This window comes from Podarcis liolepis (genome assembly GCF_965112155.1).
Source record: "Podarcis liolepis genome assembly, chromosome: 15".
Taxonomy (NCBI): Eukaryota; Metazoa; Chordata; class Lepidosauria; order Squamata; family Lacertidae; genus Podarcis; species Podarcis liolepis.
Window position 1 is genome coordinate 11,750,504 of NC_139566.1, and position 259,811 is coordinate 12,010,314.

General features: G+C 48.3%; 7 protein-coding genes and 3 long non-coding RNA genes across 15 annotated transcripts; 5 read left to right on the forward strand and 5 right to left on the reverse strand.

The window, feature by feature from the left end:
- The first annotated feature begins 651 nt into the window (after positions 1-651).
- On the forward strand, positions 652-20,650 carry RAB1B (RAB1B, member RAS oncogene family). The gene is made up of 6 exons (XM_083477670.1): positions 652-947; positions 7,875-7,947; positions 15,853-15,948; positions 16,167-16,262; positions 17,067-17,198; positions 18,745-20,650. Exons 1-6 carry the CDS (start codon positions 934-936, stop codon positions 18,937-18,939), a joined length of 606 nt encoding a protein of 201 aa, XP_083333796.1. The 5' UTR covers positions 652-933; the 3' UTR covers positions 18,940-20,650.
- Positions 20,280-141,047, reverse strand: LOC310694567. The gene is made up of 2 exons (XR_014519756.1): positions 140,826-141,047; positions 20,280-23,246 (listed from the first exon to the last, which is right to left on the reverse strand). It is a non-coding gene; the product is annotated as an uncharacterized lncRNA (long non-coding RNA).
- LOC310694552 lies at positions 25,998-32,072 on the reverse strand. Of its 2 annotated transcripts, XR_014519741.1 has the most exons (4): positions 31,834-32,072; positions 30,004-30,123; positions 29,072-29,123; positions 25,998-28,120 (listed from the first exon to the last, which is right to left on the reverse strand). It is a non-coding gene; the product is annotated as an uncharacterized lncRNA (long non-coding RNA). The 2 variants fall into 2 exon arrangements; XR_014519740.1 differs by lacking the exon at positions 29,072-29,123.
- CNIH2 (cornichon family AMPA receptor auxiliary protein 2) lies at positions 33,231-85,206 on the forward strand. Its single transcript, XM_083477687.1, has 6 exons — positions 33,231-33,668; positions 68,755-68,823; positions 76,007-76,054; positions 79,396-79,508; positions 80,825-80,968; positions 82,091-85,206. The coding sequence occupies exons 1-6, from the start codon at positions 33,588-33,590 to the stop codon at positions 82,116-82,118; spliced, it is 483 nt and encodes a 160-aa protein (XP_083333813.1). The 5' UTR covers positions 33,231-33,587; the 3' UTR covers positions 82,119-85,206.
- LOC310694563 lies at positions 60,771-63,938 on the forward strand. The gene is made up of 3 exons (XR_014519752.1): positions 60,771-60,925; positions 62,295-63,069; positions 63,331-63,938. It is a non-coding gene; the product is annotated as an uncharacterized lncRNA (long non-coding RNA).
- YIF1A (Yip1 interacting factor homolog A, membrane trafficking protein) lies at positions 93,402-111,137 on the reverse strand. The gene is made up of 8 exons (XM_083477655.1): positions 110,928-111,137; positions 108,368-108,588; positions 106,325-106,429; positions 103,894-103,972; positions 101,876-101,933; positions 100,065-100,220; positions 97,248-97,341; positions 93,402-94,625 (listed from the first exon to the last, which is right to left on the reverse strand). The coding sequence occupies exons 1-8, from the start codon at positions 110,956-110,958 to the stop codon at positions 94,476-94,478; spliced, it is 894 nt and encodes a 297-aa protein (XP_083333781.1). The 5' UTR covers positions 110,959-111,137; the 3' UTR covers positions 93,402-94,475.
- Positions 124,162-137,302, forward strand: TMEM151A (transmembrane protein 151A). The gene is made up of 2 exons (XM_083477618.1): positions 124,162-124,885; positions 132,309-137,302. The coding sequence occupies exons 1-2, from the start codon at positions 124,793-124,795 to the stop codon at positions 133,668-133,670; spliced, it is 1,455 nt and encodes a 484-aa protein (XP_083333744.1). The 5' UTR covers positions 124,162-124,792; the 3' UTR covers positions 133,671-137,302.
- Positions 141,048-146,216: 5,169 nt separating the features above from the next.
- On the reverse strand, positions 146,217-153,431 carry LOC310694527 (homeobox protein SIX6-like). 2 transcript variants are annotated; one of them, XM_083477666.1, is made up of 4 exons: positions 153,384-153,431; positions 150,710-151,237; positions 149,126-149,289; positions 146,217-148,335 (listed from the first exon to the last, which is right to left on the reverse strand). In XM_083477666.1, the coding sequence occupies exons 2-4, from the start codon at positions 151,106-151,108 to the stop codon at positions 148,167-148,169; spliced, it is 732 nt and encodes a 243-aa protein (XP_083333792.1). In that variant the 5' UTR covers positions 151,109-151,237; positions 153,384-153,431; the 3' UTR covers positions 146,217-148,166. The 2 variants fall into 2 exon arrangements, with proteins under 2 accessions (XP_083333792.1, XP_083333791.1); XM_083477665.1 differs by lacking the exon at positions 153,384-153,431 and having other exon boundaries at positions 150,710-151,599.
- A 60,657-nt stretch (positions 153,432-214,088) lies between these two features.
- ADAMTS4 (ADAM metallopeptidase with thrombospondin type 1 motif 4) lies at positions 214,089-231,327 on the forward strand. Of its 3 annotated transcripts, none has more exons than XM_083477527.1 (11): positions 214,090-214,647; positions 215,027-215,685; positions 216,154-216,879; positions 222,456-222,779; positions 224,046-224,178; positions 224,664-224,831; positions 225,253-225,539; positions 226,091-226,277; positions 226,684-226,859; positions 227,101-227,276; positions 228,630-231,327. In XM_083477527.1, the coding sequence occupies exons 3-11, from the start codon at positions 216,259-216,261 to the stop codon at positions 229,042-229,044; spliced, it is 2,487 nt and encodes an 828-aa protein (XP_083333653.1). In that variant the 5' UTR covers positions 214,090-214,647; positions 215,027-215,685; positions 216,154-216,258; the 3' UTR covers positions 229,045-231,327. The 3 variants fall into 3 exon arrangements, with proteins under 3 accessions (XP_083333652.1, XP_083333653.1, XP_083333654.1); XM_083477528.1 differs by having other exon boundaries at positions 216,225-216,879; XM_083477526.1 differs by lacking the exon at positions 215,027-215,685 and having other exon boundaries at positions 214,089-214,647; positions 216,225-216,879.
- Positions 231,328-233,725: 2,398 nt separating this feature from the next.
- Positions 233,726-256,557, reverse strand: LOC310694516 (palmitoyltransferase ZDHHC3-like). Of its 2 annotated transcripts, XR_014519733.1 has the most exons (10): positions 256,368-256,557; positions 254,060-254,148; positions 248,708-248,790; positions 246,050-246,162; positions 245,030-245,091; positions 243,244-243,364; positions 242,152-242,224; positions 239,903-240,032; positions 235,474-239,519; positions 233,726-235,220 (listed from the first exon to the last, which is right to left on the reverse strand). XR_014519733.1 is itself a non-coding variant. In XM_083477645.1 (9 exons), exons 1-9 carry the CDS (start codon positions 256,538-256,540, stop codon positions 239,428-239,430), a joined length of 936 nt encoding a protein of 311 aa, XP_083333771.1. In that variant the 5' UTR covers positions 256,541-256,556; the 3' UTR covers positions 233,726-239,427. The 2 variants fall into 2 exon arrangements, 1 of the variants encoding a protein (XP_083333771.1); XM_083477645.1 differs by having other exon boundaries at positions 233,726-239,519; positions 256,368-256,556.
- Positions 256,558-259,811: the final 3,254 nt, after the last annotated feature.

Consider the following 259,811-nt stretch of genomic DNA (forward strand, 5'->3'; position numbering starts at 1 on the left):
GCACTTCTGGATAGCAACTCTGCAGAGATTCAAAGCAGAGCTCTCTCTCTTGACACCCATCTATCAGTGATATTTAAAGATAATTAAATCAGTTCTACCCCAATGCACAAGCTAGATGAGTCACAGATGATCCCTCCCAACTGAAAGGGTTCTAGTGGATGAAAATAAGCTGTTATAACAAGCACAGTGGACTGCAGATGCAGCAGAGTCAATATACAGCATGTAACTAGACAACAGCAATTATTGCAAAAAAATCAAAAGGGCAGTGCATCCCAATGTGTGAATTATTTTACATGTACTGGAGCAGAGATAGTTTGTCTAGCAACACCCCCATTTTTTAATTTTGATAACTGCATGCCTATATTTGTTATATTTTCCAGTTTTATATTGGCCTCAAGTCAGAAATGTATGAGTAGCCATTCTTAGTACTGCGTTTGTAAGGTCAAATAATTTCAACTCTGCACTCCCAGAAAGAGAGTCTGCTGCACTTTTGCTCAGTTGAGCGTTGCAGCGCGAACTACATCTCCCAGACACCTTTGCGCAGGCAAAGGCGAGCGCACAGGTCACGCGGTGTGAAAGCCGACTCGAGGCGGGGCGTGCGCGAGAGGGAGGCTGACGTAGGATGTGAACGGCCTAGAACTCCCTTTCCCACAATGCCTCGCGTGGCCAGGAAGGCGATGGGTGGGGCTGCGGGAGCAAAAGCGCCTCGAAAACTGCTCTGGAGAGCGGGAGGGGAGGAAAAGACTACATCTCCCGGCGTGCTCTACGCGCTGGCGCCTGCGCGGTGAGAAGTCGCACCTGAGGGAAAGAGGGGAGGAGGGAGCGGCCGCCATCTTGCGTGAGGGAGAGACCGGACCAGCTTAGCCAGGAAGGAAGGAAGGAGGGAGGGAAGCAGCTAGTCAGCCGCCGACCTACCACCGCGGAGGAGCCGCCATGAACCCCGAGTAGTGAGTGTTTCTCCGCTGGGCCTGGCCGGAGGGAGGGGGCGGACTGGCTTCTACTTTGGGGAAGGGGAGGGGCTGAAGTTCCGGGCTCTCTTCTTCCTTCCCCCCCATATGAGGCCTAGATAGACTCCCTCCCCCGGTTCTCCTAAGGGCGCCGGTGACAGTCGGTGTCGAGTGGGGGAGAAGAGGGTGAATATATATACATATAATATATACATATATACACACACAAATACGCATGCACATACACCTTAGCCCATTCCTTATAGGTGTGGGGAGTAGTATACATATAACTGGTTGGAGGGAACGACAGAAACTCGACTCTTGTGCCAACCCCTTCCTCTCCCATGAACTGTTTAGCCCCGTTGCGCTATGGTGCCTCCTGTCCTTGGTGGCTTTTTATGTCTGTCCCCAACTTCCCACTATGTGTCTCCTGCTAGTCTTCTTCACCCCACATTGGTCTTGCGCCATTCTTCCTCCTGCCCCCAAATTGCCCACTTGCCTTGTCTGTCTTTCCCTAACTTTCTGCTGTGTTTTCCCGCAACCACTCCTCTGCCTCCGCCCTCCCCTTGCAACTACTAGCATCTTGTGCTGTTATTCCCACCCCCAGTGTTCATGATTTCCCCCTTTCCATTTCTTTTTTACACACCTGCATACCGCTCTGTTTCGCTTATAATGCATTTAGTTCACTTGTTTTGTGAAATATCTAAAACAACGTGTGCAATTAAGAAAAGAGAGGTTTAGCCTGTTTTTAAGGGTTCACAGGGTGTTTGAAAGCAGATAGTGTTTCCTTAAGATGTATGATAGACAAACGGATGGTGGAAGAGGAAGATGAAAGGTTGATTCACTGATTAAGTGAGGTATACATAAATGTTATATATAGATGTACCTGTGTGTGTGTAAAGCAGGGATGGGGAATCTGGCCCTCCAGATTTTGCTGGACTACAACTCCCATCACCCCTGGCCATTGACGATGCAGGCTGCTGGGAGTTGGAGTCTAACATCATTTGCAGGGCTGTAGGATCCCTACCCCATATAAAGTTAAGCTTCTGTGTATGTCCTCATTAACTAAGAAGAGTCTGTTCTTATACACCCCTTCAAAGAAAAAAACACCTGTAATCCTATTCACCCTTGCTTGAAAGTTGACTGTTTTACTCAGTGACACTTGCTTCCAAGTAAAGAAGCATAAAATCAGGATGTAAATTCCTGTGTCTATCTCACTTTCTGTTCAGTGGAATAGTCTTCGAGTTCATATAAACATCTTCCAACTCCATCATGTGCTCCCACTATATTGTCGTGTCTTTTTTACTTTGTACAGGAAAGTATCCACCCAATCAGGTGAGTAGTTGTTTACAAATCTGCTGTTAGATCCTCCTATATTATATACCTTCCCACTTAAGTGACCACTTGCCACATTATGTGGTTTCTGACCTAGGAAGTCTTATGCCACAGTGAACAATTAAGGTCTTTAAGGTGCTGCAAGATGCTTTGTGTTTGCTGGAGTTTGTCTTCTGTAGAAGCTATTTAGGTGGCCTGGCCTGGCCTAGCTTCTGTAGTTGACACTGTTCATCTGACCACATTCATTGAGGCCTTGCGAGGTTCTCCCAAAGTTGTTTCTGGTAACTTTTCCTGCTGTGTAAATAGTCCTACAACTGTGGTAGAAAAGAGCGGGGGGCTTTTACAAGTAAAGTTCATGAGCAAGCAAGCAGGGATTCGGGCATTAACTCAAACTCCTGCTTCTTTCAAGCTGTTAAGAACTTGAAACAAGTTTTGTTAAACTGAAGTAGTTTGTAAAAACAGTAATTTCAAACTGTGTACCAAGTAAGCACAGGTATTTGGGAGCATCTGTATTCCTATCTGCTCAGAATGGGAGAGCCCCTTAACACACCACTGTGCGGAGGCACTGGCTTGAAAGCTATTCTTTTATTGGCTAGCACAATCACATTTCAAACCCATCTGTTTTGGCTAGTCCTACGCAGAGTAGACCCATTGGCATTACTGTATACGACCAACATTGGACCAAGGTTGGACAAAAGAACGTACATAGAAGATAAGAATCTGTCATAAGCTAGCTCAGATCATTTGTCCACCCAGCTCAATTTTGTCCATGCTGACTGGCAGCGGCTCTTCAGACTGAAGTCTTTCCCATGCAGCCTAGGATCTTTTGCATGCAAAGCATGTACTTAACTATTGAGCGACATCCCTTTAAGACTCTGAGCAGAATATGCTGTTGTTTAATTCCCAGATGTCAAGTAGTTGGGCTTTTAGTCACTGAGTGTGAAGGGAAAGCACTATGCAGGTGCTCAAAGGCACACTTTCTTGGAGATACAGAGCTCTGGCCATTGTATGTAGCACGGGAGACTCATGAATCTCAAAATGGGCTCATGAAATCTTCGGGCCCGGCAATAGTGGGCCTGAGGCCACTATAGTTTTGGGATCTTTGGTCCTTTCTGCTGCATCTCTGGCTAGTTCTGACTTGTAAAAGAATTACTTGCCAGATGTTCTGTAGAGAATAAATAATGCTTCCATGAGATCATCCAGGAGATCATTGGTTTTACATTCATTCCAGGGATGGGGAGCCTGTGGCCTATCAGCCCAACCAATGGTTAGGGTTGAAAAGAATTGTAGCTCAGCAACATCTGGAGTGCCACAGGTTCCCCGCATATGTTTTATTCTAAGCTCTTGGTTTTCCAGTGTGGGCAAGCAGGCTAGAACAGCCTTCTTTGGGCCAGTTTCTTCTGTGGACTTTGTTTGCAAAGGATTAACAGCTACCCATCAGGATGATCTGCTGCACCTTTTGGGAATGGCTACTCTGAGCCATCCCCAGAAACATTCACCCTCATTATCCAGGGTTGACTGTGGTTGCCATAGCCTCTGCAGAGGCTACTGTAGCTTATCGGGTCAGCTTTGGTACCTTTGGTTTAAAAAACAGGAGTTTCTTCTCTATCAGCTCTTACTTAGCTGGTCATGAATGCCGTTACCATTGAGGTAATGTGTTAGCAAAGTTAAAACTGGTAGTGGCTGCAGACTCAGTGGCCAGACTTTGTTTCATTGACGCCAAGGACAGCAGTATCTTTTCTGAATGCTGAGCCCAGGCTATATACCGTATTTTTTGCACCACAACACCCACTTTTTTCCTCCTAAAAAGTAAGGGGAAATGTCTGTGCGTGTTATGGAGGGAATGCCTACGGGTGGCATGCCTACGGATTTCCCTCCTCTAAAAACTACGTGTGTGTTATGGTCGGGTGCGTGTTATAGAGCGAAAAATACGGTAGTTTACTGTGGTGGAGAGCTAACCTAGCATAGCGGCTAAGAAACTGAGCTGTGGAAACAAGAAGTTCCCAATTCAAATCTTGCCTCTTTTGTTAACTCATTAGGGGCAAGCTAAGACACTCTCAGCCTTCCAGCTGCAATGTGGGGAATCATAATATTGATCTACCTTACAGGACTGATGTATACATTACTGATAAGATGTCTGTGTAGCACTTTGCTACATGCTAATCAGCGCATTAAGTGCTTGGCTGCACAAATCCAGAAAGCATCAATTCTGCTGGTAAACCCACATTACAACAGGAACCTCCTGTTTTTAGGGGTGAAGGTGGAACATGATGCTGCATTGGCAGAAATATTGGGTTGCTCGACGCTTAGGTCTGTAAACATTTACTATGGATGGCACCTTAAGAACTACAGTGGTGGTTTTGGCTTTGTACAGACCTGTTTCTTAAATTGCTAGAGGTTTCTAGCCTTGAAAGGATGTTGGTTATGTCCTATAGAGGTCTGGTGTTCTGAAGTAAAGGGGTGTAGTTTTAAAATAAGGAGAAAGGAGAAATCATCTTCGGTCTTGCAGGGGGAGATAAGTGTATATAAAGTGTCAACAAGATGGTTGGATTGTCATAACTACTCTGAAAAACAATCTTGAGGTCTCTTTTAAGTTCCAGGGTCTTCTTTCACGGGAAGTGTTCAAAGAAATGACCTGAAGATCATGTGCCATCCTTTCCTGGCAGAATGGATTTGCTGTCTGGCTGCCCTTAACTTTTTAGGACACCTTGGTCTTCACAGTTCAAGTTTGTTGACTGCCTCTTTAGCAGCTGCTGACTCCCCTGCCCTGGTAGCTGTGAGTTGGCTGGGGAAAAACAGATGCGTTCTAGGTTGTGGTGCAATCTGGCAAATAGATCAGAAGCATGTGATCTGGGTCAGATGCCTTTAATCTGAATTTAGGTTCAACAGAATTGGGGCTACCTCTAGCTCAGGCTAAAACCTTTTGAAGTCTGTTTCGCAGTTGTTTGTCCCTTTGGGCCCAGGGCTTGTATATATCTTGCCCTTCCTTTCTCAAACCTGCAGTGAGTGAGGAACAGCTGGGAATTGGTGGCATTCCTAAGGTCACCTGAGTCCATGACTGAGGCTTGGGACTTTAGATTTTATTGGCATGCATTTGCTTTGTGAATGGCATTGCCTCCCCCACCCCCCAAGATTAGGGATAGTCCCTTCCCTCTGTGCTTAATCAGGAAAAGTGCCAGCACACCATCTCGTGACTCGCCTGCTTCCTGTCACCTCTCCCGCACACTAGTCAAACACTCCAATTAAGAAACTTCCTTCCTTCTGACTGTTGGCTATACTTACAGTTTGATACATGGGAGAGAACAGCCTGATAGTCAAGTGCCCTGTTGTGCTTTTGGGGTAGGGGGATCCTTGGCAGCAGTGCTGGTGGTGTGGCAAAGGGGTGGTGTTGTGAAACAGATTCCAGAAGTTTTCTGTGGTAGTCCCCTGAGCTGCAACTTCAGATGAGTTGGGGGATAATGGGAAGTGATTCTGGGGCTTTTTGGAACAGGAACGATGTAAGACAGAGGGCCTGAGTAAGACAGTGGAACTGTCTCCCTCTGTGGACTCTCCTTCATTGGAGGTTTTTAAGCAGAGGCTGCATGACCATCTGTCATGGATGTTAGATGTCCCATTCCAACTCTACAATTCTCTGATTCTAAGGCCCAGCGACTCAGCTGGGAGCATGATGGTTCTTAGATATATTATGCACTCTTCATCACAAAGTCCCAGGGCAGGTCACAGCAATGTAAAATACAACATTGAAAACAGTTTAAAACAATTTACAAGCACAACAGGTATGGGTCCTAAAATATCTATATCTTAAGTGCAAAAAGGCCAGGCATCTTCAGCCTACAAATAAAAGATGTATAGTGATGGTGCTAGATGTGTCTCTCTGTGGAGGACTACAACTCCCCATCAGCCCCAGCCAGAACATTGTAGTTCAACATTTCTGGAGGGCACCAGGTTAGAGGAGGCTGCTCCAGGTGGCAGGAGTTAGCCATGATTTAAAATTGAGCCTGTGTTTGAAACAGTTTGCAAACACTGGTTAAAGCTAACCATGGTTAGAGTTGATGTTGCTGTAGGTTAGCTCTGACAAAAGTGAAGCAAGGCAGGGATAAATTTTCACTAGGGTGTGTGGGGAGGAGAGTGCATGAATCCCTGACTCACTCCCTGTTGCTTAACCATGAGTAAGAGATTGAGAGAATTATGTTTCTACTGGGCCTTACTGTCCCTAGTGCCAGTTAACCATACTGATTCATAGGAATTATTAGACATAGTGCCAGAAGTCCACTGCTGCATTTGTCACTGGCGACTGCATCTTTTAATTGGGCAAGGGGCTCTACCCCTCTTGTCGAATCTGGAAAAGGGAAGGAGATGCTCACCTTGAAGTTCAGTCTCTCAGAAAGCAGTGGAACTTCTTACTGCTTTTTTAGTGCCTCCACCACAACCCATCCTTGGCAAACCAGATGTTGTGGCCTACAACTCCCATCATCCCTGACCACTGTCTATGCTGGCTGGGGCTGATGGGGGTTGGAGTACACAGGCTCCCTGCCCTGTTCTAAGCACTTCTGAAGCTAGCATTATAAGTCCTCCCCTCCTTCCCTGGTCCTCCAATGCTCACTGGAAAATTGGAGCGGAGACCTTAACCCACACCTTGGGATAAGGGCAGGGCTGGGTCTCTGGTGAGTGCCGAGGCCAAGCAACATTTCTAAAACCCAGCAGAGTACATAATCATGGCATATACACAGAGCCCTACCCTATGACTTTCCAAGGAAGTATCTGCTTTCGATGAGTAGTGCATTGTGACAGTTCCTACAAAGATGATTTATTTGGATAGTGAAGTCAGACCTGAACAATCAAACAGAACATTCAAACATTGCTCAAGGCTTGTGCATACACAGCAAACTCATCTAAATGATAACCTTGTCAAAGAAACAAATGTGGTGGGGTATTTAATGCAATTTGCTGCATTTCAAATACATGTTTCACTTTGTGTAGAGGTGCTCCTTTACAGAATACCTGCCGGCCACAGATAATCTGGGGTATAGCCATATCTCAGTGCTAGAGCATCTGCTTCTTATGCAGAAAGTCCCTGGTCTAATCCCTGACATCTCTAGATAGTGCTGGGAACATTCCCTTGCCTGAAAGTTTGGAGACCTGTCTCCAGGCAGTGTAGATGCTACTGAGCCATGTGGACCATTGGTGTGACTTGGTATAAGACAGATTTCAGTTTCCTGTTGGGTGAGCTGGGACATGAGCTAGAACAGAGAGGAGGCTGATAATTGGGGGCGGGGGGGGGCAGTACCACTTGGGACCTAATGGTTTCTGCTTTGGCTTGCTCTGGCTCCTCCTGATTTCTTCAGTAGATAACAATCAAGATGTTTTTGTACCTCCCTTGAACAATTTCACAAGAGAACTTGGATTTCTGGGGCAGCCAGATCCTGTGCTATATTACTGTAATATTCAGAATACTCAAGCTTAGTATAAGAATGTCCTCACTGCCGAGTCAGGTACAGTGTCTGGAGAGGAAACAAATTAGCTCAGATGATGATGAGCGATACTTTTTCTATCCATACAAAACTTGTCTGTTCTCCTCTTTCTATTTTCCAGTGACTACCTGTTCAAACTGCTTCTGATTGGTGACTCCGGTGTGGGGAAGTCATGTCTCTTATTGCGGTTTGCTGTAAGTATTTACTTTTGCCATAAGTGGCAACCTTTCTTCCTAGCCTGGGGAGCAAATGCAACCCTCCCGGGCTCCCTGTCTGGTCTATGGCATGCTTCCCAGGCCGCACCCCCTCCTCCAGACCACATCCTCCTTGAGGCAGCTGCCTCAAGTGGCGGAATCCATGTGATGGCACTATGGGTGCCGCATGGGTGCCTTGCCTACTGCTGGTGGAGAAGCTGCAGCTTCTGGTGAGATCTTGCAGGGCTCTTGTGAGATCTTGTTGGAAGCTGTGGTAGTCAGCACAACTCTTCTCCCATGGTGGGGCACCACCACTGGAGAAACAAGGAGAAGAGGCAGCGGCTTCTGGCAAGATCTTGTGGACCTCTCAAAATGCACCTGGCGTGTGGCGAATTTCAAATGGTGCATTTTGAGAGGTCCACAAGATCTTGCCAGAAGCCGCTGCCTCTTCTCCTTCTTTCTCCAGTGGTGGTGCCCTACCATGGGAGAAGAGTTGTGCTGACTACCACAGCTTCCAGCAAAATCTCACAATAGTGCTGCAGGATTTCACTGAAAACCGTAGCTTCTCCACCAGCAGTGCATTTTGCACCTGGCTACCAGCCACTTGCTACCCAGTGAAGATGCCCAGGCACCAGGGTGGCACCTGACATCTCCACCATCTGAAGATGCACGCCTGGGGATCCTTGGATCTTGCCTGTTTTCACACACATCATGTGTCAGGACTGGTCGTTGTCCTCTTCAGATCACCACACAAACGCTTCTTGTTCTTTTATAAAACTTTTTATTGCGTATTAACAAAACATTCTTATAAACAGTTCTTAACTATTATTCCTCAGAGTCACTTCTTTCAGATACCTTCTGAGCTCTGCTTCTCCATGACCAGCCACTCTCAAAATGGCGAAGGCGCCTTTCCCTTCGCTTTCCCGCTCTTTTTTCTAACCTCCTGGCTAGAGCTGGCCTGTATCTCCTCTCCTCCGAATCTGAGCTAGAACTTAACCCTTGCCTTTCCTGTGAACAACCGGTCCCTCCCTGTTGTTCCTCTTGCTCCCTTCTATTAGATTCACTGCTCTCCTCCCCCCCTTGGGGAATGCTTTCTCCCTCTGATAAACTGAAAACCTCTAATTCTTCCCTGACATCACCCCCTCCCCTAAGCCCCCCTTCCTCCTCCTCGCTCTCCTCTATTTCTGGAGGACCGAACCCTATGAACTCCTCTTCCTCGCTATCTGTCTTTTCAAAAATTTCTTGAAGATGCCAGTTCTGGGGTTTTGGCTTGTGGGGATATTTTCTATGAAATTCTCGCTGCAATTCCGGAACGTTAATTTTTTCTGCTGGTTCCCATGAGTTCTCAGACTCATCTAACCCTTTCCATGCAACCAAATACTGTAATTTCCTCCTACTTATTCTCGAGTCTAATATCTCTTCCACTTCGGTCTCTTCTTCCCCCATCATGGTGGGGAAAGGAGGTGGTTCCCTTGAGATTTGATACTTATGTGCTGGTACAAACACTGACAATAAAGATCTATGAAATACAGGGTGTATTCTCATATTTTCAGGCAAATGAAGCTTGAAAGCGACTGGGTTAATTTGAGCCTTTACTTGGAAAGGTCCCAATCTCCTTGGTTCTAGCTTTTTACACTTCCCTCGTATTGGTAGTCCCTTGGTAGACAGCCATACCCAGCTCCCTACTTGTATTTCTTCCCCAACTCGCCGGTGCCTATCTGCAGCTTTTTTGTAAGCCTCTTTAGCTTCTTCCAAATCCTCTTTCAATATCTCATGCATGCACCTCAACTCCTCTATCATTTGTTCTGCTGCTGGTACTGCTAACTGCTCCTCTTGACCTGGGAATGCCCTTGGGTGCAAGCCATAGTTTGCCACAAATGGGGCTCTGCCCGTAGACACATGCATTGCATTATTATACGCAAACTCTGCTAGACTCAACTTCTCTAACCACCCGCTCTGCTGATAACCAGCATAACACCTCAGATATTGTTGTAGTGTTGCATTCGTTCTTTCAGCTTCCCCATTGGTTTGCGGGTGTCTCGCTGACGTGAGGCTTAGCTCCACATCTAGTAACTGCATTAACCTCTTCCAAAATTGTGATGTAAATTGGGCCCCTCTATCTGAAATGATTTGTGATGGCATACCATGCAACCTAAAAATATTATCTAAAAACATCTTTGCAGTTTCCTGTGCGGTCGGAATTTTGGTACATGGTATGAAATGTGCCATCTTGGTTAGCATGTCAACCACTACAAAGATCACTGTTTGCCTGTGCGATGACGGTAGATCCGTTATAAAATCCATAGACACCACATCCCAAGGCCTTCCTGGCGTGGGCATAGGTTGCAACAACCCTGCGGGAGCTGCTCTGGGTGCCTTGGCTCGTTGACATACTTCACAACCTCTTACATATTGTGTTACTTCCTCCCTCAACTTTGGCCACCAGAACTGCCGTGTGATCTGATACAGGGTCTTTTCTCTACCAAAATGTCCTGCAGTCGGGTTATCATGATGTTGCCTCAACACTTTACCTCTTAATTCACCTGCAGGTACATACAGCACCCCTCTCCTGTACAACAATCCATCTTTTTCTTTGAAACCTTCCTCTTCCCCTTTACCTTTTCTCAGTTCCTCCATTTTCTTTTGTGCAAACTCATCTGTTACTGTCAATTGCTGGAATTCCCTGCCGTCCACTACTACGGCTGCACACCCCCACTGATCCGATCTCAGCATTTCTCGCAACTTGGGAGGTGCTTCCCCTTCCATATACTCAGGTTTGCGCGATAGCGCGTCTGCACGAATGTTTTGATGCCCAGGTATGTACTCAATCCTAAAATTAAACCCAGCAAAAAACTCTGCCCACCTAATTTGCCTTTGGTTTAGCTGTCTAGCAGTTCTCCAATACTCTAAATTCTTATGATCTGTTTGTACCACCACCTGATGTGATGCCCCTTCCAAAAAATGTCTCCACACTTTAAAGGCAGCGTGCACAGCTAAAAGTTCCTTATCAAATATGGTGTAGTTTTGTTCTGATTGATTTAATTTTCTAGAGTAGAATGCACAGGGTCTCCAGTCCCCTTCCTTGTCCTGTTGCAGCAGAATGGCCCCAATAGCCCTGTCAGAGGCATCAGTTTCTACCTTTATACGCTTACTTGGATCTAGGTGCATAAGATATTTTTCTGAAGCAAACACCACCTTTAATTTATCAAAGGCCTTCTGTGCTTCCTCAGTCCATCTGAATGGCCCCTTGCCTCTTAGACAATCAGTTAGTGGCGCTGTGATTTTGGAGTAATTACCTATGAATTTACGATAGAAATTAGCAAATCCTAAAAACCTCTGTAGATCTTTCTTAGTTTTAGGTGCCTCCCATTCCACCACTGCCTGAACTTTACTGGGGTCCATGTGCACCCCTTTGTGGGAAATGCAATATCCCAGGAACTCCACCTTTTGTGTGTGAAATTTACACTTCTCTAACTTCACATATAACCTGTTGGTCCTCAATCTCTCTAACACCTGTGTGACATGTTTTACGTGTTCCTCCATACTTTCACTATATATTAAGAGGTCATCTAAATAAGAGACACAGAACTGATCCAGTATACCTGCTAAGACGTGATTGATGAAGGTTTGAAATACCCCTGAGCCATTTTGCAAGCCAAAAGGCATTACCAAGAATTCAAATGCACCATACTTAGTACAAAAACTGGTTTTCCACTCATCCCCTTCTCTGACCCTTATCAGATTATATGCTCCTCGTAGATCAAGCTTGGTAAAGACTTTGGCTGACCTTACTCTCTCTAAGAGGTCATCTATACGTGGCAGTGGGCACACACGAGGCTTCATTTGACTGTTAAGGATTCTGAAGTCACATACTAATCTTGGTGCCCCTTCCTCACCTTTCTTTTTGACAAAAAAGACAGGAGCACCCCCAGAGGCCGTAGACTCTCTAATAAAACCTCTCTGCAAATTCTTTTGCAGGAACTCCCTCAATGCTGCAGATTCTACTTCCGACATGGCATATATCTTGCTTGGTGGCAACTGTGCCCCAGGGACTAGATCTATCTTGCAATCATAGGGCCTATGTGGTGGAAGTTTATCTGCTTCTTTTTCACAAAAAACATCCTGATAAGCCATATATTGTGATGGAATCTCACTTTCATTCCCCATCAACTTCCCTTCTACCTCTGTTCCCATTACTTCCACCGAGATTTTTCCCTTTTGCCCCAAACAATGTGTCATACAATATATCGAACCAAAAACCAAAGATCTTTGATGCCAGGCAATTACCGGATTATGACGATTGAGCCAACTCATGCCCAGCACCATTGGGTGCCCAGCTAGTTTGGTCACATGAAATGCCCTGGTCTCTGAGTGATGACCCATATCCATTCTCATTGGTGGAGTCTCATAAGTCACTTCTCCTGAAAGTAGCGGTCTGCCGTCGATTGTTTTCACTCGCAGTGGGGAACTCAAAGGTAACAAAGCGATTTTGTGTTCCTGTACCAATTTCTGGTCTATGAAATCTGCTGACGCTCCTGAGTCTAACAACGCCTCTACCTGGACGCTGTGTCCATTGGGTAGTTGTAGTTGCACCTTCACCGTTAGCCCTGGGATAGGTGGTTCCGCGTGAGAGCCTTCTATTGCTTCTCCACCCGGCTGCAAGCTCCCATTTCCAGCCGGGGACATTCGTTTCCCTGATGCAGTTCCTCTGGGCAATTGTCGTGTCTCATGTCTGCTCCAGATAGAGACTCCCATCCTTTACGATTGTGACATTGTCGTGCTAGATGCCCTGGTTTTCCACAGACAAAGCAACGCCTTGCATCTCTTCCTTTCCCTGCATTTCCTCTTACCATGGAAGAGGTAGTAACTGGGAGGGGTCTGGCTGCTCCTAATTCCATGGGCTCTGGCCGCTCTCGTCCTGTCACGTTGCCCGCTCTGCTCTCTGTACTTTCGATATTATTTTCCCGCCACCGTGGTCTCCATTGTTCCTTCTTTTCACTAGCCCTCCGTTCCACGCGTAGGCTCAATTGCAGGCACGTTCGGACCAGAGAGTCCAAGGAACTATGTTCTGGCATTTGGGCCAATTGGTCTAAAATCTCATTATTCAGTCCTTCCCTAAAAAGGGCTGCAACTGTTGGGGAATTCAGATCCCATTTTAATTTCTGCACCAGCAAACTAAAGTTGGACCAATAAACTCCCACAGTGTCTTTTCCTTGTCTCATTCTCAACAGCTGCCTAGCTGTGGTTGTTTCATGCGCAGGGTCTAAGAAAATTGTGTCTAGATACTGCAGAAAAATTTGTAGATTTCCTAGGGCGACATCCCTCCGAGATATGAGGGGTATAACACAGTCCTTAGCCCTCCCTTCCAAGAAATTAATCACATAAGCAACCTTCTCTTGCTCAGATTGAAATTCTTTATCCTTTATCTCAATTATGTAAGAAATTTCTGTCTTGAAAGCCATGTATTCAGAGCTTTCTCCCTTGAAGCTACGTGGGCGTACAGTAAATGTTTTACTCACTCTATCTCCACACGTCGATTGCAGCATGGTTCTATGTTCTCCCAGTGCTGCCGATAGTACGTCGACTTGACTTTTCAACTGTAAGTTCTGTTGCCATAAGTCCTGTAATGTTAGCTGGAGCGCGGGGGTTTCTCCTTGCCCAACTGGCGCCACAGCTCCATCCATTTTGGTTTCTCCTTCTTTACTTATAGTGAAGAGGCGCAGAGCAGAAGGTATTCTGTCAGGACTGGTCGTTGTCCTCTTCAGATCACCACACAAACGCTTCTTGTTCTTTTATAAAACTTTTTATTGCGTATTAACAAAACATTCTTATAAACAGTTCTTAACTATTATTCCTCAGAGTCACTTCTTTCAGATACCTTCTGAGCTCTGCTTCTCCATGACCAGCCACTCTCAAAATGGCGAAGGCGCCTTTCCCTTCGCTTTCCCGCTCTTTTTTCTAACCTCCTGGCTAGAGCTGGCCTGTATCTCCTCTCCTCCGAATCTGAGCTAGAACTTAACCCTTGCCTTTCCTGTGAACAACCGGTCCCTCCCTGTTGTTCCTCTTGCTCCCTTCTATTAGATTCACTGCTCTCCTCCCCCCCTTGGGGAATGCTTTCTCCCTCTGATAAACTGAAAACCTCTAATTCTTCCCTGACATCATGTATAATTCTATCCATGATATTTTATCTACACAATCAGAAAAAAAATCAGGAACCGAAAATTTGTATTGAATAATATGACTTTCAAGCCATCTGTCCTCAAAATGGCAACTAGGCATTCCATTTTGGGGACTTAAGGAGCCATTTGGTGCCCAGCTTATATATCTGAGTTTGATCCCTAGTAAGTGAGACTTCAGCAGGGGCAGTAGTAGGAGTTGAGGACACCTTCCTGTTTCACCTCAGGTGGTGAAATGGGATGGGCCACCCCTGACTCTGCACATCCCTCTTTCTTTTCTGGATGGAGGCTACTCTGCTCACTTTGGCCTTTCTCCCCACCCATCACTGGCATGTCACCTTCAAAAGCTTTACTAGAAGGGAATGCAGTCCTCAGGGTGAAGGGGTTTCCCCAACCCTTGTCCTAGCCTATCGTTAGTGAGCCTAAGAGAAAGCAACTGATTGGAGCTGCCTCCTGGTGATGAGTTTTCTTAAAGCTTTTCAGGAGATTTGAGCCAACGGAAGAGGCACAAGACCTGTGACTAATCCCCTTGGAATCTCTTATCTCACCCCCCCCTTTACACACACAAAAATACAACATTCATTGTGAGGAAGCTTTGTTTTCTCTGTTTGCCCCTCAGGATGAGCAGCTATAGTGATACAGTTTTTAAACTTTTCTGGTCTTTAGGAAATCCCTCTTCCATTCCAACATGTCTGCCAAGGAACCCTAGTTTGCAGTGTAGAGAGTTTTGCTAAATGCATTGCTCACGTGAGCTGAGCACAGATTAAGAAACAGACTCCCCCCACAATCGAGTAGTTGTCATGAGCCTAAAAATTCTGTTATTTATTAAATTTCTATCCCACCCTTCCTGCCAAAGAAGCACAGGGTGGCAAACATCAAACAGTTTAAACAATGCAATTTAAAATAAAATAACCTATTTAAAACATTTGAAAAATTATCTAAAAACATTTAAAGGCAATCACAGTGGTACTACTACCAGTAAGAGATCTCCCATTTCAGAGTGCTGTATTAGACATACCACCTTGCCTGCAGGCTTGCAGTCAGAAGGTAGAAGCAAAACAGGAGGTGGAGGAGAATCAAACTGGAGAAAGCCAGGATGAATAGCCATTGCACTGGAGTTGGGTGGCCATTTCAGTACTAGCTGCCTGCAGTCCTCCCCAGCCTTCAGATTCAGACACTGATTGTTGAAAGCCACAATAAAACCTTTATTAACTATGATGTTCTTGCTGCTGAACTTATTCCCATTGGGAAACCCTAATGGGATCTTGAAGAACCTCTGAACTTGGAACAGTCCTGGGGTGAGGAATCGTTGGTCTAGACTGCGCAGGAAGACATGGGAAAAGTTGGTTTTGGTGCATTCCTCCACCCCCTCCTTCCACTGTGTAATGCGTGGTTTATACAGTGGTCTCACACTACAGTTGTTCCTTGCCAGTTGGCATTCTAGGCATATGCCAGCCTTCCCCAACCCTGTGCCCTTCAGATGTTTTGGATTACAACTCCCAATAACCCCACCCAGCATGGATGTGCTGGCCGAGGTTGGTTGGATATGAATGCCATTCCCTAAAATGTACACTGCTTTTGTTTCATGTGTGTTTGGGAATCTTGAGTGTTAGAATTGTTGGTTGCATTTTGAGACACCTTTCCCCCACCCACAAAAAGAGAATTGAGAACAGGAACGGTGACTTCTGTCTGCAACTACTTATTGTTGATGAAACACTCTCTTTCCTAGGATGACACCTACACAGAAAGCTACATTAGCACCATTGGGGTGGACTTCAAAATCCGCACCATCGAGTTGGATGGCAAAACTATCAAGCTGCAAATTGTGAGTCTGTAAATCTCTTGGTTTCAAAAGTGTCTTTAGAGGAGTTTTTGGATGTGGGAACTAATCCCAGAATTCTGGGTTGTTCATTGATTCCTCTGTGGAGAAGATGACTCACATTCCTATAGCTCTGTCTAAAGGTTTTGCAAGATCCAGTTTCATCCATGGGTTGTAATCTAATGGTGCTGAGCCACAACTGTTATCATCTCTTCCCTCTCCAGTGGGACACGGCCGGGCAGGAACGGTTTCGAACCATCACCTCCAGTTACTACCGAGGGGCACATGGAATAATTGTGGTGTACGACGTAACGGATCAGGTAGAGTAATGGCTGCATTGTGTTAGAGCAGGGGTGGGAGATGGGTTGGGGGAAGATGAAAAAATCTGTGTGTGTCTGTTTAGGGTATCCAGCTCTGGGGGTGAGGAGGAACAGTGGGAAAGAAGCACCATGAGTGTAAAAGCCAATCACCCACCTCATTTCTACAGAAGATGGTCTATGGCTGACATCTGTTCAGAAGGGTGGACCAAATGCTCCCATTTCCAGAGGTTGTGTTGGTAGCGGTGTCTTGAATCAAAAGGCAGCTCTGTCTAACTAGAGACCATGAGAAGCAATTATCTCTCCAGCCCCAATTAACAGGAGCAATTCAAATTGTAAAGTCAAAACACCCAAAATGATGAAAGCAGAACAGTTAACTGGAGTGAGCGAGCAAAGCTCCATTCCGGCACATTTTTACCTCTCTTCTTGATGTATTTTGTGAATTGATGCATGGGTTGGATCCAATGATGTCCTAATTGGAGTAGACCCATTGAAATGACTGGACCTAAGTTTGTCATGCTCATCAATTTCAGTGGATGTTCTCTGAACAGGACTAAAGTTGCCTACAACCCTAGGGCCATAATTTCGGAGAGCTCAGAATTTCCTAAGTTCTCCTTAAGGCAGAAGTTCTTGGGGGGTCTGAGTTTTGCACTAAGTATTCTGTGAGATTCTTTCCATTGATGAAGCTGTCTAGTCTGCCTGCGGCCCTTTCCAGTGCCAAGGGATAATCAGGTTGATGGCCAGGCTTGGAAGTCTGAGCTCTGCTGCCTCTCATCCTCTTCCCTCTTGTGGGCTCCCACCTTTCAGGAATCCTACAACAACGTGAAGCAGTGGCTGCAGGAAATCGAGCGCTACGCCAGTGAAAATGTCAACAAGCTTCTCGTGGGCAACAAGTGCGACTTGACCACAAAAAAAGTGGTGGACTACACAACTGCCAAGGTGAGCCGCTGAAGGCAAGGCAGATGAAGTCTACGGCCATACTACCCTGAACACGCCCGATCTCGTCAGATGCCAGTGGCTGGGAAGAATAGCAAGTTGGCTGTTGTGCTTTAGGGCTTCCCACAGGCATCTGGTTGGCCACCGGTAGAAAAGGACACTGGACTAAATGAACCACTGACCTGATCTAGCAGCCAGGCTCTTCTTATGCTCTTCAGGCTTTTCTTAGGTTCTTCAGGCAGGCACAAGCAAACCCTGCAAATCAACAACCTTTTTCCTCTCATCCTCAAGGCACTCTCCCTCCTTTAGCCTCAATCCAAACAGAGTTCAACACAATTCCAGCCAGGCAAAAGCACACCAGGAAGATGTGGGAGAAGTGTAGCCTAGGGAGAATTCAGTGGTCCAGGTAGATGGCCTGGAGAGGCACCTTTGACTCCAGGCCTGAAGTTCCCCACCGCATCATCAGGCCTGGTCTGCATGTGACAGAGTGCAATGTTGTTGAAAGGACTTCAGCATAACCCTGCAGGCAGCTTAGGCACAAATAGTCTTTAACAAAAAACAAAACACCTAGCAGCCATAGGCATAGTTTAGTGGGGGGAAATGTTTTTAAAAACACAGAATTCTTCATAGGCTTGGCTCTTGCATGTAACACTTCAGCAAAGGAAGGCAAAGCAATTCAGTTCAAACGCCCCATTGTAAACAGCTGTCCTGGATCAGCAAATTAATTATTATTTACTTTTGCCTTTCAGATGCTCCGAATAGAGGCAGAGTTCTGTTTATTTTAGCTTTTCAAACTATACTTGCTCTTATGGCACAGACAGGTGTCTAGGTCATATCTTTCAATGTCAGAATGCCTTGGGAACCTCCCGGCCCTTCTCTGGAATATTTGCTTTTATTTGCTTACATCAGGGATAGCCAACATTGTGCTCTCCAGACTGCAGCACATCAGCCCTAGTGAGCAAGGCTAAGGATGGTGGGAGTTGTAGTATAGCAATACATCGATGGCACCATGTTGGCTACTGCAGATTTGCATTATTTATATCCCACACCTTCAAGCTAAAGCCAGTGGTGGTATGGTGGTTAGAGTGTTGGATTAGGACCTGGGAGAGCAGGGTTCAAATCCCTGCTCAGCAAAACATGCTCAGCCTAAGCTGCCCCAAAGGGTTGTTGTGAGGATAACATGAGGCGGAAGAGAAGCAGGTACGCTACCTGAATCTCCTTGGAGGAAAATAACTGTAACAAAGAACTGTCCAAGGGCAGCTAACAATAATAGAAGGAGCAAAGTACATTGTAATAATAACAGTAGTTGTAGTAGTAGTAGTGGTAGTAGTAGTTGTAGTATAAAAACAGCAAATTAAAGCAACAAATTGAAGGAGAATGTGAAGAAAGGCCTCAGGCAACAACCTCATTGTACATGTAGATTGATTATGGGAGATGGTTCAGCTGCTGGCCTTGCAGTTGAGGTCCTGCAAGGAGCCTCTGACCTATATAATAAAACCCGGGACTCTTTGCTCCTTCCTAACCTCCCCTCTCTCTTTTCTTCGTGCAGGAATTTGCAGACTCGCTTGGGATCCCCTTCCTGGAGACCAGCGCCAAGAATGCCACCAATGTGGAGCAGTCGTTCATGACTATGGCGGCTGAGATCAAGAAACGCATGGGCCCGGGTGCCACGGCTGGAGGCGACAGACCCAACCTGAAAATTGACAGCACTCCGGTCAAACAAGGAGGCGGTGGCTGCTGCTGAGGAGGAGGGACATGAGGATAGCGTGGGTGGGGGGCGGGGGGCAGGCTGTGGGGAGAGGGGGCCTGCCCTTCCCCTTCTGGTCCAGCCCCACCTCCTGCTTCTTTTTCTTCTCCGAAGGTGGCTTTCCCGGATGATACCTCGCCGGAGGGGGACGGGACCTCCCTCCCCTTCCAGCTCAGCTGCTCCAAGTGCTGTTGAGTATCCTCGGCCTGTTTATTTTGGTTTTGGGGTTTTGTTTTGTTTTGTCACTTAACTCTGTAGGGGATTTTGTGTGGGAGGGGTATTGGGGTTGCGGGAGGCAGTGGGTTGGGCTGAGGGTGGGCTCTGTACAGGTTGCAAGCTTCCCTACAACGGGGAAGTGGGGGGTGATGACATGCTCGTCTGCCTTGGGGCCCTCCTTCCCCCTCCGCACCCCCCAAGGTAGGCAAGGCCTGGGCAATGGTTCTCTTTGCTGGTTTCGTTACGCTGCCCTCCCTTCTCTTCCCCCACCTCCAAAACTGTGTTTCTAATCTGGGGCAGAGCGTTCGTTATCTTTCGCTTCAGTCTCCCTTTGCTTCCTGCCCCCATGAGTCTTTGGACTTTGCTAGGGCAAGCCTGAGTTCCTGTGTCCTGTCCTTCTTACTGGCATTTGACTGGTTTGTCAGCAGGCAGGGTTTAGCTGGCAAAGGGCTGAAGTGTCTGTGCATCTCCCCCCCGCCCCTTGTCTCCAGGCCCCATTTGGTCAAGATGCTGTGTGGCCCACCGCACTCATTCCCCTGCATGTAGCAACTGCTTTCTTTTTCTGCCAGGGGCGGGGGCTTGGTGTCCCTTGCTTCCTTGCCATTTTTTCTACCACCACATCCTTTCCGCCCCGGCCACTCCTAAAACCTTTCCTCTCAGGGCACCCTGTCTCACAGCTCCTCGCTTTCCTAGCTGTCTTCTCCCTGCTGTGCCCCGTTTTCCCCAGCCTGCTCTAGGAACAGACATCCTGCTGGCCTCTAGCGGGAGGAGAAATGTGTAATATGGCCTCCCTCCATCACTAGCGCTGCTGCTGCTGCTTCCCCTCGCCCAAGTGGCGGGTGGTTTATTGATCTAATTTAATCCTTCCTCAAGACTGAACTACTGGGAGGAAGGAAGGTGGGTCGCGGGGGGCTTCCCAGCTCCTGCATTCCACAGTCGATGAATGTATCTTTTGGACAGCTGGGCAAACTCTGTGAGTCTGCTTCAGGTGTGGTCTGAGCAGGACCCCGCTCACCTATGGCCATCTTGGCATGCTTTGGCCCTGATCTTCCTCCCACGCCACCCATTGATTCCCTTGTTGATATTGCAGGTCTGTGTAGCCAAACCCTATTCTTTTCCACCCACCCATCTTCCTTCCCTGGATCATGACCAAACCAAGGCCCATCCGTCCCCCCCTGTCGCCCCCACTACCCCCGGTTTTGGGCTCTGGCTCCCAAGAATGCTATGCTGTATCGCCTTTTTTTTTTTTTAGCACCAGGAAGCTGCATTTTCCATATTGCTTCACTACTACATTCATCCCATTGTCTTTCCCCTTCCCCCACTTTATTTAAGGAACGTCAGGGACCCCGCTGGGCCAGGAAGTGGGTGGAAGGTGGTTTTGTTCGTCAGCTTCTTCTTTTTCCACAAGTGAAATTTAAAAAACACAAATGAGAGGAAAAGAGAAAAAAATCCAATAAAACATAACCAGCCTCTGCAAAATGAGGGATTTTCAGGCTTGGCTGTGTAGTCCTTATCTTCCTTCCTGCAAGGGATTCAAAAGGGTTGAGCTTGTCTTATGGATTGTTGGGGTGGTGGTGTGTTTGCACTCTTGAAATGTTGCACCCAAGGAGTGGTGGATGTTAATGGTCTTAACTCCCACAGCTATGCTGGTAACCCCAGGCATCTCCTCTTCTTTCCTTTCCCTGCCCTGATGAAAAGCCATCAACTGAATTTGAAAAAATGTTGCCATCTCAATTCTGGCTGCAGGAAAATAAGTGTCAGCTGAAAGAGCGTGCCAGACAAGAGTCTTGTGTCCCTTTCTTGGTTCAATCAGGAAAAATCAGGTTCCTTTGGGTCTTCAACATCTTCTTGAGGAGAGTAAACTGTGGGTGGGAACGTGTCTCTGCATCCTGTTGGGCTCCCTATGGCAAGATTTGCCTTCCAGCTGAGAGCCACTAGTTTTTAATGTTCATTTTTAGCTTGGTGTAGCCAGTGCCGTGTCTGCTTTTGTGCCTCATCCTGGCTGGTAAAATCAGCCTCCATCTGTGACTTTATTGTGCAAGGCAGAGTTGATACTCCAGGGTGGGGCTCGGGTACTCTTTCTTTCATGATTCCACAGAACTGCTGAAAAGCAGAACGCAGGAAGCCTGATTGGGCAAGATGGATTAGGCAAACACTTCCAGGTTATCTGTAGATTTGTGGCTTTTGCTAACAAAACCCGGTTATCTTTTTAACTGTGGCTCGGGCTGACTGTGCTGGCTCCTGGCCTTTCATGAAGTGGGATTCAGAGAGCTCAGGTTCTCACTGCCCATTCTCCAGGTCGCACCCTAGAATTGCTGTAGCCAATGTGGTATAATGGACTTAGGAACAGGGAAGACTTCAAAGCTATGTCAAACCTGTGTGTGTGAATGAGAGAAAAATGGTAGGCTTCCCCCACCCCTGCTCCACACAGTGCCATCCAGAAGCCCTGGACCACAACTCTTATTGACACCAATGGTTATGCTGGCTGGGGCTGATGAGATCCGCAGTCCAAAACATCTGGAGCACACCAGCCTAGGAAAGGATGAAGTAGACTGTTTCTGGTTATGTGGGCCACGGACTTACCTGTTATCAGGCATGGGAAAAGGTGCTTTCAAAGCCTCCATACAGGGGGTTTGCTCTTCTGGCAAAGCTTGTGCAGGATGTGGCTGTCGGAACACACTGGGAACCTCCAGCCACTTGTCAAGCTCCTTGATCATGCAGCCGTCAATGAAATTTAGGCAGTGGTCTCCTGTTAGCTGCTGGTGCTTCTTGTCGAAGAGCTCAGCCTGCAGTGGGCAGGAGAAGTGGTTCCTCCAGTCTCCAGCAATGCCTTTCCTCATGAACGGGCTTGTATCGATCATCTCATGAGGGATGCATGTACCATTCACGAACCTGCAATGCCTCCAGGTGGAATCCAGGAAGGCACCCAGTCGTGCCGCACAGTCCTCCAGGCCCTCATGTAGATCATCATAGGTGGCATGGGAAACCTCCAGCTCCTCCTTGCAGCTCAGTCAGACTTTGGTGTCCTCAAACCAGGAGCCATAATGCACTGTGCCATCCAAGTAGCTGAGGAGAATCTCATGGAAGCAGCCAGGGTGATGGAAGAAATTGGCCATGCTTAGAACTGAGAGGACGACATGGCGACGCCTTCAGGGTTTCTGACCAAATGGATCACCTTGGGCTTAGATTTCTTCAGGGACGATGTTGGACACCCCTAGACTAGGCAACAATTGCACTATATCAGCCTTCATTGTGTGCTGTTGTTGAACTACCCTTAAATCCAAAATAGTTTATCGCACATGTCTTCAGTTAGAGGGAACTGTAGTTTGTTACGGGTGCTAGGAACTTAGCTCTGTGGGAGGTAAAGTTCCCAGGCTTCTTTGCGGGAAGCCATGGGCTTTAAATATATGGTGTGGAGGCGACCAAAGCCTTTAGGGTACCACAAAGCTCTTAATGTATTATTACAGATTTAGGGGTAACAGAGTTTAGGGATGCAAGGGCACTCATAACTGCTAAGAGTTAGTGAATGTCAGAAATTAGTAAAATGGTAGAATTTAGATACAGTACTATTTGGGATACTGAATGGAAAATACAGGCTGCAGCAGTTCTGAAGTGGGCCACACACAGAAGTTCCTGGGTTTACACAAATGAGCCTTGCTGGGCTAGCTAAATGCAGAGTCGTTGAGAAACAATGGAGAGTCAGGTAATGGGTTATTAAGGGCCATTGGCAATGCAAAAACCTACCCTTCCCTCCTGCTCTGAGGAGTAGACAGAGACGGGAGATTTGGGCGGTTGCCCAAAGTGATGGGGGGCAGCGGCAAGGTGCCACACAGGAAAAATGTGCCCCTTTTAAAACAGAGAGGCTGCTTAGCAAGTGTTATTGGGAAGGAGAAGGAGGTGCCAGAGCTCCAGGCAGAGGCCAGGTGGGGCAGAACCATATTGGCAGGCTGAGAAAAAGGCATGGAAATGGTGTGCCGGATGCCATGAGCTCCAGTGCTGTGTTGTTGTGAGGAACAAGCCCCCCGCTAATGCTGTGAACTCTCTTCCTCTACCTAGATCCAGGTGTATAGAGGTGTAAAACCATATATCTTAAAATGCTACAGTCTCTTACATGCCTGAATTCCTAACGGAAACAGGACCCGGGTAAGCATCTGGAACCCCCTGGAAATTTGCTACCGCTTGGCAGCGATTGGGGTGGTGTGCAACCTTTGTAACAGTATACAGTGGTACCTCGGGTTAAGTACTTAATTTGTTCCGGAGGTCCGTACTTAACCTGAAACTGTTCTTAACCTGAAGACCATTTAGCTAATGGGGCCTCCTGCTGCCACCGCGCCGCTGGAGCACAATTTCTGTTCTCATCCTGAAGCAAAGTTCTTAACCTGAAGCACTATTTCTGTGTTAGTGGAGTCTGTAACCTGAAGCGTATGTAACCCGAGGTACCACTGTATAGGCTTTGTACACACTGGCATTAAAAGCACATTTGAAACAGAGACTTTCCCTCATAGAATTCTGGGCACTGTAATTTTCTTCTCCCAGAGTTACAGTTCCTAGCAACCCCTAATAAACTACAGCGCCCAGAATTCTTTGAGGGGGGCGGGAATGTGCTTTAAAGGTACAGCCTTAGTTGTCCTAAGCTGTCCCCAAAGGAGCCACTAGAGGGTGCCAACCCACCAACGTTTTCCAACCAAATCTTAATTGCCCCATTGTGAACCCAATTTGCTCTTGGGTAGGAAATAAAGCTGAATATGGGAGAGAATAAGAATTTGCTTTGCTCAGCAACCTGCAGCCTGCCTGACCTGTGCCAGGGTGCCTCAGAACAGCCGGTGAGGGACTGGGCCGCCGCGGAACAGGCTGTTTCTGCTGCCTTTGGTAGTGTGAATGATCTATATGCTATTGTCCTGTTTCTCCCCAAGTCTCTATTTTAAGCCCTCAGCCGGCAAGTATTAAGGTCAGTTCAAGGCAATGGGAGCAGACTCAGCAAAGCATTTCTACACAGGGGAAAAGTCTACATGTCCACAGTGATGCCCACACTATATTTTCTGTACCCTCAAAACACACCATACCCTGCAAGGCAAAACCTTCTAGAGGAATTACAGCAAAACTAATTAAAAGTTTTGTAGCAGCTTAAAAAATAACAGATGCTTATGATGGCGAAAGCTTATGTAGCAGTTTGCATAAAGGGTTATCCTCGTTTAGCAGGTATATAAATACTTGTTGTTGTTAATTTATTACCTGTCCTTCACCCTAAGGTCCCAGAGCAGGTTACAGCATTAAAAGCAACATTTAGAACAACTTTCATGATGGTCTAATGACATTGCAATATAATAGAATACCAAACCAGAAAAACTACCGTATGGAAAGTCTGTAGCATAGTATGAAAATCCTCTGTAACAGAATATAACTATGCCAGCTAATTCTAAACAAGTAGCTGGACATTTGTTAGAAATAATATTATGTAGCTGCCTTCTTTACCTTGAGCAATCCGGCAGTGATGGAGGGCATAGTAGTAAATTTTGAATTGCAGGTGCCTATTCTGGTAGCCCATATAGTCATTATTAGGATGAGAACAACTGCAATCCTAGCTTCTTAGGAGTGTTGGTTAGTTCTGACTGAATGGGTTCAGCTTATGAAGCAGGCATCTTTTAAAGGTCTTCATCCCACTGAAATGCAACCTCTAGCTTTTAATTAGAAATGCAAATAGGCATAATTATCTAAACTGCTGGCATGAAGCTGGAACCCCATCAAAGGAAAAGAAAGAAGTGTCTAGCCTCTTGTTTCCCTCTACAGTGGTACCTCAGGTTACATACGCTTCAGGTTACAGACTCCGTTAACCCAGAAATAGTGCTTCAGGTTAAGAACTTTGCTTCAGGATGAGAACAGAAATCGTGCTCCGGCGGCGCGGCAGCAGCAGGAGGCCCCATTAGCTAAAGTGGTGCTTCAGGTTAAGAACAGTTTCAGGTTAAGTACGGACCTCCGGAACGAATTAAGTACTTAATCCGAGGTACCACTGTATTCTAATCTGTTACAAATTTGAAAGTTTCGTTAACACTTCACTCACTTGCCAGAACAAGAAAAGTTACTTAACACTGCCAGTGCTTCAACCAGCAGGTGACATCATTTGCTCCTGCTTGGGTGGGGAGAAGTAATCCCAGAGCTGTGTTTTCCCTCGTCATTACACCACTGCTAATACTTTCTATTAAGACCAGCTAAAATAGGAGAAAGGAGAAAGCCAGCTTTTGTGTTCAAGGTTTCGTTTTTTTAAAAATAAATTAATGCTTGTTTGTTTCACTGTGACCTTTTTGTTCAGGTGCAGGGAACCTTTGGGCCTCCGGATGTTGCTGAACTACAACTCCCACCTGCCCTAGCAAGCGCAGCCAGCGGTCAGGGATGATAGGAGTTGTAGTTCCGCAACATCCAGCGAGCCAAAGATTCCCTACTGCTACTTTAGTTGTTCCCTAATGAATACTGTAATATGCGCTAATAAGCAGTTCTCTTGAGTGCCAGTGCTTATGTATCTGCATAACGTTCCAGAGCATTGGCTGTTAAAAAAAAAAAAGTAAAGGTGCTACGAGAGTCCCAGCAGATTTTCCATGAAATAAGTGAAGCTGCTATGGATGTTAATGGCAACAAAGCTAGAAAGAGTGAAGGCAACACAACTACTGCTGCTATCAACAGGCACAGTGCTTATCAGGGCTGGGGAACGTTTGGTTCTGGAAGTGTTGCTGCACAACATCTGGGCATGAGAAGTGCTTTGAACACTTGAGAGAAGAATACAGATAGGAAGCATGATACTCTTTATAGCGTAGCCAATGTACAGTGGTACCTCGGGTTAAGTACTTAATTCGTTCTGGAGGTCCGTACTTAACCAGAAACTGTTCTTAACCTGAAGCACCACTTTAGCTAATGGGGCCTCCTCCTGCTGCTGCGCCGCCGGAGCACAATTTCTGTTCTCATCCTGAAGCGAAGTTCTTAACCTGAAGCACTATTTCTGGGTTAGTGGAGTCTGTAACCTGAAGCGTACGTAACCTGAAGCGTATGTAACCCAAGGTACCACTGTAGTGCCCAATATGGTAGAGGGAAGTGGGGGGCAGATGGGGCTGGGAAGGTAGCCCATCTAGGAAAAGGAAAGCTCTGACTCTTGCGAGATATCTTTGGGAGAAGAAAAGGCTAAGGCGGTTGTTATCAACCAGTGTGCCGTGGCACCCTGGGGTTCCTTGAATGATGGTCAGGGGTGCCACAGGCAACACTGGACTCTGTTCCTCTTTCCCTCCCGCTTCTGATGCCCTCTCGTATCTCTGCCTCCCCAAGGCTTGCACAGCTGTTTGTTGCAGCGGCCCTGGCTACAAGCTCCACAAGTGAATAGTGCCTCTGGGGCTGGGCAGGGGGTGCTGGCTGCCAGAAGATGAGGCAGCCTCGGAGTAAGCAAGCAGGCAGGCAGGCAGGCAAGGGAACCCAGCCAGCCAGTCCTCCAGCCCTTGCTGTTGGGAAAGGACAGTGTGAGGCACATGAAGTGTAGGTGGGTTCCCACAAGGCAAGACACAATCATAACAGCAAGAACCTTTATTGAACTACATAACTGGGAAACAGGCAAAGCAACCGCTTATATACATTTCTGAAAGCTTGGGCCACTCCCACTCACAATGTGATTGGCTGTCTAAACTTCCAAGCTGCAAATCACGACTCAGAGTTCAAGGGCCAATGGAAGAGGCCCAGATCCTGAAATGTTCTGTGATTGGACATCATGTATCAAATCAGAACACAGGAGCTCAGAATCCTTAGTCCAGACTCTAGCTCAGGCAAACAGAGACCACTGAACACATAACACCACATCTCTTTGGGGTGGGGTAAGATCAGAGACAGGGACGCGGGTGGCACTGTGGGTTAAACCATAGAGCCTAGGATTTGGATCAGAAGGTTGGCGGTTCGAATCCCCGTGACGGGGTGAGCTCCCATTGCTCGGTCCCTGCTCCTGCCAACCTAGCAGTTTGAAAGCACGGGAAAGTGCAAGTAGATAAATAGGTACCGCTCCAGCAGGAAGGTAAACGGCGTTTCTGTGTGCTGCTCTGGTTTGCCAGAAGTGGCTTAGTCATGCTGGCCACAAGACCTGGAAGCTGTACACCGGCTCCTTCGGCCAATAAAGCGAGATGAGCGCTGCAACCCCAGAGTCGGTCACGACTGGACCTAATGGTCAGGGGTCACTTTACCTTTAAGATCAGAGACCAGGGGCGGCAGCAGCAGCAACAGCTGCTGCCCAGAGGACTCCCAATAAGAGAGGCGAGGAGACTGAGGAAACTCCACAAGGGAAGGGTGTTCGAAAAAGGATGAGAGACTGCCAGCATTGCAGGCAAGGGCTGACATAACTGGGCTCCTGAGCCCCACAGGGGTGCCACAGGAAGAATGTGATTGGTCAAGGGTGCCATGGACTCAAAAAGGTTGAAAACCTCTGGGCTAAGGAGTAAACCCTACAGAAACCAGAATCCCTAAGATGGTGGGTCCTGCCTGCCGCCTTCCTCCTTAGTCTTAGTGTTGCCCCTTGTATTGCTCAGCGAAGAGGAGGATGTGAGCAATGCTAGAATTAGCTGGCTCTGCCTGTCCTTGGCTCTGGCTCCACCTGCTTTGGGGCTCCCTGCCTTCTGCCCCACAAGTCCCCATGACACACCAGCCACCATTGTTTACATCGGATGCATCCGCACGAACTTGGCTGCATGAACAAAGCCTGTGAGATTATAAAGGTTGCAAAGTCGAGGATTTCAGTTGCCTGGGCAACCTAAACCGAGCCTCCTCTCCCCCCAACCCCATCGCTTTTCGGTTAGTGACATGGTCTTAAAGCCAGCGACTGCTGTTTCCCTAAGGTTCTTACCTCACTTTGGCGCTCTGGGCAGGGAGGAAGGGGCTGGTGGGTGGATCTCGATGTTGTTCTTGCATCGTGTAATCCAAGAGATGGGATTAGTTCCTTTAAAACCTGCGTGAAAGAACGGCTCAAAATTGAATTAACAATACTGAGGGATTTGGGGGAATGTGGGGGGGGGGGGAGCCTCAATGTGTTTCTGACAAATTGAACAACAACAACAAGTAGACAAAGCCCCCAGAGTACAAAGCCCAGATTCCAGGGATTTGCATGGGGTTTAGAGCCGATGTTTTTCTAAGGTATGTTATGTGCCGAAAACCGCATCATCTTGTGTGTGCCCTACCCCACCTCCCAGGCCTGTCAACTGATTAGGGCATTTTTTTGGGGGGGGGTGACTTAATTTGGATCACTTGCAGCTGATCAATCAGTTAATAAAGCTAAATGCACATGTGTACCACCCAAACCAATATATATATATCAGTGCTGTTGTTATTGTGATGAAACATTTGCAATATATGAACCCACACATGCAGAAAATCTGAATCCGTTTCTAAGCCTTTAAAAGAGGGAGATTCTATTGTTGTGGTTATTATTTAAGTTTACATCTGGTCCTTCCAGGAGTCCAGGGCAGCAAACACACAAACACCTTCCAAACAATCCCAGTACTGTACAGATGGGAAAGATCTTATCTTAAAAGGCTTGTTAAAGGGTCTTCAGCAGCTGCTGGAATGGCAAGAGAGACCATAATTAATGGGAGGGAGATCCAAAGGGGTAGCTACCACACAACACAACACAGACCCAATTCCTATATCAAAAGATGATATCTGCCAGAGGCCCTCTCCTGCTGCACACAGTGATTGATTGGGCATATAATCTTTCAGGTATCCTAATCCCAAGCTGTAAAGGTAGCTTTTTGATATAATCGAGTGCTGCAAGGCTGGCATCAATGGTTGGTATGGCTGGGCATTTTGTTTTTCAAAGCAGGTTTCTAGTCCTCAGGAACGCTGAGGTTCCAGTTGCAAAGGCAGAAGTCTGAGCAAGGCTTGCTGTAAAGGAGTGACTCACTGAAGGAGAGAGGCCATGGGGTCTTGTCCAAAGGATCTGTAGAAACCTGGTACTGGGAAGAAGTGTGAGAAGGTACAAGTGAATTGCAGAAGCTGCTGCACATTACTGTAGGGCAGGGGTGGCCAACTCCCAAGGGACTCACAGAGTTAAAAACTGTCAGTGATCTACCCCCCTTTTGGGGGTTCAGGTCAAAGTTGTTGAGCTTCTTTTATGAGGGAGGGAGGGCTTTTTTTAGGGGAGCCAGAGTTGTTGGGCTTCTTTGGGGGGAGCCAGTGATCGACCAGTGATCTACCACAGATGTCCAGTGATCTACCAGTAGATCATGATCTACCTGTTGGACGTGCCTGCTGTAGGGGATAGTCCTCTTGCATTACCACTTCCCATTCTTTTTGACTAACACACCAGAACCAAAATGGCCTCCCTGAAATAAGCTTCATCCCCATTTATTAAAATGTGGTGATAGAATCACCCTGGTTCTGAGGCAGGTGGTTAGAGTGGTCAAAATAGGATTAGGGAGACCTGGGTTCAAATCCCCGCTCAGCCACGAAGCTCATTGGGTGATCCCAGGCCAGGGACCAACTCTCTGCCTAACCTACCTCACAAGACTGTTGGGAAGACTGAAGGGTAAAAGACGTGGGGATGGAGAGAACAACCTTGAGCTCTTTGGAGTAAAGATGGGGTATAAATGGAATAAAGAATTGCATCTTGAAGGAGCCCTCGGTTATTATAACATTTATACCCCCACCTTTCATTCAAGCTGCTCAAGGTGATGTACGTGGCTCCCCCTTCCCCATGTTATCCTCACAACAACCCTGTGAGGTAATTTAGGCTGAAGTACAGTGAATGGCCCACAATCATGGGCTGGATGTAGATTTGAACCCTGGTCAAGGTTGGGGTTGTGAGTCCAGCGCTCTAACCACTATACCACATACCTCTTAAGGCTGCCTCCATTTTAAAAAGTTGTGATTTGGAATTTTAAACTGCGGTAGGACAAGACTTTTGTCTTTTGTCTAGAATGGAATATGAACGTTCAGGAAGGAGCCTGGAATATCCTTGAGGAGAGACACACACATTCCAATCACAACTTAAATGAATAAAATATTCATTATTGTGTGTAACTACCCACTGATTCATTGGAGCAATAATCTTAATTAGAATACCATGTATTATTGAAGTTCTGTTGAAGGAGGGGGGGGTGCACAAACACTCAGACACTACCACCCCATTAAAAAAAACCACAAATCCCCAAAAAGGGATCCAACAGCTTGCTTTGGCAGCTCCTGTTGACAACTGATCGATGCTTCTGACAGAATAGAACATTTTGTCAGATTTCATCAGCATGTGAGGAAAGAAGCTCTGAATGTGTGTATTAAGAGCCGTCTGTCTTTTTTAAGAGTTATGGGGGGAAGGACACACTGAGAGACAGACACAGTGACCAGGGCTGCGGACACTCCACATACTGAACACACATTATTTCCTCCTGACAATCCCGGGAACTGTAGTTTACCCCTGTAGTTTATTCCCACTGGTTGTGCTGGCTGGCGCTGGTGGGAGTTTTAGTTCAACAGCATCCAGTCAGCATCATGTTGGCTGCCCTTGTACCTTCCAGAAGACACTTCTATGTAGGAATTCTTGAATAAAACACGCCGTGTACCTATCTTATGTGTACATATTTGCTGGCTTAAAAATTTGTTGACTAAAAAAAAGGGTTCTCATAACATCTTTCGGTCCTAACACACCAGACATTCCTCTCACACACTGCGCTTCTGTCAATCAGTCGCACCACTTTCCCTCCCTCCTTGCCAGCCACAACACTGTCTCCCTCATGTTTTTACACAAGTGTGCCCATGCACACCAAAATGGAGCTGCCCTGGCCTCCCATTCGGCTCCCTTTTCCTTCACACAGAGACCCCGTGCGATTCTCACACACACAAACACACCCCTCTCTTGTTTTCCACCCCAACCCTTGTCTGTTCACACGTCCTGCCTGTGGTGAAGGCACTGGGTGTGTGTGTGTGTGTGTGAGAGAGAGAGTGAGTTAGTGAGAGAGAGAGCTTGCAAGTGAAAGAAAGAACTGCATACATAAGAGAGAGACGAAGGAAACAACTGCATACATGAGAGAGACGTTGCGAGGAAACCGTGAATATGAGGGAGCTACTGAAAATACGGGTGAGAGGCAGGAGGAGACATAGGAATGGATTTGGGCGGGAAAGAAGAATGAGGTGTGAGGAAGAGCCTGGTACATCATAGCACAAGCACACTGCTTCCTCACATTTCCCTTTCATGTTTTTCTCCTCATAATCCACACTCCTACACAAGCCTTTCCCTTTCACTCTTTCCTGACAGGATATGTGCCCCATTCTCCCCTGTCTGTCTGTCTGTCTGTCTGTCTGACACACACACACACACACACACAATGCATTTAAAACACAGTCAGAATCCTCGGAACAGCAGTTTGTTCCTCACAGAACTACAATTCCCAGCACCCTTAGCGAACAACAGTTCCCAGTTTATTTGGTGGTGAGGAGCCATGTGCTTTAACGTATGCCGTGTAGGCAAGCCAGTTGCCCCGTCGCTCTTCTCTGTGCAAGCACAAGCCCCTCATGCACCCACACAGTCACACCTCTCCCCAATTTCCTTCCTCCCCCCTCTCATTTTTGTATCATGCATTTATCATCCAGATTTGTTAGCCACTACATAAAACTTTCCGGGGCTCCGAGCAATAAATGGGGAAGTGCGGATTCCAACGAAGTTCTACTCACAAGCAGAGCCACTGAAATGAATGGGCCTAAATGAGCAGTGTGCTTTTATTCCAAAGTGGCTACACTTAAGTAGATGTAACATGATGGGCTACTGCTCAATGTATGCATGTGTATACGGTATCATGCCCCCCCCTCCATATGGACAACCACGACCTCTTTCACACTCGCTTCCACACACTGGCGCGCAACCACATTCCCTTCGATGTTTTCACACGCGCCTGTATGCAGCGCACGCTAAGCCACGCCCCCTTTCATACATCCAGAGCCACGCCTCCTCCGACTCACATTTGACGCCCACGATCGCCGACAGCCACGCCCCCTTTTCACACGCGCGCACACTCTGCAGGCTCGCCCCCTTTGAACGCAGCACCGCAGCCGTAACATCTCCTTTTACGCATCATTTATTATTATGACCCAAGGTCCCAAGGCGGGTTACGGTATAAAACACAACATTAAAAGAACTTTGAAAAGCGGGTCCTATATATCTCTCTCTATGCATGTATAGTGTCGAAGGGCAAGGGAAAGACCCCTTTAATACCTCCACGCTACTGTATGAAATCTTTTACCCCCAGTGTAAAGGTGTAGTGGTTAAGGAGCTGGGCTGGGACGCCAGAGACCAGGGTTCAAATCCCCTGGGACTTAACTTCCGAGTAGACACCGCTAGGCTTGCACTGTAGATCCCATATTACAGATCTCATTTTATTGATTGATTGATTGATTGATTGATTGCATATCCTACCTTCCTTTCCCCACCCCACCCCTCCAAGGTGCTCAAGGCTGGCTTGGCACGTGGTTCTTCTCCCATTCCGCCCCTCCTTCTCATTCAATCCCCACAACAACCCTGTGAGGTAGGAGGGCAGGAGGGCAGGGTTCAAGATGAAAGCTTCGTGGCTGAGGAGGGCGGGGACCCCAACCCTGTTCTCTCCGCGGTCCTCCCGCAATGCTCTAGTGCCAAGAAAATCTGGTGGGGCAAGTAAGCCCTGTCCCGCACCATCAACCACACGACACACACGCGCGCCACTTGAATGACAATGCTCAACTATTTTATTGGGGAGACCCCGGCCACTAGGAGTTGGCTCCTATGCTCTAACCACTGCACCACCGCTGCCTTATTCCGACTGGAGCCCCACGAGGCTCCCTCCCTCGCTCCTCCTCTCCGGGCGCCTTCCCCCACCAGCGCAGGCCCGCCACGTGCTCCTCCTTCCCTGGGAGCCGAGCAAGGGACTCTCCCTCTTACCCCCCCACCCCCCCGGGGGGAGAGCGGGGCGCGCACCCTTCCTGGGGCGACTCCCTCCTCCCCGCCTGCCCGCCCTCTTTCTCCAGCAGCAGCAGCCGCTCCTCCAGGTAGAAGCAGCACCGCCAAGGAAACTCTCCTCGGTGGCGCCGCCCCGCTCCCTTCCCGCCGCCGCTTGCAGCTCCTCCTCCTCCTCGTCGTCGTTGGCGGCGAGGGCGCCTCGCTCTCCCTCTCCCGGCAGACGGCGGCGAAGGAGCAGGATGAAGGGGGCGTCGTCGCGGACCTCGCAGCAGCAGCAGCTCCTCTAGCCGCCTCCTCGCACCTTCCTCGCCTGCCGCTCTGCCCCATGGCGGAGTAGCTGCGCGCCCGCCTTTGCTGCCTTCGGGGCGGGGGGTGGGGGAGGGAGGAGGAGGAGGAGGAGGAGGTTGCCAAAGTGGGGGGAGGTCGCGGGCCGCCCCCTCCCTCGACAGCACCGCCGCTACTGGGACCACCACCGACGGCGCGCCCCCTCCGCCCCGCCATGGCCTTCACCTTTGCCGCCTTCTGCTACATGCTCACCCTAGTCCTCTGCGCTTCGCTCATCTTCTTCGTCATCTGGCATGTGAGTCGTCGGCTTCCCCCCACCCTGGAAGGGGGGACATGTGGGGTGGGGGGGTGAAGAGCTGGGCTGGGTGTGTGGGGAGGGCTGTGGGGTGGGGGGATGTTCCAAGCGGGGCAGGATGGGGTGGGGGGCATTTATAGGCAACAGGAATGGGGTGGGAGGTTACAAGTAGGGCAGCAAAGGGTGCATTTAAATGCACCTGGGGGCTGAGGCAGATCCAAGCAGGGGGGGGGGCCTCTGTGACGGGCTGGGGGTTCATGGAGGGGAACATCTGGGGTACCCCAGGGTGGGGGGGAGAGAAAGAGCAGGGTCTCTGGGGAGGGCAAGATTGCAGTGGGGCTGCGAGTGCCGAATGAGCGGTTGGTTGGGATGTTGTCAAAAATGGGGGAAATAGGGGTGGAGAGATCAGGAAACTGGAGGGGGGCATTGAGGGACTAAATGGGATTAGGGAGGTGGGGGCAGGGGACTCCTCAGTGGGACTCAAAGAAGGGGGCAGCAGCTGCCAAAGTGTGTTGGGGGGTGATATGAGACGGCAGAGTTTTCCAATGGGGCAGGCAGTGGGGTGGGAGAGTAGGGAGGCAATTGGGGTGAGAGAGGGGTCAAGCTGGGGCAATTAAAATGGATAAGCAGTGGGGGGCTAGGGAATGGAATGGGGGGAGCACAGGCAGGCAGTGTGTTGGGGGGGATAGATGGCAGTGGGGGGAGATTGGAGAAGGTGAAGATGGGGCTGGAGGAAACCCCACAGAGAGGTTTGGTGATGGGGAAGTTGGGAGCGCTCATCTCCAAAAGGGTTGGTGGCGGGGCAGTGATGTTTTCACCCAATTCCTGCTTGGCTGCATGTCTTCTTCCCCAGTCCCTTGAACCCTGAGCCAGCCGCCTGCCGTCTGGAAGGAAGGCTGTTGCCCAGTGGTAGAGGGCATGAGGGTTTTGGGATGGGGGTGGCGGCAATTGCTTGATCTCAAATAGTGGGTGCTGGGGTCACTAAGCAAGGGGGGGGTAGATGGTTCAGGGGGGCAATAGCAAGGGGTCCTGGGCAATGTGTTTAAAAGCTAAAGAAACAGCCCCCCAAATGTGGGGCACTGTGAGCAGCTGTCTTATCTGCAAATCTGGTTTGTGGGTTTGCGGGACGGTTTGTGGGGTTTCTTTCTTGCTCCCTCCTGGAACGCAGGTGGGTTTCTGAAAAGAGGGGAGCATGTGGGTGAGAAAACCGAACAGTGGGGGGGGGGATTTATTTGGATGGGTGGGGACAAGGTGTGGTAGGTAGAGATCCCTCTGCGTTTGGGGGTCTGTAAACATGGCACTAGAGATTTTCATGGGTTTGGGTTGGGAAGAGTCGGGCAGTCGGCATCTTGTATACCAGGAACCAGTGTTTCTGTGCTACAAAATCCAGCATTATTTCTGGGCCTATTGGAGGAAATTGATACTCTTTTTTGGGGGGGGGGTGCTGTTACCGGGCAAAGAATCTCATTTAGGGGGACAGTGGGAGGGGATTTCAGAAGCCAGCAGATCCTACTTTCGCTCAATCCAGCCACTACCTGCTGTTTCTTCCCCCTTCTTTCATCTTCTTTGCTCTCCCTATAGTTATTAAGGTATGTGGGGTTTTTTTGTGGCTGGGGAGAACTGCACCTCACACAGGACTGCGCCTCTGACTTGATATTTAACACCCTTCCTCTCAATTCTGCCCATCCCGTTGTTATTTTTTTGTTAAAGAGGAAGAAGAAAGACAGTGGTGAGGAGGGTAGAAGAATTTTTTTGTGTGGCAGTGGTGGAATATGCACTTTTTTTTTCTTGTGGGGCTCAGAATCCTCTCCACCACCCCCTCCCCACACATTCTCCCTATTATTGCATTTTTCTTTGCCTGAAGAGTCGGACAGAAAATAGGGGAGGTTCGTATTAAAATAGCTTTGGTTATCTATCCGTTTGTATTCCTCATGTGCCTTTTTCTGGGACGACCTGACTCTCTGTCCTCTTTCTACCCCCCTTTTTTTTGTTCCTTCCTTCCTTCCTTCCTTTTCGGTGACGCTTCCAGGAATCCCAGAAAAGAAAAGGGGGGGGGGAGGGAGAGGAACACACACACACACACACATTTTCCTCCCTCTGTTCCATCCATCCCCTCCTAATTTTGCTTTCCCTTCTCTCTCCCCCCCTCCCCACCCTCCATCCGTAACCAAGGAACCTGGCTCTGGTTGCCATGGAAACTACATATGTTTACAAAATGATGCTCCCTACTAATAATCCGGATGCTACTGTCTTTTAACCCCTTGGCTGCTGCAGCCCTGTGTCTCCCTCTCCCTTCTTCTGCTTCTGGATGCGTTCTTCCCCCACCCACCCACCCACCCATGCACACCCACACACAAACACACCTTCGTTGGCATTGATAAGTCGGGGTGGGGGTTGTTTATTATTAACAATACGCTGAAAGGTTAGGGAATAGTTTGGCAAATGAGACTCAAAAATGACAAGCTGTGGCAAGGAATCCTGATACGTGCGGTTTAGAACAGAGCGCCCTGCGCAAACCCTTCCACAGCTCTGGTGCATAAGACCACATAGCACAGTCCGGTTACCTCTGTCAGGAGCTTCAAGCCTCATCAGTCATCTTATGCCCTACCAGAGTGGCCTGGGGATGGAGGCAGCCCCCAGGGGTGTCTGCTTGCCATTGGGGCTGATTGGGCAGCAGGCAGGGAGCCCGCCAGCAGGTGGCACCAGAGCCAAAATCAGGCAGAGCCAGCTGAGTCTAGTTTTGCCCCCCCCCTCCTCCTTCCTGCTGAATAATATACAAGGGGCAACGCTGAGTCCAGGCCACCCTCTGGACTGGCTGTAAGTAAGAAGGTAGGCTGAGAGCAGGCTCAGGAAAGGGCCATAGCTGCTTTGGGGGGATTAATAAACATTAAAATGGGAGGGGAAAGGAAAAGGCCATAGCTTAGTGGTAGAACACCTGTTGTGCATGCAGAATCAAAGGTTTGATTTCCCACCTCTCCAGGTAGGAATGGGAGTGTCCCTGCCCGAAACTCAGGAGAGCTGCTGCCAGTCAGTGTAGGCAATCCTGAGCTATATGGACCAATGGTTGGCATGGTACATAATAAGGCAAATTCCTATATTTGTACAGGGGTTGGGGCTGTGCCCCCATTCGCCCTACCAGAATAGCCTCCCTTCCGGCATGTTAAAGGTAAAGGGGACCCCTGGCCATTAGGTCCAGTTGTGACCGACTCTGGGGTTGCAGCGCTCATCTCGCTTTATTGGCCGAGGGAGCCGGCGTACAGCTTCTGGGCCATGTGGCCAGCATGACTAAGCCGCTTCTGGCGAACCAGAGCAGCGCACAGAAACGCCATTTACCTTCCCACCGGAGCAGTACCTACTTATCTACTTGCACTTTGAGGTGCTTTCGAACTGCTAGGTTGGCAAGAGCAGGGACCGAGCAACGGGAGCTCACCCCGTTGCGGGGATTCGAACCCCCGACCTTCTGATCGGCAAGTCCTAGGCTCTGTGGTTTAACCCACAGCGCCACCTGAGTCCTGTTCCGTCATGTTATGGGCTGCTTATAGGTGGTCAGGATTTTGTTCTGTGCTTGTGTGCGTGGAATTGTGTGGTGGGTGGGCAGTGATGTGGTTAGGCGATTTCAGATTCTGGACTAAATGTTCTTGTAAGAGGCTTGGTGTTCTCCTTAGATGAAAGTGGGGGTTATTTAATACACTTCAGAATGTGGTAAGCCAGCCCACCCCCCAACCCCCCGCTGCATTTGAGAAGGCCTTCCCAGACAGCACCGGGTTCTCTCAGATGAAATTACACCATGTGCATCAGGTGTGCCGTCCCCAATATGGCATCCCAGCCTGCCCTCCTCTCTGTCTCTGCCTCCTACGCTCAGGTCTAATATGCACAGCTGATTGGCATGGCTTTAAAGTCATAGCCAGGCTTAATTTGAAAGGCAAAAGTACAATCAAGCATGTGCAGAGCACCTTTGGTCCCTTCCCCCCACTGAGGATGTTTGGAGAGGGAGCTTAACTCAGAACTGTGCCATAGAATATTTTCTGTGCAGGATGTTCAAGGGTAATTGAGCATGTGCAGAGTGCATTTACTTTTTCCACTGAGGGAAGGCCCATAGTGCAGCAGTAGAGCATCTACTTTCAGGTCCCAGGTTCAAGCCGCGGCCTCTCCAGCTAGAGCTGCCTGAAACCCTGGAGAGCTGCTGCCAGTCAGTGTAAACAGTACTGAGCTAGACGGACCGGTGTTTTGGCTCCTTATAAAGCATCTCCTTCTGTTGCTAAGGGGGAGGGAGCAGAACTGCCCTCCATGCAGAACACCCCAGATTCAGTCACTGGCCTTTCCAGTGGAAAGATGACAAAGAAGACCCCTCTCTCTCTGCCTTAGAGAGCCGCTGCCAGCCAGAGTTGGCAGTACTGGACTAGATGAAGCAACAGAGGCTGCTCAATAGCCTGATGCCTTAAGGCAAGTTCCTGCATTTCTAATCAAACAATACTAATGCTTCGTTCCTAATAGACAACAGGGGGCTGAAAGGTCACAGAATCTAACCTTGTACAGTGGTGCTTCGCAAGACGAAAAGAATCCGTTCTGTGATTCTCTTCGTCTAGCGGTTTTTTCGTCTTGCGAAGCAAGCCCATTGAAGGATTAGCGGATTAGCGCTATTAGTGCTATTAGCGGCTTTTAGCGGCTTATCTGCTGATCGGATCAGCTGATAAGCGGCTTAGAAAAAGGGGGGAAGGAAAAAAACCAGCAGGAACTCGCAAGACATTGTCGTCTTGCGAAGCAAGCCCATAGGAGATTCGTTTTGCGAAGCACCTCCAAAACGGAAAACTCTTTCGTCTAGCGAGTTTTCCGTCTTGCGAGGCATTCGTCTTGTGGGGCACCACTGTATATAAGACACACCTTGTGTTCCATCCTGTGTTTGCCAATGAGACTTAAAGGGCTTTTCGAACTTGTGTGATTTGTGTAAGCCAAATCAATTGTTTTCACAGAACTGAAAGCAGAAGGTGTGTTGGGTGTGTGGGGTTGCAACGCAAGCGAGTCTTCTGACCAGTTTATTCCTGGGACATTTATTCATTTAATATACGCCCCCTTCCCCAGTTCTGCATGGAGCACAGGGCTGGCTTGCATGGTTCTCCCCCTCTAATCCCCACAACAGCCCTGCGAGGTAGATTAGGCTGATAGCCAGTACTTGACTCCAAGGTCGCCCCGTGAGTTTCGTTCATGGCTGAGTGGGAGATTCGAACCCTGGCCTCCCAGGCCCTGACCCCACACTCTACCCACTAACAGTGCACCGGCTCTCATCCCTGACCATTGGCTGTGCTGCTTGAGGCTGGTGCGGGTTCAAGTCCAGCCACATCTGGATGGCCACAGATTCCCCAGCCCAGACTATCCCACTCTCCCGCGACCCCCCGTTGAAGCAGGAACTGCTTGGAGCCTCATGTGTGAAGCCAGGGATGACAGCTAGCTGGGCATGCAAAGGCTTTGAGGCTGACGACCTGCCGTCTCCGTTAAGAAAAATAGAAAAAGGACCTCTGAACGCTGGGATCAGTGGAACTGCTGGTCTGCCTCTCCTGTGGTGCGTCTATCTCTTTCCACCCATCTGTGATTACTGTGGAGGGACTCCATCTCAGAGTACACAATGTGCGAGGCTGGGTTTGAAGTCCGCCGTTTCTCATTTTCAGGAGCATCGGGTCGCGGTGACACGCCAGTTGCGGCAATCTGTGCCGTGGTCTGGGAATGAATTATAAAGCGGTGGCGGCAGCGGTGGTGGGCGCAGCCCTCTGCCTGCTTCTTTACAATACATTTGCCTTAGACCCACCGGTAAGGGGGAGGCTTGGCGGATGTTGCAGGGGGAGAAACGAAAAAGCCATGTGCTCAGCTGGCTTGATGGTGAGAGCAAGTGTCCTCCTTACCAGGCTGTGGGGGATCTCCTTTCCCTCTCCATCCTTGCAAAGTCAGCATGGGCTGCCTCTCGGGATTTGCGAGCCCCGGGGAGTCAAGCGAGTCTGCTCACCGCAAGCCACAGGGTCAGGCAAGTCGACTCACACCCTCTGGTTCACTCCGAGAAAAGCCGGATTTCAGCTTCTGAAACAGAAAGCGAGGGCTGCTTCGCAGGCCAGATAAGGCAACAAAGGTGGGGGAATAATATCTGCTTATGGACAAGACACCCCCTCCTCAATCCAATTGGTACCCCCACACACATCGGGCGTGTGTACATACCTTTGCCACTTCAAAAACACTTGCTTCCTTCATTCACACGTTGAACTTTTAAGCCACGGAAGCAGTAATGGCTGCCTAGTAGCGTTCGAAGCCTCCCTAAGTTTCTAGTCCTCATGAGGTAGGGGAAATTCTTACATTTCGAATACACATCATGCATTTGGAGCACATCCTGCCCTAGCCTCCCCCCCCAAAGGACCCTGGGAACTGGAGTTTGTTAAGGGGGTGCTGGGAACTGGAGCTCTGCGAGGGATGCAAACTACAGTCCCCATGATTTTTGGGTGGGCGAAAGATGTGCTTTAAACGTCTTCCTTATTTGGGTAGCTTTGAAGCCTGCACTCTGCAGTCATTGCCGGAATATTTAAGGGTTTTTGCAGGTGTGCAGGTATCTCACTCATCTGCGTCTTCCCCCATCAGCCCCTGTTTTCTTTATTTCCATTTTTTACATTGCCTGCGGAAGATGATTGAGGTGTGTTCTCTCCTGCTAGAAAGAGCCTCTCTGCTCGGGGTTCCTGCCAAGCCTCGTTGCTGCTGGTGCCCATTGGGGCTGGTGCAGCAGAGGGCAGGGGAGCCCAAAAGGGGTCGGAGCCAGAGCTAGTGACAGACGGAGTCCCTCCTATTCTCCCCCTCCCTGTTGAGTTCTTCAAGGGGCAACCCTGAGGAAGAGGAAGGTGACAGACAGGGCCCACCCTCTGGACGGGATGTAAATGGGGCAAAAGATTCTTGCATTGTGGGGCAGGGGTGCCCCTTCCAACTCTCCCATTCTGTGATTCCAAGGGGGCAGGCAGGTGGGGGCTGGCCCAGGCAGTGGCATAGCGTGGGGGGTGCAGGGGGGGCCGGCCGCACCGGGCGCAACATCTGGGGGTTAGGGTTAGGGGGCTCAAATCCACGGGTTAGGGGGCGCAAATTACTTGCCTTGCCCCGGGTGCTGACAACCCACGCTACGCCACTGGGCCCAGGGCAGACTGAACGGACCGGCCTCCGCTGCCTGCAGGATGCTATAAGCTCAAACATTTTTGTTATTACAATATTTGTATCTCACCTTTCCCTCAAGGACCTCAAGGTGATAGATATGGTTCTCACCGCTCCTACTTATCCTTAGAGCGACCTTGTGAGATAGGTTAGACTGAGAGATGGCGATTGACCTAAGATCGTTTGGATGTGTGGAAACTGGAACTCAGGACTCCCGTATCTTAGTCTAACATGTTTCCCCCACCTCCAAAGTTTTCAGTCTTCTACCCCCCCCCCAATTCTGTGAGTGATGAGGGTGCTCAATTCTTCATTGGGGTGTTTTGAGGACGGGTTGCCCCCTTTGTTTAAATATTTCTTTTCATTCCTTCAGCCCTCAAGGTTCCCTCGAGCGTGCTGATATCTCTCCTTCTTATGTCTCAGTTCTGCAGATTTCTTTAAAAACCTCCTCTTCTTGGGTGTAGAAAGAAAAATGAAAGGAAGAGTGAAATGTTTGTTTTTATTTTATTTAACAACCTTTATACATTACTTGATTGTAGTAAAACCTCCAAATGGGTCGCAAGCGGTGTTGAGATTATCAATAAAAAACAGTGAAAAGCAGTGAAAAATAATTAGAAGTAATGAAGATTAAAACAGGTCATCAGCTGCCTGTCTGGATAGGCTTAAGCAAAACTGCTTTAAGCAGGCACCAAAATTATTTGTTAGTGAATGTGGTAAGTACAGTTTTGCAGGCCCGTCTATCGCATGCAGGTAGGCTTGTAATGGAACAACGTCAAACGTGGTGTGGTTAGGAGTGTGTCTCTAGGACTTGGAAGACCAAGTACAAATCTGTCTTCAGCCATGAACCATGCTGGGTAACCTTGCGGCTAGATCTCTCTCATCATCAACCTCATAGGGTGGTTGGAAGAATTTTTTAAAAAGAAGAAGGGCAAACTGTGTGTGCGCAACCCTTGGAGCAAATGTGGGGTGGATAAAAACGTAACGTAAGCAGATCCTTGGTGGCAGACCCTGGTTTGTGCAAGATGTCTGCACCTGAAACAATACACAAGCTAGCCATGGTTCCAAGGTATCCGGTTTCAACACATAGAGTCACAGAATGGCAGAGCTGGAAGGGACTCCGAGGGTCATCCAGTCCAACCCACTTCAATGCAGGAATCTCAGCTAAAGCATCCCTGGCAGATGGCCACCCAACCTCTGCTTAAAAACCTCCACAGAAGGAGAGTCCAGGTAGGTCTGGGGATGTCCATTGCGGTGGAACCGACGGCCTGAGTCAGTATAAGACGGCTTCCTGTGTTCTGTTGTGGAAGGGCTATGCGTGGCTCAGGGGTGGAGCACGTGCTTTGCATGCAGAAGGTCCTGGGTTCAAACCTCGGCATCTCCAGGTAGGCATGGGAATGCCTCTTGTACGAAACCCTGGAGAACCACAGCTAGCCTTAGAGACAGTTCTGAGCTAGATGGAGCCGTGGTCTGATTCAGGAACACAGGAAGCCCTGTTTATCCTGTGTTCTCATCTTCTACGAAGGTGTTCTGCATGGTATGTGGTGTGTAGGGTTTCTCTCCTGTCTCCCATTTAACTGTCCTGGACCCATTTTGCCCCTTGCATGTACCCAGAACCTCCAGAACAGCTCTTGTTCACATTTTAAAACGAGACTCCCTATTTATTCCAGAAATTTATTGGTCGCCCCCCCCCCACCCTGCAAAGCCCCCCATTCCGTTTACGGCATAGTAGCATAGTAAACAACATAATGTCACGTACGCAGCATAATGTCCGTAAAACAACGTTTAAAGAACAATACGCCAATACAATTCACCATAAGCAATTCATCTATAAGCAGCTGCGCCAAGCCACGCGTCAGGCCAGCCCAGTGCTAAACTCCGCAACGTGGCCCCCGCGAAACGCAAGTTGTCTAATAACATAAATTATCATCTGTGCTCAGGTGCAACTAAAAACATACAGAATATTTAGCGCCACCAGCAGCAGTTTGAAAAATAGGGTTTTAGGAAGCCAGCAGTCGCAAGACCTAAACGCACAAAGGGTGTTCAAAGTGTGTATGCTTGAACACAATAAGAGCTCTGGCTGGCAAGCAAGACTCTGTCAATTTCTTTGAAACTTGGTACCCTTTTGTTGGGTACCGTTCTCTGCTGGAAATCCCAACGTATTATTAATCTCTGTTGCACGGAGGGGGGAACAATCTGGTGGGATTTGTTTATTTGTCGTTTTGAAAAACCAGTAAATCTTGAAAAACCAAAACGTGCAAACCTAGTTCTAAACACATAACGGCAGGCCCTCTGTCGGCTCTCACTTGAGGGCTTTTCCCATGTGGGATAATTTCCTGTGGCGGTTGGGGGCAGTGGGTCAGGCCCATGCCAGCCTCTTTCTTTGCCACCCTACGTGCCAGGCTATGTAAACAGCTGCCCCATCTCACTTGACAGAAGGGCCCTGCTTTGCCGAAAGGGTGTTTTAAAATAGAGCCTCTGTGTGTGTGTGTGCTTGCGCGATGGGTAGCAAATCGATGTTGGAATGATCTTGTGAACGTGCCCTTGGAGAGCTCCTTGCCCGCTGGGTATGGTTTTAACGCGCTGGGTCCCCTCAATTGGCAGCTGTTGTTGCCCTGGCAACCAACCGTACCTCCCAGGTCTGTGCGGTTGAGGTGAAAAAGACTCGGCTGTATTTATTTCCCCCCCATCCCCTCCTCCATCATCTTCCCCCCTCCTTCCCCATTGGGGGCAGGTTCTTGTCTCAGTGGGAACAGGGGGGAGCTGTGCTACTACGGGGGCGGATGGAAGTGGAACAGCAACCAAGCTCCCAGGCCTTTGATATCCGTTCTCACTGTGGGGCGGGGGGGGGGGGAGAGAGAGAGGAACAGCTTAGTCTGAAAGTAATGATACGTGGGGCACATGTCACCCCCGGTTTTGGTCGCTTTGGCTCCAGATTTCTCAGCGGCGAGGTGATAGGGGGACGACAGAGACAGAGAGGTTTCTTTGCGAGGAAAGAGCAAGGGCTTGTGGGGGGAAATGCCAGGTACCTAGGCAAATTTGTGTGCCCGGATGCTGAAAAACCAGCGGCAGAGATGACGGGGGACATCTTTTCAAGAAAGAAATGCAAAAAGGGGTTTGGGGTTGTGCAACTTTGGCAGCCCGGAGAGGCAGGAGGTGGAATGGCTGGCTCAAGAGATTCATAATAAAACTCGCTCCCGGGGCCGTCGTACGCGAAAGGGGAATCGTGCGTAGAACTGCTCATGAAAGTGTGAGGTCATTCATGGGTTGTTTGCGTCAATTTTATTCATGGAACTGTAGAGTCGGGAGAGACCCCTGTGGTCATCTAGTCCAACCCCCTGCAATGCAGGTATCGCAGCTCAACGATTCCTGGCAGGTGGCTGCCCAACCTCTGCTTAGAAATCTCCAAGGAAGGAGAGTCCACCATCTTCTGAGGGAGTCCGTTCCCTGTCAAACAGTTCTAACCACCAGGAAGGCAAGACACACTTGCCTTCACAAAAGAGCTCTGGGTGGTGTCCATGGCTGTCTCTCCCCTGCAAAATAATCTTAATATCACCCTTGTGAGGCAGGTCAGGCTGAGAGGTCAAGAACAGCCATAGCAGAAGGCTAAGTTCACTCTCCAGCATCTCCAGGTAGGACTGGCAGAGACCCCTACCTGAAGCCTTGGAGAGCAGCTGCCAGCCAGTGTTGACCAGGGGCAGGGAACTTAAAGACCAAGGGCCACGCTCTGTCCTCCCAGCCTCTCTGTCCAGCACTCTGGACTTTTCCCAAGTCACAACGCCTCAGTGGTGTAGCATGGGTTGCTGGCATCCGGGGCGGGGCAAGTGTTGAGCCCCCCCCCAGTGGACTGGGCAGCTGGGGTAGGGGCACACGCCAGGGAGGGGGAACAGTGCCCACTTCCAACAAGCTCCTTGCCCACTGCCTCCATCCACTTGCTCACTAGACCAACCCTCCTGCTGCCTCAGCTGCCAGGGCTCTGTGCCTGTTGTGAAGGCACCCCCTAAAAAACGTGCGCCCAGGGCACTTTGCCTCTGCAAAACCTTTCCAGCCCTGCTTTGTACACTCTTTGAGGGCTGTGTCCTTGAACTGTAATAAAACGTCCTGCTTGCCTGGATGAAGAGCAGTGGGTGAGAGTGTTTAGAAACCACTGGTTTTCCCCTGGCTGCAGCTTAAAAGGTAAAGGTAAAGGGACCCCTGACCATTAGGTCCAGTCGTGACTGACTCTGGGGTTGCAGCACTCATCTCGCTTTATTGGCCGAGGGAGCCGGCGTACAGCTTCCGGGTCATGTGGCCAGCATGACTAAGCCGCTTCTGGTGAACCAGAGCAGCGCACGGAAATGTCGTTTACCTTCCCGCTGGAGCGGTACCTATTTATCTACTTGCACTTTGACGTGCTTTTGAAGTGCTAGGTTGGCAGGAGCAGGGACTGAGCAACGGGAGCTCACCCCATTGCGGGGATTTGAACCGCTGACCTTCTAATTGGCAAGCCCAAGGCTCTGTGGTTTAACCCACAGCGCCACCCGCGTCCCGGCTGCAGCTTAGCCTGCTATAGAAAAAAGGAAAGCGTAGCACCTGTTGCTCTGTCCATCACTGACAGGCAGCCCCAGGGGGATGCCCCACAAGGCAATGCAGGTCTTGGCCGGACAAGATGTCCCCCACCTCTGAGGCCCCTTCTGCACTATGCATTTGAAGCAGAACCATGGAATTTAAACAAACATGGCTTCTCCCAGAGAACTCTGGGAATTGGAGGGTGCTGAGAGCTGCCCCCATTCTCTTCCCAGTTGTTAAACCACTCTGTGAATTGCAGCTCTGTGAGGGGCATAGGGGTCTCCCAACACACACACACACACACACACACACACACACACACACACACACCAATTATTGGGGGGGGGCAGAAGAAAACCATTGCTGCTCAAAGTGGTGCTTTAAATGCATACTTCAAATGCACACATTGACACCATTGAGCTAGATGAGCCAGTTTTCTGACGTGGCACGAGCCATCTTTGTAGGGTGGGTGGCCTAAGAAGCCGGAAGTGTGTGGCAGCTGGATCAGGCCCATTTCGCCCAACGTCCTGCTCTCCCAGTGTCCGACCAGATGCTCCACCAGGAAGCTTGCAGGCAGGACCCCTGAGCACGGCAGCCGCTCTCTCGCACCTTGCGATTCGCCTCGACTGGTCTTCCGATATTGGGGGTGGTGCACAGTGGGGAGGCTGGTGACGTGTTTCAGAGTTTGTTATGGAATCCTGATTAGTCTGCACAACTGAGCGAATATGCTTAGCTTAGCTGCAGAGGAAAGGGGAGGAAAAATAAGATAATTTCTGCCCAGGGCTTCGTTTGAGTGAGGGCTCATGGGCATTCTCTTCAAGGTCTGGGTTTGGTTTTCTCCCCCCCCCCCCTTTTAATGCAAGTTCCTGAAGCATGTGAAATAATCATGCTTTATGAGCTCTGGGACTTTGTTGTCCATGAAGTGCAGCGACCTGAGATGGCCTTTTAAAAAGGACTTGGACAACTTTGCAGAATCAACTGCTTTTGGCAGTGATTAGAGGAGAATGGAGCCCCTCCTCACCTTCAGAGGTGTGATGGAGATAATATTCCTGCCTCTCCAGCTTGCCAGATTTACCAGATGTTGGGATCAACCACCTATAGCAAGCAGGAGAGGAAGGCGGCTGCGTTGATTAACCCTCCCCTCCCCAGATGTGACTTCCCACTGACACCCAATGTTAGAAATTTGGATATGTAAAGGTAAAGGTAAAGGGACCCCTTACCAGTCCAGTCGTGGCTGACTCTGGGGTTGCGGCGCTCATCTCGCTTTATTGGCCGAAGGAGCCGGCGTACAGCTTCTGGGTCATGTGGCCAGCATGACAAAGCCGCTTCTGGCGAACCAGAGCAGCACACGGAAATGCCGTTTACCTTCCTGCTGGAGCGGTACCCATTCATCTACTTGCACTTTGACGTGCTTTCGAACTGCTAGGTTGGCAGGAGCAGGGACTGAGCAACAGGAGCTCACCCCGTCACGGGGATTCGAACCGCCGACCTTCTGATCGGCAAGTCCTAGGCTCTGTGGTTTAACCCACAGCGCCACCTGCGTCCTTTTGGATATATAAGCTAGGTGCCAAAATATCTCCTTAAACCCAGGGTTGCAATCACCAAAACGGAATGCCTAGTTGCCATTTGGGGGGCGACGGCTCGAGAGTCATATTTTTCAATGTGACTTTTTGGTTCCTGAAATTCATTCCGATTGTGCAGATAAAATATAACTGACAGAATTCTGCAGGATGTGTTGCTGTAGTGTGTGAAAGCAGTCCAGATCCAAGGATCCCCAGGCAGGAAACTCCAGATAGTGGAGAAGTCAGGTGCCATCCTGGCTCACGGGCATCTTCACTTGACTGATAGCAAGTTACAAAATGTGCCTGGCGAATTTTGAATGAATTTTGACACCCCATCCCTGGATTGCCTATTGTTGTTGTTGTTTAGTCGTGTCCGACTCTTCATGACCCCATGGACCAGAGCACGCCAGGTACTCCTGTCTTCCACTGCCGCAGTTTGCTCAAACTCATGCTGGTAGCTTCGAGAACACTGTCCAACCATCTCGTCCTCTGTCGTCCCCTTCTCCTTGTGCCCTCCATCTTTCCCAACATCAGGGTCTTTTCCAGGGAGTCTTCTCTTCTCATGAGGTGGCCAAAGTATTGGAGCCTCAGCTTCACGATCTGTCCTTCCAGTGAGCCCTCAGGGCTGATTTCCTTCAGAATGGAGATGTTTAATCTTCTTGCAGTCCATGGGACTCTCAAGAGTCTCCTCCAGCACCATAATTCAAAAGCATCAATTCTTCAGCGATCAGCCTTCTTTATGGTCCAGCTCTCACTTCCATACATCACTACTGGGAAAACCGTAGCTTTAACTGTATGGACCTTTGTTGGCAAGGTGATGTCTCTGCTTTTTAAGCTGCTGTCTAGGTTTGCCATCACTTTTCTCCCAAGGGAGAATCCCTATTAGGCTTGTGGAAAAGTTTCATGGGCATCTATAGAACCTTCTGGGGTTGTTGTTGTTTTTTTGGGGGGAGCCTAAATGTTGCACAGGGAGGGAAGCCACAAACCATATCCGGCTCCTGGGAAGCAGGTTTCGCACCCTGAGCTATTTGTAGAACATAGGAAAATTCCTTCTGCTGAGTGAGACCGTGGGTCTAACTAGTTCAGTGCTTCCTACACTGACGGACAGTGGCTTTCCAGGGTTTCAGGCAAGGCAAGGGGTCTTTTTCAGCCGTTCCTGGAGGTGCCAGCATTGAACCAGGGACCTTCTGCATGCAAAGATGGTCTGCCAGTAAGCTGTGGCCCTTCCCATAAGGTATCAGGTGATGGCAAGCACCTTTCTCTGCACTGCCAGGCCCCTTCCAGGCATCCATTCTTATTTTTCATTCATGATGGTTTGTGCTCCTGATGGTATCAGGGCAGTTATAAGCCACATTTCCACAGTATTTGTGTCTTGGACAAGGGCACCTCCGTCAACTCCCGGAAATCTCCAGAGTAATCTACTGAGACAATGAACGTGACATTACCTAATGCCTGTGATTGATCTCAATTTTTACGCGTGATTTGTTAAATAAATCACCTCTGTGCGAATGATACATATCTGCACAGGGAATGAATGGGGAATAGGAGGTTCTTTTGAGCCAGGCGGTTTATCTGTCTTTATTGCCGATGCTTTATAAATAGAGACTATTACAAAACAACATTTCTCCCTGCGGAAGTTTTGGGTGTCTGTGAGTTTTTCAGTTTAAAATCAGTGTCTATCCTGTAACTTTCTGCACCGCAAATGTTCTGCAGGTTGTGTTTCTTTGCCCCACTTTTGTTGTGCGGTAGTAGCCTCTCTAGACAACAGTGTTGTGATAGCATTGAGGAACTGCCACAGAATAACAAATGGAATAAATCAACCACTAGTGTGTTGTTGAGCTCCCGTTGCTCAGTCCCTGCTCCAGCCAACCTAGCAGTTTGAAAGCCCGTCAAAGTGCAAGTAGATAAATAGGTACCGCTCTGGCGGGAAGGTAAACGGAGTTTCCATGCGCTGCTCTGGTTCGCCAGAAGAGGCTTAGTCATGCTGGCCACATGACCCAGAAGCTGTACGCCGGCTCCCTCGGCCAATAAAGCGAGATGAGCGCCGCAACCCCAGAGTCGGCCACGACTGGACCTAATGGTCAAGGGTCCCTTTACCTTTACCTTTAGTATGTTGTTGTGTCAACAGAATTATACCTGCAATAAAACCCCAATGTGGAGGGGCCCTCTGTCAGAACTGATAGTACACGGCAGAGGGGGGGCCTGCCTCTCGGAGGTTTGGGGTGGTCTGCCACAGAGAACAGCCCTCTAAGCTGTGGGATTCCCTCGCCTGGCACCCTCACAGTACAAATTTGGGTGAATGCTACCTCTGTTCTCAGGACCCACCCTGCTCCAGTGACTGCCAACTGTTCTTGTTTTTGAAATAACCTTTATTAAATAATAATGGTTGCATGTTGAACAGGGGGGGGGGGGAATGACAAGCTAAGGAGGTTTCTCCACCAAAATCAAACAGTATATAAATTTTACGAAATACATAAACACCCCACTCTTTCCCACCCACCCCAGCCTGAAGACATTGCTCAGTTCTAAAGAGAAATACCAATAGTTTACAAAGGAACGGGCATGCAAAGGGTCCAAAAGTTGTTAATATTGATACAAAGGAAAACGTTATCAAACCCATATATTACGGAATGAGGCAGGTACAGTTTGTCTTGTAGCGTCTCTGTGCATGCTAAATGAATGGACAGTCTCTCAGGGGTTTCTAGCTACACAAAGTTTTTTGCATCCCAAATTACATTATACCATTTTTTGTACTTTTTGTACATTTAAACCCTTTGCGTCTTTCCAATTGCTTGCTGTCGATACTATTCTTGCTGCCACTAATAAGTCACCAATTAAATGTTTATATAATGACCTTTTGGTTGCCTCCTCTGTCATTTGTTTTGGCTGTTTTTAATAGTGAATCTTAAATTGTGTGTTAACCTGCCCTGGGACCTGCTGGAGAAGGGCAGGCAATAAATTTATGGTTCATAACAATTCTGAGCTAGGGGACGCCGTAGCCTGGTCTCCTAAGGCAGCTTCTGAGCGTTCTCCCATTCCGGTAACAGACTGGGGAGCTGTCCGTAGTCCTGAATGTTCAAGTGATTTCCTGCTCTTAGTTCATCCTCCGATGGAGGTAGAAGACGACATAAAATCAGTGGGTGGTTTCCAGCTAAATTCTACTCAGAGTAGACCCCTTGGAAGTAATGCACCTAAGTCAGTCATCTTGATTAATTCAGTGGGTCTACTCTGAGTAGGACTAACGTTGGATGCAACCCATTTAATCTGAACATAGAATTGTAGAATTGGAAGGGGTCATTTATTTATTTGTTATTTATTTAATTTATATACCACCCTGTACCTGGGGGTCTCAGGGCGGTCATCTAGTCCAACCCCCTGAAATGCAGCAATCTTTTTGCCCAATGTGGGGCTCAAACCCACGATCCTGAGATTCAGAATCCCGTGCTCAATGGACTGAACTATGTAGCATGTAAAGGTAAAGGTAAAGGGACCCCTTACTGTTAGGTCCTATCGTGGCCGACTCTGGGGTTGCGGCGCTCATCTCGCTTTATTGGCCGGGGGAGCCGGCGTGCAGCTTCCGGGTCATATGGCCACCATGACTAAGCCACTTCTGGTGAACCAGAGCAGCGCACGGAAACGCCGTTTACCTTCCCGCCAGAGCGGTACCTATTTATCTACTTGCACTTTTACGTGCTTTCAAACTGCTAGGTGGGCAGGAGCAGGGACCAAGCAACGGGAGCTCACCCCGTCGCGGGGATTCGAACCGCCGACCTTCCGATCAGCAAGCCTTAGGCTCTGTGGTTTAAACCACAGCCCCTGATTTAGCATGTAGTCAGTGTTAAAATGGGCCAGTGACTACATAATGATTTGTGGTGTGGGGTTGACTGATGCCCTGCTTTCCCTGGAGTCCGGGGCGGGGGGAGAGAGAGCTTCCTTTTGGCATCCTGCTCTGATTTCTGGATGCACCAGAGCTATTCCTTTTTGGTGGGATCAGCATTTCTTTGCTGACTTCCGCTGTCTGCTTGTCTCAGACCATCATTTGTCTGTCTGGGTTTCTTGGCTTGCTGCATTTCTGTCTTCTCCCTCCAATCATGTCGGTGACTCTGAGTGTGATGGCGAAGGGGGCTCCTATCAAATTATCCTGACAACAACCTGTGAGGTGGGCTTCAGTGGAGAGAAACCAATTCAGCCAAAGTGCTGGTGAGCTTTTGTCCCTGAGCAGGGATTTAGATTTGCATCCTCTGGGTTGTCTCCAACCGAGTTCTACTTTCGAGTAGACCCATTGAAATTAATGGACATAGCTCTGTTTATTAATTTCAATGGGTCTACTTTGAGTACGAGTTAGACTGGATACGGCCCTCTGTGCCCAAACCCAGCATTCAAAACTGCTAAACTGTGTTCACTGGAGAACCTGTTATAATCTTTAGCTTATATGTTTTTTATGCAAGAGCTAATTTATTTTATTGGATTGATTGGTTTGTCTTTCAAAGCGTACGCCCTGCCTTTTTGCACCAGGTGGACTCAGAGTGGCTCACCGTGTAAACACCTTAACGGGGTATGAGAAATAAAAAATTACCTCCTGCTTTTCCTTTACAGCCGTGGCCCCTGCTTTTATCCCACAACAACCCTGTGAGGGTAGGCTAGGCTGAGCAATAGTAACTGGCCCAAGGCCACCAGCTTTGTGACTGCCTATTTGAACCGAGTGATTGCATCCAGTCCTGTGTGTACCAGTTTCCCAGTCCTGCAACAGGAGTTCTTCTCCCCACACACTGTCAAGATCCGCGCTGAGGGTCCTCCAGCCCCTCTGGAGCAGGTCTTGAGGGGAGGGAATGTTCAGGGGAGAAAAAGGGAGGTTTCTGTTGCACAAGCAGCGGTCTGAGAGTGGATTTAGGCAGAAGGAATGAAAGGGAAATGTGTGTGTGAGAGAGGAATGTGTTTGTGCGTTATGATGCGCCTGGTCTCTCCTCACACCTAACGCTTCTTTTCCCCACCCAAATCCATAACTGTGTTTTCTTCCATCTCTCACACATATTTACAGTCAACACCCTCCTATTCAAAGTTTCCTCACAGCAGGTCTCTTTCTCTCTCATATACACACACACACACACACACACACAAATATAAATATACACACATACATATACACGTACTCTATATATGCGCACACACCATATTTTCACTGTACAGTGGTACCTCGGGTTACATATGCTTCAGGTTACAGACTCCGCTAACCCAGAAATAGTACCTCGGGTTAAGAACTTTGCTTCAGGATAAGAACAGAAATCGTGCAGTGGCAGCAGGAGGCCCCATTAGCTAAAGTGGTGCTTCAGGTTAAGAACAGTTTCGGGTTAAGAACGGACCTCTCAAATGAACTAAGTACTTAACCCGAGGTACCACTGTATAAGAAAAGGTTATATTCTTTAAAAAACTATGCTAAAAATTCGGGATCATCTTATACATGGATAGTAGAGAGGTGGGATGGGCGATTGGTGGCTGCTGCGAGCAGGAGATTGTCAGCGCCGTTTTTGAGAGCGATTGGGGGGTATGTCAAGGTATGCCGGCTGCTGCTGCTGCAATCGATTGTTCGATTGGCTGTGATTCTGCTGGTGAGCGATCTTTGGCAACCCCTCCTCCAAAAAAAGCTCAACAAGTCTGGGCAATCCCCCCATTTTCTCAATTTGGAGTCCCAAAAAGAGGGGGCATCTTATACACAGGGGCGTGTTATACACGGAAAAATATGGTGTGTGTGGGTGTGTGGGTGTGTGTGTGGGTGTATGCATACAGTTATTTCTTTCACTGAGAGACACACTACCGTCACTTCTTCAGATAGGTGCAGGGAAAGGCAGTGTGTGTGAACAGACACGGGTTGGGGTGAGAAAGAGGAAAAGAGAACCTGTGTAAAAATTATATGGGGTGCAAATGTGAAGGAAAAGGAGGAGAACGGGAGGCCAGGGCACCTCCATTTTGGTGTGCCCGGTCCCACTTGTGTAAAAACAGTTGGAGTAGCTCATTCGGCAGAGCATGAGACTGAAGGGTTTGGGCCCCAACTTGGGCAAAAGATTCCTGCCTCTCTGTAGGGTTGGGCTCCACAATTCTGTGTGAGAACGTGAGGAGACAGTGTTGTGGCTGGCGAGGAGGGAGCTGTCTGAGAGAAAATGGTGCGAGTGAATCACAGAAATGGCGAGTGTGCCGGGAAACTCTGAATACGACGCTCCGACCATTGCCCCATGCTGCTCCTTCTCGCTGGAGTGCAGAGAGCCGCTTAAAGGTTCTCCCTGCACCACCGCTGCTCCTTTTTGACGCCTGCATGCCTGTGGGGCTCTCTCTGTCTCTTGCAAATTGTTTGTTAAAAATATTCCATTAAATTCAAAACCGAAAATGTCGTCTTATTAGAAGGCGTCGATGAAGTGAAGGCTCCCTCTTTAAGCGTCTCATCGCACCCAATTGATTTCTCCTTCTAAACTCTGCAGCTTAAGAAAACCTATCTCATTAAGAATAGTATACCATATCAAAAAAATAAAAATAGAAAATAGGATCAAGAATGCATGGCAATAGCGCCAAACGAAATTCTTCAGCTGATGAGGTCTTGGGGAAAATATTCTTCTTTTAGGAATAAATCCTTAAAAACAAAACAAAAAAACCTGCTTCTAATATTACAGATGCAACGTGATTGTTCTTAAATTCCTCATATCAAAATGAATGATAGTGGAAATCTACCGGTAATCAGTATAAACCATATATTTTTGTCACTGTTCTCCTGTGGCTGGAACTATACTTTTATTTTATTTTTTTAGCTTTTGGAGGTTTTTTATTTTTATGGGGCTTCTGAGCAAACAGAAAACATATTTACTTGAGAGGAGTGCCTTATCCCTGCATTGTGGGGGTTGGACTAGATGGCCCTTGGGTTCCCCTTCCCACTCTGCAATCTACGATTCGATCCCGTATGTACTGATGTGATCACTTCAATCTTCAGACTTTGCCCTTCTTCATGCAATGATCATTCCATGTTTATATGGAGTTTTTTCTTAAGTCTTTTCTTAAGTGTGGCCTGTTCGTTGGAACTCACTGCTGGTTGACCCCATCTCCATTTAGACTTTTGTGGGAAATGTTTCTATTTCAGCGGAGTCTATCCAAACATGTGATTTGGTTACATCTGTTTTTCAATTTGTTTCAAATGTTTTTTTAAAACAGTTTTTTAAACATTTCAGTTACTGTATTTTATTTTATTTTTATTCTTTCTTTTTTTATCACTGCCCTATTGTTAGGTGTGTTTCCCATCCTGGGCTCTTTTTGGGAGATAGGATAAATAAACAGATAGACAGATATTTAAAAAATAACTTATGAATAACATAAGAAGCAACCAACGTTAAGGGACCAGGATAGGAAAAATACAAGAACACAAAACAAAATTTATTTTATTTCAATGACAAAAAGGCAAAAGAACTATAGGGTTGAATATTGTCTTGGGATTTATCGTTCTACAACATCAGAAAAATACTCCATCGCTCTCTAAACTCGTTTGGCTGTTGATCTTCAGACCTGCTTTCGTAGTATGCCAATTTAGGTAGCTGTAGTCTGTATTTTTTAAAAAAACCAAATAATTTTGTGCCATGTTCCACACTCCTAAAGCTTGTCACTCTACTGTTCCCAGCAGCAATGATAAGATCGATAACCATTTCCAAAACATCACCAAGGATTAAACCTTTTAGATAAACATATTTGGGTTTCGTGGCAATTTGGGGGTCAAAATTCAAGTTTCGATTAGAAACACAATTGGTTGTTCCCAGCCATAGAACATATTGACACACAATCTAATACAGTGGTGCCCCGCAAGACGAATGCCTTGCAAGACGGAAAACTCGCTAGACGAAAGAGTTTTCCGTTTTGTAGGTGCTTCGCAAAACGAATTTCCTATGGGCTTGCTTCGCAAGACGACAATGTCTTGCGAGTTCCTGCTGGTTTTTTTCCTTCCCCCCCCCTTTTCTAAGCCGCTAAGCCGCTTATCAGCTGATCCGATCAGCAGATAAACCGCTAAAAGCCGCTAATAGCGCTAATCCTCTAATCCGTCAATGGGCTTGCTTCGCAAGACGAAAAAACCGCTAGACGAAGAGAATCACAGAACGGATTCTTTTCGTCTTGCGAGGCACCACTGTATTATGCTAATTGGCATCCCTTCTGGCTTGTGGATTCTTTAATTGAGGGATGGGGAAATTTGGGGGAACCTTCAGAAGCTGTTGGACTTCAGCGCCCATCAGCCCCAGCCAGCACACCCAGTGGTCAGGGATGATGGGAGTTGGAGTCCCACACTCTCTGGGAGGGCCACAGGTTCCCTGATTTAATCTACCCTCCCGATTCTCACATTCCTCCGCACTCAATGCAAGGGGTGTGCATTGCGTACATCCTCCTCTTGCCGTTGCCTTTTAGACAAACATGTTTACTCAGACACGGCTATAGCCTTATTATACAGAGCCCCAGGCCATTGGCCCACCTAACTCAGTGTTGCCCACACTGACTGGCAGCAGCTAGTCAGGACTTCAGGCAGGGAACTCTCCAAACCCTCCCCAGAGATGCTGGGGATTGAACCCGGAACTTCTACATGCAGGGCAGATGCTCACCTACTGAGCCACAACCCTTCTTCTGTCTTCCTGCCATCCAAATACAGTGGGTACCTCAGGTTAAGAACTTAATTCGTTCTGGAGGTCCGTTCTTATCCTGAAACTGTTCTTAACCTGAGGTACCACTTTAGCTAATGGGGCCTCCCACTGCCGCCGTGCGATTTCTGTTCTCATCCTGAGGTAAAGTTCTTAACCCGAGGTACTATTTCTGGGTTAGTGGAGTCTGTAACCTGAAGCGTCTGTAACCTGAAGCATCTGTAACCCGAGGTACCACTGTACATCTTTTTAACTGAAGCCCTGTCCCCAGGACTTTGACCACCTCATCCTCTTAAATCCCCCCCCCCCAAACTATACAGCAAAAATCTTCCACTATTATTATTATTTTTAAAAAGAAACCCACCCCAATCTCTTGCTTACCCTTATCTAGGGATTGGGATGGGGTGTGTGGATCTGATTCAGCTTGCATTTAGCAGGCGGTCCTTCCTAATTTCTGAAACAATAAACGAACCGGAGAACAGCCGTCCTTTGGGATTTGCACATCTCCAAATTCTGCAGCTGTATGTCCTCCAGGCATGCGACGCGTACGAAAGCACACATATTAGGGTAACGTGTGCCTATAAATCCATACATTAATGAAAATGACATATAGAAAACAAGACTGTAAGTTGAAAGGCACGGCATAAAATAAATAAATGCTCTAGAGACGATTGCTTGCACAAATGTGTACATTAAGGCGTTTCAGAAGTGTGCACACTGAGAGAAAATTCACATGAAAATGCTGGTGAATTTTCATTAGGACTCTTCCCCTCCCTCCCCCAGTGCAAACTGATGTGGAAATGTGGAGAACTTAAGATTTGTGGGGGGTGGGACATGATCCTGCATTTGACTTATTTGCTCTCCTTAACACTGCTTTTTTATAACATTTCCTTTCAAGGTCTAGGCTGATGATCTCAGAAATCTTGCCCTCCCTTCCCCGCCCTGCCCTGTCCCCCGGCCATATTTTGGGGTATTTGGTGGCCAGTGAAGGAAGCAGAGGTGGTTAGGAAGCTGGGAGAGGAGGTTGGGGTAGGAAGCGAAGGAACCCAGGGCCGTGGAATGTTCTCCTGTTCCGAACGGAGGAGAACGCAGCGTGCGAGTGTCGCTAGGCAACCCACTACAGGCGCCTGTAGCGCACGGTGTGCCTTTGACAGGTGACGAGTGCCGGTTCAGTCGTGGCTGTCAGAGGAAGGGAAAAGGGAAGAGGGAGGCCTTAGTGAAGCAGGGAGGCGTTCTCTCTCCTTGGCCCGTAGGTGTGCGGGGATCACTGTTGGCCAGAGCTTACAACATCAGCTGGACTCTGGAAAACCACTGCAAAGTGGAATGGCCTATTCAGATGGTCCCTCCAGACTGGTGGTGGGCTTTGTGTGTGTATTCTGCAACAATGCGATTGGCACACTCATAGTGCAATAGGGGAGTCAGTGTGGTGTAGTGGTTAAGAGCGGTGGATTTGTAATCTGGTGAACCGGGTTCACTTCCCCGCTCCTCCACATGCAGCTGCTGGGTGACCTTGGGCCAGTCACACTTCTCTGAAGTCTCTCAGCCCCACTCACCTCACAGAGTGTTTGTTGTGGGGGAGGAAGGGAAAGGAGAATGTTAGCTGCTTTGAGACTCCTTCGGGTAGTGATAAAGCAGGATATCAAATCCAAACTCTTCTTCTTCCTCTTCTAGGGGAGGATTTTTGCAGATTGTTCCATTTTATCGATGGTGTTTATATCGCTACTCTTCCCCCCCCTCAAAGGAGCTCAAGGTGGCATTAGTGGTTCTCCCCCTCCTAGTTTTATCCACACAACGACCCTGCGAGGTAGGTTAGGCTGAGAGCCAGTGACTGGCCCAAGGCCACCCCGGTGAACGTTGTGGATTTGAACCTTGGACTCTCCCAGCTGCTAGCCCGACACTCTATCCCAGGGGTCAGCAACCTTTTCCAGCCGTGGGCCGGTCCATCGTCCCTCAGACCATGCAGTGGGCCGGACTATATTTTGAAAAAAATAATGAACGAATTCCTATGCCCCACAAATAACCCAGAGATGCATTTTAAATCAAAGGACACATTCTACTCATGTAAAAACACGCTGAGTCCTGGACCGTCTGCGGGCCGGATTTAGAAGGCAATTGGGCCGCATCCGGCCCACGGGCCTTAGGTTGCCTACCCCTGCTCTATCCATTATGCTGCCATTGGAGTTGTTCTGCGGTGCTTCCCGCAATGTTACCCGCATTGCAGGGGGCTGGACTAGATGACCCTCGGGGTCCCATCCAACTCTACAGTTCTATGATTACCATCTGGAGGGAGCTCTCTTGCGCTGCAGTGCAACGGAAGCAGGATAAAATAGCAGCAGCAGCACCCCCTGAACATTTTGACTGCCTAAGGACTAGCGCTCAGATAGTTATCTGTGTGTTTCATCCTTAAAATTGCATATTGCATTTGACTGTAAGAAGAAGAAGAAGAAACTTCAAAGCAGTTTACAAAAAGGATACAGAACAAATATATATAAATTCAATAAACAAATAATAATAATAATACCAATGAAATAATCTGTTAAATAGTTAAAAACAACCATTTGAACATTCCAAAGATAATGGAAATCAACGATGATAAGAACCAGATTAAAATACATGCAATGTTCTATATGCCCAGGTAGGCTTGCCTTAAAAAAAATCCCTTTGGCAGGGTCCGAAAGCAGTACAACAAAGGTGCCTTTCTAAATGTCAATAGGCAGGGAGTTCCAAAGTGCTGGGTGCTGCCACACAATAAAAGATTGGCTTCTTATAAATGCAGAATGAGTATTATGCAGCACCTGGAACAGGGCTAGTTCTTCAGAGTGGACATATAAGGTGTCAAGGGGTTTATATGTTTGGGTAAGGCAAATTGAGAGAGCAATTGGTTTGTATATACAGTGGTACCTCGGGTTAAGTACTTAATTTGTTCTGGAGGTCCGTTCTTAACCTGAAACTGTTCTTAACCTGAAGAACCACTTTAGCTAATGGGGCCTCCTGCTGCCGCCGCGTGATTTTTGTTCTCATCCTGAAACAAAGTTCTTAACCTGAAGCACTATTTCTGGGTTAGCGGAGTCTGTAACCTGAAGTGTATGTAACCTGAAGCGTATGTAACCTGAGGTACATACCTGAGGTATGAGAGTTAGTTAAAGCTTCCTGGCATAAAGCTAGCGAGAAAGGAGGCTGAACGCTGTTGTGGATGCTCAGGGCTGCCATCAAGGAGGGTATAGGTGAGGTGCTTGTACTGGGCCTGGTCTCTGGAGAGTCCTGGCACCAGCACCACAACACAGCTGCCCCACTTACTTGCAAATTGCATTAGCTGACCCAGCAGGAGGAATCCATTTAACGCACCCGGCAGCTGCAAGGACAAGTTTCAGAGCGAGGCGAAGGAGCCCTTGAAGGAGCTCAGGAGAGCCCCTCTCGGCCCAAACCCAACCCTCTCCACTCCAGAGAAAGATGGCAGGCCAGGCTTGTTCTCGGGAGGGGCCCATGCCCCTCTGCCCCATGGCTGCTGCCCCACTTAGTTGTGAGCTGCACGAGGCAAGCATGTCAATTCAGCTGCAGATAAGGGTTGGTTTTCTGCACCTTCGTGTTTGTGAGCAGGAAAACCTGTATCATCCTATACAGCCACATTTGTTTGCATGTGGTATAATTTGTGTGTGTATGTGGGGGGTATTCATCAAAGTTTTACCCAGAGTAGACCTATTAAAGTTAATGGACCTACGTTAGCAGTGCCAGATTACCAAACAGACAGAGTAGGCACCGGCCTATGGACCTCCTGCCTTTTAGAGGCCCTGCCACAATGGATCAAAATAATACTGATTTGCTCTTGAAAGAAAATAAAAAATGTATTAGGAGATAATTTGCAAAGGGCCCCCCGAGATTTCTAGGGGCCTCCACAGGGTTTAATCTGGCACTGTACATTAGTCATCTCCATTACTTTCAATAGGTCTACTCTGGGTAGGACTAACATTGGATACAACCCATATTCCCCCGCTAGTTATAGGAAAGAGCATAGGCTGTGACTTTATACCAAGCCGAACGATCCATACCTGTAGCTTAATATTGTCCAGTTTGCACCTATCACTAAACCATGGTTAATGTAAACCATGGTTAAAGGTGAGGCATCTGGCAGACGATTACCTAAACTTTGGTTCATTGTGTCACAGAATAGTTTAAAATTGACAGCAACCAAGCCTTGAGAGACGTCTGAACTTTTGCCTCCCTTTTCTCACAGCTCTGCAGATTTGGGGCATTGATGGCTCCTTAGCCATAGCTAAAGAGGTCACGGTCTGTGATCCCATGTATTGCTAAGCCATGCTTAACCTTAAGTATGGTTGATAAGCCAACTAGAAAACCTCGGTTAACAAGCTGCTTTTAACCATAATTAATAAACCTTAGTTAAGATGGTGGGCTGGGTTCGCACAGAACAATAAGCCATGGTTTCTTAAATCACAGTTTAATAAACCATGGTTTAGCATTGGTACTACTTTCTTGGGCCTACCTGGAGATGCTTGGGATTGGGCAGGTGGTCTCCCGCTGAGCTACAGCTCCTCCAAGAAGACAGAGCTCACACAGGCAGCCCCCTCCCCAGGTTTCCCTGCGGCCCTCATTCCATGTATAAATGTTGGATTCCATCGCCAGTGTTGGCTGGCGACCATTGGACAGAATGCAGGGAGCCCAACAGCAGGTGGCTCCAGAGGCAATGACAGGCAGAGCTGGCTAATTCTAGTTTTATCCTGTAGTGGTTTGGAGTTACTCGTGCGTAAACTGTCCCCTTTTGGAGCTTGGCTGCCTGGGTTAAACCGTCCTGACTGCTCAGCCCATCTCAGCGTGGCTGCCTCAGTCGCTCGCAGAATCTGTCTGTGGGCGTTTCTTAAACCGTTGCCAGCATAAGAGTTGTTTGACTCCCAATCGTCTCCGCCTCTCATTGCGCGGGAGTCTCCTGCGCAAGGAGGGCGTGGGTAGTGGAGGACCAGGGCTCTCCTCACTGACTTCCAAGGAAGAATCCCGGAGCCCTTCCACCTCTTCTCCCATTTGCTCTCCTGGCTCCTTGGTGTTATGCTGATTTCCTTCCCCCTCCATCAAGCTGCGTCTCCCCCTAGTGCTTGTACCTTCCCCTGCAGAATCGGAGAGCCTCTCCTTCGCCTGTTGCTCTGATGTCAGTTTCCTGACATCCCCCCATCCTCCTCTTTAGGTTATTAAAAATAACCTAAAAGCTTTTGTTGGGCTCCTTTGCCCAGACTGCCAGGAGAACTCTCAAGGGGGCTGTCATAATTAACAGTTCAACAATGAGATGAAGGAGGAGGAAGCTGACCAGCTGGGACAACTCCCTGGAGTAAGTAAGAAGGCAGGCAGGTAGAGGCTGGCTGAGGTCCCTAATGGGCCACTCTACAAAGTGCACAACGCCTTTACAAAGGATCAGAAGGCAAGTCCCTGCTCCTGAGGAGATTACAATCAAAAATCTGATGACAACAGAGGCGAGGGCGACCAGGGGAAGGACGTACACTTATTATTACAGTGGTGCCTCGCAAGACAAAATGAATCCGTTCCGCGAGTCTCTTCATCTGGCGGTTTTTTCGTCTTGCGAAGCAACCCTATTAGCGGCTTAGCGGATTAGTGCTATTAGCAGTTTAGCGGCTATTAAAGGCTTAGCGGCTATTAAAGGCTTAGCGGCTATTAAAGGCTTAGCGGATTAGCGGCTAAAAGGCTATTAGCGGCTTAGCGGCTTAGAAAAAGGGGGGGAAGCGGGGGGAAATCGGAACACTCGCAAGACGTTTTCGCCTTGCAAAGCAAGCCCATAGGGAAAATCGTCTTGCGAAGCAGCTCAAAAACGGAAAACCCTTTCGTCTAGCGGGTTTTCCGTCTTGCGAGGCATTCGTCTTGCGGGGCACCACTGTATTTATGTGGACTCCGGCAGAGTTTCAAGTGGAAGACTAAGCAGTTGGCCGTGCCAAACGTTTCAAAGAACAATAATGAATTTTTAAGAGTGGTAAATGACGGATTAATGCATTGTGTGGTGTTGGGACCCTGTTCCTGTTCCCCAATCACTGGAACTCATTGTTCAGCAAGCCCTCTGGCTTCTGAAAGCACTGATAATACAGGCGGATGTCTTCAGTGTTACCTAGCGTTTTTAAAATCCAGATTCCCAAGAAGCTAATAGCTGTCTTGACTTTGTATATCCCCCCTCCTTCTAAAAGCCCTCTAAAGCTAGGGCTGCCATACATCTAGAATTCCCTGGACATAACTGGGATTTTAAAGGCGGAATTGACATCCGGGGGGGGGGGGAGTTTTTCGAAAGGCTGCCTTTTGCCCTAAAAATTGCATTTTTTTAGCTCAACAACTTTTGGGGTGCCCTGGTTTTTACTTTTTGAAATACGGCAACCCTGTCTTAAGCTAGCAGCCACCAGCAGCTCACCTCTTGGTGGCAATGAGTCCCAGGGGATGTTGCAATTGCGTAAGAACCTCAGCTCCCAGGGTGCTTTTTATGCAGTGGGCAGAGACCCTCGGTCGAAAGGCTCTGCCGCTCAGCTAGTGATGATGGGGAGGAGACACCTAGCCCCGTGGGCGGCTTCGGCACATGCCAACCGAGCCCTGGGGGCTCTGAGCCAACATCCTCCCCCCCCCCCACTTCCCCATCCCTGCTCTGGAGACTTTGTCACTCTGAAGATCTGGGATGACTCACCCGGTTTGGCTGCTTCCTGTAGGCCTCCTTGTTCCCGAGAAGCTGCTTTGGGTAGGAGACCATATGGCGCTGAAGAGAGGAATGGAGGCACCAGGGGTCGGCACGTTAAGGGAACCTTCTGGGTAATTAAATCCGCCCCCTGAGCTCTGTGAAAGAGGCATGACGTCTGGAAATTTCCTCCGAGGTGGTGGAAAAGAAACATCGGAGCAGAGGATCTTGTGATTTTGAAGGGCGGGGAGTTACGCATAGTGGGAAGCGAGGGGTGAACTGGGCAACCAGAGAATCCTGGGTTATGGCAGCACAGATCAGAATGAGGCCTTCGGATGGAAAGAAAAAACCGCCCTCTTTCTCAGAGTTTGATTAAGACCTTTAGAGGCTCTAAGCACTGAGGAGATTATGGTGCCGCCGCCCCCAACCCAGATATAATTCAAAATAAAACCAATGCTAAACCATAAAACAACATTTTTTTGTGATGAAGCGACATGAAACTTCAGGCATGCCCAAATTGAAATACAGTGGTACCTCTGGTTACGAACTTAATTCCTTCCGGAGGTCGGTTCTTAACCTGAAACCGTTCTTAACCTGAGGTACCACTTTAGCTAATGGGGTCTCCCACTGCCACCGCGCCACCGGGGCACGATTTCTGTTCTCATCCTGAGGTGAAGTTCTTAACCTGAGGTACTACTTCCGGGTTAGCAGAGTCTGTAACCCAAAGTGTTTGTAACCTGAAGTGTTTGTAATCCGAGGTACCACTGTACCTCCTTTCTCAGTTTTCTGACTGCAAAATTCTAAATACTGTATTTTTCGCTCTATAAGACGCACCAGACCACAAGACACACCTAGTTTTTGGAGGAGGAAAACAAGAAAAAAAATATTCTGAATCCCAGAAGCCAGAACAGCAAGAGGGATTGCTGCGCAGTGAAAGCAGCAACCCCTCTTGCTGTTCTGGCTTCTGGGATAGCTGTGCAGCCTGCATTCGCTCCATAAGACGCACACACATTTCCCCTTACTTTTTAGGAGGGAAAAAGTGAGTCTTATAGAGCAAAAAATATGGTAAGTTTGAAGCTGACTCAAAGAAGCCCGTCTGCTTCATGCAAAGGAGGGACAGTGACTCAAGTGTGTCCTGGCACTTTGTTCTCCTCTGAGGGTTTTTCATATACTGAATATTGATAGCTAGGTAGAGATATATAATTAGAATCAGTTGGAATATAATTAGTTGGAAGGGACCACGAGGGTCATGTAGTCCAATTCGCTGCAATGCAGGAATCTTTTGCCTGACGGACTCAGGCCCACAACCCTGAAATTAAGAGTCTTCTGCTCTTCTGGCTGAGCTAAGGGCATGGAATCCATCAATAATAATAATAAAACATGTATTGCAACAATCCAGCATCTGATTTTGTTGCATTATTTCAACCTCCATTAGTAGGGCACCCCCTAGTTCAGTGGTTTTCAACCAGTGTGCCGTGGCACCCTGGGGTGCCTTAAATGTTGGTCAGGGGTGCCGCAGGCAACACTGGACTCTGTTCCTCTTTCCTTCCCTCCCCCCTCTGATTCCTTCTTGTGTCTCTGCCTCTCAAAGGCCTGCACAGCTGTTTGTTGCAGTGGCCCTGGCTACAAGCTGCCCAGGCGAATGGTCCTTCTGGGGCTGGCCAGGGGGTGCTGGTTGCCAGAATCATAGAATCATAGAATCATAGAGTTGGAAGAGACCACAAGGGCCATCGAGTCCAACCCCCTGCCAAGCAGGAAACACCATCAGAGCACTCCTGACATGGTTGTCAAGCCTCTGCTTAAAGACCTCCAAAGTAGGAGACTCCACCACACTCCTTGGCAGCAAATTCCACTGTCAAACAGCTCTTACTGTCAGGAAGTTCTTCCTAATGTTTAGGTGGAATCTTCTTTCTTGTAGTTTGGATCCATTGCTCCGTGTCCGCTTCTCTGGAGCAGCAGAAAACAACCTTTCTCCCTCCTCTATATGACATCCTTTTATATATTTGAACATGGCTATCATATCACCCCTTAACCTCCTCTTCTCCAGGCTAAACATGCCCAGCTCCCTTAGCCGTTCCTCATAAGGCATCGTGAGGCGACCTCAGAGTAAGCAAGCAAGTGGACGAGGGAACCCAGCCAGCCAGTCCTCCAGCCCTTGCTGTTGGGAATGGACAGACTAGTGGGAGGGCAGGCAGGCAGGCACTGCACTGGCCTTTCTTGTGCTTGCTGTGCGCAGTGCCAGCCTGGGAACTGAGCGCCCAGTTCTGAAGAGGAGCCTTTTCCTCATGCAGGCTTGGCAGTACCTGCCGCCGCCACTGCTGCCTCCCAAGGTAAGGTGCTGGCCTCACATTCACCTTTAGCCAGTCTCCTTTGGACCAACGTGGGTGGTGCTGTGGTCTAAACCCCAGAGCCTAGGACTTGCCGATCAGAAGGTCGGCAGTTCGAATCCCCGCGACAGGGTGAGCTCCCATTGTTCGGTCCCTGCTCCTGCCAACCTAGCAGTTCGAAAGCACGTCAAAGTGCAAGTAGATAAATAGGTACCACTCCGGCGGGAAGGCAAACGCCGTTTCCGTGCGCTGCTCTGGTTCGCCAGAAGCGGCTTAGTCATGCTGGCCACATGACCCAGAAGCTGTACGCCGGCTCCCTCGGCCAGTAAAGAGAGATGAGCGCCGCAACCCCAGAGTCGGCCACGACTGGACCTAATGGTCAGGGGTCCCTTTACCTTTGAACCACTATGGCTGGGGGCATCCTCTTCCCAGGCCCCTGTGGGGCAGTGTGAGGAGGCAGCTCTCTTTGGGGTGGGGTGCGGGGCAGCTCAGAGACTATGGGTGGTAGCAGTGACTGCCCAGAGGACGTCCAAGGAGAGGAGGCTGAGGAAACTCTCCACAAGGGAAGGGGGTTCAAAAAAGGGCGAGAGGCTGCCAGCTCTGCAGGCAAGGGGTGACATAACTGGGCTCTGAGCCCCACAGGGGTGCCACAGGAAGAATGTAGTTGGTCGAGGGAGCCGTGGACTCAAAAAGGTTGAAAATTTCTGTCCTAGTTTAGGTGGGAATAAGTACAGTGGTACCTTGGGTTAAGAACTTACAGTGGTGCCCCGCAAGACGAATGCCTTGCAAGACGGAAAACCCGCTAGACAAAAGGGTTTTCCGTTTTTGAGCTGCTTCACAAGACAAATTTCCCTATGGGCTTGCTTTGCAAGACGAAAACGTCTTGCGAGTGTTCCGATTTTTTTCCGCTCCCCCCCCCTTTTTCTAAGCCGCTAATAGCCTTTTAGCCGCTAAGCCTTTAATAGCCGCTAATCCGCTAAACCGCTAATAGCGCTAATCCGCTAATAGGGTTGCTTCGCAAGACAAAAAAACCGCTAAACGAAGAGACTTGCGGAACGGATTAATTTCGTCTTGCGAGGCACCACTGTAATTCGTTCTGGAGGTCCGTTCTTAACCTGAAACTGTTCTTAACCTGAGGTACCACTTTAGCTAATGGGGCCTCCCGCTGCTGCCTCGCCATCGCCACACAATTTCTGTTCTCATCCTAAAGCAAAGCTCTTAACCTGAGGTACTATTTCTGGGTTAGCGGAGTCTCTAACCTGAAGCGTCTGTAACCTGAGGTACCACTGCAATTTTTAAAAAGCAGGAAAATGGGGAAGAGTGCAGAGTGTAAGGAAGTCTAACAAAGTTCTGGTTTTCTCCTCGATGACTACTTGCATGTTTTTGTTTTAAATATCAAATTCTTCCAGATGTTGCAGAGCTACAGCTCCCATCCAACTAGTGGCCTGGGATGGTGGCGGCTGTGGTTCAGCAACATCTGGAGGGCCAAAGGTTCCTCACACCTGGTGTAGACAAGGCTAAGCGTGATGGACTTTGTAGTTATAAATTCCAATGTTGAGATTCAGGGGAGACCCAACAGCCGCCCCCAAATATCAGCAAGAACTGTCGTGTGGAAGATGGGGCTCACTGTTCTCCTTCGCTCCAGAGGCCAGGATAGGAAATTTGAGAGAAGCAATTTAATGTTATTTATTTTTTAATTAAAAGAATGGTGCTGATAAAAAAAGCACAGCTATTTCTCTGTGTAGATAACAATGTGCAAATCACACATGCATCTTACTGATTATTGACGTTTCCCTAAAGGTACATGATGGACTTGAAAATTACAAATGTGCTGTTAATGTGTGGCAATCTACCTGCGGGTTGCATGTTCAAGTGTTGATATTTTTATGAGCTATTCTTAAACATTTTTTTAATTTTCTTTTTTATTGAGTCTCCACCCAGCCCCCTATAAGAGTTGTGAACAATTGTGCAGAAAAACACAGTCATTAGAGAGAATGGAAGTAATAAATAGAAATTTCCAAAACAACTACAGTGTGCGGTGTGTGATTATGGACGCAGATTTTAACAGGGTGCTTTTTAGAGGCGAGATTAACACGGTCACATCGGAAGCCTCTACCCTTTGATCTGGCCCTGGCTGATTCATGTGTGCTTCAGAGTTCGCAAATGACTGAGTAGAAACTAATCTGTCTTTGATGAGGGTGGGAAATTGCATTGTTGGACTTTGGGATTTCAAATTTCAATGGCGTCCTGTGTGATACCAAAATTTGGTGCTCCCACACCTCTCGGCTTCCGTTCTACATCACTGCTGCAGCATCCTCTCGTCTCAGCACCCCATGCAGGTGAACAGGTCATGCTCCCCTAAATCTCCCTTTGATCTTTTTCAATCTGGGGACTGGATCCCCCTTCTGGGCCACTTTCCTGGGGCCAAAAGCTAGTGATGGAAAGAGTCAGAGGAAAAAGTAGGCCAAGCAACGGAAGCAAATTTCCCCTTTGGCTGATAACAACAACGGCATCATCATCATCAGCAATAACAACAACAACAACAACAACATTTCTATGCCACCCTTCATCCGAGGATCACTGGGCAGTTTACAATATAAAAAGACAAAAATGCACGACATAGTAACAAACAAAAACAGTAACACCGCCCCGCCCCCAGTATAAAAGCCCATAGAATGTTTAAGTAGCCAAAGGTCTGGGAGAAGAGTATGTGTTACGAAGGCGCCAGGTGAGCCTCCCTGGGGAGAACATTCCGCAAGCAGGGAGCCACTGCAGAAAAGGCCCTGTTCTCGTCTTGCCACCCTCCGGATGGACCTCTCGCAGAGGCTAGTTTCTGCGCACATGCACACACAGCCCCTTCTGTCCTCCATTCAGGCAAGCGAGAGGCATGATCAGAGTTCAAGGACACATTCCAGCCAGGCAAAAAACACCCGAGGGTGAAAAGCAAGACCGGACAGGGGTTGTGGCCTGGGGAGAGTCCCAAGGGCCTGACAGAAAGGTCTAGAGGGCCACATTTAGGCCACACCCCTGTTCTATGACACAGATGTTAATGATACCTTATTAATTATATATTTATTTAACAAAATTTGCAGCCCGCTTTATCTGTAAACAATAAAAAGTTTAAGCAGGTTGCAAAGAATGTAACATACGTATTAAAATTGTTAATAAAAAAAAGAGATGTTAAAAACATGCTGATTTTTAAAACAATGATAATGTTATGGGCAGTTCAGGTCCATGCACATTTCTTGCAGCTGAATGTCCAGGTGGCCATTGTGGTTGTTTTTAAAATGTAACATCCAAAATGCATCTATTTGTTATCTACCTTTCTGTATTGCTCAGGAGGCAATGGGCGGTTCACAAGCTCATAAAATTTATTTATTAATGCATTTATTTCACGTGATTTATCTACCGCTTGGTTGCAATAAAACTTCAAAGCAGTTTACAAGAAGAATAAAACAATAAAATCATCAGTAAAAAACTTTTGTCTAACACATTCAAATAATAATTTAAGTTAACAATAAACTAAAATCCCGATTTAAAGCACATCAGTTTTCTACAAGTCTGGAGAGGGTTGCCTAAACAAAAATGTTTTAAGCAAGCACTGAATAGAGTACAGCAAAGGTTGTCAATAGGCCGGGAGTTCCGAAGTTTTGGGTTCTGCCACGCTATAAAAGATTGAATTCTTATCAATGCAGAACAAGTATTATGCAACACCTGGAACAGTGCTAATTCCGCAAAATGCCAGAGCTGAAGAATAAAAATAAATAAAGAGAGTGAAATCTGTGGCAGATAAATGCATCTGAAGAATAAAGCTACTGCCAAGTGCAAAACTGTAAAAAAAAAAAGGCACATTTGTTTTATTTTCAAAAGAGAAGGACTGAGCAGGTTCCAAGCCTCCAGATGTATAACTGGTGGGAGCTGCGTCCTTCCTTCTTTGCTCCATCTCCTTGTTCCACTCGCATTGAAAAACTCCTTTGCGCAAGGAAACAGCAGAAGAAAAGCAGAGCCCTGGATATAAGCGAAGCCATTCAATAAACGACAGGAACGTATCCTTGATTTACATAAACACCTGCGTTGGCGCTTGCTGATGCTACAGTTTGATGTTTGCTTCTCATGGCTTGACAGGTCCTCTCAATAATCTCTCTCTCTCCCCCCCCCCCCATTTAGATAATTGCCTTTGACGAATTGCACATGGACTTCAAGAACCCCATCGACCAGGGCAACCCAGCCAGGGCAGTAAGTCTATACATGTCGTGTCAGAGGTGTCTCTGTGTCCCATTCGTTCGCCTTTCCCTGCCTCCAGTCCCATCCTTCGGCAGTCTTCCTCTTTCCCTTGTTGTGCAGAACCAGACCTGGTTTACATTCAGAAACCAGCGAAATGCAAGGCATTTTGACAGGCAGGAAGCATCTGCAGGGGAAGCAGGAGGCAGTGCCTCTCTAGGAGTGTCCTTTCCGGCATCTCAGTGGTAAAGCTCGGCATTCAGAAGGTCCCAAGCTTACTTGTTGGCCTCTCTACTTCAAATTTATTGTGATTTATTTTTGCTTTTTATATCCCACCTTCCCTCCACGGACCTCAGGATGGCGTACTCACTTTCTCTGTGTTATCCTCCCAGCCACCTTGTGAGCTTTGTGGTTGAATGGAGGATTCGAACTCAGGTTCTAAGGGACTGAAGAAAAAGGTTGCAATTTGGGGTTTTAAACTGTGGGGGTAGGACAAGACTGCCTTTCATTTGAAGCGACAGATGAAGATTCAGGGAGGAACCTGGAATACCCTCTGAGGGAAATAAGCGCACACAGAGTACAGAGAGTCACATGTGTTGTCCTGCCCACTTTCCTCACTGGCAATGGCTGCCATTGCCATGTGGCCCCTAGTTGGTTGTCCCCAAGGGGAATCCGGGACCTTTTGCAGTTAGGAAAGTGACAGGGGAGAGTGTTGTGTAATGATTAGAGCATGGGGAGAGACAGTGGTTCGAGTCCCCTCTCATTCATGAAACTCGGCCTAAACCACCTCACAGGGTGGTTGTGAGGACAATAGGGAAAGTGGATAAGAGTCGTGGGAAATAAATGTAAAAAATAAGTAAAAGCAAATCCACTGGAAAGTTTGGGGATGAGTGGAGGCAGTAGGATAGCCATCTTTGAATACCTGGAGGGCTACCTCATAGAAAGGGAGCAAGCTTGCTTTTCTGCTGCCCCGGAGGTAAAGGTCTGCCATGTCGTGGCAGACTCTGGGGTTGCGGCGCTCATCTCGCTTTTTTGGCTGAGGGAGCCGGTATACAGCTGATCATGTGGCCAGCATGACTAAGCCGCTTCTGGCGAACCAGAGCAGCGCATGGAAACGCCGTTTACCTTCCCGCCAGAGCAGTACCTATTTATCTACTTGCACTTCAACGTGCTTTCAAACTGCTAGGTTGGCAGGAGCAGGGACCGAGCAACGGGAGCTCACCCCGTCGCAGGGATTCGAACTGCCGACCATCTGATCGGCAAGCCCCAGGCTCTGTGGTTTAACCCACAGCGCCACCCACATCCCACTGCCCCGGAGGCGAGGATTCAACTGCAGGAAAGGAGATTCTGACTAAACGTTAGCAAGAACTTTCTGATGGTATGAGTTCCAAGGCAGTGGAACGGACTCCCCCAGGAAGTGGTGGACTCTCCTTGATTTTAGGTTTCTGAGCAGAGGTTGGACGGCCACCGCCAGGGGTCCTTTAGCTGTGATTTCTGTATTGCAGGGGACTAGACAACTGACCCTTGGGTCCTTTCCCACCTTACAGTTCTATGATTCTTTATCTTGGTGGATGGATAGGAAAGCTGAGATGCCTGGAAAAGGCTCCAGATTCAGTCCCTGGCATTTCCTAGCAGAGCTGGGGGAGACTGGGTATCTGCCATGAATGCTTAAGTTTAGATTTCTGCATTGCGGGGGGTTGGACTAGATTGCCCTCTAGGGTCCCTCCCAACCCTGCAATTCTATGATTCTATGACCTCCTGTCTGAAACGCTCAAATAAATAATAGGAAAGGCCACCGTGAAGCAAAAAAAATAGCAGCTGTTCAGTTTAAAGCATCATCAAATCACCTCCTCCCCGCAAGGATATATTTGTTCGATAACCCCCACCCTCCAATCTGGGTCTGTAGGGTGAACTCTCAGAGCAGAGACATTGGACCCTCCGGAGAAGGAGGCAGCGGAGGGGGAAGATGGGGTGGGTGGGTGGTGAGGAAAGAGCTGTTTTTGAAAGCTGGCAGGGCTGTTGTACTGCAATTGGGAGGATAAAAGGTGGCTTTCATCCGCCGCTGAAAGAGCACAAAGGAATGGCAGGAGTCGGGAACATTCAGCCATAGGAAACCCTTTGAAATCCCGCCCTGAAAGTGTCGCTCAGCAGCCTCCCCGCAGAAGCAGGGGGAAGCCGCTGCCCCCTCCCCAGCGCTGCGCTGCCTCCCCCGCTCGCACTGCCGCAGACAGGCTGGCGGATGTGCCGGCGCTGTTCGTTCAGAGATAAATATCAGAAGAGGGAAGATATCAGGAGGTTCTCAGACCAAAGGCCCGTCCAGTCTAGGATCTCGTGTCCCCCAACCAGATGTGGATGGGAGTCGGACAAGCGGGACATTGGCATGGCAGCAACAGATCTGGCTCCATCAGCGCTCTCCATCTAAAGCAGCATCACACCACTTTAAACAGCCCCAGAGGATCATGGGAAGTGTCGCTTGTCAAGGGTGCTGAGAGTTGTTAGGAGCAGACGCTTCCTCCCCTCGCAGAACTACAGTTCCCAGAGTCCCCTGGGAAAAGGGCTTCGTTTTTAAACCACTGTGGAATACAATGGTACCTCAGGTTACATATGCTTCAGGTTACAGACTCTGCTAACCCAGAAATAGTGCTTCAGGTTAAGAACTTTGCTTCAGGATGAGAACAGAAATTGTGCTCTGGCGGCGCAGCAGCAGCAGGAGGCCCCATTAGCTAAAGTGGTGCTTCAGGTTAAGAACAGCTTCAGGTTAAGAACGGACCTCCGGAACGAATTAAGTACTTAACCTGAGGTACCACTGTATATAGCTCTGTGTGAGGGGAACAGGTGTCTCCTAACTACTCTCAGCAGCTTTAAAAGTCATGTTTCCCCCCAGAGGATGCTGGGAACTGTAGTTCGCGAAGAGTATGGTTAGGAGGCCCCTGTTCCCCTCACAGAGCTACACATTCCACAGTGGTTTGAAAATGAAGCCTTCTTCCCAGGGAACTCTGGGAGTTGTAGCTCTGTGGGGTGAATTGGGCCCTCCCAACAACTCTCAGCGTGCTTCAGCTCCCATAATTCTTTGGGGGAAGCCATGATTGTTCTAGTGTTATGGTGCTTTTTTAAACGTATAGTGCCGGTGGAGGTACAGTGGTGGGAAACTCTTAAAAAAATAAATGAATGAATCTTTCTTCCATGGGAACTCTGGGAAACTTGCCTACTGTACAAAAGTAAAAATTATATCCATTGCTTCACCTAATTGCTTTTTGCTTCTGGCCCTGACCACAATTGGCATGTGGCCCCCAGAATGTTGCAGTGCGGCCCATGGGGCTGAAAACCATTCCCCAAGGCTGACTTAACGTTTTCAGAATGGGAGCTTTGCACACTTCAAACTCCTGTGCGTCTCTCTGCCAGGACAGGATAGTACGATGCAAGGATTGTCCTACGAAAGAGGGCGATAGAGTTCTCTATTGTCAGACTCCAGCTCCCATCAGCCCCAGCCATGGGCATAGCCAAGGGAGGGCAGGGGGGCAGCAGTGGCAGAGTTTCATGCTCTGGCACTGGGGGGGGGGGCAGAGAGCAGGCGGGGGCAGGGCTGGCACGCATCCAGGGAGCGGGGGGCGCTTTCTGGGGGCGGGGATCGCCCCTCTTCCTCCACCAGTGGGGGCAGCTGCCCCTCATCAAGTAAAACAATAGAAGTACTTAACTAACTGACCAATCACGTCGGTTCTGCCCCCAACAAAATTCCTGGCTATGCCCATGGCCCCGGCCAGCTTTGTCCAGTGGCCTGGAATGATGGGAGCCGTAGTCCAACAGCATCTGGAAGGCCACAGCCCACACCCCTCCCCCTCCCTGGTGCAAAGGTTCTGCAGGTCATTTTTGGCCCACGTTTAATTGGCACCGACAGTTGTTCCTAGTAGGCCGGGAGATGGCATTATATGAGTGAAGTCCACTATCCTCTGAGCTATCCACTTCATAGCATAGTTCAAGTCGGTAGACCGTGAGACTCTTCACCTTAGGGTTGTGGGTTCGAGTCCCACATTGGGTGAAAGATTCCTGCATAGCAGAGGGTTGGATTGGATGATCCTCGTGGTCCCTTCCAACTGTACAATTCTATGAAATGGATGTGCAAGATCAAGGACAGCTTGGTAAGAAAAGTGGAACTTTTCGAACAAGGGAAGGAACTATTAGGTTAGCTCCTGGGCTGTCCCTGATAACTTTCAAACACGAGAGAAAGAGAGAGAGCGCTGGCGCAGTGCCAGGAAGGTGGCACGTCTTCTGGGTTGCCCCCTCCCCTCCCCTCCTGCAAGTATAAATAGTTTTGTTTGACCTCAATTTCTCTCCAGGTGTCACAGGCACCAGAAGAGGAACTCACAGCGCAGGCCAAGGTTAATCTCCCGTCCCCTGTCCCATATCTCTCTTGGGATTCACCATGTGGCCTAGGGGGAGGGAAATTGGGATTTTGGCAAGTGGACAAAATGGCCTCATGAGCTAATTTGGACAGGTGGGTGGGGACGGCCAACTGCCAATCATTCCTGACGTCACAATGACACCGGGTTCAGTTTTTGTGCCTCAAGTGACTGTCGGGGCTCGGCAGAACCACATGCAAATGGGACACCCAGCCAATATTTTGGGATGGGGGCCACGACCCTCACATGTGAATTACCTGACATTTGGAAGGTACGCTGTTTGAGAGTTTGGCTCAGCAAAGCACCCCACAATCAGCTGTGGGGCAGGTAAAACAATGGCTCGGCCTAGAAAGGGTTTGCTGGTACTGGCAATGAGCTGATTGGTGGCACCTGCAAAACCCTGCGCAAGAGGGCTTTTTGAAAAGGCCTCTGCAAGGCCCGACTATCCGTCTCGGCAGAGCCCCTTTCAAAGCACAAGATGGCAGGAACAGAACTGGCTGGCTAGATCGGAAAAAGGGGTTCAGGCTTGAAGGAGAATGGCAGGGTTCATGGGTCAGCGCCGAAGGGTGTCTCTGCATGGAGCCACTGCTCTTGACCTCCCAAACGATGCGGGTCAGGATTTGAAGGGCTGCCGCCAGGGCTTACAAAATAATTACCACCAATTAGTTAAAAAATACAATTTTGGGATTAAGGGGCTGCAAACCAGATAAGGACAGAGCGCTGGATAAATGCGATTTTTGAACGGTTCATTATCCCCGTTCGCTGACAGATTTATTCCCCACGCACCCAGAGGATTACACGGTGTGTTGCGTTTTGAGAAAAGCAACCCGATGGGCTGCCTGTTCACACTTCCGGTTCAGATTGCGGTGCTGGTGCCAGGATTCGGCCTCTGAGGGTCAGCAGCCTTGTCAGATTCCTATGTAGCATGGAGAACTTTGCATCTTTCGCTCCAGCAGTGGCGAAGAATAAATAGCTGGATCCGACTCTCTTCTTCTTTTTTTAATTTAAAAATGCCTGCTTTGGTTTGAAAAAAATATTTTGTGCATGTTGGTTAGCCCCTCCCCCCCCCCAGTTGCTTTAGGGCTTCTTGTACAGTGGTACCTCGGGTTAATAACTTAATTCACTCTGGAGGTCCGTTCTTAACCTGCAACTGTTCTTAACCTGAGGTACCAGTTTAGCTAATGGGGCCTCCCGCTGCCACCACGCCGCTGCTGTGCAATTTCTGTTCTCATCCTGACTCAAAGTTCTTAACCTGAGGTAATATTTCTAGGTTAGCGGAGTCTGTAACCTGAAGCGTTTGTAACCCGAGGTACCACTGTACAAGAAGCCCTAAAGCAACTGGGGGGGGAGGGGCTAACCAACATGCACAAAATATTTTTTTCAAAGGATAGTTTGTATGTTGTTCTAAATTCCTTTGGGAGTAAAGATAGCGGGAAAATATAATCTCTGTGGTCAGAGTGTCAGACTAGGACCTGGGAGACCAGAGTTCAGATTCCCATGTGGCCATGAAGCTCATGGGATCACCTTGGCAGCCTAGCCTACCTTACAGGGCCATTGTGGGGATTAAATGAGGAGGAAGACACCCACTTAACCCTCTTTGAGAACCTTGGAGAAAAAGGTGGGATATAAATTTGTGTGTGTGTATACAGTGGTACCTTAGGTTAAGAACTTTATTTGTTCTTGAGGTCCGTTCTTAACCTGAAACTGTTCTTAACCTGAGGTACCACTTTAGCTAATGGGGCCTCCCACAATTTCTGTTCTCATCCTGAAGCAAAGTTCTTAACCCAAGGTACTACTTCTGGGTTAGCAGAGTCTGTAACCTGAAGTGTCTGTAACCCGAGGTACCACTGTATATATAACCCCTACTCTCAGTAGACCTATTCAAAAGAGTCTACTCTGAGTAAGACCAACATTATATATATGTGTGTGTGTGTGTGTGTTGCTTTTTACCCCCCCCCCCATGAACTCTAAGCAACTTGTGGAAAACAAAGATTAAGAATAGATAAAAAGGAAGGAGAAACCCAACCTAAAATGGTCATATTAAAAGTACTCCTGGAGATGCCAGGGATTGAACCTGCGACCTTCTGCATGTGAGGCAGAAGCTGTGGCGCTGAGTTATGGCCCACCCCCTAAAAATAGAGGAAGATTCCCCTTCTCATGGTTCTAGATGGGCTGGTTTAAAAAGGAGCCCAGGAAGCTGTGTTATACTGGGTCAGACCACTGGTCCTTCTAACTCAGTTTTGTTGACACTGACTGGCAGCCTCCTGACTTGGAGAGTTCCATGGGTTGAACCCGGGGCCTTCTGTAGGCAAAGCAGGTGTTCTGCTGCTGAACCACGGCCACTCCCCACATCAGAAGGCTTTTGCAGGGCAATCTTAGCAGAAGCACAAAAACATTTAGGGGGGTGGGAAGACCAAAGGAATGGGGAACAGGAAATGACCCACGGCCCAATAAGGACTCATCAGCAGGCTCACTGGGTGTGGAATGCTGACTGTTGGGGGGTGGGAATGGAAATGGAGGAGGAACGGAATGGAGTATCCAGGAAACGGGCCAATCTGCCTGGTTAGCTGGCACCCACAATAGGAGGACTTTGCGCTGCAACATTCTGTTGCTGTTCAAACCCCCCCCCCCTCCAACCTCCCCCTATACAAATCCTTACAGAGATATTTAATGTTCTCTGGTTACATCCCTGAGGATCCATCGACTCTCCCCCTATCCTCCCCCTCCTCCCTCCATCTTACCCAGTTGCTCCCCTAGCAGTTTGACTAGTGTTTATTCCATTTTTTTATTTCTGTACTTAGAGAGAGAGGTTGAAAAACATCGAACGCATCTGTTGCCTCTTGAGAAAGGTGAGTGCCTTTTTGCCTCTTTGTCTGCCTGGTATCTTTCACCCTCATTTAACCTTTTCCCTTTGAGAACCGTATGACACTCTCATCTCCCTGATGGGCAAACCTGTCAATTCCAGTTCCCCTTGGCTTCTCATCTTTCTGATGTTAAGGTCAGTCCTCCACATCAGTTTGTGATTCCCGCCCCCTCCCCCAAATTTCATGAAAATTCATCAGCAGTTTAGTGCAAATTTTCTTCTAATACACACATTTTTCTGTCCCATTTTGCTCAATATATCTATGCTCTTGCAAGCAGTTCTCCCTAAAACAGCCCATTTTTCTACGTTAGTTTCATTAATATATGCATTTATATGCACATGTTTTTTGCACTTTTGCCTACTATAAATGTTTTTGCAAAGCATGTTTTCCATAATATTTGTATTTCCCCAGATATAATGCATTTTGTATGTTATTTTCATGTACACACACACACACCTCATTTTCAGCACCCCTTAAGGTAAAGGTAAAGGGACCTCTGACCATTAGGTCCAGTCGTGACCGACTCTGGGGTTGCGGCGCTTATTTCGCTTTATTGGCCAAGGGAGCCGGCGTACAGCTTCCGGGTCATGTGGCCAGCATGACTAAGCCCTTTCTGGCGAACCAGAGCAGCGCACGGAAACGCCGTTTACCTTCCCGCCGGAGCGGTACCTATTTATCTACTTGCACTTTGACGTGTTTTCGAACTGCTAGGCTGGCAGGAGCAGGGACCGAGCAACGGGAGCTCACTCCGTTGTGGGGATTCGAACTGCCGACCTTCTGATCAGCAAGTCCTAGGCTCTGTGGTTTAACCCACAGCGCCACCCGTGTCCCTTTGGCACCCCTTACCTTACCCTATAAAAAGTATTATTCAGACTAGCAGTTTGCATGACCCACTAAGGAAGATAACAACACAATAAAATCCAAAACAATAACAATTAATTGCACAGCTATTTAAAATGTGATTAAAACTCTTTAGTTTAATTAATTCAACAAAATGGATGGGCTGGAGTCAGTGATAACCAGCTTTCCAAAGTCTGGTAGTCATTCACACCTCCAGTGCCCCTCTGCCACCCCCTTGCCTCTGAGCATGCTCCCCCAAGTAATCCCACCGCCTGCCAGAGGGCACCACTGCCCAATTTGGGAACCACTGTTGGCATTTTTCTACACATTGTTAAGAGAAATTCATGGCAAACCTTGGAGAGGTGCAAATTTCTAAGGCTGTGTTTTGGGCCACAAAATATTGGGAAGTATTAATTAGTGCAATTCAACTTTAAATGCAAACAGAGTCAAATTTCTACCCCCACCCACGTCACACTTTGGGATGATCCTCCAAAGCATCTTTAACTCTGGCACCCAAGGGTGTCAGTTGACGAGCCATAACAGATGATCCACAAACTCCAGCGGGTGCAGAATGCTGCGGTGAGACTCCTTACGGGGTCCTCACTGTGGGATCACATTCACCCGGTGCTATACCAGCTCCACTGGCTCCCGGTGGAGTACAGGATCAGGTTCAAGGTGCTGGTTTTAACTTTTAAAGCCCTGTACAGCTTAGGAGCCGCGTACCTACGGGACCGCCTCTCCTGGTATGTCCCACGGAGGACCTTACGGTCTTCAAATAAAAACATCTTGGAGATCTTGGGCCACAGGGAGGTTAGGCTGGCCTCAACCAGAGCAAGGGCTTTTTCAGCTGTGGCTCTGATCTGGTGGAACGTTCTGTCACAAGAGACTAGGGCCCTGCGGGACTTGACATCTTTCCCCAGGGCCTGCAAAACAGAGTTGTTCCACCAGGCCTTTGGCCAGGCCACAGCCTGACCCCCTCCTTTGGCAATCCTCACAGAACTCTAGCCAAATGGTTGCCATTAATTTGATTTGAACTGATTTTATAATGAACTGATTTTAGAATGTTGTATTATTTTTTTACTGTTGTTAGCCGCTCTGAGCCCGGCTTCGGCTGGGGAGGGCGGGATATAAATAAAATTGTGTTGTTGTTGTTGTTGTTGTTGTTGTTGTTATTTGCTCCCACTTTACCATTCTCCCCCCTCTTTCTGATGTTCTTGATATGCATGCTGCTGTTTACGCATCCAAAACCGGGATAGCTCAGTCAGTAGAGCACGGGACTCCTGATGAAAGGGTTGTGGGTTTGAGCCCAACGCTGGGCAGAAGATTCCTTCATTGCACAGCATCCTCGTACATGACCCTCGTGGTCCCAACTCTACAGTTCTGTGACTCTGTGAAAACCGCCCCACCCATGCAACAAGGGGGTTATCAGCAGACATGTGGGAAGAAGCTGGAGCTTTGCAGGATTACAAAAAAAAGTTAGGAAGAATACTCTAAAGGGGTGGTGAGCCCCCCAAAACTGTCCAGTGAGGACTGAGTATATTCAGTGGCTACAGAATGCTGACTGATGGAGGGGAGGTGGGAAAAAAAAGACATGGAAGGAGAATAGAATGTAGTGACTAGGGAATCTAGAATAGGGAGGGCAGTTCTCACTTGTCAAGCCCAAGGGCACACCTACACCCATTTAAAGCACTGTGATACCACATAATAATAATAATAATAATAATAATAATAATAATAATAATAATAATAGTTGTTATTTTATTATTTATACTCCGCCCATCTGGCTGGATTTCCCCAGCCACTCTGGGCGGCTTCCAACAGAATATTAAAATACAATAACCTATTAAACATTAAAAGGTTCCCTAAACAGGGCTGCCTTCAGATGTCTTCTAGAAGTCTGGTAGTGTCTTTGACATCTGGTGGGAGTGCATTCTACAGGGCGGGTGCCACTACCAAGAAGGCCCTCTGCCTGGTTCCCTGTAACTTGGCTTCTCACAGTGAGGGAACCGCCAGAAGGCCCTTGGTGCTGGACCTCAGTGTCTGGGCAGAATGATGATGGTGGAGATGCTCCTTTAAGAGTCATGTCCTCCCCACAAAGAACCCTGGGCACTGTTGCTTGTTAAGGCTGCTGAGAGTTGTTAGGACACCCTTCCTAGAGCTACATTTCCCATAGTGGTTTAACAACCCACCCATCTTTCCAGAAGAGCTGTAGCAAAAGAAGGGTGCCCAGGTGCCCTACTTTCCAGTTCTATGTTCGAAGGACTTCTCTGCTTGCAGGTCTTTAGGGTCTAAATCTGGTGGGCAGGGTGGGGGGAATTGGCCCACAGGCTCGGGAAGATGGGAGTTGTAGTCCCAACAACATTTGTGGGACACCAGGTTTTGGGGGAGGCTGTTTTTAATAGGTTCTTTTATCTGCTGTCTGTCGCACTGAGTGCAATATGTGCCCAAAATAGCCTCCCTTTTTGACCAGAGGGTTTCTCTTGCAGCTCGTCGTTCCCGAATATTCCATCCATGGCCTTTTCTGCCTGATGTTTCTCTGTGCAGCTGAATGGGTGACTTTGGGACTTAATATCCCGCTGCTTTTCTACCACTTGTGGAGGTGAGGCTGAACACCAACATGGCCTAAACACCCCCCAGTGCTTCCATGCTGCAGTTCACGACAGGGAGATTGTAGCCTTCCACATGTTGTCGAACTGCAACTCCCTCCAGCCCTCGCCATTGGACATCCTGGCTGGGGGAGGCAGGAATTGGAGGCCAGCAATATCTGGAGGTTCGTCGTCCCTGGTTTACAGCACTGGGAAGTAGTTTAACACCAGAATCAATTTCTACAGCCGCCAGGAAGACACTCAAATCTTTCACTTCTGTTTTCAGTTAACCACAGTTTAGTGTTGCTGTACATCCAAACCGTAAACTGTGGTTATTTTTTTAACTTGGATTTGTTTGAAACAAGCCAGCTTCAGAGATCATAATTTGAATCTGGCTTATTTCAAGCAAACCACAGCCACGGTTTTGGCAGTTTCAGACAACACAAGATGAATTGCAATTAATTACAAATGGAAACTGTAGCCGATATATAACTTAACGTTAAAAGAAAGGAAAGTTGGCTTCTTCATTTTTTGAAATAACACCTGGATTCCAGGATTTATTGTGTTGGGTGCTGAACTGAAGTTTGGATGAAATTAAAAACAAAAATACACACACACATATACCATAAAACCTGACACAGGTTTTTAAATTGTGTTAGCTGTGAAACTTGACCTGTTTGCAAAACATAAATAAATAGCTTTAGGGGATCATCTCATTCCCTGCACTGGGACAAACCTGTAAGGATAGTTAGATTATAGTCTATTTCTGTACATCTCTGTAGGTTTGAAGTTGCAGCCCAGGAAATTGATGCTTATAGAAACTTGTGCAGGAGGGAGGATGCAGGAAGCAGGAGGGGAAGGAAGATTGCCCTTTGCCAGCAGAAATGAAATATTTAAATTGTATCATTAGACCATACCTGCGCCATGTTTCTGGGTCTGAGAAAACAGGAAGCTGACGTATACCCAGACTATTAATCCCCCTAACTCACAATTATCTACTTTGGGGCCCTCCAAGTTGTTGGACTCCAACTTCCATCAGCTCCAGCCAGCATGGCCAACAGTTGAGAATCCCACAAGGTGACAGGTTTCCCACCCCTAGCCTTGGAGGAAAGGCAGGGTGAATTGTAGTAATAAATAATGCCTAACTGATCAGGGAACACCTTTTTTTGCATATGTCTTATCAAGAGGTTTTCAATAAATGAATCTAAGCAATGAATTGGCTCAAATGTAGCAGATCTTCTTTAAAACAACCACCACCTCCACGAGATGAAAATTTAGGGAAGAGATTGGACATTTTCACTCACCTCTTTCCTCCCCACCTGCCCTCCAGGTACTTCCACCGCCCAGCAGATGGCTCAGAAGTGATGTACGACGCCGTCTCCATCATGAATGCCGATATCTTAAACTACTGTCAGAAAGAATCGTGGTGCAAACTGGCCTTTTACCTGGTGTCATTCTTCTATTACCTGTACAGGTGAGCTTCGTGTGGTCAGCTCTGATTTTAGAGAGAAGTTGGTGGGGGGGGGGGTTTTGCTGCAGACTCACTATGCACAGTAACAATCTGCTGTATAGAGGATCTTTAGGGCACAATCTTTGAGATCCATGGGGCTGCAGATTTAACTGGGCTTTAGTAAAGGCGATCCTGTCTCTCCATTTCTGTGCAAATCCTTAAAATGAGAAGGTAGCACCAAAGGAGTTCTTATACAATGCTGCTATTTTAGAAATGGATGTTGCTGCTCTGTCCATTTGAAGGGATACATCAGATAATCGCTGCTTCAAAAGCCTTTTCCACAAGCTCCACCCCAGCTTTTAACTTACAGTTCAGAAAAGCCTAATTTCCCCACTGGGGATGAAATAAACTGCTTCCAAGGTCCGCAGCTACCTGAAGAGGACAACACAGCTACTAAAAATAATTTTTAGGCAGAAATCTCATATTATTTTTATGTCACTGTAAGAATTGTCATTGTTACTGGTTCAGCTGTGTATAAGAAGTAGTCCAGTGTAGAATAAATACAGTTTTTAAAAATTGATTTCTAGTATTTATGGACCACTTTTCACCATAAATAGTCTCAAAGCAGTTTACAGATGAATCAATAAAATAACGCACCAGAGGTCTGGAACCCGTGACCCTGCAAATGTTGTTACTAAATGGGAAAGGGTCGAGGTAGCTCCATGCTCCTTATAAATCCTTTTTTTTAAAAAAAATCATTTTTATTAATTTTCCAATAAAAAACATCCAATTAAATATCCAATCATAATACTTCAATTAAAAAAATAAAAAACTAAAATAAAAAAAGATCAATTTATAGTCCAAATGGTATTTATTAATTTCTTGGGGCTCCCCACGGTCTGGATCTCTGGAGCATATCTCCACACCTTAGTCCTGCTTCTCCTTCTTCTATCCATATTTTCCACATCTTGATATTAACGCTTGGTAATTCTTGCTCCTTATTAATCCCAATGCGTAGTTTGTTTCTTAGCTACTATTATTATGAGGTTGGTGGGGGGGAACCTGTGATCTTTGCTGTCTTTGTCCTGACTTTGGTGACGGCTTCTTCTCTCCTTCCTTTTCTCGCTCCACGTTCCTGCTTTCCAGTATGGTTTATACGCTGGTGAGTTTCTAACAGACACCCTTTGCAGGGTGGGGGACGCCCACCTCACCTGGACTACGAAGTTAACGTGCCAAGACTGTGTGGCGGGGTGGGACGGACCCATGCCAGGCCCGAGGGCCCCCCACCCCACTCCCATGTCCGAAGCCAATTCACGCTGCAAGACTGTCCTTTTCCTGGCTGCCTTGGACAATGATACTCTGCTGCCTCATACCAGATAGGGGGGCCTACCGTACCACCACCACCACCACCACCAAACCCCCCAGCCCCAGAAATAACGACCGCCGGCTCTATATTTTGGAAAAGGAAGCTGGAGCCGGCCTCTCCGCTGATGGACCTCCCCGTTGCAAGGAGCTCATTGAGGGAGGGCCGCAGCCGGAATGGAGTTTTCGGTTAAGGGGTCCAGACCGTATTGGGGTGCAGGGCACTATGTGTAAAGCAGAATTAGGGTCTCTCTCCAGCTGCATTTATCTCCAGCTCTCACTGGACAGGGAACCTTTTGTGTGTATGTGTGTGTTCTTCTACTGCTTTGGGATATTTATATATTAAAAAAAATAAATCTGGGGAGAAGGTGTGTGTGTGGTTCACCCCGCTCCCCAACTTCTTTCCACGGCCCCAGCTCCTGGGGAGGTGTTCCTCGAGATATAGTTGAATGTCGCGTCCCCCCCGCCTTATTTTTTTTGGTAGGTTTGGTGACGGTAACAACTTCTCCACAGTGGAAGGAAGGAGGAGGGCTGGAGAGGCGAGGGAAAGCCTCAGCAAAACCGCGGTGGCAAGGTTGGGCGGCCATTTTGTCACCCTTGCTAGCGGAGGAGATTCGGGGAGGGGGTTCAGAGGGGGAAGCCCCCCTCCCCAATTCTTCTGCTTTTGTTTCCCCTCCTCTTGCTCCAACAAGAGCAATCAGTCTGCTATGGGAAGCGGTTATTCAGCAAGCGCAGTTTCCCTTTTCTTCTCCTTTATTTCCTTCTGAATTGAATTGCTGAATGTTGTCAGATGGGGAAGGGATGCTGTGACTGGAAGTCGTGGAGGCACTCTGTTGTCATGGCAACTCGCGGGCCTATCTTCCCCGCTGGCGCTTTTCCTTTTTGGTACAACTCCTGGCTTTTCTGGGAGGGGAGTGAGAGGCCTCCCTTTCATGGGAGACGGACCCTGGTTTTATTTTTAATTTTTGGTAGGGCCAGAAATCACTCCCTGCCTGAAACGCTTGAGCTTCTGCAAGCCAGTGTTGACAATACTGAGCTAGAGGGATGGTGGTCTGATTCAGTCTAAGGCAGCGTCTTTTTTAAAACCAAGCCTTTCCATGAGGACTGGAATCTTCCTTTATTTTAGGGGATGGGGCCAAAACTCACATATCCCACAAGTGTCCTGGGAAAAGCCGAGAAAGTGGCGGCCATTTTGGTTGGCGTGATTTTGCGACACAGTTTCTCCCCTGAAAAAGTGTGGAACCACAGTGTGAAATATGTGCAAGATCACAGCAACCCCAACATGGCTGCCATGTTCTCGTGATTAAAAAAAATGGTGGCATCCTGGATTTTGACTTCATGGTGCTGGAGGGTATGAACTCAGTGGCATAACATCTGCCTTGCGTTCAGAAGGTTCTGCCACCACTTGCCCCTAAAGGCAGATGTTGATAAATCCAAAATAAGAACCTATATAAGAAAAAAATAGACCTGCTGGGCCCAGACCCCATGTTCTTGTTAATCCAGCATCCCAAACAGTGGCTAGCCAGATGCTTTATGGGAAGCAGGGCTAGAAAGGAAAGGGCCTTCTCATGTTGCTTGCCCTCAGCTTATGCTAACTGCTCCTGAACATGGAGGCTCCATTACCTATCCTAGCTGACAGCTGTTGATAGACTTATACCCCCACCCCCTTCAAGAATGTGCCTCGTCCTTTTCTAAAAGCCATCTGAAGAGAAAGCCCACATGAGCCAGGAAGGACCATAACTCAGTGGGAGAGCATCTGCTCTGCATGCAGAAAGTCTCAGGTTCGAGTCCTGGCAGCTCCAGGTAGGGCCCCTGTCAGAGGCAGCTGCTGCCAGTCAGTGTGTACAACACTAAGCTAAGATGAACCCATGGTCCGGCTTCCTCTGTTCCTAAAGGCCCTCACTGTGTCTTGAATTGAAAATCAATTCGGCATTTTTTAAAACAAGCCTTTTGAATGTTTGCTTTTGTTGATTGTGCTTAAGAGTCCACTTTGCAATAAAAACGGCTTACAGACAGTAAAATCCACATCCAAAACTTAACTGATCCACATAAGGGACACTGCAGTAAAATCAGATAAGTGGCTGGGTACAAATAATAAAATTATTGTTATTCTTATGATGCTGGTGATTATTAGGAGTCAGTTTAAAAGAAGTGTAATTAAATGAAAAATATAAACAGTAAGCAGCAGAGAAAAACCAGCCCAGTAGTCCTCAGCACTTATTTAAGTGAAAAAGGGGGGCGGGCTGCCTATTGATAGGGCCAAAACTCACATATCCCACAAGTGTCCCGGGGAAATCTGGGACATCCAGTTTTTTAATCTGGAGAAAGTGGCAGCCGGTTTGGTTGGCGCGATTTTGCGACACAATTTCTCCCCCGAAAAAGTGTGAAATGTGTGCAAGATCAATGATATCCAGATATTATTTTTTGTAAAATATCTAAAACTTTTAATGAATAATCATTTAAACCAGGCTTTTTCCTGGTTTTTAATACCCTAGTCCTTGAAGCTGTTTTTCTACCCTAAAAATTCCAAAATAATAATAATAAATAGTCACCCTTAGGCACTACTGAAATTATTGAGATTTATACACAAATAATTTCTTCTGGATTGAGGTCTGAACATGGTAATTATGCTTACTCTTACCTCTTAGTCTAAGATGCTCACGCACAAAATATATATGGTGTGTGTGTGTGTGTGTGTACACACACACACACACACACGTATGGAAAATATTTTCCCTCAGACAAGTAATGATATTTGTAATCACCGAGAGGTGAAAATAGCAGAACCAAAGCTGGGTGTTACATCGTCTGTCAGGCCAGTTTGTTGCCCAGCCCAGAGGTACTGCAATACACCGTCTTATTTATTTTTTTCATTAAAAAATTATATACCGCTTGATTGTTTTTTAAAAAAGAAAAACCTCAAAAGCAGTTTAGAGAAAGAAGAAAACAATAAAATGCTTAGCAAAAAAATAAAAATATTTTCAAACAAATTATTGAAAATCAACAATGAGATAAAAACCAGATTAAAGGTCAGCATTTCTACACATCTGGGTAGGCTTGCCTAAACAAAAACGTTTTTAGCAGGTACCAAAAAGGGTGCCTGGATGCTAATAGGCAGGGAATTACAAAGCATGGGTGCTGGCACACTTAAATACCGACTTCATACAAATGTGGAATGAGCATTATGTGGCACATTTGGAGCTGTCAAGTGGGCATATATGGGGCAAGGCCACCTTGCGAGTAATTTTGATGGATTGATTCAATTTCTTACCCATCCTTCACCCTCAGTAAGGTCCCAGGGGCAGGTTACAGCAATACAGTTGTAAAAAACAAACAAACAGATAAAGCAGTTAACAATCAAAACTGTTCCCAATAGAGCAGAACAGTGGAAATCCAACAAAACGAAATACCTTTAACTGCTAAAGGTCGGGGTACAGAGGTGCCTCTCCTGCATACGGCAGAAGCTGTGCAGTGACAATGCCATATACACACACCTCTCTGTGCAGAGGGAGGCCCAGCCATTCAGGGAGCTGTCACAGAGCAAGCCCTCTCCCAAGAGGTCATTTCCTGAACTGCCGAAATAGCCTCCCCTGCCCCCCCCCCCGTAGATCTGTAAACCCAAGAAAGTTGGTAGGGGTGGAAACGGCCTTTCAAATCCATGTATTTATGTGTGAGTTTTGATTACTGATCTGGATACCCTCTCCATCAAATCCCACATAAATTTTTCCCTCTCTCTCTCTCTCTCTCTGTGTGTGTGTGAGAGAGAGAGAGAGAGAGTGAGAGAGTGAGAGTGTGAAGGCTGTGAAAGGCACTCTGTGCGTTCTCAGAGGCTCCTCCATTATTTACAGCGCACGGAAACTTGGATGGAAGTCCTGGGCTTAGGGGATGCCAATTCAGCAGTTTTTTTATTAAAAAAAATAATCTTTTTAAAAAACAAAACCCAACCTGGCCTGCTCCTGTGATTTTTATTTATTTATCAAACACTTGTTTGACCTTCAGAAACCAGCAGGGGTGTGTGTGTTCCAGAACATGTTGATGAGTATTATCATTTCTTAACATTTGTAGTTCAAGTTGGGTTTTCGGAGCAATTGTCACTTAATTATGTTTCTCGGGACCTGGTTAAATTTTGTGTGTGTGATATAACCCTATGACAACCTGCTTTCTATTTGGATTTTCTTGCCTTGACGGTGTCCTCTTAGCTCGTTAGGGGAGAAGTGTTTTTGTCTGGATCCAGCCTGCTTATGATGCGTCCAGTTTAGGGGTGGTCAAAACAGAAAGAAATGGGACAGACCGCAAATGAAATCTGGAAAGTCTGGTCCTAGAGGATTTGGGGTGGTGGTGGTGGGAACGGTCACCTCACCGTGGTACTATTGATTCCTAAGCCCCTTCCCTTCCTTGCGCTCTTTTTTAAAACTGATGACCCCCCCCCCCTCCCCAGGGGACTGTTGTATAAAGAAATTCTGTTGGAAATAAAAAAAGAAACGATTTGACTGTGGCTGGTGAATAGTCCCATTATCCTGATATATTGGGGGGGAGCTCAGGCACACCACATTTCCCTCCCAGGGTTAGAAACTCATAAATATAAGCTAGGCGCCAAATGGATTCTTAAACCAAGGTTACAGTCGCCAAAGCGGAATGTTTAGTTGGCATTTGGGGGCAAGCAAGATGGGATGCGGGTGGCGCTGTGGGTTAAACCACAGAGCCTAGGGCTTGCCGATCAGAAGGTCGGCGGTTTGAATCCCCACGACGGAGTGAGCTCCCGTTGCTCGGTCCCTGCTCCTGCCAACCTATCAGTTCAAAAGCACGGGAAAGTGCAAGTAGATAAATAGGTATTGCTCCAGGGGGGAGGTAAATGGTGTTTCCGTGCGCTGCTCTGGTTCGCCAGAAGCGGCTTAGTCATGCTGGCCACATGACCCGGAAGCTGTACGCCGGCTCCCTCGGCCAATAAAGTGAGATGAGCTCCACAACCCCAGAGTCGGCCACGACTGGACCTAATGGTCAGGGGTCCCTTTACCTTTTTAAGATGGCGCCAAAGTCTTATTTTTCAAATGATGGACTGGCGCATTCTCAGTTAAACATCTGGCTAGTTCAGATGACAATCTTGAGCTCAGTTAAGAACTTTGATAATTTAAAAGAAGAAAAGTTCCTTGACCTAGGGAATAATATATATTAGCCTATTGCGACCTCTTTTTCTTAATGGTGACATGAAGCATTCACAATGTAAGAATATTCTTCACAACTGTGAGCAGGGCAGTGGGATGGGGTATGTGAAGCGACAACAATTCACTATCACATTGTTCACTGCCCTTGGCTCAGGCTGCACAGGAAAAGAATTTTGGTTCCTGAAATTCATTTCAATTGTGCAGATAACTGATAGAATTCTACAGGACGGGGTATTAGTGTGAAAGCAGTTCAAGGATCCCCAGACTTTCACCTCCAGATGGTGAAGATGTCAGGCACCATCCTGGCCGTTGGTCAAGTGCAAAATGTGCCTGGCTAATTTCAAACACTGTTCCCTCCTCTAAAGTGGTTTGCCAACTGACCAGGAAAAGACCAGCCAGGCCTGCTTGTGTGTAGTGAAAGCACCCGCTGGATCGGTTTTCCACAGCAACCAGCTTTTATATCCAGGCTGGGGCAACTGCAACCCCTCAGTCCCCAGGGAGCACGGCTGCTGCGAGTTGTAGCCAAGCAACAGCTGAAGGGTCAGAGGTTGCCCATCGCTGCTCTGCAGTTATGTCCCAACTCACAACGCCAAATGTGCCTCCCTGTACAAGGAAAAGCTGGACCAGGCGAAAAATGGGCCGCATCCTGTTCTCGCAGTGGCCAACCAATGGGAAGCCCATAAGTGGAAGCCGAGTGCATCAGCCTCTCCCTTCTGCATGCAAAGCATCGTTCCTTACCACCAACCAGTGCGCTTAAATGCTCAGATGCGCTTAAGCTACATTTCGTATGGGAGAAAGGATTACAGAGGGAAGGCAAAGGGCTTAATAGAAAAAAACTGAGTTTTGAGAAGCGATTTGGAAGAAAACAAAGAGGGAAAGACGGAGCCCTGCTGACTCAGACCACAAGGCCTCCCTCTCTAATCCAGCAACACACTTCCTATAGTGGACCGAAACTCCAGAAGGAAACCATCAGGGAGGACCTTCAGTGCAATCGCCTCCTTCTGCTATTCAACCCTGGTTAGAGGCTGGATGAATTTAAGGCTGTTTGGGACAGAGGTAGGGATCCTTTAGCACACCAACTGTTGGTGGACTACAACTCCCATCATCTCCCATTGGCCACACTCGCTGCAGCTGGTGGGAATTGCGGTCCAACAACAGGAGGGCCGAAGGTTCCTCACCTGTCCTTTAGGATGTCCCAGCACCTGTTTGAGGTGGCCTCATTCACTATGGATCTGGTCCTCCAAGCTTCAACTCCCATCAACTCCAGCCAGTGTGGCCAATGGTCAGATGATGGGAGCTGGAGTACACCAAGACTTGAAAGGCCACACGCTCCCTACCCCATCCCTGCTATAGGGCGTCAAGAGGCTGTTACTGTTCTCACCTGAGCAATTCACAGATGTATCCCACGGAGCCTGAGCCATCCGCAGCTGGATTCCTCTTGAAATAGCAACGCTTTCTCGAAAAGCGGCAGTCCTGGCAGAATTTCCCTCCCCAGAGGAGCCAGTCAACCTGGAAACATCCTCGTGTCTCCTGGCTGTTCCTTTTTCTGCAGCGGTGCAGAGGCCTCTTGCTTGATTTGAAACTAATGCGCAAATTGATTCCGTCCAGCCAGGTGAGTCCCTCTTCTCCCATGTTCACGGAACCCAGATGCTTTGCCCCAGGGCAGAATAAGTCCCGCTGTTCCACACACACAACCCAAAAGTGCACCTGGTCTCCTGTGACTAGCAGCGACAATGAAGGACTGCAGCTGGGCCCTTTTGTGTGCAACAGCCTCTCTCTCTGGATGCGGAACAGAGGGGGAAAGGAATTGGTTTTCTGTTAGTTCCACGGTCCTGGCATTCAGCAACAATTGGAGAATTAATGGCGAGCTGCGCTGTCGTTTTGCAGCAGCAGTTATTGTGTTGGGAGGTGAGTGGCCCTCAGCCTGTTTTTAAACAGCAAACCTGTGCTCACTGACTGAGAGACCGTTCCCTAAATAAAAGAAAACACACATATGGTTTTTGTGACCTGCATTCTGTGACAAGAGGGCAAATGACCAACGGCTCCCGAGGATCTAAGCTTGTAAAGGTGCAGGATCTGTCCCCGAGCATTGCCTCTTATCGAAAGAATCCTAGGCTGCTCTCTGCCTGTTTCCCTGCAAAACCCAGCACAGAGTGGGGTCAGCTGTTAGACTGCGTCTGAGAATATTCTGGGGGAGAGGGGTGAAATGCGTATGTGTGTTTTGTATAGGCACAGTTTATAAGAAGTACTGTGAATGGGGTGTCTGCGAGAGGAAGGGAAGACAGGACACAGAGAGATGCTATTACACACACAAACAGCCGCCCCCACATCCACGAATGTGTGCAGATCTCCACTTGCAGGCTGCAAAAAAATGTAATCTGAAGCCGTTTGAAGGCTGTCAGCAGACCCATCTCTCCATCCTTCCACACTTCCCCTCCCTCTCCCCCTTAACCTTCTGCTTGCGAGGCTAAACATAGCCAGTTCTTTTCAGTCTTCCTTTCTCCTCTTGTTGCTTAGGATTTTTTCCCCTTCTTCTGCCTCAAGCCAAAAGTGTAATTGTGCTCCATGATTTGGTTTCATGATTAATTTTAAACGCCGTGCTAACCATTCTGCGTCCCCTGCATATGTTGGGGACAGATGTGCCTTTGTGAGAAGGGGGTGATGTTCTGAACTGGGGAGCAGTGGGGGGGGGCAGTCAATGGCCACCAAACTGGTTGGCTTTAAAAGATTAGACCAATCCATGGCTGGAGCCCCACTGGTCCCATCACCTCCTGGCAAATAGAAGGGGAAGAAATGGAGGCAGTGAGAGATTTTACTTTCTTGGGCTCCAGGATCACTTCAGGTGGTGACAGCAGCCACGAAATTAAAAGACGCCTGCTTCTTGGGAGAAAAGCAGTGACAAACCTAGACAGCATCTTAAAAAGCAGAGACATCACCTTGCCAGCAAAGGTCCGTATAGTAAAAGCTATGGTTTTCCCAGTAGTGATGTATGGAAGTGAGAGCTGGACCATAAAGAAGGCTGATTGCCGAATAATTGATGCTTTTGAATTATGGTGCTGGAGGAGACTCTTGAGAGTCCCATGGACTGCAAGAAGATCAAACCTCTCCATTCTGAAGGAAATCAGCCCTGAGTGCTCACTGGAAGGACAGATCCTGAAGCGGAGGCTCCAATACTTTGGCCACCTCATGAGAAGAGAAGACTCCCTGGAAAAGACCCTGATGTTGGGAAAGATGGAGGGCACAAGGGGAAGGGGACGACAGAGGACGAGATGATTGGATAGTGTTCTCGAAGCTACCAGCATAAGTTTGACCAAACTGCGGGAGGCAGTGGAAGACAGAAGTGTCTGGCATGCTCTGGTCCAGGGGGTCACGAAGAGTCGGACATGACTAAATGACTAAACAACAACAACAACAACATGGCTGGAGCCAGTGTATGCCTGTATAATGGTTAGAGCAGGTATAGGCAAACTCGGCCCTCCAGATGTTTTGAGACTACAATTCCCATCACCCCTGACCACTGGTCCTGTTAGCTAGGGATGGTGGGAGTTGTAGTCCCAAAACATCTGGAGGGCTGAGTTTGCCTATGCCTGGTGTTGGGACTAGGAGAGACCAGGGTTCGAATTCCCCACTCGGCCACGAATGAAGCTCACACTGGGGGTGACCTTGGGCCAGCCACTTTTTCTCAGCCTAACCTACTTCACATGGTATTTATGGCAGAGAGAACCATAAGGGGGAAAATATGGTAAGATACAAATGCAATCAGTAATGACTACTATGAATACCAGTTGCTGGAAACCACAGGAGGAGAGAGTTGCTGATACTCTCTTGCGATTTGGATCCATTGGTTCCGGTCCTGCCCTCTAGGGAGCAGCAGGAAACACTCTTCCTCCATCTTCCAATGCGACAGCCCTTTATATATTTGAATATGGCTATCGTGTCACCTCCCAGCTTTCTCTTCCCCAGGCTAAACATACCCAACTCCTTCCACCGTTCCAGCAGGGCTGTCTGTACGCCTGTTGCACCCCTGCCTTCTCTCCCGACTTCATTAGCAATGCCACAAACGCGCCGCCTCTGCCCACACAAGCAGTGCCCACCCTCCCCGTTGCTTTCTGCGCTCGTGGACCGAAGAAACAGCCACTGCGCGAAATCAAAAATTAAAGAGGTTTTGAATTTCTGCCTCAGAGCACCTGGCATTTGAGATGCAAAGGGTGAAGCCCTGGGCCTGGGAGTTCGGAATGGAAGGGAGTGTATGGAAAAGAGGCTTTGCGCAGATTAAATCCTTACACCGCAGTTTCGCATTGCAAGTTACGCAGCCTCCGAAGGGCTGCGTACGGGCACACAGACATCTAAGGCAACTTTGAAGAAAAGACAGGCCCTTGCAGGTATACATATCCAGGCACGTAGAAGAACACAGACAAGTATTTTTTTGTGTGCATTTTTTTTTGCGTGCATTGTTGACTTTAGCTTTTAAATGTCTCCAAATATGTGCCAAGCTTCTTTCCAAAGGATAATTTTGATGTTTTAACTTTTTTTTGTAAACCGCTATAAGGTTTTTTTATTACAGTTGAGTGATATAGAAATTTTGTTACATAGCAAGATATAGAAATATATATATATATATGAGAGAATGACTTTGGAGGGCCTGAGATTCCCCACTTCTGCTGTGGAGTGAATACACTCGACACACAAATTATGTCCTAGAGAGTTCTATGGGGCTTGGTGCTCATTATGCAGCTATTATACCTGCTGACAACACAAGAAAAGAAATAAGAAGAGTGAACACCGAAAATCTCCTTAAAAGCTGCGTCCTACCATGACCCCCTGCAGCAGAGGGCTCTGGCCTCTCACCTTTCTGAATCTCACCTGTGTGAATTGACAGCCAAAGGGAGAATAGGCAATGCTCAGCAGCTGCCAGAGAACGTCTCCTTCAACTCCCTCCTGGGAACAAAAAACTGGTCCTCTGAGAAGTTCCCCCGTAATTGCAAACAGTGAACAAAATGTTTTTTTCTTCTTCACGCCAATAAACGCTCCTTCAGACAAGCCACTGAAACACAAACAGGCACACACACAGACATCCCACACACAGCCAAGTACCAAACCAGTCTCTCTGCAGCCGGTCCGTGATGTGTCTGCTACCGCCTGGCGTCAGAGGTGAGTAACTATTCTAAGCTAAGAGGATAGCAGGGAAGTGAAGGCCCACATTCGCTCCACACATTTAAAAGCACTAGGGTACCACTTAAAACAGCCGTGACGTCACCCAAAGAATCCTGGGAAATGTAGTTTGTTAAGGGTGCTGAGAGTTGTTATAGACTTGCCTATTCCCCGTTCACAGAGCTACAATTTTCAGAGTAACCCTGGCCATTAAATCACTCTAGGAATTGTGGCCCTGTGAGGTGCTAGGTAGTCTGTGAACAATACTCAGCACTCTTCGGGGAAGTTTTTAATGATTGTTTTACTGTGTTTTTAGTATTTTGTTGAGGGCCACCCAGAGTGGCTGGGGCAACCCAGTGAGATGGGTGGGGTATAAATAATAAAATTTATTATTATTATTATTATTAACACTCCCCTATTCCTCACATGGCTACAGTTCCTAGAATGGCTACACAATATATCCCTCCTCCCAGCGGACTCTGGAAATTGTAGTTCTGTGAAGCAAAAAGGGGAGTCTCCTCACAGCCCCCTTAACAAATGAGAGCTCCCAGAATCCTCTGGGGGATGCCATGACAGTTTAAAGTGTTATCATGCCCCTTTATGGTATGAATGTGCCCAAAGAGAAAACCATGAGGGGTTGCTTTTCACGGCGGTACTAGATCAAGCAAAGCTCATTTAGTCACACACCATTCTTAAAATAAAGAAGCACAGGCGCTTTGCTGGGGGAGGGAGAAAGTTGGCAGCCACCCCCCAGCCGGATGAAATGCGAACAAACGCACAAGTTGTCAAGCACATTTTTATCGTCGCTTCCAAGAACGAACTCTCCCATAAACAGATGGGGGGAAAGTTGAAATGCGAAGTCTTTCCTCTGAAAGTTGGCTACAAGACACAACTTAGCGGCTTTGCAGATTTCGTTAAGATTTCCCCCCACACCTCCCTGTCTCCCCAAACCCACCTCTTTGCTGGCTTGTATCTGTGGCAGTAAAGACATTTTTTTAAAAACCCAGCAAAGGTTAATATATATATATATAAAGAAAACAAATGGGGAATAGTTTGAAAGTACCTCAACAATACAGCATCTGAAGTGTTATGACCAGTAGTACACAGTCCTTGAGAGGTGAGGGCCTCTGCTCTCTGACAACACAACAGCAGAGGGTGGGGGGTTTTTTGAGGGGGTGCACTGTCAATACTCAGCTGGTGGTGCTGGGGGTCAAAAGACCACCAGGTGGGGGGGGGGGCAAGCAGGAGAAGTCATTTAAAGTAAACCAGCTGATTTTCAGAAGAGGGGAAAAGGGTGCTTTGCTCCAGAAGGCAATAATAATACAACAGAGGTCATGTTCTTAAAAATTCTTTGCATAGCAAAAGTGCTCCCAGGAGCACGAAGGGGGTGGGGGGAAGTGTCTGGAACAATCCTGCCCCACCCTATCTATCTGAGTCTGCCCCCATGAACACCCCAAGCAAGGAGACGTTTGCAACGACCAGTGGAAATGGAACAGGCCACAGATTTGGGAGTCAAGCCGAGTGGGGGTGGACGGGCAGGCAGTGCCAAGCCTGGATAGTTTAGACAGTCCTCACTTCCCCTCCGCTCTCATGATTTTGTGGGGGGCAGGGAGCCCCTCGAGAGGCCGTGGCACCTCCCTTATTCGGCATCATTCCTTGCGTCAGCGGAGCCCCCGTCCTCCTTTGCGAGGCCCAGGATTTGGACAGCCAGGGAGAAGTGGAGTGTGTACTTCAGGGAATTTGGGGGTGGTGGGTGGGAGAAATAAGAGGGCAGGAAGAGAGAGGGGTCCTTGCAAAGCCAGCCCCCCCCGGCAAACGTTGGGGCCGCCACGGACGGGTCCTCTCCTCCACGTCGCCTAATGAACCAGCTGTGCAGTCAGCCAATAGAGGATCAGAGGCTGGAAGGCGGCGGCTGCTAGGGTGACGTACATCTGTGCCCTCCCGCTAGGCCGGCTTATCCCTTCCTGCACCACTGAAGGAAGGATCTTCATCCGCAAGGAGCGTACCTGGTTGAGAAAGAGGAAATATGCCACACATCAGAGGTTAAGGAAGAAGACTCGCCTCTCTCCCCACCCCACAATTCACTCCTTTATTGTAAAAGCAAGAGTGGGCGACCTGCAGCCTCCCTAGGTGTTCCTGCAGCTAGAAACTTGTGACGCTGCTATCTCACAGAATAATATCGAGTTGGAAGGGGACCCTGGGGCTCATTTAGTACCAGTCCCCTTGACCTGCAAGAATAAGCAGTTGTCCCTTAACGGGGATCGAACCTGCAACCTTGGGGTTGCCAGCACCACGCTTTAACCTGCTGAGTGATGTTGCTGGACTCCTCAACTCCCATCAGGCCTGATGCAGCATGGCAAATAGGGATGGTGGGAGCTGTAGGCCACAGTCACATTTAAAGCCACTGTGGTGTAGTGGTTAAGAGCGGTAGTCTCATAATCTGGTGAACCAGGTTCGTGTCTCCGCTCCTCCACATGCAGCTGCTGGGTGACCTTGGGCCAGTCACACTTCTCTGAAGTCTCTCAGCCCCACTCACCCCACAGAGTGTTTGTTGTGGAGGAGGAAGGGAAAGGAGAATGTGAGCCGCTTTGAGACTCCTTCGGGTAGTGATAAAGCGGGATATCAAATCCAAACTCCTCCTCCTCCTCCTCCTCATTATTATTATTATTATTATTATTATTATTATTATTATTATTATTATAGAGGAGTTTGGATTTGATATCCCACCTTTCACTCCCTTTAAGGAGTCTCAAAGCGGCTCACATTCTCCTTTCCCTTCCTCCCCCACAACAAACACTCTGTGGGGTGAGTGGGGCTGAGAGACTTCAGAGAAGTGTGACTGGCCCAAGGTCACCCAGCTGCTGCATGTGGAGGAGCGGAGACGCGAACCCGGTTTCCCAGATTACGTGACTACCGCTCTTAACCACTACACCACACTGGCTCTCTTAACCACTATACCACTTTAAATCCTCAGGGCTTCCCCCAGAGAACCTTGGAAAGTGCAGTTTGCTAAAGGTGCTGAGGGGTGTTATGAGACCCCCTTTTCCATATATATATATAAACATATTGTCAGCAATCATGTAACACGATTTCATATCTTATACAATTTTTTGACTTCCGTCAATCACATCTGAAAAATTTCCAATCTTTCCCACTTAATTTACATTTCTTAACTTCTCTATTACTTTTAATTTTCTTAACTAATAACTCTCTTCATAATCTTCCTTGCAATATTTCATATATTCCTCTGTACAAAACTTCCTGTATTGCTACTAGCACAATCTGTTGATTACAATTGCTTTTCAAACAGTTCGCATATTTATTCCAGTCCTCTCAGAATCTCTGGTCCCACAGGTTTCAAATCCTTCCTGTCATCTTATCTAATTCTGCAGAGACCCCCTTTTCCATTCACAGCTGCAATTCCCAGAGTTCCCAGGGACAGATTGTATAATCACTGTGTGATAACTGTAAGCTCGGGGGCGAGGGGAGTGCCGCCTGATAACTCTCTGCTCCCTTACACAAACTGCAGCTCCCAGCAGGGTCTTCTTACCCATAGACGCTAGGGGTGCGGGGCTTTCAGGGGTGCCAGGCCGAGAGTCCAGGGCCCAAGAGTTGAGTCTGGGGAAGAGCCCACCCATCGGTCGGAGAGCCACAGCAGGCTCTTCTGCTGCGGGCAGCTGTGCGCCGCGAGTTCAGGGGCGATCGAGCCAGCGAGACACTGAGGCAGCCGGCTGGCTCTGCCCTCCTGCATGCCTGGGACTGGGCAACCGGGGGGGGGGGCACCAGGCGGATCTTTGCACCCCGGTGCCACATATGCTTAAGACAGCCCTAGCTCCCAGAATGCTTTGCGGAAAGCCATGGCGGTTTAAAATTATCTCCCGATTGGACTACTGCAATGCGCTCTACGTGGGGCTACCTTTGAAGGTGACCCAGAAACTACAACTAATCCAGAATGCGGCAGCTAGACTGGTGACTGGGGGCGGCCGCCGAGACCACATAACACCAGTATTGAAAGACCTACATTGGCTCCCAGTACATTTCCAAGCACAATTCAAAGTGTTGGTGTTGACCTTTAAAGCCATATACGGCCTCAATCCAGTATACCTGAAGGAGTGTCTCCACCCTCATCGTTCTGCCTGGACACTGAGGCCCAGCTCCGAGGGCCTTCTGGCAGTTCCCTCATTGCGAGGAGCCAAGTTACAGGGAACCAGGCAGAGGGCCTTCTCGGTAGTGGCGCCCACCCTGTGGAATGCCCTTCCACCAGATGTCAAAGAAATAAACAACTACCTAACATTCAGAAGACATCTTAAGGCAGCCCTGTTCAGGGAAGTTTTTAACATGTGATATTTTACTGTATTTTTGGTTTTTATGGAAGCCGCCCAGAGTGGCTGGGGAGGCCCAGCCAGATGGGCGGGGTATAAATAATAAATTATTATTATTAAGTGGTGCCATAAATGTTTTAAAAGTGAGTGTCGTTGTCGTCTAGCAGCATGCAGAAGCTCGCAGGCTCCTCATTCCCTTTGGTCTGATCTACCAGGAACTCTGTACGTCCCCGGGAAAGGCCTGCTGACGAGACTTCCTGCCCCACGGCACCCTGGGAGTGCTGGGGCCCAGATCCCAGTACTCACCATGAAATACATAAGAGCACAGGAAGCCCAAGCCAAGGCGATATAATAGCCATTGCTGCCAAATGCGAGGCCGCCCACAACAGCTAGGATCATCCTGGAGGAGGAGAAGGAAATGGCTGTTAAATCCCCTCCTGTCAAGGCTGTCATCCAGACCCAGCATTCTGAGATTCACAGCTGTTGTTAAGATCTCTGCCAATCACCTCCTTTTAGTCAGGCAAGACGCATGTCAGTTCTCAGCACTGAAAGCTTTATAGAAATTTTTAAAAGCTTACGAGGTGCCGGGACACAAAGGTGCCTACGCAGAGCATATTAAAAGGAAACTTTGGGGAAATGATGTAATCGTGAGGGCGGGAGATTCTTAAAATTGTTGGCATAAATATATTCGGCGCTGGAATCATACAAGTTCAACTTAAAATTTTGGGGGAGTAATACTGGAAGCATTATGGGAGGCAAAAAATCTGTTTGCAGTGGTGCCCCGCAAGACGAATGCCTCGCAAGACAAAAAACTCGCTAGACGAAAGGTTTTTTCGTTCGCAATTTGCCTCGCAAGACGAATTCCCCTATGGGCTTGCTTCGCAAGACGAAAACGTCTTGCGACTTTGTTAAACCGTTTAAACCGTGCTTCGCAAGACGAAAAATTCGCTAGACGGCAAAAATTGCGGAACGAATTAATTTCGTCTTGCGGGGCACCACTGTATTAGTAAAAGCAGATGGCGGTAGTTTTTAAACAAGGTAACTGCAGAACTAGAATCCTAGAGTTGGAAGAGACCACAAGGGCCATCGAGTCCAACCCCCTGCCAAGCAGGAAACACCATCAGAGCACTCCTGACATATGGTTGTCAAGCCTCTGCTTAAAGACCTCCAAAGTAGGAGACTCCACCACACTCCTTGGCAGCAAATTCCACTGTCGAACAGCTCTTACTGTCAGGAAGTTCTTCCTAATGTTTAGGTGGAATCTTCTTTCTTGTAGTTTGGATCCATTGCTCCGTTTCCTTATATGTGACATTTATGTGTATGCATAATTTAGGGCTGCCAAAAGTCAGCAGTCAGAAACAGTGTCCAGGCAGAATTCACTTAAATGTCCAGGAAAACCCATGTATGGAAACCCATGTCTGAAGTCTAGATTTTGGCGACTTTCCTTAAAAACAGCTCAAAAACTTCAGGGTTGGTTTTTTTTTTTTTTTTGAGCTCAACAACTTGTAACCTAATTTTCACTTTTTGAAATGTGGCAACTCTAGCATAATTGTACAGACCCTCTGGATAGATACTGCAGATATCAATCACATATTTGCTAACTTACTGTGTTGGGAAATTTCCCCAGAACAATCTTTTCAGTTATAAAATTGAAATGTATATCACAATTTCAAATTTAACCAAATAAATATGTCTGTGCACATGTGTTTTTAAAGGGCTGCCTGTACATTCACCTTCTGACTCAGAAGTCTTTGCTTCCCATCTGAACATGGATGGGACATTAGGCGGTGGCTGTATTTGGCAAATGCCCAGAGGCACATTATAGAGAATTTTTGGAGAGTGGCAGGACCTAGAATGGATGGGGAATGTGGATGGTGCTCCAGGTGTTGCTGGACTACAATTCCCATCATCCCTGATCACTGCTGGCTAAGGCTGATGGGAGCTGGAGTCCAATAACATTCAGAGGGCTGCACCTCACTGAGATGCCATCACAACACTGCATGGAGGTGTGTGGCGAAGTCACTGCAAAAAGGGGGTGGATAAGAATAATACTCTGTACAGTGGTGCCCCGCAAGACAAATGCCTCGCAAGACGAAAAACCCACTAGACGAAAGGGTTTTCCGTTTTTCGATGTGATTCGCAAGACGAATTTCCCTATGGGCTTGCTTCGCAAGACGAAAACGTCTTGCGATTTTTTTCGCCCCCCCCTTTTTCTAAGCCGCTAAGCCGCTAATAGCCTTTTAGCCGCTAAGCCTTTAATAGCCAATAAACCGCTAATAGCGCTAATCCGCTAATCCGCTAATAGGGTTGTTTCGCAAGACGAAAAAACCGCTAGACGAAGAGACTCGTGGAACGGATTATTTTCGTCTTGCGAGGCACCACTGTATATTCCTCACAAAAGTGACCCAAAGCAACTTACAAACACAAGGTAAACACTATAAACAATTGCAGCAAACACAACACTTCAAAATACAAAGCAAAAACACAACTACCCACACAAAAGACAGGTCTTACAGATCCAGCCCCACTGAAAGAGGCCACAGGTACTCTAATTAAGGGCCAAAGGGTCACACTAAATAAAAGTTATTGCCTGGTGCCTATAACTAGATAAAGAGGGTGCCAGGTGAGCCTCGCTGGGGACAGCATTCCACAAGCAGGGAGCCACCACTGAAAAGGCCCGTCCCCATGTTGCTACCAGAGAGGGGCACACAGAGAAGAGCCTCAGAGAGTGATTGCAGGGTCTGATTCAGCTTATGTGAGGAGAGGCAATCCTTGAGGTATTGTGGTCCTGAGCCACATTAAAGCCGCAACGAAGAAAATACAAGCGTCAGTTTAAACACCACTCAAGACCCCAAGTGGAAGAGCCAAGTTGGATGAACATGTGACAAGAAGTCTGACCTCACGTAAACACAGCCTCCTATGGTCCCAAGGACCGCTAGGCCAGAAATGTGGCCCTCCTGATGTTGCTGGACCCCAGCCGCCGTCATTCCTAACCACTGGCCTTGCTGGCTTGGGCTGATAGGAGCTGGAGTCCATCCAATATTCAGAGGGCTTATGGTTCCTTCCCAGTACGCTAGGCCAACATTGTACCGGCCACAAGGCAGAAGGGAGAGGCCCACTTACCCAACGTATTTGTAGCCGCAGTAAGCAAGCAGGTCAAAGGTGCCCAGGTCGCTCTGGACCGTCACAAGGTACAGGCCCAGCAACAGGGCGAGAACCTCAATCACGACCCACACGAACGCCGTGCTGGCACACATGCCCAGGACCTCTGGTGAAAACCTAGGAAGGAACAAGGCAGAAAGAGCAGACCGGAATGAATGTCAGGAACCAACATAAATATGTAAGAGGAGTCTGGCTGTTGGAATGCAATTTTGATGTGCTGTCTATAATGTCTAAGATATTACTGGATTGTCAGACAAAGGAGGAGCAAGTAAAATCCTCAAGGATACATTGGGCAATAGATATTGGTTATAATATAGATATGGAAGCGTGGGAACGATTGTGGAATACGGATATAAAATTCACAGCATGCTATGGCTTAAGAGAAAACTATATGGAGGGCATGGTCGGCCAATTGGTGCCAAAAAAGGATAGAACTTTATTTATGTATGCAACAACAGCAGCAAGACTACTCATCGCGAAGTATTGGAAGACCCAAGAGCTACCCACACTGGAAGAATGGCAGATGAAAGTGATGGACTACATGGAATTGGCAGAAATGACTGGCAGAATCCGTGACCAGGGAGAAGAGTCGGTGGAGGAAGACTGGAAGAAATTTAAAGACTACTTGCAGAAGCACTGTAAAATTAAGGAATGTTAAAATGATGTCTGATTGAAAAGAAGTGGTATTGGTAAAAAGATTTTTAAGAAAATGTAAATGGGGATTGATAAAGGATAAATGCTAGAGGGTAAGGATTTGCTGAATTTAATATTTGAACTGGAATACAAAATGGGAGGTGTGAGGAGGTCAAGAAACTTCTCTTTTGCTAATTGTTTTTTACTGTGTATTTCTTTATATGTTTTGTTCTTGTATGCTTTTATTCTTGAAGTTCTTCTTATGTTTAAATTTTGAAACTTTTTATTGTCTGTGAAACTTTAATAAATATTATTATTAAAAAAAAGAGAAAACTATATGGAAATGTTATATCGATGGTCTCTAACACCGAGTAAACTGGCAAAAATGTATAAATCAAAATCGAATAAGTGTTGGAAATGCAAAGAGAAGGAAGGTACTTTTTATCCTATGTGGTCTTGTGGCAAGGTTAAAGCTTACTGGGAAATGATATATGATGAACTGAAAAAGATGTTTAAAATAACATTTGTAAAAAACCCCAGGAAAAAACAGAAGCTTTTCTTCTGGGAATTATAGGGGTAGAACTACCTAAACAGTATATAAATTTATTCAGCGGCAAGAATGTTATCTACCCCAAAATGGAAATAAGTCCCAATGAAAGAAGAATGGATACAAAAACTTGTGGACTATGCAGAAACGGTGAAACTTACCGGAAAAATAAGAAATCAAGATAACAAACTTTTTATAAAAGCATGGAAATGGTTTATTGAATATTTAAAAAAACAAATTGTAAACAGATGAGGACACTGGCAGGATTATTGCAATAACACGCAGTTTCAAAAGAGTATATAATTAAAGTAGATGAAGAAAAGAATAAGTTAATTTGTAATATGCAGGATATGATAAAAATAAAAGTAAGGAACCACAGAAAGAGGAGGAAGGAAGTCGAGTTTTACAAGAGCATCTCTTCCTACTTGTAATCATAGAGTTGGAACGGCCATCTAGTCCCTCCCAACTCTATGATTATTTAGCACCATTACTACGGAGGGCAATTTATGAAATGAAGCAGGAATAAGGAATCTGTGACTCCAGATGTGGGAATTAAGAGGTTTTTTTGGGGGGAGGAAACCTCGTCGCTTACCTTTTCTGTAAACCAAGTGCCATCCCAGCAAGTAAGATATAGGTAATGAAAGCCATACCTGGAGAGAGGGGAAGAATAAGAATCACAATCATGAGAACTAGCCACTTTGATGGAACAAACTGCAGTTTTCCAGGGTGGCAGGGATGGAAAGGGTAGAGAGTTAGCTTCTACTATAATTAGCTATCCTGTCTAGCTTAACTCTAAAACAAGAACAGGGAGCCTGTAATTCCCATCAGCCCAGGTGACGAAAGGTTTGGGATGATGGGGGCTGGAGTCCAATGACACCCCCAGAGACACAGGCGCCTCATCCCTGCTCTAAGAGAGAGACTAAAAATTCGAAGCAAGACCTACGATTTCTTTAACTCTGTTGCTTTGGAAACTGGGTCCCATCTGTGCTGCACATTTAATAACAACAACAACAACAACAACAACATATTATTATTATTATTATTATTATTATTATTATTATTATTATTATTATTATTATTATTATTTATACCCCACCCATCTGACTGGGCTTCCCCAGCCACTCTTGGCAGCTTCCCCCCAAAAATATTAAAATACTGTAATACATCAAACATTAAAAGCTTCCCTAAACAGGGCTGCTTTCAGATGCCTTCTAAAAGTCTGGTAGTTGCTATTCTCTTGGTTCCCTGTAACTTGGCTTCTCGCAGGGAGGGAACCGCCAGAAGGCCCTCGGCGCTGGACCTCAGCGTCCGGGCAGAATGATGGGGGTGGAGACGCTCCTTCAGGTATACTGGACCGAGGCCGTTTAGGGCTTTAAAGGTCAGCACCAATACTTTGAATTGTGCTCGGAAACGTACTGGGAGCCAATGTAGGTCTTTCAAGACCGGTGTTATGTGGTCTCGGTGGCCGCTCCGCAGGACCACAGCACTTTAAACAGTGATGGGAGTCCCCCAGCAAATCCTGGAAAACCTAGTTTGTAAAGGGTACTGAGAGTTGTTAGAAGACACCGCCCGCAATTCCCCTCACAGAGCTGCAATATCCAGCGCGCCCTGTGAAAAGGGATTCATTGTTAAGCTACTTTGGGAGTTGTAGCTCCGTGAGAGGAATAGCGATGTCTCCTAAAGCACCCTAATACACTTATTCCTCTGGCCCTGCCCATAAATTGAATTTGGCCCCCAGGAGGCTGCGTACATAGAAATGTGGCCCTCAGTCTGAAAACCACTCCCCTCCTCTGCTTTAGAAAGTGCTTTTTAAAACTAACAAACCCTGGGTATTAGGCCAGGGTGGAGGTGAACATCAAGAAACACTGCTATGAATCACCTGTTCAGTTTTCCCAAAAACTATCAATACAGTGGTACCTCAGGTTAAGAACTTAATTCGTTCTGGAGATCCATTCTTAACCTGAAACTGTTCTTAACCTGAGGTACCACTTTAGCTAATGGAGCCTCCCGCTGCCGCCACGCGATTTCTGCTCTCATCCTGAAGCGAAGTTCTTAACCCAAGGTACTATTTCTGGGTTAGCAGAGTCTGTAACCTGAAGCGTCTGTAACCTGAAGTGTCTGTAACCCGAGGTACCACTGTATGTAGACAGGCAACATAAAACTCTGACACTATAAAAAAAGTTTGGCATGGACATTAGCTAGGATTTCAGCAGCCCAGTAATGGAAAACCTTGGAAAAAAATATGCATTTGTGGTAAAAAAAAGCAACCAAAAAATTTGTGGACCTTGGCTACCACAGAAAAAAATAAACTGTGTTTCTGGGGGTACAGAAAGCTGGATCCAGAATGCTTTCTTGTCATCAGGTGAGATTTTATTTCCTGTGCTTCGTACTCTAGTGCTAAACATTCACCCTCCACGCCAGCTCAGGAAATAAGGATGGTCCGATTTATATTGGTGTGCTACCATTTCTTTCTATTGTTACTGATTGCTTGTTTGCTTTGAATATGGTACAATGAAACACTGTGCTACTGTACTTTTGGGTTGTTACTAACGGTAAAATAAGGAATAAGTAAAGAAACCCTCCTATGTTCAAGAGAGGGCCTCCACTCACTAGGAATGTAGAGGTCTGGAGCGTTGACGTCCTGCCGAGGCGTCAGGGGGACATCTCTGTGGTAGCGGACTTCCCAGTTCTGTAGAGGAACAATAATAGGCACAGGTGAGAGCTGGCTGCCCAAAACCTGTTTCAAAACACTATTATTATTTTTTTTTAAGGGGGGTTCACATTTGTTCTCAAATGGCACTGAAGATGAGGTGGGAAAAGCGCGGATATTTTATTTTTATTTTTCTGTACAGTGGTACCTCGGGGGTTAAGTACTTAATTCGTTCCGGAGGTCCGTTCTTAACCTGAAACTGTTCTTAACCTGAAGCACCACTTTAGCTAATGGAGCCTCCTGCTGCCGCCGGAGCACGATTTCTGTTCTCATCCTGAAGCAAAGTTCTTAACCTGAAGCACTATTTCTGGGTTAGCGGAGTCTGTAACCTGAAGCGTATGTAACCTGAAGCATATGTAACCCGAGGTACCACTGTACAGCTGTATTGTAGAATATTTGAGCAGCGTTCACTGTTAAAACATAAAGCACCACAGATTTTGTTTTTAAAAAATACACATATGCATTGAGGTGACAGGCGAATTAAACTTGAAACATCTGCCCAGGCCTGATAGCATTAAAAAGTCTTCAAGAGACTCATGAAAGTTAACAGCGAGGGTGCCTGCCGCATCTCTGACTGAATCGTGTTCGACAACCTAATGCTCAACTTTGAATTGAAGCCAGGCTGAAACACAAAGGAATAGCAAGCCGCTCTCCTCCAAACGATCTCAGTGATTGAGCTGGGATACAAGGCCTCTCAAGTGATCTTTAAGGTATCCTGCACCCAAGCTGTCCCTTTCAAACAAAATGTAGGAGCATAAGAAGCTGCCTTCTAAGATGCCAGTCCTCATGGTTCTGAAATAAATGGCTGACATAACTAGAAACATAGGAACCTGCCTTATAGTTAACTACATACGCCGGGTGAAGAAGCCCTCCCTTTCACCTGTCCTGAATCTGCCCCCACTTCGCTTCACTGGATGACCCCCATTTCCAGTTATTATGAAAGAGGGAGGAAAAAAACTCCTCTATCCACTTCTTCTGTACCATGCATAATTTTGTAAAACTTCACCTTGGCTCTGTATACCTGAAGGAGCGTCTCCACCCCCATCGTTCAGCCTGGACACTGAGGCCCAGCTCCGAGGGCCTTCTGGTGGTTCCCTCATTGTGAGAAGTGAGGTCACAGGGAACCAGGCAGAGGGCCTTCTCGGTAGTGGCGCCCGCCCTGTGGAACGCCCTCCCACCAGATGTCAAGGAAATAAACAACTATCTGACTTTTAGAAGATGCCTGAAGGCAGCCCTCTTTAGGGAAGTTTTTAATGTTTGGTGTTTTGCTGTGTTTTTAGTTTGTTGCAAGCCACCCAGAGTGGCTGGGGCAACCCAGTCAGATGGGCAAAGTATGAGTAATAGTAATAATAATAATAATAATTATAATTATAATTATAATTATAATAATTACAGTGGTGCCCCGCAAGACGAATGCCTCGCAAGACGAAAAACTCGCTAGACGAAAGAGTTTTCCATTTTTTGAGTCGTTCCGCAAGACGAATTTCCCTATGGGCTTGCTTTGCAAGACGAAACGTCTTGCGAGTTCTTGCGAGTTTGTTTCCTTTTTCTTAAAGCCGCTAAGCCATTAATAGCCGCTAAGCCGCTAATAGCCGTGCTTCGCAAGACGAAAAAACCGCAAGACGAAGAGACTCGCGGAACGGATTAATTTCGTCTTGCGAGGCACCACTGTATTATTATTATTATTATTATTATTATCATCATCATCATCATCATCCCCAACCACCACCCAGGCCAATGGCATGGGAAAGGCACTCTGTACGTGCCTGGAAATACTGTGGGTACATGTCTTCTCTTTTTTGAACACACCCAGATTCTTTCCCCCATCCACCAATAGCAGAGAATGGAATCCAGCAGCGTAGTCTCTAAGTTGCTATAATGACCCTTTAAGTCCCTTCCTGTGATTATCCTAACTGCTGCCAAGTTATCAGTCTGAGGAAAGAACTATGTGGCAGAAACTGTCCTGTCCTCCTGAACTAGATGTCTGTCACCTGCTCTGCTCCAGGATCTCATCCATGGAAGCGGCACTGGTCTTTAACAAGGGCAAGAGTGCCAGAACTGCCACTGACACAGACTTTAACACTAAGAACTGTAACTTTGGAAACCTGTGCTTGAGCTTGCTATTTTCCTCCTCCCTCCTCCCTCCTGTTTCCTCACGTGACGTATCTTTTTACGGTGGTTAGCCTGAGGGCAGGGAGGGGCCATCTCAGAACTGCACACCACTATGAAGGGCCTTTTCCAGCTGAAGGGCGGGATGTAAAAGCTGTAAATAAATAAAACCAAGACCCCCAAACCGAAACAGCGGGCAAAGTGCCACCTCCCTATCTGTACCTGGTGTACATAAGGAAACACCAACAGGGCGAGCTTCTTCATCACGTAAGTGGTGTCCACTGCAAAGAAGTATTTCAGCTTGTTCATGGACATAAACCGATGGATCTGATGGAAGCAAAATTCAAGAATGAAAAATTATCCAGCTCAGAGGAAAGTATTCTTCTGAATTACACACCTACTATACCTGGGAGATAGCTCAGCCGATAAGAGTGTGAGATTCTTAACCTCAGGGTCGTGAGTTCGACCCCACATTGGACCAAACATTGCTGCATTACAGAGGATTGGACTAGATGACCCTTGTGGCCCCTTCCTTCTCTACAATTCTACGATTCAGTAAGGAATCTGACAACTGGACAGGATAAATGGATTCTCTGTGCCCTTACTACACCCAAAAAAACCGATACAGATGTACAGTGGTGCCCCGCAAGGCGAATGCCTCGCAAGACGGAAAACTCGCTAGACGAAAGAGTTTTCCGTTTTGGAGGTGCTTCGCAAAACAAATCTCCTATGGGCTTGCTTCGCAAGACGAAAATGTCTTGCGAGTTCCTGCGGGTTTTTCCCCTCCCCCCTCCTTTTTCTAAGCCGCTAAGCCGCTTATCAGCTGATCCGATAAGCCACTAAAAGCCGCTAATAGCGCTAATCGGTCAATGGGCTTGCTTCGCAAGGCGAAAAAACCGCTAGACGAAGAGAATCACAGAACGGATTCTTTTCGTCTTGCGAGGCACCACTGTACTGGGAATATAAATCTATGGCTCCTTTCATTCAATGGATGGAAGATACGACGACAAACACAACTTATGAACACATTGCTTATAGGTGCAGACTTTGTGTGGACAAGTACAGTGGTACCTTGGGTTAAGTACTTAATTCGTTCCGGACGTCTGTTCTTAACCTGAAACTGTTCTTAACCTGAAGCACCACTTTAGCTAATGGGGCTGTGCGATTTCTGTTCCCATCCTGAAGCAAAGTTCTTAACCCGAGGTACTATTTCTGGGTTAGTGGAGTCTGTAACCTGAAGTGTATGTAACCCAAGGTACCACTGTATAATGATATCTCTTCCCCTATCCCTCCCCTCCACCAGTTTTGTAGCATGCTGGCAAAAAAAAAGGTGTGTTTTATATTAGAGAGGGGGTCCCAAAAGCATGAAGGGGGGGGGGAGCCTGTAGCTAGTTAAGAGCACAGGAAGCACACAAAACCCAGAAGGGGAGAATGAACCAAGCCTAAGCTCAGCCCCACCTGCATTACGCAGTTAAAGAACTTTGCCATGGCCTCCCCCTTCCACCATTATTTGCTAATGGTGCTTGGAATTGTAGCTCTGCAAGGGGTGAACTACAGTTCCCAGGAATCTTAGGGGGTACAGAAGGAAATATGCAGCCATGGAAGCTTATGATACAGTGGTGCCTCGCAAGACGAAAAGAATCCGTTCTGTGATTCTCTTCGTCTAGCGGTTTTTTCATCTTGCGAAGCAAGCCCATTGAAGGATTAGCGGATTAGTGCTATTAGCGGCTTTTAGCGGCTTATCTGCTGATCGGATCAGCTGATAAGCGGCTTAGCGGCTTAGAAAAAGGGGGGGGAGGAAAAAAACCAGCAGGAACTCGCAAGACATTGTCGTCTTGCGAAGCAAGCCCATAGGAGATTCATTTTGCGACGCACCTCCAAAACGGAAAACTCTTTCGTCTAGCGAGTTTTCCGTCTTGTGAGGCATTCGTCTTGCGGGGCACCACTGTACAATGACTTTAGGGCCCCATGTGCACCCTACATTAAAAGCAGCACCGTACCACTTTATACAGGCTTCCCCCAAACGACCTGGGAACTGTAGTCTGACATCATTCGGGGACCCCTAGCCTCCTCCCAGAGCTGCAATTCCCGGCTTTCCCTGGGAACAGAGACTACTTGCTAAACCACTCTGGGAACTACCAACTCACAGCACACTTAAACTACAGCCCCCAGAGTCCTTTGGGGGAAGCCACAACTGTTTAGGAAGACGTGCAACAGCGTTTTGGACATACAAGCCTAGTCCATAGGATGAATGCCTCTTCCTACCTCCTTGTGCACAATGTCCTTGCCCTGAGATGCGATGGTGGTGCCGTAGGCCATCGCTACGTTGGCCACGGGGTCGGCAAAGATCTGATTGAAACCCATGTCGATGCCGGGGGCCGGGTAACCCGGCTGCTGGGGGCCGTAGGCTGCACTGGTGTCGTCAAAGAGCTGGGGGGCATCTGCGTTCTGCGGCACGGGAGGGATCCTTGTCCTGTGCTTAGAACCTACAAGAGACAGAGTTTTAGTAGAGAGGAGAGAGAATTTTTTTAAGAAAAGAAGGCCTATCAGATGGGCAGATACAGCCTTACAAGAGCTTGGAAGAACAAACACCTACCATGGGTTACATAACGTCCCAAGGATCTTAGGTAAAGGGACCCCTGACCGTTAGGTCCAGTCGTGGCCGACTCTGGGGTTGCGGCGCTCATCCCGCTTTATTGGCCGAGGGAGCCGGCGTACAGCTTCCGGGTCATGTGGCCAGCATGACTAAGCCGCTTCTGGCGAACCAGAGCAGCGCACGGAAACGCCGTTTACCTTCCCGCCGGAGCAGTACCTATTTATCTCCTTGCACTTTGACGTGCTTTCGAACTGCTAGGTTGGCAGGAGCAGGGACCGAGCAACGGGAGCTCACCCCGTCACGAGGATTCGAACCGCTGACCTTCTGATTGGCAAGTCCAAGGCTCTGTGGTTTAGACCACAGCGCCACCCACGTCCCTAACCCAAGGATCTTATCTGAGCACAATTATTATAACGGCCAATATGTGGTTTATTTCCTTACAGGACGCTCAGCTCTGTTTCACAACGGTAGATAAGAATCTCAGGAGGACTAAGCTCCTTCAGGAAGGAAACTACTATCCCCCTGTAATAAGGAGGCTGCCGATTAGATACGAGGCCAAGCTACCTGGCCCCTGCCCAACGAGAGAGTTTTGGGGCCACGACAAAACAGTCGCCAAGAGAGGCAAGCCCAGCGAGAACGTCTATGCTCCTGCGAAGGCCTCCAGCAGGAGGAAATGCTGTTTCTGAGCCCAAAGGTGGAGAGTAGGGAAGGAAAGGAGCAACGTGGTTTCTTGCTAAGCATGACAGAGTCTCTTCCAAGCCTCCGCCTGCAGAGAACCAAGTGGGAGGTGAGAGACGGAAGACTGAGCGTTTGTGTATCTGAAGGGTAGAAATCTTGAGAGAAAGGCGACTTGGCGGATGAGGTTTGCCAAAGGCAGAGGAGACAGGGATAGCTCGGTCGGTAGAGCATGAGACTCTTAATCGCAGGGTTGTGCGTTTGAGCCCCACGTTGGTCAAAAGATTCCTGCATTGTGCGGGGGGTTGGACTAGATGACCCTTGGGGTCCCTTCCAACTCTACAATAAGAGACCGGGCGTGGGGGGAGGAGAGAGTAAAGCTTGCAATGCTTTACTCTGAAAGAGCCTCACAGTTGTAGTTAGACTTCAACTCCCATCAACCCCAGCTAACATGAGCAATGGCAAGGGATGATGGGAGTTGTAGTTCAGCAGTGACTGGACACCCACACAGGCTCCCAAATTCTCATTGAGAAGCTCCACAGGAATCCTCATCATTTTTTTCTAAACTACCCCTTAAAGCCCACTGCTACAAACCTCTCAAGAGACCAGCGAACCCTCCTTTTCGCGAGACAAGACTAGCCCAGTGTTATTATCCACCTGGCAGTGGTTCCCCCTAGCCTTCCCCCTTTTAACTGGGAATCCCAGGAATTCATTATCGGAATAAACAAACTAGAAACTGTTCTTAACCTGAAGCACCACTTTAGCTAATGGGGCCTCCCGCTGCCGCCACAAGATTTCTGTTCTCATCCTGAAGCAAAGTTCTTAACCTGAAGCACTATGTCTGGGTTAGCGGAGTCTGTAACCTGAAGCATATGTAACCTGAGATACCACTGTACAGTATAATGAAAATCAATTAAAAACAAAAAAAGGAAAACACTCACCCACCCACAACTTTTACAGCACGCCACATAGCAATAACAACAAACTGTATCCAGTGCTAGTTTGGAATAGACCCACTTAAATTAAAAAGCATGACTAACTTAGGTCCATTAATTTCAGCAGTTAAATCCCAAGTGGAACTGAGTTGGGATACAACCCAGGGACTAGTAATAATAATTTTTAAAACACACCAAAAAGGAAACGAAAGCACCAACATTTATTAATTTTTTTACTAAGGATTTGTGAAAGAGGCTAAGTCTCTCTTTCTTCTCTCTCTTTTATCCACGAGGGCAGAACACGTAGCAAAGAGGACGTTATAATTATAAGTCTCTATGGAACTGAACCCGGTCCGAGAGCCAAAAAAGCACGTTGCTCTGCGGCCGACTTAAGGCCCCTTCCACTTTGCTCACCTTCGGAAGCAACAGGATTATCGGGGGCGGGGAAAGAGAAAGGTCTTTTGGTGCTAAGACCCCCATCCCGAGGCAAGCGCCACCCCCATCAGACCCCTCTTCCATACTGTCTGGGGAGGGAATCGGCACCCCAACATTGAAGCCGCGTCCGGGGCCTGTTACCCCCTTTCCGTTTCCCCCCTCCGAGTCCCCCTCAAGGTCTTACCTGGGCCCCCATAGCCAGGGGGATAAGCCATGGCTCCCCGCGATTGTTTGCAAAACGGGGCCCCCTCTTCTGAAAGTGTGATCAACTTGAAATCAAGGTGGGGGGGGAGGGGGAGGGAGACTTGAAGACGGATCAAAAGGAAGGGGGAGGAAGGCGCAAGTCCAAGCCACGTCCTCAAAGCCTCCAGCGCTGCAATCCTCGGCCTCCCATTGGCTGCTACGGTGGCTGCGCTCAGGGCTCTGAGCGCTGATTGGCGGGAAATGTATCCATTTCACTCTCTCTTTTTTCCTTGCTTCCTCGCAGCTGTTCCAAAGGGGCGGAGTTCCCGCTGTACATTCGGTAAGAAGTCCTCTTAAGGACGCATGCGCGCGAGGAAGTTCCATTCACCCCGCCCCTCTTTTGTCGAAACAATTATTAGCAGTTAACAAACTGTATGTGGCAGTTGAAGAGTTTATGGCTTCTCCTATTTTTTACGCCAGTGTGGTCTTTTTTAAAAAGATCTGTATGATCCTTTTTATTGGATGATTCAAATAAAACTGTTTGGTTTTTTTAATATAAGTTTTCAAGATTCTGTTGTTGTTGTTGTTTAGTCCGACACTTCGTGACCCCCTGGACCAGAGCACGCCAGGCACTCCTGTCTTCCATTGCCTCCCGCAGTTTAGTCAAACTCATGTTTGTAGCTTCGAGAACACTGTCCAACCATCTCGTCCTCTGTCATCCCCTTCTCCTTGTGCCCTCCATCTTTCCCAACATCAGGGTCTTTTCCAGGGAGTCCTCTCTTCTCATGAGGTGGCCAAAGTATTGGAGCCTCAGCTTCACGATCTGTCCTTCCAGTGAGCACTCAGGGCTGATTTCCTTCCTTCAGAATGGAGAGGTTTGATCTTCTTGCAGTCCAGGGGACTCTCAAGAGTCTCCTCCAGCACCATCATTCAAAAGCATCAATTCTTCGGCGATCAGCCTTCTTTAGGGTCCAGCTCTCACTTCCATACATCACTACTGGGAAAACCATAGTTTTAACTATATAGACCTTTGTGGGCAAGGTGATGTCTCTGCTTTTTAAGATGCTGTCTAGGTTTGTCATTGCTTTTCTCCCAAGAAGCAGGCATCTTTTAATTTTGTGACTGCTGTCACCATCTGCAGTGATCATGGAGCCCAAGAAAGTAAAATCTCTCACCGCCTCCATTTCTTCCCCTAAGATAAAATGTTGAAAGCTTGCCCAAAGGCTTCCAGCCTAAGAAGACACAATCACATTGGCCGGTGTGAGAACAGCATGCTGGACTATTTGTGTATTTGGCCTGACCCAACAGGCTCTTTTTATTTTCTGATGATACAAGAGGAAGAAGGAATGCGGAGGGAAGAGGAAAGCAAGGAAGGGGAATGCATAGGGATGAGATTGATGGGTCCAGCCACCAGATAGCACTCTGTGACGCTCACAAGCAAGGCATAAAGAAGCAGCGTCCTCCTTTGTCTACCCAGCACCTGTTATTTATGGGTAGCTGACACGGGAGTTCCATTTTCCTATCATGCCCGATACTGCTTTTAATAACAATCTAAGCCAATGGCTATTGCCACGTCTTGTCATGACAAATCCCACTATTCTTTCTTTTCAGCAACTTTCCCAGCTCCACAATCTTCTTTTGTCAAAATGTGGTCACTGGGACTGAACTGTATGCCAGATGTAGCCAGACCACAGATGTAGAATCTTAGAACTGTAGAGTTGGAATGGACCCCTCCCTAAATGGTCATCTAGTCCAACCATCTCGACTGAAGTGTTGGTGTTGACCTTTAAAGCCCTAAATGGCTTCGGTCCTGTATACCTGAAGGAGCGTCTCCACCCCCATCATCCAGCCCAGACACTGAGGTCCAGCTCTGAGGGCCTTCTGGCAGTTCCCTCATTGCGAGAAGTGAGGTTACAGGGAACCAGACAGAGGGCCTTCTCGGTAGTGGCGCCTGCCCTGTGGAACACCCTCCCTTCAGATGTGAAGGAAATAAGCAGCTATCCTATCTTTAAAAGACATCTGAAGGCAGCCCTGTTCAGGGAAGTTTTTAATATTTAATGCTGTGTTGTTTTTAACACTTGATTGGAAGCCGCCCAGAGTGGCTGGGGAAACTCAGCCAGATGGGAAGGGTATAAATAAATTATTATTATTATTATTATCATCATCATCATCATCATCATCTATGACAGCTGGCCATCCAACCTTAAAAACCTCCAGTGAGGGAAAGTCCACACCTCCTGAAGGAGTCCATTTGTGTGTCAAATAGCTCTTACTGTCAGAAAGTTCTTCCTGATGTTTAGTCGGAATCTCCTTTCTTGTAACTTGAAGCTATTGGTTCGGGTCCTACCCTCAGGAGGCGAAAACAAGCTTGCTCCAGCTTATATGTCACAGTCCTTGAGTGTTTCGGGAAGCTTTTAATGTTTGATGTATTATAGTATTTTAATATTCTTTTGGAAGCCGCTCAGAGTGGCTGGGGAAGCCCAGCCAGATGGGTGGGGTATAAATAATAAATTAATTATTATTATTATTATTAAGATATCTGAAGATGGCCATCGTATCTCAGTCTCCTCTTTTCCAGGCTAAACATACCCAGCTCCTTCAACCGTTCCTCATCCAGACCCTTGATCATCTTCAAAATAAAAAAATTCCTTCCAGTAGCACCTTAAAGACCAACTAAGTTAGTTCTTGGTATGAGCTTTCATGTGCATGCACACTTCTTCAGATACACTGAAACAGAAGTTGCCAGATCCTTCTATATAGTGAGAAGGTGGGGAGGGGTATTACTCAGAAGGGTGGTGGGAATGGGAGATTGGCAGATAGCTGAGATGAGCCTGTTGACGACTCTTAACGACTGTAATAGGTCTTACAGGAAATAGGTCTTGATAATAGGACTGTAATAGGACTTGAAATAATAGGACTTGAAAATAGGACTGTAATAGGTCTTGATCATCTTGGTTGCCCTCCTCTGCACACCTTCCAGCTTGTCAACACCTTTCTTAAATTGTGGTGCCCAGAACTGGACGCAGTGTTCCAGGTGTGGTCTCACCAAGGCAGAATAGAGTGTCTACTTTTCTGTTTCTTTCTTTACAGTTCCTGGTGTGGAATCTGCTCACTGCAGTTGCACTCTTGAGTAAGCTATTCCCCATGACCTCAGGATCCCTTTCCTGTTCTCCTCTAGTGGAGGCCCCATTGGGGTATAGAATGGATGGGTAACATCTGTTGTCCTCCACCAAGACCATATAACACCGGTCCTGAAAGACCTACATTGGCTCCCAGTACGTTTTTTAAGCACAATTCAAAGTGTTGGTGCTGACTTTTAAAACCCTAAATGGCCTCAGCCTAGTATACCTGAAGGAACGTCTCCACCCCCATCGTCCAGCCTGGACACTGAGGTCCAGCTCCGGGGGCCTTCTGCTGGTTCCCTCACTGTGAGAAGTGAGGTTGCAGGGAACCAGGCAGAGGGCCTTCTCGGTAGTGGCACCCACCCTGTGAAATACCCTCCCATCAGAGGTCAAGGAGATAAATAACTATATAGCTTTTAGAAGACATCTGAATATGGATGTATATGGAAGGTTTTAATGTTTGAAGTTTTATCGTGTTTTAATATTCTGTAAGTAGCTGCCCAGAGTGGCTGGGGAAACCCAGCCAGATGGGTGGGGTATAAATCATAAATTATTTTTATTATTATCCATATGTTATTATCCCAGACAAATCAGGCCCCAGCCAATCAAAGATCACATATTAAATGCACTTGCAGAGGTATAAAGAGAGGGTGGGAAACCTGTGAACCTCCACGTGTTGCTAGACTCCAGCTCCCATCATCCCCAGCCAGCAGGGCCAATGATCAGGGATGATTGAAGCTGCAGTCTGACATCTGCAGCATCAAAAGGAATTCTGGAGGGTGTCAACACGAGAACAGGGCTTTTTCAGTGGTGGCTCCCTGCATGTGGAACACATTGCAGACCAACACGGCTACCTATCTACTACTATTCCCCAGGGAAGTTTACCTGGTACCACCTTTATGTATTTTTAGGCACCAGACAAATACTTCTTAGCCAGGCTTTTGGCCCTTCTTTTGAAGGGTTTTTAAATATTTGTGGCCTATTTTAGTAGGACAGGCCCTCTAAAGCTTTTTATTGTTTGTTTTATTGTTTTATTGTTTGCTTATCCTAATTGGTTTTAGCATTTCTCTGTGGCTTTCAGTCATTTCCACAAGTACAGTGACTAAATAATAATAACAATAATATTTATTTTTCTATTTATTTATTAATTGCATTTATATCCAATGGGTTTTTTCCTTCCAAGGAGCTCCAGGTGGCACACATGGTTCTCTCCCCCTCATTTAATCACTACAACAACCCTGTGAGGCAGGTTAGGCTGAGAGGCAGTAACTGGCCCAAAGTCATGCCCAGTGAGCTTCCTTGCTGAGCAGAGGAGGATTTGGACCCTAATCTCTAGGTCCCAGTCCAATGCTCTAACCACTAGACCACACTGTATTATATAACAACAACAACATATTTATTACAGTCATACCTCGGGTTACAGATGCTTCAGGTTGAGTTTTTTTGGGTTACGGACCACCGAAACCCGGAAGTACCAGAGCGGGTTACTTCCGGGTTTCGGCGGCCGCGCATGTGCAGAAGCGGTAAATCACGCTTTGGCATGAGCAGAAGCACCGAATCGCAACCCGCACATGCGCAGACGCACCACCGCGGGTTGCGAACGCTGCGGGTGAATGTGCATCCTGCACAGATCACGTTCGCAACACGAGCGTCCACTGTGTTTTTTTTATTATTGTAAATGCAAGCGAACACATGCGCGCACACTTTTCTATCCTGCTTCCATTTAATGAACGGAAGTGCGGCTGCTGTACCCATTTCACTCAGCCCAGGTTCAATTTAGAATGCATTCACATTTTCTTAATTAACATCTTCTCCCTGGCAAAGTTTTGGATGCAAGTCGCGCCCTCCCTTCTCACAATCTGTTCAGGGGCTCCTGCCCTCCTCCCCGGCAAACTCTCCCCCCCCCCCATCCCTGCCGCCCTCCCGTGTCCCACTCTTCCTTCCTACCATCTGTGCTCAGAGAACTGAATCTGCACAGGCTCCTTCAGGACATCTCGAATGTGTGATCGAAAACATATGGGCCGTAAAATCTCCGGAGGGAACCTGCGTGGCAGCAGCAGCGTGCAGCGAGTTCTTCAAGCCGTCTCCGCTTTTCAAAGCGCTGGGTGGGCTCTGCACAGCCCACGGAAAGGGGAGACCAAAGAGGGGACTGTACCACTTTGGGCTAATTGATGGGGAAATTGCTGTCACCCCAAGGACCACATCTGGGCCATCTTCCAGGGGCTATTTGCCAGGGCTGGGTGGAGCCAGAAGCAAAATAACTGAGTCTGAATAACTATCAGGATTACACATCATTTCTTTAAGACTTTAAAATTAAATTGCAGCTGTCCTCTGAGCTTTAGAACTCTATGCCTTTAAGAAGACCTACGGGATCTCATCTACCGCTTTAAATGCATATATAGTGGTACCTCGGGTTAAGTACTTAATTCGTTCCGGAGGTCTGTTCTTAACCTGAAACTGTTCTTAACCTGAAGCACCACTTTAGATAATGGGGCTTCCTGCTACTGCCGTGCCGCCGGAGCACGATTTCTGTTCTCATCCTGAAGCAAAGTTCTTAACCTGAAGCACTATTTCTGGGTTAGCGGAGTCTGTAACCTGAAGCGTATGTAACTTGAAGCGTGTGTAACCCGAGGTACCACTGTAAAAGGTAATAGGCTTACTTCCAAATTGAAAACGCACAGAAAAGCTCAAGATACATGTTGATCCACCCTCACTTAGGCGAGGAATCATATGATTACAGTATATGCTGCTTTAGAGTTTTTAATTCGATTCAACACATGTAATTATTATTAATATTCATTATTTCCAGTCGTTATCTCTGAGAAACATAGAAAATAACAGGATATGTTTATACGAATTCTTCAAACTTACACGACCCCTTAAAAATTAGGTAAGGAACCAAAAGTTGCATAATACTGTTTTATAATTTATGATAATTTAGAATTTAAATGTCTTCTCATGTAATGCTTGATACTTCCAGCTGATGAAGGTGAATACATCGAAACAGGACCCTGTCCTGGTTTCTGATCCATAACTGACTTGTGACTTCTGCACAATGAATGAAACTAAGACCTTCACGTCAAATCTGACTATGGACTTACATGAACTTATCTCTACTCATAAACTCTTATCTTTAATACTGTAACGAATTATTGTGTTATACATATCCTTATGAGTTTGAGTTTGTAATCTCTGTTTGAGTTTGTAATCTCTATTTGAGTTTGTAATCCTTGTAAGAATATATACTTTGGAATGGATTAGTTTTTGTTACAACTGACTTTCGATTTGCGAGTAGGGACCACTCCCACTTTTGAAACTTATATTGGCCAGAGTTCTTGCTTTTTTCTTGGTATATTTAATAACAATAACTCCCAACTTGTTCCTACATGCATTCATTCACCCTTCTCTGTGCTCCTCCCAGGCAGGGGTGGAGGAAGGGGGGCGGTCCGCCCCGGATGTCACCACTGAGGGGGGTGACAAAATACCGGACGGCACTCACCACGGGGCCTGCAGCGTGCCTGAGCCACGCATCTCTCCTGGGAGTGACGCGGTGGCTTGGGCACCCGTAGTCTCCACGCTGCCCCAAATGGTCTGCCTGCTGCCTCCCCTTCAGCTGTAGGGTGGCAGAGTGGGAGGAGGCAGGCAGACTCCTCATGGGCCCCATGGAGTGTCCTGCCCCTGCTGGCCCCAACCCTGGGTGCAGGGGATGCGCACCGCCCCAGGCGCCCAATCGGCTTACTCCGCCACTGCTCCCAGTGTGGTATAGTGGTGGACTTGTAATCTGGTGAACCGGGTTCGCTTCCCTGCTCCTCCACATGCAGCTGCTGGGTGACCCTGGGCCAGTCACAGTTCTCTGAAGTCTCTCAGCCCCACTCACCTCACAGAGTGTTTGTTGTGGGGGAGGAAGGGAAAGGAGAATGTTAGCCGCTTTAAGACTCCTTCGGGTAGTGATAAAGTGGGATATCAAATCCAAACTCCTCCTCTTCTTCTTCCCAGGCAAGCAAGATCAGAGGTCAAGGGCAAATTTCAGCCAGGCAACAACATTCAAGGAGGGTGCACAGCAGGGCTGGTGAGGGCTGTGGCTTGGGGCACTAGCATGGTTATGGGGTAGGGGTGGCTGCATGTTTTTTTCGGCGAGAGAAGCAGCAAACTCAGTGACTGCCTGGGCGGCAAAAGCCCTAGCTACGCCTCTGGCCTGGGGAGAGACCCAAGGACCAGGCAGATGCCTGGAGGACTGCATTCTCCCCTTGGGCCTCAGGTTCCCCATCCCTGATGTAGGATGATGTGTGTGTCATTTTTGAATGCTTCCCCCCAATTTTTTTTAAAGAAACACAACCCACTAATAACTCCCTGCAAGTAAATAAGTAGCTCATCAGGGAAATAGGTTGTATCCCAGCCCTTTCTTTGCTCTGTCAGTTTTCTTCTTGATGGGAGTTTGGTTTGTTGATTTAATGATGTGTATACACAGAGAGGATAATTGTAAATGCGACCCCTGCAGTTGGATTCTGAAATGGCGCAACCTCGAACTCTTAGCACCTCATTCACAGCCAATCTGCTCAATTAATTTCTCAGATTTTTTTTTTAAGTGTTGCACAGACTAGAACCAAATTAGTAATAGCAATTAATTTCAATGGGTCTGTTGAGGCTGGCATTGGCTAGAACCCTGAAACTATGTATATATGGCATTCCTGTCTGTCCGAAATCTCCCAAAATTCAGATTTTTGGATTAGCCCTGGGCTCTAGTGTTATGAGAGATGGAGAAAAATTATTTTCTATCCACCTTCTCCATGCCTTAAATCATTTTGTACACCTCTGTCATGCCCTGCCCCCATCACTTTTTTAAAAATAAACTAATAAATCCCAAATGCTGTTACATTTATTATAATTTATAGAAGTAAACAGTAATTAATGACCATAGCAATATGTCCTCAGGCAAGCCTTTACCTGCCTACATCCTTGCCCCAATCAACATACCATCACACAACTCATTATTGCAATATGATCATATAGTTATATTTTTACAAGAGAATATTAACATTCGCTCCCAACGCTAATACTCCCTTAGGACTAATTCAGGTGTATTTCTCAACTCAATCCTGCCATCTACTGAACAGCTGTGGAAATGCAAGTGTTCAGCTCCAGCTGGAGGGGACTCTGCTCTTATGCGGTTCCATGTAGGGATGTGTTCCATGTCTGTGCTGTGCTAGGGCTGATGGGAGTTGTAGTCCAAGACTTCGGGAGGACACCAGCTTGGGAGAAGCTACCATAGGCCAATAGCCCCTCATTTGATAAGAAGAACCCGAGGACAAGCTGATAACAGCTTGCCCAAATTCATGCAGCTAATCCACAACGTTATGGGTTGAGATGAGGCCATGAGCAGGGAACCTTTCCCCCCTGTCAAATTAGTCAAGGGCCACATTCCATCTGGGGTATTGTGTTGGGGGCTGTATACTCAATGATATCTGTAATGAATATGGGGTTGCTCGTGCGTAAGTTGCCGCCACTCCTGGCTATGTTGCCTTGTTAAACCTTTTCTGTCTGGACAGCCCTTCACTTCGTGGCTGCCTCAGTCGCTAGCAGAATCCGTCAGTGGGCGTTTCTTAAACCTTTTCCAGCATAAAAGCTGTTTGACCCCTAGTTTCCTTCTACTCTCCCTGCGTGGAAGTCTTCTGCGCAGGGAGGGTGTGGGTAGTGGAGGACCCGTGCTCTCCCCGCTGGTCTCCAGCGAGGAGTCTTGGAGCCCCCTCGCCGATTCCCCCATCTGCTCCCCTTTATCCCTGGTGTTACGCTGATTTCCTTCCCCAGCTGATGAGCTGCCTCTCTCCCTGCTGGGCCCTTCTCCAGCATCGCTTGAGAGCCTTGCCTCCGCCTCTGGCTCCGATGTCAGTTCCCTGACAATATCCAAGGCAACATGATGACCAAGTGCAACAATGTGATGTCAATATAAACTCTTTATATAATCTATACAGAACATTAAACAGTATGAAATACAGTGGTACCTCAAGTTAAGAACTTAATTCGTTCTGGAGGTCCGCTCTTAACCTGAAACTGTTCTTAACCTGAAGCACCACTTTAGCTAATGGGGCCTCCCGCTGCTGCCACGCCGCTGCTGTGTGATTTCTATTCTCATCCTGAAGCAAAGTTCTTAACCAGAGGTACTACTTCTGGGTTAGCGGAGTCTGTAACCTGAAGGGTCTGTAACCTGAAGCATCTGTAACCCGAGGTACCACTGTATATGAAATATGCACTCTCTGCAAAACCAAATAACCAGAGATCTTGTAAATCTCAGAAAGTCACAAAATATGCACTCTGGATGGATTCTCTTGAAAACATAGAACCAAATAAACATAAGTCTTATAAGTCTCTGAAAATCTTTGTAGACTATGCAAGTCTCTGAAAGAAGCAATGGATCAGATTCTTATCTGGTGAAAACAAGCCGTAAAGCTTTGTTTTATGACGTCCAATGCTGCCGAAGTGGTCTGCAAACAGACGTAGTGAACAGTGATTCCAGATATACCCACTGTTTCGTGGAATTCTTCTTCAGCAGAGCAGAAGGATTAAGAAATGCTTCATAAACCCATCTATATGGTGAATGCAGTGGCATAGCGTGGGGGGTGCAGGGGGGGCCGGCCGCACCAAGCGCAACAACTGGGGGTTAGGGGGCGCAAATCCACGGGTTAGTGGGCGCAAATCCACGGGTTAGGGGGCGCAAATTACTTGCCTTGCCCCGGGTGCTGACAACCCACGCTACGCCACTGGGTGAATGGAATTGTATAACAACAATTGCTATGGAGCAGGGGTCATCAAGTTATATAAAGGGGGCTGTATACTAGCAGCTGACACAGCCAGAGACAAAAGTGGATGGAAACACCCCCCCCCTTTTTTTCTGGGATAGCTCAGTCGGTAGAGCATGAGACTCTTAATCTCAGGGTCACAGGTTTGAGCCCCATGTTGGCTCAAAAATTCCTACATTGCAGGGGGTTGGACTGGATGACCCTCGGGGTCCCTTTCACCTTTACAATTCTATTATTGTCTCCCTCTTTCTCTCTCTGCAACCCCCTGCAAACACTCTCCCCCCCATCCCTTCTCTCTCTCTTTGCCACCTTTTCTTTCTCTCTCTGCCACCCCTTATTTTTTCTTTGTCACCCCTCCCTCTGCCACTCCTTCTCTATATCTCTCTCCCTATGCCGCCCCTCTGTTTCCCCCTGCCTGCCCACTAGGCTGCTTGAAGAGGGACAGGTGTCTCTTGCCAGAGGTCTGAAGTGTCAGGTCTCAAGGGTCAAAGGCTGCCCACCCCTGGAGCAGGATAGCTGAAAGCCTGCCTTCTTCCATACTGTAATGAGTGCAGGGGTGCCAGACTCCCCCCCCCCAAATTCCTTGATCTAGTAAATGTTAGAATTTGAGCAAGTCTCCTTGGGTGAAAATATAAGCCTGATCAGTTTCCCAATGAGGTACAGTGGTACCTCAGGTTACACACGCTTCAGGTTACATACGCTTCAGGTTACAGACTTCGCTAACCCAGAAATAGTGCTTCAGGTTAAGAACTTTGCTTCAGGATAAGAACAGAAATCAGACTCCAGCGGCACGGCAGCAGCAGGAGGCCCCATTAGCTAAAGTGGTGCTTCAGGTTAAGAACAGTTTCAGGTTAAGAACGGACCTCCAGAACGAATTAAGTACTTATCCTGATGTACCACTGTAATCACTGGGGAGATGAGCCATTAGAAAAACAAAAGGAAATGTAACGATCCATTAAGAAAGGATAGGGAGCTCCCTGCCAGGTGCCAAAATGAACGGGGTCCCTCCTCCAGCTTAGCATTACTTAGAAGAACAAAAGCAAGGCTTTAGAGTTTAGAGTTGGCTGGAATATGACCTGAAGGGAAAAGGTTGCAGTCTGGTAAATGCGGCAAGCTGGAGAGAGGGTCAGAGCACAATGGCTGAGATCTGGTTTTGGATCCAGGCTGTGCCTACCAGAAAAGCAAGATCCTGTGGGAGTGTTAGTGCTGTGAGCCCCTCCATCTCAGGCTCAGGTTGCATATATGTGTAAATAAACCATATATCATAAAGACACCACAGTCTCCACTGTCCCTCATTTCCAAAAGGAAACACGGACCCTGGGTAAGCGCACCTGGAACCCCTGGGATCTTGCACGACTCGGAGAATGGGTTGGCATGCACCAATATGAACCAGCCTGCCTACTGAGAGCATTGTAAGAGGGCCCTTCTCCTGTGTGGCAGAATGGCCCCTGAAGTCTTCTTGCTTAGGGCCAGGGGGTTCGACTACATGGCCCTTGGGATCCCTTCCAACTCTGCAGTTCTATGACCAGGAAGAGGTCCTCTTCAATGGCTGCACCCAGGCTCTGGGACGCTCCCAAGGGAAGCTCACCTCACCCCCTCCCTAGTGGCATCCATATCAGGGATGGGCCCTGCAGGTCTTCTTGGACTCCAATTCCCATCTCCCCCACCAGCCATTTTGAATCAAGATGGCAGAGAGAACTTTTCAAAGCTGCACTGATTTTAACCAAATTTTCCATGACATCAAGGAGCAGGTTTTTGTCCTTGTTTGGATACGAATGGATGCCATTTCAAATCAAGATGGCAGGCTGAACTTTCAAAACTGCTCTGATTTTAGCCGCTGGTTTAAAAACTGCACTGATTTCTTTGGGTTTTTGTGTGTGTGTTTTTAGACTTCCTGGGCAATGAAAGGCTGATACTAAATAATTGTACCTTGACTAAAAACATTCCCACCAGCAAGCCTCAGGAAGATACCATGTTGGATCCATGTAAGAATCTATTTGCAAGTTTCCCATCTTATACTTGAAATGTACCCAGGTGGTCTCTGTGTGCTTTTTCTGTGGGTGACGATGGAGAGAACCCACCTCGAAAACTGGATAATATGAAACCCTGAATCGATAAAGGGAGCAAATATAACCTGGATTATATGAGTGAAGTAGGCACATGACTTCCCTCAAATAATAATGGGAACTGTAGTTTACCTCTCACAGAACTACAATTCCCAGCACCCTTCACATACTACGGTTCTCACTTGTGAGGAGGTCGATTTAAACCTATGGTGTGTACATCCTTGAAACTCATTGTGCCTTGAGGAGGCAAAAGAGTGTTTTAGGGCAACACAGCTAGAATAGAGAAACATCTAGGTCACAGATGGACTCCAGCCCTCAACAACCTGATCATTGGCTATGGCTGGGGCTGATGGGGGTTGGAGTCAGGCTTCCCAGCTTTCCCATCCCTGTTTTCTAGTTTCGACATCACTTGGATCTGGTCCACACATATTATATATACATCAACTGATGCCTCCAGGGGCTTGATAAGTGCCAGGAAGCTGAGATTGCAATCCTATGACCTCCTTGCTTAGGAATAAGGTCCATTAGCCTCAGAAGGGCTGACTGCCAACTCCTGCGGAGGCTGGTGCTCATTGGGCAGAAGGCAGGGAGGCTAACAGTAGGTGGTGCCAGAGAAACGGCAGGCAGAGCCAAGTCATTCTAGTTTTGTCCCCATCCTCCTCCTCCTCCTTTTTGCTGAGTTCTGCAAGAGGCAACACTGAAACTTAGGGGGAGGGAGCTGATAGGCAAGGCCACCCCCCTTCTGGGCTGGATGTAAGTAAGAAGGCAGGCAGGAGGGAGCTGACTCAAGGCGGATTGAGGTTGGTGGAGCAGGGCTCCACTAACTTGGGCTGCTTTCAAAAGATTATCAAACAAATTCATTGGTATCAACGGCTAGTAACCAGGATGGCCGCGCTGTGCTCTGAATAGGAGCGGCTGGGATCTGCAACGGGGGAGAGTTCCCTTTTAGTCAAATCCTGTGTGCTGGTTTCCCCCAGGCACCTGCTTGGCCACTGTGAGAACAGGTAAAAGGTAAAGGTAAAGGGACCCCTGACCATTAGGTCCAGTCGTGACCGACTCGGGTTGCGGCGCTCATCACGCTGGACTAAACGGGGCCTGATGGTTTATTTTGTTCGCATCCCTGTGCGCCTCCAGGGGTGAAGTCGAGCCACTGCGTTAGCAGCACTGAAGTGACCACCCCGGGGCTCAAGCCTGGGCACTTGTGTCTGGAGGTCCTGGGCTGCCCAGATGACAAGAAGACCACCCGCCTCTCGGCCTTACCAAAAAGCACCACCGTATAATGCCAAGGTGCATAGAACTGCGAAACGTCTGCAGGACTCCTCTTAAAGCAAAAGCAAGGCGCCTTCCGAAGTGACGTGAACATAAGATAGGAGAGGAGGAGCAGGAAGAGGCGCTTTCCGGAGTCGCGTGTGCTGCGTTCAGACGAGCAGCAGGCCAGAACCCTTGACCGCGCGAATCACGGGGCAAACACGTGGGCATCTAGACAGTGCTTAGTCATGCCCCCAAGGAAGAGATGGAGGATTGGGGCGAAGCGGCTGGAGAGCTCCGGGAGGCGCTGAGGCGGAGGCCGCGCGTGGCCCCTGGCTTGGGCCTCGGGCAGGGGTGGCCCAGCGCGGGGAAGGCGGCCCTGGCTCGGTGCGGGCTCCCTTCCAGCCGCTAGGAGGAGGGCGGAGCCGGAGCTGAGCGCGCGGGCGGCGAGCGGAGAGCCCGGGGAAGGTGCGCGCCAGGCAGGCAGGCAGGCAAGCAAGCAGGCGAGGCGGCCGTCTCCATGCCCCGCTGCAGAGACTGGGCGAGTCGGCGCCGCTCCTGCCTCGGGGCCGCGGAGCCCCTCGCCCGCCCCTAACATGCGGCCGGGGCGCCTGCTGGCGGCGCCACGCGTGAACCATGCCAGGCTTGGCAGAAGAAGAGGGGGCGCAGCAACCGGGGGCGGGGGAGCTCCCCACGCTCACCCCCGCGGGGGGACCCCCTCGGGAAGAGGTAAGGCCGGCCAGCCCCCGAAGCCCAGAGCCAGAGAAAGGCGCGCTTTGCGCTGCGCCCTGGGCGCACCGATTTGGAGACCCCGGGGGGCTTCTCCAAACTCCGGGAAAAGCGGGGTGGGGCAGGTGGTCGAGACTCCTGGATCGGGGCCCGATTCTCGGAGCTTCGGCCCACTTACCCCACCCCCCACCCCCGATGGTGGGCGAGGCTGCGTGGGGGTGGGTTTTTTGGGTGGGGGGGGAGGGAGACAACGGCGGTTTTGCTGCAGGGAACACGTGCTGCTTTGTGTCTTATTAATAGCCAGACGGGGGTTAAAAATAAACGGGGATGGGGGGGGAGCGGTTAGAGGGGACGGCGCGAGCAGGGCTTCATTTGTCCCATCATCACAATAGGAGACCCTCCCCCCAATTCCTCGCCCCCACCATCACCGCTCTCGGCAGCATCGCAGGGATTTTTTTTTTGCCGCGTTGTGATTTGGAGTTGTGTATTGTGCGCGTCCAGAAAGGGGTGACGGTGGCGGGTTTTCGCGGGGGATTCCGAGCTCGGGGATGGAGGGAGGGAGAGAAATCGGTTAGGGCTAGAGGAAGCCTTTATGGATCTGCAAAGAAAGGGGTGTGTATTTTGCTACCGGCGTTGGGGGAGGGGGTCGTGGCGGGTGGGGTGGGGGGAAACGTCCGCCCGCACGAAGTTCTGCATTGCAGCAGAAGCAGGCAACGTCCTTCTCTCCGCTTTGCTGCTCGCTCTCTCTCTCTTTTTTTCCCTGCTGGTGGCAGCGACTCCTGATGGGGATGATGGAGGGATTGTCTCTGAAGAAAGGGGAGTTGTCGGGGGTGGGAGACAAAGCGAGCAGGCAAAGAGACGAGGGAGGGGTGGTGGTTTGGTGGGGTTTTTAATGTGAGGGGCGTCCGATGGCGAGGGGGAGAAAATCCTGCCACCAAGCCTTGCAGGTGGAAGAGAAATAATGAAAAAAGGGGGAGGAAAGGCTGTATTTTTGGAGATGATTGCGCACCATTGGGAGTTGATGATGGTGCAACCTTTCCACCATTTCTCTCCTAAGCCTGCAGAAAAAGCTGGTGTTAGGTGTCTTGTGGCAAGAGGAGAGAGATAAATGGGAACAGTTTCTCCTTTAGCTGATGGGAGAAAATTCAGATTTATCTGGAGGACAAACCTGCCCCGCTTCCTTCCGCCAAAGCTCCCCAGATCAATATCCCCACACACGCACACGTATTTATTGTTTGTTTACTTACAGGAGGGGTTTATACCCCGCCCTTTTGCGAAAAAAAGGCTTTCTGACAGTGGCTTGCAAAAGTCATTCAGAGACGATCCCTGCCCTCAAGCTTTTTAATCTGAAGAGACATGACACACAAGGAAAAAGGAATGGGGAGGGAGGAGGATAAAGCAAGCTTAAACACAAGTGCACAAGTTACATGTTTTAAAACGCAGTTGAGAGCCCTAGCTGGTGCTAGCAGCATTTCTGGGTTTCTTGGTCTTGATAAACAGAGCCCACCAGTCGGATCCAGGCGCGGAACTGATGGTAACATCCAGGCCAGGAGGACAAGGTAGCTCCTGCAGTACAGCCTGATACTTGGTGGCTGCTAGAATCCACACAGAAGCGAGCTTATTGGAGTCACCCACCGCCCTCATCAACAACAGAGACAATATTTAAAGTACAGGGAGCTGAAATGGGAAGGAGAATGTTTTTGGTGAGACGTCTAATGGATTTGCTCATAGAACATAATAAGAGCCCGTTGTATCAGGCGAATGCCCCATCTGGTCCAGCGTCCTGTTCCTCGCAGTGGTCAACCAGGTGTCCCGAGTCTGCTAGCCGGACCTTAATTGCAACAGCATCTCTCCCTGCTTACGATTCTCATCATCTGGCATTCAGAGGCCCCATCTGCGCTTCAAGCAATACGCTACTACTTTAAACAGCCCCCAAAGAATCCTGGGAAGTGAAGTTTGTTAAGGGTGCTGACAGTTGTTTGGAAACCCCTATTCCCTCACAGAGCTCTAGTTCCCAGAGTTCCCTGGGAAGAAGGATATATTGTGTAACCACCCTTGGAACAGCAGTTGTTAACAGACACCCCTGTTCCTCACAGGACCAAATTCCCAGAGTGAATTAATGGCCAGTTCATCTGCCCAGGGTGCTCTGGGAATTGTGGCTCTGTGAAGAGGAATGGGGGAGTCTCTTAAAGGATTGGCTGCTAAGTCACTCTGGGAATTGTCTCTATGCGCAAGGAACAGGGGTTTCCAAACAGCGCTCGGCACCCTTAGCAAACTGCAGTTCCCAAGATTTGGGGAAGTCAGGACAATTGAAAGCGACAGGATATTGCTAACCTTCTAACCTCCGACTCTTCACATTACATCTTTCAAGGTCCTTCATGGCCCCTCTTCTTGAGCTGCCTCTTTCCTGTCTGCCAATTCCAGTGCCCTTCACCCCCCGTATCAGCCTGATCCTGCCAAGCGGTGGCACCAACTGTTTTCCCTGCCTGTGCTGAGATGACAGTTGTTCTGAGCCCCAGTAGAATATAAGGCAAAGCCCATTCTGCCACATTGGCCCAGTGGATCCTCCTGTCTGGTATGGGGTGGACCAGTGGCCCTTTGGATCTTGTTGGACTCTAACTCCCATCAGTCCCAGCCAGCATGGCCGATGGTCAGGAATGATGGGAGTTGGAGTCCAGCATCATCTGGAGCAGGGTTTCCCAAACGTGGGTCTCCAGCTGTTGTTGGACTACAACTCCCATCATCCCTAGCTAGCAGGACCAGTGGTCAGGGATGATGGGAGCTGTAGTTCAAAAACTGCAGGAGACCCAAGTTTGGGAAACACTGTCCTTCCTGCTCTGATCTATTATAAGAGTTTGGATTTGATATCCCGCTTTATCACTACCCTAAGGAGTCTCAAAGTGGCTAACATTCTCCTTTCCCTTCCTCCCCCACAACAAACACTCTGTGAGGTGAGTGGGGCTGAGAGACTTCAGAGAAGTGTGACTGGCCCAAGGTCACCCAGCAGCTGCATGTGGAGGAGCGGGGAAGCGAACCCGGTTCCCCAGATTACGAGACTACCGCTCTTAACCACTACACCACACTGGCTCTCAAACTAGAAAAAGACATAAAGCAGTGGCTATGATCTATTATGACAGTGAAGGCTAGACGTTAGTCCTGCCAGGCAGGAAGGGGGTCTTGATGGCTTCTCTCCTCCAGGAGGCAGTGATGGCCGCCATCTTGGATGGACACTGTGAGAACAGGGTGCTGGACTAGTTAGGCCACTGGACTGATTCAGCAGGCTCTCTTTCTGCTGGTGTCTTGATGGGTGAAGCCAAGGATTGCCAACATTTTGTGCCCAGTGGGCACCTTCTGAATTTTGAGAGGTTGCTGGTGGCACCAGTCACAAATCAATAGCTCTGTGGGTGTGGCGTAACACAAAATGGCTGCCACAGGGAGCACAGCATAACATGAACTTGGAGAGACGGCCACCTCTGGCAACCTTACGTTTCCTGCGGGATGTCAGCAGCGCCCTGCTGGCCCTGATTGTGAAGATCACACAATATTGATTACACACAGGCCCTGGCGCTGTTTCTGCCTAACAGCAACAGGGAGCAGTCTCCAGCGCCAGGAGAAATAGACAAGGCAGCTGCAACGCAATCTCACTTCACATAAATTTCGCTTAGAAGGGTACCTTCACATTTTGCCACATTTTGCACTTTCCAGGAGAGCTAGAGATTTTTAAAGAAAGAATGAAATGAAATGGGAGCTCTGAGCCTTTGGTGGTGCTGGGTTGGCGATTCCTGGGCTAAGCCCCCCACAGCTTTCAGGGGCGCCTGTATTTCAGTGCTGCAAGATCCTTGTATCCTAGATCCCACGAGCACCTAAAAATTTGGCATTTCAAGTATCTAAAACATTTTTTCAAAAATCTTGACTCGGGTCAGTGTCCGAATATTGTTGGGGAGAAAGAATCTTGACCATATCTTTATATAATTATGATTAAATAACATAGTCAAATCAGTAATTTAAAAAATACCCTTCAGGCATACTGTGCACTTAAGCAACTAGAAGCAGATATACTTCCCATGATGCCCCGTCCATTTCCCATAATTCCTTGTGCCCCCCACCCTACTGGCCAGGAGGAGTAGTGCAGGCCAGTGCCATGTTGTGTGTTCCAATCTGGATGGAAATTCTATTAATATCGACATGAGAAATTAAACAAGGGGGCCCTCAGCTTGTTTTCTTCAACATCTGTGGGGTAGTGCAGCCCTTTTCAGAGCTAGCTGCCCGTGCAGTTTGTGGGCCTGATTATTGATTCCCCCCCCCCAGTCTGGTTTTAGTGTTTTCATTCCTGTTTATACACTTGGCAGAACTGAGTGTGGGCTGAACCACATCGGGCTTTTGCTTGCAGCTGGTGGGAGGAGTTTTGCATGTTTAAATGTAATTCCACTAAAATAAAGCACATGTCACTGCATATAGAAATCTAGCAAGCCAAGGAGAAAACTTAAGCGGAACGCTTTCCCCTGACGCTCTGGCTTTTTACATGCAGGGAGCTTGCTGCGTACTTTTCTTTAAAACAAAAACCAGTATAGAAATTATGACGGTGATAATGACAAAACTCATTGGGGGAAAAGGTGCCTAAGCATTCTGTTGTGGAGACCAAACCAAGGTTTAAGGTGCCCTTTGGCTTATAGATCTGAGTTTCTAACACTTCTCTGAGGAACTGGATTCTGGACTCCATAAGCTTTTTAGTTCAACCAAGCTGCAGTCCTCTTACACTCTCCTTTCTCTTCTCTACCTCCTGCTCTCTGAGTGCAGGACTGCAAATGGACAAGCTCCTTCCCAATGCCTCTCCCTGCCCCCCCCCCCGGGACCACCCTAATAGCCATTTGCTCTTGGCACATTTCCCAGAAGCCTTTGCCAAAACCTTTGCATCCTGGGATGGGAAACCAGGGTGGGAGGATGTGGGCAGCGCTGGTCCAAGGCAGAACGACTATTAGCACATAAACCCAGAGCATCGCTTCCCACAACAGAGGGCGCAGTTCACGAGGGAGATGGGTCAACCGTAAACCTCGTTGAAAAGTTTTAAGCCAGGTGATCCACCTGCCAGGATCACAGTGTCAGATCTGTGTCAGGAGGACAGTGACCACACACAAAATGAAAACACACCCCTGCTCGCCTAACCTGGAACCAGGGTAAAGGTACCCCTGCCCGTACGGGCCAGTCATGTCCGACTCTGGGGTTGCGCGCTCATCTCGCTTAAGAGGCCGGGGGCCAGCGCTGTCTGGAGACACTTCCGGGTCACGTGGCCAGCGTGACGAAGCTGCAGCTGGCGAGCCAGCACCAGCGCAGCACACGGAAACCCCGTTTACCTTCCCGCTAGAAAGCGGTCCCTATTTATCTACTTGCACTTAGGGGTGCTTTCGAACTGCTAGGTTGGCAGGAGCAGGGACCGAGCAACGGGAGCTCACCCCGCCGCGGGGATTCGAACCGCCGACTATACGATCGGCAAGTCCTAGGCGCTGAGGTTTTACCCACATCGCCACCCGCGTCCCTATGGAACCAGTGTAGCTGCAGTGAAACCCAGGGGTGGGGACAAGAACCAGTCAATGGTATAGTTTCTGTAGGTCCAGAAGTTTGTTGGGGTCTGAATGGAGCCGCCATGCTCAGGAGCAGTCTACCCCCAATGCTAAAGGGTTTCCAATGGAAGGAAGACATGCTGGTTTCCTAGAAACACCAACCTGTCCACCACAAGAAGCAGGGTACAGTGGTACCTCGGGTTAAGTACTTAATTCGTTCTGGAGGTCCGTTCTTAACCTGAAACTGTTCTTAACCTGAAGCACCACTTTAACTGATGGGGCCTCCTGCTGCTGCCGCGCTGCTGGAGCATGATTTCTGTTCTCATCCTGAAGCAAAGTTCTTAACCTGAGGTAATATTTCTGGGTTGGCAGAGTCTGTAACCTGAAGCGTATGTAACCTGAGGTACCACTGTACTTGGTTAGACCCTTTGGATCTGATGTAGCAACAGCATTCTTCTTAATGTCCCTAAAAAGACTGCTCCCCTCCAGTGTTGCTAAACAGCCTAAATCCAAGTCATGTGCTGTGTGAGTCATGTGAGGATGTGGAAGGAGCTGGAATTCATTGGCTGTGGCTTTCACTGGCTCTCTGGCTCCCCCTACTGTTGGGCTCCCTGCCTTCCACCCTACCAATCCCAGTGGGCACCAGCAGGAGGACTAGCGACTTGCGTTGTATATGCTGTTTTTAACAGAACCTGGGTATTCAGGGACAGAGTCTGGAATATCTAGCTGTCAGGGAGCCAGCCAGCAATAAATCACACAAGGGTACACAAATTTAACTCTTTATTAGCAGAAACAAGGCCTGCTCAGGGCAGCTGAGCCTAGTGAGCACAGCAACTCTTTTTGGTAGGCCTTGCCCCTATGAGGCAGTTGCAGAGGCTGAGGATCCCTGCCTTCCCACAGCTGCCTAAATCTCCTCTCCGTCCTTCCCAAGCCATCTGATACTCAGCCTACTTGCCTGTCTCTGCTCCTTTCTCTTCATACCTCTTCTGGTCCTAGGAGTTGCTCCCATGGATCAGTTGCGGAGAGGTCCCTGCATCCCCACAGCCAGCTATGTCTTCTCCTCTCTCCAGGGTTTCCCCCCAAGCAATCAGAAACTGCGCCTTTGTGCCTGTCTTTCCTCTTCCGGGGGGGGGGGGACGGACGGACGGGGGGCTTGTTGCAGCAGGAGTGGGAGACACCCGTGACTCTTCACAAGCCTCAACCATCTGCTTCTTGGCCTCCCTTCTCCAGCTTCTGACTCTGACTCTGGACTGCCACAGTCTCTCCCCACTCATTAAACCCTGCTGCCTCTTCACCATCTGACACCTCTTCCCCACAGTCTTCTCCCTCTGACCCACAACTATTCCCTGAGCTCTGAGCCTTCTCCCCTGAGTGGTTCCCCAGCTGGTTGTTGTTGTTGTTTATTGAATTTATATACTGCCCTATACCTGGGGGTCTCAGGGCGCTTCACAGAATAAAATCAAGATATAAAACCACAAGATACCTAACAGGAATAAAAACAACAACCCAATAGCCCCCCCCCTCAAAAGCACATTTTAAAAGGGTATAGGATGTTAATCGGATCAACCAAAGGCCTGATTAAAAAGGACCATTTTTGCCTGGCGTCTAAAAGTATGATGAAGGCGAACTTCTTTGGGGAGCCACTGCAGAGAAGGCCTGTTCTCATGTTGCCACCCTCCAGACCTCTCAAGGAGAGGCCACACGAAGGAGGGCCTGATAAGGTGATCTCAGGGTCCGGGTAGGTTCATATGGAAAGAGGCGGTCCTTGAGGTATTGGGGTTCCTCCACCATTCCTCTACGGCCGGCCAGCCCACGAGACTAACCTACCATTTTGTTTTTCTCTGTCTCTCTCTCTCTCTGAGCAGCAGCGCCCCCTCAAGCAATCTCTGAGCAGCTCCCTCTGCCGTGAGTCCCACTGGAAATGCCTGGTGCTGACGCTGCTGATGTACGGCTGCTTCGGCGTCATGGCCTGGTGCCGCCTCTCGACAGTGACACGCCTGAACTACGTCGACTCCTACCGCGACGCCTCCCTGGTCTACCACGACAGCCCGTGCTCCAACGGCTACATCTACATCCCCCTGGCCTTCCTGGGGATGCTGTACGTGGTCTACCTGGTGGAGTGCTGGCACCGCTTCGCCAAGGGCCAGATGCAGTACCGCGTGGACACGGCCAGCGTCTACGAGAAGGTGCAGCGCATGCAGCAGGCCACGCCCTGCATCTGGTGGAAGGCCATCAGCTACCACTACATCCGCCGCACGCGGCAGGTCACCCGCTACCGCAACGGCGACGCCTACACCACCACGCAGGTCTACCACGAGCGCGTCAACACCCACGTGGCTGAGACCGAGTTCGACTACGCCGGCCACGGCGTCAAGGACGTCTCCAAGGAGCTGCTGGGCCTCTCAGATTACCCCGTCACCAAGCTGCGCTTCACCAAGTGCTTCAGCTTCGCCACGGGGGAGGCCGAGGCGGCCTACCTCACCCAGCGGGCCCGCTTCTTCGGCGAGAACGAAGGCCTCGACGACTACATGGAGGCCCGCGAGGGCATGCACCTCAAGAACGTGGACTTCAAGGAGCACATGATGGTTTTCCCCGACCCCGGGCGTCCGCCCTGGTACACCCGCCGGTGGGTCTTCTGGCTGGCCTCTTTCCTCCTCCTCTCCTGGCCCTTGCGGGTGCTGGCGGAGTACCGCACCGCCAACGTCCACTACCACGTGGAGAAACTCTTTGGGGCGGACGACGGGCCCAGCCCGCTGGACGCGGTGGGCGGCTACATCCGGCGCATCTCCCGCGTCAACACGGTGGACATGACCGAGCTGGAGTGGCACATCCGCTCCAACCAGCAGCTGGTGCCCAGCTACTCGGAGGCCGTTCTCATGGACTCCACTGTGGTGGCCGGGGCGGCCTACCTGCGCAGCTGCCAGCGCTGCCGCCGGACTGTCAGCAGCAACTCCTTGCCCTCGCGCGGCACCCGGGCCCTCTACGCCCGGCTGCCCTTCAGCTGCAGCCGCTTCTCGCTGAGCGGAGCCCGGCGCTGCGGGGGGATCCTGCGCAGCCTGAGCGGCAGCCATGTGAGCAACAGCATCGAGACGGAGCCCCTCGAGAGCCCCCCCTGCTACCAGGACGCGCTCTACTTCCCCGTGCTGATCGTGCACGGCGGGGAGGGCTGCCACCGCAACGGGCAGAGGCCGGGCCCCGCGGGGAGGGCCTCGGGGACTCCGCTGTGACCCCAGAGAGAGAGGAGCCCCACCGGGTGGGAAGATGAAATGGAAAAGCAACCCAAAAGCCTCCGCCCTGGCTTGTTCCCTTATTACCTGAGTGCCCCTGCAAAAAAATCAAAAACAAAAAACGGGCTGTAGGTTGATTTGGCCCACCCATTTCCAACCCCCTCTAAGTTATCTGGGGAATGGGGAAACGAAGGACCCTTTTTGTGTGTGAGTGTGTGTGTGTGAGTGTGTGCACGAGCACGTGTGTGCAAACGGAGCCAGTTGTGCAAAGGCTGGCTTGTTTTGCACAACCCATTGCTTCAAAACAAAATGCCCTTCTTCTTTTTCTTAGAACGTGGTTGTTCAACAAGTTTTCTGAGAATGGAAGGAAGTGGGGGACGGGACACAGAGGAAGGGGTGTCTGGCTTTGAAGCAGGCCGTTTCTGGGGCTGAGGGAGAGAGGAGAGACCAAGAGCAACATGGGGTATGTGAACCCCTATCTTTGGGCTGCTTTAGAAGCCTTGACATCACTTCTCCCCTTAAGTTTTGTTTTTTTACTCTGCACCACTGAGCCCCTCCATGATCACGAGGGCTAAGCATCACACTCAGGGTGTCAGGAGGCCTGCAGCTCTTTCTGGCATTGTAGTTACAGGAGACTGACTGCTCCTGGCCTTTAGAGGCATTAAAAGGGGGGCGGGTTAGAGGATTCCCTTCTGAAGCCTGACTGGGAGTTGGGTGGCCCCATTTTTCACCAATTGAGGATCTGTGCCTTTGAACAGCTTTGTAACAGGGAGAGATCAAAGGGCCAGGCGCCTTGACCCACTCCAGTTTTTTTTGCCTGCCGTTTAAAACGACAACACCACACATGCACACCTTTCTTTGTGGGCTCATCTCCTTGGCTACCTAAATGTAGCCTCTGCGTTCAGGGACAGTGCAGGCAACTCCCCGGTTATGTGCAATCAAGGCACCCGAGCTTCGCCACAAACCCAGAAGCGGCAAAAACGTCCTTTAAAGAGTGTGATAGTTGCAAAAATAGCGCCCAGCAATCTCAGGAGCCTTTGACCTCTGAGGCCTGTGGAAAGTTGGGAGTTTGAGTGAGGTGGTTTGGAGGGAGCAATTGTGGTGAAGTTGGGTGCATTATTATTTTTAAAGGGTTTTTTCCAGAAGTTCAGATGGTGTTTACAGGCTTTTTCAACAGCGTTCCCAAAACACGCAATTTCAGTTAAAGGCCTTGGGATGTAACCAACGCGTAAAAATGGGGGATTGCCTCTATGCCTTCGAATGCCAGGTGCTGGGGACAGGTAAATGGGGGAGAGCTCTTCCCTTCCTGCCTCGTTGGTCAGCTGTCAGAAACGGGATACTAGACTAGACAGACTTTGAGTCTCATCCAGGGAGACGGTACTTCGCTTCCAAAGTAAGCTGTCGGGGCAGGCGAATGCTCTCGCTTTTGGCTATCCATCCATCAAAAGCTTTGTGCAGAATCGACGGACCAAATGTTATTGCGGAAGGGGGGGGACACCTCCACCGCAAAAAAAAAAAAAGAGTAACTGAACGGCTTCAGAAATCCTGGGACCAGACAGGGCCGGTCCTCCCATTAGGTAGAATGAGGTGGCGGGTGTTGGGGACCGCTGGAGGTGGAGCTATGCTCAGCTGTTCCTCCTGATTGGCTGTCCAGCAGTGACGCTTCCTTGGTTGCTTGTGTGACTGGCTGTGTTGCCTGTTCTCTGCACAGCCTGATGGGAAAACTTTGCTGGCTCAACAAGGAAAAGCAGAAAAGCAACCAGCCCCAGCCGCACACTCCAGGAAGCGTTTTGTAAGCGCATGTGTGCCTTGGCTCCTGGCAGTGCTGCTCTTTGCAGTGTCTGAGCTGGCAGGGCAGTGAGCGAGCGGTGGGAGGAGGACGGAGCTTGAGTGTGGGCCATAGAGCTGGCCCTCTAAACTAGCCTGCGGCCCTCAGGTGCCTCTGTAGCTAGCAGGGAAGCTATCGCCTACTGAGTTGGCTTGCATACGTGAAAAGCAAGATTCCTAGGGACGTAGCCATCATTCGGTAGTTCAGGGCTGCTGAGGATGCTGGAAGGTGGGAAAGGATGTTGGACTTAGGCCATAAACCAAGACAGGACTTGGCTGACATGTCCGGGCTTGCAATGGAGGGCCCAGGCGCACATTTTCCATACAGTCATTCACGCCTGTCTCCTGTGGTCGTGGGCCCTGTCTGCACCCTGTGTTGTGGCCAGCTATGCTCTACTCAAGAGCAGACGCACTGGTTTTTCAATCCTAAATTAGTCACACCCAGTCGATCTGCCTTGAACACTGGGAACACCACCACACAGTTAAAACGGCCCTTGAACTTCCACCAAAGAATCTCAGGAGCTGTTGTTTGTCAAGGGGGCTGAGAGTTGCTAGGAGACCCCCCTTGGTGCTACAGTTCCCTGCACCCTAAGTAAACTACAGTTCCCAGAATTCTTTGGGGGCAAGGAGACACGGCTTAAGGTGGCAGGAGGGTGTTTTTGCATATCTGGTGTGGGTGCGACCTTGGGACAGCCACAGATTTAGGCTGGCTTAACAATTCGTTCTCCCTTTTCTGAGCAAATGACGGGAGCACCATTTTAATTTTTCTTTTAATAAGGCTTGGGCTAATTCTGAGCACTCCTGGAATGCTGCGATCCTCCAGGGAGGGTGGGAGCCTCAGCAAAGCCAGTAACAAGCTTGTAGTGTAGATACACCCCGGAGTAGCTCAGTAGGTTGAGCATGAGACTCTTAATCTTAGGTTCATGAGTTCGAGCCCCAGTTGGGGAAAAGATCCCTGCACTGTGGGGGTGGGTTGGATTAGGTGATCCTTGTGGTCCCTTCAGACTCTACGATTCTATAAAAAAGTTTAGGAAGAAACACATTTGCTTTCTTCCTGCCTCTTCCAGTATTCTGGATCCCAACCATTGTTCCGTGTTCCTGAGATAGGACTTTTCTGGACTGTAGTGGTTCTGCCTCTCCCAAAATCTTAAGGAGGCAGGGCTTCTTCCAGCCTTCAAATGGCCTCCTGCCAGGGACTTTTTAGTTGTGGCTCCTGCATTGCTGCAGGTTATGTCAAGGGGTGGGACACACACCCTTTTCCCAGGCTTCCTGATGCTCCTTAGACTCTACCATGCGCAGGCTACAATGCTCTCACCTCGTGAGGAGAGCATGTGTGCGCGCGAAGGGACCGGCGTGTGTGAGTGTCCGGGGGGAGATGTTGCCATTCCCGACCCCACCATCCCATTATTATGACTGGGGGGGGTGTCTCCACATTTGACAGGCCCGAGGAGTCCCAGGTGGGGGCCTCCATCGCCATGCTGTTGTAACTTCAGTGTGACTTTGCATCGAGACCACTGGTTTCTTCCTGTTTTCCTGGGGGACGGGGTGGGGGGGTGGCGAGGTATAGAAGCTCCTCCCCCCCCACATTCTCCCTCCCTCCTGCTCTCTCTCCTCCCGTCTCCATGCAACACAGGCGCAATTCAAGAGAAGAGACGCTTTCTATTGTGCAACATGAATGTGGACGTGGAACTGTTAACCTAAATCGGAGGGGGTGGGGGGGCGACGTTGGGACTTGTTGATGTTGGAGTGAAATAAAAATTACTTCGAGTCCCTCGCTCATAGGACAATAAAGATCTTTCGAGGTAGGCAGGCGCCTCTCGTGTCCTTGTGGGGGTCTTCTGGATGGGGGGAGTGGGAGCGGAAACATTGGAAAGGAAGATTGGGGTTCAGGGACTCCCATCAGCCCCCAGCCAGCGTGCCCAGTGGCAAGGGATGATGGGAGTTGTAGTCCAACAGCCTCTGAAGGTTCTGAGCCTCCTATACACAGGGTTAAACCACCCAGCCTAGGACTTGCCGATCAGAAGGTCAGCGGTTCGAATCCCCGCGACGGGGTGAGCTCCCGTTGCTCAGTCCCTGCTCCTGCCAACCTAGCAGTTTGAAAGCACATCAAAGTGCCAGTAGATAAATAGGTACCACTCCGGCGGGAAGGTAAATGGTGTTTCCGTGCGCTGATCTGGTTCGCCAGAAGCGGCTTAGTCATGCTGGCCACATGACCCGGAAGCTGTATGCCGGCTCCCTCGGCCAATAAAGTGAGATGAGCGCCGCAACCCCAGAGTCGGCCACAACTGGACTGAATGGTCAGGGGTCCCTTTAACTTTTACTGACCTGTGACCTCTCAAATATACCTGCCCCCTGCTGTTGCAGCCAGTTGGGGTTGAGCTGACAGAGTGATTGACAGACACTCGATCCTATGAAGGGTGAATTAATGCTGGGGTGGCATCTTTCTGCAGCCTGGTGCCCTCTCTGGGTGTTTTAGACTGTAGCTGAGGGCCAGGCACAGAAGCTGGGAGGGCCACATTCTGCCCTTAGGCCTGCACTTTCCCAACCTTGACCTATAGTGACCACCAGCAGGCTCTGTGGCATTTCTCAGCCCTAGGGATGGTGGGGATCAAACGGGGATCCTTAGTCATGCAAACCACAGCTCTTTCCCTCTTGAGTTAGCCTCTTAGCCAGGGGTTTGCAAGGCTTACCGGGATCACTCCCACAGAGATCCTCTGTGGGCCAGGCCGGCGCAGCGCAACACTGAAAATCGCGCCCGTGCAGAGGTGATTTTTGGCATCTGGGCATGCACAGAAGCGATTTCCAGAGCTGCGGAAGAGAGTCCCCCGCCACGCTGCACCAGTTTAGTGCAGCGCGTGGGGACTCGCCGAGTAGGCGGCTCAGTTCGGGGGTGGCTCATGGGCCAGTTACCAGGGGTCAGCAAACTTTCAGCAGGGGGCCAGTCCACTGTCCCTCAGACCTTGTGGGGGGCCAGACTATATTTTGAAAACAAATAATGAATGAATTCCTATGCCCCACAAATAATCCAGAGATGCGTTTTAAATAAAAGCACGCATTCTGCTCATGTAAAAACATGCTGATTCCTGGACCGCCTGCGGGCCAGATTTAGAAGGCGATTTGGCCAGATCTGGCCCCCAGGCCTTAGTTTGCCTACCCATGGGTTAAGCGATCCTCATGGGCTGCTTCCGGCCCATGAGCCTTAGGTTGCCGACCTCTGCTTTTAGCCCATCACAGAACAGTCCTGCTGTGCTGGTCCTGCTGACCATCTCCCCAGGGGTCTCGGACACTGCATAAATTATTTCAGCAAGGTACATACAATCTGTAATAGTAAAAAAAAAGTAATGTAAAGCTGAGTGTTAAAAGAATAGAATGAAACTGGCATTTTCCCACTTAAAACTGGGCAAGATGCCATAATTTGCACCCAACTTTTTTGGCTTTATGACTTTAGGGGTGGTTGCCCAATTTTTGAGATTTGGCAGTGAAAGAACCGTTTAAAGCACCAACTAACTTTTTGGGTCTCTGGTTTAATTTTAAAGCAGTAAAAATTACAAACTTGCCAAATAGATTGGCTTGAATATTAGCCTCCCAAATCTGCCATGTATAAAACCTGAGTGCAGCCTATCATTGCCCTCATAAGGTGGAGAAGCTGCAATCTAAGAGATTGGGGGGGGAGAGGGGAGAGGCTACTTTCAGACCAGTACAGTATACTGTATAGTCCAATGCAATATATGTTTCCTTGGTGCTTACTCCCAGGTAAGAAGGGCAGCTTAGTTCCACACACCCCCATCCATCAGTGGAAATCCTAAAGATAAACAATTAGATTGGGGTGGTGAGCCTGTGGCCTTCCAGAAGCTGCTGGACTACAATTCCCATCATCCATTTCCCATGCTGGCTGGGGCTGATGGGAGTTGGAGTCCAACACCATCTGAAGAACCATGGATGCCCCATCCTCTTAAGATATGAGATCCCTGATTGGTTAGGACATGTGCCAATGACAGGAGTGGGAAACCCGTGGCCTTCCACATGTTGGACTCCCAACTCCCATCGTCCCTCACTATTTTAGTGCTGGCTGGGGCTGATGGGAGTTGAAGTCCAACCGCCTCTGGAGTGTACCCAGTTGGCTACCCCTGCTGTAGCCCATCATCTGTTGGGCCCTCCTGATGTTGCTGGACTCAACTCCCATCAACCCCAGCCAGCGTGGCAAATGGGGATGATGGGCACTGTAGTCCAGGAACACCTGGAGAGGCACAGGTCTTCCCATCGCCACTCTCCTCCCTCTCATTTATTTGCCTGTGTGTTTTATTTTTCATGACCAATTAAGCCCAGGCAGAGCAAGGCCAAGGTTTTGAGGCCCTGCAGCCAAGTTGTCTGTATCTCTTTCCCGCTTCTGCCCTGGCAACCGCAGCAGCTGAGGAGAGATGCCTGCCTTGGCAGCGAGCAGATGGGAGTCAATTGCTCGGAAGTAAGTCGCTTCTCCCCGGGTGGTGGCTGCAAGGAAGCCTGTGGTGCTGTCCGATCCCTGCATCCTTGCACGCCTCAGAGCATCCTCTCATCCTCCCGGCGTTGCCATGGAGATGATGGCAGAGTGGCGGGGAGACTCAGGCAGGCGGGAGAGACGGGAACAGATCTCGCCTTGCTCTCTTCCTCCCCCTCATGCGGCTGCCCAGTCTTGGCCTGTAAAATCTCAACCTGCTGCCTTTTTCGCATAGCCAAGAACACCAGAAGAGCCCAGCTACATCAAGCCCTCCATCTTGTTTTCACAGTGGCCAAGCAGATGGCGACCCCGGAATCACCCCCCAGCAGGACTGGAGTGCAACAGCTACTCTCGCCACTTGTGATTCCCAGTAACCGTCATTCTGAGGAACTTTAGCTGCCTCCCAACACGAGGAGAACATAGCCGTTGTGGCTAGCAGCCGTTGAGGGTCTTACCCTTCTTCATTTTGCCCAATCCTCTTTTAAAAGTCGGCGGCCGTCACCGAACAACTGAACCTTTCAAAACCAATCATTTCCCACACTATCGATCTGCAGGTTCTTCTCTCTTCCTCTACCCCATCCCTGCTTCCCGGCTTTACCGAACGGCTTTTCCGTCTTTCATTTGATTCCAGGAAGATGGTGCTACAGGGGCAGTCTTGTTAGGGTGTGGATAATTGGGCCTGACTGCCTGCCCAGGTGGCCCCAGATCTCCTGCCCTTCCCCACCTTAAAAAATAAAAATAAAAATGGCCCCCATCCACAGTTTAAAGGGCATCTGGTCTCACAAAGACCCCAGCACTCCCAATTTATTTTGTCCAGAAGCATAAGTTTGCACACACTCTTCTTTTATTATTACAGTGGTACCTCGGGTTACAGACGCTTCAGGTTATAGACTCCACTAACCCAGAAATATTACCTCAGGTTAAGAACTTTGCTTCAGGATGAGAAAAGAAATCGTGCTCCGGCAGCACAGCAGCAGCAGGAGGCCCCATTAGCTAAAGTGATGCTTCAGGTTAAGAACAGTTTCAGGTTAAGTATGGACCTCCAGAATGAATTAAGTTCTTAACCCGAGGTACCACTGTACATTTATCTCCTGCCTTTCTTCACAAGGAGTTAAAGGGGGCAGACATGTTTCTTCCCCACTCTCCATTTTACCTGCACAACAGCCCTGTGAGGTAGGGTAGGCTGAGAGGCAGCGTTCCCTCCCTACCAAAGTCACCCAGTGTGATTATTTCGCCCTATAGGACGCACTTTTTCCCCTCCAAAAATGAAGGGGAAATGTGTGTGCATCCTATGGGGCGAATGCAGGCTTTCGCTGAAGCCTGGAGAGCCCCAGCGCCAGCCCCACAAGGTCGGGGGACAGAGGGAGGCAGAACGCCGCCATCCCGCTGTCTCCCGAAGTGGTTTGGAGGCTGACGGCGGGGAGACCCCGCCGCCAGCCCTGCAAGCTCTGGGGACAGTGGGGAGGCGCAGTGTGTCTCCCCGCTGTCCCCGGACCTGATCTCAAGGCGGGCGGCGGGGAGAAGAGCGCTTCTCCCCACTGCCGGCCCCACAAGCGCCTGGGAGAGAAATAAAAAAAAATTCCTTTATTCCCCCCCCCCCAAAAAAAATTGATGCGTCCTATGGGCCGGTGCGTCCTATGGGGCGAAAAATACGGTAGTTTGCGGCCAAGTGGGGATTTGGACCCTGGTCTCTCAGGTCCTACTCTGGTAACCCTAACTGCTGCACCCCTGCTGGTAAATTTGTGGTGTGCCCTGAGGCTTCTTAGGAATGGAGCAAAGGGCCCTGCTGTGGTGGCTTGGAAAGGCTGGCTCTAGATTTGGGAGCAATTAAAAAAACAAACAAACCCGTATGGATTGAAACCTTCCTTTCCCCTGTGGGCTTGTCTTGCTGCTGTGATCCCAGGAATCAAGGCTGCTTTGGAGCCAGACGTATCTGATAGCTCAGGAGAGGAGACTAAGGGCTTATCCTCACTTATCTTATGCCCTGCTCTTTCCAGGCAGTGGTCCACACTTTAGCACGCCTTGTGAAATCATTTTTGGATTTTTGCCCCAAGCTTTCCCTGCAAAAACACACTATTTAAAGCAGTGGTGTAGTGTGGGGGTGGGGCATAGGGGTGGTTGTCCTGGGTGCAAAATTGTTAGGGGGCACAAAAATTCCAACACCTGGTGCTGCCTCAATGCAGCCGTGCTTTCCTTTCATCATTGAAAATGGCTTCTCCACGCGAACCAGGAAGTGACCTCTCCAGACAACTTAAACATTCTTCTTAGAATCATAGAATAGAATCCTAGAATCATAGAGTTGGAAGAGACCACAAGGGCCATCGAGTCCAACCCCCTGCCAAGCAGGAAACACCATCAGAGCACTCCTGACATATGGTTGTCAAGCCTCTGCTTAAAGACCTCCAAAGAAGGAGACTCCACCACACTCCTTGGCAGCAAATTCCACTGTCGAACAGCTCTTACTGTCAGGAAGTTCTTCCTAATGTTTAGGTGGAATCTTCTTTCTTGTAGTTTGGATCCATTGCTCCGTGTCCGCTTCTCTGGAGCAGCAGAAAACAACCTTTCTCCCTCCTCTATGTGACATCTTACCTCTGTTCTTACCTCTGTCACTGCAATCTCCTGGGTGACGCAGCCGCCGTTAGGCAGTTGAATGCACATGTATACTCCGTTCTTTTCCCTCTCTGCCACCTACCACCTCCACGCAGCCCTGAGTGCTGGCAACTGTTGTAAACAAAATCTGGTCTTGTTCCCTTATGGAGTGCACAAGAGCCCTTATAGAGTCCTTTGTAGGTTCCCCATCGGTAGGAGAAAATAACAGAGGCCAACCAGAGAATATTGAGAAGCAAAGCAGCTAGTATACCTGATCTTTATTAACACTGTTGCAACAGAGTGCTCCCCTCACATACAGGAGGATGGAGGAGGACCCAGAACAAAGGTGTGCCTCCCCTTATATAGACATTTTGAAATTCCCTGCCCTGGAGCTCAAGACCATCTTCAGAAACATACGGTACATACAGACTTCACAGAAGGGGTGTAGCCCAAGACCACCCCCCAGATACATCATACCTACATCATAGAAAAGGCGGTCTACAACAGAAATCTGAGTGCTTTGTTTATCTCCTGTCTGCCAGGTTATCTGATAATGCCTTATCTGATTGCTTTTCCTGGTAGTCTGGCCATTCCTTTGAGATGGTAATCACTTAATTCCTGAGACAATGGGAAGGTTCCCTCTCCCTCCTTGCAGAGAAACATTTGGTCAGTTTGGGAGTCAAAATGGTTTCAGGATTATATTCCTGTGCTGCTCCAGACATGTGGTTTATATATTTATGTATGTGTTTGCTTGGTACATTTATGAACATTTATTATATATCTAAGACCTTAAAATTCTTATAACACAACCCACAGTACACCACTACATTAAGGCTGAATCGGAGCAAAAGTAAATCCAGTTTTTATGCAGATTGCCGCTTGCTCCGATTGAGCTTTAAAAGAGCAGGTTTTGTGGGGAAACCAAAATAAAGGGTTTGCTCAGACATGGAGCTTTCAATTATGGACCATGCCTGGAAAGAGCAGGAGTCATATAAGTGCTGATAAGCCCTGAGAGTGGGACTGGTTGGAATTAATACAACCGAGATCTTTAAACAAAATGCTGCCAAGTGGCGGGCTTCTATTCAGGGTTCGAGCCATGTCCCTTCCCAGCGCGCTCCATGCCATGCCTATTGTATGCACTCAGTCCACACTGAAGCTGTTTCAGGTTCCTTTTAATGGTGGCTGGTGCCCATTGGGGCAGAAGGCAGGGAGCACACCAGTAGGTGGCGCCAGAGCCATTGACAGGCTGAGCCATTCTAAGTTTGGTCCCCATCCTCACTGAGTTCTACAAGGAACAACACTGGGACTAAGGAAGAAGAAGGTTTCAGGCAGCAGCACCCCCTGGACTGGATGCAAGCTAGAATATTTGAGTGGGGGACCTGTAGCCTTCCAGAACTTGCTGGATTACAACTCCCATCCTCCTGGGCCACTTGCAAGGCTGACAGGGCAGTGCCTCATTTGCCCTAATGGACCAGCCTCCACTTGGATCCCCAGGTGCGGTTTGTTTGCCTACATATGGAGAATGACTTGGCTCTTGGATGTGACTTAGCAGCAGATTTTAGGGAGGACAAGGCTTTCATTTTTTTAAAAAAAATAATATTTATTGAGTTTCCAAAAATTTAAACACTACAAACAAAAAACAAAAAACAAACGAAAAACAACACAATACAATGCAAAAATACTACAAAACACTAACACATAAGACAAACAAAACAAAACAAAGACCATTTAAAACACATTAAACAATTTCAATGTCATATCTTTCGTTCGCTTATTTCCACGACTTCCTCACACCTCCCTTTTTGTATTCCACATCAATTAATTATTTCAGCAATTCCTTTCCATCTTCCTCTGTTTTCTATCCTATAATTATCTTAACACATTCTAACCTTATTTTGTTCCCTTTAATGCTCTATTAATCTATTTATACTTAATTCCTTATAACATTTCTGCTAAAGCCATATAACTTCATTCCAACTTTGTTCTAACATTCATTAATTTTGCAATATTTCTATAAATAGTCTTTAAACTTCCAGTCTTCTTCCACCAGCTCTTCTCCCTGGTCTCGGATTCTGCCGATTCTCTCAGCCAGCAAAAAGCAGATGATTCACAACAAAATTTAGGGGTCTGGCAGGGCAAGTCCACCTCCTTCTTTAGCATCCGTTAATATCTTAAATTTTACTTGAGGCTTCCTGCCCTGCCAACCAAATCTAGAGACGTCCCTCTCCCACCTCCTGAGACAATCCCTCCCATCCAAAGCTTGCAATGTTTGAAAGAAAAACAACATCCCCGACATCACAGCAACCCTCGTCCCCACCACAGCAACTCGGCCCAACAATAACAACTTCCAATTTAACCCTATTTCCAAATCCCCCTTCTCTTCAAGCCAACGTCCTTCACAGTTGCCCTTGAATAGATTCACATTTCTGGCGGTCATACTAACCCCCAAATACCTCTCTTTCTCAACCAATGTTAGTCCTATCTCCTCCTGAAACTCTATCAAGCTTTTCTTTTCCTCGGGTAGGGCTCTGATCCTCAATTTCATCTGTTTCTCTTTAAGTTCAGTCATAACAAGTGTCAGCTTGTATTCATCAAGTTGTCCTTGTATGGATGGGACTCTCTCTCCAATTGAATCACTTTAACTTCAGCAGCAAGGGTTTCCTCCTTAACTTCATCCGCAGTTTGCCATATCAGGGTAGATTCCTGTATCAATTTCTGGGTGGTTTCTGTATTGGTATTCACCTTTTGTCCCAGGTTATTTAAACTTTCTGCCATTAAGTCAATTTTAATATTTACAGCATCCACTTTCATATTTATCACATCCATTTTCTTGTGAAGCTGTTCCAGTGAATCATTTATTTTCACTAATACAACCGCTAAGGCCTCTTCTGGCGACATTCCATCTTCCCCATCTGCCATAACACTCAATAGATTCAAGGTCAGTCTCACAGTCTCACGGTTTTTATCTTACAGCTGGAAATTTCCAAGCCCAGATCTTATATAGCCGTCAGTTTCAAGAACTTCCACTAGAGGGAAACAGTTTCTATTTGTATTGATAAATAATATCCTCTTATAGGCACAGTTCAAACGACCCAAAACTAATTTCAATTTTCAGTTACTTTCACTGCTGGAGACAGTAGAAACAATGTATCTTCTCTTATGCTAACTGTCAATGAACGATCCAAACACTGTCAATAAACGTCCCATCAAGCGTCGGACCTACTAGCAGCCCGTTCCCAGGGTCCGAGCGGCGGTATTTTACCTCTCTTGGTCTCTTCCGCAGGCAAACTCAGTCCACAACTCCCCCCCTCTTCTCCTGCCTCCAAGGGGGGGGGGTTATATTCTTTACTTATGAAAATTTAGTCTTTTACAAAAAAGCTTTCCAAGACTTCAGCTTGCAGCCTCAATTGCTTCAGTCTATTTACAAAAGGGGAAGGCGGACTTCCTGTATTGAACCTTCCCCGTTTCGATGCCAAATTAGACGTTTTAAAAATCCAATTTTCCCGATTAAGCTCTACTCACGGGTAGTTACTTTAGAGTCAAATTGTCCACAGGAAAAAGTCAGCGCTCTCCGACAACAGCTATGCGGCTTCGCTCCGTGGAAGAAGCGATTCGAAGCCCCACGCCGCTCACCCCACGTCGCTCCGGATCCCCGAAACCGGGTTTCCCCGCGAGTGGGGGAGGCGCAAAAGGTGCCCGCTGAATCCCACGCTCACAGGCATCTCCCGCCTGTGATTTTTAACGGGTCTCCGCCTTCGCCGTGGCGGCCAGACCCAGATTTCCACGGAGCTGATTCCTCCCGATCAGAGGAATCCAGCCATTGCTGGAGGCGCCTCCCCGGAAGTCCAGAGGACAAGGCTTTCAATGGCTACTAATCACACCTCCACTTTCAGAGGTATCTTGTGCCTCTGAATATCAGCCTAAGCCAGCAGGCTTGCCTTAGCTCATGGATAGGTAAATTAAGGCCCGGGGGTCGGATCCAGCCCAATCGCCTTCTAAATCCGGCCCGCAGACGGTTCGGGAATCAGCGTGTTTTTACATGAGTAGAATGTGTCTTTTTATTTAAAATGCATCTCTGGGTTATTTGTGGGGCATAGGAATTTGTTCATTTCCCCCCAAAAAATATAGTCCAGCTCCCCACAAAGTCTGAGGGACAGTGGACCAGCCCCCTGCTGAAAAAGTTTGCTGACCCCTGCCTTAGCTCTTCTTATTACACAGGGTTCCAGCCTTTTCAAAGTGTTGATCATAGCTGTATCCCGTCATTCCTTCTCATTCCAAACGCTTCTCTTCTCAGCCTCATGCCTGCAAAAGGGAGCCACTAGAGCATCCCTTTGTTTGTTTTTAAGTGACGCATCGCCTCCGGAATGCAAAGCCACCATCATTTATTAATGCGGCGCTGGCATTTTTAGTGGCGCTCTCTAGATATTAGAATAGAATCGTTTTACTGATACTGTGCCGTAAATATACTCAGCAGTTTACACAGAGAGAGATAAACAAACAACCCCGAAAGAGAGGCCTCTGCAGCCCCCGCCCCCCGGGGGAGACCTCAATCTAAATTTATGTGGCAGAGGATGAAATCGGAGGGGTTTGGAGCCAAACTAAACAAGGGATTAATGCAAGGAGATGCAGGATACCTGTATGGACATCTTGTTTCAACTGAGGGATGGAGGGATGCAAAGGATTTAGCCAAAAGCTTCCTGGACACAGTGGCTGGGCCCCAACCCCTAGGTGTGGCTGCAAGTGCCCTGGTTGCTGGTATGTCTCTGACAAAGTACACCCAGTGACCAAAAAGGTGCGGAAAGCTGCTTTCGACCGTTCCCCAGAAGGTGATTGGTGCTGTCAGTTATTTAACAGACATTCCTTTGGATCGAAATCAGCAAGAGCATCACTGATATAGGTGCATCCATCCTTAACCCCTGCCCCAGACCTCTTTTTAATCTACAAATACCCCCATATATGTTCTCTTTCTCTCCTTACTTCTCATTCACTTTTGCTTTAACTCCGAAACCTCCCAAATCTATTTCCTCTCCCCTCACTCCTGGCTTCTCCTCGCCCTCTTCTCTCCAGTCCTGGCTACAGACTCAGCAAGACGTCATCCCGGATGCCTTCGTGAGCAGGGAGCGCTTCCCTCCCACTGGTTTAGGACCCAGAGAACTACAGAAGGGCCTGGTGGTGTGAAGTGAAGATCTGGGGAGGCTTATTCTTTCATTCTGGTTAAATTAGATGCTGCCCAAGGCAGGCTTGAGAGAAGAAAGCCTGGAGTCTTCACTGCTCAGGAGCCTGCAATTCTTAAGCCCGGGTCCTGGCGCCCCTTCTCTCGAGGCAAATAAACCTATTTTTTTGTAAAGTGGCAACGAGACTCCAGGTTTAGCTCCTTCGAAGGACGCCAGCGCTGCAAAGCTGCTCAGGGGAAGGCAAGCGGGATAACAGGGAAGTTAGCCAATAAACTCTCCGTTCCCATAATTCCTGCCACACCCTCAATCTTGGCACCTGGTTCTCTTTCCTTAAAACCTCCCCAACCCCATTCCATAAGTAATGGGGTTCGTGATGACTGCATCTCATTCCCATTGGTCGTGCCCTGCATCTCCCACAACCCCTCGGCTGGATCAGTCTTCCCAGGTCTCCCCGGCTCTTTGGCTGTTTTCATCGTCACTGGTGGCTGCGGTGGGATCCGTCTGCTCCCCGGGTGTGCTGCTCTCTTCCACCAAGCACAGCTTGCTATTTAGGGTCTCAGTTTGGACGTCTCTAGGCTGGGTTGATGGCTCCTTTTGCAGCCTAATAATAATAATATTAATAATATTAATAATATTAATAATAATAATAATAATAATAATAATAATAATAATAATAATAATAATAATAATTTCTACCGTGCCCACCTGGGTGGGTTTCCCCAGCCACTCTGGGCGGCTCCCAACAGAATATTAAAATTATGATAAAACATTAAAAACTTCCCAATACAGGGCTGCCTTCAGATGTCTTCTAAAAGTCAGATGGTTGTTTATTTCCTTGACATCTGAAGGGAGGGCATTCCACAGGGCAGGTGCCACTACCGAGAAGGCCCTCTGCCTCCCTCCCTGTAACCTCACTTCTCGCAGTGAGGGAACCGCCAGAAGGCTGGTAACAAATGGAGGGAGCAGAACAATGGAATAATTTTTTTAAAGCCATGTGGATTTTTTAAAAAGGGGGCTAGGAAGGACCCCCCCCCATGGTTACTGAAGAGTACGGTCGATTCATCCCAGCCTGTCTTCTTGAGACTGCTGCTTAGGTATTCTTATGAAATGGAGATGCCAGAGATTGTAGTGGGAAACTTTGGCATGATAGAGATGCAGTGGCGTAGCGTGGGGGGTGCAGGGGGGGCCGGCCGCAACGGGCGCAACATCTGGGGGTTAGGGTTAGGGGGCGCAAATCCACGTGTTAGGGGGTGCAAATCCACGGGTTAGGGGGCGCAAATCACTTGCCTTGCCCCGGGTGCTGACAACCCACGCTACGCCACTGTAGAGATGTTCTACTGCAGTTTGAGTCAGGCCAGGCCTGCCTTGCACTCTCTCCAGCTCTTTCTCACCTGTGCTTGGCTGATGCTGCGCGGTCTCTCTGCCGGCGGTTTTTAAACCAGTTCCCCACTTGGGTGGGGGTGAGCCCTGTCGCCTGGGCCAGGTGCCTCTTGCGGGAAGGGTTAGGGTACGGATCCTGAAGGTACCACTCCCGCAGGAGGTTCCGCGTCCTTTCCTGGGGGGAAAGGAGAACGGATGTCAGGCCACAGGACAGGTGCAAAGGAACGAGGAAAGAAAATACTCTTCTGCAGAGGCTGAAAAGCAGAATCAACTTATGCTCCATTTAATGATGTCTTTACTCTCAAATTCCCTTCCCTTCAAGAGGTGTCCTTGTCTCCACCCCTCTATTCTTCTCCGTGCCTGCTGTTCTTTTTCATATTTTCTTTTTACGATCACTTGCTTTTGTTTTAAATTCATTGTCTTTTGCTGGTTTTAATATATGTGTGTATATGGTTCTTTTCTTGCTTATAATATTGTGAGTCACTTTGAGCTGCCATAGTAAACAAGAAAGTAATACATATAATTACTGATGATAATAATAATAAATAATATTATTACATCCCCCCCCCCTTAATGTGATGGATCCTGCTGTTTGCCAACACTTGCTCAACTTGTTTTATAAGTGGGACAAACCAGCCTGTCAGCTGTTCCTTCCTTCCGGACAGTCCATCCCATAATCCCACTCCATTTGATCACCACCCTTCCTCCCCCCCCCCCCGTCCAGCTAACAGGCAGCTAGCAGTCTGTGACCACAAAGTATACTCAGTCAGCCCTCGTTGTTTTTGGGGAGTGGGGGGGGGTGGGATTCTAGTGGAGAAGCACACAGACGTGTCAGCTGCCCCTGATTGCTTTGCTTGCCAAACTCACCTCCCCGATCGCCCTTCTCACACACCACACCAAATTGCTCCGTTTGGTAAATTGCTGTGTGAAGCCCCCCCCCCCTCTTTGTTAAGCATCACTTCTGACGCACTTGATGGAGTTTGGAGCTGCCTCCATTAAACAGCTCACTTGTCCATTTGCATGGCTGCCTATTGGCAGCCAAGCGAACTGCAGAGCGTGACAACACCTTGCATTTTTATGTATATAGGAAGATATATACAAGTGGTTTTTGCCAGGCTGGAATGTATCTCTGTACTCTGATCATGCCTCTTGTCTGCCTGGATGGAGGATAGAGAGTGCTGTGTGAGTGACTGTAGAAACTAGCCTATTGAAGAGCAGTAATTTGCATGTGTTGCTCCACCCACTTTTGCATCTGGCCCCGCCTACCCACTTTTGCATCTGGCCCTCGGAAGGTTGCTTGGAAGGCAGTGTGGTCCTTGGGCTGAAAATGGTTCCCGATCCCTAATGCAGATCTAGATCCTGTTTGTCTCCATGGCAACAGGGCAACGTCTTTAGACATGTAAATGTCGGTACTCAACTGGCCAGCTAAGGACGTTAACTTACAAAGAAACCAGTCTGACCAGTTCAGGGGTCTCTTCTAAGATTCCAAGCCTCCTTGATACAGAAACACAGGCATGGAAGGGACACGTATATATCATACAGACTGACCCCCCTCTCCCCAAAACTCTATAGCAATATAATCAGGTCCTGCTCACCTTGAAGCCATTCACTTTCTGCTCCCCATCTTGGCCAGAGTCCCTCGGCAGACCAGGGACCTTCTTCCGGGCAGGTGATCGGTCTGGCGGATGTATTGAGAACCTGTCTCCGGGCCGCAGGGCGCCAAACGGTTCCAGGTGGTAGGCGGCCACAGTGGCCTGGCTGCAGTAGGGCGCCAGCCACGCAGCCGAGGGAATTGGGCTGCTGAACAACTCCAAGTCATGGCAATTGGCGTGAGTGCAGCCGAGGCCTTCAGGGTGCCGGAGGGCGAGCGACGGCGGGAGGGACCACAGGAAGCGGGCGAGGCGCTCAAATTCTCCGCTCTCCTGCAGGGCTTCGCAGACGCGAGCCACCTGGCTTGGGGAGAAGAGGGGGACACTTGGTGGGGGCAAGGTCATCTTGGGGGACGGGCTGAGGCTACTGGGAAGCTAGGCGAGGCAGGCCTACGGGGCGAGGGGGAGCAAGATGGCCGAGCTAGGGGTGTGGGGAAGGGTCTACAGGACACAGTGGCAGAACACCCAGAATGCCTTGGGTGGAGGAGGGAGGGAGGGAAGTATCAAGGAGAAGGAGACATAATACGAAACAACACAAGTATTGTCAGTAGAAGCCCTCAGTGATGTTGTCATAGGAACAGGGTGAGGAGTTGCAACCCTCTCCCCAAATCAGATTCTCTTCTGGAATAGAAGAGCCCCAGTTGCAGGATCAGGCCAAAGGCCCAGCTAGTTCAGCGTCCTGTTCTCACAGTGGCCAACAGAAGCCTCACAAAAGCCTGCAAGGTGGACCTGAGGACAGTAGGCCCACTGCTCTTCTCTTCTAACAACAGCCTCTGATTCTGGAAGCAGAAGCCACTGTTGGTTCCCAGCAACTGGTATTCAGAGTCATCTGGACTATTTTTAATGTATTTCTTTTATTTTCGGGACCCTGGACTCATAATCTGATGCCCTTCTTTGTGTGGCCCCTCCATGAGAAGTCTGGAGGGTGGCAACACGAGAACAGGCCTTTTTTGTGGTTGCTCCCCATTTGTGGTTGCTTCCCAGGGAGGCCCGCCAGGCACCTTCCTTACATGTCTTTAGGCACCAGGCAAAACCTTTCCTCTATAACAAGGCCTTTGGCCTTTAACTACCTGTAGCCTTTTAGGAAATGGGCGGGATGTTTTAAATGTATTTTTATTTCCTCTTGGTTTTAATGTATACCCTCCAACACTTTGAAGCCAACATCCGGGATGCCATCTTCCTGGTTTCCAACTTCCCATTTTTTAATCGCAACTATACCCATTTTGGTTGTCGTAATCTTGGGTGATTTCGCGCCCTGGCCTCCTCCTCCCAAAGATGCACATTTTGGGTGCCTGCGCAAGATTGCAGCCCCCCAAAATAGTGCTTTTGGGGGTGGGGAATGGCCTCCGTTTTCTCGCGATAAAAAACGGGATGTCTCCGTTTATCCCGGACACTTGCAAGGTCTGTTAATATCTCTATGTGGGGTTTATTGTCTGTTAGTTTGGTTGGTTGTAAGTCTCTCTGGGCGGCCTTGGGCATGATAAAATAATAATAATAATAATAATAATAATAATAATAATAATAATAATAATAATAGATAACAACAACAATAATAAATGTACACTCTTCCCACCCTCTCAGAGGAACCCAGGGGAGCAAACAGCAAATGATAAAATAACAAAAGCGCCTTTAAAACTATTTAAAAGCCAGTTCCAATGCAGATGCAGACTGGGATGAATATCTCTTCTTAAAAGGCTCATAGGAAGAGGAAGGTCTTTGCTAGGCTGCAAAAAGACAACAGAGATGGCCAGGCTGTCTAATAGCTAAGGAGAGAGACTTCCAAAGTTGGGGCCACCACACAAAAGGCCCAATTCCTACGTTGTGCGGAAGGGACATCCTAGAAAGATAGTCTCTGCGGGACTCCTTCCCCTGAAGAGTGAACTGATTTGGTATATAAGAGGTGAAATGATCCTGGTCCCAAGTTCTTATAGGGATTTATGCAACCAAAGCCAACGCCTTGAACTTAGCCTGGTAGTTAATTGGCTGCTAGACTCTTCTAGCCAGAGGGAATTTCCCCGGGCACAATATCCACTTGATGTATTTAGAAACCCACCCTACTATGCAAACATCGGGGGCGTCATTGATGGAGGAGGGTGGGTGGGACACCCTTTGCTCCTCTCCCCAGCCAAAATGGCTTTAGATCACCTGCAATGATTCTTCAGGAGAGCAACTACACCTCTGTCTCTTAGGAGATCACAGAAAGCACACCCTAGAGCAACCCATCTCGAGATTCCTGCCACCCCAACTTTGCAATTCCAAATCACACCCCTCCGAAACTCCCTTGTCACCCCCACACACCCTGCCACTCAGATTGCCAACTTTCACACAAGCCTCGTTCCGCTGCCCCTTTACCAATGACTTGATCTGCAGGAATAAACAGGCCATCCATCGCCTTTATTTCCTCTCCTCTCGTTGATTTCCACAGATCAAGATGCCATTAACGGTGCAGGAATAGGCTGGGATTTCCGCCCCACCCTCCCAAACAGTTGGCAACTCCACCTTGAACTGAAACCTGAAATCGCACCTATACCAGACCTTTCCCTGTCGGTATCCAAGCCCTGCTCATCTCAACTCCCCCCCATTTTTTAAAAAAAGCTATTCATACACAAATGTTGCTTACCTTTTTTATACACCCCAAATGCCTTCCTTGGTGGGTTTTAGAGCCGGGGAATCGCTGGGGACATCCAGGTGAAGAATCTAGAGGTGCCGGGTCATCCTTAAAGGTTCCAGCGCTCCGTGGGGACCCTCGGCCGGTTGCTGTTTGCGGCAAAAGAATCTCCCTTTCTGCATTGAGAGTTTCTTCTCAAACGCCTTGGGATGAAGCCTTGATGCTTTGGCACCCTGATTACCGGGAGCTAATCGCCACGCAAGAGGGTTTTAAACAGCTCAGGGAGAGGTTGCCTTGTGAGTGGTTTGAAGCGCTGACTTATTAATGTGTCAAAGGGGAGGTTGGACTTCAGCCGCTAGGCGATCTCAAAAGGTCTCTCTGGCATTAGGCGCTGCGAAGGAAGGGAGAGGCAGATGGGTGGGCGAGATTGGGAGACCCGAGTTCCCCCCCTGAAGTGAATCTGGGGGTCTCCTGCTGATTCTATCGGGGTCAGCCCTAGATTCTGACCCCAGTTTCCCCCAGCGCGGTTGATGCCGCAGTTTAATCCGGCGCTTAAATTTTTTGTGTCTATTTTACACACACAGTTACACACTTCCTTGGGTGTGTGTGGGAATCACCACTTGAATTGACTTCCACACAAACGGGCCTGGGCCTTAAGGTCAGCTTCGGAGGTCATGATTTGTTTCCCCAACAGCCCTGATAGTGAGGGGGAGAAATTCGTGTTCAGTTCATCTTTAAAGGCCTAGGGCAAAGTTGTGCGCTGAAATGCATGTATTTGTGAAAACAACATACAAAAAGCATTGTATTTCAGGAAATTGCTCAGCGAAAATGTGTATATTTAGGCAACGTTTTCAGAGGACAATGTGTCTATTTGGGAGATATTTGTTCTGAAATGTGGGTGAATTTTTTGAGGACTTAAAAAAATCAACTCATTTTCAAACTGATGTGGAAGTGCGGAGAATTTAAGACTAGAAAAAAATGAGAAACTGAAACAAAAATTGACAGATTTGCCCCTCCCTTGATATTGTTTATGGCATAAATCCACCAAGCCCCTTCATTTCCTATATTTAGGAAGACACCTTAGAACAGGCTTAAAAAATATATAAATAGTGTGTGTGGCTTACTGTATTCTGATGCACCATATGAGCTGCTTTTAGTTTATTCCGATGTTACTCTGATTCTCATTCTTGGAATTTTTTTAAATGTTTGCATTAAAAACATTTTAAAAAATTAAAAACATTTTTTAAAAATGTTTGCATTTGATTCTGTTCATTCAGTTTTACAGTTTTCCGCTGTTGCCCATGCTCCCGTATGTGTCATGTGACCTGTGTGAGCTCACAGAGGCCCAAAGACACACTGTTTGGGGGCGCCATTATCGCATGGTGCCGAAAAATGTGCATTTTGGAGAGCCAGACAAGATTGTGGCCCTGAAAAAAGTGCTTTTTTCAGTGCGGGAGTGCTTGGGGGGGGGGCAAGATCTTGGCATGAAATCGTGCAAGATCACGGTGCCCAAAATGGCCGCCATGCTCTTGTATGAGAAAACAGGATGTCCCATTTCCCCCCCAGGACACCTGCAGTTTATGGGCTTGCTGGGCCTTCGGCCTGATCCCATGTTCTTATGAGTAACAAATAATTGTGACGATTATGGTAAAGATGAAGTCGCTGGACTGGTAATTTAGGACGGATTCATTTGCAAGACTCCTTCCACCCAACCCCACAAAGGATCATATCCACATAGCACAGGGACGTTGCCATGCAACAGGGCCTGGCCTATTTTGGGCCTGGCCTGAATAGCATGAGACAACCCTCTGTAGCTAGAAAGCAGGAAAATGTGAGGATCTCTCCACCCCCTGGGTGTTTGCTTAGGCATGAAGTGAGGTCATTAAGCAGCAGCAGGATGGAGACAGGCGTCAGGTTTTAAGAGCAGTCGCAGCGGGATCTTCACCCAAAGTCTTTAAAATTTGCATTCGAGATGGGTATATCTGGACCACTTTTGCCCTTCGGCTCTGGGGGGGGGGGGAGTTATCCCTGCCATGTTTATTCATTTATACATCCACTCCATCCTTCCCTTAAAAAAAACAACAAACTAACTAAATTGCTAACATTTGAAAGAGAGAGAAAAACACTTGCAAAATGGCCCCGGGGGAATTGGGGAGGGTTTGTCACGTTATGGATGCTAGCCAATCAGTGTCTGCCACAGCCAGTCTCCCACTTGGCCCAAGAGTTCCAGAACTCATTTCTTAAGCGTTCATCCTGAGAGGATAAGGGATAACAATGGAATTGACTCAACGGCACAGGGGCAAAGCATCTGCTTTGTGTGTGGAAGGTCCCAGGTTCAATCCCTGGCGTCTCTAGGTAGGGCTGGGAAAGACTTTCTGCCGGAAACCCTGGAGAGCTGCTGCCCATCAGTGTGTAGTAGATAGTAGTAAACTAGATGGACCAATTCCACATCCCATCCCCATCCTCTCCAACAAAAGGGCTCTCAAGGGGCAGGTGAGGGTAAGCCCTTCTGTTGGAGCCAGTGTGGTGTAGTGGTTAAGAGCGGTGGTCTTGTAATCTGGGGAACCGGGTTCGCTTCCCCACTCCTCCACATGCAGCTGCTGCCAGTCACAGTTCTCTGAAGTCTCTCAGCCCCACTCGCCTCACAGAGTGTTTGTTGTGGGGGAGAAAGGGAAAGGAGAATGTTAGCTGCTTTGAGACTCCTTCGGGTAGTGATAAAGCGGGAAATCAAATCCAAACTCCTCCTCCTCCTCCTCTTCTTCTTCTTCTTCTTCTTCTTCTTCTCTCCTGAGAGAACTGCTGTTGGCCAAGGCAGGTGACGCAGTATCTCATACCCTCCAAGCGTCCTGATTTTCCAGGGACAGACCAAAGGCTTCTGATTAGATACCGGAATGTCCCTATTTTCCCCAACAACAACACCAGCACCAAGATGGGGGAGGACAATGAGGAGCTCTGGAAGGTGCAATCGGAGGGCAGGGCCGTCCTGGGTTCGAGAGGAAAGAGAGAACAGAGCAGAGTGCAAGGAGCCTTGGTTTTTTAAAAAATTGCTTTGTGCATCTACGTCTCATCTTGCGTCTTTCTAACATTTATTTATAGGTGTGTGTCCCCCCCCCCTTTTTGTAAATCTACCAAATAATAAAATGAAATTAGGATTAAGGGGCTTTCTCGGGACGGTGGAGGAGGGCATGGGGGCTGTCTCCCATTGGCATAGTGGTGGAGGAGATGCTTGGGGGGTGGACAAAAAAATGGGGGGTCAGTTGTTGGGGAGTGTGAAATGTCTCTATTTTCTTCTGTTGGAGGGTATGGTGTCTTCCTCTGAGCAAAGAGATTGTTCCCTGGGGCCAACTTCTTGGTGTGTCTGGTTCCTTGCAAGCCTGCGGAGGGCAGGGGGGAATTTTGGCAGGGGAGGGGGGGAGAGACAAAGAGGGGTGAGGGGGGGGATTTAAGCTGCTGAGAGGCTAGTGGCACACAAAGCGGATTGCCTGCGCCCAGGGTGTGCGCCAAGCGGCAGCTGTGTTAAATAGCCTTTCCCAGGATCAGGCCAGCAAGTAGCTTCCCCTGAAGCAGGAATTGATGAGCCTTAAGGGATTAGGGTGACAACAGCCACACCGATCAGCCACTTAGCATTCCTGCACTGGGTTAAATAACACCTGTTTGACCCACCGGCTCCTTGCTAAGCTGCCAGGGAGGCCCACGCCTCCTCTGCAACACACACACAAACACACAGAGGTCCAGGTAATGGGCTCTCCACACAGGTGGGAGAGTCTGGGCATGGTGAAAGGACCATTGGACTGTCCACAACCGGAATCTGCAATTCTGTACAGCCACAGGTTGGCTTCTCCGTGATTCCTTTGTGGGAAGAGTCTGGCTCAGTGGGTTCAGTCCACAATGGCATCTCCAGGTAGTTCTGAAAGAGACCCCTGCCTGAAACCCCGCGCAGCTGCTGCCAGCCAGTGTAGACAATACTGAGCTGGATAGCCCAATTCAGGGTAAGGCAGCAGCACCCTACGTTCCCAGTGCAGACGTGCAGGGGACCAGTCTCAGCCCAAGGGCCACAGTCGCTTATGAGCAATCTTCCAGGGGCCGCATGCCAAGGGTGGGCCGGGCCAGAGCCAAAAGTGGGTGAAGCATCGGGTGGCAATCTGCCTTCCTACAGTGAGCCCCACGAAAGCAAACCCTGCAAGGGTCCAGGAAAAGAACAGGACATCCCGTATCTTCTTGCAAGAGAACAGCAGTCATTTCAGGTGCTGCAATGGAGGAGATGGAAGACTTTCAAAAGTCACATCTTCTCTCAGAGAATCCTGGCAATTGTAGTTTGAGAAGAGTGAGGGGCTGTTGTTGTTGTTTATTAAATTTGTGTACCGCCCAGTGGCGTAGCGTGGGGGGTGCAGGGGGGGCCGGCCGCACCGGGCGCAACATCTGGGGGTTAGGGTTAGGGGGCGCAAATCCACGGGTTAGGGGGCGCAAATCCACGGGTTAGGGGGCGCAAATTACTTGCCTTGCCCCGGGTGCTGACAACCCATGCTACGCCACTGGTACCGCCCTTCAGCTGAAGATCACAGGGCGGTTCATAACATAACAATACAAAATGAAAACACAAAATACTTAATTAAACAAAAGCAAACCAGTAGCCCCCTCTCACAAAGACATTGAAATGTTCAGTCAGTCAAAGGTCTGGTTATAGAGGAACAGTGGCGTAGCGTGGGGGGTGCAGGGGGGGCCGGCTGCACCGGGCGCAACATCTGGGGGTTAGGGTTAGGGGGCGCAAATCCACGGGTTAGGGGGCGCAAATTACTTGCCTTGCCCCGGGTGCTGACAACCCACGCTACGCCACTGTAGAGGAATGTTTTTGCCTAAAGATATGTAATGAAGGTGTCAGATGAGCCTGCCTAGAGAGGGTATTCCACGAATGGGGAGCCACCGTAGAAAAGGCCAGTTCTCATGTTGCCACCTTCAGGGCCTCATCACACAAAGAAGGGCCTCCAGGTTGATTCATATCGGGAGAGGAAGTCCTTGAGGTACTGCGGTCCTGAGTTGTTTAAGGTTTTATAGGTCAAAACCAGCACTTTGCCTTGGGCCCAGAAACTAACTGGCACCCAGTACTGTTGGCCCAGGACCGGTGTAAAAGCTCACATTGCCTTGCCCTGGTGAGCAACCTGGGCGCTGAATTCTGTACCAGCTGAAGTTTCCGAACCATCTTCAGAGGCGGCCCTACATATAATGTGATAAACAAGCGGTTATCAGAGCAAAGGTGACAAAAATTAGGCTATCCCTGTCCAGATAGGGGCGTGGCTGGTGGACCAGCCGAAGCTAATGGAAGGCACTCTGGGCCACTGAGACCACCTGGGCCTTGAGCGACAGCCAAAGATCCAGGAGTACCCCCAAGCTACAAACCTGCTCCTTCAGAGGGAGTGTAACCTATGATTACCAGATGTCCCTGTTTCCCGGGGACAGCCCCTGGATTTACAAATCTGTCCCCGGACAAAATCTGTCCCCGGATTTCATTTAATGTCCCCGGATTTATATTTTAAGTGTTGTAGATTTATTAGTAGGGAATGAATGTTGCGTGGTTGGTTCAACGGCACAAGACACATCATATGGGGACTTCTGGTGAGGCAAAATGGCAGGCGCCACAGCAGCGAGCAGCTCCTGAAGCCAGCCAGAGCCAACTGTGCTCCCAGTCCAGCTCTGGGCCGCTGAGACTGCCGCCGCCACTGCCAAGGGGGAACTGGGGACGCCCAGCGCATCACCAGGGGGAACCGCTGACACACCCACCCTGTGACCCCAATTGAGCCGGGAGTGAGAGTGCCCGGCCAACTGCCCAGCGGCGCTCTGGGACCAGTAAAAACCCTAGAGCCAACGCAGGGAGAAGGAGGAGAGGAGAAGGAGAAGGAGGAGAGATCATAGAATCATAGAGTTGGAAGAGACCACAAGGGCCATCGAGTCCAACCCCCTGCCAAGCAGGAAACACCATCAGAGCACTCCTGACATATGGTTGTCAAGCCTCTGCTTAAAGACCTCCAAAGTAGGAGACTCCACCACACTCCTTGGCAGCAAATTCCACTGTCAAACAGCTCTTACTGTCAGGAAGTTCTTCCTAATGTTTAGGTGGAATCTTCTTTCTTGTAGTTTGGATCCATTGCTCTGTGTCCGCTTCTCTGGAGCAGCAGAAAACAACCTTTCTCCCTCCTCTATGTGACATCCTTTTATATATTTGAACATGGCTATCATATCACCCCTTAACCTCCTCTTCTCCAGGCTAAACATGCCCAGCTCCCTTAGCCGTTCCTCATAAGGCATCGTTTGGAGGCCTGTGACCATTTTGGTTGCCCTCCTCTGGACACGTTCCAGTTTGTCAGTGTCCTTCTTGAACTGTGGTGCCCAGAACTGGACACAGTACTCCAGGTGAGGTCTGACCAGAGCAGAATACAGTGGCACTATTACTTCCCTTGATAAAGATAAAGAGGAAGGAGAAAAAAGAGGGGAGACCAGAGCTTGCTGTGCCGCTGCTACCGCTGCCACCGCTGAGGAGAGGTAGGAGAGCACAAGGAGGGCAAGGACACGTGGCCGAGCCCAGGCCCGACCCAAGCCTACTCCATGGTGTCTAACGCCCCAAGAGAGCAGGCCAGGGCCCAGAGGAAGGCCACGCGACAGAGGAGACCACAGAAGAGAATATATTTCTTCTTTTTAAAAAATAATAATAACTTTTTCCCTCTCTTTTCCAAAAAAAAAGTGTCCCCGGATTCTTTGGAAAAAGTCTGGTAACCTTAGTGTAACCCCATCGATCTCCCACCCACCTGGTCTAGGGAACCACCCACAAGCAATGCCTCTGCCTTATCTGGATTGAGTCTCCGTCTGTTGGCTCTCATTCAGTCCTTTGCTGAGGCAAGACCACCTTGGGAATTGTAGCTATAACAGGGAAGGGAGAAGAACCTCAAAAAAGCTCAGTGAGATCTGAATATTATCAGCAGCCATGGAATGGTGGCTGACTGTTGGGTATTAATGGACCGGGGGATGAAATGGAGTATCTTAGGAGGGAGTGGCTGGCTAGAACTCCGAACAGGCACTTTCTACACTGCAACACTTGGTTGCGAGGGCCATTTGTATTTTATTTTTCACTATCTAAAAGCAACGGCTGATCAGTTCACATCTCCATCAAAATCTCATATTGAATTTGTTTCCGAGCATGATATAGGCTCTGCAGTACAGATTTCACATATTTTCAGTCCAGGATCAGCTGGTTTGCAACCCTTTTTAAAAAAATGGTTAATAGCTAAAACGATAAATCAGAACCGAAACAGAATGGCCTGTGACTTCCAGCCAAACGGCTGTTCTGGTTTGACAAAGCTAATTTAGGGAGGTTTTTAATGTTTGATGTTTAATTGTGTTTTTAATATTCTGTTGGGAGCTGCCCAGAGCGGCTGGGGAAACCCAGCCAGATGGGTGGGTATAATAAATACATATGCCTGTTGTCTTTGTCCATGGTGTTTTCTTGGAAGGGATAGTATAGTTAAAGCTATGGTTTTCCCAGTAGTGATATATGGAGGTGAGAGCTGGACCCTAAAGAAGGCTGATCGCCGAAGAATTGATGATTTTGAATTATGGTCCTGGAGGAGACTCTTGAGAGTCCCATGGACTGCAAGAAGATCAAACCTCTCCATTCTGAAGGAAATCAGCCCTGAGTGCTTACTGGAAGGACAGATCCTGAAGCTGAGGCTCCAATACTTTGGCCACCTCATGAGAAGAGAAGACTCCCTGGAAAAGACCCTGATGTTGGGAAAGATGGAGGGCACAAGGAGAAGGGGACAACAGAGGACGAGATGGATGGACAGTGTTCTCGAAGCTACCAGCATGAGTTTGACTAAACTGCGGGAGGCAGTGGAGGACAGGAGTGCCTGGTGTGCTCTGGTCCAGGGGGTCACGAAGAGTCAGACACGACTAAACGACTAAACAACAACCACAACAATACATACATACATACATACATACATACATACATACTGTATTAGCTTGAATATAAGCCACACCCGAATATAAGCCACACCTTTAAAATTGGAGGGGGGGTGGGGAGAAAAGAAAAAAATACCCGAATATAAGCCACTCCATTCCTCGTTTCTCCTGACTGCATACTGGGTGGGAGTGGGGGAGCTGCGCTGCCTTGCTGTTGGCCTTTCCCCTTCCTCGCTCTCTCCCTTCCCAGCCGTGGGGGAGAGGACGGGGGACTACTCACAGGGCAGGCGCTGCTTTGCCACGCTCCTGGCGCTGTTTGCCCCATGCTCCTGGGCCCCTGGCTGCAGTGGCGTAGCATGGGGGTGCAGGGGGGGCCGGCTGCACCGGGCACAACATCTGGGGGTTAGGGTTAGGGGGCGCAAATCCACGGGTTAGGGGGCGCAAATCCATGGGTTAGGGGGCACAAATTACTTGCCTTGCCCCGGGTGCTGACAACCCACGCTACGCCACTGCCTGGCTGCATACCATAAGGTTGTGAATATAAGCTGCACTTAACCTCTTTGTGGTCGGAATTTGGGAAAATGTGAGGCTTATATTCAGGCCAATACAGTGGTATTATTATTACCATATTATTATTATTCTTATTAGTATTATTATTCACCAAATAATAATTGGGAGCCCAGAGCTGTGTAATTGCAGATGTGGCTGCTCCATCCCAGAGCTGTTTGCATTTTTCAACGCCAAGTAATGTGAGATATGGAACAGAGACGATCCCCACCTCTCAATAATAATAATAATAATAATAATAATAATAATAATAATAATAATAATAATATTTTTTAAAACCCATACATTGTTTTCACACTGAAAAACCTTTCAGAGAGTTTCCCGGTAAATGGATTTGCAAGGGGGTGGGGGACGATTTTCCTGTGGACACCTGGGTGGTTGGGACAAGCCGCTTGCGCTAATTGAGTTCCCAGCTGGTCCTGGTTAATTGTGGGGAAGGAAATGTGGGAGGACCAGAAAAGGGGAGCAGGGATCAGGCAGTTGAGTCGGGGTTAAGAGAGAAAAGCAGAACCTGGGACCTGAATGGGCTCCATCAGACTCCCTGGGTCAGTTATAACAACAACAACAACAACAACAACAACAACAACAACTTATTATTATTTATACCCCGCCCATCAGGCTGAGTTTCCCCAGCCGCTCTGGGCGGCTCCCAATCAAGTGTTAAAAACAATACAGCATTAAATATTAAAAACTTCCCTGAAGAGGGCTGCCTTCAGATGTCTTTTAAAGATAGGATAGCTGCTTATTTCCTTGACATCTGAAGGGAGGGCGTTCCAGAGGGCGGGTGCCACTACCAAGAAGGCCCTCTGTCTGGTTCCCTGTAACCTCACTTCTCGCAATAAGGGAACTGCCAGAAGGCCCTCAGCACTGGATCTCAATGTCCGGGCTGAACGATGGGGGGTAGAGACGCTCCTTCAGGTATACTGGACCGAGGCCGTTTAGGGCTTTAAAGGTCAGCAACAACACTTTGAATCGTGCTCGGAAACGTACTGGCAGCCAATGCAGATCTCTCAGAACCGGTTAGTGGAACTGCAGCTTTCCGCTTTCCACTAATGCAGAATAGGGACGTGTTTATAACACCCCGATTTTAATCTCAGTAGACGTTCTGTAAACCTCCCGCTGTTTTATGTTACCAGTGTCTCGGCCTGCTGTAAGCTTATTATTCTGCGATACCCCACCCTCCAATTATTTATTGCTTGAGTTACACATGATTTGTCTATGATGTGATTTCCTCCAGGAGTTGTAGAGCACCTGCTTCGCATCCAGAAAGGCCCCGGGTTTAATTCCCAATGTTATCTCCAGGTAGAGATGGGAATGTCCCCTTCCTGAAATCCTGGAGAGCTGCTGCCAGTCAGTGTGGACAATACTGAGCTAGATGGACCCAGTACTCTGCCTTAGCACAAGGCAACACAAAGCGGAGGTTATGGAATGAGCTAAGGAACATGATAGAGGGACGCGGGTGGTGCTGTGGGTTAAACCACAGAGCCTAGGACTTGTCGATCAGAAGGTCGGTGTTTTGAATCCCCGTGACGGGGTGAGCTCCCATTGCTCGGTCCCTGCTCCTGCCAACCTAGCAGCTCAAAAGCATGTCAAAGTGCAAGTAGATAAACAGGTACCGCTCCAGCAGGAAGGTAAACGGCGTTTCCGTGCACTGCTCTGGTTCACCAGAAGCGGCTTAGTCATGCTGGCCACATGACCCAGAAGCTGTACACCAGCTCCCTTGGCCAGTAAAGCGAGATGAGCGCCGCAACCCCAGAGTCAGCCACGACCTAATGATCAGGGGTCCCTTTACCTTTACCTTAAGGAACATGATAAAAACCATTTCAAACCCTTGCCATCAATTGGCATTGTCTGTGTGCATTATTAAAATAAGCAGAGCGTTTGGTTTAAAGGAGGATTGCACCGGGTGCAAGAGTCTCTCTTTCCAACTCAAAGTAAGTTTGTGTGGGAGCGAATCCTGAGTCCGCAGGCAGATGTCAGAAGATTCTGCAGTAGGAGCAGCTGGATCTGCCTGTGGCTTGGATAAATTAAGCTAAGCAGTGTGAATTCCCTCGCTTTGCCTGACTTATTTTCTTTCTGTGAGTCATGGGCAAGCGTTCAGAAATGTGACACTCCCCCCGCCATCTAAAAGTGATGCCCGTCTTATTCTAACACCTCATTTTTTTCAGAATAGCTAAACCAGGTTCAGTATGCCTAGCCCACTGGAACCTGGTGTTTGCCAACCCTGTGCCCTCCCGATGTTGCTTGACTGCAGCTCCCATCAGCCCCTAGCCACCAAGACCAATGGTCATGGATGGTAGGAATTGTAGTTCAACAATGTCCTTGGACTCCAAATCCCATCACCCCTCAGCCAGCATGGCCAATGACCAGGCATGATGGGAGTTGTAGTCTAGCAACATATGGAGGGCACCGAGTTTTTCATCCCTGCTCCCAAATGTGACAGAACAAGGCGTTTCATTATGGCATTCTGGCATTTCACATATATCATCATCATCATCATCATCATCATCATCATCAATCATCTCACCTTCCACATTCGTCTCAAGTCAGGATCAGCGAATCTGTCAATTCCAGTTTCCCCCAGTTTTGGGTTTTTGTTTTTTTCCCCAATCCAAGTTCAGTTCTCCACCTTTCCAGATCGGTTTGTGATTTAAACCAAAACCAAATACTTATTCCTCATGAAACTACACCAGCATTTTTGTGCAAATTTCTTCGGATATGCTTATTTTTGGATGCACTTTTGTCGAACACACACATTTTTGTGAAGCCGTTTCCCCTTAGATCACACATTTTGTATGGTGCTTTCACTAATGCAGTGGAACCCTGGGTTACATACCGTCCTCCTTACGAATGCTTCAGGTAACGAGCTCCGCTAAGCCGGAAGTAGATGCTCCTGGCTGCAAACTTTGCCCCGGGATGTGAGTGGAAGTCGTGCGCCGGTGGTACAGCAGCAGCGGGAGGACCCATCAGCAAAAGCGCACCTCATGTTTAGAACAGTTTTAGGTTAAGAACGGACTTCCGGAATTAATTACCGTATTTTTCGGGGTATAAGACTAAGGGGTTTTTTTACCCAAAAATTAGGTTTAAAATTGGGGCTTGTCTTATACACGTGCTGAGGGGTGTTTTCTTAATTTGGATTCCCCCCAAATGTCTTATACATGGGGGCATCTTATACAGTGGTACCTTGGGTTACATACACTTCAGGTTACATACACTTCAGGTTACAGACTCCGCTAACCCAGAAATAGTACCTCGGGTTAAGAACTGTGCTTCAGAATGAGAAAAGAAATTGTGCTCTGGTGGTGCAGCGGCAGCAGGAGTCCCCATTAGCTAAAGTGGTGCTTCAGGTTAAGAACAGTTTCTGGTTAAGAACGGACCTCCGGAACGAATTAAGTACTTAACCCGAGGTACCACTGTACATGGAAAAATATGGTAAGTTCATAACCGGAGGTACCACTGTATATGCAATTCTACGCATGCTTTAACCTAGCAGATGCCTTTTCATAGACTTGGCTGTTTGTTCGTTGTTAGAAAACCCCTCTCACAGAGCTCCCTGGGAAGAAGGATTGACTCTTAAACCACTCTGGGAGTTGCAGCCCTATGAGAGAGAAATCAGGGGCGTGGGGTTCCCCTAACAACTCTCAGCACCCCAGCTGAACGACAGCTCCCATAATTCTTTGGGGGAAGCCATGACTGTTTAAAGCAGTATCACAGCGCTTTAAATGTGTGGTGTGAATGTGCCGGCCCGTGTATATCTCACAGCCGGAACAGTGTTGTGTTTTGAGGCGCCTGCTCTTATAAACACCATTTCCCATCGTGAGATCCCCTCTGGCCATCCTACTACCGCGTGGCTCCAGCCTAGCCTGGGCCCCGAGCCTTCGCATACCTAGCGTAACAATTAATCCTGCCTGTATCCAAATGTGCAAGGTCTGGGCAGAGAGCTGTCCTCAATGTATCAGTTGGAATTACCCAGGTATTTCCAGCCTTCTGTTACCGCTAATCGCCTTCCCTCGGTAACATCTTGTGTTAGTGCACAACAGGGAGCAGAGTCTAATTGACTTTGTCATTAAGCCCCCAGGATCTCCCACGGTTAGCGGCTTAGCCACAGCCTGGGGACATAAGCTGGATTGTACCTCACCAGGCCTACCTTGAAATAGATTGTGGCCAGGCCTCAGCCAGCCCCACAGCTGAGGCACAATGTCCCCCTTTTTGGGGGGTGGGTCATTGGGGAAAAAATAAAAGCAGCCCACCCACCCAGAGGAGAAAACGAAGGGAAGTTTTCACCAGGATTTCTCAAAGTGGTCGATAACTGACCCCTTCTGGGGTCGAAAAGGGGTTTATTTATTTCTTTTGGGAAATAATTTGTATTAAAGGTTTCATGAACTACAAAGAATGTGCGATCTCTCTCTCTCTCTTTTCTTTTTAGATCAGATTATAAAGTCTTCTAGTTATGTTCAATGTAAAATGTAAAACAATATGATATCCATGGAACAGGTTAGAAGGTTGTTGTTTTGCCAATTTGGTAGGTATGTGGGGGTTTTATGTCAGTGTCGACTGTCAGTTGAGTATTTCTATTTCTATATATTTATTGGTTTACATCAGGGGTCCTCAAACTTTTTCAGCAGGGGGCTAGTCCACTGTCCCTTGGACCTTGTGGGGGACCAGACTATATTTTGGGCGAAAAAATGAATGAGGGACGATGAGCAGCTCATGAAAGGGCTCTGGAGAGGGGCTGCTTTAAATGGCGGCTGCTTGAGAGGGGCGGCGGTGGTGGCAGAGGGACAATGAGCAGCATGCGAAAGGGCTCCAGAGAGGGGCTGGCACCAACAAAGCCCAGCCCCCTTCCTCCTCTAGGCAGGGCAGGGAGAAGCCAGAAGGAGGGAGGAAGGAGGAGGTGGAGCCGCCGTGTGAGGGAGAGGAAGGGAGAGGGAAAGAACATGTGCGCTGGCGATCCACGCACTGGCGATTCATGCGGCAATTCCTGGACCTTCCGCGGGCCAGATTTAGAAGGCAATTGAGAGACAATGAGAGAATATTGGGAGGGGGGTGTTTGCCTTTGATCAACTGCAGTGAGATTTGTTTGCATTTGCATTAGGTCAGGTTAGCCATATTGATTTGTATGGTGTTGATAGATTCCTTCTATCATTATTGTCCGTTTGAGCTGCGTGTGTAATAAAAGGGAGCCATACTGGGGCGAAGATGTCCTCTTTCTTTTGTCCTCGTGTCAGTTTTAGTTTATTTTAGTTAACTTTTCTAATAAGGTCATTTCCCATACAATTTGGTCCCAATGGTCCATGTTTACTCCCGACAAGCCTCTCCAGTGCCCAACTATGACATTTCTGGCTGCAGAGAGGAGATAGGTTATAATAAGCTCTTTATGGCGTAGGTGAACATTACTGTCTTGGAAGACATTTAACGGGACCAGTTCTGGGGTGGGTTCCAATACCTGTTTGAAAAGGGGTTTCTGAGGTATGGTGCACAAAATTTAAATCGGGACAGGGGGCATCAAAAATCAAGTGGAACGAGCATGTGCAGAGTGCACTCCTCTTGCCAGTGAGGACCCCTCTGCATTTAATGAGATGATTCCGCAATACAGCAGGATTCTCACACCATGTTGCTTTATTGCTTAAAAAAGAAACCTGCCTACAAAGTTTCACTTTGGAACAATTATTTCTTACGGTGTCAGAAGAATAAGTCTCGCACCCTTCTTTCCCTCCTGCAAAGATGCAAACCTATAAAAGCGAGCTGCCTTTTGAGAAACTTCAGTGAAGTTTTTTTTAAAGGCTTCAAAGCTTTTCAAAGGCGCTAGGCCAGACTTTATTTCGTTTACATTGCAAAGAATCTGGGTTGAGGTCAAAGGCAACTTTAGAAGCTCATTAAGGGGTCAGTGGATGGAGAGGTTTGGGGAACCCTGGTTTAGGCTGCATTTTCCACAAGGGATAGTTCAAAGCACCAGCGATGGGACTCATTGATAGAAGTTAGGAAGGGAGCCTCCCTGGTCAAAGGCAGTATACCTTAGACGGTCAGGAAAAATAGACAAACCAGGATGGTTATCAGCAACGCAGTTGTGCATGTGAGCATCTTCAAGTCATTTGGCTGGCTGGTGCTGGAAAAATAAATGATGGCCTGAGCTTGTATGATGATTCCTGGATTTCTGACTCAGCTGTAGAAAGCTTCAGGCTAGCCATTAAAACAGGTGCGGGAAACCTGTTCCGGCATATTTTGCTGGACTACATCTCCTATTTTGAATTATGGTGTGGGAGGAGACTCTTGAGAGTCCCATGGACTGCAAGAAGATCAAACTTCTCCATTCTGAAGGAAATCAGCCCTGAGTGCTCACTGGAAGGACAGATCGTGAAGCTGAGGCTCCAAGACTTTGGCCACCTCATGAGAAGAGAAGACTCCCTGGAAAAGACCCTGATGTTGGGAAAGATGGAGGGCACAAGGAGAAGGGGACGACAGAGGACGAGATGGTGGGACAGTGTTCTCGAGGCTGCGAACATGAGTTTGACCAAACTGCGGGAGGCAGTGGAAGACAGGAGTGCCTGGCGTGCTCTGGTCCATGGGGTCACGAAGAGTCAGACACAACTAAATGACTAAACAACAACAACACCACATCTCCTATCAACCTTGACCATTGGCCTTGGCTGGCTGCAGCTGATGGGAATTGGAGTCCAACGACAGCTAGAGGAAGCCATGTTGGCTGTCCTTGTTTTGGCCTACAACTCCCTTCATCCCTGACCCCTGGGCATCCTGTCTAGGGCCTGACGACAGCTGGAGTCTGACTGGTGGCAGTTAGCTCAGCTGTTTAGACCATGGTGCTGAGAACTCCAAGGCTGTGGGTTTGATCCCCATATTCCTGCATTGCAATTTCAGGGTGACCCTCTGGGCCCCTTCCAACTCTCCCATTTTATAATTCTATGATAGGTGGTGCTCCACCCACTTTGGGCTACCCACCACCATCAGGTGTCTTGTAAGAGGTTACCCCCTCCCCACAGGGCACTGGCAGCTGGTGCCCATTGGAGGCTGGTAGAAAGCATGGAGCCCAACTGTAAGTGGTGCCATAGTCAATGCAGGGGGAGCCAACCTATTCTCCTCTTGTCCCTGTATTTCTCCTCCCTGCTGAGTTCTGCAAGGGGCAACATGGAAACGAAAGCGGAAGCTGAGAGGCAGGGCCACCCCTGTGCACAGGCTGTAAGGAAGGAGGCAGGCAGCTGAGGACAGACTCAGCTTGGTAGGGCAGCTCCCCGTTTCGCCCCAATGGAGCAGCCTCCTCTGAATCAAAGGAATGGGGTCTTCCCTGCCTTAAAGGAGCATCAGTTTTCCTATTGTCATAGCTGTCAACATTTCCCTTTTTCAAAGGGATTGTATTGCATTGTATTGCATTGTCTTGTACAGTGGTACCTCAAGTTAAGTACTTACTTCATTCCGGAGGTCCGTTCTTAACCTGAAACTGTTCTTAACCTGAAGCACCACTTTAGCTAATGGGGCCTCCTGCTGCTGTCGGAGCACGATTTCTGTTCTCACCCTGAAGCAAAGTTCTTAATATTTCTGGGTTAGTGGAGTCTGTAACCTGAAGCGTATGTAACTGAGATACCACTGTATTACCTATCTGTCTGAACGAACTGCTCCCTCCCTCCTTTACATTGCAGACTCTCCCTCACCTGAGCAGTTGCGCTCTGAGCTAGTTACTAGCTTCCAACCATTGAACGCACTCCCCTCGGTGCTTATTTTAAGCAGCCATCCTCCATCCAGTCTTGGAATGCAGGTAAGTGAGCAGCTGACAGAGAGGGGGAAATCTACACACAAAATTTTCAACTACAGGGATGCCAACTTTTGTTCAGAAGTTCACCCGGAGCGAGACTCTTAATCTCAGGGTTGTGAGTTTGAGCCCCACATTGGGCAAAAGATCCCTGCATTGCAGGGGATTTCATTAGGCGACTCTCGGGGTCCCTTCAAATTCTACAATGTTGTGATTCTATAAGTCATGCCAAATGAATCCTTCACCTGACCCCAATATTTTGCTCTTTCATTTTCTGGGACCTTTGCTCAGCATTTGAGCCAGCTGAGGTTGCAAAGGAGCCAGCATCCCCCCCCCTTTCTCCCCATCCCACCCCCACCCCCTGCTCCATTTTGGCTCTGTGCCTTGGACGGCATTTATGCCTCCCCATTCCCCCCCCCCAGCCACATGGGAGATGTTTCTCTCATCTCCAGGTTGGCCCCAGACATATTTAGTGTGCTTAATCTTTTACCCGCGAATAATCTCTGTGGCTAAGATCACTCTTGGTATCAAGGCGAGTGTCTGATACGAGGACTCTAATCTGCTAGCCAGCAGGAAGGCACTCAAAGTGATCTAACAGGGATTTTCCTCCCCCCCTCCCTCCCCATTCACCCTCCCCAAAGAGAGGCAACAGAGAAGCATCTCCTGTGGCCTCTGATATCAATGTCTCCAGGTTGGGAAGCGACTGACCCTAGGGCAGTTGTGCGGAGTCTCAAACCTCAAGGGCCAGACGTGGCCCCCAGGCTCATGGGACCCTCCCCAGACCATTCTCCTTGCCAGACTGGCAGAGTGGGTCCCCCCCTTGCTGAGATGTGTCGTAAAGGTAAAGGGGACCCCTGACCATTAGGTCCAGTCGTAGCCGACTCTGGGGTTGCGGCACTCATCTCGCTTTACTGGCCGAGGGAGCCGGCGTACAGCTTCCGGGTCATGTGGCCAGCAGGACTAAGCCACTTCTGGCAAACCAGAGCAGCGCACGGAAACGCCGTTTACCTTCCCACCGGAGCGGTACCTATTTATGTGCTTGCACTTTGATGTGCTTTCGAACTGCTAGGTTGGCAGGAGCAGGGACTGAACAACAGGAGCTCACCCTGTTGCAGGGATTCGAACCGCTGACCTTCTAATCAGCAAGTGCTGGACTCTGTGGTTTAAGCCACAGCACCACCCGCATCCCTGATATGTGTCACAGAAGTGTGCTAATGCCTTTTGGAGGATGGAGATGTGTGTGTGTGTGTAAAGAAACCTGTGGTTTTTGTGTAGCTCACTGTACAAAGTCAGGGAGCCACATTGCCTTCCAGGGGCCACATGCCAGCAGATAGTGCGGACAAAGCCATGCACAAGCCCCCCCCCCCACCATTTCCACACCATGCTGCAGAAGCAAGGTACGCTTTCCTGAAAAGCAGTTATCACCACCATTAGATAGATTCATGGAGGAGATTAGCCTCCTTAGTTTCTGTCCTCCCCCTCCCCCATCTTAAATTCGGTTCTCCATATTTCTGCAGCATTTTGTGAGTTTCCATGTTTAAAAAATCCTCATGGAAATTTGTGTGCTTTAAGTGCTTAATAAATCCATTTTTGTACACTGTTTTGGTTAACATGCACATTCCTGTAAGCAATTTCTTCTAATATAACGGATTTTTGTGTGCCATTTTCACCACTATATTTTCACGCACACTTGCCGCTCATAGGCATTTTCGTAAATATTGTTTGGTAGTAAAGTGAGATGAGCACCGCAACCCCAGAATCGTACGCGACTGGACTTAACTGTCAGGGGTCCTTTACCTTTAGGGGAACTATATAGAGCATTTCAGATAACTGGATTTTGAAGGGTTGCTGTGTTTCGGAATAAGTACACAAGTTTGATAGATTCAGCTTTACATGCAAACTGAAACATTTCCCAATCATTTGCGGAAATGGGAAGGTGAGGGTACGAACGAGGCTGCACGTAACGTTTAGAGAGTCTACCATGATTCTTTTAAGCCGGAAGCTTGCAACTTTGAATTCTATTTTTTGCACCAGTAATATTCCCCCCGAAGGGAGGTGCACCGTTCCTGGAGGTACTGCAATACCAGGTCGATGCATGGAGTGGATGGAGCAAGCCCCTATTCCATCTCCCGGCTCCAAAAATCCATTTAATATATAGTCCTCAAATAGAGGACATATCAGATATTAAACTGATAAGAACAGATACTACACTTGATCTTAGCCAAAAGGCCGAGAAGCGATACCGGACTGAGCAAAAGTGAAGCGGGGTTCCTTTCCGGACGGATTTTGAGCTGTCGGAGGGCAACTGGTGTTGCAAAGCCCTCACCGCCCCATTGGACTCAGCACCGTTTCCAATTCCACAAAGCAAGCTCTGGCAACGTTTCTGCTTCTGTTGTCCAACTCAGCAGCCTCTTGATGGACAGCTTAATCTCAAAAATAGTGTATTCCATCCACTTTGTCAATTTCTCAGCCGTCTGCCTGGTTGCTCGATGGCCATTGGTGCTAAATCTACATAAACCCGCCCATTCACTCGCCCAGGTGCTGCATAATTTAACTCGCTGCCTGCCAGCAGAGGTCCCAAAAGTTTCCTTTAGATAACTTCCTTCGAGAGCATCCTGCAAAAACACAGCTGTGCAGAAGACACATCCGTGCTGACATTAACTCATTAGCAAAGGGGTACTGTACTTGCAGGGCAAATGTTTCCTGTAAAACATTGTAATACTGTAAAGAAATGTAACGCCTGGAGAAAATGTATCTGCGTTCTCATTCCCTTTGTAACTTTGCAACCAGAGTTGATAAATTCGAGTGGGGGGAGCCATGTACATAGCCAGGTTTTATTTTAGATGGGGGCAGGCTTTATGGTTTTTTTGGGGGGAGAGAACTGAGTTATCTGTGATGCAATTGGTGAGTTAGTTAAGTATTCTTATTTATTTATTTGCTTGATTTGAGGGGGGGCAGCTTTCCCCCCTCCCCAGCTACACCCATGGAGGGAGCACAGAAGGGGAAAAGTGTATTTCTTAGTGGACAAGCTGTGGGCCACAGGAAGAAAAATAGCAGAATATTTCATGTTAAGATTGCCATCCTAAACAGTGCATTTTCAAATGAAATTTCAGCAGTGCTGCTTAGGCATCCTTCACCCATACTGCTCCTCAGTGCTTTCCCTTGGAGTGCTCAGACTTCCTCACAACAGTCCCCTGAGGGAGGCTACGCAGAGAGTTGGTGGCTGGGTCAAGATCACCATGAAAGCTTTCTGCTTGAACATAGAGGTACAGTAGACCCTCGAGTTATGTTACTCTTGAGCATTTTTCCGGGTTTTGCCGCTCGTGCGTGTGCAGAAGCAACGCCTCTGGATACAGATTTTTCAGGGTGTGCACGGACCCCCAGAACAAATTAAATTCGTATCCAGAGGGTCCACTTTACCCTCCCAGGATTAGGTCCAACACCGTCGAACCATTACACCAACCTGGCCTTTTAACAGAGGGACCATTTTATTTCTGCGTTGCAGGGGGTTGGACTAGATGACCCTTGGTGTCCTTTCCAGCTTCCAGATGGGCAGGGTATAAATAGTAAATTATTATTATTATTATTATTATTATTATCATCATCATCATCATCATCATCATCATCATCTATGATTCTAATGTAATTCTGCTGTTTTGTTTTGTAAGATATTAACTAGTCTGAACAGCAAAATAGCTGCTGTTTTAACATTTTGCACCAATATTTTATGTCTCAGTATGAGACATAGTGATGGCCTCAAAACTATCAGGCAATATGTAGTCTGCATTTTCTTTCTTTTTTAAAGTTGCTGTCCTGCAGCCAGTTTTCTGGCTGTCCTCCCTCTGATTCTGGACTGCTCTCTGCCACAGCCTCTTCCTGCTCACTAAACCCTGTTGCCTCTTCAGCTTCCCACACCTCCTCCCCCTCCCAATCTTCTCCCTCTTCTCCCACTGACCACGCCTTGTTAACCCACCACCACTCCCTGAGCATTCTTCCCCTGGGGGTTCCCCATCTGGTTCTTCTAACCATTCCTCTGCGTCCAACCAGTCCACGGCAAGTGATCTAGATGCTTGCTGTTTTCCTGCCTCGCAGGGTTGTTATAATAATTTTAAGGTCTTAGATATATAATAAATGTTCATAAATGTACCAAGCAAACACGTACATAAATATATAAACCACATGTCTGGAGCAGCACAGGAATACAGTCCTGAAACCATTTTGACTCCCAAACTGACCAAATGTTTCTCTGCAAGGAGGGAGAGGGAACCTTCCCATTGTCTCAGGAATTAAGTGATTACCATCTCAAAGGAATGGTCAGACTACACTTCTCTTGCGGGGGGGGGGGGGGCAATTAGTGCCATTGCCTTCCGTTAAGAGTTTGGGTGTAATCCTTGACGCCTCCCTTTCCATGGAGGCGCAAGTCACAGCAACAGCCAAGGCGACATTTTTGCACCTTCGCCGCATCAAGCAGTTGGTCCCTTACCTTTCCCGCCCCGACCTGGCCACAGTGATCCATGCGACGGTCACCTCCATGCTTGAGTACTGTAATTCGCTCTACGCGGGGCTGCCCTTGAAGCTGTCCCAGAAACTCCAGCGGGTACAGAATACTGCAGCAAGGCTCCTCACGGGGTCTCTGCCATGGGAGCATATTCATCCAGTGCTTTTCAAGCTGCACTGGCTCCCGGTGGAGTACAGGGTCAGATTTAAGGTGCTGCTTTTGACCTTTAAAGCCCTTCACGGCCTAGGACCCTCGTACCTACGGGACCGCCTCGCCTGGTATGCCCCACGGAGAGCCTCAAGGTCCATAAATAACAACACCCTAGTGGTCCCAGGCCCTAAGGAAGTTAGATTGGCTTCAACCAGAGCCCAGGGCCTTTTCAGCACTGGCCCCAACTTGGTGGAACGCTCTGTCTCATGAGACCAGGGCCCTGCAGGATCTGATTTCTTTCCGCAGGGCCTGTAAGACAGAGTTGTTCCGCCTGGCCTTTGGATTGGAGCCAATTTGATTCCCTCCCCCCCTTTTCTTTTTTCTTTTTCTTCTCCTGCAATGAGGCTACATTTTAATATTTTAATGTTCCATTATTTTAATGTTGTATTTTATTTTTGTTTTTAAGTTGTAATCATTCACCTTGTTTTTATTATTGCTTGTGAGCCGCTCTGAGCCCGGCCTTGGCTGGGGAGGGCGGGGTATAAATAAAAAATTATTATTATTATTATTACCAGGAAAAGCAATCAGATAAGGCATTCTCAGATAACCTGGCAGACAGGAGATAAACAAAGCACTCAGATTTCTGTTGCAGACCACCTTTTCTATGATGTAGGTATGATGTATCCGGGGGTGGTCTTGGACTACACCCCTTCTGTGATGTATGTATGATGTTTCTGGGTGTGGTCTTGAGCTCCAAGGCAGGGAATTTCAAAATGTCTGTATAAAGGGAGGCACACCTTTGTTCTGGGTCCTCCTCCGCTCTCCTGTGTGTGAAGGGAGCACCCTGTTGCAACAGCATTAATAAAGATCAGGCTTACTAGCTGCTTTGCTTCTCAATATACTCTGGTTGGCCTCTGTTATTTTCTCCTACCGATGGAGAACCTACAAAGGACTCTATAAGGGCTCTTGTGTACCCCATAAGGGAACGAGACTGTTTACAACAGGGTGAATTTCAGAGCCGGTAAAACCTGTACAGTTGTTAGAATCACAGTATTTTCTGGTTCAAGTTTGCTCAACAGGCAGAAATCCACCAGGGGTGGTAGCCTTTCTCAGGCTGGAAAAAAGAGCATGAGAGGCTGTTTAATTCCTCTGTGCCCAGGCTAATGCAATCCATGTCTCCAGATTAAAAGTCTAAAAAACATTTGACTTTTAGTTCCTAATCAAGGGTTAAAACATAAAACAGTTTATTGGGGAATGGAGAACTGGAAATGTGGAATGGACTATCCTAGGAAAGGGCGTGGGTGGCTGGCAGGCACCCTGAACAGGGATGCTCCACTTGTCTTCTGCATTGTACACAGAATAAAATCGCAGCAGGCAGCCAGCAATGTAAAAAGAGGAACATCATTGGAAGGCTCGTTGCTCCCCCCTTGCGGCAGAAACCTGCATCTGCACCTTACAAATTCTGAGAGTGAAACGCTGGCTATTTTTGGATGGGATTCGATCACACATTGGCAAAGGCAGGTCGCACAATGAAAGCTGATTAGGAGGCCGTGCAGAACTAACCCGCTTCACCCCTTGAGACTGGACTTTTTGATTAAAATGAACATGCGGTATAATGACAAACAATGGAACCAGGGAAGGGAATGGGGGGAAGTCAACTCTTTTTATTTTTATTTTTTATGTTTGAATATGTATTGTTGTTTTTATTTTTTGTTGTTTTTGGAAAATTAATAAAATAATATATTTTTTTTAAAAAAAGAGATTGGACTTTTTGTGAAAAGGGAACTGACAGCAAAATGGCCCGGAAAGTATGGGATAAGACTGTGGTTTTGAAGCAACAGCCTGGATAGCTCAGTTGGTTAAACTAGGGTGTGGTGCTCATAACGCCAAGGTTGCAGGTTCGATTCCTGTATGTTGCAGGGGGGTTGGACTAGATGATCGCCGGGGTCCTTCCTGCCGGAGCAGTACCTATTTCTCTACTTGCACTTTGACGTGCTTTCGAACTGCTAGGTTGGCAGGAGCAGGGACCGAGCAACGGGAGCTCACCCCATCACGGGGATTCGAACCGCCAACCTTCTGATCGGCAAGCCCTAGGCTCTGTGGTTTAACCCACAGCGCCACCCACGTCCCTTCCTCCTCCTTAGTGTTGCCTTTGTTGGCTGGTGCTCATTGGGGACTGGTTGGGCAGAAGGCAGGGAGCCCAACAGTAGATGGCGCCAGAGCTAATAACAGGCAGAGCCAACTCATTCTAGTTCTGTCTCCATCCCTCTCCTCCTCCCTGCTGATTTGTACAACCCTGAGACTGAGGAGGAAGCTGGCAGGCAGGTCCACCCCCTGGACTGGATGTAGGTAAGCAGGCAAGCAGGTGGGGTGTGTCAGAGGGCAAAGTGAGATTAGTGGGGCTGTGCCACCTTTTGCCCTAATGGACACTGTTTCCTAATGGACATTTGACCTCCCAGATCCCAAGCAGCTGTGCTCTCCTCAGTTCCAGGAGGGTTGATCTATCTCTTTGCGTCTTTCTTTCTTTCTCCCAAAGCCTGGGGCTGCCCAGAGCATGTCCTGTCCATTGCAGGAGCATCTAGAGATAATTCAGCTGGAACCATCCCTTCTCTCCTTGTGAACCCAGCTCCTGCGGGTGACATAGCGCAGCTGTGTCAGGCTAGCCTACATCTGGGGATGAATCACTGGGAATTTAGGCTCTTCTGAAGTTGACCCAGATCGAGAGTCGGGGGGTGGTGGTGGTTGGAGGAGAAGAGTTCAGAGTGGCTTCCCATCTCATTTTTTCCTGCTGATTTCTACATGAACGATTGGGAAATTGGTGTGTGTGTGTGTGTGTTTGGGGTGGGGGGTGGGGGGAAAAGAGCAACAAAAGCCAGACTGCATTTTTGGACCCACTGCCAGCCCTCCGTCCACCCGCAACATTGCTCTTGTGGAAAGTTGGAGCTCAGCTCTATTTACAGTCCTGATTGCTTCCAGATGGGAGCCCGAACCTGTGTCAGCAAAAAAATAAAATAAAAAGTAGGGAAAAGAAAAGGAGAGGGGGAGGGCAGAGGAGTGTCAAAAACCCAGTTGGTCTGGAAAGAGGAGACTCTAACAATGGGGAGAAAATTAGGCCATTCTCTGCCAGAGCAACAGAGACATATAAAGAGGAATGATGATGGGAAGTGGGAAATGGAAGATATGCTCCAGTGAAAGTGGAGAGACAGGCTTTGTTCTAGGGAGATTGCGGGTTGGGGGGGGGGACCACAGGGCCTGACCCCAGGAGGGTAATTCAGGATCAAAAATTAGCACGGGAATAATTCTGGTGCTCAAGATGGAAAAGCCCCAAATGGCACCCCACCTACCACTGACAAACACAGGATGCAACTAAGGTAAAGGGACCCCTGACCATTAGGTCCAGTCATGGCCGACTCTGGAGTTGCGGTGCTCATCTCACTTTATTGACCGAGGGAGCCAGCGTATAGCTTCCGGGTCATGTGGCCAGCATGACTAAGCCACTTCTGGTGAACCAGAGCAGCGCATGGAAATGCCGTTAACCTTCCTGCTGGAGTGGTACCTATTTATCTACTTGCACTTTGATGTGCTTTTGAACTGCTGGGTTGGCAGGAGCAGGGACCGAGCAACGGGAGCTCACCCCGTTGCGGGGATTCGAACCACCGACCTTCTGATTGGCAAGTCCTAGGCTCTGTGGTTTAACCCACAGCGCCACCTAGGATGCAACTAGGGATGGGCAAATTTGCTGTTTTTGGTTCTGTAGCCTTCTAGTCTTGCCAGTAGTGTAGTGGCAAACTGAGAGGTGCAGGGTCCTTTTATGGTGGTCACAGCTACGCTCTCCCCCTCACAGCCACACAGCTTATAAGATTGTACAATAAGCTTAGCCAATAATAATACTTAGCAAGGCATTGCAACCATCAGCACAGATCTCCATTGGTTGCCTTTCGGCGAGACCTACCGTTTTCTGTGCATGTACATGGGCAAATGATTTGGAGTGCTCCAATATATTTCTTTCAGAGTGACTTAAATTGTGCTTCCATTGTACGTAACAGAGCTTTCATGCTGCACTCTTGAAGCTGAAGCACCTTGAGATTTCAAGTGTTCTGAAATGCTTCGCTTTGGAGAGTACAAAACAATAGCTCCTTGCTGTTGTTCTTGCCCACCTTCTCCATAATAACCCTGGGAGCTGGTTCTCAGTGGCCAATTCATCCTTTTTCACTCTGCTTGACTCCAATCAGTGCAAAGGATGGAAAGATCTGCTCAGTGGCTTAAAAGCTCCCCTTTCATGCTGACCGGGTGGCTCTAGGATACAAAACTGAATTTATCCAGCATCCCTAGATGCAATCCAAGGGGCAAATGGTAGGAACAGGTGACCATCCAAATCAGACGGCCTGCAGTGTGTTTGTAAAAATACAGGTGAAAATCATAGAACTGGGATAGCTCAGCTGGCAGACCATGAGACTCTTAATCTAAGGGATGTGGGTTTGAGCCGCATGTTGGGCAAAAGATTCTTGCATTGCAGGGGGTTGGGCGAGAAGACCTTTGTGGTCCCTTCCAACTCTACAATTCTGTGATCTTGCACAGTACATCACAATTGCTACAACAGGTAGGGAAAGTTATTAAGTGCTCCACCACCAGCAATTCCTAAGTGGTCCATGGGTGGAAAAGAGAACCACCATCCTATAGGGGTTGATGCTATTGTTGTTGTTGTTGAAACGGGATTTGAACTTCCTGCAGAGGACATTCAACATCCTAGAGAAGGACAAAGTGTTCCAGAGCCCTGTGCATTTTTGTATGTTTGTGTGTGTGATGTGTCCTCTCCCAGAGACTTTCATATCTCCCTCTCCATAATCTGATCTGGCCTCTTCAAATTGTGCCCTCTCCTCAGCTATGCTGGGCCTTTCCAAGTTCTCTCTTTCTCTCTCCTAATTTATATCCAAGTGTTACCTGCCAACACATTCCGGTTAGGACTTCAGCACCCCGGGTGTTTGGCAGTGGCTGAGATGCACAGTGCACAGCCCCGAGTTTGCTAATCTGCATGCTTCAACGGAGGAGATCGGGTGTTAGATTACAGCCTCTTCCCCCGTCCCGTCCCCCCATTCCTATAAAGAAAATAAAAAAGTAACAGGCTATTAAGGTACGGAAGGTGAGGTGCTGCACAAATGGAGAGCGATAGAATAAAATTAAATTCAGGGAAGACCAGTCCCAGTGTTATTGGAAAAATGGTGTGCTAGCCAGCTCAAATGCTGTCACTGGGAAGGACCTAACATCTGGCGAGAGATGGGGCAAAACTGTCTATCTGAATTTCTTTCTCATTTTTCCAACCCTAAATTCAGTTCATCAGCACTTTCACATCAGTTTGCAATTAAAAAACAACAACAAACTGCTGGATTCACCAGCTTTTTGGTGAAAATTGCTCTAATATATGCACGTTTGATGTAATTTTGCAAAACAGATACATTTTCGCAAAGCAATTTCTCCCTAATACAATGCATTTTGTACGTTTATTTTCACTAATCTATGTTTTCTTATGCACATTTCATCCCAGAGTACTCATGTTGGGGAGAACACTACTTGGCTGGAGAACTGCCCTGAGAATTTCTGAGACATGCTGGTTTCAAAGGGTGGCTACATTTTGGCTCCTGAACTGTTTCAAAGAATATGGATTAGGTAGTTTAGGCTTTACATGCAAACCAGACTGAATCTGTCCCCTGTGCCTGCTTCTGGAAATGGAGTTAAGTGTGCAAAAGTGAATAGATTTTAATAGATGGATTTATTATTCCTACACCCTCTGCTTTTTAATCATACACCTGTTTTACCGTTTTACTTACTGATTTATACATACATGCTGAACAGGTTTATACAGTCAACTTTTGCCACTTGGCAAAAGAATCACAGTTGAAAGGAACCCCAAGGGTCATCTAGTCCAACTCCCTGCAATGCAGAAATCCTGCCCACAGCCATTCTTGCTTGGGTGGACTCAAACCACCAACCTTCTGGTTAACAGCCAGACACACTCACCCATTGTGCCACTGAAGCAGTTGAGCTGGGCCAAAGTATTTTGGGGTCCAGGATGGGAAACCCAAGCAGAGCTCTTTTCTCCTGGTAGTTGACATGTGACACGATCACTGAGGAAATTCTTCCATGAAAAGTGGATTGCCGGTTTCAGCAGGGCTTGTGGAGAAGTTTAATTAAATGAATTAATGAATTGCATTCATACCACACCAAGGAGTTCAAGGTTGTGTACGTGGTTCTCCCCCTCCTCCTTTAATCTCCACAACAACCCTGTGAGGTGGGTTAGACAGAGAGGCAGTGATCAACCAATGAGCTTCATGGCCAAGTGGACATTTGAACCTTGGCATCCCTAGTCCTAGTCTGGCACTGCCCCACGCTGAATTATACCCGCCCCCCAGTAAGGTTGTATCTGTCCCCCTCATTCTCCTGCTCTCAATTGTACCCCAAATTGTACCCTTATCGGGAGGTTTAGGTGTGGGCAAACCTGTCCATTTTAGTTTCCCTCCATTTCTTATTTTCCCCACTCTTAAAACTTCAGTTCTCTGCATCTCCATATCAGTTTGCAATTATTATTTTTTCAAAGTCCTTCCTTGTGAAAATGCCCCGGCAATTTAGTGCCAAGTTCTCCTAAAACATACATGCCTGTACGCAATTTGCCAAATGCACACATTTTTGCAAAGTAATTCTTGCAAGTCATTTTCACAAGCCCACCCCCCAAAACCTTTAGCACTTTAACCCAGCATATGCATTTTTGCAAACATTTCTGGGCTGGAGAACTGCATTGCAACACTCAGGGTACTTTGAAGGAGTTTCAAAGCACCAATTTCAAAAGGGGGCTGTGTTTTGGTTCACAAACAACTGCAAATCCCCCCCCCATCCCAATAAAATTACAATGCCATCAATCAAAATTTTCCCCAATTTACGTGTTGGGAGTGAGGTGGGGAGAAAGCCACCAAACCCCAAATCCCATTTACTGGAAATCCATCTCTACATATAGACCACGGGTAGGCAAACTAAGACCGAGGGGCCGGATCCAGCCCAATCGCCTTCTAAATCCAACCTGCGGACAGTCCGGGAATAAGCGTGTTTTTACATGAGTTGAATGTATCCTTTTATTGCAAATGCATCTCTGGGTTATTTGTGGGGCCTGCCTGGTGTTTTTACATGAGTAGAATGTGTCCTTTTATTTAAAATGCATCTCTGGGTTATTTGTGGGGCATAGGAATTCGTTCATATATTTTTTTCCAAAATATAGTCTGGCCCCCCACAAGGTCTGAGGGACAGTGGACTGGCCCCCTGCTGAAAAAGTTTGCTGACCCCTGATATAGACACTCACACTGAGATAGATCTGGTTTATTCACCAGGCCTTGATTTCCCATTTGGGGAACTGGGGGCTACCTCGGCACAGATTAAAAGGAGTCAGAAGAACCTCAAAGGGTGAGCTGCAGAGCTGGTGTGGACCAGCTGGGGGCACTGCTTTTCACCTCAAATAAACATCAAAATGCACAATGATGTGTTCTGTGGTCGGCTGGTCCTTCTGGCACCCCACAGTCTGACCCCGTCCCAGTTTCAGCTGCCGCTGCCGCTGCCTGACCCTCCCTCCACAAAGACAAGCGGGTGGGTGGGAATGAACCCTCTGAGGTGGGGCAGGGGCTTGGAGAGGGAGGCACACACATCAGCCAACTATTTCCTGACACAGCTAAATATACATTTATATCTTTTCATTTTTCATTGTCAGGGTCTGGCATGAACACACAGGCTGTCAAAAGCCCTCTCTCGCCCCCTGTGGAGCCTGCAAACCCAGGAGAGATAAATTTGCCCCACACAGCCTGAACATTGGGGGTGGGAGGTGAGCATGAAGGAGGCAGGCCAGAGATAGCCCCCTGCTGCGAGGAGGAAACTTTGCCTCTCCACTCACCACAGCTGCCGCCTCTATGGTATGTCATCCCCCCCCCACCCCCAAATCAAGTGAGTGTTTAAAAGTTACGAGGAAAACCAAATTATTGTTATCATTATTACATTTAGAAATTCCTGCCCATGTTTTCAAAATGCTTTGCTTAGAATTATTATTGAAAGGCAACTGGATATGCCGGCATTTATGTGCCAAAAGGAATTGTTCTGTTGTCGGCATTGTTCTTTGTGGGCTTCTTAAAACAGATTGCTGCTGTTGTTTGTATATCTTTCTAGGGCAGGGGGCATTTTCCTGCTCGGGGGCCACATTCCCTCATGGAAAACCTTCTAGGGGCCACACATGCCAGCGGTAGGCAGAGACCAGAAGTGGAAGTGGGTAGAGACGGGCAAACCAGAGGGATTTAGCCGTGTTTCCTGCATTGCAGGGGGCTGGACTAGATGACCCTGGGACCCCTTCTGCAGTTCTATGATAATCACAATCCAAGGGCACATTCCAGGCAGGAAAAAACACTTGGGGGGGGTGCAGCAGGACTGGCCTCAAGAGAGTCCCAGGGGGCCAGATGGAGAGGACTGGAGGGCCACATTTGACTTCTTGTTCCAGAGTTCACTTTTGATCAACACTGTTTTTCTTTCATGGAAAGGTGAACTTAATCCAATCGGATAACAAAGGCAACTCAGGGCTGGGCTTTGGGACAGGAGGTCAGGGCTGCACTCAGCTAAATGAGCAGGGTGGGTCCCTTTGAAACCAGTCGGAATGGCTTACCCAGTTATGAAGTACGTATTTTTCGCTCTATAACACACACCCGACCATAACACGTACGTAGTTTTTAGAGGAGGAAAACAAGAAAAAAAATATTCTAAACGAAACAGTGGATGTATGATTTTTGTGGTTCATGCTGTGGCCACAGACATGTGATCTGACAGTGAGTTTGGAGTAGCCCAATGCAAAAATCCTGAGGATCCATGTGGATCCATGCTTTGTAACCACGTTTTTGCACCACTGCGGCCCCAGGCAACAGTGGGTGCGTGATTTTTTTGGTGCAAGATGTAGCCATGGGCATGCTATGTGATCTGATGGTGAATTTGGGGTGACCCAGTGCAAAAATCCTGAGGATCCATGTGGATCGTGCTTTGTAACCACGTTTTAAGTGGGGAGGGAAGGAAAAGCACTCAAGGGACAAGGAGCACGCGAGGGGTGGGTGGAGAAGGATGCTGCTAATAATGCAGAAGAGGGGTATAAGAGGAGAAGGCTCCTCTCCTCTCCCACTTTGCTCCTTTAAAGAAGCAGGCTCTCTGTCCCTCTCTCCTCCCCACTCAGCGGCTCTTCTCCCGCTTTGCTGTTTCAAAGCAAGCCACGGAGGAGGGAAGGAAGGGGAACCATGGATCCTCTGCTCACGACTGCAGCAGATCCCCCCGCCACCCGCAGGCATTCCCTCCATAACACGCACAGACATTTCCCCTTACTTTCTAGGAGGAAAAAAGTGAGTGTTATGGTGCAAAAAATACGGTAAGTGAGGGGCTGTGGCTCAGAGCACCTGCTTTGCATGCAGAAGGTCCCGGGTTCACACCTGGTATCTCCAGGTAAAGATGGGAGAGACCCTTTTCCAAAATGCCAGAGAGCTGCTGCCAGTTAGTGCAGAGAACACTGATTTACGGTAGTATAAGACAGCTTCCTATGTTCCTAAGTAATAAACATTACTGCCTAAATAGATGTGGAGGCTCAAAACGCCATTGTTTCCCCCCCCCCCCCCCAAATATCAATGTTCTCCCTCTGTTCTCCACACACTCTTTCACCAATGTGTCTTTTTAAGGGGGAGTCCAAGGCCCCTTCCGCACCATAAACTGAGAGCACTGTGATGCCACTTTAAACAGTCATGGCTCGCCCAGAGAATTCTGGGAGATGTAGTTTAAGGGAACTGAGAGGGTTAGACAATGGGCAAATCTGTCTTTTTTGGTTTCCTTCTGTTTCTTAGTTTCACTGCTCTTTGTTCCCCTCACAGAGCTACAGTTGCTAAAGTTCCCTGTGAAGAGGGAGGGTTTTTTAAGCCGCTTTGGGAATTGCAGCTCTGTGAAGGGAATAGGGGGTCTTCTTCACAACTCATAGCACCTTTCGCAAACTACAGCTCCCAGAATTCTTTGGGGGAAGCCATGCTTTTGTAAAGCGGTATTGTAGAGCTTTATATTTATGGGGCAAATGTGGCCTAAGATTGGGAGACTTTTTTTCCTCACCCCGGGAGTTTTTTTTGCTTTTTAACGGTTTCTGAGTTCCATCCAGACTTTTGACTCATGTTTGGCATGTTGGCAGGCCAGGATCTTGTACCCTTGACCAGAACACAAGGCCTCCTGTGGCCTCCAAGCAAAGAGATAGCCTGTCTGCCCTCCTCTCCCACAGAATTCTCCCCCACTTCCCCATGGGACACAAAGGAAGAGTGCAGGAATTTCCTGTGTCAGGTTTTTTTTAAAAAAAAGCCGCTTGGGGTGAGCTGCTGACTCACTAGGGACTTGGCGCGTGAGCTGTTCTCCAGCTGCGCTTTTGTCTGGATGCTGGGGGGAGGTCAGCAGGCCACATAAAGTGGGTTCTGGGAAGTGCTTCTTTTGCCCACAGAACCCCCCATAATGACTCACGGGGGATCCCAGATGAGACCATCCCATTTGGGAATTGTTGGTCGATTGAACCGGGAGTTTATTTCATTTAATGCAACACCTCATCAGCCCCAACTGAAGCCCCAAAGGAGTGAGCGAGCAAGCTTCCGGGTTCCTCAGAATTCTTCTTCAGGCTAGATATTGCGTAAAATAAAATGAGAAATGAACTACAGTGGTACCTCGGGTTAAGTACTTAATTCGTTCTGGAGGTCCGTTCTTAACCTGAAACTGTTCTTAACCTGAAGCACCACTTTAGCTAATGGGGCCTCCCGCTGCTGCCACACCGCCGGAGCACGATTTCTGTTCTTATCCTGAAGCAAAGTTCTTAACCTGAAGAACTATTTCTGGGTTAGCGGAGTGTGTAACCTGAAGCGTATGTAACCTGAAGCGTATGTAAGCTGAGGTACCACTGTATCAGAGTTTATGTTGATTTTTAAAATTATTTTCAGGCACGCGAGTCAAACACGTGTTAAGTGGGGAGACTCATGTACCGTATATGTATAAATAAAGCCTTATAAAACCACAGCCTCTGCTGGCTTTCCTTCCAAGGAAACAGAACCCTGAGTAAGTGCTGGAACACACTCAGAGACTGGGGTTGCGTGTAACAGCCTACACACGGCCCTGTTTACATTGGCAGATGAGGTCAATCTCTTGGAACAATCCCGTTGGAGAAGACGATTAGCAGGCAGGGCAGTTGCGACTCTCCGCACCTTCCGGATGGAAGGCTTGTTGCATGAGCGTAGGTGCGGCAGGGATCCGGGCCAGCTCCAGCTTCAAAGAGCGTGAGGCCGGCTTTGATGCAGCGCAGCACAAAATTGCACATGGACAGGAACAGGCGACTTCCAAGTAGGAAGGAAGGGCTCTGAAAGCATCTGTCCGGCTATAATGCCTGTGGTTTTTCAATGACCCTGGAATAGGAAGCGTTGGTTTCTGCAGCATCCAACTTGGCAAGCAGCGCTCAGGATGGCCGGCAGCTGCTCACGTTGCTCCTAAGAACTGGGGTCACTGTTCTTCTTCAGCTGGCAGGTCACACAGTTGCTCATAATGAATTCTGCATTCCTGGTTGCATCACCCTGCTAGGTTGGCTGCACCTGGCATTGGGCGAAATCTGACCATCTCAGGCTGCCAACGCACCGCGCAGTTAAAGCACAATTTCAAACCCCAAAGAATCTTGTGATCTGCAGTTTGTGAAGGGTGCTGGGAAGTTCTGCTGTTGGGTGGCTGGGGTCTCATCAGACCTGCACCCAGGAGTGTGTCCAGCCTTTCTGTTGGGAAAAAACAGAGAGAAAGAGAAAGAGATCTGGGGCTCTGGGTCATCCCATGACAAGGCTCCCATCATTATATTCAAGGCTGGTGGGGCAGAAGGCAGGGAACCCAACAGTAGGTGGAGCCAGGGCCAATGATAGGTGTAGCATCCCTTTTTGCACCTTGAGGCGAAACAGGAAGTGCTGCCCTGTGCTGTGGCCGCCTGCAGCACCATACCTGCCGCTGCCACTGTTGCCTCCACTGCTGATGGAGAAGCGGTGATTTTGGGCAAGATCTTGGAGGCGGCAGGGCAGAAGAGGCGCCTGCAGGGGTGCCGCCTTGGAGATTTCCACTGCCTGAGGCAGCACCCTCGCCACACCCAATAGCTGGATAGAATCATAGAGTTGTAGAGCTGGAAGGATCATTTAGTCAAGCCCCCTACAATGCAGGGATCTTTTGCCCAATGTGGGGCTTGAACCCAGAACCATGAAATTAAGAGTCTCATGTTCTGCCGCATGTGCTATCCCAGAGCCAATGACAGGCGGAGTCAACTCATGCTAGTTTTCTCCTCCTCCTCCTCCTCCTCTTCCTCCTTCTCCTTGCTGAGTTTTAGATCAAGACTAAGGAGGAAGAAGCTGAGAGGCATGGATACCCCTTGGACTACTTGTAAGAAAGCAGGCAGACGGAGATTGGCCGAGAGTAGACTGAGGTTATTGCGGCAGTGCCCCATTTGCCATAATGGGCCAGCCTCCACTACAAATGGATTTAAAAAAACACACCAATGAGATACACAGACCACAGCAGGATTGCCAGGATAAGAGCAAGTTTTATTTTGTTTCTTTAAGAGATTTCTGGGCTGCCTTCTAAGGCCATGCCCACATTCGGATGTTTCCAAGAAATAGAACACAACACCTCATTGCACTCAAACACATTAACACACCATAAAACATCAGAAAGCGGCAAGAGAATCCAGCAACAAGCACTATAGCCTTAAAATCACAAAAACTATTTTCAAGCAGCTTTTTTTTTAAAGGAAGAATCTAAACCCCAATCATTTTAGGGAAAATGCTTGTAGATCACACCAAAAGATCCACTGAGACTGCATTTGCTCCATACATTTAAAGCACCATGATACAGTAGAAGGTAAAGGTAAAGGGACCCCTGACCATACACAGTCGCGGACGACTCTGGGGTTGCAGCGCTCATCTCCACTTTAAATAGTCACAGCTTCCCCCAAAGAATCCTGGGATCTGTCATTTGTTAAGGGTGCTGAGAGCTCCTATTCTCCACGAAGAGCTACAATTTTCAGAGTGGCTTAACAATCAGTTCCTCTTGAATGTAATTGGAGCTCTGGGAGGGGAATATGTAGAGCTCTCCTATCAGCTCTGGGAGACCAAGGTTCAAATCCCCACTTGACCAAGAAGCTGACGGGTTGACTAGTTACTGCCTGGTCTACCTCACAAGGTTGTTGTGGGAATTAAATAAGGGGGACGACGACGACTGTGTATGCCACTTTGAGCTCCTTGGAGGAAATGTAATAACAAAAAGAAGAAAATTAAGAAAGAAGCTGTGATTTGAACATGTCAGTGGCTAGACTTTCATCCTGTATGCTTTCCCCACTGGGCTACAGTCACTGAGCATATGCCCATCTTGGAAAAACAATTTCAAGGGCTATTTTCCTAAGTGAACTGGTGGTTTGAACTTAGCACCACAACCTACCACTTTCCCCCACTGGTCTACAGACAGTGTTGCCAAACCAACACAAGGAAACCCGTGCCCAAACAATGCTTCGCTACTAAGACAAGGGAATGCTCTTAAACCCACAGAAATTTGAAGTTGCTATTGTAGGTTTTACAGCCGGGGCCCACCCTACAATTACTGCTAGAGGACGCTCCAGATCTCTAATCGAGGAAGACCAATTCAAAGTGGCTTTCTGAGGGCAAACCAAACCACCAAAACAGAGCTGAACCCGCAAATGTTTCCTATCTAATATATTGGCTTCTTAACCAGAAAGACGAGGACTTCACCACCACAAAAGAAATAATTAGGGGCACTGGTGCCCATTGGGATTGATAGGGCAAAAGGCAGGGAGCCCAACTGCAAGCAGAGCCAAAGACAATAAGAACATAAGAACAGCCTGGTGGATTAGGCCAATGGCCTATCTAGTCCAGCATCCTGTTCTCACAGTGGCCAACCAGAGCCCTGTGGGAAATCAGCAATCAAGACCTGAGCCCCAGAGCCCTCTCCCTTCCTGCTGTTTCCAGCAACTGGTATTCAGAAGCATTGCTGCCTCCAACTGTGGAGGCAGAACACCACCATCATGGCTGGTAGCCATTGATAGCATTCTCCTCCATGATAGGCAGAGGCAGCTGGTTCCAGTCCTCCTCTCTGCAGAATTCTACAAAGGCAACAAGACAAGAGTCTGATAGGCGGAGGGCTGTGTTTCATATCTAGGACACAGAGACCTGCAACATTTTCAGCAACAAGAAGGCTCAAGGAGGAAACGCTCAATACTTGGGCTTCGTAAATCAGAGCTTATATCCTCCACACCCTATATGCTGTCACATACTGCCACAATCTCCACAGCAGTGTGTGGTTCCAGAGGTCCAGGTGCTTGAATCCAGGTCCAGGTGTTTCCTTTGGAGCTGTGGAGACTGTGATGTCTTTGCGATATATAGTTTATTTACACATATATACAACCTGAGCTTATGATGGAGAGGTTTCAAAGCATTACACTCCAAGGGGCTCCTGTTTCTCCCATGGCCACGGTCCTGGATTCAAACTCTCAGCCCACATTGTGCTCTGTTCCTCCCAACCATTGCAGTTTGCCGCATTTAACAAACTGCAACCTCTTTTTCCTAGGTCACTTAACCAGCACTGCAATCCTAAACTCAATTGGTTTGTTTTTGCTAACTCCAACCCCTTGCTGTCTGGCACTGCCTATATAGGCAACTGGCAGCCCATCTCAATGCTCCAAGCATTGATTAAATTCTAGCACTTATTAAATCAAGGTGACCAAAAACTTTGGTACACAAGAACCCATAACATCACTCTGGCCTCCTAAACTGCACCCTAATCCCAGGGATCAGGGATTGCTTAGTCAAAGGTAGACTGATGACTCAGGGTCCATCAACACACACTGTGCTGTTGATGGATTTTTTTGAGGGGGGCTTCCTGATCCTCAACACCCCCAAACTGTGGGGTGTCCATTTCTCCCTCTGAAGACTCCATGCCTGGTACCAGGGCCACATTCACACAATATATTTAGGGCACAATGATACCACTTTAAACAGTCACACAGCGCACACCCACCCCAAGAATTCTGGGAGATGTAGTCTGTTAAGGGTGCTGAGAGTTGTTAGGAAGCCCCTGTTTCCCTCAGATCTACAATTTCCAAAGTTCCATGGGAAGAAGGGTTGACTGTGAAACCACTCTGGAACTTGTAGCTGTGAGGGGAAGGTGGGGTGGGTGTGTCTCCAAACTCTCAGCACCTTCACAAACTGCAGCACCCAGAATTCTTTGGGGGGGAGCCATGACTCTATAATGTGGCACCACGGTGAGAATGTGGCACAGGGCAGGGCCAGACATGGCATATATAGACTATGGAATATGTCTATTTATGAATATGCCCTGTGATAATATAAGGCCACTGGAAGCGGCATATGTCCTCTGTAACGCCAGTTGTGGCCTTTTTTGTTTAGTTGATCATTCCTACATTTGTTTGCTTCCCTTTCAATAAACAGTTAAGAAGAAGAATGAGGTGGCCACTTCGATATCACCCAAAAAAGGAGGATATGTGTCATCAAAATAACAGAGGGCAAAAGAGGAGACAGATTGGCATAAAATTTGCACAGGCTAATTTATACATAGAGGTGCAAATTTAGAAATGATTGCTATAATTTAAGGAGAATGAAGGAATCTGCATTCTACTGAGTCAGACCACTGGCTCACCCAGCAAATAAGAAATAAGAAATCCAGCACTTCTTACCAGACTGGGGAAAGCTGTTACTGAGTGACCTGTGTGGCTGCTCAGTCTTGCAGTCCTGGGGCTCACAGTGGAGGCCCCTGCCTGCTCTCCTTTCTTGGGGTCAAGAACATAACAAGGATCAGGCCAGTGGTCCACCTAGCTGGGCATCCTGCTCTCCCAGTGGCCAACTGGATCCCTGTGGGAAACCCACAAGCAGGATCTGACCCCAAGAACACTCTAGTGGGGTAAGAGAGCTGAAAATAACGCCAATATGTTTCACATCTGGCAACCAAAACATCAACCTTTGGTTTCAGTCCTCTAGTGGCTTATTTACCAGAAGTAATGCATTTAGCGTTAACTCTGATTCTGACCAAACTAAGCCTCCTAGAGCAAAATGTACACTTGGTAGCTCGGTCTGAAGAGCAAGAGACTCTTAATCTCAGGGTCGTTGGTTTGAGCCCCATGGTGGGCAAAATATTCCTTGCATTCCAGGGGTTGGACTAGATGACCCTTGTGGTCCCCTCTAACTTTACAGTTCTATGATTTTCAGGCTTAGTTTGGTCAGAATCAATTATAATTCCAGAATTATAACACTAAATCTATTACTTCTGGTAAATGAGCCACCATAGTCATTAGAGGGCTGTGAAAATTGGTCACCCAGGCTTTTCAGATTCATCTACCCGTGTACTATCTGAAACCACAGGGGTGCATTGGTTGCCAGATGTGATTTCCCCCCCCAAGTCTCCTCCCCCACTCCTCCCCTGCAGTTTCTAGCAACAGATGTTCAGAAGCATACTGCCTACAGCCATGGAGGTAGAGCTTCTCCACCAGGGATAGCAGTCACCTGTAGCCTTGAGGGCCAGGCTCTTGATCTTTAAACTAGACAGATGCCTTCCAAGCAAGGACTGCCCTCTATAGGCACATGGGCACCCTAGGAACAGGAAGACTGCTGCAGCTGGATCAGGCCAGTGGCCCATCAAGCCCAGCCTCCTGTTCTCGCAGTGGCCACTCAGATGCCTCCAGGAAGCCCTCAAGCAAACCTGAGCACAGCAGTGCTCCCCCTATTTGATTGTGCAAATGGGACTCACCCCACTTCCTCCTTGAAATTTGTCTTGGAGGTACCCCCAACCTTCCAAAGCGGATCTGGGGAGAGTGTGGGGCACGTGCCTGAGGAGGTGAGGTGGGGGGAAGTCGTGTTGTGCAAGCGGAAATCCTTGTGCTGACGTGATGGTTACTCAACGCCGCCTTGAATGCAAGCCAGACCCCAAACAGTTTACAAGAAAACAAAACAAACATTAAAACGATGGATAAAACACAACGTTAAAAGCAGGTGTTTGGTTTTTTTTTTGTTTCTGCTTTTTTAAAGAAATCAAAATCTTAAACTAATAACCAAATAAAACACCTGCCTGAATAGACTTGCTTAAACAAACATCTTTTTAGCAGGGACTGAAGAGAGCCTAGCGAAAGTCACAGCTTGATGTCAATAGGCAGGAAGTTCCATAGTGTAGCTTTGAAAACCTGCGACAAATTGTCAAGTTCAACACACCTTCAGAGTAGAGATCTACTTGGATAAAAATGGGGTTTGGATAAAAATGGGGAGAGACTGTTCCCACCCCTATGTTTTCTGTCCCTTCTCCAATTTTGCAGAAACAAGTGGGAGGGACCCGAAAAAAGAAAGAAAGAAAGAAAGAAAGAAAGAAAGAAAGAAAGAAAGAAAGAAAGAAAGAAAGAAAGAAAAGGAAGGGGGAACTGGTTTTCCCCTCATTCCCCGCTCCCACCAGCCTTGACATCTCTACCACAGAGTGCCACAAAACACTGTCCTACAATGGAGCGAAGGGAATGTCACGCCTCCATCACAATGTTCTGAAGGCGGGAATGAACAGAGAGCTGCCTGTTCTTACAGATGAACCACTAGCGGGATGCAACACTGCCGACAGTTCAATCCCCTCTGCAGTTTTCCTTTCGACTCCAAGCCCTGTGCAATTCCCTGTGGAACAAAGACTTCATTGTTCATATCAAAGGGACAAAACGATTATGGGGGGAGACTAAAATACTTGGGGTCTTTCTAGATAAACCTGCCTGTCCAAAAGCCCGCTGAGTAATCCCAGCTAGGCATCACTGCAGCTGCTAGACCACACAGTGGGTCGCAAAAACCTTGGCTTATAAAACTGCAGAAAAAAAGGCAGCCTTCTTTGTTTGCTTGTTTGTGAGTAGTTATACCCCAATCTTTAGCCAAAAAGGCCCTCAGTTTACAAAAACCACCTCTAAGAAGGTTCCTGGCCCCAGGCTTGTAATCTAAGTCTGCACCTGCACTATACATTTAAAACATCAATTTATCATGCCACTTTAAATAGCCATCATGGTTTCCCCCAAAGAACCGGGATCTGTAGTTTGTTGTGGGCTTGAGTTGTTAGGAGAGCCCCTGTTCATCTCAGATGATGGCTGCAGGGCCTGGGTCAGTTCATGTGGGGAGAGGCAGCGCTTGGGGTATAAGCTGTTTCCCCACATACAGTGCATTTTTGTAAGTTATTTTCTACAGGAAATGCATTTTTACGCACAATTTCCTTAATTTATGCATTTTCATCACACTCATTACTTGCGAACTGCACTGGAGAAGTGTGGATTTCAGAGGACGGCTGTATGTTTTTTGGTGCGTATTCTTTCAGGAAGGGCAAATTAGGAAACTTGCATTACAGAAATAAAAACTGGAAGCAATTGGGATTTCTTCCCCACCCGCTCACTCCAGGCGTTAACTTGCAGCAGCTGGGATTGGAAAGCCCCGGAGGCATTTGTCTTGACTGGCTCTGTCCAATCAGTAGCGCTACTGTTAATTAACAACAGCCTTTTTACAGTCATTCTAATGGTGACAAATTGCACAAAAACAACCCAAATACCAATGCTTTCCCTCCTCTTCATTGTTTTGCCTCCGATCCTGCAATCAGAGTCAATTATGGAAACATCCATCAAGTCTCACAGCAAGAGAGAGCGGATTCTGATACATCTTGATAGGTTTTTGTTTTGTTTTTTGTCAATCTTGCCTCAACCCCCTATTGCTGGTGCAGAACAAATCACTTAACATATGTCAAAGCTCCAGGGGCAGTGCATCACATTTCGCCGCCTGAGGAAAATGGTAACGTGCTGCACGCCACCACAAATGCCACCCTTTCCTGGGTCACGTGACAGTGCCCACAAAGCAACAACAATGACAGTGGTTTCTGGTGATGCTGCTGTCGGAGGTTCTCCAACAATGGGGCAAGTGTGGCATCCATGGAGGCTCCCGCCACCTGAGGTGGCTTCTCCACCCTGCCTCATGGGAGGGCTGGCCCTGATAAGCTCCAGCAGAAGCTGGTTCATTAAGGCAGATGGGGCCCTCCCATTTTGTTGTTGTTTAGTCATTTAGTTGTGTCCGACTCTTGGTGACTCCATGGACCAGAGCACGCCAGGCACTCCTGTCTTCCACTGCCGCAGTTTGGTCAAACTCATGCTGGTAGCTTCGAGAACACTGTCCAACCATCTCATCCTCTGTCGTTCCCTTCTCTTTCCCAACATCAGGGTCTTTTCCAGGGAGTCTTCTCTTCTCATGAGGTGGCCAAAGTATTGGAGCCTCAGCTTCATGATCTGCCCTTCCAGTGAGCACTCAGGGCTGATTTCCTTCAGAATGGAGAGGTCTGATCTTCTTGCAGTCCATGGGACTCTCAAGAGTGTCCTCCAGCACCATAATTCAAAAGCATCAATTCTTCGGCGATCAGCCTTCTTTATGGTCCAGTTCTCAATGTGTATGTATGTGCATGTGTGCTTTAATAAACCATGGTGATGATTTTAATGCACAACAGGCAGAGAAAAGGCTTATGAAATCTACAAAGGAGTGGCAGAGGGAAGGTCAAGCGGTTTGCAACAAACTAGTAAAACTTCACAAAGTTCCCTGCTCAGTTCAGCAATCTTTGAGCTACACTTGAGAGCAGTTCCCATCATTGTTGAGCAAAGCAAAAGTGAATTAAGTTTGTTTTGGGGGTATAAGTCGGAGCAATTTCTAGTTCATCTTCTGTTTCATTCCCTTCCATGGCTTTTCCGTGACTTAACAATCATAATTGCTGGGGAAACATAAATGATTTGCATCCCGCTCTGTGTTTTGATGTTCTCTTAGTCATCTTAGGTATATTTTATACTTCAGCACAGAAGCGTGTAACATTCTGAATGCTGCCAGAGCGGAGCGGAGTTACAGAGGGTCATTTGGATGAACTTGAATTGAACTGTGACCTGAACTAGTTTTGTTTCGTAATGGGACAAACATAAACTCGAATTTAGTTCCTTTGTGGACCTGTTGAACTTGAACTCGTTCCTTTTACAAATGAACTTTCCATGCTCTGGGCAGCAATTCTTACTGTGAGAAGGGGTGCAACGTAAACACAAGATCTGCTGGCATGTGAGAGGCTATGGCTCCTCACACATCAGGGAACAGGTCATAGCTCAGTGACAGAGCATTCGCTTTGCACACAGAAGGTCCCAAGCTCAATCCACAATGTCTCCAGGTAGGGCTGGGAGAGACTGTCTGAAATCCTTGAGAGCTACTACCAGTCAGTGTTGACAACCCCCGGCTAAATGGACCAATTCAGTAAGTATGTGCGAACATCCCTGCTGGAACAGGCCAGTGGCCCATTTAGTCCAGCATCCACTGGCCAACCAGATACCTGAGGGAAACCTGAAAGCAGGACTCGAACACAAGATCACCCTCCCCTCCTGCCGTTTCCAGCAACTGATATTCCGAAGCATTCAGACTTCAGGGAAGTAGAGCACAGCCACCCCGGTCAGCAGCCACTGATAACCTTCTCCCCCATGAGTTTTCCCATCCTGCAGCAGTGAGTTCCATGGTTGAGCTATGCAGTGTGTGTTAAAGAAGTACTTTATTTTGCCTTGGATGTCCATGAGCTCTAGAGTTATTCAGGGGGTGGGGGGGAAAACCTCTGCTGACTTTCTCCACAGCATGGATTTTACATGCTTTTATCCTGTTGCCTTTTCTGGCCTCTTAAACTCCCTGTTTCACCTGCCCTCCTCTTGCAGTTCCCCTGCTCACCGCTTTGCAGTGGATGCTCAGGTCGCCCACTGACAGCAGACGTTTTCTGTGTCCCTGATGATTTACAGCTGATCTTTCTCTCTCCCCCCCTCTGCCCCACCCTGCTCCCACAGCCTTTTGGCAGAGGCATGGCAGATTGACAGATCCCCTGGGTGAGGGCCAGCCAGCGCCTGCGTGGCCTAGAGGGGCCGTGACGTCTCCCAAGGCCCGCCAAGAACAGAGCCTGGGAGATTCTCGGAAGGGAATTGCGAAGAAGGGATTCTCTTCTGGAGCCCAGCCCTGAGAAAAGAAGGAAGTCCCCCTTTCCCCCCATGTCAGGCCCTGTGAAATCTCGGTCATTCCCGGGCCTATCATCCCTCCCCACATCCTTCTGGTTCAGTTCTGTGCGCCACGATCCACGGCAGCTGTGCCGGGAAGAAATAATAAATCCCCAGCCAGGCAGTACTTCTGACAGAAACACTTCAGGATCTTTCTGACTCAAGCCTCCATCATCCCTGTTCCAAACCTCGTAAATTTGGCCAGCCTTGAGGAAGCCTAACTAGCTGGCAGGGTGACCCAAGATGTTTGGGTGCTTGAGACAGAAACTCACACTGTGAGCCGCTCTGGGCCTCCTTGTGATGCCTTCATGCCGATTTGTGCTCCGGGTGGCATTGGGATGGCTATATGTGATCCCGATTTCAAAATTTGTTTGTACCTGCCGAAGCTTCAGGGCAGACAGAGAGCTTTATTTTGAATTGGTGTGCATCCTCTACTCCAGGGGTGCCCAAACCTATTTCAAAGAGGGCCAGATTTGATGAAGTGAACATGCATGAGGGCTGACCCCAGGACATATACTGCCATGGAGGCCGGATTAAATCGACCGGAGGGCCGGATTAGGCCCCCAAAATGAACTTTGGACATGCCTGCTCTATTCAGTAAGAGGCCTGAAGGATCAGGCCAGTAGTCCGTCTAGTCAGTGGCGGACCTACATTTTGGGGGCCCTGAAGCTCAGACTGTTGTGGGAGCCCCTTCGCAACCAGCCAGGAGGTCTGGGTAACCCTTGTTATCTTCTTCAATGGGATAGTTTGCAACCTTTACAACATCTTGTTATGTGAAGTTCTCACCCTGGGCCAGCAGGGGGATACTGTAGATAGTTATGCAAATGAAGGATCGAAAGTGACGTTCAGTGATTGGCTAGTTGCAGAAAATGGTTACTGTTGCATTTTAGTGGAGCTCTATATAAGCAGGCTGACAGAGCTCCTCAGTTCAGTTCTGTTCCAGCTTACAAATAAAGAGCTGCTTTGGAAGAATCGCTGTGTCGTCTGATATGTTCGCCCACAACTTAACACATCTATGCTACTGACTCTCAAGCTTTGGGATTGTTAAATAGATAGAACAACAAAAATAATCAATTTGAGTCGTGCAACTCAAATTGGGTCTACTCGACCAATTTTTTAAGAAAGCAATGTGGACTAAATTCACTTCTGGGGCCCCTCCAGGATTATGGGCTCTGAAGCTTAAGCTTCATTAGTTTCATTGCAGACATCTGCCTCTGCATCTATCCAGCATCCTGATCTCACAGGGGTCAACGAGATGGCTTTGCGAAACCTGCAGGCAGGACCCAAGCGCTCTCTGTTCTCCTACTACTTCCCTTAATTGGCATTCAGAAGCATGACTGCCTCCTACAGTGAAGGTGGAACACAGACACCAGGCCGTCACACACACCGGTAAAGCAAAAGATGAGTAGACACAACCTCACTTGCGTTCCCATCATGACTAATGCGCCACTCAAACCTTCAGGCAGCACAATTCAGAATTCGCCAATTGGGTTGTAAAATCCGGAACTGGCATAACGCATTCAGGCCACGGAATATGGAGTTTGCACAACACATTCACGTCACAAGATCCAGAATCTTTGCAATGCGTTCAGGCCACAGAATCCAGAATCCAGTGTGATGTAGTATCAGACTAGGACCTAGGAAATACCAGGGTTCAAATCCCTACTTGGCCATGAAGCTCCCTAGGTGATCTTCAGCCAGTCGCTGCCTCTTAGCCTAATTTACCTCGCAAGGTTGTTGTGGGGATTAAGTGAGGAGGGAGAGAACCATGTAAGCCACCTTGAGTTCCATGGAGGAAATAGGTGGGATATAAATTCTATAAATAAATAATTTTGCATAATGCATGCAGGTTTCAGTATCCAGATTTCTTCGAAGTAGAAATTTGGGAGCAGCTAGTTGGGTTTGTTCTATTTTATTCATTCAAAGCACATATGAGTCCTGGCTTTGTACATCCCCAAAGCTCCTTGCTGCTCTGCCTTTTTCAGTCCATGTGGTGGATCCAGATGTTCCCCACAAGGAAGCCATGTCAGGAATCTTGTCTCAAACCAAATCCAGATGGCCATTTCCAAATTAAGCCTCTACTTACTGTCGTTAAAACAGCCTGAGGCTAGCCCATGGGGGCTGAATAAGGGGGTCTCCCCAGACTTGTGCGGCTGCCAAAAAGGTCTGGCATGATTTGCCCAATTACTTATCCAGAAGAGCAAGCCATCTGAAAACCAAGTGCCCGGGGGAGGGGTTAATCTGAGCTCGCCTTCCCCAAACCCTCTTTTCATTGCCTGGACTCTGGAGGATCAATTGTGTGAATGTTAAGAGAGTTCCTGAGCATACACAGAGTACCTTGCCCAGGTACAGAATCATAACTAACCTATGAACATGGCTGGAAATGATTTGCAAACATATGGAGCTAAGAAAATGTGAAGTATAGGATTGCAAGCAGTGGTGCTGCCAGGGCAGAACTTGGGGGGCAGTGCCCCACTTGGCAAGAAAAACAGGAGTCTCCAGCTCAACTCAGAGATACAGGGTTGGAAGCAAGCAAAGAATTACACAGTAGCATCTAAAGAGAGGGAGGCCTCATTAAGACCATTAAGTCCAGAGTCTAAAATTTCCAAACTACAGCAGTATTTATAGCAAATTTGGGGAAAGCATACAGGCAGTGGGGTCTGGCCCAGGAGGGCAAATAGGGTCACTGCCCCATCACCCTCAGCCTGCCTTCACCTGCCTGCCTTCTTTCTTCCAACCATCAAGGGGCGGCTCTGCCTGCCGTTGGCTCTGGCGCCACCTACTGCTGGCCTTCCAGCCCTACTGGCCAACTGCATACAAGCTGTGGGGTGGCTGGTCTCCTTTAAAAAGATCTAGATTTGCTCTCTGGGATGACTTCTCTTATGACTGCGCCCATGGGCATAGCCAGGATTTTTGTTGGGGGGGACAGGATTTGTTGGGGGGGGCAGAGCCAACGTATTTGGTCAGTTAGTTAAGTATTTCTATTGTTTTACTTGATCTAGAGGGGCAGCTCCCCCTGCCCCCCGCGGCTACGTCAATGACTGCGCAACCTCATCCCCTGCAACATCCTCATCCATTTTTGGAAATTTCACCCGGATGCAATTTTCGACGGACGAATCCCAGATACGCCCGGGAAATTCCGGACGTATGGCAGGCCTACCGTTGGAGTTAATGAGCATGAGGAACAGCCCAATGCTATGCATGTTTACCCTAAAGCTACATTTTATTGTGTTTAGGGGGGCCTACTCACAGGACAATAAAGCCAGATGAGTGCCGCAACCCCAGAGTCGTCCGTGACTGGACCTAATGGTCAGGGGTCCCTTTACCTTTACTCACAGGTAGGTGTGCTCAGGGTTGCATGCTAAGTTGGGTCTATTCGTATCAGTGGGCCTAGTTGCATGCCACCCGTATTATTGTCACACTTCCTCCAAATAACTCAAGGTTATGTATATAAGTGTAGTGATCAGACTGTTGGACTAGGACCTGGGAAGCCAGAGTTTAAATCCTTGTTTAGCCATGACCTTCGGCCAATCATAGTCTCTCAGTGGAACCTACCTCACAGGGTTGTTGCGAGGATAAAACGGGGTGGGGTGGGTAATCATGTATACCACCTTGAGCTCCCTGGAGGAAAGCGGGTATATAAATGCAATAAATAAAATAAAATAAGAAATGTTGTCTCACAACAACTTGTGAGGTAGGTTAGACAGAGGCTGGTCCAAGGTCACCCAGTTGTTTGTGAATTAGGAAACTAACTGGGGTTACCTGGTCCTAGACCGATGCTTCTGATATGCTCCACACACCTCTACTTTTTTAAAGAGCCAAAATCAGCTTTCCTCTAGCACTGCAGATGGAGAAACGGTTAAGTGTTAGGCTGGAGAGAGAAAAAGCGTGCATTCCTTCCCAGGCTTTGTGCCTGCCAAGCTGGAAATGTTATATCCAAGTTCTTGGAACGCTTAGCAGGAGCAAAAGGAGAGCGGAACGGGGCCAAACACATCTCAGACCTCTGGCTGACAGCTCCCTCTCTTGCAGTGTAGCTTAGAGCTTGCCATTATTATTTTATTTTAGCAGCTGGCAGCCTGGACAGAGTGTCTCTGAGCATATGCAGAGTGCCTTCGCCCTAAAATATGAAGGCAGGACAATTCTCACCCCCTTCCAACAGATGACTCCTGCACTTTAAGATGGGCATTGCAGAGACATTTGGGGAGAGCCAAATTGACTTGAACTGAGGTGTTCCCTCATCCTGATTTGTTATCATCCTGATTCGTTGGCACGGAAATTAGACAATGCTTAGTACTTTGGCCCTATCTCCTTTTTTTGACCAAAATTCTGATCTTATGGAGAAGTTGGGTTGTTAAGCAAGAGCCCTTGGTGAGCAGATGGCTGTTATAGGGTCTTTTGAGGAGTGGGGGAAACTGACTGACACTGGTTAGTGAATGGCTATTACAGAGATTTTTGGGAGTAGGACAAATGGGCTTGAAATGCTTAAATGCCTTGATTTTTATCTACACTTTGTGCTGGGTTAACCAAGCAAGTTTTGACACTTTTATTGTTAAAGCCTCTCTTTTATTATGCAAGATTTTTACTGCCTTTTTTGCCATCTCGTATATTTTGCAAGACGTCTCCGAAGCTTGTTTAACAGAAGTGTGGGAGGGAAATGTCTCAATAAATGCACTCAGTTTCAGTTTAAGGATTTGATATTCGGGAGGAGGATGTCATGGGTGGGGAAGGGCCACAGATCAGTGTGAGAGCATCTGCCCTGCATGCAGAAGGTCCTAATCCCCATGACATCACCAGGGACAATTGGGAGACAACCCTGATTGAAATCCTGGAGAGCTGCTGCCAGCCAGGGATGAACTAGATAGATGGACTAGTGGTCTGATTCAATATATGGCAGCTTCCTATGTTTCTTGTCTTCATAAAGGTACCCAATGATTCAGTTGCACCGAGGATGGATGTGCTGCCTGAGATGGGAAGGAGGAGAAGACATTCCCTTCCCTTCCCACTGAACACGATGAGTCATGGGCATAGCCAGGGGAGTGCAGGGGGGCAGCTGCCCCCTAAACAAAGAAAATAAAGGAAAATGCTTAACTAACTGACCAATTGTGTTGCAGATAACTCAGTTCTGTCCCCCCAACATAAAGCCTGCCCCCCGAAAAAAATCCTGTCTGTGCCCATGCATTGAGTATATTGAGTATCCTCCAAAACACTTAAAGTAGGGACACAAGGAATCAGCAATCTTCACCCCATCCTTGCAATCTGTGCTGTTTCAGTTCTGCTACAGTTTGGCTTCTGCTGAAATCCATATCATCTGACTCACTCTATGCTGCGGCGGAAACTAACGGAAATAATTACGAAATTAATCTCAGTTCATTTCTGTGGAAGGCAAACATCAAAAACAAAGCAGAAGTTGATGTAATTGTTTTACATTACAGGGAACCAGGCAGAGGGCCTTCTCGGTAGTGGCGCCTTCCCTGTGGAACACCCTCCCACCAGATGTCAAAGAGAACAACAACTACCAGGCTTTTAGAAGACATCTGAAGGCAGCCCTGTTTCGGGAAGCTTTTAATGTTTGATGTATTATAGTATTTTAATATTCTTTTGGAAGCTGCCCAGAGTGGCTGGGGAAGCCCAGCCAGATGGGCGGGGTATAAATAATAAATTATTATTATTATTATTATTATTATTATTATTATTATTATTATTACTATTACATAATATTTGAGGGCTAAAGAAAAAGAAGAAGTAGAGCAATATTGAGCACCACATTTATTTGCTTGCATGTTCACCATTCCTGACCTTGGACAAGCAGTCAAATCGTGGCCATTTCTTGCCCTGTTTCTGTTTCTGATAGGATTCACGTAAGAGCAGAAGAAGAACACCTGGATCAGGCCAAAGGCCCTTCTAATTCAGCATCCTGTTCTCACGGTGGCCAAACAGATGCCTTTAGGAAGCCAGCAAGCAAGATTTGAGCACAAGAACACTCTCCCCTCCTGTGGTTTCCAGCAAATGGTATTCAGAAGCATTTCTGCCCCCGACCACCACTGAGGCAGAATGCAGCCGTTCTGTCTAGCAGCCAACCATGGCCCTCTCCTCCACAAATGGTTCAAATCCTCTTTTAAAGCCATCCAAGTTGTTGGCCATCCCTGCTTCCTGTGGGAGTGAGTGCCGTAGTTTAACTATGTATTGTGTGAAAAAGTGCGTTCCTGGACTGGATAGCTCTGTTGGTTGGAGTGTGGTGCTGATAACGCCAAGGTTGCAGGTTTGATTCCCATATTGGACCGCTACATATTCCTGCCTTACAGGGGGTTGGACTAGATGACCCTTGGTGTCTCTGCCAACCCTACGATTCTATGATTCTATCTTTCATCTGTCCTGAATCTTCCAAAAGTCATCTTCATTAGATGTCTCAAGTTATAAGAGGAGAAAAACTTCTATCTACTTTTTCTATTCCACACACGATTTTGTAAGCTTCTATCGTATCACCTCTTACTCTCCTTTTCTCTAAACTGAAAAGTTCCAAACTTTTCTTTCTTAATAGGGGGGTTGCTCCATAGCCTCAATCGTTTTGCTTGCCCTTTTCTGAAGCTTTTCCAACCCTGCAATATCCTTTCTGAGGTGAAGCGACGAGAACGGTATGCAGTAAACTGTCCAACATCCCCCCAAGATACAGCAGAGCCTTAGAACGGGGTTTAACATGAGCCAGGGATAAGGGCTGGAAACTCTTTTCTATGCCAGGGTTGGCAGCGCTGCAGCCGGGGGTCACCATCCTCAAGGTTAAATCACAGCAGGACATTCTTTGTGTTGGCACCGCAATATGGAATTCCTTTCCCATGGAGATCAACAGAACGTCTTCTATTTTAACGACAAGGGGGAAGACTGAAGTATTCAGAAGGCCTGTCTTAAATTGCTCAGAAGAACATTATTGCTGGCTGATGAACTGGAATGAACCGGGACGTCTCTCTCCTTACGTTTCGTTTCGTTTTGCAGAAGACTTCTTTATTATTGTTCTTTTGTTCCTAGCATATCCATATGGATCTTAGATACTAATCTGCTTTGAGCTTCCACTTTGGACGGAAACACAGTAACCTAAATACAATAAATATGAATCATGGGGTGGGGGTGGGGGGAGGAGATTACTACTTGTTTTACAATTTGAGGAGGAAACAGAAGAAGGGAGAAGATAAGGAGTGAGAATCTCAGGGCAGAATTGGCGTAAGGTCAGAGCCACACTATTAACTGAAAGCACACAGCTTCCCCCAAAGAATCCGGGGAACTCTCCCTTGTTAAGGGTGCTGTGAGGTGTAAACTACAATTCCCAGACTCCTTTGAGGGAAGCCATGACTGTTAAAGAGATATCAATGTGCACTGTGGCTGTAGGGCTCTCCTCCAGATTTCCAGGAAACCTTCTGGGGGGGGGGGGAGTCACATACCAGTGGTGGGTGCAGCGATAGGCAAAAGTGGGTGGAGCAATGTGTGTGACTTTTACTTTGTACAATAGCCTGCTTTCTACACACACTCACGGGGGCCCCATTTCTGCTATACAGTACATTTAAAGCAGTATCAGGCCAGTTTCAACAGTCATGGCTCCCCCCACCCAAGAATCCTGGGTAGCATTGTTTGTTAAGGGTGCTGAGATCTGTGAGGAGACTCTGCTATTCACCTCACAGAACTACAATTCCCAGAGTTCCCTGGGAAGAGGGACTGGTTGTTAATCTACCCTGAGAATTGAAGTTCTCTGAGGGGAGTTGGGGTTTTGTCTGGTTCTCTGAACAGATCTCGGCACTGATAATAAACCGCAGGATTATGGGGGGGGGGAGCCATTATTTTTAAAGTATGGTGATACAGTGGTACCTCGGGTTAAGTACTTAATTCATTCCGTAGGTCCATTCTTAACCTGAAACTGTTCTTAACCTGAAGCGCCGTTTTAGCTAATGGGGCCTCCTGCTGCTGCCACGCTGCCAGAGCACGATTTCTGTTCTCATCCTGAAACAAAGTTCTATTTCTGAGTTAGCAGAGTCTGTAACCTGAAGCGTATGTAACCCGAGGTACCACTGTACTTTAAATGTATAGTGCAGATGGGGCCTAAAAACAAACGGGAAAAGAGGATGGAACTGTAATGCCCTGAGGGGAATAGGCTGCTCTCCCAACAACTCTATAAGCACCCTTTGCAAATGACAGCTCCCAGAATCCTTTGGGGGAAGCCATGCAGTGCTTTACATGAATGGGTGTGAATGCGGCCTAAATCTAAGGCACTATTATTTGTTCTTCTGTGGGTCCCAGCTCATCCAACTCCTCCTCCCACTTGTTGCGAAGTGTATCTGGAGCCCAGCTGTCAACTGTGAGCACAGTCTGTGTGAAGTATTCCTTGGCTCATAGACGCTTGCCAAGAAGAGTCCCTTCTTAATGTCCCTCCAGGGGAAGAGGATTCACCACAGTACAATCCTGTTGCGTTACCCAACTGTCCTTACAGTTAGGACGTCCCGTTTTTCATCATTTGTGTACTCCGCTGAAAACCGCGGTTGCTTTTTAGTGCAACCAGTGAGTTTCCTCTTGGCTCACTCAGGAGGTGCTCCGTCACAATCTCCTCAGGCTGATTCACACACGTTCTTGCTAAGAGTTAGGGCCTCCAATCCAAAAGAGCCGCTAGCCTGAATTCTCCACAGGCTGCTTGACCGATTTCCTGAAATGTTGGGGTGAAAGGCACCTTATAAGGAAATGTGGGCCACCAACCATCCTTTCAGCACAGTCCATCTGCGCAAAGCCTCCCCGGCAGATACTTATCTCACTTCTGTTTCCTTCAAAAAATTGCAAACCCACAACGACCTCCTTGGCTTAATCTCCTCCATCGCCCTTGCTGCAGCTATGGTTAGAACATTGGTGCTGAAACTTCTCCAAAAACGTTCCTTCCTCCAGTTTAAGTCCATCTGCTCCGAGTCTTGGCATCAATAAACACAAGAACCATAGCACTGTAAACAGTCATGGCTTCCCCCATAGACACTTGGGAAATTTTTAAGGATGCTGAGAGCTGTTAGAAGACCCTCACAGAGCTACAATTCCCAGAGTTTCCTGGTCCTCATCCCTGAAGTACAGGGTGATCATGTTGAGAATACATGTAGATAATTTTTGTCTTTGATTCTGCTTGTAACAGAAGGTCTAGGTCAGAGAAGGCTGGAGAACCTGTGGTCCTACAGATGTTATTGGACTCCAACTCCCATCAGCCTCAGCCAGCAATGCCAATGGTCAGGGATGATGAGAGTTGTAGTCTACGATATCTGGAGGGCAACTAGCTGGTGTTCTGGTGAGCCCTGCTGCTTGTTCCCTCAACTGTGATAATATTAGCTGTGGTCCAAAGCGTACTCTGATTCCACATCAGGTGGGAAGCTGAAATGTGCAGCTGGGCCCCCTACGGGCTTAGCAGCCTAGCATCACTTCTTGTGCCAGCAACACACTGAGGGAAGCTTTGTCTGGGAACATCTTTAGCTTGCACTGCTCAGTAGCAGGCCCCCAGGCAGGCACTGAGGTCTTTTTGTTGTAGGATCTCGTAGCCTCCTTTGTTTTCCTCTTGAGAGGGCCGAGGTTTGTTTTTCATGTGTCCTCGGCCCTGCGGGTTTAGCGATGTCTCCTCTAGATACGTCCTGCCTTTGCTCCTCTTCACCTCTCTGGGCAAAGCCTTCATCCTCTGCAAGCAGGCAGTGTTGCTGGTGTGGGGGCAGGAGTGCAGAGGAAGAAGTGCACGATGGGAGACGAGATGTGCTTATGGCAGAAGGCATTCATTCTGTCAGGTCACATCCGCACCGTACATCCAAAGCACTATTATACCACCTTTGTCAGTCAAAACCTTCCCCCCAAAGAATTGTGGGAGATGTAGCTTGTTAAGGGTTCTGAGAGATGTTAAGAGGCCCCAATTTGTCTCACAGTTCTCAGAGTGGTTTAACTACCAATCTCTCTTCACTGGTAACTGTGGAAATTGTAGCTTTGCATGGGGAAAAGGGCGTCTCCTTAACAACTCTCTGAACACTTGACAAACAACAGTTGAGTTCCCAGGATTCTCTGGGGGAAGCCATGACGGTTTAAAGCGGTGTAAACATGGTTCATGACATGTATGGGGTAGATGTGGCCTTAGTCTTTTCTTTCTTCCCTCTTTAGAAAACGCATTGGTGAAAGAGTGTGTGGCGTGGACAGGCACTTGAGGAGAACAGAATGAGCGAGGGGATGTTTCTTGGGAGCCATGGTGTACTTAGGTAAGGGTGCTGAGGGTTGTAAGGAGACCCCCTATTGCCCCCACAGGACTGCAATTCCCAGAGCAGTTTAGTAATCCATTCCTCCTCCCAAGGAGGTTACATAACCAACGGCATGCACAGCCTGAATATCGGAAACAGATAGGAAACTGATATACATACTTAGTCCTCTTTTCCATACAGGATGAGGGTTGTACTCAAAGGCTCACGGAAAAAGGTGTGTTTGGAGGAGGGATTTCAAGGGAAAGGGAGAGGAAGCACCCCAAAGGTGTTTTGGGGAGGAATTCCTGGCCTAGCAGAGCAACTGATGCGTCACAGTAACAGTACGAAGCCACCTTTCTTTGTCTCTCTGTAGGTGAGGAAGAGTAATTCCTGACAGTGCGGAAACCGAACCTATTAAAGCAGGAAATTTTCTGCTTCCTCCTGCTGCAGTCCAAGCCCTGCCTCTGTTTGCTCTTCTGACTGGATACCAAAAGTCTGGAAACTGGTTATCAGGGCTGAGGCAGGAAAATTGGAAGCAAGGTGATCATCATATCCCAGCAGGAAATGGAGGGGAAAGCAAGCAAGAGGGAATCACCATTTCCTCTAGGACAGCCTTCACCAACCTGGAGTTGTCCTTATGTTTTGGGATACAACTCCCATCAGCTCTAGCAAGCATGGAGCTCATGAATGCTCATGGTCATATAGCAGCCCCACACATAATATTGAGTATCTGTTCTGAGTGTTTATTTTTTATTGCCTCACAAACGCTTTGTACAAAATGCAATAAAGACTACTTTAAAACAGTTAAGAAAACAAGAGAAGACAAATTTAAAAACAAGAGAAGAACAAAGAAAACAAGAGAAGACAAATGTAAAAGCATGGTAGATACCCATCCATTCAGCTGGGAAGGCTTGTTGGAACAAAAATGTAATGTTTCCTGAAAATCCAATTTGTTATTGCAACAGTAATGCTTTTCCACAAAACGGGGCAGCCACACTGAAAGCCCTGCTCTACGTAAGTCCCATTTGCTCTATACATTTAAAGCAGTATCATGCTACTTTAAACAGACATGGGTTTACTCGGTTAAGGGTGAGGAGAGTTCTAATAGGAGATGTCCCTATTCCCCTCACAGAGCTACAATTCCCTAAGCGGTTTAACAATTCATCTCTCTCCCCAGGAAACTCTGGGAACTGTAGCTCACAGCAGCTAAGCCAATATATGTGAAGGGATTCGCAGACGAGATAGTAATGCATTTGGCTGTTTCAGCATCTATTTAAAACATAGCACATGCAAGCTATTCAGCATTTTGTATGCAGAAAAGTGCTTGGGGTTTTTCTTTAAGTGTCCACATAAGCCCAAACTATTGTGTCAATGAGGCAAACTCTCAGATCAAATCCAGAGGCAACTCACAAATCATGGCTGGATGTATTCTTAGAAAGACGCTCGAAGGTCTGGCTGGCTTTCCCAGACCATGAGAAAATAAATTGCAAAGCTGGCTAGACCTTCCTATAGACTTCTCTCCCCCACCTCCATCTGCTTCCAGCACAGAGACAAAATATTTTTTAAAAAAAACAATAAAAGGGGTGAAGGGGTAGACAAATAAACACAGACCATTAATCAGGCCTGGGTGAAATATTTCAGGGTTTTGAGAGCTGGTATTGATTATTTTTAAGAGGCGGCCCTCATAAGCAGGGTTGGACCAATGTTACAGATTCCTAAATAGGAGGAGGACCACTACAAAACTCCTAGGTAATAATTCCACACACCCACACACCCGGCTTCCCCCCAAAGAATCCTGGGAACTGTGGTTTGTTAGTGGTGCTAAGGTATGTTTGAGGTATTCAAGGGTACACAGTACCGGCACCTTCTTCTCTCTGGAAGAAGAGCGCTGGATGTAGGGAAGGAGCCCATAACAGGCCACAGAAGACTGAGCATGCTCAGTGGGCACAGCATACTGGCTGGTTGGATGTAGAGTTGGAAAAGATTCAGAAAAGGGCAATCAAAATGATCAAGGGAATGGAGCAACACTCCTATGAGGAAAGGCTGCAGCATTCGGGACTTTTTAGAGCAGTGAAAAGGCAAGTAAGAGGTGACATGAGAGAAGTTTATAAAAGTATGCACGGAGAAAGCGGATAAAGGTCTCCTCCTTCTCCTCTCATGGAGAGGAGACGTGTATGGAACTCGCTCCCACAAGCGATGGGGATGAGGGTATTAATGGCGGCTAACCACAGTAGTGATGTATGGAAGTGAGAGCTGGACCATAAAGAAGGCTGATCGCCGAAGAATTGATGCTTTTGAATGATGGTGCTGGAGGAGACTCTTGAGAGTCCCATGGACTGCAAGAAGATCAAACCTCTCCATTCTGAAGGAAATCAGCCCTGAGTGCTCACTGGAAGGACAGATCCTGAAGCTGAGGCTCCAATACTTTGGCCACCTCATGAGAAGAGAAGACTCCCTGGAAAAGACCCTGATGTTGGGAAAGATGGAGGGCACAAGGAGAAGGGGACGACAGAGGACGAGATGGTTGGACAGTGTTCTCGAAGCTACCAGCATGAGTTTGACCAAACTGCAGGAGGCAGTCCTAGCGTGCTCTGGTCCATAGGGTCACGAAGAGTCAGACACGACGAAACGACTAAACAACAACAACAACAACCACAATGGCTGTGCTCTGCCTCCATGGTGGGAAGCAGTGATGCTTCTGAATACCAGTTGCTGGAAACCACAGGAGGGGAGAGTGCTCTCAGGCACGCGTCCTTCTTGTGGGCTTCCCATTGGGGCATCTGGGGAGCCACTGTGAGAACAAGATGCTGGACTAGATGCCCCACTGGCCCCATTCAGTAGGCTTTTCTTATGGTCTTGCAACTCTTGGTGTAGGACACAGAAAAAACTGGGTGGGTGATGGAATGGAATAGCCTTGAAGGAGGCACGTCTGGTCGGCTGGAAACCTGAGCCAGGATCACTTCACGCTGCAACATTTTGCTGCAGAACCCACTAGTTATTTCGTTGTTTTTTCTCAATGCCTCTTAGTGTGAGCAACTCTCTTTCTCTTCTGCTGGACTCATCTGAGTCATGTTTTCCTGTATGCCTTTCTATGGAGCGAAAAAGGTAACAGCCGCAGTGTGTGTGGTGCTGGGGGTGGAAATGGACGGAAGCGAGACTTTGTTCTGCAAGCGGATGGAGTGCACTTCCTTCCACAGCTGCCTGAGCAATCAGCCCCCGCCCCCTCCCCTTGCCCCATCCTTCCCCTTCCTACTATTGAGTCAAACACCCAGCACAAAAGAGGGTGGAAAATGGCTCTTCCAGTTCCAGGTCCAGTTTCCTTGACCAGGCTCCCGTTCCAAATATAGGCCAATAAAGAGGTATGGTGGATGACGAGTTCAGCCCATTGGGCCAGTCGGCCAGAAACCTCAACTGAACACAGAGTGGCAACAGTTCAGAGCTGTGTGGTGCCGTTTGCCGAGAAAAAGAACCCCTCTCTCACACATGATGAACTCATACATTCCAGTGCACTAGTTAGCATATTATTTGATTTAAAAAAATGATCCCAGCTGCAGGATGGCTAAACCACTGTGATGCCACAGAATACTCACAAACATTCCAGCTTCTAAATGGGAGGGGAAAGGTCCACTGCAGAGTGTTGCTGCTTTGCAGGCAGAAGTTCTCAGGTTAAATCCTAGACACCTCCAGTCAAAAGGGTCAGGTAGTGGGCAATATGAAAGACCCTTCTCTGCCTGAGACCCTGGAGAGCTACTGCCAGTCAGAGTTCACAATATTGGGCAGGATGGACAAGTAGCCTGACCTGGGGTACTATAAAGCAGCTTGTTGTGAAAGGCAGCTTGGCCAGAAAACAAAACCCCAACCCTGCACTTTTCTGAGGTTGCTGTGCCCTTAGATTTGTTGTCTGGCCCAGAATTTGGGTTTCAGGTTATCTCGGGTTCCTCAAAGGACATAACAAGCGCACATATGTTTGTAGTCCCTACACCTGCTGGAAAATCTCCAAAAATGGCAAGTGCCTAACGCAAGCTATGTCCCGTAAACCAGCAATTTACGCGAGGATTATGTTCCGGGAATCACACCTAAGGCCAAAGTCGTGTATTGTCAAACCATATGGGGTTTGATGGCAAGTGGCCTTGCCAAAGTCCTTTTTTTTCCTGGACACCTGCCTGCTTTTTTATTATTTATTTATTTTGCCAAGCACATAAATCTAAATGCGCACAACTTAAATGTCCATAAATTGTGGGCTTGCAGTAATGGAAAACTTATCCAATGCATTATATTCAATGTACAGTGGTACCTTGGGTTAAGTACTTAATTCGTTCCAGAGGTCCATTCTTAACCTGAAACTGTTCTTAACCTGAAGCACTGCTTTATCTAATGGGGCCTCCTGCTGCCGCCGCGGCACAATTTCTGTTCTCATCCTGAAGCAAAGTTCTTAACCCGAGGTACTATTTCTGGGTTAGCGGAGTCTGTAACCTGAAGCGTATGTAACCTGAAGCATAAGCGTATGTAACCTGAGGTACCACTGTATGTAGTTCTTCCTTGCTGAAGCACTATCATTACTACCTACCCTCTACCCGCAGGGTCCCAGGGCAGGTTACAATAATTTAAAATTCAGAAATTAAAAACAGTCAATACAAATGACAGTCAGAGGAATACAAAGCCCAGCCACTTGTCCACCCCTCAGGCCAGCTCTGAGGAGCACAGCAAATGGCTTCCCATATACCTTTTGAAAAGCTGTAATGAATGGAGGCAATTTAAAATACCTGACCTAGTTTCCTCACCTTGATATTTGGCCCCCGTGTGAAGAAGGGCTGGGACCGTGATATCAGGAGATGGAACGTTTGATTCAGGAAGAGGCAGGCGGGAGGGATATTCAGAGAAAGAAACCGCAGCCTTCCCAAACTTGCTTTGTACAGTTTAAGTTCTACCATTTCCATGATGCCAAGGTGGTAGAGATGGCAGGCCGCCAAGAAAATGAACCAGAGGATGAGGGCAGTCTTGTCGCCACTTTGAAAGAACTAAGAATGGGCGAGGATTTGTGTTTGCTTTGCCACCGGTGATGGGTTTGCCAGGGTAGCTAAAAAATCCCCCCGGGTTTTGGGGGGGGGGGGTTTGCTCCTGACCTACAATAGTTGTGGCCATTTCCAGGTTGGAGCTGCAGACCTTTTCATCTCCTGCAGCTCAGTGCTGCAGAGCTTGGAGGCGGGCGGAGGAGAGGGGGTGTAAGAAGGGACTGGGAGAGACAAGGAAAAGATGAGAGTATATTTTTGGCCGCAAAAGGCTTCTGCACACGGGGCGGTGTGTGTGTGTGTGTGTGTGTGTTGGAGGGGGTGGAACAGATGTGAAAAGGGGGAGTGGGGAGAGATGGAACAAACCACACTAACATAAATTCAAGACCTACAGAGAGGGTGAATAAACGTGGTGAAAGAAGGAAAATAATGCTAGGAGGTTGGAAAGAAAGACAAGAGGCGGGCAGTTAAAGGAGGGGGGATGAATGTACAATGCAGCTATAGGAGGCGGGGGTAAATAATTGGTGTTTTTTTTAAATCAGCTTTTTTTTGTTTGTTTAGTAACTGAATTTTTTCATAAAGGGGTCGCTTAGATTTCAGCAGAGGGCCTGGTGAGCCAGAGGGATCTCCCCCTGCTACTTTGGCGGAGCTGGAGGGGAGTCGATCCAAGGAAACCTGAATCCAAGAGAGAGAGAGAGAGAGAGAGAGAGAGAGAGAGAGAGAGAGAGAGAGAGGCTGAGAGATGGGGTTAGAGGAGGACAAAGAAAAATAAGAGAGGGGAGGGAGGAAAAGCGAGCGAGCGAGAGAATCAGATATAATTTGTTCATTGTGGTCATAACATTGTATAGACTGTGACAAGATACCAAGTAGGTCCCTTGGTTTGTTTGTTTTTTTTTAAAAATACAACAAAGAATCCATTCTACTTATTTTTGAAACCGTGGGTCCTTGCAGATGACCTGTTTAGTGAACGTTCAGTGCTGACTGACTTGCAGAAAGCTTACGTGGAGGTTAGACCAATGTTCTTCAACCCTGAGTCCCCCTATTTTTATTGGACTACAACTCTCATCATCTGTAGCCACTTTAGCCAATGGGTCAGGGGTGATGGGAGTCATAGTCAAATGACTTCTGGGGGCCCAAGTTTGCAGAACACCAGCATTAGACTGTGTACGATCTATACTGAGCTGCGTTAGTTCTGATTTGTTTGCAGGGCTGGTTATATGACAATGAGCGTTTGTCCTGCATGCATTTTGATCTGCTTGCTGGGTGTATATAGGTTGTCCATTTAGTCATCCCCTATTACTTTCCAAACCGCAAGAAGTCAGTTGTTCTTTTTTGAAAAGATCACACCTACACTGCATTTCAAGCACCACCCATTAACGCCACTTTAACAGCCAAGGCTTTCCCCCCATTGTAGTTTGCTAGGAGTGCTGCTGAGCGTTGTTAGGAGAAACCCCTCACAGAGCTACAATTCCTAGCACCCTAAAACAAACTACAGTTCCCAGGATTAGTTGGGAGAAGCCATGGCTGATAACATGGTTAGAAGTGCTCTGTAGGGATCGACAAATCTGTCAGTTTTCCTTTCTTTCCATTTCTCATCTTTCTAGTTTGAAGCTCAGATCTTCACGTTTCTGAATTAGTTTGCTTTTTTTTAAAGTCATATATCCAGCAATTTCTTTTGATATGCACTATAATTCTCAGAGTGGTTTAACAATTCATCTGTCTTCTAAGGGAACTCTGGGAACTGTAGCTCTGAGAGGGGAAGAAAGTCTCCTAATTCTCAGCACCCTTCACAAACTTCAGCTCCCAGAATTCTTTGAGGGAAGCCATGACCGCTTAAAGTGGTATCATAGTGCTTTAAATGTATGGTGCAAATGTGGCTGGTGTCTATATATAATTTTTAAAAACCGCATTAAAATTCATAATCAATAGAAGAAAGAGCTCCTTCTTCTATGGAAGGAAGGAAGGAAGGATAGATAGAAAAACAGAAAGAGAAAGAGATCGAGATCACCGCCACAGGCTAAGGAAAGTATAATTGTAGTGCTCGGCTGCCAAGCCACGAGAAAGATTTCTCTCTCTGGAACTAAGCCCGATTTCCCCCTTCTTTCAAAAGCGCTGAGTTTTCCAAGGCCTTAACCCCTGCTACGTCTTGCTCTGCTTGGCCTCTCTCCTGGTTTTCCCAAAGGAGGCCCAAGGGACTGTGGGAAAGCTGGACAACATGTTCTCAGAAGAACTCTCTTGGTCTGGGAAGGGAGGCTGCCGTAAAATGGCAGCCCTTGTCTGACTCCCTCAAGAGTGAGAGACTTATCTTGTACAAAGACACCATCACCACCATCATCACAAATAGCAAAATCATCTGGGAAGTCATGAACAAATGCAAAGCTGACTGTCCCAGAGGCCAACTCAGAGGCCTGTCATTTTGCTATGGGGATTACTCAGATGGGGTCTTGGCCAGGCCTGGCTCTACCGTTGGGCAGAGGGAAGTGCTGCCTCAAATGACTTGGGATATCATGAATGGGGGCAAAGTGTTACTTATTCAGTGTAGATAGCTCAGCTGGTAGAGGCAGAGTATGAGACTCTTAATCTCAGGGTTATGGGTTCAAGCCCCATGTTGGGCAAAAGATGCCAGCATTGCAGGGGGTTGGACCAGCTCTACAATTTTATGATTATTGCTGATGTATGGTGGCTTGTGGCCATTGGGACTAGTAGGGCAGCAATCAACAATAGGTGGAGCCAGAACCAGGGAATCACAGGCTCAGCTAGAGAGCCAATCACAAGCAAACCCACCCCTTGATTGGTGGTGATGATGATGGTAATAATAATAATAATAATAATAATAATAATAATAATAATAATACTCCGCCAGCCACCCTGGGCATCTTCCAACAAATATGAAAGCACAATAAAACATCAAACTAAATGGAGATGGCTGTCTGAGGGCAGACTGAGGTTGGTAGGGCAGGGCCCTATTTGCCCCAATGGACCAGCTGCCCCTGTTTTTACTCCCAGTGGAATAAAATTTGTGGAATGGAAACTGATTTCCTATCAAAGGGCAAGGAGCAACTTCTCAAGTCTTGATGTGAAGTACACTTCCTATAATGATTTGTGGAAGGCTGCGGTAAGAGTTAATCCAGATTAATGGCTGTTTACATTGATCTTGTTGATGCGCTACTACCAATGTATTGGTAAAATACATTGCCTGCCAATGTATTGGTAAAATATTCCCCCCTCTTTTTGATTTTTATTCATCAGTATTCCCCAATGTAGAACAGATAGACAGGAAGAAGGGAGAAAACTTACTGCACAAACAAATTTGGATGCAAACCTAATTGCTTTCTACTTCACCAAGATCACAAACAGCAATGTTTATTTCCTGTTTTGGTTCTTTCTAATGCCTAGAAAATAACTGTGTTTATAATTTTATATACATTGCTTTTTATATAATTATTATATATACATTATACTTTGCTGCTATGAGTGTGTATGCACATATTTAAATAGACACACATGTAATATATATTGTCTATTTTATATGTACACATAAGTATATAGAAATATACACGTAATGCATCTCTGTCTTCCATTGTCCTAAACTTGGCCTCTTTCATGTGCATGTATGTAGCTGATACTTAGTAGATTATTATTGTTATAGACATCCAATGTTATTCAATATAATATAAAAACAGCTTTTGATTGGGAATGTTAAACTATTACTTTACTCAATGGATGGACCAGTTTTTCCTCAAGATATTTGGCTGTTGCTGTTGTCCTTCTAAAATACACCAGTTTTGACATCAAAGCTCTTCCCAGATTTTATCTATCCATTTCTTAACTTTTGGTATGTGCTGTAACCTCCTCCTGCTTCCTTGTAAATTTATTTTGCCAGCCAGAGATTGCGCCATTTGCTTGAGAACTGACTTGGAAATGAGTCCCATACAGCTCAATGGAACTTACTTCCAGGTAAGTGTTTCTAGGATTAGGACAGGTGTTGAGGAATGTGTGGCCCTCCAGATGTTGTTGAACTCCAGCTCCCATCAGCCCCAGCCAGTCATATCCAATAGTTGGGGATGGGGGCCCTGAAGAAAGTACCTTAAAAGGGATCTGAAGTTTCTATGATACCATTTCCCACAATTTAAAAAGTGTTCAAGGTTCAAACCATGTGGACTAGTAGCAATTGGAACAGGGAAGTCTCCCACCCTCCACTTAAAAGTAGGTGTGGGTTTTGGGTGATGTCAACTCTGAAACAGCCAGCATGCTTTCACTCACTGTAGCAACATCTGTAGTAATAATAATAATAATAATAATAATAATAATAATAATAATAATATCCTGCACACAGCCAGAGATAGCAAAAGGGAATCTACAAAAGAGAAGGTCCGGACACTGTGTTTAAAGATGAAGAAAAAAGCTGTGTCAGAAATTGGCAATCTGTTGAGTCACAACTGCAATTCCCACCCTTAAATTGGCTTCTAGCCAATGGATGAACCATCATTTCCCTCTGCAACCCACTCCCCCCCCCTTTACTTTGGACGGAAGAGAAAAAAGAAAAAAGAACCCACATACAAACTGCTGTAATTTATGATCTCATCAAACAACTGCCTGCTTGCGTCTTTTGTACTTCAGCAAAATTGGAGGGGGGGCCAAGGAAGGCTATAAAAAAAATTACCTTGCTTCAGCCAATCAGCAGAAGCCAAAAACAGCTGTTAAAAGGAGCTGGATGCTTGAACGAGCAACTATAGCGCAATTTAATAAAGGAGGAGAGATTAATACACACATATAAATATATACATCACATACACACATTTTCTCTCTCTTGCGCTCTTTCAAACTCAAAAAGTTCCCAAGGATTCTTAGACAGACGCGAAGAAAAGAGAAAACGCCAACTGGAATTGACATCGATTTCTTGTGGTTTCTTTTTCTTTCCCCCCCCTCTTCCACCGGCTTTTCATTCAAGCTCCTTTATTCAGAAGGAAGGAAGCCCCCTTTTTGAAGAGAGAGGTATATTTATATATTTGTATTTCTTTAAAAATTTGGAACAAAAGGAAAGGAAAACCTCAGCTCCATCCTGTTGCACAGGCTTCCAGATCGCTGCCGGGTTTTTTTGTTTTAAAGAAGAGTGTGTGTGCTGAAAAGAAGACAGCTCAAAAAGACTTGGCATTGAGGTGGGGAAAAAGAGAGAGAGAGAGAAAGAGAAACCCCACAATTCTGGAAAAGGGACTTCTTGATGGTCCATTTTTAAGAAATTTAAATAGGCAGTGAGAGACTTCATGCTGGGGTGAGTGAGTTGGTGTCTGGAGGTGGATTTCAAAACCCAAAGGAGAGTGGATGATGCTCCTTGCTTAGGTGCTGTGAGCCACAGATAGGACAGAAGGAGCGACCTCAATTGCCTCCATTGACTGCTCACATCCTTTGTGTGCATCAGCCGAGTTGTTGATTTGTGTTTGTTTTTATTTTTGCTAATCTTAGGGGCTCCTCTTTTTCCTTAAAAGAATCTTCTCCCTCAAAGATCACCAAGCTCTGCCCTTTCTCCCCGCAAGGTTGCTTTTAGCAAAAAAAAAAAAAAAGTTCCAAATGTTTCTTCTTTGGCTTATCACCTGCTGCCACCTGGTCCTCGCTGTGGACGAACGGGCCCGTTTCGGCCAGTATCAAGAAGAAATAATTTTCCCCGAGAGACTCAATGGCACATTCCATCCTGCGGGTTGGGATGAGGGTGACATGCTAGACAACGGCCTGGGTAGCAGCGGCAGCTCGGATGAGCGGCTCTCCTACCGCTTTCGCGTGTTCGGTGAAGAACTGGTCCTAAATTTAGAGAAAGACCCCAGCTTCGTCGCAGAGGGCTTGACGGTCCAGTATTTGGGCAGGTCGGGACAAGCAGTGGATACCTTGGCCGAGCAAGGGACCTACTTCACTGGCACGGTGAACTCTGACCCGGAATCGATTGCGGCAGTCAACTACGACGGGGCATCGCTGCTGGGGGTGCTTCAGTACCGTGGCACCGAGTACCACGTGCAGCCCCTGGAAGGGGGAGCCCCGAACACGGCAGGAGGAGCCGGAGCCCACGTGGTGAGGAAGAAGATGCCAGAGAAAGCGGATGGGCCAATGTGCGGTGTCGGGTCCCAGGCGCCAGAGAGCATGACAGCCCCAGCAGGCAAACCATTGCCCAAGGACGAAGCATCTCCCAGGAGAGCAAAGGTAAGAGCATGAGCACGCTGGGATGGAGGGATGCGGCTGCCAAAAACACTTACCGGGAATACTTTGCACATGCCATTTCGTTCCACATTGCGCTCGGGGCCGGCTTTTGAATCCTTGTTTTTGCATTTCTGTCTTGCTCTTAAAGGAAACTGCATGATACAGGCTCAGACCACTTGTCCATCTAGTTCAGCGTTGTCCACAAAGGCTGGTGGTAGCTCTCCGGGGTTTCAGGCATGGGATATGAACAGCCTGACCTGAAGGACATCACGATTGAACCTGGGTCCCTCTACATCCATTTTGGTACAGCCCTTCTCCCCACCCAAAAGGTTCTTTGGAGGTTCCCGGTGGGAATGTTCTCAACTACCCACTATGTCCCCATTTTCCTGGGAGCCTGTAGCAGTATCAGGTATCTAACAGAGGTTTGATGCTCACTTCCGTGTCAATTGCAACCCAGTTAACCCAGGAAATTGTGGGGCTTTTGCACTTTCCGCAGTTTTTGTACTTTCATGCCACCGCCACTCACGTGAATTTGGGGCGGTATTCTGGCATACAGTTTGTTTCTGTCATTTCCATTGGCGAATCATGGGGGAACAGAGGCACGCATGCGCCTAAAGGCTGGCGACATGTCCAATGATAGGTCAGGTCACACCACGCCCACTGGTGTGAATGAAATTTAGTATGGCATGATGAGATGTCAATATGAAAGCCACTGTTCCATAAGGCAACAGGCACTGCGGTGGAAAAGGAACTTTGGGAACCAGAACAGAAGCGCCTGCATTGTAGCCAGGCAAACTACCGCAATAAACTCCATGTCTGAATGCCCCCTTAGTTGGACCCAAGAGAGGTGGTTACTGCTGTTGCTGCTTCTCCTGACAAGCTTGGAGAAAGCAAGTGAACAGATGGCAATGGCGAGGAGGAGGAGCAGAGCCAGGAGGCTCTGGGGTATCAAACGTAGGGCCCCTTTTGGGATGTGGGGCCACAGTAAATGCCCAATGGGGTTGATCCCTGGCACTGGTTGTGTACAGGGACTCTTGAGCCAATGGCACTTGGTCTTGCCAGACAAGTTATGAATTGTTCCTGTTTCCTTAACCTTCCTCGACCTCATGCCTTTCAAATGTCACTGGACACCAACTCCCATCAGCCCCAGCCAACATGGCCATTGCTCAGGCATGATGGGAGCTGTAGTCCAAAAGCATCTACAGGGTGTTAGGGAAGGCTGTCATTGTCAACAGCACTGGCTTGGTGAATCCATCAAAGATATTGATTCCTGGCAGGTTCACAGGCATAGCAAAGTGTCATTAGTAAGAACCATAGATACTAGGCAAAACTGCATACAGAGATATGAACATTAGGGGAGATTTGCACTAAAGTGTTGATGAATTTTCGTGAGGACTTCCCTCCCCAGTCACCACCAAAAGAAATATGCAAACTGATGTGAAAATGCAGAAAGCCAAATGTATGTAAAGTTGGAAAAACGAGACACTGAGAGACGTTGAAATTGACAGATTGGCCCATCCCTACCCATACTGCACCTAGCACGCTGTTTCTGCCCAAGCCCATTGTTAAGAAATAAGTCTTCTTTTTCATGTTTTCATTTTGTTTGGGTCACATTTTCTAAAGGCATGTTAATTATGATATCTCTGTCACTCCCACTCAGTGGCAGGCAGGCGGTGGGGGGTCTGGATGCAGTGTCTGCATCCTTCAGATTCTTCCTTGGGGCCAAGTCTGAGAGATAATAATGGAACAGAGTGAAGCAGGGAACGCCCAGCCCCCAGGCAGCGATTCCACACTTGCACCCATCACCCACCACAACCCTCCCCTCCTCTGACTGCTCTTTGCCCTGGCTGTGAGGTGTCATCGGTTGGGGTTGGGAAAGAGACAAGAAAAGTCTTGGCAAAGCTGTAGAAAGCCATCGGGGAGGCTGGGGAGAGAAAGCAGCTCCATGCAGATGCAAGCCATGGCCTCCCTGGTCTGGGTGCCATCTTGGAACAGCTGCCAAGATGTCTTGGGAAAGCAGGCCAGTGGTTAGAGGAAGGGAGGCTGAATGCAAAGGAGGACAGTGAAGGCTCCTGTCATAAGAACGCAGGAAGTTGCCTCATGCCAAGTCAGTGGACGGGTCCATTTAGCTTAGCAGCTACCAGTGGCTCTCCAAGGTTTCTCCCAGCCCTAGCTGGACATAGTGGCTCTCCCTGGGATTGGCTATGGCGCCACCTACTGTTGGCCTCCTTGCCTTCTGCCCTGCTATTCCCAATGGTCACCAAGAACCCATGCTGGCAGCTATGCGCATAATTTATCGTGTGCATTTTTTTGTGCAAATCTACATCATCTTCTTTTTGGGGGGTGGGGTGGGGGTGGTTTTCCTCTTGAGATGCACAGTTGGCCCCTTAAGTCTGATTGAGGCTCTACCTTTGCACACCACCTTAAGCTCATTCAATGCCAGCAACCAACCTGAACACATCTCTACTGTCAGAATGGAAATCTGCCTAGCAACTGTTGGGTGTTCAGGATGCTTGTAAGAAAGTTTGCTTTCAAACAGAAAGGGAGAGGCTCCTGGCAGTGGCTGGTGCCCATTGGGACCAGCAGGGCAGAAGAGAAGGAGGCTAACAGCAGGTGGCGCCACAGCCAGCGGCAGGCAGAGCCAAGTGACTCTAGTTTTGAACCCATCCTCTTCCCTGTTGAGTTCTGCAAAGCCAACAATGAGACTAAAAAGGAGGAAGCCGACCCCACTGGCCCTCTCCTGCTTTGGTCCCGCCTCTAGTCCTGGGGGTAATATATAGCGATGGCTGGTGACCCATTGGGATTGTCAGGGTGGAAGGTTGTGGATTTCAGTGAGAGCCACCCCACCTCCCATCACCCCATGATTTGAACAGTGGATGATACACACCAGCCCTTGAAGCAAGAGGAGAGCTCCTCTAGGCATGTGCAGAATTGCTCTTCCTCTGTACCGCTGAGTAAGCAAGCATAAGTTTAAAGTTTAGGAGCGAGAGAGAGAGAGAGAGCTTTCAGATCTCAAAAAGATTGTGGCAGAGAGCATAAGAAAAGCTCTGCTGGATCAGGCCAGAGGCCCATCTATTTGCCATCCTGTTCTCAAAGTGGCCAACCAGATGCCACTCTGGGAAGCCCACAAGCAAGTCCTGAGTTTTCAACAACCCCCTCCATGAAGCAGAGGTGGTGTTTTATTATTTATTTCAATCATTTACAGACCACTTAACTACAATAGTCTCTAAGCATTTGTTCCAGAACCGTGACACAATAAAAACGAGTAAAAGCTATAAAATCAGAATTCCTTTGAAATTGCCTGCTAGAATAAAAGCCTGGCCTCAGCTGTAAGGGGGTTCCATAAAACTGGGTCCTCAATATTGAACACACAGCTCCTAATGGATACGAGCCATTTATATTATAAGTAATATATTTCTTAAAAGCACTCGCCTCCACTGTGCCTCAATCTTCCCAGAGGAAGCAATAACCCTGGGTAAGCGCCTGGAACCCCTGGAATCTCACACCACTCTTGGAAATTGGGGTGGTGTGTAACACTGTGCCTCTGAGAGAAGGGGGGGGCTCTGAAAGTGACTACCCCAAAGACCTCTATGACTGGGCAGGGATATAAGAGATCAGGTATTCTTGGCTCAAGTTGTCGCCAATTAAGCCTTGGCCATGAATACCAGAACCTTGAACCTGGCCCTGACAGAGTAAGAGCAACCAGTGCAAGCTTTTGAGCACCAGTGAAAGTCTGTCCCCATCAAATCTGACATCAACCCGGTTCGTATTTTGTCACCCTAACCCTTCACCTCTGTGTCTTCGTGACGCATGTAATGCAGCGAAGCCGTGGCAAGCTCTGACCTCACACGGTGGCGGGGATGTCTCAGCACCGCACAGGCCCCAAGAGACCTCGCCTCCTACTTAGCGGAAGGCAGGCACTGGTGCCTGGTCTCCTGCTGCACCGAAGGAGTCGAGGCTTGAGGCTCTGAGCCAACAGCAGAGACGGCCCTCAAAGTCTCCCTCCTTCCCTCCCTCAGGAATTTTGTCCAGCAGCCAGTCAAGAAAGCTACCCCACAAGCTCTCCGCTACTCATCTTCTTCCACACTGCCTGGCTGCAGACACCAAGGCATTCAGGCACATATGTTGTTTATTTGCTCAAATGGGGCCTGACAGATTAATCAACAGAAGCCCGGGGTTGATTAATCCATCTGTCAAAACTGTTGGGCCTTGTCATCTAAGCTCCCTGACCATCTCCAGCTAAAGAACTGTTTCCCCACCAAAACTGCTTAGTTTCAAATTCCCCAAGCCCTAAATCCTTTTTGGTGTCAGATATTTTACTTGCCACACATCCTTTGCATGCAATCGTTTCAATAAAATCTATTTGATTTTAAAAGGTTGTTTTTTTAAAGTGTTCCCTGCCTTGGCTATTATTAACAGGAATCTAGGAAGCAGCCTAGTATAGCTCAGTATTTTCCACTCTGACTGGCAGCAGCTCTCAAGAATCTCAGGCAGAGAAGAGTCTTTCCCATCACTTTCTGTGGCAGGGTTGGGGAATCTAATACCAGGGGGCAAATGTGGCCCTTGCGTCTCTCCACAGGCCACAGCCCATCTCACAAACCATATCCTCTGGTGCTTTTGCCTGGCTGAATGTGTCCTTGAACTGTGATAATACTTCTTGCTTGGCTGGAAGGAAGATGGAGAAATCTCTCTCTGTGTGTAGAAGCCCTTGGGGAAGTGAAATAGCTTAGTGGTAGAACGACTGCTTTGCTTGCAGAAGGTCACTGGTTCAATCCCCAGCATCTCCAGGTACAGGACCCTGGAGAGCAACTGCCAATCAGTGTAGACAATACCGAGATAGATGGACAAATGGTCTGGCTCAGTATAAGACAGCTTCCTATGTTCCTGCATTTTGCATGGCTGGAATGGAACCTACCATACAAAGATAACAGTCAGATCCATTGCTTCACACCTCTGCATCTGCCTGCACCCAGCCCTGGTATGTGGCCCCTGGATGATTACTCTGGAGGAAATGCAGCCACTCTGGAGGAAAGGCAGAAAATTAGGTTTTCTGTAGTGTACTTCTAACATGAAACAGCGGGGAAGTTCCCGCATTCAAAGCAGGTGCTCTGCCATTGAACTACAATCCTTCTTCAAATATAACTGGCTAGCAGACTTGTACCTGACGCTGCTCAGGAATTCTAAGAAACAGAAAAACCAGCGCAGTCTTGAAATCAGTGCTTAAAATCAGTGCAGTTTTGAACGGAACGGTCTGCCATCTTGATTCAAAATGGCATCCAAATGTCTCCAAAGGTAAGACAAATACCTGCTCTTCAATTTCAGGAACTGCCACGCAAAAACTTTTTGTGGTATCATAAGAGGTGTCCAAATGGATAGACAACAAACAGCTTCTCAAAATATATAGCAGATAACATTAATTAAATTGATGGATCTGTCATTTCATGTATCCCCACCCAGTGTTCTGTCCCTGCCTAGGCACTTAGGGCAAAGCTTGCTCCCCCATGGTGTATGTGGGGCAGAATGAGGTTCACTCGCCCTCTTTCCAACTCACCTCTCTTCATCCCTTCTGTTCCCTGCAGCGGTTTGCTTCCATCCCACGCTATGTGGAGACTCTGGTGGTGGCTGATGAAGAGATGGCGCATTTCCACGGTGCAGGCCTCAAGCGCTACCTCCTCACCATCATGGCAGCGGCTGCCAAGTTCTTCCGACACCCCAGCCTGAAGAATCCAGTCAACTTGGTCGTGACCAGGCTGGTTGTGATTGGACAATCCGAGGACGGGTTGCGGGTGTCGTCCAACGCTGCCGAGACACTGCGGAATTTCTGCACATGGCAGAAAGGCCTCAATAAGGAGAGTGACGAGGATCCTGAGCATTTCGATACAGCCATTCTCTTCACTAGGGAGGTAAGTGAACTGCTGCCAGGTATCCCCCTATATGCTGCGCAGAGAACTCGCACAACTAAAATTCTGCACCAAGGAAAGTGGCCAAATTCTGCATAAATTCTGCAAATTGGTCACACTGGCATTTAGCGATAGGCTCCTTACTTTCCTAACCTGTGAAAAGTTCCAGGGATTGCAGCAAAATTCAGGTTTGGTTTCCTTTGGGTGAAAGAGAGCCCCCAGAGGCTTAAGGGGTATTTGCAATAAGTAGCTAGTTGAGAGCTGGAGGGTAGATAAGACTAGGACCAGGAGGTTCTGGGTTCAAATTCCCTATTCAGCCATGAAGCTCACAAAAGGATAGATGATGATAGATGATATATAGATAGATAGATGATAGATAGATAGATAGATGATAGATAGATAGATGATAGATAGATAGATAGATAGATAGATAGATAGATAGATAGATAGATAGATAGATAGATGATAGATGATAGATGCCAACAAAAAGAAAATTAGAAGAAGGGGGTGGGGAGAAACATTTTAAAAAGCTACTACCTCCAGGTGGCGCTGTGGTCTAAACCACAGAGCCTAGGGCTTGCTGATCAGAAGGTCGGCGGTTCGAATCCCTGCGACGGGGTGAGCTCCCGTTGCTCAGTCCCAGCTCCTGCCAACCTAGCAGTTCGAAAGCACATCAAAGTGCAAGTAGATAAAAAGGTACCACTCCGGCGGGAAGGTAAACAGCGTTTCTGTGCGCTGCTCTGGTTCGCCAGAAGCGGCTTAGTCATGCTGGCCACATGACCCGGCAGCTGTATGCTGGCTCCCTCGGCCAATAAAGCGAGATGAGCGCTGCAACCCCAGAGTCGTCCGCAACTGGACCTAACGGTCAGGGGTCCCTTTACTTTACCTACGAACTCTTGTTCACTGGAGGTTTTGAAAGAGATGCTGGATGGCCTTCCATCAGGAATTTTTTAGCTATGATTCCTGTGTTGCAGGGAATCATAGCTAACTAGAACCTTCCAGCCCTACAGCTCTATGATTCTATCAGTTCTAGCTTGGTCTAAACACAAGTGTCTGACCATCTCTCCCCCTACTGACTTGCAAGAAGAGCTGATTTGGCAGCCAGTGGGTGCCTTCTCCTCCAGAAAGATACTGTAGACTTTGCCTACTGAGTCCTGCAGAGGGTGCCATCCCACATGGCAGTGCCACCTTGGAGGCTCCTTCAATGGCTGTTTCTACCACACTGTGCATTGGTGGCCTTGACAACATGCATTTGTCTTTCCCTGGCAGGATCTCTGCGGGCGCTCTAGCTGTGGCACTCTGGGCATGGCGGACGTGGGCACTGTGTGTGACCCAGAACGCAGCTGCTCCATCGTGGAGGATGACGGGCTCCAGTCTGCTTTCACTGCAGCGCATGAGCTTGGTAAGTGGGGACTGGCACCTTGCACTCAACCAGCCACTCCTGGGGGGCATTCCCATGGATCCACCCCTGCTGAAAAGCCAGGTGGTCTATTCCCAAAAAAGACAGAGGTGTGGAGTGCAAGCCTAGGCTTGTCTAGTCAGCAATATGAGTTTCATGAAGGATAATGTATCAATGACTATTAACCATCAGGGCTATGCTCTGCCTCGACTCTCGGATGCAGTATGCCTCTGAATCGTTATTTATCGTTATTTATCGTTCGGTGTGTTTGGTTCCCTGGGCTTGTTTGGGAGGAAGGGCAAACAATAAATAATAACTAATCTTGGGAGCCTACGCTTCTCATTAGATAGCAGATTCTGTTCTTGAATGGCCGAGTAATTAACGCAAAATATTCTGCAGCTTCAGAAGTATATGGGGAGCTGGAGCTGAATTCTCTCTCTCTCTCTCTCTCTCTCTCTCTCTCCCACTTTCCTTTCCCCCTTGTATAGGCCATGTCTTCAACATGCTCCATGATGATGACAAGCACTGCAGAGAGCTGAACCGCCACTCAAACTCACGGCACATGATGGCCTCCATCATGTCCCCCGTGGACCCTGAAGAGATGTGGTCCCCATGCAGTGCCCGCTTCATCACTGACTTCCTAGACAATGACCACGGTAGGACTTTGACTTCCGATCTGCGCATTCCTTGACTGTTCAGTTGGATCTTTTCAGCCCCGGTGATCGAGCTTCCTTCCTCACCATCCTGGCCTCATGTGACAACTTAAGCACCTAGGGAGAAGGGGGAGCAATTCAATTCAGTTTGCATTGAAAGGAGAACCAAAACAATGCAAAGACGGAAAGCAGCCATTTTTTGAAATTCACACATCTCTAAACGTAATGCTGTTGTCCGGCCAAGTGATGTGCAAAGGAATGTAAAATGCATAAGCAGTAATGGTGAATAAGCCATACCAAAATGCATTTTTAATAGGGAACATGCTTTACAGAACTGTACACTCAAAACTGACAGATCTGCCCATTCCTAGGCCTTGAATTAACCAATCTTCTGGTTCCCCCTTCCTCATCCCTTTCCTTGCAGGTCGCTGCCTCTTAGACAAACCACGTGAACCCCTGCACCTCCCAGCTGCCTTCCCCGGCAGTGATTACGACGTGGACCAGCAGTGCCAGCTGAGCTTTGGGCCTGACTCACGCCACTGCCCCAGCATGCGTCCCCCTTGTTCCTCACTGTGGTGCACGGGGCAGATCAACGGGCAATACATGTGCCAGACGAAATACTTCCCCTGGGCCGATGGGACACCTTGCGGTGAAGGCAAGAGTTGCATGAGCGGCCAGTGCATAAGCAAAGTCGACTTGAAGGCGTACAATGTGAGTAGGCCCGCCAGTGGTGTCTCTGCATTCCCAGGGTAGACATAAAGGACATAGCGCTCACTTTTTGAGCTGGGAAGGACGCATTTGTACGGTATTGAATGCACTTGTTCTGTTAGCACAGGGAATTGTGCTTGCCTAATGGTGCTTTCCCTCTTCTCCTCCCCTGAATGGACACCATGCCCTCCCAAATCTGCTCCTGAGGGGAGCATCAGGACAGATTTAAGGGGTGCACAGGGGAAGGAGGGGAGAAGATCTGCTGCACAAGCACCAATTCTTACGCTAGTGGATCAAATTGCTTGGCACTACACTAGATACAAGCCTTGGAAACCCAAGAACACAAGAGGCGCACACAAAGCACGTAAACTGATGTGGAAATGTAGGAACTGAACTTAAGTTTAGAAAAAGGAGAAACAGATACTGACAGATTCACCTGTCCCCACCATAAAGATTGTGAAGTGCTTTGTACATTTGAAAACACTGTATGACGTATCAATTGTCTCACACAAAGCACTTTTTCACTCTCTCTTCCCTTTTCTCCTTTTTTGCAGATTCCCACCCACGGCGGCTGGGGACGTTGGGGCCCGTGGGGGGATTGCTCCCGCAGCTGCGGAGGGGGAGTGCAGTACTCCACCCGCGAGTGCAACAAGCCTGTCCCACGCAATGGTGGCAAGTACTGCGAAGGGAAACGCACCCAGTACCGCTCCTGCAACGTCCAGAATTGCCCTGATGGGAACGGTAAGATCGTTTCTGCCACTTTCAAACGGCGTTTCTTAGGTGGACCTGATTGCCACGGCCTGCCCTGGTGCTTCCTCACTTGTGTTTCTTACTGGCTGAAACCATAGCTAGCCAACTGCCAGCAAGTGCAGGCAATAGTGAGCAAGAGGAACCAATTCTCTGACTCCACATAAGGCCGCTTCCTATGTTCCTGTATGCTAACTGGGTTCATTATTCCAAGTGGCGCACAGGGCTCTTGCTTAATTGTTTAATATGGAAGAGAAAACGTGAGACGGAAGCAATCGTCAACAGGCTTAACATGAATGTTGATGCCGATTTCACACCCAAAATGCACCTGGGGCCGTTTTATTCTTGTCACCCAGCCCTAGTTGCAGGTCTTAATCCCTGTGTGTTAATCCCCCTCCAGCTCTGACCTACCGGGAACAGCAGTGTGCTGTCTACAATCACCGCACGGACATGTTTAAGGACTACCCTGCCCCCATGGACTGGGTGCCCCGCTACAGCGGTGTGGCTGAGCGTGACCAGTGCAAGTTGACCTGCCAATCCCATGCCTTGGGCTACTACTATGTCCTGGAACCGAAGGTAAGTGTTACCATGGCAACGTGAGCCTCCCATCCTTCAGGAGACCCTGAGGTTATTTTACACTTTACACAGAACAAGCTTTCAGAAACAAAATGCAAAGCAATGGACAGCTATCTGAGAGTGTGTAGGCGAGAGATGGGGAATCTGGAAGGTGTTGTGGGGAAGGAAGTAGAGGACCGAAGAGGAAAGTGATTTTCCCATAAGCCCTTGGGGCAGCAAACTGACTCTTGCTTGGTTCTAGGTGGCTGATGGAACACCCTGCTCCCCTGACTCCACCTCAGTCTGCGTCCAGGGGCGCTGCGTCCACGCTGGCTGCGATCGTGTCATCGGCTCGAAGAAGAAGTTTGACAAATGCATGGCGTGCGGAGGGGACAACTCTGGATGCACCAAGATCTATGGTTCTTTCACCAACCCTCAGTGAGTCACATTTTTTTTGCAGGTGCTGCTTTGTGTGGCACTAAGACATTGGGAATGCACAATGTGTTTCCCTCCTTCCCAACCCCAAGCATTTTTTTACAGATAGTTGAGACCTTGCTGGTGTCATTACTTCAACAGTTAAACATAGGCCTATGCCAAAAGTATCCATAGAAACCCTAATTCAAGAGCCCAGATATAAATGATGAATAGTTCTTGCATTTATGAATTTCAGGTTGTATCCAAGAGTAATCCTACTTAGTTGGATACAAAGTGCTTTTTTCTGGGGGGATGCAGGGGTATGCAAAGCCCTAAACATTTTGTGAATCTTTGTACTATTGTCCATTTACTGTATTGATTTTTCCTGATTTGAACTATAAAATGGTTATTTCCTTGAGTCAAAATGAGAGTACCCATAAACATTTTTAAAAGAAAAAAAGCACTGGATACAAATACATATATATTCATACTTACATGATTTGTTCCAATTATAAAACCATCCTGTTCCCATTCCTAAGAAAAAGGTGTAAGAACTTTCATGCATTTTGAAGGGAAAGCTATAAAGTGGCTTCCCCTGCATGCAATTGAGTACAGAATTACAAATGCACATAAATTAATTCCAACAGAACAACTGGCCGATTTTTAACAGCCCCTGATTCCTAGAAGACCGTGGACTGCTGTTTGCAAGGAAACATGTGGATGGGTACACTGCTTCTGTATGACTGGGATTAAGCAGTATACAAAGTGTTGAAACAAATAAATAATGTGGAAAGGGCGGGACCTCTCACTCCAATCCCATCCAGCCCTAAATCCCATCGAGCCCTAAGACCTGGCCTTTCTCGGACCAAGAGATTGGATCCTATTCCCGCTTCCTAGGGCCACATTCACACAATTCATTTAAAGCACAGCACCTTAAACAGTCATGGCATCCCCCATAGAACCCTGGGAGATGTAGTCTGTCAAGTATGCTGAGAGTCATCAGGAGCCCCTTATTCCCTTTGCAGATCAACAATTCCCCAAGTTCCCTGAGAACCACTCAGAAAATTTGGGTGCTCGGCCACACTTGTCCCACGCCAAGAAAGCATGGCTCCAAGCAATTTTCCACCGCTTTCCTCTGGAAAACTTGTTCTTCTGCGCGAAATCAGAACAGCAATCCGCAGAAAAACCGGATTGCCCTTTGTTCTGATTCAGCGCTAAAATGCAAGTTTTCCCAGGGAGGAAAGTGGCAAGGTAAACAGAAGTGTGAATGAGCCCTGGTCTTGTGGAGACCTGGCCACCCTGCCCCTCAGAGGCAGGCCTTTTCCCGCTCTCCATCTCAGCTGATCCCTGATCTTTCTCGTCCTTCCGCCCAACCAGGTACGGTTACAACGACGTGGTCACCATCCCGGCGGGAGCCACCAACATCCTGATCCGCCAGAGCAGCGGCCCATCGTCCTCCAGCGACGGGATCTACCTGGCTCTCCGCCGGCGGGACGGCACTTACGCCCTCAACGGCAACTACATCCTGGCACCTTCTGAGCAGGACGTCTACCTGCCAGGCGGGGTGAACATGCGCTACAGCGGGGCCACCAAGGCCATGGAGACGATCGTGGGGCGCGGGCCCCTGCAAGAACCGCTCACCTTGCAAGCCTTGGTGGTGACCGACCAGAAGACCCCGCGCCTCAAGTACACCTTCTTCGTCCCCAAAGCTCCAAAGAGGTTGTCGAGCCAGTGGCTGAAGCAGAAGGCTCGCATCTTGGAGGTCCTAAGGAACCGGCGAGGCCGCAAATAGACATGCGCACCTCTGGGGAGAGGTGGTTCCTGGCCAGGCCTTCTGACTTGCTCTGGCCCCTGCAACCCACAATGGAGGCAGGCGTCTGCGTGGGGAGGGGGCTCAAAAGGCACGTCTTCTTAATGTCGCTTTCCTGAAGATGACCAGACTGCACCAAACCTTCCCCGCTGACCTCACAAACAAGAGACCCTAAGCAGCAAAAGCTGGTGCTAGGTTTGCTTAATGGCTCAGGGACCTTCCAGGACCTTCTGCCGCATGTTGCGGACTCTCTTTCTTGGCTCTGCCTGGACATTTGAAGACTCAGGACACAAACCAAGTTGTGGGGGGGAAGGGGAAAGCACCCAGAGGCTTAAGGCCTTTGTATGCCTGAAAAGGCTTGACCTCAAGTGTGGGGTTGTCCAGCCAAGCTGTTTCCTCCTCCCTGATAAGTTATAGGGCGATGGTCAGCCGGGCTCCAAAATGGAATCCAGGGTGGGGAGGAGGAGGTGAAAAAAAGCCCCTTGCTGTTTTTTCGTGGTTTATTCGGGGATGGGGTGGAATGAGCGACAGGGAGAAGCAACGGAGCTGACTGAAGAGAACAGGCATCAATTCTGCAAAAACAACATCTGGCTTAGCCGAGGCCGTCAACAGGCCTATTCTCCATTGTGCTTGTTCCCTCAGTTTTTTTATTCCTGTCCGCTCGTGTACTGTATTTATTATCCTTTTTATTTATTCACTACTCTGGATGCATAAAGAGTATTAATTGTGGGGAGGGTTTATATATATATATTTGTTGTTGCTGCTGGGTTTTTTGTGTTTTTTTTAAAGCAGAACAAAGGAGGCAGCAATGTTCCTCAGCCTCACCAAAACTTGGCAAGTTTACACCACACGTTTTTTCTGGGGGAGCCAGAAAATGTGCTCGAATCAGCGGCGTCTACCTCAGCCTCTTAGCGCCTCCTCCTTCCCCCACTCTCTGCTCTCAAATGGGCTTTTTTTTGGCCCACCCTACAGCTGTCTCTGGCTTTGGACAGGCGAGCCTCTCTTATTTTTTTGGCAGCATGTGCCTTTCTCCTTTTTCTTGCGGCAATGACAAGGCACCAGAGAAATTACAGGCCTCAGTTTGGGGGGAAAGCCTTCCCAAAGTGGTCAGGCTCTGGGGCTTTTTCCTCATAGTAGGCGACCTCAGTTGGGCCTCCCTTCTTCTATCATGCCGAGGGAGGGGCGAAGGGACCAGGCCTTTGTGCCTCTCACTGTTGTGGCCTGCAGAAGAGGCCACTCGAAGAATTTCCTCCCCTCAGCCCAGAAAATAATGTTGTGTCTGGGCTGGTTCCCAATTATCACAGGTTGTGAGGGGAGCTGACAGCCCTAACATTATGGGCTAGGAGGCACTACTGAGTGAGTGGCAAGGGAATAAGCAGCAGCTTAGCATGAGGAGGCCGTTAAAAGGGAATTATTTTTCCCAGCCTAAAAAAAAAGTGAGGGAAAGCAGGTGATTTCATTGAGGTGGCAGGGAGAGAGAAGGTCATAGAGCAAACCCAATGGAATCCATGGTTCAGACTAGCTTAGGTCCACAAATTTCAGTGGGGCTACTCTGAGTAAAAGTCAGTTAGCTATCATCCCTAGACGCTGACGTTCAATTCTTCTAAAATGAGAGCAGAGGTTAGTGGTTGCAGCAGTGAAGGAGGGCGAAGGTGGGAAACAATGGGACTCCACCAGCTCTGAGAGAGAGAGTAGAAGCACATGGGCCAAGAGGCAGCAAAAGGGAACAAGAAACTCATTCTGCACATTGCTGTGCCAGAAGCACCAGCCCTTACAACAGGGGTAGGGAACATTGGGCCCTCCAGATGCTGTTGAACTGCAACTCCCATCATCTCTGGCCATTGGCCATGCTTGCTGGTGCTGATGGGAGTTGTAGTTGAGCAACATGAGCTATGCCCATACCGAGGCTGATACACACTAAATTTCCCCCTGGAGGGGGTGAATTATATTTAAAACCTCTGTAGAACCAGAGGGAATCCCCCCCCCCCACAAACAACTCCCCAGTTTTGTCAGTGATAGCCCTTTCCCTCAACCACAGGGACTCTGATAGTTAATAATTTAATTAAATTATAAATCAAGGAGGATAGCAGCAAAAGCCTTAATTGGCCCCGGGGCAAGTCCCCAGGGGTCATGAGGTTGGGTTTTATATTCGTTTTGTATAGAACAGTGTGTTTGATCTTAATAACTATTGTTGGGGATCTGGGGTTATTTTTTTCGTTTTGAAATAATAAAAACTCTGCCAGGTTATTTAATGCTATTTATAAACCCGGTGTCTTGGTGTGACTCTTTTGGTGGGTACCGCTATACTGCCCCCCCTGGTATTTAGCAGTGGCTTGGGAGAAAGTATTAAGAGGAGGGGTGAGCAACCTCAGACCGTGGCCAAATGCAACTTTCCAGATCTTTCTAGCTGGGCCCTGGGACTGAGTTATCTGTCCTAGGCAGCGCTTCAGTTTCACTTGGTGGCACATAGCACAGCGGTAGGGTGTCCACTTCCCGAAGCAGAAGGTCCCAGGCACCCCCAGATAGTGGAGAAAGATTTCTGCCCCATATCCTGGGAGACCTACAGCCTGTCAGCTACACTGAGCTACATGGCGCAATGGCCTGACTCTGTCTAAGGCAGCTTCCTGTTACAAAGCTCAGCTGGCCAAGACGCAGCCAGTTGGCCAGATGCGACCCTGAAGCAATATCATCTGTATCTTTAAGGCGGTTTCATCAAGAAGCAGTGAAAAGCTGGACCCCAGCTTCCCTCGCTAGGGAAAGAAAAGCTTTCAAGCTGTAAATGAGAGCGGGAACATTCTATACTTTTGGGGTGGGGGAACCAGACACCCTTGGCCACTGGCCAAGCTGACTGCGGCCTGCTAGGAGAGGAGAGTGCAACAATATCGCCTTGTTAGATCTTGCTTTGGGCTTGGTATGCAATGCCTCAGGAATTCCGGAGGGGACACACTTCAAAATTATATGAACGTAATACACCCATACTATCTGTAAGGGGATGAGGTCGTGTGGCAGACTGTTGTCTATGGACCACTGTGCGGAGAACAGGCTGTGCCACAACCACCCAAAGTTTGAGAAGGCAACTCTTTTGTCTGTTAATGACTTTGCCGAGCTTACTCGGTTATGGAGGCCACTTTCCAGGCAGATGGGTTGGACCAGCCTTTAAATTTCCCAAAACGAACCAATGGAGAAGTGAAGTCAAACTGCTAGAAGGCTGCAGCACCTGCTGTGACTGCAAAGACCGATATGGGAGAGACATGTTTTGTTGCAGCTGGGGCAGATGAAGGCGTACGGTATCTCTCCCGAGGTTATAACTGCTGCCTCCCACATTGTTTTTGCTGCATTTGTAGCACCGAAGTGACCTCTCTGGGGCGCAAACCTGAGCAGTGTGTTATGGAGGCCCTGAGCTACCCAGATGACAAGCCACACCCCCCCCTCATCCTTGTCAATGTGATTCAAAGGAAAGCAGAGCAATATGCTTGGCACCAGCCTGGCGGAAGGAGGCATACCAGGCAGCCTCCAACTGTCTTAGGGACTCCACTATGGATTTGTGTAGGCTTGGCTCCTTATCTTTTTCTTCTCCTGAAGATATCTTGCAAGGCACCAATACTAAGCAGGGGATATTATGGGAAATCAGAAAGAGTGACTAGATGCAGGTACCTGGGGCTACTTGACATGGTGGGGACAGGGCTGGCATCAGCAGTGGGGCCCAGCCAAATACTCAAGAATAGCAGAATAACCCAGCTGGATCAGGCCAGTGGCTCATCTAGTCCGGCATCCTGTTCTCTCAGCAGACAAACCAGATGCTGGTGGGATACCCACAAGCAGGACCCCCGAGCGCAACAACAACTCTCTCCCCATTTGTGATTCCTGGCAACTGATCCTCAGAGGCATACTGTCTCCAACGGTAGTGGCAGAACACAGCAACAGTGTTTGGGAGCCATCAACAGCCTGATTCTGCAAGATTGTGTCTAATCCTCTTTTTAAAGCCATCCAAATTGGTGGCCATCACTTCTTAAGGGAGCAAATTGCATAGTTTCATTAAGTGTTGTGTAAAGAAATGCTTTCGTCTGTCTTGCATTTCCCAACGTTCTCAAGTTGGCCATTCCCGTCACCTCCTAATGGCAAAGTCCTCTTCCTTTAAGGCGTAGCCTCCCAACGCCTGCACGGCAGCTGTTTTTGTTACTCTGCTACTTGGACCTACGGGCAGAGCAAAAATTTGGGTTCCAGGCTTTAAAATAAAAAAGGAAGGAGTCCCCAAAGGCGAGGTCCAGAAGAAGGATCGTCGCTACATCTCCTCCTCCCATGTTTTCCTGCTGCCTCTTCAAATCTTCTTTCCAGACGTTCACCTCCTCCGTCGCTTTTCTCTGACTCACCCAGGCGCTGAAAGGTTCCTGGGCCCATCTCCAACTCCCCAAATCTCCCAAGGCCACGGAGCTGCCGGCTCGGATTCCAGAGCCCATACAGAGGCTGCAATTTCCACTCCTGGTCTTAGAAGGGGGTGGGGAATCTGGGTGTGTGGGACGGGGAGGAACGCAGAAACGGTTAGCCTCTCCGGCTGAGATTTTAAAATTAAGATCGGATGAGGGCCAGGGGAACTGATTGTGCCTGCTGTGGGGGAACAACCGAGCCACAAATAAATAAGAATAATTCAAACAGAATTCAGTGAGAAGGGGAGGAGGAAATGTTTTTATATATAAAAAAATCCTTGCAGTAAATACAAAGAGCAAATACATACAGAGATGACCCGTTATGTTATAATACTGCTAGGCTGCAACAGGGTCAGGCTTCATAGCAGCACCCCCTTTGGGCTCCCAACCCCAAAACACACATTTCTGGAGTGTGGCAATGGCCCCTGTCTGTGGCCAACCCCCCCTCCCCTCAAGCACAAATTTCTGTGGATCAGCCCTTAAATGACTGCATACTCAACAGGCAGCTGGACTCCAGCTAGCTAACACTGCACTGGAGGTGTTATGGTCCCTCCAGTTGTCGAGTTAGACCTGTGACGGCTCATTCATACATGCCAGTGAGCGCTGGGGCGCTATGGCTGCTGAGCGTGCATGGATGAGCAAGTCTGTGGCATCAGCGACTAGGGCAAGATCGGCCCACCTCCCCTTTCCTACAGAGAGACCATTGTTGTTGCAGCTCCACCAATCTGCTGCTGCATTATTATTTTTTAAAGGCATGTTTGCATCCCCACTAGCACAGCAAAATAAGAAGAGACAGGCCGCTGGATCAAATCAAAGGTCTCCTTGCCAACGGCCTGTTCTTGCAGTGGCCCGCCAGGCACCTCGAGGGGAAGCCTGCAAACAGGACCTGAGTGCAATGTTCACATTCACAACTGGGAGAGCGAAGATGACTTCTTAAGAAAGCTAACTGCTCCTCTACAGACGGGGTGGCGGGGACTTCAGGGGCAGGGCACCGAGCGTGAACGGACAAGCTGCTCCTGGGACTCTGTTTTTGACATCAAGACTGAGCTCACAGCACCCCTCCCCCCAACCCACTCCTAGTCTCCCCTTCTTTCTTTGTTTCGGCAGCTTAATTTGAGAAGGGAGAAGAGACTTCTCGGTTGTTGCCATTGTTAAACAGTCAGGAATCTGAAGCCCTTGCCAAATCAAGGTCATCCAGAGAGCTACCCGCTGATCCCAGTCTACTTTCTGCCCGTCTCCCAGTTGTGCTTGGCCTCCATATAAGATGCCGTTCAAGCTGTGCGTGGTTAAGAGACCGGGGCCACGAGAGCTGTGTTAAGATTCCAACACCACTGCAAGACACAAGCAAAGGATTCTATATCCTGAAGATACATGCTCTTTTAGAAAAAACAGCAACACATTTCTAGACAGCAGAGGGAGGACAGGGAGGGCTTTGACTGCCAAAGTCTCACACCTGTCACCTATCAGAAGTTCAGGGTGTTGGGTGGCTGGTTGAAGACTAGGCCCAGCAGGAAAAAAAACAAAGGGATGCAAAAGCCTGGATCTTATACAGGCAACTGGAGGCAGCTTTTCCTCTGTGCCACCCAGCAGAAGAGAGCTCAGCGATGAGAGTCTGGAGTTTTGCACTAACAAAACAGAAGTTCCCAAACTGTGCGACTGGAATGAAATGATGTAACTGGAATGAAATGACCTACAATAATTTAGACTCCCAGAATCTTAAGAGTTGGAAGGGACCTTGAAGAAGAAGAAGAAGAGGAGTTTGGATTTGATATCCCGCTTTATCACTACCCAAAGGAGTCTCAAAGCGGCTAACATTCTCCTTTCCCTTCCTCCCCCACAACAAACACTCTGTGAGGTGAGCGAGGCTGAGAGACTTCAGAGAAGTGTGACTGGCCCAAGGTCACCCAGCAGCTGCAGGTGGAGGAGCGGAGACACGAACCCGGTTCCCCAGATTACGAGGCTACCGCTCTTAACCACTACACCACACTGGCTCTCTTGAGGGTTATCTAGCCCGACCCCCTGCAATGCAGGAATGTTAGGAACGGCAATATCTCTTTTTCGGAGGGAGTCATTGCACAGGTTTTGATCTGGGCAGTGGGTGGTGGAGAGACTGGAAGAGTAAAGCTGCAAAACACAAATCGCAATACTAGGGCAGATGACCAAAAGTGGGGCAAGCAGCAAAGGCATGCAAAGGGGGCAGAAGAGCAGCAGCAGTGTTCTCCTGGCAGCGGCACCGTCCTTGCTGGGATGGTGGCAAAGCCCGCTGCTGCCTTGCCCCAGTGCGCAGTAGTGCCACAACTCTGCCTCCTGTGCCCCTGCTGAGAACAGACTAAATTTTACTCAAGACAGACCCACTGAAATTAATAGATCTAAGTCAATTGTGTTCATTAATTCCAATGAGACTATTCTGAGAGTAGAGTTAGCAGAGTCTTAACTTTGGGAATCCGATAACTGTGCAAAGAAATGAGGAGACTCTCCTTCAGAGCACTGGATTCCCGAGTGAGAGGTATTTTCTTTCTCTCTTTCTTTTAAGTCAAAAAATTGGCTATTCTCTGCAGCAATGAGGACTGGAACCTTGCTTTAAAAAAAAGAAGCGGCAGCAAAATGTGCTCCAGTTGCCGGATTCCTTGCTCCTTGGCACCTCTCGAGCAGGAAGATGTCAAGACCCATCGTCTGTGGGGTTTGCAAAAGAAGCTGCTCATCTCTGAGATGGGCGGGCATCACATTTGGTTCAAAGAGAACAAGTGGCATCCTGTTATTAAACGAAGCATCAGTGCAAACACATCCTGAGAAAATAAATAAAGGGGAGAACACTTAAGACTTAATCCACAGCCAGAGTTGCTTTGTCCGCAGGGCACCGGGGGCAATCAATCGCTCACCCTCCAGTTCCTGACACTTGCATCTGGGGCTGTCTAGACTTTCATTAGAGGGTAGGAAATTATCCCAATTAAATCCCAGAGACATTCTTCCCCTCCTCACCACACCCCCCCCCAATCGTGCCGCAGTTAGGTTCGCAGCTCAAAACTTGTTTGCCAAGTCTGAGCGAAAACCACCCCGCTTTTTAAAAAAGTTGGATGGATAGCAGGGTCAGGCATCAGGGAGATAGTGGTAGAAAAAAGCCTCATTCTAGCACAGACCAGAGCACAGGGAATTGGCATGTAGAAAGGAGTGGGAGAATGAGAATGATGCAGTATAGGGATGTGGCTGGACTACTACCCCCATCATTCCTTGACCACGAACCATGCTGGTTGGAGTGGATAGGATATGGAAACCAGCAACATCTGGGGGAGGGTGTCTCACCCTGACTCCCCAGGTTGTAGCACTCTGCTGAAAGTAAGGCTGCAACCTGATTTATTTATTTTTTAAAACCAATTGCTGTACGTTGTATGAGCCTGGCTAGATTAGTTTGCCGTTTAAACTTGCACATGGGTCAAAACACTTCTGAAACAGAAGGCATGCTTTGCTTTCAGACAATACACACGCACAGGGCATTGTGTTAGAAGAGGTCTTCCTTTCTGCTTTGGGTTGCAGTGCTGCTGCTTAGTTGCTTTACCCGTTTAGCATACTTAAAATAATATTCTATTATAACATGATATATTTCTAGCCACCTTGAGAAGTAGAATCGAAGCCTGGGCTATAAGGCGACATAATAAATAGGTAAGTACCACCCAACCCAAGGGCAGCAGTGTAGGATTAGCAAGTCGGGGGTGTGGGACAAACACATGACGCAATGGGTATCAAATGGGACACGCTTCTTGTGCTTTGAAAGGCAGTGGAGGCTGCTCCATTCAGGGGAATGGGGCACTGCCCCACAACCCTAAGTCCGCTCTCAGCCATCCCCAGCCTGCTTGCCTTCTTACTTACAGCCGGTCCAAGGGGGGGCCCTGCCTGTCACCTTCCTCCTCCTCAGTCTCGGGAGAAGGATGGGGACAAAACTAGACTCCATTGGCTCCGCCACTCATTGGTTGCAGCTCTGCCTGTCATTGCCTCTGACTCCGCCTCCTGCAGGATTCCCAGATTCTGCCCTACAAGCTCTAATGGATACCAGCTGCCATTTTAAGATGAGTTTCAGGGAGTAATTGTTTCAGAGGGGGCCGCCACCCTCTGCTGAAGTATTAGGGGTGGGAGAATCGGCCCCCTACTAAAAAGGGCTTCTCCGGTGCTCCCCCCCCCAAAAAAATAGGTGCCAGAACTCACCATGAAATTGTTACGGTAAGTCGCCAGGCGACTCGGGGCAGCCTTGAATAGACAGATGCCTGTTTGACAACACCTCCACGGAGGTGATAAAAACTACAGCAAGCTGTTTGGTTTGGGGGTCACCCCTGGTTCTCGTACAAGTCAAATAAATGTGCCCCCTCATTTTTTTAGATTCAGGCAGATGGCTAGGGCAGCTTGGAAGGGCCCTTGTGCAAACACGCCCACGTGTAACGGCAGAGGCCTGGCTGGAAAGCTTAAAGCCCACTGCCGCTATACGGGAAATGGATTGAAAACATGGAAATACGAATTGGCCCTACCTCATAGCTTGACCAACTGCTGCTAGGTGGAGACATAGATCTAAAAAAAAATGTAGACTCACACGCTGGCCAGCTTCACTTTTGACTTGAAATGTTCATTTTGGGCCTCTCGGAAGTAGGTAAAGGCAAGAAGCAGGTGGAAAGGTGCTGGCCTGCAATGTCATCCACCTGAGAGGTGCCGGAACCGTGCTCGTGTGTGCTCTGGCTGAAAAAAAGCCCTGGGCCTCCCTTTTCTCCAGTTAATGAGCAGCTCAAATGATGCTGGAAACCCAGCCTCTTAATTTCAAGGCCTCCGGGGAACCTTGGGGTGGGGGCCACTCCAGCAAAGGAAACAAGGAATCCCCCAGCGATTAGACACCAAAATGACAGAAAGCTCCTGAATACCTCCCCAAGCGGAGGATGCAGCAAGTCCCTGCGCACCACAAAGCATGATGTTCCGACTCTTATGTTTCAAGAAAGCTCAAAGAACTGCTGGGAATGTGCTGAAAGGCAACATACACACAACGCTCACAGCAAACCAGAAGGATAAGCAGAGATCCTGGGTGAGGCTGGTGTAGCGTGGGGAGGTGCGGCTGCGTGCTCTTAACACCCACCTGAGCTATCCATGGTCACATCCACTGGAGGGCAGCCAGCCCCCGCCCTCTGAAAAAGGAAACCCCAAGGGGATGCTAATACAAGGTACTCCCTCCTCTGGGACAGCTGTTCACCATCAGCCTCCGACGTGCTTCCAGTCCGCAGCAGAGCATCAGAGGCTGAAGCACGTTGAAAGTGGAAGCATGTACCAAACACTGCCACCCTCAGGGCTGAAATCCGGTGAGCAAAAGCAAGGCTGGGGTCCCTAGTGGGCAGAGGTCATAGCTCTCCAGAGTAGGAGGCTAATGCCAGCATCATCATCATCATTATTATTATTATTATTATTATTATTATTATTATTATTATTTGATAGGCCAGAGCTTGATCTCTTTGGGAAACCTGGTAAAGGACGCAGGGCTTAAATACGGCCTTCACAGGCAAGGTGAGGCAGAAAGGAAGGAAGGAAGGAGCTCAAATTCACATGCTTCACACCAAGGGCCCAAGATGCATTAAGGGCCGCTTCTGAGAGTGATCTCTGCTGTGTGCAGCACCCCAATTCTGAGTGTTACACAGGTTGAGCCAAGAGTTCGAAATACGAGGACTTCCTGCTGAGCTCCGCTTCAAGGGAGAGCATGCTCTGTTCCCATTGGGATGCAGAGCATCAACACTTATAGCACACACACAAAAACACACACGCAAACACTCCCCTCCCGAGGAAACCGTTTCCCCGCCTGGGGGAAAACGTTAGGAAACTGCAGCCACCATTGCCTCCACAGAAGGTGGCCAATGAAACTGAACGGAACCTCTGCCTCCACCAATAGAAAGGGAACACGAAGAGAGAGCAGCCCAGGAAGTCACACGTCGTAGTTGGGCAAGTAGCTGTAGGAAGGCCCGCTGGCTGACGGAGAGCTGCAGTTGCACGGGAAGAACCAGCAGATGACGAGACCTAGGTGGTGAGAGAGGGAAGGAAGGTTGGATGCACACAGCTCATCGTGGACACTTGCCTCTAATGCCTGGACAGGGAATCCAGCGCCCTCTGGCTGAGGATGGACCCCCGGCCCGCATCAGCCCCAACCAATATGGTCAATGGCACAGAACGATGGGAGCTGGAGCTCAGCATCTTCCAGATACAGGTGTGTGTCTGGTCCCCCAGATGTTGCTGATTTACAGCTCCCAGCATCGCTGGTCATGCCGGCTGGGGATGATGGGACTTGTAGCACAGCAACATCTGGAGGTTCTCTCTGCCTAATCTAGAGGGCTGCTGGCTTCCCGGCACTGCTTTAACGGACCAGCAAGGACATACGCCAGTCATCACCACCCCAAACCTACCTCGGCCAAAGACTTCCCGCAGGAGAGCGATCTTGGGCTTCCGTGTATGCGAGACTTCCCGCCGTGCCTCTTTCAGGAGCCGGTTGCGCAGCTGCTCAATTGGGGTCTCGTCCGTGATAATGGAGACCAGCTGGGAGAAGTGATGCACATTAGGCCATTAGAGGGTGGGCAGGATATGTTTTGACACACACACGCACACACACACACACACACACACACACACACACACTTGTGTCTGTCTTTTGATCCATGCAATACTAACATTCCCTTTCTCCTAATAGCACCACCACCGGTGCATCTTTTTTTGGGGAAGGTTATCCTTGGCACCTCAGGAGGTGCTGGGCAAAATCTGAAACCTTGCCCACCTGTCCCCCCCAGTCCCTGAACAACACCCTGTGACAGCCATGATGCTTCATTGCTCTCTATTTGTATACCGCCTTCCCACCTTGTTCAAAGTGGCTTACAACTAGGGCTGGATGAGATATCAATATATTGTCCAAAACCAGTTTGAAGTCCATAATTAATGGTTTCATTTTTTTTTAAATTAAAGAAAAAAGTTTATTATTTATAATGCACGTACAACCACACAATTACACGAACTCAAATACCGACAATACAAAAATACAAACATAAATGCTACACCTATGTGATTCTCATAATTTTTGACCTGGCAATATATCGCAAATCCTGATTTGTGTGTGGGTGCTATGCAAAAATCACGATGCAGGAAAAATTGTGAAGCCAGTCAATGCCTCTACATAGCTCCATCCTAATTTCAGACATTGTGATGTATCAATATATTGCGATGTTTAGCTGGTGATATATCATAATGCTGAAAACCAGATGTCGCCCAGCCCTACTTGCAACCTCAAAAAACGTACATAATTCACTCTAACGGTTACCAAAATGTAACAAAAATTAGCCACAAACAATAAAGCAATGGAAACATCTCAATAAATATGCAAGCCTGATGTACATGATTCACAGTAGGATCTAACAAGACCTTGGGAAACCACTGCTGATCACAGTATAGAGGGCCCAACCTGCAAAAAGCTGCGCCCTATACTCAGTGGGGCTCATAGCTCAATGGTACAGCACACTGCTTGGCATGCAGAAGTCGCTCCCACCCTCCCCAGTTCGAACGTACAGTGGTGCCCCGCAAGACGAAAAACCCGCTAGACGAAAGGGTTTTCCGTTTTTCGATGCACTTCACAAGACGAATTTCCCTATGGGCTTGCTTCGCAAGACGAAAACGTCTTGCGAGTCTTTTCGCTCCCCCCCTTTTTCTAAGCCGCTAAGCCGCTAATAGCCTTTTAGCCGCTAAGCCTTTAATAGCCGCTAAACCACTAATAGCGCTAATCCGCTAATCCGCTAATAGGGTTGCTTCGCAAGACGAAAAAACCGCTAGATGAAGAGACTCGCGGAACGGATTATTTTCATCTTGCGAGGCACCACTGTACAGCAACAACCCCTGCCAAGGCCGGAGAGAGCCACTGCCAATTAAAAGAAGCCACCCTGGGCTGCGCAGTCCACTGACTGGACACGTTACAAGGCAGCTCCATGCAGCTGTTGATATTTGATAGTGTCTGTGCCATGGACACGGTTTCTCTTCTAGCCCTCTGCAGGAAAACCAGCACCAGCAACTGGAAGAAGGCTGGGGGAAAGGACTTGCCACTGTTGCCCTCCCCAGCATCTCCCTTTTGCTGCTGCTAAATCTTCTCCAGAGGAGAGATGAGGGAGCCAGCTGCACGCCTAGTGAGAAGACCCTTCCCTCTCTGAACTGTGTCTTAGTCAGGCTGCTGAGGCTCTTTGGAGTGGAATCAGCCCAGCGCCAGCAGCTGGAACTTAATTGCTTGTAAAATAAAATATTAAAAAATTGCTCTGTGCTGGCATATTCATGTCTAGATCATTTCTAGTATTGAATCCATTCCAGTGTTGTTAAATTGCTGCTTTCTTTAAACTTGCTTCAATTTATGGATGCATTTTGACAACAGCTTTCTTCTCCCTCCCTACAAAGTTTTTCGTTTTGCTAGCAAGTGTTGTAGCCACACTGGGCCCAGCTCAGTGTGGAAAGGCGACATATAAATAAACTATTTTTAAAAATCTATTGATTTGGAACAATTTTTAAAAAAATAATTGGGGGGGGGGCGCATTACTGTTGTTTTTAATAAATGGCTGACAAACTAAAAAGGTTGCCAAACAATTAAAAAACCCAAGTCCCGTCCCCCGCTGCAAGCCTTAAAACCAACCTGGTCATAAAATATGACTGTGACAAAGAGGCCAAAGAGGATGGATTCCACCAGCAAGATGATGCGGTGAGCGCTAGAAGGAGGAAAGGGAAAAGTACAGTCAGTCTGCTAACTAGGAACACCACTACTCCAACTTGTGTTTCCGGAGGGGCAACAGAGGGCACTGGACTATTTTTTTAAATAGGGCTGAGCTGTGCTTCACATGTGTACCAGGCACCTCCAAACAGCTATTCCCCTCACAGAGCAGCTACAATTCCCAGAGTTCCACGGGAAGAGGGATTACTTGTTAATCCACTCTGGGAACTGTAGCTTTGTGGGGGGGTGGAGAGCTGCCTCCAAATAGATCTCGGCACCCGTAACAAATGAGTTCCCAGGATTCTTTGGGGGGAAGCATGACTAGTTAAAGTGGTATGATCCTGCTCCAAATGCAGAGTGCAGATGGAGCCTACGTTAGGCATGCCTAATTAATTGGAGAACTCGAACGGGGTATAACCCATTCTTTCCGTTTCTTCTCCACATGAAATTGTTCTGACGCTGATGTCTTCGCTGCTTAAATTGCTTTGAGGTCACGTTCGCAGGAAGCGATTCAGAAGTGAAACGGAATAAATAAATAGCCCGTGGCAGAAGGGGAATGCGGCCCTCGACGGGGGTGGGGGGAGCCTTTCCCCACCCCCAACTATTGTGGACAGAGAGACCCTAAGCAGGAGGAAGCAGGCGAGGAGGCTGCGGGGGCTGGACAAAGGGACAACGCCCTACCCTCGGCTGCTCCCATTTTCCAAAGTGAGAGGGGGAGAGGGAGGGAGGGAGGGAGGGTGTGCTGCTCATTTATAGAAAAGCCAGCATGGAGCCTCTTCCCCTCCCCTTGGCATTGAGCCAAAGCTCTGGAGCTCCAGCTGTTCTTGGCAAGAACTGTGTGACATGGCAATTTCTTTTCTTTCATTCGTCTTTCTTCTTCTTATTTTTTGTTTTTGCAAATGGCCGAACTGAGGCATCTACAGGGTCTCTAGAACTCTCCCTGCCCCAGCAACGGGGTGTGGGGTGGGGTGGGGAGAATCCTTAGCTTGGTGGCAGGAGGAAGGAAGTGGGACTCACATTTGGATGCGATTGTTGGAAACGCCTCCTTCGGCTCCTTCGGCCTTCCCGGCTGAGCTCTTGTCCGTGGGCCAAAGCCAGGTGGTCAAGACCAGCCCCATGGCGTAAAGGCTGGCCAAGCCTGTGGCCGGGAGAACCAGGTCAGCGAAGGCCAAGAGGGAGGGGAAACACGAAAAGGAAAAAGGGTCATCAACGCAGGCATGGTGCATTTCTTCATTCCCTCGGGGATACATGTCATAAATCCCTAAGTATGGTCAGGACAGCGCTGAAGCTTGAAAGGGTTTTTTGGGTGGGGAAACAGGCTTTCTGCTCAACTTCCAGGTGCCTTAGGAGACGACCAACTTTCGACCAACTTCTAGCTTGCAAGAACAGGAGATAAAGGAGACAGTGAATAGGAATGAGGGGTTAAGCCTCATCCTTTACAGCAGGGGTGGGGAGTGGGGGTTCATTTTATTTTGGTCAACAGTCACATTCTCCTGGGAGCAATCTGTCAGGGGCTGCATTCTGGTGGTGGGTGGGACCACTCCAACTTAATACAGTGGTACCTCTGGATGTGAACAGGATCCGTTCCGGAGCCCTGTTCGCACCCTGAAGCGAACGCAACCCGCGTCTGCACGGGCGGCGATTTGCTGCTTCCGCACGTGACAGCATTTTGAGTGTCTGCACATGCGGCGAAACCCGGAAGTAACGCTCTCCATTACTTCTGGGTCGCCGTGGAGCGCAACCCAAAAATATTCATCCCAAAGCTACTTCAACCCGAGGTATGACTGTAACATTTTAATTATTTCAATGCCACCCATCTGACTGGGTTGCCCCAGCCCCTCCGGGTGGCTCCCAACAAAATATTTAAAACACAATGAAACATCAAAAGTTAAAAATGTCCTCTCCCTGTGACTCCCCTGTCTCCTTCTCCTGACACCCATCTCCCCGCCCTTTCTTGACACCATGCTCTTCCTCCCAGAAGTCTACCAGGGAGGGACAGGCCGCTATTGCCAGAGGTCTGAACTGATCCTTTGAAGAGGGCTTCTGACATCAGGCCAAGGGTCAAGGTTGCTCTGGTCCAAGGTTGCTTACCCCTGCTCTACAAAAAATGTTAGGTTTTGATAAGTCAAGAGAGGAAAGTGTTATTTTGTCTTGGGAGGGAGCTCTAGACCTAGATGGGGAGGTCAGGCATTGGCAGGGGGCAGCCTGGCAAAGGAGCAAAGGGGTAGGAAGGCAGAAGGAGGAGAGTGGCTGAAGGAAGTAATGAACCTAGATGACCCTTCCAACTCTTCTATGATTAAGTGATTCTATGAATCACTCGGTTGGTGGGAGGTGAGTTGGGAGCAACGAAGGACATTAAAAGTTAAGCAGGTAAACAAGCAAGCAAGGACTCTCAGCCCTCAAAGAGACAAAGAAACTTGTCAGACGCTGAGAACAATTCCAAGTTTTACAGTGAGGAGGAAGAGGAAGACTGTGTGCCCTGGAGAAGAGCAGCCCCTAGTGGGGAAATACAGGGATCGCAGCTTTGATTTCAGAGATTAACCAGAGGGGACATCTAGTAAACTGGGCTGGATCGACTTCAGTCGCCGCAATCCCTCAGTCCACAGTGCTCTTCGCAGCTCAACCAACAAACGCAACCTTAAACCCTGGGTTTTTTGTTCTAGGGAGGCAAAGAAGGGGCCCATGGAGCAGTGGGGCATTAAGCAGGCAGGTAAATTGCTAACCACAATGTCCTGGGACCCACCCCACCCTCCACAGTAACTCCTCCCCCAAACCACGACTTGGTGGCACGTTCCTGACATACCTGTATAGAAGAGAAACTGGATGAAGTATTTCTGGTTCAGTTCCCCCACGCAGTTGTTGATCCTACCAAGAGAGCATTCGAGCATGTTAGAAAGAAAACTGGACAACTAGGAACAAGATGAAGCTGTCAATTCTGGCTTCTCTCGAGTTTCTCCAATCTTCAGTTCAGCGCTCTACATTTCCACATCAGTTTGCAATTAAAAAAAAATAAAATTCTCATGGAAATTCATCAGCGTTTGCCTGTGAATTTCTCCTACCATACGCATTTATATATGCAATTTCCCCCTAATACAGTCATTTCTGCAAAGCAATATTGACTAATATAATGTGCTCTGTATGTAATTTTCACTAACACGTATATTTGCATGCACACATTAGTACATTCATTTTTGCCCAGGCGAGAGAACTTTAAATGCCTGCTGGACACTTTTCCATTCCGTTCAGTTTAGGTGGACAATTGAGAATCCATCTTTCCACAACAGCCAGCCACTTTCTGATTTTAACTTTTTATATGGATTTTATCGTATGGTTTCATGGACAATTGTCATAAACCACTCTACTGATGTTGCTTTTACTGAACAATGGTAGATAAATATATTTCTAACAAATAGGTAATTAACTGGCATGCAAAATTTGGAGAAGTGTGGATTTATTTTTCATTGTTTTTTTTTTTAATATAGTGTGAATTTCGAAGGATGATTGTGTTTTGGTTCACAAATCATTTCAGAAAATGGGAATTGGGGATGTTCACCTTCATATGCAAACTGAACCACATTCCTCCACCCCCACGCCCCCCACTCCCTAGGGACAACAGCTCAAGTTAAAATTAAAAAGGGTGGTTCTTCTGGTTCCCAAAGAGGAGATGGGGTTGGGGAGGCTGATGCTGTCTCACTGGGTCCGTCATACCACTGACTGAGATGGGAAGCCCTCTTCTATTGGGGAAGAAGCAAGGGGAGCAAAAGGCACCATCGAACCCTGACACACACAGATCAAGGCAGGCCCTCCATGGCAGGATCCTCACCAAGGGCAGTGGTGGTCCATGCGGCGCACGCAGCGGTGGCAGACGCGGCAGTGGTGCGCCCGGGGCGGCCGGTATGTCTCACAGCGGTTGCACACTGTCCAGTCCTCATTGCTCTAGGGAAGCAAAGAAAAGGATGGCAGAGGAACCAAAAGGTGTTTGTCACCTGCTCTGCTTCTGTTCCTGATGGTGCTTGAGCTTGCTTTCACTTCCTCCCTCCCATTCCATTTCTCCTTGCCTGACATATCTCCCGCTTGGACTACTGCAATGCACTCTACGTGGGGCTACCTTTGAAGGTGACCCGGAAACTACAACTAATCCAGAATGCAGCAGCCAGACTGGTGACTGGGAGCAGCCGCCGAGACCATATAACACCGGTCTTGAAAGACCTACACTGGCTCCCAGTACATTTCCGAGCACAAATCAAAGTGTTGGTGCTGACCTTTAAAGCCCTAAACGGCCTCGGTCCAGTATACCTGAAGGAGCGTCTCCACCTCCATTGTTCTACCCGGACACTGAGGGCCTTCTGGCGGTTCCCTCACTGCGAGAAGCCAAGTTACAGGGAACCAGGCAGAGGGCCTTCTTGGTGGTGGTGCCCGCCCTGTGGAACGCCCTCCCACCAGATGTCAAAGAGAACAACAACTACCAGACTTTTAGAAGACATCTGAAGGCAGCCCTGTTTAGGGAAGCTTTTAATGTTTGATGTATCACAGTATTTTAATATTCTTTTGGAAGCCGCCCAGAGTGGCTGGGGAAACCCAGCCAGATGGGCGGGGTATAAATAAATTATTATTATTATTATTATTATTATTATTATTATTATTATTATTGTTGTTGTTGTTGTTGTTGTTGTTGTTGTTGTTGTTGTTGTTGTTGTTGTTGTTAGACAGAAGCCCAAGGGCAGGGGCCACCTTCATGCTGATTTTTGTAAGCCGCCCAGAGAGCCTTTTAGGTTAAAGTGCAGGGTGCAAATGCAAGAAACCATCAAATGGAATGAACACCGCCTCCCTCAGACTACAGTTCATCTGCACACAAGGGGTCTAAGTTCTGAGAGAGTAAACCTTTGTCTGGACTGGGCTGCTGCAGACTGAACGTCGTAAGAACCTATGAAGAGCCCTGCTGAATCAGGCCCGAATCCCACCTAGCCTAAAACCCTGTTCCCTCTCAGGGCTGACTCCAGGGCTGGTTCCATCAGTGGGCTCTGTCAGCCTTTCCCTGCCATGAAAGCACTGCTCCGAGAAGCACCAGGAGGCTGGACTCGGCCACCCTTTTAATTTCACACCATGCCCCCGAGCAAAAGCTGCACCTGGGGCATTGTGGGAAATTTAAAAGGTCAGCAAGCCACAGCCTCCCTGCACTGTTTGCAATTGTCTATAGAAAGCAATCCTGTGAGTTGTATATATAAAGCATAAACACGGGAGCTGCGTATATAAAGCAAGACTGTGGGATGGAGGGGTGATCTGACTCAGAGTCCCAGAAACTCTGCTCCGTTGGAGACCACAAGAGGAGAAGCAGCTGGAATCTATTACTGTTGCTCTTTGGTGCCATTCTACTGAAGATGTTGTTTCAGTAATTTTATATTTGTTGTTGATGTTGGTTTTCCACTGTAAACTGCTCCGTATATTACAGGAGACCTTGCCCTGGGTCTGTGAGCCACCATTTTGTGATTCCCACAATGCCCTTGGGGGTGTCGCCATTTTGAATTTCCAGCAAATAATCCTGGGCGCTGCGGTTTGTTAAGGATGCTGAGAGTTGTTACAAGGCCCCTATCCCCCTCGCAGAGCTACCCTTCCTGGAGTGGCTTAACAGTCAATCCCTCTTCCCAAGGAACTCTGGGAACTATAGCTCTGTGGGCTGAATAGAAGCCTCCTACGGACTTTCAGTTCCCTTTACAAACTACAATCCCCAGGATTCCTTGAGGGAAGCTGTGATAGCTTAAAGTGGTAGGATTTGAACACAGTGCCGATGGGGCCTCAGTCTGCATGCCTTGCATTCACAGCAGACAAGGCGCTTACCTCTCCGGCAGCTTGTCAGAATGCAAGGTAAAGATAAAGGTAAAGTGACCAACTCTGGGGTTGTGGCGCTCATCTCGCTTTATTGGCCGAAGGAGCCGGTGTACAGCTTCCAGGTCATGTGGCCAGCATGACAAAGCCGCTTCTGGCGAACCAGAGCAGCGCACGGAAACGCCGTTTACCTTCCCGCTGGAGCGGTACCTATTTATCTACTTGCACTTTGACGTGATTTCAAACTGCTAGGTTGACAGGAGCAGGGACCGAGCAACGGGAGCTCGCCCCGTCGCGGGGATTCAAACTGCCAACCTTCTGATCGGCAAGTCCTAGGCTCTGTGGTTTAACCCACAGCGCCACCTGCGTCCCTGAATGCAAGGTAGCTGCAGAGAATTAAAGTAACCAGCTGCAGCTAGATGGTGTTGAGCTTGACAAATCACTGGGCTAAGGCAGGTGTGAGGAGCGTGCAGCTGGAACACAGCATTGCTGGTCCATAACTCCTGCCTTTCCTGACCCTGGTCATGCTGGTCGAGGCTGGTGGGAGTTGGGAATCCAGCCCCCACCTGGAGAGCCACAGGTTCCCCACCTCTAGGCTACGGGCAAGGCAGCTTCACATTCCCCTCTCCCCAGGTACAGACTCCTTGCAACAACTCACCCGACTGTTCTTGTGCGATCCGCCACTGCCGCTACTCCGCAAGTCAGAGAAGTCAATGGCTGTATCTGGGAGCGGGACCATGCCTGAAAGAGAGCCACAGGCAAGGCTGGGTGGGAGCATGTCAAATCTAATCGATTTTTTTATGGTGGGGAGCTGTTTCATAAAGGACAAGGCTATTGGTGGCTACCAGTCTTGATGGCTATGCTCTCCCATCACTGTCAAGAGACAGTAGAGGCGGCATCAGCATCCCCCACACTTATGCAGGGGTTACGTTCCAGACCCCAGCACACGTAAGTGACATCATGTAAAGTGGGGCGAGCCCCCTAAACACCTTTTAAATGCCCTTTCTGCTTCTTTCTCTTCAATCCAGACCAAGAATCCTGTGTCCAAAAATATCCACAAGAAGAACTGAAGTTCTGGGGTCGGCAGGAGGCCGCACAGGAAAGCTGCTGCGGCTGCTGCGCTGCCCCACATACCAGCTGTTAGGGAGTTGTGACTGTTAAAGTGGTATAAGAGTGGTGTAACTTATACACCTTGTATAAGTACAAGGTGTGAATATGGCCTCAGGCTAACATTGTTGCTGTGAGGATACAAGGTGTGGGGGACCAAATGTGCCACCCTGAACTCCTTGGGGAAAAGAACAGATTAAAAAGTAATGAAAGAATGTTTTTCAAAAAAGGCTCACAACAGACAGACAGGAGACAGCCTGATGAAGAAATTAAGAAATTAACTTCACACCCATTTACTTATGCTCTTCCTCCAACCTCCCCGTTATCTACCATTCCTTTTGTCTTTGTTTAGTGGGTGTAAATACATGCATGCACTACAGTGGTGCCTCGCAAGACGAAATTAATCCGTTCCGCGAGCCTCTTCGTCTAGCGGTTTTTTCGTCTTGCGAAGCAACCCTATTAGCGGATTAGCGCTATTAGCGGTTTAGCGGCTATTAAAGGCTTAGCGGCTATTAAAGGCTTAGCAGCTATTAAAGGCTTAGTGGATTAGCAGCTAAAAGGCTATTAGCGGCTATTAAAGGTTTAGCGGATTAGCGGCTAAAAGGCTATTAGCGGCTTAGCGGCTTAGAAAAGGGGGGGGAAGCGGAAAAAAATCGGAACACTTGCAAGACGTTTTCGTCTTGCAAAGCAAGCCCATAGGGAAAATCGTCTTGCGAAGCAGCTCAAAAACGGAAAACTCTTTCGTCTAGCGGGTTTTCCGTCTTGCAAGGCATTCGTCTTGCGGGGCACCACTGTAATCGCATTTACCCACCAATAGGCCTCAAGGGGATCCCACTGAGTTCTGCTGCAGGGCTGGGGAGCCTGCAGCCTCCCTGGTGTTGCTGGACTCCAGTTCCCATCATGTTGGCTGGGGCTGATGGGAATTGCAGTCCAGGTTCCCAGCCCTGGCATACTAATTGCTTCCAGCATGGCGTTTTTTTCTGCAGAGAAAACAGTTAACTTTCTCGTTTCAGTTTTTGCAGTTCTTATCTCAGCAACAAAAAGCTGTTTTCAATGTCAAAAAAAAATGCTTTTTGTGTGTGTGCTTCTCCACTGCCAGTTGACCAAGTCTGCATCAATCATTGGCTCCTTTTTTATCCCTTTAATAGCTGCCATATTTAGGAATGGAACCTCCAGGTTTACCTCTGAGCATCTGATGCTTGCGACAAACAGGCAAAAGTGGCTTTTATCCCTCATGCCCTGCTTATGAGTTTTCCTGGTGTGAATGACAGCTCACTACTGGAGCGATGGACTAGATAGATCTTAGTTTTGACCCAGCAAGGAAATTCTTTTATTTTTAAGCAAACAAATCACAGAAAAATCCGAATGTGCGTGGAAGGATCAAGAGAACAGAGCTGTTCTCCTTCTCCCTCCCACCCTGCAAAAGTATATCATGAACTAAATAAACTCCAAGAAACGGGAACAGAATGAACTTCTAACAATGATGCAGACACATTACTCAATCGAGATGTTCCAGCTCTCAGTGACGCCAACAAAGGCACATTTGCTCAATAAATATTTTGATTTTGCATTTGGAGAGACAGAGAGAGAAAAGATGAAATGTGCAGAGCAGGCTGATTAATTTCAAATATGCCACTTCAGCTTTCTGTCCCAAATGCCACTGGCAAAAGATGATCAAGGACTTCGCTTTTGCTGATCCCATAATAAACACTCGCAAAGATCCACAGGCCCAAGGGCCCTCTTCCAGGGTAAGATGACACCTCCAAGGAAGCCAAGGCAACGACCTTCAGCAGGATCCGGGCAAGCAGTTGTGGAAAAACAACACCCGGCAAAGGAAAGCTGGGCAGCTCCAGTTTCTGCAGCTGCTTTGCTTGGATATGCTGAAAAGGCAGCATCACAGATGGGGGGGGGGTTGGCAATAAGTGTGGCCTAAAGTGTGCCCCACTGAGGATTAGAATACAGCTCCTAACACAGAGAAAGACCCAGGAATCTCCACTTTCATGGTTTCAAAAAGAATGACTCTAAAGCCCTTCTGTTTGCAAGGGTGGGGGACACCAAGCATTTGTTTATTATTCTGCAAAAGGTACTGAAATAGGAAGGAGGGGCTGGGGAAGAAGGCATCTAATGGCGAAAAGGACGCTGTAGTGATCAGGTGGGATCGCTATGAGGAATTGTAACAAGTATAGAGTAAGCCATCTGTGTCAGCAATGAAGGCATTGTGTTGACTGGGTTTAAACTATTTTGATATGATTTTTGATCAATCCACACCTCTGCATCCCTGTTCCATTTCTCTTTCTTGACAAGTCATGTACACAGCCAGGCAGGCATCCTGGGTCATCAAAGACAGTGGGCAGTTTCTTTGATGTAGCTTTTCTGATATGTTAATCTTAGGATGTTAATCTTAGGGCCAGGAAACAGGTCTCACATAGAGGTCGTAATGATCGCTGTCCTCCTGGCCATGCTTCTTATCATGTGTATTGATTGATTATGACCTCCGGGGTTGCTGAATGCACTCCTTTGTAGTTTTCATTCATTTACCCAAAAGTATGCATGCCTAACTAAGTGTTTGAAGTTTTACTTTGTCCCCACGTGGGGTTTGTTGAAATGCTCAGAAGAAATCTGATTGGTTCTAAGAACACTGAGTAAAAAGTTCTTTTGTGAATAAAACGACCTGGGCTGAGGGGTAGAGGGAGAGAGATTATTATACGCACCCTTCCCAGAGTCTTGCTGGTTCAAGCCTCTGTGTGTATTCTTATTAATCAGAGTTCAATCCTTCCTTTGCTTTGGGAACGCCTCAGGACGCCTTGGTGAATCAGACACGGGTCCGTCTAGTCCAGCATTCTCTCTTTCACAGAGGGCAGCCAACTCGTAAACAGCACAATAAAAAAGTGCCCCCATCTAGTCCAGCACCCTGTTTCCACAGTGGCCAGCCAGATGCCACTGGGAAGCCTCTAGAAGGACCTGAGCAAAAGGATACTCTCCTCTCCTGGGGCTTCCAGCAACTGGTATTCAGAAGAGGAAGCCCATCCCTTGCTTTGTTCCCAGTGTCAGATCAGAGGTGCTGCTGGTGTCACGTTGCGGCTGACATCTGAGGCCAGGAGAGCACACAGTTCCCGTCACTGCACTTGCCCTGCAGCCTTCATCAGTGTCCTCTGCCACCAGGAAGCTGCCCGGCTGTTTAGGTGAAGAGATGTTCCCCCCATCCTGCCCCCAAGGACCCAAATGTAAGGTTCTACATTCTCATTCGGGGTGTCGGCCTGTTGCGCTTTGCCTGCCTGGGTACTCAGCACAGCAGCAACACAGGCTGGAGAGTCAGGGTGGGGTTGCAGTCATAAAATTCTGAAACCTGGGAAGTGATGCTGGGCTGCAGAGACAGAACAAAGATCTCCTGAAGCCCAACAACCTCCTTGTCTGAGCTGGTATGGTCTTTAACCATAAAGACAGTAATTCTGAGGAGCCTCAATGGCAATGCTGCATCCGCCTTATCTGGTCCAGCTCAGGAATTCATGGCTGCCATGGCAACCACAGGATGTCTCAAAACATTACGCAGCCAGTGTATATTGCAAATCACACTCTCGATCTAGTCTTTGCTAGAGTGGATTGGGAATGAACCGGGGGGAGGGAGGGGGTGTCCAGGCTGACATGGACGCATCAGTCTCTAGTGAGATTTGGATTGACTGTGACTGACATTCCCTCATTAGGAGGGTCTGCCTGCCCCCAGATACTTATGGAATCCAAGGGATTCCTGAAGGCTCCGGGGGGTTTTCCAGACATGGCTGGTGCTTTGATCGAGGCCCTGCTCCTGTTATGGAATTGTAGAATGGCAAAGGCAAACAAGCACAGTGACTCCTGAGCCACGGGACATTCCTGCACTGCTGAGAAGTTGCCCGTTTATGAAATGCCTTCCCAAGGAAAGTATGTCATGTAGACACTGCATTCTTTTCAGACCAGGCTTTCCATTTGAACAGGTATTTTAAATGATTTTGTTCTTAGCTAGTTGGGTGATTTTATTCCTCTTAATCTTATTGCATCATTGGCTGCTTTCATTTTCTTTTTTTATTTGCATACTGCTCCAAAATCCGATTTTGGATAAAGGGCAGCTTAATTTTTTTAAAAAAATAAAATAAATCTCTTTCCTCCCTGTATTATTTGTCTGAAGCTGAAAGTGCACATATATTTGTGAGGGAATTCCTATTGGCCATAGTGGGGCATTATTTCCAAGCACACAGGATTGTACTTCAAATCATTTTTGAAATGCTATTTAAGCTTGTGGCCAATATTACCCCATTTAGGGACAGCGAGTCCCATAAGGTAACCGTGTACTGGTTAGAGAAAGTGTGCACAGCGGAGGCCGGTCCATCCAGGGCAACTGGGACGAGGCTGGGCAGTAGGGGGGGGGAGGCTGGGATGCCCAGACAAAAAGACCCCCCTCTCGGCCTCGCTGATGTGGTCCAAAGCAAAGCAAAACATTTGGCCCCAGCTTGACTGCAGGAGTTGCTGGAAGGAGGCATAAAAGGCGCCATCCAACAGTATTAGGAACTCTACTCCGGATTTGTGTAGGTTTACCCCTCAGCCTTTTCCTTTCGCAAAGATGGTCCCGCAAGTCAGCAGGTATGGATTGATCCTCAAGGCCCCACCAGCCTCAGCTTGTCCTCGGCCAGCTCCCACCAACCTGCCTACTTGCAGTCCAATGCGGCCGGTCAGCCCTCAATGTTGCCCTTCAAGAACTCAGCAGGAAGGAGGAGGATGGGAGAAAGCTAGAATCAGCTGGCTCTGCCTGTCGCTGGCTCTGGCTGTTGTAGGACCCTCTTGCCTTTTGTCCTACCAACCTCCACTGAGAGAGAGCAAAGCATGGAAGCTGATGACACAGACAGGGCCCAGGTAAGGGGTGAAGGTGGCTTACCTGGGTCGGCAAAGACAGCCCGCGTGTGACAGGCCAAGAGCATCACGACAATGAAGTTGAACGCCACGGCATGGAACGGACACCAGAGGCTGTGACAAATGGAAGCAGTGAGGTCATCAGCATCTCGCAAACTTTCTTTTTCTCTCCCCCCCCCTTCCCCTTTCCCAACAGCTTTTCTAGGAGGCTAACTCAGTGAAATACGAGAGCCCATTCTATCCCTGCGTCATCATAATTATCCCAAATACTCGTTATTATCCGGTTGCAAACAATGCATTCTGACAGCCAAGCAGGGATCATCTTACTAATGCAGCAAGTCTTGGATTACCTTTGTGCATGAAAGGGAGCATATTCACATTTTATTACGGCAGGGACCCAAAAGGCCCCCCATGATTGGACATACTCAGTGGAGGTTTTTTATGTTTTTCTTTTGTGTTTTTAATACTCCCCACTTTTGAAGGGTGGCATTGGGGGTGTAAAGGAGAAGGAAAACACTGTTTTAGAATTCCAAAGTCAAACGTTACTACTGATCCTGGCCTATAAATAACTGACTCTGCATGGTTTCTTGGAAGTAAAAGCCCATGTTTTTCAATCTTTGCTCCTTTGTGTGTGTGTTTAGGATCACAGCCAAAATTAGCTAAACTGCGGGAGATAAAAAAAGGTGGGCACCAGGTAAGAAAAAAGGCATGCTCAGGACCTGTAAGAAAATCCATGTACCCAAACATAGCAGACACGCTGAACTGGACCAGGTGTATGTCTCTAGGCCAACATCCATTTACCAGCCAGGCAAATGCTTCATGAAAGACCACCACCAAGGTCTGAAGGATACAGCCTTTTCTCTATTGTAATCTCCCAGTGTTAAGGGACGCGGGTGGCGCTGTGGTCTAAACCACAGAGCCTAGGGCTTGCCGATCAGAAGGTCGGCGGTTCGAATCCCCGCGGCGGGGTGAGCTCCTGTTTCTTGGTCCCAGCTCCTGCCCACCTAGCAGTTCAAAAGCATGTCAAAGTGCAAGTAGATAAATAGGTACCACTCCAGCGGGAAGGTAAACGGCGTTCTGCTCTGGTTCGCCAGCAGCGGCTTAGTCATGCTGGCCACATGACCTGGAAGCTGTCTGCAGACAAACGCCGGCTCCCTCGGCTTATAGAGTAAGATAAGCGCGCAACCCCAGAGTCGTCCGCGACTGGACCTAATGGTCAGGGGTACCTTTACCTTTTAATCTCCCAGTGACAAGTATTCAGTGGTAGACTTCCTCAAACATACAGGTTCTGCATAACCATTATTATGTCTATTTAACTAACAGAAGTTAAAGGACTCCTCCTCCATGACTGTGCCCTGTGTTGGCGCCCTGCAAAATATATGCACTAAAGTAAAGAATGTACATCTATTAAACAACAACAAAAAGTAAGGCTGCAGTCTTCTACCTATTTATCCAGGAGCAAGTCCCACTAGGGCAGGGCTGCCTTATAATAATAATTTATTATTTGTACCCCACCCATCTGGCTGGTTTTCCCCAGCCACTCTGGGCAGCTTCCAACAAAGATTAAAAATACATTAAAATGTCACATATTAAAAACTTCCCTGAACAGGGCTGCCTTCAGATGTCTTCTAAAGGTCAGGTAGTTGTTTATCTCTTTGACATCTGATGGGAGGACATTCTACAGGGTAAGGAATCCAGAATCCACCAATAGACAATACTTATATTAGAATCAACCAAAATGTCACAAAAGAGTGAGCAAGCTTTCAGCCCACCAAACCTCTTCATTAGGCCAGTTGTTGCACAAAGCAGAACTTGGGGAAGTAAGAGGGAAAACAAAAACAGGAAATTGGGTTGGATGTTGGCTCCATGAGTATCCAGCCTCATTTTTGTAGTTATTCACTACCCCACTCCTGGAATTACCGAAACCGATGCAGAGCTCTGGAGAAGCTGAAGGTTTGCTCACTGGCATTTTGTGTCGGCTGGGTTGATCCTAAGCAAAATACTGGTGAAGGGCAGGAAACACGTCCAATAACAGCAGCAGCAACATTATGGCTCGAGGTAGATTCTGAAACTTTCCCCTTTTCTTTTCTTTCAATAAAACTCTGAGAAAGCACCTCTGAGCATGTGCAGAGTACAGAACTTGCGACCTCCTCCTGCCCCTGAGCTACGGCCCTTCTCCGGCTTGGCTTCTTTCCTTTCCCCCACCACCGTGGGGCAAGGAAACCGCTGACAGGGGGAGGAACAAAACCGAGCCATCCCAAGGGCACCGTGCCCCTGAGCGTGTGCAGAGCGAAAGGGGTGGGACCCTTCCCTGCGGGGCTGGCGCGCCCTACCTGCCCCGGAAGCCCGGCTGGAGCAGGACATGCTCCAGGATGACGTAGTCGGCGTAGCCCACACTGAGGTACGTAAGCAGCAGGCAGAGGACCCCGCACGGGTCCGCCCGACACCGCCCCTTCCCGCAGCACCAGCACCGGCACCGACCCCCGGCCGCCACCGCCGCACCCATGGCAACCCCCGGCAGGCACTTCCGGCGCCGCCTCCTCCCCGCCCGCCAGCCAATCGCAGATCGGGAGAGGGGAGGGACCGCGGAAGCCGAGGGCGCCGCCGGGCGAGCGTCTCCCTCGCGCTCCTGTTGCCATGGAGACGCGGCCTTGCAGCAGCAGCCCTCACCAGCCTTTTCTTTTGCGGCCGGGGGGGGGGGGAGGCGGGGTAGCGGGGCCCCGCCCGCACCTCAGTTTGGGGACGGGCGCGCGGAGGGGCGCCGAAGGCCGAGCAGGACTTTGGGGTCAAAAAATCTGGGAAGTGAAACAGGAGCGCGAGGGAGACTACAAGCAGAGGCTGGGTGTCCATCTGTCCTGGATGCTTCAGCTGAGATTCCTGCACTGCAGGGGGTTGGACTAGATGACCCTCGGGGTCCCTTCCGACTCTACAAGTCTCTAAGAAGAAAAAACAATGGTGTTGGAGGTTATGGAGTTATGTGACCCCCGAGCCAAGGGGATAAGTAACTATGCAAGCTTTAGGAGACATCTGAAGGAAGCCATGTACAGGGAAGTTGTCTGATGTTTACTGTTTTATTATGCTTTTATATATGTGGGAAGCCACCCAGAGTGGCTGGGGCAACCCAGTCAGATGGGTGGGGTATAAATAATAAAAGGAGGAGGAGGATGGAATAGGACGTTCCCATTTTCAACTGAGAATTGTTGGATGGTATGCAGTGTGTGGCGCTGTGGGTTAAACCGCAGAGCCTAGGACTTGCCGATCAGAAGGTCAGCGGTTCGAATCCCCGCGACGGGGCGAGCTCCTGTTGCTCGGTCCCTGCTCTTGCCAACCTAGCAGTTTGAAAGCAAGTAGATAAATAGGTACCACTCCAGCAGGAAGGTAAACGGCGTTTCCGTGCACTGCTCTGGTTCACCAGAAGCGGCTTCGTCATGCTGGCCACATGACCCAGAAGCTGTACACCGGCTCCCTTGGCCAATAAAGCGAGATGAGCACTGCAACCCGAGAGTCGGCCACGACTGGACCTAATGGTCAGGGGTCCCTTTACCTTTACGCAGTGTGCCATGGCGTCCAGATTGTGGCTGGTGTCATTTGCGTTCTTTACACCCCATATATTGCAGAGGCCTCCTTTTTATAGCATTTTTTGCAGCGTGTAGGAATTTCTAATTTTTTGTTTCCCTCGGAGGAAGGTTTCCCAAGGGCTTGTTATGTGAATGTCTCTTAGAGAGGTACCTTTTGCATTTAAGCATTTTTGTACACAATGCTTGGCTTGAGAACTGCACTGCAAACTTCACAGAAGTGCCGATTTTGGAGGATGACTATTTTTCAGTGCTCATACAGTGTTGGAAAGCATTAGTTAGGATAGCCTTTAAAATCAAACCGAAACAAAACTCTCCACATCCCAAATGCAGTCATATCTACAGAGTTTAAACCACAGTGAGAGCCAGTGTGGTGTAGTGGTTAAGAGCGGTAGTCTTGCAATCTGGGGAACCGGGTTCGCTTCCCCGCTCCTCCACATGCAGCTGCTGGGTGACCTTGGGCCAGTCACACTTCTCTGAAGTCTCTCAGCTCCACTCACTTCACAGAGTGTTTGTTGTGGGGGAGAAAGGGAAAGGAGAATGTTAGCCGCTTTGAGACTCCTTCGGGATATCAAATCCAAACCTTCTTCTTCTTCCACATGCTTCTTCCCCACCCCCCACCCCAAGGATCCTGGGAACTGTAGCCTATCCTCTCTCACAAACTACTGTAGCCAGGATTCCATGGGGGGAGCCACAATTATTTAAAGTGGTGTGATACTATTTTAAATGTATAGTGCAGATAGGACCTGGGTGGTAGAGACAGACATTATATTGGTCACATGCACACCATGCACTTAAAGCACATCTTCCTCATAGGAATACTGGGAACTGTAGTTCACCCTTCACAGAGCTACTGTTCCCAGTCTAACAGTTCTCCGGGTTCTTGGGAGGTGGGAGGGAAGCAACTTACTTAAAATGTATTGTGTGGATATGACCCCAAGCCATTTCAAACAGTGGCTTTTGTCAATAAAAATGGACACCCTTTGCACCCTTTGCAGGAAGGGTGGGCGCCGATGTCTATAAGGACCTAAGGGTCTCCCATAAATCTAGCCTCCCCCACTCCTTCTGGACAAAGATACCCCACAAAATTGGCCTGATCAGTTACCATAGAATCATAGAATTGTCGTGAAGGGACTCTGAGGATCATCTAGTCCACCACAGATCCTAAAATAGCTTTATTTTCAGTCTTTACAGAAGATACACAAGACCTTAAAGATAGACTTGTTTGTTCTTTCTCATGATCCCTGCACACCTCACAATAACCAGATACCGGATATCACTGGATATGGACTTACTGAAGCTTGGTTTGCACAAATTTAGGAACTGTTTTTGATGGAAAAGCTGACCAATTGTTGGAGAAAAAAACACAATAAGAAACAATAAATTTTATGCTACTTGGCTTGATTTTATTTCTTGAGCTGCTGTTTAAAAAGATGTTTATAAACTTCCAAAGGCTCCCAGGAACACGAGTAATGATTCTTTTGTTTAATCCTTCACTGACCATGATGTGTTATCAATCATACTTGGGGAACATGTGTTTTGAATTACCGTACTGGTGGTTTGGGGGGGGGTGAAATGTATTTTTTGAAAACCCATAGATATAATTACATATTAGAAAAAGACAAAGATGGTCCATTCTGGGCTGGAGAACAGAAAAAAGTATTGTCAATGGGACCACCCCTAACCTGTAGGAAAGGGAACCCATGGGGTCATCCAGATGTTGTTGGGCTCTACCTCCCATAATCGCTGACCATTGGCTGAGCTGACTGTGGCTGAAGGGAATAGGAGGGCACCAGGTTGGCAAAAGCTGATATAAAGAATAAACTTCATCACGGGGGTAATGTAATGCTCCTGACATTTCTGGCTGTTCTGTTCAAGGATTATAGGCTGCAGTCCTATCACCCTCTTGCCCTGGGTTTAAAACCTGTTGACGCCAGAAGGACTTACTTCTGAGTAACATGCAGCGAATTGAGCATTTTTCCTCAAGAGTGGACAGATCCAAGGTGCTTATGTATTCCCCCCCCCCAAAGCCCCACCCTGTCAGTAGGGTCTGATTCCTTTTTTATTAATAATATTTTATTAGAATTTCATTTATAAAAAGAGAAGAGTGAGGGGGGGGGGAGAAAAAAGTGAGTGATGATGAAAAAAGATACTGTTACATTACCTTACTTGCATATATTCTTATCCTAATACACACATAAT

Excerpts from the sequence above, each read along its gene's own strand:
- LOC310694527 (XM_083477666.1), bottom strand. The coding sequence starts at position 151,108 with ATGACCTTGCCCCCACCAAGTGTCCCCCTCTTCTCCCCAAGCCAGGTG. Across the intron at positions 149,290-150,709 it reads AGAAAGTGAATGGCTTCAAG|GAAAGGACGCGGAACCTCCT; the intron begins GTGAGCAGGACC and ends CTTTCCCCCCAG. Across the intron at positions 148,336-149,125 it reads GCAGCATCAGCCAAGCACAG|GCTGCAAAAGGAGCCATCAA; the intron begins GTGAGAAAGAGC and ends TATTATTATTAG.
- ADAMTS4 (XM_083477526.1), top strand. Across the intron at positions 222,780-224,045 it reads CCATTCTCTTCACTAGGGAG|GATCTCTGCGGGCGCTCTAG; the intron begins GTAAGTGAACTG and ends TTTCCCTGGCAG. Across the intron at positions 224,832-225,252 it reads CTTCCTAGACAATGACCACG|GTCGCTGCCTCTTAGACAAA; the intron begins GTAGGACTTTGA and ends CTTTCCTTGCAG.
- YIF1A (XM_083477655.1), bottom strand. The coding sequence starts at position 110,958 with ATGGCTTATCCCCCTGGCTATGGGGGCCCAG. Across the intron at positions 106,430-108,367 it reads AGGACATTGTGCACAAGGAG|ATCCATCGGTTTATGTCCAT; the intron begins GTAGGAAGAGGC and ends TGCTTCCATCAG. Across the intron at positions 97,342-100,064 it reads TGCGGCTACAAATACGTTGG|GATGATCCTAGCTGTTGTGG; the intron begins GTAAGTGGGCCT and ends CTCCTCCTCCAG.
- TMEM151A (XM_083477618.1), top strand. The coding sequence starts at position 124,793 with ATGCCAGGCTTGGCAGAAGAAGAGGGGGCGCAGCAACCGGGGGCGGGG. Across the intron at positions 124,886-132,308 it reads GGGGACCCCCTCGGGAAGAG|CAGCGCCCCCTCAAGCAATC; the intron begins GTAAGGCCGGCC and ends CTCTCTGAGCAG.
- CNIH2 (XM_083477687.1), top strand. The coding sequence starts at position 33,588 with ATGGCCTTCACCTTTGCCGCCTTCTGCTACATGCTCACCCTAGTCCTC. Across the intron at positions 68,824-76,006 it reads AGGGCAACCCAGCCAGGGCA|AGAGAGAGGTTGAAAAACAT; the intron begins GTAAGTCTATAC and ends TTCTGTACTTAG. Across the intron at positions 80,969-82,090 it reads TTCTTCTATTACCTGTACAG|TATGGTTTATACGCTGGTGA; the intron begins GTGAGCTTCGTG and ends CCTGCTTTCCAG.
- LOC310694516 (XM_083477645.1), bottom strand. The coding sequence starts at position 256,540 with ATGGGTGCGGCGGTGGCGGCCGGGGGTCGGTGCCGGTGCTGGTGCTGC. Across the intron at positions 248,791-254,059 it reads GGCTGTCTTTGCCGACCCAG|GCATGGTCCCGCTCCCAGAT; the intron begins GTAAGCCACCTT and ends GCTCTCTTTCAG. Across the intron at positions 246,163-248,707 it reads GATCGCACAAGAACAGTCGG|AGCAATGAGGACTGGACAGT; the intron begins GTGAGTTGTTGC and ends TTGCTTCCCTAG.
- RAB1B (XM_083477670.1), top strand. Across the intron at positions 7,948-15,852 it reads GTCTCTTATTGCGGTTTGCT|GATGACACCTACACAGAAAG; the intron begins GTAAGTATTTAC and ends TCTCTTTCCTAG. Across the intron at positions 15,949-16,166 it reads AAACTATCAAGCTGCAAATT|TGGGACACGGCCGGGCAGGA; the intron begins GTGAGTCTGTAA and ends TTCCCTCTCCAG.